We start from the raw sequence: 288,358 nt of genomic DNA on the forward strand, positions 1-288,358 counted from the left end.
GTGGATGTTGGTTTGTAGCCAAGGCAAGCTGAACGAGGTCCATCAATAATAATAATCATCATCAGGAAGGTTACAGACATAACACAGGTACTTCTGTTCTTCTTTTCCAACACCATGTTCCTAACCTGAAACCCAACCTCAGTCATGGCTTACAGTAGCACCTTCAGCAAACGAAATCTTAAATTCAGGGTGGGGGGGTTCCCTTTCATTATCCACTACCTGTTTTGTATTAATGAGCATAACCTATTTGAAATAATTCACACTGATTTAATAGAATACTTCCAAACAAATAATTAACTGCCAAGAATAATCCTTGATTGTCATTTATCAAATGATAAGGTAGTATATCTGAAACCAAACAAAACCAACTTTACTGTTGCTGGAGTGTTCGTACCTGATTTAGGAAATGTTTTGCAGGCATAATTGTAACACTTTTCTAGCTTCCAGCTTTCAGTTGTGAGGCTAAAAGATCCCCAGACTACCTGAACGGTCAATTGGCATTGGTATCGGTACATGGGTGATGTGCAAATGCCTTGTAGGTGTCCTGCTGCCTCTTCCTGCCTGGAAGAGGGCAGGAGAAACTGATAACATGGTGGCATCTTCAGGGATCCTCTATAGGTAAAAAGCTTTGCATCAGCTTTCCAGATCCTATTGGCCCCCTGATGTTTAACCCATTGGGGCAGCATTTCTGAGCTGAGTCTTCTATGCCTGGAAAACCCTGAGCTGCATTCCTGATTGAATGGGTTTTACTCACACGGGAAAACTGGCATTAATCACTCTTTTTTTCCCGATGTATGTCTCAAATTCTAAGGCATTTGGGACTACGGGTTGAATTTTCTGAAATGTTAGCCAGTGGGCTGTTTACTTTTATGAAAGTAAATTGAAGATGAATCTTTTTTTTCCTAATCATTTCAGTCTGCATCTGATTTCATTTATTGGAATTCTCTAATTTCAGCTCGACTTTGAGCAAGAAGACTAGTAAAATAGCCTTCATGCTGGTTTTAAGATTGCTTTTCAGTCTGAAACTCAGCCAGTTTAACAAATGTAGTTTTAATTGTTCTTAAGATCCCAACACAACTTTGGGAACGATGATGAGTGCATTTTCTAGGTGTCTTTACAGATGCCTGGAACAACACCTCTAAAAAAGCAAATCCCTGTTCTGACTGGCTTGGTGCAGCTGAATACTAACAAAGAGAAATCATCCAAGATTATAGGAATTTACACTAATTTCTTGCTTAAGTTTATTTGATTTGCACAATCTTTCTCATTTTAATCTTTGTTTAAAGACAGAATGTATCCTGCCAAACCTCACTCTGGTAGGTTTCTCTTCCTCACACTGTGATTGAATTGTTCCATAATTGCAGCTATTTGAATCTGAGACTTAAATCAGAACAACTAGAAAGAGAGGTAATGTGGGAGAAGACATGAATAGAGCAGTGTGATGAATTCAGGGTTCATCTACCTGCATTAGATAGACGTACTTGTACTCTAATCCCTTCCCTGGAATACAACAAATCCCATTTCACTGTGAGACTGAATGACCCAGTTATATTTTTCAATGACGAAAGGTTGTGAAGTGTCTTTACACTACTCTGGCTGTAAACCTGCTTCCCCAAAGATTTATTTTAATGTCTATCTTACTAGAGATATTTAACATCTTGCTCACAAATCTTTTTTCGGGTGCTGGAGATCTGCTGTCTGCAATCGATGTTACTGCAACTGCTGCTGTTGGTGGTGAGTATTTTGTTTGTAGGTAAGGACAAGAGGGAATGGCCTCAAACTCCGCCAGGGGAGGTTTAGGCTGGACATTAGGAAAAAGTTTTTCACAGAAAGGGTCATTGGGCACTGGAACAGGCTGCCCAGGGAGGTGGTTGAGTCACCTTCCCTGGAGGTGTTTAAGGCACGGGTGGACGAGGTGCTAAGGGACATGGTTTAGTGATTGATAGGAATGGTTGGACTCGATGATCCGCTGGGTCTCTTCCAACCTGGTTATTCTATGATTCTATGATTCTATGATTTGGGACACCTGTACTTGGTCGGTTCTCCGTGTAGAGGCGGCAAGTCTGCCACGTCCTTAAGATTTGCTGACCCTTAGATACCAATTCAATGGCACAGAATCCTACTTCTTTCAGATTCCTGGCAATGTAACTTCAATGTAGCACCTTGCTACCTCATATTTCATCAGCCATTGTGCTGTGACTCTTCTCCTACCATATGACCCGTGATAAAGATCTTGAGCTTGATAAAGGTCAGCCGCTGATGAGGCCAGCTCAAGCCTCTTTACTTTGTCTAGAAACACTATCGAGAAAACCGCATTGAGATGTTTTCCTATTTCATTTTATAATTTCCATATAAAATTTCCAAAGGAGAGCATTAACACGTCCTCAGCATGCAGAAATTGATTTTGAAGTCTAGGAAGAAATGAGGAGATGATTTTCCTCCCAAAACCCTGACCCAGGGCTGTCTCTGGGCGTCACTGAGAGCAGCAGTTTCACTACAACTGTCTTTATCCCTCCTTTGGATTCAGTGAGAAATCTTCAGTGCCAAATGTCATTCACATTTATGAAGCACATTTATGAATCAAATTTTGATTCACTGGCTGCTAATAAGTTTCTGGATTCCTTAAATGGTAGAACTGTTGTTTCTGCTGGTGTCATGGGGTGTCTGTACAAGGTATCAATAACATCCTGACCATACAGCAAGTGAAATTTTCACATTTGCTTCTGTGGTTGCACTTTTCTTCTCTGCTTCGTTTGACTGGATGGAAAGTTGTTGGAAGGACTTAGTTAACGGATGAGTATTTTCTAGTGACTTCACTATTAGACTGAGATCAGAGGTCTCTTGTAGAAGAAATTAAGAATCAACTTCCGTTAGCAATGATAATTCTAAAATTGTCTGAAGGACTATTGGTATGATTTAATATGGCGTTTCCTAAGACAATCTGCTGAAATAAATCCTTCATTTCATTGTTTTACCCAATAACAAAAGAGAACAATATCTTCTCTCTTTTGTAACTCTCCCAAGTTAAAATCCTTCCTCTTAAATCAACCTTCTGGCAAGTTTTCCATGGTGGGGATTCCTCCAGGCTGAGTACGTGTGAGTTCACATACTGAGCATGCATTCATGCACTGAGTCTGAATTAGACTCAGCAGTCAGCAGCGATGAACATTGTCTCTTGACTTTTGTTTTATGTTTTCCCTTTAATTGCTTAAGTATTTTGGATGAACTTAACCCTGCCCTTATTCATCAGGAGAGGTCAGTCCTGACCAAGAGCTGCTGGAACTGTGGTCGTGCTGATTCTGCTCCACGATTAAAGGCAGTTCTTCATGGTAAATTGAAGTGAGATAGTGTCTTGTGATCAAAATTGCAGAATTTTGTCTTTCAGAGTTGATTCAGTTTCCAACATGGTCACAGCTAAGCCCATTTTTCTTCATTCAAACCCAAAGTGAAATTCAGTTCCTGGTATCAGCCCAAATTTTTTGGTGGAGTAATGAAGTTACTGCTCAAATTTCCTGCTCAGGTTACGGCAATCCTTTGCCTGACTGAGGTTTTGAAACAGTTTTAAGGTTTCTGATTTTCTATTTTCTTCATAAACCAAAATCTCTTTTCTGTGATCTGTAAAATTCTCAGAGAAATTTTCTTCTTCTTCACATCTTGTTCCTAGGCAGGGTGAAAGCCATACACCAGAACAACCCCCACCTCCCCCGGAAGGGTGCTCTAAGAGGGGAAAATGTGAAAAAGGCTTCATAATTGGCTGTGAGATTTGAGACTGAGGCTTTTGTGCCTCACACAGAGACAGAAGTATAATTACTGAGTACATATATTCTTTTTTTATACCTTACCATGCATGAATTTTGTATTAAAATGGGCTTTAAATTTCTTGATTTCTTTATAATAAAGAAATATTTATTTATTTACCTATCTTTTTATTTATCTATTTATTATTCTATTATTTAATTTATTTTTAAGTCACATCTCTATTATGCTTGGGTTTGGGGCAGCGTGTTTCACACAAAGTTATAGTTTGGTAATATCAGCCTAAACTACATTTTAACTTAATTTTTATCTGATGTGAAAAATTTGGTATTTTATACCTTTCTCTTTTCATTTGTGCGGAATTACATTTCTGCTATGCTTTCCTAGCTAGTATTTGCAGCTGGAAACAGTTTCTGCCTCGTTTACAACTTAGTGTTATCTTGTTTCCAAATTTGTTGGAAAACTCCTAATTAAAAGGACAAGAAAAATAAAGATTTTATTGGAAAAAGTTGCCATTTTTAGAGGAATTCCAAGCAAAATAAAGTAATAAACTGAATAAGCAATTGTGTAATTGCCACACAGAAAGGAAATGGATTAGGGGAAAAAAAGAAACTCTTCAGAAGTGCAGAAAAATTGCACTCTCTATTGTGTGGGCATCTTAATTCTCCAGTAACAGAACAATTCTCATCAGCTTATACATTTGGAAATGGTTGGAAGAGCTAAATGGAAGCAGAAGAATTAAAAGATACGGGGTGGTAAACTTGAACAGTGATATCCTCGTGCCAACTCAGCAGCTAAAAGATGATGCTATTAAAAAATAGCTTGACTGCATGAATCCCAAGGCTTTTAATCGCAGATCTATTCTCAGTTGGCTCCTTGCCAATAAACAGAAGGGGGTTAGAGCAGAGGAGTTTTGTGTGCTGAATGAGGATCTGAACCTGTTTATACTTCAGAGGCAATACTTGCCCCAAAGGCTTTTCCTTTTGCTATTTTTTGGTTGCTTGCAGGTCATTTCAGGAGACAGACATGGCATTACAAAGCCAGTATTAATAGAAGTATTCCTTCACTCCTTAATTGTTGCTAGCTCAAACCACACATTAATTATAACAATTTTATGACTTTTTCTCATGAAACAGAAGTAATTGTAACAGAGGAAGATTAAATCTTGGGCAGGTCGCTTTGGAGAAGTTGCTTTCTGTAGTTTCCCCTGAAGAACTTTTAAGTTCCTCTGGAATGAACTGCTGCTTTGAAAGTGCAAACCAGAAGTTGTTTGAGAGTGATGAAATTAAGTCAATAAGTCAAGAGCAGAACTCTGCTTCCAGGTGGACATTTGGAGGATAAGTAGAGTGTTAGACCTTTGAGAGGACAAACTGATTTGAGAGGCAATAAGAGCTGCTGCTCTTGAAGTCCCTGCATGGAGAAAGAGATAGAAATCCTACAAAATTGTTTCAGGATGTATGTGTGTCAGCTTTGACATTTTCCCCATGGCGTGCACTCCAAGATAACGAGTTACTGTGGCAGAGAGCAGCAAAGAGCCTGGTGCTCTCCCATGCACCTCAGGGGCAAGATGCAAGTGTCACGTGTGGAAGAAAAAGCTATTTGAAACCTGAATCTAGGATGCTTTGCCAGGTGTTCACAACCAGCTGCAGCAAGGGCTTCCATTGTTCATCAGCTGGTTTGGTTATATGGTATAAGAGCAAGGCAATCTCTGGGCAATCAGTTTAGAAGGTACTAATTTTCTTACTAGAACTGCAAACCATACTGAAAATTAATATGATCAACATCATCACTGGGTACTGGATGTCACAACTGCAGTGAGGTTGGTATGCAGCCTGACTTTGATCTTGTTTCTGTACTATTAAGTAATAAATGCAGCTTTGATCCATAATATAAAAACTTAGTGGAATACTTCAAACTGGCTTGCTGTAGCTAGTCTGTGCCTCTGTCAGTCTGTGTGTCTCCCTCGCTCTGCTGAGACTAATCATCCTGCTGTTTTCTTAGAAAGGTCCAGGGAAATGACCTGCTGGTTGTTCTGTGGAGCTCGATTTTGTTCACATCCACTGCTCCATCTTTGGGTGAACCACTTGATGTCTTCGTGTCAAGATTTTACATTTCATAGAATCATAGAATAGTTTGGGTTGGAAGGGACCTTAAAGATCATCCAGTTCCAACCCCCCTGCCATAAGCAGGGACACCTCCCGCTGGATCAGGCTGCCCAAGCCCCATCCAACCTGGCCTTGAACACCTCCAGGGATGGGGCAGCCACATCTTCCCTGGGCAACCTGGGCCAGGGCCTCCCCACTCTCATCGTGAAGAAATTCCTCCTTCTGTCTAGTCTAAATCTGCCCTTCTCCAGCTTATATCCGTTCCCCCTTGTCCTATCACCACAAGCTTTTATGAATAGTCCCTCTCCAGCTTTCTTGTAGCCCTTTCAGGTACTGCAAGGTCGCTCTAAGATCTCGTCGGAGCCTTCTCCAGGCTGGACAAGCCCAACTCTCAGCCTGTATGAACCTGCTTCCTGATTTCACCAGGCGAAGAACCAGAAAGAAAGTCTGTGTTCTCCCCCAGTGTCCTCCAGAAGCCACCTCTGCTCAGCGTGGTTGCTGCCTCTTACTTTCTGTACACTGATGAGTCTTTGGTTTCACTCATCTGCATCTGTGATCCCTTTACATGTAAAATGTGGAGGTGTAGAGCTTGTGAGCGTCCTCTTCATCTTAAATACCCAACTGAAAGCCATCTTTTCCTCTTTTCTACCTTGAATCAAACCACAATTCTCGTGATTTTGTTTGATAGTAGAAGTTTTGAAGAATTACGGATCTAGCCGTCGAGATAAAAATGTATTCCTTCATTATGAGTTCTTCCATTCTTGACATTCTTGACAGCTCTTTAACTTCTCTTAAATGTCTCTTACACCAATAGATGGGGCTGGAAGCTCATTGCCTTTCAGCAAAACCAAATATTTGCATGCCTATGAAATGCAGTTTAGTAATCAGTAGCCTATGCTCTGTGCCAATATGTGATTAAAGGTGAAAGATATTTCCTGGTAAAATAAGGACCTTAAAGAAACTGTTAATGGTATGGGATAACAGATCATACAGGAAAGGCTGCGGTGTGGGAGAGAATTCCAGGGTACAAACATTGTGTTAATTAGCAATTTGAGCTATGACCTGGGGGTGGAAATAATAAGTTTTTCTTCTCTTAGGCTTGTTGTTTGGGTATGTTATATTTCAGATGGAGTATTCAACTGTAGTGTCTGTGTCTGATCATAAGGATTCATCAGAGAGGTATCCGTTTTCATATTTCTTGCAAATTTTTGCATTTGAAAAATTTCATCCTCTATATTGGGATGAAACAAACATTTTTTGAGTTTTTCTGTGTTGTGTAGGCATGGACTTGAACGTCAGATCTCTCTACCCTAAACACACGCTCTAGCTTTTGGGTCATTTCTACGTCTAGTGTGGCTGTCTGTGGTGAGGTGGCTGGATTAAAGAAAAGCTGAGTGCATGGTCCGTTGATTACAGTCTTCTGTGACACCTCCCATATGCGGACAGGCAGGGAGAGTTGGGGTTGTTCAGCCTAGAGAAGAGAAGGCTCCAAGGAGACCTTAGAGTGACCAGGGAAGCTGTGGCTGCCCCATCCCTGGAGGTGTTCAAGACCAAGTTGGATGGGCTTTGAGCCCCTGATCCAGTGGGAGGTGTCCCTGCCCATGGCCAGGCAGTTGGAACTGGACGATCTTAAGGTCCCTTCCAACACAAACTATCCTTTGATTCTGTGATTTGAAATCTGGAAAATCTGAGTATGTTGTGGTGCTACAGCACGTGCCATGCTTCCTGGCTTGAAGTCAACATATTGAAGTAAAAAGTGAACTTGACATGAACTTGACTTTTCAGACTGAGTGAACGAACTTCAAGAGGCAGAAGAGAAACTAGAGAGGGGAAGATGTTTCTAAGAGCTGTTAAAAAAAGTCACAAAAGTCTTCTCATTGCTGAGGAGCTGATGACAGTCTGACTCGTCATGCTGCTCGGTTGTGAGTGCTGTGAAATGACGGGGGTTTGGGACAAATTGAGGTACAAAGCCATGGATTTCCTCAGGTAGACAGTTGTCTACGAAATCTACTGTGTGTGAAGACCTGTTTTGCCCAGCATCCATGAATTGGACAGGCCCTTATCCCCATTTTCTCTTCCAAAGGCTGGAAATGCCTCCAAGGTTTGAACATAAAAAACCACTGCAGCAAAGAAAGAAGAAAGCAAGCGCCTTCCCTCAGCCATGTTTTTTTCCAGCACAGTTGCCTAAAAGAGCGTGCTAAGACATTGGAAATTTCCAAGGCTTTTTATGTTGTAACTTTGGTGCATTGTCAAAAAGTGAGACAAAGAGGCTGGTGGGTGTGAGGAAAAGTTTCCTCATCAAACTCCTGACTCTTAATTACAGTGATTTCTGCTAGAGGGACTGAAGAGGCTCCAGTGACTATGGTCAGAATGGGTGAGTTGTGGCTGTGAGCCCTTCTCCTCTTGTTTTTCAAAGTAAAAGGGCCTGATTGATGCTGGGGACTGAAAATAGACCCCACTACCATTCAGTTGAAGAGGAACTCTCTACCAAGTTGAAATGAGAAATGACTATTCTTCCTAGGGGCTGGTCTCAAGGTCCAGCGCAGGGACGTAGGTGCACAAAGGTCTGCATGACCTGGAGAACATTTGGGAAGCTTCAGTGTAGACAGATCGTGCCATTTCTGTACCCAGATGAACTTGGAAACATAAGGCTGAGCTCCATTCCCCTCACAGCAAGACAGGGCTGTTGTAGGAAGGATGGCACATTCTTACAACCGTTTCTATTATATCCTCCAAGGCCAGTTTTCATTCCATCCATGGACAGTAAAACATGATCTGTGGTAGATCTTCACTTTCAAGCATTTTAATGGCCTGGACCAAAGTTTTTAAAGGGGAAACACTTTCTGGGCAAGCCAACTGGAAGGGCTCTGTGTCTTTACTTGCTACAGGTGAACAGCAAATATGAGGATGAGGGTGAACATTTTGCACGGTGATGAAAATTTTGAACTTCTCTAAGAAATTACTTTTGGCATTTTAACCCCTTTAAATTCAAGGTTTTCTATTTTTTAATATTAAACACCATTTTTTTTTCCAGCGGGCTTGTAAGGCCCTGTGCGTAGCCTGCAGTCCACACATAGAATAGAATCACAGAATCACAGAATAATTTGAGTTGGAAGGGACCTCAAAGATCATCCAGTTCCAACCTTCTGCCATGGGCAGGGACACCTCCCACTGGATCAGGCTGCCCAAGGCCCATCCAGCCTGGCCTTGAACACCTCCAGGGATGGGGCAGCCACAGCTTCCCTGGGCAACCTGGGCCAGGGCCTCACCACTCTCATCGTGAAGAAATTCCTCCTTCTGTCTAGTCTAAATCTGCCCCTCTCCAGTTTATACTTTCATCCTATCACTCCAAGCCTTTGTGAACAGTCCCTCCCCAGCTTTCTTGTAGCCCTTTCAGGTACTGGAAGGTCGCTCTAAGGTCTCCTCAGAGCCTTCTTTTCTCCAGGCTGAACAACCCTAACTCTGTCAGCCTGGCCTTGTATGGGAGGTGCTCCAGCCCTCTCATCATCTTTGTAGTGCTTCCTGGGACCCATTCCAACAGCTCCATCTCCTTCTTATGTTGAGGATTCTAGAACTGGACACAGGACTCCAGCTGAGGTCTTGCAAGAGAAGAATAGAGGGGCAGAATCCCCTCCCTTGCCCTGCTGGCCACACTTCTTTTGATGCAGCCCAGGACATGGTTGGTTTCTGGGCTGTGAGCACACATTGCCGGCTCACATTGAGCTTCTCATCAACCAGCACCCCAAGTCCTTCTCTGCAGGGCAGCTCTCAATCACATCATCCCCCATCCTGTACTGATACCACAGATTGCCTCGACCCAGGTATAGGACCTTGCACTTGGCCTTGTTTAGCCTTATGAGGTTCGCACAGGCCCACTTGTAAAATACCAAGGAAGGCTGTTTGTCCTCTTCAGATGGTGCTAGAAAATTTGCTATCTGTGTAGCTTTTTAAAGTTGTTACATCACAAGGGCTTTTTTTGATTTTGTTATGTGTGTCAAACTTCAGTTGAGTGGTTGGGTTATAGAGGGTGCCATGGGAAATCTAGAGGACTTCTATAGTTGCTTATGGTAAGGAGGAGGAACTGCACAGCTTTAGGGAAGGCATTTTGAGTTACAGCAATAGAGCTCTTCTGCATAGAGCTGAGTTCCCATTTCAGTGAGTTTTCTCTCATCCCATGTGGATATGCAGCCCCACGCTGCGTGGTGCATATTTCAGTGCTCTAGAGCACTTGGTGACCTTTTTTTGAGGGAAACTATAAATACTAGTTTTGGCATAATAGATGGGTGGGCAGTATTTCAAGGGTGGCATGCCAGACTGTGTTTTTCCTTTCCCAAATTAGAGGCTAAGCATGCTGCTGGGAACTCAGCAGAGACAAGGAGATGCTCCACCCCAAACAGGTAGGATGCTTTCTGGGCACTTCACAGGTAGCACCTTCCTTCAGAGCAGGATAGCATCTCCCCAGCCCTGCTTCTTACAGATCCTGTACCGAGAGGAAAACCACACTGCTCCTGACTTTACCCCAGCTCTGCCATGCATGTGCTGGCAGTCTGGGTTTGGCAGCCTGTACTGGGGGTGCTGGCACTGCTCTGGTTCTCGGTGAGTGGTGCCAGCAGGCACGTGTTGCATGCGAGAAACCCAGGGTGCAGACATGGATGAAATGGCTTTAAAAAGAGACTTTCACTCCTTACACTTGATGCAGCGATGCTGTCTTTCTAAGTGGATTGCCTGAATGGCTTGCTGGGATGTGTGCAAGCAATGTACCCCCCAGAGAAGGTAAAGAAAAAGGTGAAGTTATTCAGTTTTCGGGGTGGACACACGAAAGGGGTGACACAATTAAATCAATATTGACATGGCTGTCTGTGATCGAGTGCTGTGCATGCATGAAGTGCCTCTGTTTGTCATGTGAACCAGCCAGGGCTGTTCCATAGAGCAGCTTTGCAGGCTGGAGTGGTCTGTGTCCGGTGATCAGCTGTGCACAGCCTTTGTGCGGCTAGAGAGAGAAAATGGTCAACAGGAAATAAGATCATTCCGCATCTGTTGTTTTAGCTTCAGTTCTTAACGTTTTTCTTTAAAAAGTTAGGCAAGATGAGTTGCATAACAAGGAAGTTTACTTTCTACTCACGCTAGCTTTCCCTCTGGGCTTTCTTACTTTATGTAAGAGAATGTTTGTTTTGCCTCCACTCCAGCATGGTTCAGGAGCGGCATTCTCATATTTAATAGTTAAAATGTTGGAAGGCTGTAAGAAAAAGGCTTCCTACCTTCCTAGGAAATGGATACCAGATTCTGTGACTGTAATACTGAAATGCATGTAATTTAAATGTGCTCTTACTCATACAGGGGTTGGAAATACTTTATTCTTAGTTGTTCAGGAACAGTGAAATCAAGCAACTCCTCACCCTGCTTACTGTACATAGCACCATAGAGAGTAATGAAATAGGTAAGAAATGTGGGCAAGGAGCCTGGAGTCTTTTTTTGGGCAAGGAGAGAAAGCAGAGAAACAACTCCACTGACATTCTGTGTCTCCAAATAGACAGCGTTAATATATGCTTTCCTGTTTATTTGGTAAGATGAACAAATGGTGTAGGGAGGAGTGAGCTGGAGTCAGAGACATATGCCGTCTGCGTGTGCTACGAGAAACGTTCCTTGCCCACGTGGACCTCCAGCATCTACCTGGAGCTGGTCCCAGAAACCTGTTGTACCACGTTGCATAGGCACAGGAGGGGCAAATGCAGAATTAAATCATGATAGCAACAAGTTCACTCTTTTGCTACAGACTCTTGACTAATCATTTAGAAACAGGTATTTCTGAAACTTCCTAGTCTGCACCAGGGCTAGTTATCTTGATTTCATGGATGCATGTGGATGCTACACTGAGGAAAGGTGCCAGGAGATGAAGAGGTTCAAGAGCTGGTGTCCCCCCAGTGACAGAAAGAGCGAGGATGAGATGGAGATATCTTTGCTGAAGTATGGAAGAAAAGGGAGAGGAGGGGATAGAGGGAATATCACAGCCAGAAATGCTGGTGTCTGTGGAAAAATACTCCTTCTGAAAGAGGATGGTGCTGCCTCTGTAGCGTGGTCTCTATCCAAAATCTTGTGAGGCTTGCGTAGTCAGAGGTATTTTTTAGCCCGACAACTTCTCCTCCATGGCCACTGTATGAAAAGGGAGATACTAGTTCACCTGATTCCTAGAAAACTGGCTTTTGGCATCCTGAAGTTTCTGTCTTCTTGATCAGTTTGTGCTAATTGGTGGATTTTGAACAGTCCTCCAGAGGAGATCACAAAAAGATAATGTAAAAAACTTATTGTCTTATTATCAGCCTTTTCAGGTCTCTAGACCTGGCAGCCACTAGTTTGTGCGCTTGCCTTGGTCCTTCAGGATGCCAATCATAGAATCATAGAGTAGTGTGGGTTGGAAGGGACCTTAAAGATCATCTAGTTCTCCCCCTCTGCCATGGGCAGGGACACCTCCCACTAGATCAGGCTGTCCAAGGCCCATCCAACCTGGCCTTGAACACCTTGAACACCAATGTTCTGCAGAAAACCTGACTGACAAAACCAAGACAAATGGGCTAAAATAAGACCTCATGGGAGAGATTCAGCCTGAGCCTCTGTTGCTAGGGACAGTAGGCTGTTTGGGAAATACAGTCTCCCTGCTAAGAATGAGAAAATGTTATTGATGAGGTTTTTCATCACTCACTTTGAATTCTGCAATATGGGCTCTTCCCCACCTGGGGCGGAGCTGGAGATGACAAAACATTTTCACAATTGTCCCCTCTGACTATGGTTTGAGGGAAACGCCATTGCCCCGTGTGGAGAAGCCTGTGTGCATCCAGCCCAGTGAGCCTGCCCATCATGCTATTGCCTGTCTTTCCAAATATCATGGTGTGGCCACGGCGAGGTAGGGAGAAGCACCTTCATGGTGGGACGATGATGTGTTGACCACATGATGCATAGTTGCAGAATGTGTGGTGCATCGAGGCATAGCCTTTGCAGTAAAGTCTTTGACCTCTACCCCAAAGCCACCAGGTACTTAGGTTGGTGTTTAGACCATCACAATTTCGAAAATAACTGTTAAGATGGATTTTTTTTTTTCTTGTGGATTTCTTCTCTCACTTTCCTGTCTCTGTTTCACTTGTGTTACTAAAACCCACCTTCTCTACATCTGATTTTTTTCTCCCTTATAAATGATTGCACGTTATAATTTCAGCAGAGTAGCACATGAAAGAGGAAGGTATTGGATAGATTTAAATGGCAGACTTCACCTAATATATGATTTGGAAACAAACTGTCTTTCCTGATGGCCTTATTTGCATTCTCACAGGCTTCTCCTTGTTGCTGCAGCTAGGAAGAGGGATGGCGTGAGAAGCGCAGGGGTGGGATGACATTTGTCCAGTGTAACATGGGAAACGCTGAGACTTTTCAGGGGATTTTTCAATGAGATTTCCTGGTTGATTCAGGTAGTCCAGGAAGAACTGTGTAGGCTGGGAGAAGAACTAGAAATGGGTCAAAAAAAGGCAACACAATTTCTTTGATATGTGGAAGAAAGTGAAGCAACTGATATATATGTGCTGGTTTACGTGAACCTGTTTCCTTCATCTGCTATCCCTCTCCAGAAAAGAGCCATTTACCAATGAGACGTGATGACAGATGCCTTTTTTCCCCTCCTAGTATTTCAGGCAAGCATCAGAAACACCAAACCCCAGCTCTGATGTCTATTTATATCCCCCAAAGTCTGGCATTTTCCTTGTGCTGTGCATACAAAAAGCTGCATTCAATCTTCTTGCCTGGTCCAAGAATCATAAAGAAACCAGAGAGCCACAAGGAACCTAAACGTAAATGCAGGAAGGAGAATTACAAGTTGTTTCGACCCCCTAATTTCCTTATTCGGGTTGTAACGCGAGTGAGAGTGGTCTCGCACATCTCTGCAAGCCGGTTTGAGGCATGTCCTGGGCTAAATTGAGTTGCATGTCCTCCCTTGCTCCGTGCTTTCAAGCCATACCCCTTGTGCCCCAGCAGGCTCACATGCTCCGTTTGCAAAATGATAATAAGAAAAGAATATAATAAGGTAAATAAATAAAATATCCGCTCTCCCACAGTGCCGTGCTGACTTCACAGTCCCAGCAGCCCATAATAACAGGGGTTTGCTGAAAGGCTGTGTACGTCAGCGGGGCTCTCCGCCACACAACCTTGTCCCACTCTGAGGTGCCCTTGGGAATATCCATACCCAGCTGCTCCGCACTGGAAGATCCACAGTGGAGCTTTTGTTGGACATGCTTGGAGAATGGTGTCATGGAGCTCTGGAGTTTAATTACAGCTTCTGATGCTAACCCTGCCCTCCTGCAACTTTCTGGCAAGGCTTGTGTTCCAGGCAGGGACGTGGTCAGTGGAGGGGGAGAGGTCACAGAGAGGGCGGATGCGCGGGAAGGAAGATAGAATCATGGAATGATAGAATCCTAGGTTGGAAGAGACCTTTGAGATCATCAAGCCCAATCGTACTTGTCCACTACTAAATCATATCCCTGAGCACCTCATCTACCTGTCTTTTAAACCCCTCCAGGGATGGGGACTCCACCACCTCCCTGGGCAGCCTCTGCCATGCCTGGGATCAGGGTGGTCTGAGCATTGCATCTTCCCTGTGACCCACCAGCTCTGCTCGCTGCCAGCGAGGCTGAGGAATTCTATTTTTCTCATTATTATGAACATGGGTTTTAACACTCTGGTTTTCTGTCTGCTTAGGTTTTAAAAGGAAGGCAGCCAACGGTACAGAATGGAGCATCTTTCCTATCTGAAGAGCTTCTCATAGTGTCTGATCTGGTACATCCTGTACTACCCGCCATGCATCATTAAGGTAAAAATAACAAAATATTAAAACCTAAAACACAACGAGCCACATAATGCCTGTACTTGCTGACTCTCTGTTATTCTGAATTGGAAAGAGCAAACCAAGGTGTTTTCTCTGCCATGCCTAGGAGCTCTACTGATTGCAGACGAAGCTTGAGTGGAGCTCCAGCCCCTTTCCCCTTTGGCCTTGCAAAACAACATTGCGTAATGAGTCAGAGAGGGAATTTTTAATTGGGAGTTTTGTGCAAGGCCCTTTCTGCTCCTATGAGCTCTCATAGCCCACTTAAAAGTGTGGTCGCCTCTGCTTTGTGCTGACTAGCCTTTCATAGAATCATAGAATCCCTAGGTTGGAAAAGACCTTTGAGATCATTGAGTCCAACCATGCCTGTCACTACTGAATCATATCCCTAAGCACTTCATCCATCTGTCTTTTAAACACCTCCAGGTATGGGGACTCAACCACCTTCCTGGGCAGCCATTCCTGTGCTTGAGAATCCTTTCAGTGAAGAATATTTTCCTGAAGTCCAAGCAGAACCTGCCCTGGCACAGCTTGGGGCCATCTGCGGGTCTGCTGTGGACCACCCGAGCTTGCTTTCAACTTGTCCTGTTCCACAAGCAATGTTCCACTGGCCAAGCGACTACTGTTTGCTTTGTTGTAGCTTCTGCTCAGCTTTGCCCTGTGCCGTGGTGCCACACGGACATATTTCTTAGCTGACAGCTTTAACAGCAGTGGGTTATTGGGTTATTTAGTGGCCCTGATAGAGGACAGCCAGCACAGAGTGAGAGATTAAGTCTTAGCTTCATTGAAACAGAACAGCAAATAATTCCCCAATGCAACTGTCCTAATTTTAATGAGATAATGAAAAACTTCTTGTATATAAGATATGTTCCTCTGGGCAACGAGAGCGATGTTAAGTTTTAGTGCTGCAGCTTGATGGAGGGTTTGGTCAATGTTGTAGCTTGGAGGTGATGACTGGGAAGTCACACAAGTCACCTCACCCTGGTGCTGCTCCCAGTATCTCTGGTGACAAGAAGGGTTCCAGGAGGGTTGCAGCATTTGCAGTCCTTGTGTCGTATAAATTAAACACCATCCTTTGGTTTCCAGACCATTGTTGTTCCAGTTCCGGTATTGAGATGTTGTCTCAGCGCAAACCCCTGGTTTTGCTGTGACATGGTAACATCACCAGCAAGGTGAGGTACAGCTATGATTAAAAAGAGACTTAGATTAAAGAAACCTGTTAAATAAGTAGCCAGAAAGCTGAAATTGCAACCAAAAGTTATACTTTCAGTTGTAACCTCCTAATTCTCACACCGAATAGAATGGATTTCATCAGAGCAGTATCCTGCACTGTTCCCTCTGGGTGAAGGGGCAGGCAATGCAGGGTAAAGCCATTGCAGGTCAGTTGTGTTGGAGGATTTTAAGGGAAAAAGGCAAAAAAGAAGCGAGCTCTTCTGAAACAGCTCTGAGTGTGGAGCACATGTTGGGTTCCCCTTTGATGTCCGTCCCTGGCATTTTGAGCAGTCCATGTCACAAGGCAAATGACTTCAAATAAGGTTTTGTGTGGAAAATAATTGATTTTGTTTTTTGAGTTTTATTTCACCCCTAAAATCTTCTGAATAGTTCAACGTCATCATGGCCTGCAGAAAATGCAAAACCTATTTCCATCCAGCTTTGGGCAGTGGTGCTGGGTACCACCAGTATGCAGGCCCCTATGGATTCAGAAGCAAGTCCAGTGTTTCTGCATGTTACGACTTGGAAGCCAAGGAATAAAGAGGGGGTGATTTTGGGGGGCTTACAATGCAGAGCAGAGTTAAGGCCAGGAAAGCAATCCTGATGTTTGGGATTTTAATGAGGTTTTTTTAGCACTCCAACACCTTCACGTGCTCCTGAACTCCCCCCTCTACCTTCTCCAAATCATAGAATCATTGAATAGTTTGGGTTGGAAGGGACTCTTCGAGATCATCCAGTCCAATTCCCCTGCAATGAGCAGGTTGCTCAGAGCCCCGTACAACCTGACCTTGAATGTTTCCAGGGATGAGGCATCTACCACCTCTCTGGGAAACCAGTGCCGGTGCCTCACCACCCTAAGCATAAAAATGTCTTCCTTATCTCTAGTCTAAATCTCCCCTCTTCTGGTTTAAAACCACTACTCCTTGTCTTGTCACAACAGGCCCTGTTATGTTCATCTCCAACTTTCTTGTAAGCCTCCTTTAAGTATTGAAAGACCACAACAAGGTCCCCCTGGAGCCTTCTTTTCTCCTGGCTGAACAATCCCAGCATTTTTCCACTGATGTGGTCACTCTGTCCTAGGAGGCCCCTGGGTTGGTCAGGCAGGGCTTGCCCTTGGTGAAGCCATGCTGGCTGTCTCCTATCACCTCCCTGTCTTGCACGTGCCTTAGCGTAGCTTGGAGGAGTACTGCTCTGGGAATCCTTCTGAGAAAGGTTTTCTTCATAACCAATTTTCAGAACCTCGGCATGAGAAGCCTTTTCATTATTCAAGATATTTGTCTTTGTCACAGTAGACGCCAGGCTTAACTCAAGCAAGCCAAAGTTCCTCTTTCTCTCTCTTTTGTCCGTAAGCTGGTGGGCAGCTGTTTGTGGAGCACAGCTGAATCCACAGCACGTCGCTTCTGGAGGAAAAACAAATGGTTTTTTTTTTTTCAGCGATGCTCAGTTCTCATAAGCATGGGCTTTACAGCCTGCTCAGAAAGTGTCTCAAAAACAGAATGAACCCTGCAGTTGTGCTGTGGGAGAGATGCGACTCCATGCACTACCTGTGGGTCAGGTGAGATCCAGCCCTCCCCCCCAGGTACATATCGGGGCTGGATGGGGTTTTTGGGACTGTGCTCCATCTTTCTCCATGAGCAGCCAGGGGTGGATGGGAAACCTTCCTCCAAGATGAAACATCCGTGCAGGCAGGGAGGAGCCAGCATGGCTCCTGATGGATCCTCTGGGCTCGAAGACACGGCAAGTTCATGTAGAAATAGAAAAAATACGAACTATTTTTCAATAATTTGCGGTTGCTGGCAACTGGACGGTGCATTTGATTCCTTTGGCACATGAAAGAGAAGAGACGGAGGTCCATAAACCCACTCCCAATCAAAAGGAAGAGCAACACCCCGACAACCCAGTGCAGTCTCTCAGCTGGAAGGTGCCCATCATTGTGGGTGCGCTGCCTTTAAGGGGGCGGCTCCCCCGGCACAATGAAAGCAAAGCAGGACGCGCGCACCTACATGTGTAGACATGTCCACAGGGAATGCCAAAACCTCGCATTATTTTCACAAGACAAAATCCTCATCTTCCAGGCAGCTTTACTTCTAATCTGGCAGCTAGATCACTGGCGGCAATCCAGGCTCCGTGCCTGGTCTCTGAGCTTGCTTTCTTTGCATGGTTTTCAGCAGACAGTGTTGTTTCGGATTTATGACTGACGTCAACTTATTTACATGTAGATTTAATTGTGGGTAATGTTTTCCCTTTACTTTCTGAAGCCTACCTGATCTAAATGTTGAATCATGCTGTCTTAGAATCATAGAATAGTTTGTGTTGGAAGAGACCTTAAAGATCACCCAGTTCCATCCCCTGCCATGGGCAGGGACACCTCCCACTGATCAAGCTTCCCAAGGCCTGGGCACCAGCCTGGCCTTGAACACCTCCAGGGATGGGGCAGCCACAGCTTGCCTGGGCAACCTGGGTCAGGGCCTCAGCATCCTTATCGTGAAGAAATTTCTCCTTCTGTCTACTCTAAGCCTGCCTCTCTCCAGCTTATACTCATTGCCCCTCGTCCTATCACTCCAAGCCTTTGTAAACAGTCCCTCCCCAGCTTTCTTATAGCTCCTTCAGGTACTGGAAGTTTGCTGTAAGATCTCCTTGGAGCCTTCATCAAACCTTTCATTTTTGGCCTGTGTCTTGGCCTCCAGGCCTTCTGCACACAGCTAGCTCCCTGGATTTTGCAAGCATACTCTTTATTTTCCCGACTGTTTTCCCGAGCCATCATGATATTTTGTCTTGAATTTAGGGGAACCTAACACTGAAGTGAAGCAAAGCAAAATATTTGATTAATTGGTAGAGAATCATTTGATATTTCAGCTTGCCCCCTCTAGTTCTCATAGAATCATAGAATAACCAGGTCAGAAGAGGCCCACAGGTTCATCAAGTCCAAGAATTCCCATCAATCACTAAACCATGTCCCTCAGCGCCTCATCCACCCATCCCTTAAACACCTCCAGGGAAGGTGAATCAACCACCTCCCTGGGCAGCCTGTTCCAGTGTCCGATGACCCTTTCTGTGAAAAATTTTTTCCTAATGTCCAGCCTAAATGTCCCCTGGCGGAGCTTGAGGCCATTCCCTCTTGTCCTGTCCCCTGTCACTTGGGAGAAGAGCCCAGCTCCCTCCTCTCCACAACCTCCTTTCAGGTAGTTGTAGAGAGCAATGAGGTCTCCCCTCAGCCTCCTCTTCTCCAGGCTAAACAACCCCAGCTCTCTCAGCCGTTCCTCATAAGGTCTCTTCTCCAGCCCCTTCACCAGCTTCGTTGCTCTTCTCTGGACTCGCTCCAAAGCCTCAACATCCTTCTTGTGGTGAGGGGCCCAGAACTGAACACAGGATTCAAAGAGCGGTCTCACCAGTGCTGAGTTCTCCTTAGGAAGCACGATTTTAATCCCTTTTTGAAATAATGCAAGTTTTTATCTAAATATGTCTTTCAATATTCTGCCCAGTCTTGCCTTGCAGTTTTAATGATGAATGTTTCCTTTGCTGTTTCATCAAGCTAAACAAAACCTGAGTTTCAAGTGGTTCATTCTGTTGGATTTTAAAGACGAGAGGGAAAATAGCTGCTGAGATAGTGAAAGAATGAGACAAATAATTATTTATTTGCTTTTTGTGCTTAAAAGAGATTTTATTTTTCTGCTGATGCCTTTTTTTTTTCTTGAAAAGAATCTTTATCGAAGACAGACATAGCTGTTCAGCGGATTCAAGCCCAAACACTGCCAGGCAGGTTCTGCTCTGAGCAGCCAGTGGGGAGCATATTTATAGCAGAATCTTTGGAAGCATCATTTGATTTTGTGCCTGTTTGAGCTCTGTTAGTAGCAGTTGAGAAGCTGGCCAAAGGTTGCATTTCCATATGTGTGCGTGATCTCCAGCTGAATCATCCGTTTCCAGAAATTCCCTCTAACACCTGTGGCACTGTTTAGTTTGGGTGAGACTGCCTCAATAACTGCATTGTTAAACAAATGATTCACAGTCAGACACATGCGTTCAGCCTCACACACAGCTCTGAATGAAACGTAGACATTGGATGGACCATGTCAAGAGTTACGAGTAGCTGATAGAGGATTGAGCTGTACCAAGGATGCTGTAACACCCATGGGAAGGATTAGCTGATCCACTGCTTGTTTCCAGATGTAGGATGCAGCCCCTTTTTCTGCTAAAGACAATTTCATTTCATATTTCAGTAAAAAAAAAATCTTTTAAAGCAGGCTCTATGTACCTCTACAACACTGGGTCATTTGTAACAAATATAGCTTTTAAGACTTTATTTAGACTTCCTACTGATACTGTTCTTGTTGCTGGTGTCTAATCAGGGGTGGGTAACTGGTGTGGACTCTCCTTTACTGTAAATTTGATCTCCCTGAACCTGTTCACTCTGCAGGGTATGTAAAATAAGATATGTTAAAAACTTGTTGTCAGCAATATAAACCTAAAGCTGGAATCAGATGGGAGACAGACCGCTTGAGTAAGTCTGGAGCCTTCTTTGTGTGGTTGTGTCTTACAGCAATGTGGACCTGTGGACCTGCAATTTTTAGCAAGCTTCTTCGTGCTTCAGAGAGATTACCTGGGTGAAGGTCAGAGATAGACCAGGAAAGGCAAAAAAAAAGATGTTAAGGGCAGAGGAGGACATGGCTAGAATAAGAAATGTGGTAGAGTGTGACTGGAGACACTAGCCACGTAGGTGATTGAGAAGAGTAGGAAAATACCTTGTCTGTCTGGGAGAGAAAGGTGACACACAGAGAAAAAAATCTGGAAAATATGCCTTATTTGTCTTGGCATGGTAATAGCTGACAGTGTCCCTTGCAGTGCAGCTCAGCACATTCCCCTTGTCTCATTCATTTCACTCCCAGATCTTCTGTGGCTGGAGCCCTCATCCATCAGGGAGAAGAAGGCATCTCAGAGAGGGTTGCCAGCCACTCCCAGGAGATGCAGTTGGAGGGCGCATGGAGGAGCTCCTCACTGTCCTTGGGGCTGTACAGTGTGGTGGCAAGAGGCAACAGGCACACACAGCAAAGCTGGGCATAAGGGAAAAGGTTTTCATGGATAAAACAGTTTAGCACTGCAGACCATGCCATCTCCATCTGCGGAGATGTTAAAAGCTTGACTGGGAAGGCTCACAGCAGCCTGACCTCACGTTGAGGCTGAGTTCGGAAACATCCTCCTGGGGCCTACCAGAATCTCCTTCTCATTTGGGGTCTTACCCAGACCATCAGCATCAATGTCTCCATTGGTGTCACTTTATGCCTAATGAGTTGTGGACAAGGGCCACAAGTCCTTTGCAGTATTTCCTCCCAGGATAGTCACTGCGTGCACCTGATTTATTGTGGTCCTTGCTAGCGCTGCAGAACCCCCTTCATCAAAAGGAGGTTTTCAAGTGGCCGTTCAAACAGGTTGATCAGGATGGATGCTGCCCACCTGGGACACGAGGCAGTGAAGGGTAAAGAAGCTCCTACGGTTCTTCAGTGGCAGTTTGATTTTTTAATGGCATGTGAACCTGATAGCTGGAAGTTTTATGGGCCCATTGGAAGCACACAGTGAGTTCACCTTAGCTCAGACTTTGAAGACAGGTCAGCCAGTAAAACTGCATGTGAGACTAAAGCACAGTTATTAACAACACAGCGAAGCATATTATTAAGTTTGCTGTTCCTGGTGCTCTCTTCTTAAACATTACTTAGATAGAAACACTTTGTTTCCTGAAAGCTTTCTTTCAACTTAAGTGCAGCTCTTCCTCTGTGACTGTTATTTTATGATTTGAGTATTAACACTGATTAATTTTGATAGACAGGCCAAATAAAATTAAAACTATGTTTGTGAGCGCAGCAAAAGCTTTCAGGAAATGAAAGACTTTATAGGGTGCTATAATAGGTAACACAGATGGGATATAAGTTAATAAATTCCAGATACTGAGGATGGAAATACCTGTAAAAGCTGAATTTAACACCTAATAAATACGCTTACAGGCAGCATGTCTCAGGGTGCTGGGTGGCCCCAGGGCTCCGTTTAAACTCAGCCTGGTTTGAGTTTGGTCCTAGGTGTGCCAATTAGTTGAGCTCTGAAAATACACACATTTCTGGGGGTAAGGATTGGAGAAGACCAAAGGATTCTGAAGCCCTGTTGTGGAGGGCTGCGTCCTCTGCTCCGGTGGCACTGCCCGACCCCTTCCCTGGCACTGCTGGCAGGTATCCTGAGTCGTCTCCTGTGGTGGCTTCTTGGGTGACTCCTGGTGCTGTGTTGGGTGTTGGCTGGTGGACAAGGCCCTTGGTGTTTGGGGTGCTCAGGATGTTGTGGCTGAGTGATCCTGGGAAGGTGTGGCTCAGTTAAAGTGGAGAGGATGTCGGCAAGAATGAGCAATGTCTGCAGCACTTCGGTCACCAAAGAAAAATGGAAAAGATGGATTCACTTACACCTTGCTTTTAAAGTTTTTTGAACTAAGACTTTTTTTCAATGGATATGAGGTATCTTGAATCCTGTAACTATGGTTCTGCTTTTCTAAGCTATGTTTTATGGACTTTGGTCCGTAGACTTAGTTTTAAGTTGCATTTTATGGAGGACAGACTTCTGGAGTCTGGGGTAAAGAAGGACGTCCTCTAGTCTGAAAAAACCTCTTGCAGGGATTAAGGGAATGAGCTGTTTCTTCCTGGCCGCAGGCAATAGAGCAAGAAGTTGTGGGTTTAATTTCCAATAGGAAACTCCACTGCCCTTTTCTGATGAAAGCAAAGCATGGGTCTAGGGGTGTGGTATCTCAGCTGCTGAGGTTTTTAAGAATAGGTTGGACCAGCATCTGTTAAATTATTTGGGTCAAGCTGATCATGGCTTGGGGCAGCAGGAGGGACCATGTCTAGCTCTCTTGGAGCTGAGCGTCACTCAGGAAATAAATGCCATTCCCTTTCCTTATGCATCTGGTTCCTCAGCTCCAGCGAGGGTAGCTCTTGCCAGCTCCTTGCTCTCCTCCATGGATACAATTTTGGCAGAGTCTCTCTGTTTTGGGTTCTGTGCTGGTTTTTGTGTTTCATCTGTTCTTGCCCTTCATCAGAAATTGGTTTATTAGCAACCGTGGGACCTATTTCCCTATGATTATGGTTGCAATGGAATAAAACCCTTGGCTTCTTAACTCTGTTCCCATGTTTTAAGTTCAAAGCGTACAATGACATTTTTAAACGCTTGAACCAAATCATGGGAGTTCTTCATGTCTGTGGTTTTCTCCAGACAGAGGCGGTATGTTTGTTTGCCAGGAGCATTCAGAGTTGGTATGTTTGAAGCTCGTAAGAGGCCACACCATGAAGCTATCACCAGTCGGTGGACCATGATCCACTGCAGGCATTAGTACTGTTACAGCAATTAAGTGATTTGTAGACTTGGGACTGAAGGTGCTGGGGACTGAAGGTGCTGGTAATTTTGGTAGCTTGGAGACTACATCTAGAAATAAGGAAGAGCTTCTCCAGTTCTTCGTAAGTCTCTCGTTGGAGGTGGGATGAGATCCACCAGACTTTTCGTATGCTCAAAGAGGTGTTTTTCAGCCGCTATTTGATCAGGCAAGTTCTGCTTTGCCTGCTCATTTGGGGCCTCGAAACTAGGCATATATTTATGCACAGCATGTGTTTTGTTAACAGTGCAATGAGCTGCTGCTTCCACTGGATGTAGTTGTATGTGAACTGCTGAAAAATGGGTGTTTGCTTTTACATTCGCTGCAAGAGAACAGGATGAGTGCTCTTGCGATGCGTGGCGGTTGCCTGCAAGTATGGGAACCTACTCAGTTCACCGCTTTTCCAAAAAGCCTGTCAAAACTGATCTAGGTAAATTCATACTAAGTTAATAACAATAAACAACCAAAAAAATTGTTGGTTTTGAAGAAAAATCTCCCTTCCCAGCCCCTTAGATCTGCTGTAATGAGTCTTTGTATGAACTTCAGAGCCTCCAGCCTGGGCTCAAGCACCTGTGTTGGGAGAGTAAGAAAATATTTGGATACTTGTGTGAGCTTTATAGGTCTGAGTGCCTTTAGCTTAGCAGAAAACCATTTCCTTTAGGGGACATTTACCAAGGAGAAAGTTGTCATCACTCGCTCCTTCTTTGCCCTTGTCTCTTCTCACTGTCGTTATCGGATTCTATATGTTTATTAAACAGCAAGATGCCCAGAGATCCCCAGGAAGCTCTAGCATGGCATGTGAAGTTATTTGATCTTTGGAAGGAGGAGGGTGCTACGGAAAACCCCCTCCCGAATGCGCAGCAACGTCTGCCACAGGGGAAACTTGGGGTTTCCTTAATTTATTGCTCATATGGGCAACGCGCGAGCCTCCACGCCCGAGAAGAGGGTATGATGTGGTTGTGGGAAGGCAGAGCAGGCAGGCATATCGTACGTGCACTGCTGTCTGTGTAGAAACCCTGTGACTGCAGCAGCATCAGTCTCACGGGGGAAGCAAACTGGGTCTGACCAGTTTAACAAACAGCTCACCGATGCGTGTGTTTGTTTGTTTGTTTTAACAAGGAAGATGATAACATAGGGGTCCTCCCCTTGATTCCTTCGGCAGTGGGTTTCGATCATTGAGTTACTCGCGGACCAGCTCATGGGAAACATAGTAGGAGAAAATTCCTCTTCAGTTGGCAGCATCCAGCCTTCGGCAGAGAGGCTGAACTCTGTAAAACTGATGCAAGAAATTCTGTATCTCAGCCTGCACAAGTTCTTTTAAGGGGAATAAAGTTAAAAAGAGAAGAGGATGGGGGAAAGCCAGAATAAACAGCATGTTTATGGAGCTCAGGGTGGTGCCAAGATGGAGAGAAAGGGAGAAGGACAAAAAATACATTGAAGAGATCAGGTGGGCGCATCAACGCAAATGTGCTTCGGTTTGGACAGGACTGTAATTGGAGCAAACAAAACACAGAGCTGGGAAAGCTGAAACTACCCTGACATTTGGCAGTGCAGCACCTTCCTGTTACTGCTTATTCTTATTGTCAAAGCTGACCCAAGAGAAGTTTTCTGCAGATGACTTCCCTCAAAACCAGTTCCAGGACTGAATTTTTCTAGCAGTAGATATTTTTTTTTCTTTTGGCCATTTGTAGCATGTGTAATTTTCATTTTTTCCCCCAGAGAGGGAAGCAACAGAAGGATGCAAAATACAATATATCTCACAGCTGTATCGATGTCTTTGTTATAGATTTTAACGATTCAAGCACTAATAATTAATTTTATATAATTAACTCATTTCCTTAGTTGCTCTGAGCAAAATTAGAATAAGATTTTGCTATCTATTTTGTTCACTGAAACGACTTCCTAGTTACTAGCCAGGTTCTGCTACGTGCTTGGATGAGAAGTTGCAGTCATCACCATCAGCCAGAGTTTGGCTTGTGCATGCTGAGCGCCTGAGTCAGCAAACCTTTCAGAGGCCGATATGCTAAACAGAGACAATAATGCACCGAAATGGATTTGATCGTCGTGTGATACTGTGCGTTTGCCCAGCCACACCCCAGGGATGGGTGGGAGCAGCCATGCGCTATCTCTTCGATGCTCAGTGTGATCCATCACAGATCCAGTACGCAGCTCTGGTTCTCACCGTGCTCAGTGTCATGATCTGGACTTGACTTTTAACTGGGAGGGAGAAAGCTGCTTCCTAGTGGCACAGGGGTCTACGAATCCAAACCCACTGCCAGACAGCATGAGGGGGGAAGGCTTAGGGTCAGCCATGTCAGGAAGAGTTTTAATTCTGGTTTTAATTCTGGTTTTCTGCATGTGGCACTGCAGTACACACCCCCACTCCCGAAAGTCAGATTTGAATGGGGAGAAAGAACCCTTTTGTGTCGGAGTGCAGGGAGTTCCTGCACAGCAGCTCCCACTCTTCTCAGCAGCTCCCACTCTTCTCAGTGACATTTCTTGCTGTAATCATGAGGCTTGGCAGATGCTCGCAAAAGAATGGAAATAAAGAAATCCTCTGTTGCTTCTTCTCACTGAAGACTTGCTTTCATCTCCTGGGAGGCCTCTTATAATGTAGTCAGTGGTTTAAATAAACAATAAGCTCTGATGTTTTCTTAGTGCTGTATTAAATCAATCTCATTAAAGAAACTCAATTTTATAATGAGGCAAAGGTGTAGTCTCACAGCCCCTTAAGCAACTCACTGGCTAGGCTGGAGCAGATCATCCTCTTGCATGTCAAAGCATCCATGAGACTTGGTTAAAACTCAGCCATTCTCTTCCATGGTAACCTCGAGCCCTTTAAAAAAGACATTACTATTAATCACATACAGACTAGAAAGCAATAAAAATTCCATCCCTCCTCCCAGTTGTTCCTCTTCTTTCTCATTCTGGAGTGGGTGAGCTGTGTGCTCTGTCATGGCGCTTCAAAGCCGTGAGACTGGGTTTGCTTTGAGGACAGTTCCCTGAAATGAACTCTTTTCATTAGACATTTGGGTTCAATAAAAGGATATTATTTTTATACTGAGATAGTGAGAGTTATGGTGAGCCCCTTGTGACTGTTGACTGGACCAGGAATCTAGGTGAAAATATTCACCCGGCTTTGATCTTGAAAATGTCCAGCTGATCCAGCAGGTTTTTTATTAGAGGAAAGCGATGGTGGGTCCTGGGTGATTCAGCCAGTGGTTATTAGTGTTTTTAGCATGCGTGCTAATTGCAGAGTTGAACAAATTATATGCTTCCTAAGGATATTAGTCTAGAGTCATTAAGATAGTAAATATTCCCGGAAATCAAGTTCATTTTTGTGCTTGCTGGTGTAGAAAAGGGGAATTTGGTATTTGCCTTGGAAATCTTCAGGGTGACTAATTCGTCAATGGCAAACCACATGTGGCATGAATGAAATGAAGACTGGATTTTGAACAGATCATTCAGCGATGATGAAATGCTATCATCTGAATATGAGCAAATCTCCTGAAGTCCTGATGTAAGAAGAGCAAGACCTTACAGGTTTGGGGTGAGATAATAGTTGGATAGAATTAATCGAGTCTAATTTTAGCATATGAAAGAAAGTCTTGTTTAAATGAGGCTTCTACCACACATCTTGAGCATCTGTCTCAGAGTGGGATGACTCATCTCTGAGCATGTGCATCTCTTATCTAGTGACCATAGATGGAGCCTGCATGACCGAATTGTTTAAACTTTGCACTGTTAAAGTTGGGTGAGCTGAATCCTACCTAAGGCATTTACTAACAGTGTTTTTCTTCTACAAGCCTGGGTATCTTCTACTGTGCACTGAGCAGTGCAGCCATTTTTGCTTGCCAGAGAGCTGCTTTGAGTTCTTTGCAAAGACACCCACTTAAAACTGTGGTTACAGAGCTACACTTTTCTTACAATTTAAGGCACCCTGTAATAGCCGAACTCAGCTCACTGGAGCAAAATGTTTTGCCCCAGGGCCTGAACTGCATATCCTTCTCCTCATAGAAATCCGTCTGGCTGCCTGTGGGACTCCTTTTGGCCAGAAACTCGATGCTTTTAATTCAAGACTGGTGGAAATTCTGTGCTCTTTGCCTCTCTGTCCCAAAGACATCCAAGAAAGCAGATGGTTTGAGATGCTTCTGTTTGAAACCAGGGGAAGGAAGGAGAGAGGACAGTAGGGAAAGTGGAACACTGGAACACTGGAGTCAGCCACAGTGAAGCTTAACATCTTGCTGGTGGTGCTATTCCTCTTTGTGGGTTGAAGGCTGACTTTGTGGTGGGTTAAATTAACTGTCTTTATTCCCTACCCCTTACATTTCTTTTTAATGAATTTTCTCTGAGGAAAAAATGCTGTTTGAGGCACAGAGCAAACCAAAGTTACTTTGTCTAATAGTTACTAGTACAGATAAAATATCAGAGATGCTGCTGGCTTTTAAAAAGTTTGCTTTCATATCAAATCTATTAAATGAGTTCTAACATACACACCTGAATATGATGACATAGAAAATATAGCTTAACTCAATCTTAACAGAACTAATTGGCTCTCTTTGGTAAAGCTGAAATTGTCAAGGTTGTTATAGCTTGTATTTTTACAGTGATTGTATTTATTCTTGGGTTCAGGCATTCTCTCCAGACCCTGCAAGCTGGTTTGTGTTCCTAGCCCTCCAATCCTTCTGGACCTGTCTAAGCCAAACAAGCTTGTTCCTCCAGCCCTGATCCAGATCCCATTGAGGCAGCTTCTGGAAGCTCTGCTAGCCGTGCTTTTTTGAAGTGGGGCTGGCTGGGTGGTATTTCTGTGTCCTAGGAGCTATGCAAATACAATTAAAATCTATTTCTAGATCTACCAGAATCGGTTTGATTTGTAACAGAGTGGTTTGGCCCATAATTATGTTTAAATACTTGCTTTAAAAGGAACCCAAACCCACAAATAAAGCAGAGTCCATAACTTAGTTTGGGATAGTGATGAACCCTCTGAACCCAGTGACTCTGAAACAGAAATGTGAAGTATTTCAATTTGAAATGCTGAAGTGCCACTTCAGCTCCCAGCTCTCTGTGTATGTTAGTAAGACTAATACTTAATTTGATGAGCATTGAAAAATGGTTTCCTCCTTCTGGATGCTGGATAAATTGATGAATTTTCTCTTTTTCTCCCTGAACACTTATGTATAAAGGTTAAGGAGGTCAGGTCATAAAATGGGAAATAGCTTGGCCTCAGATTTTTCTGAGAGGAAGTTGATCTATTTATTCGAAGTTATTATCAGATTTGCTAAACTTTTATTTAAGGTGGAATTGTGGCAGGGGATGACTTTTTTTTCAAAAGACTTTTCCAGATATGCCAAATAATTGGAAATTTCCAGTGTTCTTTGTGCCTGTTTCAGTGTCTGCCTTCAATTTCCTCCATCACTTTACTGCTTAGTTTAATTGGCAAAATCACTTTCAGCTAACAGAAAATGACAGAAAATATGATAGCACAAAAAGGTGATTTCAGTAAAAGAGCCCTAAAAGTCCTTTCAAAGACTCCTCTCCTTTTTGAACAGGCTGATGCTCAAACTGTTGAGTGTAGTGGGAACTTTCTAGAGGATTTGGCTTTTTCCTTGCCTTCCTGATCACGGTCAGTTGCACTTTTGCCTGGTCCCCTGACAGCACAATTAATATCACAGGTAATTCTCCTCCCTGCTACATTTTTATTAGCTCTCTGAAGTTGAATGAGACACCTGAAATAATTTTTAACTAGTTTTATAATTATTTATTTCCAGAGCACTCTAAAATCCTAGGGAGAGGAGGATAAGGTTTTCTTCCAACCAGATTACAGCACTGACCAGGCTGCAGATTTTGGTTTTGCTGTTGCCTTTTGGTCATGATCCATGGTTTGTCTCCACTGGGTTGAAGTTACAATTGTAGGTGTAAAGTGTAAAATCATCCATGATTACAAAGCATTTTTTGACCTAGGTTACATTACGTTATTGGCCGTGTTTGCATTTGTATTTCATGTTAAGTGTGAGTTGAGTCCCCAGGGCTCAGTGCTGGGTCCAGTCCTGATCAATACCTTATCAATGGCCTGGATGAGGGGATTGAATGGACCCTTAGCAAGTTTGCAGATGACACTAAACTGGGAGGATCTGCTGGAGGGTTGGGAGGCTCTACAGAGGCAGAGGAAGACCTGGGCATGTTGGTCGACAGTGACTGACAATGAGCCAGCAGTGGCCCAGGTGGCCAAGAAAGCCAACAGCTTCTTGGCTTGGATCAGCCATGGGGTAGCCAGCGGGAGCAGGGAAGGGATTCTCCTCCAGTGCTTGGCACTAGTGAGGCTGCACCATGAATCCTGGGTTCAGTCTTGGGCCCTCACTATAAGAAAGACATTGAGGTCCTGGAGCGCGTCCAGAGAAGAGCGATGAAGCTGGTGAGGGGGCTGGAGAACAAGTCTTAGGAGGGAACTGGGGTTGTTTAGCCTGGCGAAAAGGAAGCTGAGGGTAGACCTTAATTCCAACCTAGTGATTCTATGATTTTATGATATATACAGATGAGAAGCTTAACCCTGTTGTGAAATGAACAGAGGATGGTAACAGGTAGTAAGGGAGATGATGGTTCACAGTGATTTGCTCCTTTCCCATGGCAAATTTGCAGTAAGACTGGTCAAAGAGCATTTTAGCCCTTGCAGGGTTGTTTTGCTGTGATTGTTATTTAAAATAACTGATGGACACTGAAGCAGGCTTCTCTATTTCAGTTTGCTGAGGGCAGGCATATCTTAACTCCTGAGAAAGTTAGGTGCCTCTGAGTCAGACACAGCCAGGGGTGGGTATGGAAGGAGCGTTGCACACTCCTTGCTGATCAAAGGTGTCCTTTCGAAAAGAGTTAATATTTTCTTTTGCTTCCTTGGGGTTTCCCTTGGATTTCTCGGGGCTTTTGGATGTTTTCCTTAGTGTAAGAGTTCTGGAGTTTGTTTTACAAAGTTTATATCTTCTGAGAGGAGGTGAAGAGAAACCACATCCTGCTTGGGTTTATCTTATTTCTTATCAGCCAGAAATACAAGCTGGGTTGTTACAAGCTGCTTCTTGGACTTGGCAGTGCTATTTAACATGGATTTCCTATTGCAGGTAGTGCAGCTTCCTCCTCCCTGATTTTGGTTGTTATTGATCACAATGCAGTTGTGGAAACAATCCTTGTTATGTGGTGTATAAATGTGGAATATAAGGCCATCTTCAGCAACAGTATGTCCACTTCCAAGGGAAAATAAATGATGAAAAACTGGGCAATTTTTGAAAATTCTCATCGAAAAAAGGAGGCAGGCATCCATGATGCATATCAACTGAAGAAATTCATAATGGAGAAGGGATGCATGATATTAAAGCTATTGGCATGCAAAATAATTCAGGAAAAATGTCACTTCTGAGGGACTCATGGCCAAAGCAGCCAGGGTTTCGGTATAAACCTGCCCGGTTACCTGTCCTTGGGAGAGGGAGCCATGGGGAATCCCAGTGACCAGAGCCTGTGGTTTTGGGAAAGCTGTCATGGTGATGACTGGGAGGCTGGGAACCATTCTACTTTCCAGTTTGACCAGTTAGGGTGCCCAGTTCTCGGAAGAGAGGTAGAACTGGACCAGATAGTGTTTCCAGTTCTCAGAAGAAAGCTAGAACTGGACCAGATGGAGTGTCTGGTTCCAGGAAGAGGGCTAGTACTGATGGTAGAAAATGACTGATTGGTTTGGAGCCCCTGCAAAATTTGGTGCTGGAAGCTTTGGATCAATTTGGACAGTGAAGGCTTGTGACAAGTCAGTATCTATTTAGGTGTGACTGATGTTTCATCTCCCATGAGCCTTTTCCACACTCTAGCCACCCAAACTACTTTGCTGTTTTGTGGCTTTGCCAAGTTGAGCCAGTCTACCCGCAGCCAGATAAGAGCACACAGGTGTAGGATCACTTGACCTTTCCCCATTTGCCGGTTTTCAGCATCTAAGAAGTCATTGTCTATGTTTTGAGTCTAAACACGAGGTTAAAAAAAAAAAAATTAAAAAAACCCCAAGTCTAACACAAGTTGAGCAATTTAGGACCAAGGAAGTGCAGTTGGTATAGCCTGACAATCCTGTTTGGATTAACAGGTAGATGATGGATGGATGTCTCAGAAGTGCTCAAGTTTTTCCTTCAGCACACGCTGCACATGTAGTATATGAATCAAACCACATAATTAGAGAGGTCTTCAGGTTTTCATTGCTCTGACCACTTCTCTATGCTGGCTGTTAGGAAATTGGGTCATGCTACTTCATATTTATTGTATTCTGTTACAGCATGGCTGGAAGGCGTCAGTTACTGCAAGAAGGCAAACTTACTGAAGGATAGAGGGTTGCAAGAGAAATCACAAGGTTGGGGTGTGTGTGACCACTGTGCCTGAGAATTTCACCCCAAGCCCCACACTTTGCGGAAGGGAGCTCAGGACTGCAAGATGCTCACTCTTGTTCTGAAAAATTGCTGACCATAAATTCCACCCTGAGCAGTTTTGGTCTGCAAATAAATTTACTACGTATCTTGGATATTTTTCCCTAGTTTTGGAGTCACCATAGATCTCCATGCCTCCAAGTTTGGGCTTTAGAATGAAGAACTGAATTAAAAAGATTTAGGAAGCTCAGCATTATTAAAGAGTCAACTAGGTCTGCAGGGATAATAGTCTTAGTTCCACAAATGTTTGCAGTGAGCTTTAACTTCATTTTTAGCTGGCACATGTAGAAGCACCAAAGGTTTGAAGCTTTTTCTCCTCTCTGAGAGGGTGAAAATGTGTAGAAATAGGTTTGACCTGTAAGAGAGTCTGCCTGAGAATCTGAGGTGGTTTCAGATGTACAATGTTAGATGGAGACAACCCAGATTCTGCTGGTGTTACTGGAAAGTAAAAGTCATTAAAAGGTGACTTTCTGCTTCCTATCCTGGATAGCAGGAATGCAAATGGAGTTGTTTTAACTGCAAGATGTTTTGTTCTGGTCTTGTCCAGGAGGAAGGAAAATCTGTGCAGCGCTTGTCACGGGTGTCTGCCAATGTGACGGTCTTCTTCATCGGTGCTGGTATTATGTAGTAGCAGATTTCTTATCCTATAGTGTCCCATGAATATCCAAACCCTGTTTCGATGTGATTGGTTCATATTCTTTAAATTTGAAACAGTCCAAAGGCAAACTGATGTGGAAACCCAAAGTGCTTCCCTTAGTTTAAGAATTTCCTTCCAAGGCTGGTGGAGGTGTCAGTGACGGGGAGCTGCTGCTGGTTGAAATCCACATTTGGCTGTGAACTTTTGAGTCAGATGCTTTTTTTAATGTGCTGAACGTGTTGTCACTTGTTGATAGACGTTCATGTGTATTTGTGTGTTGTCTAAGCTCAGAGTGGAGCCAAAAATCCTACTACTTAGCAAGAAATACTCTTCTCTAGAATAAAACTAGGCATTGACTGTACGTATCTTTCCTTTAGTTAGTTTTGAAAAGTTCTCAATCTAGTTTTTATTCTGAATTTTACCAGAAAGGCAGCAGCCCAGATAAATGATCATCTTTGTGGGGTCTCTATATTTATTAATCACTACCTTTACACACCTTATTTTCACTTGAGTGTTGACAGCAGGGTAACTCACATTTTGCTTGAGAAAAATGACTTTTGTCTTAGTAATGACAGTTTCTGGAAGGACAGGATGATGGGTGTGGACCCAGATGTAGAGAAACCACGGGGTGTCCTGTCTGTGCCACAAAAGGAGAGACAGATAGGGAAGGTTCATCCTATCCCCAAACCCAGTCTCCATTTGAAGGGACACCAAAAAACAGGCCGTCTGTAGGGACTGATGTTGAACATTTTCCCCTGGGACCACACAGGGTAACTTCTGCTTCGGACTTCAGGGAATGTTTTGGAAGACCTTTCCTATAAAGAGACATTCTTCCTATTGGAAAAAAATTGCATGAACCATGGCAGTTCCCAAAAATTATCTTCCGCTTGCTAATAGTGGTTTTCCCCTTCTTCTTGCAACACGTCAGCATAGGTGTATCTGCTTCCCCATCACTGTATTTACAGTAAACTTCCAGGAATTTTGGGCTTAAGCTTGAGGTAAAACATAGGATTACAACATCATTATATGAAGTTTTGTGGTGACAGTCACACATGAGAATTTGTCTTATATGAAAAATCTTAGAATCATAGAATCCTAGAATAGTTTGGGTTGGAAGGGACCTTAAAGCCCATCCAGTTCCAGCCCTCCTGCCATGGGCAGGGACACCTCCCACTGGATCAGGCTGCCCAAAGCCCATCCAACCTGGCCTTGAACCCCTCCAGGGTTGGGGATGTCACAGCTTCCTTGGGCAACCTGGGCCAGGGCCTCATGGTGAAGAAATTTCTCCTTCTGTCTACTCTAAGCCTGCCCCTCTCCGGTTTATACCCATTCCCCCTCATCCTGTCACTCCAAGCCTTTGTGAAGAGTCCCTCCCCAGCTTTCTTGTTGGCCCACGTTTGCAAATTGAGGGAAAAAGGGTGAAAAGGGGTGAAAAAAGGGTGAAAAAAGGGTGAAACTTCTTGTCCCCAGTGAGGACTGTTCCTGTGGTGCCCGTACAAGGGGATGAGAAAATACTGTTTAGACTCTGCCATTCCCTGTGGGAGAGAAAGGGGCTCGGCACTTCCCATCTTGGTGGCTTTTCTACTGAGTCAATGCAAAAGGATTCGCATTGATTGACGCACAAAAAGCATCACTTCAGCTGCATCAGCTTTTGGGAGACAATTCTCGAAAGCATGGAAAATTTCCACAGAGTGTATCTGGGGTCTCAGCACAGCAGCTTCCGCTGGCTGCTGTTGGGACACACAGTGACTGGCTTGGTGACAAGATCAATAGTGCTGCCGGCATCCGACTTGCTGACGAGCACCTTCCCCTCCTCCTTCAGACATGCTCTATCTTGGTGATCTCTCAAACGCGAAGCTTAATAAAAAGCATTTATTAGAGCCTTTTGGAAATAACATTTGTAACGTGATTTAGAGGTCACTTGTCAAGAAAATGTCTGAGAGTTTCAACATTGAGGGTGCTGTAGGAGGCTGGTCTGAAGTTCTGTGTCAGCAACAGCCTCTCCAGTTGGGTCTCCCAATGCATGCTGCTAGCCTGTGGCTTTTTCAGCACTGGTGAGACCGCTCCTTGAATCCTGTGTTCAGTTCTGGGCCCCTCACCACAAGAAGGATGTTGAGGCTCGGGAGCGAGTCCAGAGAAGAGCAACAAAGCTGGGGAAGGGGCTGAGGGAGCTGGGATTGTTTAGCCTGGAGAAGAGGAGGCTGAGGGGAGACCTCATTGCTCTCTCCAACTCCCTGAAAGGAGGTTGTGGAGAGGAGGGAGCTGGGCTCTTCTCCCAGGTGACAGAGGACAGGACAAGAGGGAATGGGTTTAGGTTGAACATTAGGAAAAAAATTTTTACGGAAAGGGTCACTGGGCACTGGCAGAGGCTGCCCAGGGAGGTGGTTGGGTCACCTTCCCTGGAGGTGTTTAAGGGATGGGTGGACAAGGTGCTGAGGGGCTTGGTTTAGTGTTTGGTGGGAATGGTTGGACTCGATGATCCGCTGGGTCTCTTCCAACCTGGTGATTCTGTGATTCCATGAAGATCAGTCTGTAGTTTGTCCTCTTAGAGGTATCTCTGTGCCTTGGTCAAGGATGGTCTTTTAGAGTGTGTCTATAATGTAGACAATACGACAGCTTGAGTAGGTGGTTGCTGAGTGCCTGCACTGCTCCCGATATCCTGCCTTTGCTGGCTGTCCCACCACGGTGCTTTCTGCCCAGTGAAGCCTGACAGCCTCTGGGTGCTTGTAGTGATAGGACGAGGGGCAATGGAGATAAACTGGAGAGGGGAAGATTTAGACTAGACAGAAGGAGGAATTTCTTCACCATGAGGGGAAGGCCCTGGCCCAGGTTTCCCAGGAAAGCTGTGGCTGCCCCATCCCTGGAGGTGTTCAAGGCCAGGTTGGATGGGCCTTGGGCAGCCTGATCCAGTGGGAGGCGTCCCTGCCCATGGCAGGGGGTTGGAACTGTATGGGCTTTAAGGTCCCTTCCAACCCAAACGATTCTATGATTCTATGCTTCTCTTGCCCCTGCCCTTGCCCTCATACACAGCAGGTTCACAGGTGAATGGTAGCAGCTGTTTCCTCTCCTCCTGGCTGGCAAACCCCAGGCAGTCCCAGCAAATGCCCCTGTGAGTGTCTCGGCACGCAGCAGTGCTTTGCATAGCAGGGTGGAAGGGCACTGCCAGTGCCTGGATGAGTCAGGCTTTTTGCATCAGCCCCTTGCCTGGCTAAAAAAAAACCCTTTCCGCCTGTCTGTCAAAGAAATTCAGGGGTTCCCCTTTTTCTAGGCACTGCTCACGGCTGTCAGTGTGTACAGGAACTTTTTGTATTTCCCCGAAATGGGTAAACCTGCTACTTTTAACTCCCTAATCAAAGCAGAGGGGCAGCTCTCTTAAAATCCAGCTCGATCTGCCCCAGCCAGTTGATTTCAGCAAGCTGTCACCTGCCTGTTGATTGCTGTCCCGCAGTCCCACATACGGACCAGAGTGAAGTATTTCATATTATTTCACGTAACCTGCTGGATGGAGAGAAAAAGTTCGCTCTGTTTAATGGCAAACTATGCTGTATTTCCATTCCAAGCACTGTTTGGCTCTTTTATATTCACATTCACAGTGGAATGTATTTAAAAGCTGATCCTGTCATGCTTTAGGAAACGGCAAAGGTTTTCATAATAAACCCACCCTGTTGTGATGTTTTCTGTATGATTTGGAAATGCCGCAGCCTTGGTCAGACGTTAAAATATTTGATTTTCAAGCACCAGCAGTTATACAGGTTCAAAAATTACTGAAAAGGGCCAAATAACTCTGGTAAGACCAGAGAAAAGGACATGGTCTACAGCACTTTTATGTACAGAACTCGCTGTGCCAGTTCGACTTTTAATGATATGAATAACTTGATTGGAATATAGATATTAGGGAAGGGTAGCCTTTAATGCCTCGTGTCTTGCCTCTAGGAACAAACTTATCCAGTAATTTTACTGATTAATATGAAAGACCCATTGAAAGATCTGGGGTTTATGAAACACTTGGGTGTATCTTATCAAAAACTCTGAAAAGCAGAAGAAGTGAAATTGCAGGGTTCAGAACAGCAAGTTCCTCAATGAGAAAATGCTTCTTGCGTTTTATTAGAAAGGATCTGAGGGGAAGGGCAGAGTGAAGGATATGATGCAAACCAGCATAATTAAATAGCTTGTGCTCTTGGGTAACTTGAGCTTGATAACAACCCCATGTGGGCTTGATACGGCTGCTCGTGAGCCTCAGTGGGGCTGCAATCAAGTTTCATCAAGTTCTGTCGATCTGGTCTGTCTGCTTTAAGCCTATGAACTCGATTGAGGGAGATTTTTATAGCAAAGAAATAGAATGCAAGGATTTGGGGGCTTCAGTGGTACTTTTGGGTGTAGTATGGTCACCCCCGATTCAAAATGTGTTGAGTGGAGCTCAGGGAGAGCAAGTACTTATTTCAGCTGATAGTCTTCTCAGAAGAGCTGCGCATCATCTTGTCAAAGTTCACGTGTTGGTGCTGTTTTCCTCCTTTTCCCAGAGCCACTGCACGCTTGGGCAGCCCCGTGCTTGCTGCTATGTTCCCATCCCATGTTCTAAGCAGTTCTCTTTGTCGCAGTGCGTGAAGGGCACGAGGGAGGTAAATACGTGAGGGGCACGTGGGAGGTAAATACGGCACCGTGGCGAACTTTCCCCTCTGTTCTCGTACCTGAGCTTTAATGGCCTTGCGTCTCCTCTGAGCAATGATGAGGGCTGACCTCACCTCCCTGTGTGGAAAGAAAAACAGAGGTGAGATGAAGCACCGCCTATTGGAGCCAACCTGAAGTCTCAGATGCCCACAAATGTCACACTTTGGGATAGATTTCTGCAGGTTTTTGCTTGTGTTAGCAGAAAATGCCTCTGCTGTTGTCAGCTCGGGTGGATCATACAAAGACATGCACCCTCTCTGCATGGACATCGACTACAGGACCTGGAGGCTGCGATTCCTCTCCTCTCTGGCTCTTGCAATGCTGCTCTTGGCAACCTACCTGTGCATGCCAGCGTACAACACAGTATAAAGAAATCACCATGTCTCAAGCATTGAACTAAATTTGTTTTTTCTCTCCATGGATTTAGCTGTTATATTGCAAAGCCAATGCCTGTTACCTAATCCTGACAGCTTAAGGGAGTAAAGCACCCTTGAAATTGTAATAAGATTTAGTGAGAAGAGGAAACTCCTAAGCTGTAAAAATAAAACAATAAAATCAAAACAATTAAGCATAGCTACCCTCAGTCAAAGCAAATATGTCTCTTGTAACACTGGCATATCTAATCTTTTAATCGTATGCATGAACTTGAGCAGCGCACGTGAGCCAGAAGCTACTGCCACTGGGCAGCTCTCCCCTGTTTTGGTGATTATGCTGTAGAAGATGTGTCACAATTGTTTCTCAACTGCTTACTTCTAACGGGCAGAATGAGTTTGCTCTTTGCAACCATAGAATCATGGAATCATAAAGGGTGAAAAAGCCCTCTAAGCTCATTCAGTCCAGCTGTCAGCCCAACACCTGTGTGCCTACTAAACCAGGTCCTATAGTGCCACGGCCACACATTTTTTGAATCCCTCCAGGGATGAAGAATCCACCACTGCCCTGGGCAGCCTCTGCCAGTGCTTTACCACTCATTCAGTGAAGAAACGTTTCCTAATATCCAATCTAAACCTCCCCACAAACAACCTGAGGCCATTTCCTCTCATCCTGTAGCTTGGCACTTGGGAGAAGAGCCTCACACTGAGGAGGAATTTAATAACTTTGCAAAAATAGCCACAGACTCTAGCAATAACGTAGGATATTGAGCATTTCTTGATGGGTTTAGGGCTGGAATCCAACCCTGAGGTGGATAAAGAATCTCACACAAGCTTCATCACCGGGCTGCTCTCATGTGTGGTGTTGCCCCTGTCAAGGAAGGTGAACATCTTGTGACAATCAACATTGGGCTGTCCTTTTTGCTCTCAGAGACCAGAGGAACGCTTTGGGTTTCAATTTCTGTGTTTCTTTTTCTCCACAAACTTTAAAGGCTTTCTCAGATCACATTCCCCCACAACAGCTAGTTATAACAATAGGAACAAGTATCACTGGGTTAGAGCTCTTGCCTGCTGCAAAACACGATCTGACCTTTATACGGCTTTTTGTTTTTCTCAATTCCAATGAAAATGGATGCAAAATTAACAGAATGCTAATAGCTGCTTGACCAAGAGCAATGCAAGTAGTATTGCAGCACAGGTTAACACATCTAAACAGTGACTGAATTTTGTCATGGGGAAAACAGTAAATGCAAGAATACTGATATTTCTTCAAGAAAATGAAAGAGTTCATAGCGCGCAATTCTTTGTTAAGTCACCGGTTGTGTAAGCGTGAGGAAACTGTTCATGTGGTCAGCTTAATGATCCTACTAGATCTCATGGATCGTATCTCCTGCAATGAAATGTCTTTGCGTAAGTGCAGGAAGTCTTAAAAATTATGTCAAAGATCAGTGACACACTGTGTTTGCTGGCTGATGTATGCAGGAAGTATCATTTCTGTGACATAGGGTCAGAGGATATGTCTGGATTGAAGTGACCTCAGGAGGTCCCGCTGAAAGGTAGTCATCTCTGGGGTCAGACCAGGCTGCTCAGGTCTGAACCAGCGTGAAGTTGAAAAGCTCCAAGGATGGAGATGGCACAACCTCCTTGGGCGATGTGAGCATGTGTGGCACCTTCCTCCTGTCCCAAACAAGTGGTGACCATTGGTCACTTCTGTCCCAGTCGCCATTGTATCATTTGTTTCTGAAATCAGTTCGTTTGCTGATAACCATAGAATCATAGACTACTTTGGGTTGGAAGGCACCTTAAAGGTCATCCAGTTCCAACCCTGTGCCAAGGGCAGGGACACCTGCCACTAGATGTCCCTTGCTCAGGTTGGGGATATGGCACGTTTTGGCCCTAGATCCATTGCTGTTGCTCTGCTGGTCTCTCAAGTAGATGAATTAGACTCATAGGAACTTTATGTGGTAAAACTGTAGTGTAACATGACCCTCCCCGCCCCCCCACCTAAAAATAATCCCCAAAGGATTATGTATAAAAGATGTTGCTTTTGGTTAGCATAAACAAAATCGAGGTGATTTACACTAGCTACTGTAACAGGAAGTGTTACAGAGTGAAACGCATTGCCACATATCACTCAAGGCTATGAAATTAAAGTAAAATTCATTCTTTTGACTGCAACTTTTTCCAATGCTTGCTTAAGCAAATTGTGAAAGAGTCCTGGTCTGTTTGAATCCTTTTTAAAATCCAAGTAAGTCTCTTGAACTACATATTTAAAATTGCACAGCCAAGGATAATAACACTGTATTTTCTTTCAGTCAGGTAGTCTTTTTGAGTGGGAGGAACAATTAAGAGTGGACTGCTGGGCAGCTTTGCTAATATCGGTATTTCGGAGTCCTCGGGATGTTGGCACTGGGAGCATGTTTATCAGCATGGCTGTAAGAGGTATGGATTTCTTAAAAGTTTGAGAACGTTTCAGGTCAATCAGAAAAGCATTTCTCAGGTTTCACATCAGCCTGAGTTTGATTGAAACACTTAGGATCTGGAATCTTCAAATTAAATCTTAGAACGTTTTGTTCTTTGAAATAGAAAGGAGTAGCTTTCACAATGACACACTTCTCAGTGAAACCCAGCATGGGTTGAGTGCTGAACAGAGGGACAAAGGGTTAGCGTTCCTGAAGTGTTTTGGCTGAGGCCATTTGACACCAGTTCTGGAATCAGACTGCAGTGACTTAAACATCAGTCCATTTCAATTCACCTCTGAATTGCAATCTGAGCCTTCTTTAGGGTCATGAGTTGATAGGTTATTCACGGATGGACCCTTGTGCAAATCAATGGACCTGTCCTGCAGCAGAAGAGAGCTGAGGGTCGCAGATTCATTGTTCTGCTTCTCTTGCTGCCTCCTGCTGCCACTTGAGGACAGGTGTTCCCAGGATCAGCCTGGGCAGGTTCAGTTTTCAGGGCTTCGAATAAAGTGTTTCCCCCATTCAAGGGAACAGGCTGCCTGGCCAGCTCTGATACGGTGCAGCCATACGGACCAGACCATGGTGACAGCAGCTGGGGGAGAAAGCTGGGAGAAGTGGGAGGTTCCTCCACTTCTGCTAGAAAACTTGAATTCAGCTCAGGCCCCCACCCTTGCTCCTACAAAAACCGCCATGATCACCACCACAAGCTTATCCCAGCCTTTCCCATCTTTACGGGCTTGTCTGGAGATCTCCAGGCTGTGCATGACCCAGGCCCCTATACCTGCTGCCCATGACCCTGGCCACTAGACCTGCTGTGCCCTGCCTGCTCAGGTGTGGTGGGATAACATCCTGGTCAATGGGGATGCTCTGCTGCCCTTGCTGCCATCCCTGAATGGTTTTGATGGTCTAGACTCCCCGTGGTGGCCCCTAAATCTAGCTAGATTTTATACTTGAGATTATTTTATATCTATGAGTTAGTCAGGCTTACTCTTGGGCTGTAAACTTTTTCCAGTAAACTCGAGTAAGGAAGCTGTCTTAGCTGGTACCATTTATTCTCCACCCAAAATAATTAATTTCATTTCCAGACATAACTCAGCTAAAATAACAGAGTTACAAAAGCGCCATAATGAACAAAGAGTGCTCAAGCTGCCTTGTTGTTAGCCAAGTTGTCAATGCCACTTTAATGCCACTTAAAGGCCCTCCAGCAAATCGCTCCTCTGCGAAACTTTCTGTTACAATGATGGAAATACTGGAAATGACTTAAATATTTTGTGCCTAATTATAGCATGTGGAAGCAAACAAAAATCCTCTCGAACACAATGGGTCTTCTGCTGGGCAAGGGCTGGAGAGACAGATCCATGGACGTGAAATATTCTTTTCCTTGTACTGAATGGTTCACTCAGTTTCTTCAGCTTTGGCTGGGGCTATTTGTCCAATGGCTAGGTGCAGTGCAAAATGCTTTACACTTTTTCTTTTCCTGTTTTTATTCCTGTTCATTTTTTTTGTGTAATTTTTGACAGAATGACCTACCTATCTGCACTATTTTGGAATCAAGATATTTCTAATTAAAGCTGATTTAATTACTGCTCACCACCCAACATCATACTTCTTTTACGACCTTCCATGACCGAGGGATGCTTCTCTTAGAATGCATTCTCGCTTTCTTTGTCTTAAAAATATACATCAATTCCAAGTAAGAATGAGTTTTGATTCTACAGTTGGAATTGATGAAAAAAACAATTTCCTTACAAAGCGTATTTAGCTAATACTGGCTGAAACTTGATGTAAAATTGACTTTCAAAGAGCTAAATGTGAAAATGAAAGCTAGGATTTCTTCTTTGGTATTCACAGTAGTTTTTCTACCATCATAGAAACTTTATAGTTCAAGCAATGGAAAAATCTTGCGGGTAAAATCCATCCCTTTTGCTTGTTTTGGTCATAAATAATGCTGGATGCTCAGTAATTCATAGAGCTACTCCAGGTGTAAGGGGCTTGGGAGGTCCCTCTTGCTCACAGCAAGGATCAATACTAAATTCAAATCAGGCTACGCAGGGAGTTAGCCACGTGGGTCTTGAAATGTTCAAGGGTGGAGGTGGCACAACCACTCTGGGCAATTTGTTCCCATATTTAACTCCTCACACGATCAAAAAAAAATTCTTCTTAAATCCGGTCTGAACAATCTCTTGTTCTGATTTATGTTGCTTGTCCTTCTTCCTCCTGCCATGTGCCACTGTGAAGGGCTTGGCTCCATCTCCTCATTCACGGATGCTGTGAGTTGAGTGCTCTCTCTCCTCTCTCAGGTCACTGAAATAGATATCACAGAGGACGAGTCCTAGGAGAGCCCTGCTGCAGGAGCCTTTGAGACAGAGGTGTATTCATGGCCCTCCCTGCATTCACACGTGTCAGCATCTCACTATAGGAGGCAACCAGGCTTGTCAAGCTTAACTCACCCTTGGTCAGGCCACGCTGGTCCCAGTTACCTTGTTCTCCCTGATAACTTCAGAAAAGGTCTCCAAGAGACTCGCTTCATGGCTTTCCAGGGACTGAAGAGAGGATGGTTGGCCTTTACTTAGAATCATAGAATAACCAGGTTGGAAGAAACCTACTGGATCATCGATTCCAACCATTCCTATCAAACACTAAACCATGCTCCTTAGCACTTGTTCACCCTCCTTTCCCTTTTCACAGATGAGTCTAACATATACCAGAAGCAGCATTTCCTTTTCAGTCATCTGAGTCTTTCATTGATCTCCAAGATCTTTCAAAGATGATGGACTGGTCTTGCAAGTACTATCCAGCACTCTCGGCACCAGTGGGTGACACTGTTGGGTCTCATGCACTTGTTGTGACTAAGATTTCTCAAGTGACCCTGACCTGATTCTTTTCCACTACCAGTTCTCCTCCTTGAACCCTGTCTTTAAGTTCAGGAGCCTGGGAGACCTTCCTGGTGAACAGTGAAACGAAGGAGACACTGAGTACCTCATCCCCATCTGCATCAGCTGGCACTAAATCATAGAATCATAGAATCATAGAATCGTAGAATCGTAGAATCATAGAATCATAGAATCCTAGAATAGTTTGGGTTGGAAGGGACCTTAAAGATCATCCAGTTCCACCCCCCCGTGCCATGGGCAGGGACACCTCCCACTGGATCAGGCTGCCCAAGGCCCATCCAACCTGGCCTTGAACACCTCCAGGGATGGGGCAGCCACAGCTTCCGTGGGCAACCTGCGCCCGGGCCTCCCCACTCTCATCGTGAAGAAATTCCTCCTTCTGTCTAGTCTAAACCTGCCCCTCTCCAGTTTATACCCGTTGCCGCTCGTCCTATCACTCTAAGCCTTTGCAAACAGTCCCTCACCAGCTTTCTTTCAGTAGCCCCTTCAGGTACTGGAAGGTCACTCTAAGGTCTCTTCTTTTCTCCAGGCTGAACAACTCCAGCTCTCTCAGCCTGTCTACCTGGATCAGCAGCAGGCGCACATTTTCCTCATTCAGCCTTTTACTGCCCATATGGGCATAGAAACATTTCTCACTGCCCTTGACATCCCTTGCAAGTCTCAGCCTGGTGTGACTGTGGCCTTCTTAATGCCAACCCTGCAGGCTTGTGCCATGCTTCTGAGTTCCTCCCTGCTCTCCTCTCGCTGCTCCCAGCCCTGTATGCTGCCTTCTTGGCTTGGAGCTCAACCTAGATAAGGCTGCCGTGGATTACTGCCTCCCCAAACCACGCTTCCTATTTCTGTGAGAATTTGCTTTCGGTTTTGAAGGCAGAAAAACTGTAAAGGCAGAGATTTCTTTCTAAGAGCACGTTATCTCTCTTGAATTTGTTTTCTCTTCGTACTGGAAAGGCACGGTGTCTTCAGCTTCTTACCTGGCTATTAACCCCGTCGAATGTTCAAGATGATATTTGGATGAGTGTTCACTTGTAAGTAGTGCTGCTGAATCACGAGTTGCCAGGAGAGAGTATTTATAGCTGCCGTAATGTTTATAGAAGTGAAGAAACATAGGAAACTTTGCTTACATGTGAAAAAAAAAGTTTTTAAAAGTGTTTATTCTAGAAGGCAGAGTTTAACTCCAAGATGATTACATGCTGCAGGACTGGGCAGCTCCTGGGACATTTTTTTCTAGGGCCACGGTGACCTTTACATGTTGTATTTGATGGCGAATTAAAGAAAAAGAGACATCGTTTGCATACACTCTGGTATAATGGATCAATCCATGTTTACATAGAGAATCTGTGAATCACTAGATAGGTGTCAAAAACCTGAGGAGAACAGGAGATTTGTGGCTTTGCAAAGTTCCTTTTCAAGGTAAACAGCCCTGTGCTGCTACTTGGTGTGTGATATTTCTATTTCCATTACACTGAAAGACGAGATATTCAAGAAGGAGGTGCTCAAGCACTGAAGAGATTGAAGGATTAAAGGATTTTCTGTGCTTTGTTCCCTTCCATCTCTTGGGGGAAGGAGCTCCTATAAACATTTTATGTCAGTTCCTAGAGATTTTGAGTGTGGGGTGCTCGGATCATGTTTTCATGTGCTCCTAGGCGCTTATTTCTGTTAGCTTCTTGGGTGTGGAGAACTGAATTCATTTCCGTGTGCGCTTAATCATGTAAATACTGGAAACTGGACACTTTTTGCTTACCCGTTGACATGGTGAGGGTGAGGGAGGGTTTAAAAAGCTTGAATATATTTTAATCTGGAGACTTACACCATACAGATCCTAAGTATTGTTAAACTGTATGTAAAAATATACAGTTTATTGATCAATGTTAGAAGATTTTCCTTTCTCCTTGTGAGTTGTAGGTGGACACATGAATGTGAATAGGAATTTCAGTGAAGTCAGGTTTTTGGTAGCAAGCCTTGTTATGAGAGAGCATGAGCCTAGAGTTGTGTCATTAATGCAAGAAGATGATGAAATACATCTTGCAACAGCTACTGATCCCAGCCACTATTCTTTCATATATTTTTTCTGATGTTGGTATTTCTGAAAACACTTTTTCCAGAATTTCTACTTCACGGGAATTCTTGAAAGACTGTTTTGCTTTGAATTGCAAGCTGAATATGTTGAAATTCTCTGTAAATTGGAAATGTCGAGTTTTGGCGTGCCACATGTGCCATACAAGAAGCCTGAGTCAAGAGTGCGGTTCTGTGACAGTGGCAGAAAAACAATAGTAAGTGATGGGAAAGATCTTATTTGGCTATTGGCGTGCGTGTGTGTGGCAGGGTGTTGGTCGCTTTTTTCCGTCCCAGAAACCAGTAATTCATTTCAAAGGCTTTCTCCATTTCATGACCTCGATGGAGATGACTCAGATGAGAATATTTCTGAAATTTCCCTTGGTAGGTTATTGCACAGTTTTATAGCCCGTCACCATAAACAATGCTTTTGTGAACACGTTAAGCCCTTCAAAAATATTCATTTGTTAAAGTTCTGTGTGAGCTAATGTGAATTCTGTAATAACTTGGTGCCTTCAACTGGACTTCCCCTGTGCTATGGCGCTGGGGGCTGTTCTCAGCCAGGGAGGGCCTGTCCGCAGCCAAGCAGACAAATACCCTTGCAAAACAAAACCCCTGCACAATGCAGGCGCGGTGACGGTGTCAGCCCCTCTCTGCCTTGAAAACAGCTTTTAGGAGATCAGAATAGCTGATGTTGCAGACCTTTGCATTTGTTGGTTCTTTAAACATGCCCGCAACTCTTATTAGCAGGGATTTTCTTGTGTTCACATCCCACGGCTGAGGGTTTGCTGTCACTTGTGTGGCTGGTTTTGCTGCCGCATTGAGGGATAGGCTCGCAGAGCCCCTTATTATAAGGGTGAGCATATTGACTTGCATCTGTTTATGGTTACTAAGCAATGAATGATGCTTCTTCCATTAATCTGACTAAGTATTGAATCTATTTATACGTTAGGCTTTGCCAGTACACAGTGGCAAAATGTTTTATAAGTTGTGTGGAAAAAGTCATCCTTTTGTTTTAAAATTGCATCAGATAATTTGAATAGCTTGGGCAGTGAGAAACAGTGACTACTCCAGTGCTAGTCACCTTCCAAACGCCATCTGGTCATATCTGCGTCATGGATCAAGCCGTGGGCAACCTGGTCTTATCCCAGAGCTGACCTGCTTTGAGCTGGAGGTTAGACCAGAGGTGTTCTGAGCTCCCATTCTAGCTTGAGTTTTCCTATGAGCTGGTTTCTCCCACCAGCCTGCTGTCCTCCAAACAAGATGTGATGTGATGTGATGTGATGTGATGTGATGTGATGTGATGTGATGTGATGTGATGTGATGTGATGTGATGTGATGTGATGTGATGTGATGTGATACGATATGGTATTTATCGTATGGTATGTATGGTACTTATCATCTTGGACTGCATACGAAGAAGCATGGCCAACAGGTCGAGGGAGGGGATTCTGCTCCTCTATTCCTCTCTTGTGAGACCTCATCTGGAGGATTGTGTCCAGTTCTGGAATCCTCAACATAAGAAGGAGATGGAGCTGTTGGAATGGGTCCAGAGGAGGCTACAAAGATGATGAGAGGGCTGGAGCACCTTCCATATGAGGCCAGGCTGAGAGAGTTGGGGTTGTTCAGCCTGAAGAAGAGAAGGCTCCAAGGAGACCTTCCAGTACCTGAAGGGGCTACAAGAAAGCTGGGGAGGGACTGTTCACAAAGGCTTGGAGTGATAGGACGAGGGGCAATGGGTATAAACTGGAGAGGGGCAGGTTTAGACTAGACAGAAGGAGGAATTTCTTCACGATGAGAGTGGTGAGGCCCTGGCCCAGGTTGCCCAGGGAAGCTGTGGCTGCCCCATCCCTGGAGGTGTTCAAGGCCAGGTTGGATGGGCCTTGGGCAGCCTGATCCAGTGGGAGGTGTCCCTGCCCATGGCAGGGAGGGTGGAACTGGATGGGCTTTAAGGTCCTTTCCAACCCAAACTATTCTATGATTCTATGATTCTATGATATCTCTCTTTCTGTAGTAAGAAATTCAGTATGTTCTGAATTTTTGGTCACCCTTGTCTTTCTGCCTTTCCCACTTGTTTTGTCCAAATCCTTTCTATGATGGGAAGGGAACTGGTGACAAATCCTAAGGCCTCAGTTCCTTGTGTTAATTTTTACATGGCACATGTCTTCCATGTACATGTTTTGTCTACTCCTGCAGAATGTATAGCAGCCAATGCTGGTATTGGGTCTCTTTAGGCAATACCCTGAATTTTGCTGTTATATCCGTGTCAGGAGTGGAAGGCAAAACTGTGCTTATGAAAAGAAGTTCGGTTGCGAAAACTTTGCTCTGAGGGATTGTCCTGTCCTAATGGCGCTTGTTCATGTAGTCAGAGCTCACGTAGGCAGCTAACCTGGAGAACTGTGCATTTGGTGGTGCCTGGAAGTAAATCAGTTCAGGGTCTAATGTCTCCTGCATTTAAACTGGTGCTCTACCAAAGGCAATTTTTTTTACTCCATTATCACTTTTGAAAGCCAGTCTTTGGTATTTAATTTAGGGATTTAACCTTATTTAGAAGCAGTCATAGATCGCTCCATTTCAGCATGTGGGATGACTTCATGGATGCCATATAAATAGCAATGAAAAAGGGTTTCCCATCACGAATGAGAGTAGGAATGTTTGAATGGCTTTTAGACTTTAGATCCAGACTTGCCCCGTTTCTGCTAAACGTGCTTACACACACCTAAGCTGTCTGCTGGACAGACCTGATGTCTGCTTCTGGTAAAAGAAAGAGGTTCAGGATTAGTGATTCACAGAAGACAGATGAATCAGTTGTGAAAGTTAAAGTTTCTTTTAATTCAGACTATTGATGTATGCAATGCATGGAAATGAAACAGGTCAGGAACGGTGGATTACATTTACATGTGTAATTACATTACATACGTAATCCATTATGCTACAGTGTTCAAAAGCTTTTCATGTGTCATCGTTAGAAGCCCTTTGGTACTCGTTTGAATTTCATTTTAGTTTAGAATCATAGAATCATGAAATAGTTTGAGTTGGAAGGAACCTTAAAAATCATCCAGTTCCTACCCCCCTGCCATGGACAGGGACACCTCCCACTGGATCAGGCTGCCCAAGGCATAGGAATGTGTACAGACTCTTGTTTTTACTGTAGTGTGGACCTTCTCATTCAGGAGAGAGTATTTCAAACGAAGGTGATAATGGGCAAAGGTATGATAGACAAATTACACGAGGCCAGAGAGCTACAATTAGCTCAAGTTGCCGAAGGCTTTCTTTTTCTATTACTTGAAGGAAAAACACTGATTTGTCCTACGTGAGTGCTCGCAGTCTCCGCCAGGTTGGCGTGGTGCTGTGCTGGCGCTGCACCTCTGCGAGAAGAGCAGCAAATGGTAAAACAATCAGTCTGCAGAGCTGCATTTTTCTGGAAGTCATACTTTTCTTAGCAACAATCGCCAGAGGATGTCAGAGTCCAGGAATTAAAAAAGAAATCATTGCTGCTGTTCCAAACAACTGAAACAAGTGTGAGGTTGCGCCACCAGTCAAGAGCTACACAAAGAAAGCCGTGGTTGCGAAAAGCTTTTCAAGCATCATAATACTACTGCTGGCTGCCTAAGCCCAGATACCTTTCAGAGAGTCTTCTTATCTCTGCTTCCCAGCATTTTGGCTGCAGACCAGAGGGATTTCGCTTTATTAGAGTTCTCGTATTTCTTCTGGCTTGTGATGATGTGATTACTCTCTTCTTATTATAAAATGCTTTACTCTGGGTAGTTCCTTCTTGCTTGAGTGACAGTCTTGATGCTTGAGAGGGCAGAAACAATTTCTGTCTTTACGATTTTTATCCTTTTTAATTATTCTATGCATCCAAAAGCCAGGAAAGTTGCTATTCTGTATTACGTAAGAAGGAATTGTGACATTTTCATCTTATTTTGACACTATGAAGTGATCCAGACTGTATTTCTTCCTCCTATGCTTTAGTGTAAGACATGGATAATTTAGGCAGCCATAGGAAGCTTTACAATTTCAGACAATTTAGGAAGATTTTCCAAAAATCAAAAGGCTTTCTTCACCAGAGATGGTCTGAATCATCCTATGTAGGTCCACGGCTCTGTCCACTGAGTACTTTGGGGAGGAAAGGTTCTTTTTTGGATCTTCTGAGTCATAGCTCTGTCGGATTCCTGAAGCAGCAGGAGGAGGATCAGACGGGTGTGGGGGCTGTAGGTTCACCTCCTTCCTCGGAGTAGAAAAATGTCTGGGTTTTATCAAAAGGAGCCCCACTCACCCTGACATTGTGTGGGAACTCAGTAGCCAGCAGAGCAAAGTGACCCCAAACAGGGCTCATCATCTTTCTCTTGTGGGATGTGTTCTCTAACAATCTGTAGAAGCACTCGCAACTGATGGATGTAACTCAAGTATGGACACGCTGTTTCAGACCAAGGGTGCTTCCAGCCCCTTAGCCATCTCCTGTGCTGGTGCCTGCGGAGCCATCCCCCCGCTACCCCAATGTGCTTTCCCACCAGTAACTCATCATTTTCCCAAGTATTTATGCAGCCCCCATTAAACACTTCCAGCTTGTTTTAGAGCCCAGAAGGTGACCTTGCTACACACCATTTTCTTATCCTCAGTGTCCCCTAATGCCTCTCTTGGAGCACAGTGATTCCAAACCTATGGCTTTTCTTACAACTCTCTCCTAGCACGTCTCACTCAGCTGGTTTGCCAGAGGGCTGCAATGAGAAGAACTTTTGCTGATGCAGCTGAGGAGCTCCTGGCTCCCAGTGGGATGAATGGCTCTTTCAAATGTTCCCTGCAGCTGGAAAATCTGTTGTGCTCACTGGAAAGTGACTACAGCGCTTGGACTCCTTGCATAGTTTTTATCTGAAGGAGATTTGGTTGATCTGTGACAGAAATGCATCTGTTAAATTGATATGTTGGCCTTTGCCTTCAAATCCTTTGGCCATCTCAGCCGTGACCTTGGAGTCTCATATGCTCAGGACTCAAACATGAAACTGTGGAGCATTGCAGGCACCTCCAGGGTTCAAGCACAGTTTAGAACACATAATCTGGGGTGGTATTCCCCACTGTTGGAAGAGGCATTTCTAGATTGTTTCTTCATGGCCTTCATGATCCAACTTTCCTGGTTGGAGCTGAGATGTCTTAGAATCATAGAAACATAGAATAACCAGGTTGGAAGAGACCCAGCGGATCATCGAGTCCAACCATTCCTATCGAACACTAAACCATGCCCCTTAGCACCTCGTCCACCTGTGCCTTAAACACCTGCAGGGAAGGTGACTCAACCACCTCCCTGGGCAGCCTGTTCCAGTGCCCAATGACCCTTTCTGTGAAAAAAGAAGACCACATCCACAGCCTTTCCCTCATCCAGCAGCCGAGTCACTTTGTCATAGAAGGCGATCAGGTTAGTCTGGCAAGACCTGCCTTTTGTGAACCCGTGTTGACTGGGCCTGATCACCCAGTTCTCTTGCATGTGCTTCATGATAGCACTCAAGATCACCTGCTCCATGACTTTCCCTGGCACTGAGGTCAAACTGACAGGCCTGTAGTTCCCTGGGTCCTCCCTGCGACCCTTCTTGTAGATGGGCACAACATCAGCCAGCCTCCAGTCCAGTGGGACTTCCCCAGTCTTCCAGGACTGTTGGAAGATGATGGAAAGGGGTTTGGCCAGCACATCCGCCAGCTCCTTCAGTACCCTAGGGTGAATCCCGTCCGGCCCCATAGACTTGTACCTGTCCAGTTGGGCTAGCAAGGCTCTGACCACCTCCTCTTGGATCACGGGAGCCTCATTATGCTCCTCTAGCTCCTGGGTTTGTACACAGACGGAACAACCCTCCTTACAACTAAAGACTGAGGCAAAGAAGGCATTAAGTACCTCAGCCTTTTCCTCATCCCCTGTCACTGTTGTTCCTTCTGTGTCCAATAGGGACTGTATGGTCTCCCTAGTCCGCCTTTTATTATTTATATATTTGTAGAAAGATTTTTTATTATCTTTCACAGACTTGGCCAATCCAATTTCTAGCTGAGCCTTAGCCCTTCTGATTTTTTCCCTACACAATCTCACTTCCCTCCTGTAGTCCACCCAAGAGACCTGTCCCTTCTTCCAGAGCCCATAAACATTTCTCTTCTTCTTGATATCCCTCAAGATCTCTCTATTCAACCAAGCTGGCTTTCTCCCCTGCTGGCTTTTTTTCCGGACCACAGGGATGGCTTTCTCCTGAGCTGCTAGGACCACCCTTTGAAGAGCTCCCAGCCCTCCTGGGCTCCCTTGCCCTTGAGTACTGTCTCCCATGATGCTTCGCCAACCAGCCTTCTGAAGAGATCAAAGTCTGCCCTCTGGAAATTTAATGCTACCGTCTTGCTAACCACCCTCTTCACTTCACCTAGAACAGAAAACCCTATCATCTCATGGTCGCTTAGTCCTAGGCGTCCACCTACTGCCACATCCCCCACAAGGCCTTCTCTGTTCCCAAACAGGAGGTCCAGGAGGGCACCCTCCCTTATTGGTTCATTCACCAGCTGTGCAAGGAAGTTGCCTTCCACGCACTCCAGGAACCTCCTAGACTGCTTCCTTTCTGCTGTATTGTACACCCAGCAGATATCAGGCAGATTGAAGTCTCCCACAAGAACGAGAGGCATTGATCTAGAGATTGACCGCAGCTGTGTATAGAAGAGCTCATCAGCTGCTTCTCCTTGGCTTGGTGGTCTGTAACAGACTCCCATCACAAAATCTACGTTCTGGTGGGCTCCTCTGATTTTGACCCACAGGCACTCAACCTCCTGATCGCCACAATCCATCTCAATGGAGTCCAAGTCCTCCCTTACAAAGAGGGCTACCCCGCCTCCTCTCCTACCCTTCCTGTCCCGCCTGAAAAGCTTATACCCCACCATAGCCGTACTCCAGTTATATGAGTCGTCCCACCACGTTTCCGTGATGGCAACATCATAGGCTCCTTGCCCTACGACAGCTTCCAGCTCTTCCTTCTTATTCCCCATGCTGCGTGCATTGGTGTAAATGCACTTCAGCTGAGCTGCCGATCCTTCAGCCCTCCTGAACGAACCCCTCCAGGGTTCGTTCCCAACTGCCTGGTAACTGGAGTAGCTAGCACCAGAGTGCCTGCATCTCCCTTAGCACCCCGAGGTGTGTTCTCCCCCACTTTTTGTGTGGTGAGGTAGTGGTGGTCCTCACCCCTGCACCCTCTCCCAATCACCAATTGCCCACGTCCAGGCTCGTTCATGTCTAGCCTGGGCTCAACCCCCTCCCCCTTCACATCTAGTTTAAAGCTCGATTTATGAGCTTGGCTAGGTTTCTGGCAAGGGCTTTAGCCCCCCTAGGAGACCCATGTGTCCCGCCCTTAGCGAGAAAGCCTGGGGGTGTGTGAGCCACCCCATGATCAAAAAAGCCAAAGCCCCTCTCCTCGCACCAGGCTTGGAGCCAGGTATTAATTGAATTCTTCATCCTGGCTTCCCGCTCCTCTCTATTTAGCCTTGGGATGGAGCAGAATACTACTTGTGCCCCAGAGCCCTCCATCATTCTCCCAATGGCCCTGAAGCCATTCTTGATGGTTTTGGCCTTTTTGTTTGCTAGGCCGTGATTACCAGTTTGGACTACTATCAGAGGATAGTAGTCTGTCTCGTGGACCAGGGAAGGAAGTTTTCTAGCTACCTCCTTCCCTGATGCCCCCGGTAAGCAGCAGACCTCTCTGTGGAGCGGGTCTGGTCTGCAAATGGGTCCCTCTGTTCCTTTTAGGAGGGAGTCCCCTACAACAATCACCCTCCTCTTCTTCTTGATGGAGGATGTTTTTATCTTTTTCTGAGAATGGTGCAGCCTAGGGAAGGATTCTAGGCTGGTCATTGATAAAGACATTGATAAAGACATAGGTCATTGATAAAGACATTGAACAGGGCTGGACCCAGCACTGAGCCCTGGGGAACCCCACTTGTCACTGGCCTCCAGCTGGATTTCACACCATTTCCCACCACTCTCTGGGCCCGGCCAGCCAACCAGTTTTCCACCCAGGAGAGTGTGCGCCTGTCCAGGCCAGAGGCTGACAGGTTCCGAAGCAGAATGCTGTGAGAAACTGTGTCAAAGGCTTTACTGAAGTCCATGTCGTATTCTGGGGAGAAACCTTTTTGATAGAGCAAATCATACCAATGTGCTCTTCAGGAAAAGGGAAAGAGAAAGGGAATAAAAAGCAAGGGAAATTGCCAGAAAGCAGAGGCGGTGGAGGGAGGGCAGGACGTGTGGCCTTTCAGTGGCCCTGCAGACATGCCTGTCCTCGGGGGCCATCCTCAGATGCAGCTGGAGGCTCACATCATATCTGCCGCCCCTTCCTGCCCTCAGATGAGCATGACGTCAGGCTCCTTGCACAGCTGGGAGTCTGGACACTAAGTGCTGTCTGGTGATGGCTACTTGTGCTCGATGCCTGTTTGCCCAATCTCATGCTATGCCTCCTCTTTTTCTCCTCTTCCCAGACCCTTCCATTTCCATCCTTCCTTTGCTCTCACCATGCCCTTTATACCCTCTTCCTATACTTTCTCTTCATCGCTCCCTTTCTCCTCTTACTCCTATTACATTATCACCTCCCTTTGCTCTATCTTTGACTCTGCCTCCTTGTGATATTTTTTTTCCTACACAAGGAACACAGTCCACCACCCTGCTGATGCTTTGCTTCGCTGCTGTGTTGTGTCTGTCTGAAAGGAAGCCCTTCACAGGAGGGTTCGTGTTGTTCCTTTTGGTTCTGTACAACAAAACCTGCTCCCCGTGGAGCCCTCTAGGCACCATGACAATATAAATAGCAATGACTGATGGAGCACTGCACGTACGGAAGAGGTGGGAGAACTGACGACATGAGACTGCCACTTGGGAATGTGTGTGGCCATTAAGGAAAGTCTGCTGAGATGTTTCTCCTGCAATTGCGGAAGCGCTCACTACTTCAGACTGGTGTAAACTCCCAGGAGTTACCCATTAACACACAAACAAGGCACAGAGGTCTTGGTATTTAAATATAGAATAAATCTATGCATAAGTGAGTTTAATGAACGATAACCGCACATGGAAGTAAACACGTTAGGCCAGGTCCTTGCAAGGTTTGCCCAGTTGCCGTTGGCCAAAGTAAACACCAGCCAAGGCCTTAAGCACTCTGAATTGCTTTTCCATACAGCAATATCTATCAATGTATATCTGTTGGCAGTATGTGACGAACAAGCTTACTATGCAGTACCCTTATCTTTCTTCCAAAACATCCCCACCTGAAAAGAGGTATTTCTGGGTTTCCTCTGGCATACTGGCATACTGCAGCAACATGAATTGATACACTCTTCCAAAGATGGTGAACCGAGCAGTGAAAGCTAGTCATCAAGATGTTTGTCTGCTCTGCACAGCCTTTACAGGAAACTTCTTGAGGTCTTTGTGCCTGCAGAGAGCTCTCCTAGATCAGAGGGGAGTGAGGAGACACAGGAGAATGAGGAGATACAGGGGGGTGGCAGGAGAAAGCAGGAAGCTCTTCCATCTGCATCTGGGAGCTGCTTCTCTTCTCCAAGCTCCTGGAGTAGGAGTCAAAGCCCAACGCATTTAATTTAAGCAATTAAGCACCGGCAGGCCTCTTATTTCTGGTTCTCTCCATCTTCTCTAGTGCCCACGTGCCCTTTGGTGATACGCCTAACTTGGCGTCCTGCATGGATGTCCCTTGAGAAGTGTATAGAAGGTGTCAGTCAAAGATTTCCTACATGCTGGATGTGCTGGGGTGATCCTCTCACATTTGTTGTAACACTATACAGTTCCCACCACGGAGACTGCTGCATTGAGGTACTCAAGGGCATGGTTTAGTGGCAGATAGGAATGGTTGGACTCGAAGATCTAAGCAGTCTTTTCCAACCCAGTGATTCTGTGATGCTATGATTCTATGATCGCTGTCACTCTGAGGTGGCAGCCCCAAGGACTAATGCATCACACAAAGGGGTTTTTTTTGGTGTATATTCCCAAGGTTCTCTTAACTCTGAGATCATTTCCAACCACACAGGCAGGCCGACTCTCCATTTTCTGTTGAAGAAAAGCCTGTCTGGTTTCCTGCGTGGGGGCTGCTCTGCAGCTGAACTTTGCTCAGTGACTGCACAGTTTGGATCGCCTGACCCCCTGGCATTTCAGTGCTTTGTTTTCCACCAGTCTCTGGGAATGAGTGGAAAGAGGGAGCTATGATGGAATGCTAAAGCTTGTGTTCCTCAGGACCTGCTCCTATGCGCCCTGAAGTGCTTCAGATATACCACATATGGCTAAAACAGGCTCGGGATGGACACTTGACTGGTCGATCGCTCTATCTTCACAAGCCTGTGAAAGAAAAACTAGCATAATAATCTAGAATAAACAAATAGGAGTGGGGTTTTTTTTCCCCTAGCCAATTTGAATATATTTGTTTTGATTCCCAGAAGCCCTTTTGTTGTACTGCTGGCATTGCATTTTGTGCTTGACAATGACTCTGCTTTGCATATAGGGTGAATTTTAAGAGCTTTCTCCTTGTCCCAGTTCACTTGAAGGCAGTATAAAATATCTCTAGCCTTTCTTTAGGCTTCCATTCCCCTCAAAAGTCCAGGTTGAATGTGCCTTGGGCAGCCTGATCTTGTGGGAGGTGTCCCTGCCCATGGCAGGGGGTTGGAACTAGATGATCTTTAAGGTCCCTTCCAACCCAAGCGATTCTATGACTCTATGAAAATTTAAACATAATCAGTTTAAAAGTTTTCTTTCTGTGGTATTTTAAGAAACAGCATTCAAGTAGTGCAAACATATTTTGGCCAGGGTTCTTTTTAGAGCATAATGGGCCTTGAAATACACTGTCCTGTCCAGAAGATGCTATCTCAGCCAGCTGTCCCAAAGAACTCTCTGTATGACATTCATGGCCTCTTTTTGTCATGCCTCTTCTTGTCGGTGCTGCCTCACTCAAGACTCAGCTCTTCAGAGCTTCTGTTCAGAAGGTGGGTTTCCCCCTGGGAGATGAGCAAGCCAGGCTTGGCAGACTGAATTCCCTTGCTTTCTCCACTCTCCAGGAAGGGCACGAGGATCACAAAGGGCAGGAGAGGGAGGAGAAAGCCAGGATATAGCAGGTGGGTCTTGAAGACCTAGTCAGGGGCAGTTCCCCCTAGGAAAGAAAGTTCCAGGTGTGGATACTGGAATGAGAAAGGTGGTTCTGGTCACCAGAAGAATAAAAGCAATGTTTGTTGCCTGCTGTCTTCTGGACGTGGTTAGTAAGTAACTGTGTTATTAATTTAGGGACAGAGAGATTGCGAGAGGTTCACTGACAACCAGCAACTCTCCGGAGTATTTCAGCAAAGGACAACCAATTGAACCTTGCATCTTTTCTAGAATTCTAATGTCTTGCTAACTTTATGATCCAAAATCGGTGTTGGTGCTGAACTTTATATTTTGCCTTTCGGGGAAAACTTCTTTTGCAGACAAATTCCTTTCTGCAAAATACAAGGCTCTTATGAAGTGAGAAAAAGGAAAAGACTTGTCAGCCTACCAAAATTCTCCCATTTTATGGTGGAAGAGGAGTGGAAACTTTGTTATCCCTTTTAAAAAAGGGGAAACCAAGGAAGGAGTCAGTGGAGAAAGAGTGATCCTGCAAGACTGAACCTATTGATAGCTAATGGACTTACCTGGAAGATTGAGGCACTGCAAAAGCTTATCCCGAGCCCTTATCCAAGAGCCTTCATGAGAGACTAAACCTCCACATTGTCCATCAAATCGAGGGGAGGGGGAAGGTCTCAGCTATGTTTTGACCAAGAAATTCCTTGCTAGACCTGAGAAATATTTCCCAAGGACGGTTTTGTTGAACTTGGCTTCTGTTCATAAAAATATTACATTTTGACAACAGACAGATTTGTCCAAAAATTTCCATGGGTCTCAACTGGAGACATTTCCTTGCTTCCCAGAATATGAAAGAGGTGAAAACAACCTCATATTTTCTAGGGAGGGGGGAAGTGTCTTCCAGTTCTGAATGAATGTGGCTCCACACGTCCACACCTTACTCACCATGAGTCCACTCAATCCGATTAATATTATTAAGCAAAATAAACTTCCCATTAAAGATGCTTTTGTATGAGATCAGGAAAAGTCCAGGACCCAGCTTGAAAAAGGTCATGAATGAGTTTTTGTAGCACTGGACGTGGCCCACGATGTCTGAAAAGAGCTGCTTTATTTTTATTATCTAAACTTTACATTCAACCAAGGGAACCTTAGCTATGCCATTCCAAGAATTTTTCCTGGAGCGGGCCCCTGTTATCATTAATACATTTATTGTAAAACCGGTTTTATTTCATCTTTTTTAACTTCTATCATTGTGAAGTAGGTCTGAAGCCTTTTCTTGCCTAATATATTTTTACTTATCTTAATAGGTTTATTTTTCTTTTAAACATTAACTTTAGTTTCATTCATTGCAGCATTCCTATCATAGAATCACAGAATAGTTTAGGTTGGAAAGGACCTTAAAGATTATCCAGTTCCACCCCACCGTGGGCAGGGACACCTCCCACTGGATCAGGCTGCCCAAGGCCCATCCAACCTGGCCTTGAACACCTCCAGGGATGGGGCAGCCACAGCTTCCCTGGGCAACCTGGGCCAGGGCCTCACCACTCTCATCATGAAGAAATTCCTCCTTCTGTCTAGTCTAAATCTGCCCCTCTCCAGTTTATACCCATTGCCCCTCATCCTGTCACTCCAAGCCTTTGTGAACAGTCCCTCCCCAGCTTTCTTGTAGCCCCTTCAGGTACTGGAAGGTCTCTCTAAGGTCTCCTCGGAGCCTTCTCTTCTCCAGGCTGAACAACCCCAACTCTCTCAGCCTGGCCTCATATGGGAGGTGCTCCAGCCCTCTCATCATCTTTGTAGTGCTTCCTGGGACCCATTCCAACAGCTCCATCTCCTTCTTATGTTGAGGATTCCACATAATTGGACACAATCCTCCAGATGAAGTCTCACAAGAGAGGAATAGAGGGCCAAGTCCCCTCCCTTGCCCTGCTGGCCACGCTTCTTTTGATGCAGCCCAGGACATGGTTGGCCTTCTGGGCTGGGAGTGGACATTGCCAGCTCATGTTGAGCTTCTCATCAGTCAGCATCACATCTCGTGCTAGTGTTCACTTACCAGAATGGCTGCTTAAATTTCATGTATCAGCAAACATGATGGCTTATTTTTGCAGTGTGTTGGTATAGCATCTAACAGTGACTTGGGCAAATGCTTTATGTGTGATTTGCAGTAAAATAAACAGTGAACAGAGCTAGCAAGGGTAGAATCACAGAATAACTTGGGCTGGGAGGTACCTCTGGAGCTCTCTGGTCCAACCTCCAGTGAAAAACCAGGGGTAGCTCTGGGGCCAGACGTCAGATCTTCAGCCCATGACAGGTTTGACTGAAGTGTATCTCCATTCTTCTCAGCATTATGGGCACCTTAATTTCTACGATTCAACTACCACTCTGCCCTAAAAGTAGTTCCTGTCTTCAGACCTATTTTTAAGCCATTCCTAGCTTTAAACCAGAACTACAAAAGCGACTTCTGTAGCAGCTGCCCAGAGCTCCTCAGCAGATGTTGTCCAAGATAACGTGTCTGCATGTCCACAGGCGTGTGTGAGCATGCCAGCTTGCTATCCCACAGGCAGGAGTGTGCATTCACATTCGAGGAATGCAGCAACCAACAGAAGACAAGCAGTGGAAGAAAACAGTCGCATTTTTATGCTAGATTTACAATTATTTACTCGCTTGGAAAAGCAAAAATAAGTGGCAAAATCAGGTTACCTGTATTGTATTTATTACTGTGTGAGGTGAAAACTGTTGTGCATCTCTGAATCTCATTGTAGATGTTAGAACAAAACCCTTCCAAATTTTTATCTTCATAACTTAATGTACTCCAGAGCAGCATATTGTAAGATTTATTTTAAACTTCTTTTTTTGTACTTTAATATTTACACAAGAATATATTATAATTAGCTTCAGTCCTTGCCTGGCTGTCAAATTTCTGTAGATTGTCTTTTCCCAGTAGAGGACAAAAACTGGGACAGTTACAGACTGCAGCAAATCCAGACTTTTAATTAGATTTAGACTGGTAGAAGCTAAAAGGCAAAATGTTCAGAAAAAAAATAGACTTTTACGCAACTTGTTGTTCAAGTTAATGCACTTCTTATTGTCTTAAGAGTCTATGCCCTAAGAGTTATGAGAAACAGGGAGTGCGGTAGGGAAATGAGGAGGGGATTTTGTTAAGGAACTGGTGTTAAGGAACTAGTGTGGCCAGTGGGGCTAGGGCAGTGATCGCCCCCCTGGACTCAGTGCTGGTGAGGCCACACCTTGAATTCTGGGTTCAGTCCTGGACCCCTCACTAGAAGAAGACATGAAGGGGCTGGAACGCGTCCAGAGAAGGGGAACGGAGCTGGAAAAGGGTCTGGAGCACAGGGGTTCTGGGGAGCAACTGAGGGCCCTGGGGCTGTTTAGTCTGGAGAAGAGGAGGCTGAGGGGAGACCTCATCATTCCCTGCATCTCCTGAACGGAGGTTGTAGTGAGATGGGTGTCAGTTTCTTCTCCCAAATAACAAGTGATAGAACGAGAGGAAAAGGCCTCAAGTCGCACCGAGGGAGGTTCGGATTGGATATTAGGAAAAATTCGTTCCCTGAAAGGGCTATAAAATACTGGAAGAGGCTGCTCAGGGAAGTGGTGGAGCCAGACACCTGGAGCTGTTTGAAAGATGTGTGGATGTGATGTCCAGGGGCATTGTTTACTGGTGGAGTTGGCAGTGTTTGGCTTATGGTTAGACTCGATGGTCTAAAAGGTCTTTTCCAACCTAAATGGCTATCATTCTGTGATTAAATTCTTTTTGATTCAACATCAATCATGAAATAAGGAGGACTTGATCCGATATGAAAAGAAGCGAGGATGACTTTGAATTGGAAGGTGGGGCTGTCTTTGTGCAAGCCACACAAATCTAGACTAGCCTAAAATCTGATGACGGATTGCTCTTTGAAAGCTTTATTCAAGAGGCCGCATTTATGACCACTTCATAATAAGCGATCTTATTCATAATCTCCCAATTGCCTACCCATTCATGTGCTGAATCACAGGCAATGGAACTTGTTTTCTACAGGAAGGACCTTCTCGTGAAAATGGAGCTAGAGGCAAATAAATAAAAATTTTATTAGTCACTCAAGAAAATTTATGTTTTTTTCTGACTTCCAGTTCTCCCAGTAAATTTCATAGCTATTGAGAATGAGCAAGCAGATTTAACATGATGGGGAGTAATGCATCCTTCTCTTTTATTTTTTCTCAGGCCAACCATTATGAAAGTGCTGAAGCAAACAGTTACTCCATCTGTCTTCTGATTGCTGGTATGTAAGTGAAGAAGAAAAATACATTAAGATAATATAAAATACTGTATTAGGGGCTGCTCTTGCTCTATCTCGCTAGGACTGAAAGCAGAAGTGAGAGAAATCTCACGGGAGCCTTTCCTAGTGAGCTTCCCAGTCCATTTTTGCAAAGTCAGGAGAAGCAGATAAGCTCTTCCTTTTTTCAGAACTCGGTTCTAAATCTGATATGCAGTTACAGAAGGGTTTTCTCAAATTGATTCATAGTAGGAAGTGTCCCAAGGTACTGCATTTTGTTTAATGATGCCTGCAGATTTTCCGGTTCCCCAGCAAATTATGCAGTGAAACAGCTTTGCCCCTATCTTTCCATTGCATCCCACTGAAGATGGAGACTGGGAAGTGCTGCTAAAACAGCTGCCCCCTCTTCCTAGCAAAGGGCATAAACTTTGCAAATGATGTTTGTGGCAGAACAATGTTATTCAAATCATCTGCAGCTTCTCCAATGTCAAGTTTGATGTGAAGTTGAAGTCATTGTAGACCTGGCTATTGAATAAGCAAATATTGAAGACAACAGTGGTAAATGTTGACTGGTTTGCATGAAAGGTTTAAAGGGAGTTATGAGAAATATTTGCAACCAAGAGTGACTGAGGAAATGACTTTAAAGAGGAAATAATCTCCCTGAAAAATGAGGAACTACGAGGATTTTAATTCTCTGTTTACAAAGTCTTCATTTGAGAAATGCGTGGTTTGGTTGGTTTTATTTTTGCTGTTGTTTTTAAAAACCGTTCTGTGAAACCCCACTGATTTTGACCCGCCAGTAACCATTGCCTGCTCTCATTTTCTCTGTATCTTATTTCAAGTGATAGTTTAACTGAAAAGGCTTAGACATTCGGCACTTGATGGTCAAGAGCAGTTGCTGGCACTCTTGGGGAGCCGTGGACTTCAATATCAGAGATCTCCAGAGGTGCTTTCAGAGTGCTGCCAAACACAAAACTCTGGACTCTGTTAGGCCAGAGTCATTTTTCAAAGTCTAATCTGTCATTTGTTTTGTAATTATTGGAGACACTAACTTGGTCTTCATGCTTATATGCTCCTTGAATTCTCCTCAAATCGAGGCAAGCATTTGTTTTCTTTCTTCAGATTGAGGAAGGATGAGTGGAACCTTGAATATGGTGCTTTATCCATCCCCCTCTACTGAGCAGAATTTTTATCATTGACTGAAACATGTCTGATACAGAGTAAAGATTATTGAGAATATCCAAGCTTGTTGACCATACAGTAATGCCAGCTTTCTCTTTGGATTGTTTCAAGTGTTTTCCTTGATCCATAACAAGACCTTCTATTTCATGATCAGGTTGGGAAATCTTTTGTTTGCCATTAAGACTGGGTCAATTACAATGACAAACTAGAACATTTCACCCAGCAAGCAGTGAGAAAAAGCTGGTTTTATTGTTCGGGGGCTAAAAATATGTCCTGAATTTGTCTGAAATTCTATCAGTTTATGGAACACTGAGGAAAGTCCATCCAATTCTAATTCAGAAATGCAATGTTCTTTTCTGCTTTCACTGAAATTCCCTGCGCTATAAAAATCCCAGCCCATTAGGGAATTAGATTTGAGATTAGGTACTTTCCTGCCTCATTGGACATAACACCTTTTTAACAGCTTCTCTAAGATGCAATTGGATCACCCTGTGTTACATCCAGCCTTATGTAAGAACTAGTATTTCACAGCTGAGCACGTTCAACGTAGCTTTGTTTTAATTATTACCTATGACTGCTACTTAGCAACTCTGCCATTATTTGTTAGGCAGGATTAATGGATATTGTCTAGGCAACGGGCTTGAAAAGCACAACTGAAAGGCTGTTGAGTTGTGTCAGTTCTCAGGGTAAGGTTTTGAAGGCACTGGATAATATATCGGCATCACGGCTTTTAGCCATGTTTTATTGCTCTGTCATGGTTCACTAAAGCTTTCCGGGGCTTAAAATCATCCTGAACAAATGATGCTTTTGCAGTCTTGTGGAGTTGGATTTTTACACCAAAGCTGTGCTGTTTCTCAAGCTCTCGGTCTCCCATCTCAGAAAACCCACCAGCCTAAATTCAGCAATATCCTCATTAGCAGCCACACATCATGGCGTTACGTGAAACCCAGTATCACTTACACAATGTTTCCGTAACGCAGGCTTATGAAAATATTTTCTTTGGGTAGATCTTCACGGTATAGGGGAAATCAAGATGAGACGATGTGCTCTTTGGGGAACATGCCTTCTCCAGCTGCCACCACAGCGCTCGGCACCATGGGCATTGCTTTCACTTTCTTGCCCATTTCAGCATGTGTGTTTAAAAAGCCTCATGTGCTCCTAGAGAAAAGTCTACCATAAATGCAGCCCTTTTTGTGGGAAATGAATGGGTGTTAAAATTCCCTGTCAGCAGGGCAGGTTCGAACAAGGATGCTTGCACACACCTATATCTACTACTGTGTGAGCCTGAAGTAAGGAGCTACAACTGGTTACCATGAAAAAATAAAGTGCAGAGTAAGAATGCATTTCCTGCAGGATTCTCCTTTACTTTTTGCAAGTGGTTTTGGCTTTATCCCAAGGCAGAAGCATCACTACTGTAGTGGTAGGATGAGGGGCAATGGGTATAAACTGGAGAGGGGCAGGTTTAGACTAGACAGAAGGAGGAATTTCTTCACGATGAGGGTGGTGAGGCCCTGGCCCAGGTTGCCCAGGGAAGCTGTGGCTGCCCCATTGCTGGAGGTGTTCAAGGCCAGGTTGGATGGGCCTTGGGCAGCCTGATCCAGTGGGAGGTGTCCCTGCCCATGGCAGGGGGGTTGGAACTGGATGATCTTTAAAGGTCCCTTCCAACCCAGACTATTCTATGATTCTGTTAAGTAAAAATCTGAGACAATTGAAAGCAGGAAGTGCCTAGTTATGTGGCACTTCATATTTTCCCAGCATCTTCTTCGTAACAGCTATTAGTTAACAGAAAAAAAGAATATGAGAATTACTGTTAGTCAGAAGATGCAATGTCTTTTCAACTTTCTGTGGATGTGCCCTGCTGTGGGCTACATCCTCAACTCCTATGCAGTGGGTTGATTTGAAAGTAGATGCTTTGAATTTTGGTTGCCTTCTTCCCCAGAATCTGGGGTTCCTGTGCTTTGCTTCCTATCTGATGGCTAAGACCTGCTGGGTACAGTCAAAGAATGGGTTGGGTTGGAAGGGACCTCAAAGCTCATCCAGTTCTATCCCCCTGCAGGGACACCTCCCACTGGATCAGGGGCTCCAAGCCCCATCCAACCTGGCCTTGGACACCTCCAGGGATAGGGTAGCTGTCACTTCTCTGGGCAATCTGACTTGCCCAGAACTGAGGACAAACAACTGGCATGAGTCAAACCTGGATTTCTCTGTATGTGCCCTCTCACAATCTCACAAGCTTTAATATCCTCTCTCTATCCATGGTGCTCAGCTCCCATCTAGGCCAGGACAAGTTGGCTTGCTCCTTTCTTTCCTATAGATATATTCTTACAGCTGGTGGGCTTTTTTTCCTCTCTGGTCTTCCTTATGAAACAGCACATCTTTGTAATAAGCTTTTCCAGAGCTGTTCACCTATTTCAATAGCTGCAGACTGGCAGGGAACTAGTGACATGTCCATTTTCCTCAACCTCAGTCCCCTCTCTCCTTCCTACCCTTCCTGTCTCTTGGGCAAACTGCCTGGTGGATTTTCTGGGTTAATGCTGGAAGCTGAAGGAGTATTTTCTTGCAAAGCAGAAGCTGTTTATGATGCCAAGTCTGCTGAAATTTGGGTAAGGTGGCAGCCTTGAGAGCATTAGTGCTCCAGTGTAAAGGTCAGCACACCTCCTGCAGGCACATCAGAAGTAATAAACCTGGTCAAGATGCCTGCGGGGCTCCAACTCAGTGCCCATACAGACCTTGTGCGCAGTGGGCAAGAGAGCCGATGACCTATGGCAAAAGCCTTCGTTAAAGGGGATGGCATACACTGACCTGCTCCCAAGGCGTGCTGCTCTCATGCTCCTTGATGGACTTGCCTCCAAGGGTATGACTTAAACACCGATCCCCCCTCCTTCACCATACTGCCTTGGGTGAAACACTTACCTCAACCCAGGCTGGAGAGCAAGTATTTCACAGGGCAGGTTTCCTCTGAGGAACATTCTTGCCTTTTGTATCATCAGGACATGCCCCTGCTCAGAGGGAAGGAGGAGCTCGTCCACGATTGAGCTATCTCATCCATCGTGCACCAAATCCATCCGGACTGGCCCTTCCCTAATTAGGGCAGCAGTCACCTGAAACACCTTCTCCACAATGACCTTGCTGCTGCCTTCTCACTGCTGCGCCTCCCCATGTAGTGCCTCCCCATCCCATTCTCCTCCTCATCTTCACTCCCTCCCTCGCTTGACTTCCCCTCAAAACAGAAACATGTCAGAAATGAAGTAACTTGTAGACTGAATGAGTTGACTGATAATTAAAGCAAAACCCTCACATTGCTCATATGTGGTCTGCACATGCCTCCTTCCACACAGAGCGTCTGCATGTGGCCTGGAGGGGTACTGGGGCAATGCTCTTGGAGGTGCCCTCTGGATGTTGAAATTTTGAGGCTGTAGGTGGTCGCTGAAGTGATCGGGACTGAGTTTTGAGAGTTGCTAGAGGTGTTTAGGTGCCTGGGTACAATAGAAATAGAAGGGAACTGTGCACTGGTGGTAATAGAAAGGAGGTAGAGAGGACAGGCTGGAGGACGCTCATAGGCTGGTAGGTTGTCACGGGTATGGAGCTGTTGGTCCCTGAGAGGACCAAGGAGGATATTGGATGGTTGGAAGGAAGATGGCTCTGGGTAAAGGATGTAGCTATCGAGTTGATCACTACAAAGGGGTTGTGAGAAGTTGAGGCACTAATATTGGGATGGGGCAGTGTTGGATACAGTCAACCCTGGGATGATTGTGGGCACTGAGCACAGAAGGGTCCTAGAGGGGACATTTGGTCAGTGGCTGGGTGGAGGAGTTGACTGAGGCTGCATGAGGGGCACAATCCCCTCTGTTGTTTGCTACCATGTCTTATCTGAGACAGAAACATAGGGAGGAAATTGGGTGTCCTCAGAGGTGCTCCTTATTTCATAGAATCGTAGAATCACCAGGTTGGAAGAGACCCACCGGATCATCAAGTCCAACCATTCCCATCAATCACTAAACCATGCCCCTCAGCACCTCGTCCACCCGTGCCTCAAACACCTCCAGGGAAGGTGACTCAACCCCCTCCCTGGGCAGCCTGTTCCAGTGCCCAATGACCCTTTCTGTGAAAAATTTTTTCCTAATAATTGGAGGAACATGTTGCACCAGCCCATGTGGTCCCTGCTCTTGTCCCAGCCCCACTTGCCCGTCTTTCCAGCTCACATCCCTCCATGCAAAGCTGGTCAATGACAACTGTGATAGCCCACAGAGCAGGACCCTTGTGCAGAGGGAAGGAGCTGATGGTGTCAGCGAAGAAATGGCTGTCCCAGCCTCCCTGTGCCGTCTGACAGGAGGCCAAACTGCCCCTGCTGGGCCAGGGCTTGCAATCATCCCAAAGCTGCTTCTCCCTGGAGTCTGCCAAGCTAGAAGAGAAATGCCCACAGACTGTTCTTGCTTGGGAAAACCTCAGCATGCCAGTGGCGAGGGAAAGCTGGTGACACCCCCTCTGTGTGTCCGTCCTCCCTCCAGAGCATTCAAGAAAGCCTTGCTGGTTTTCTTGAAGCACTTGGCTTCCCTGAGGGTTTCATAGTGGAATCCGTTTTCGCTCTGTTTGGACACTTCAGGTTACATGCATCGTGGTTTTGGGATAGGAGAGAGTTTAATTCCATCTTTGTTGAGAGGTGTTAGTAATTCCCTTGTATTCTGCATTTAATCTTAAGTGGCAAAGACGAAAGAGTTTCTTCAGCGGTATTTACAGCAAAAGAAATCACTGCAACTGAGCCCACAGAGGTAATTTATTTATATAAACAATTGCATTTTAAAAACATTCTTGTCCTACAAAAATAAAGTGAAAAACAATTCACGGAATTTTAAATAAATAATCTCAAACATACAGAGTTATCACGAGCAACCTGAACCCAGCCAAACCCAGCAGGTTGGGTCACATGCGAGCGACTGTTGAAATGTGGCTGCAGGGAACAAAATGCAGGATGAACATGATTCCTCTCTGAAGCAGCTTAAGACTTCACTCAGGTGACAGGATCTGAAGAATCCCTCTTTACCTACCCCAGAATAACTAGATCTGTCCCAACTTGTCTCTCTTTGGCTCTCAGCCAAGCACTTTTCCTTGTCAATGGCAGAAGGGTGTTCTGAAGAGGTGCGTTCCAAAGCTGGATCTGAATAACCGCTATGTGTTTAATGATTGTCCGAGCATTTTCAGTTGTCAGCATACAAAGTACTGACCACTTTCTATCACAGGGTAAGCAAAGTTCTTCCCTTCTTCATGCTTCAAACAGAAAAGGGAACAAAGGCCCTTCTTTGTCCCAGAGCATTCATACCAAAATCAAACCGGTCCCTGGCATCGATCACTACAGCTGAATTGAAATCTCCCATTCACACTAACAATTAAACTTGCACAGCAAAAGGTAAATCAGAATCTGTCGATTTGTTTAGAGACACAGAAGTCACAGTCAAACTATACTAGTGCCATCGCCATGACGGTTCACGAGCCTTTACAAGTGTCTGAGAGATTCAGATGTAATGTAAAACTCAAGTCCTTTTCCACAAGTAGCCAAGGAATTTTGGGCAGGGGCACAGAATACCAGGTTGCTGCTCTATTCCCGTCTGAAGTGACTTTTTCTTTTTACCTACAGTTCCCCAGCTGTTTTTATAGGAAGATCATCTTCTACATTTCCTCTCTAGAAATTAAAAAAAAGATACCCTTATATGCAAAGTTCAAAGTGCTGGTACAAGACCCTCTGTAACTTCTTATGTGCCCAGATGAGACTAGATATTTCAGTGCCAGATCAGGACAACTACGTCTAGGAGATTTTGTGCTAGCTAGCCAGTTTTATTTAAGCTTAAGCCACTTAAAATGCCTCTGTTTATAAGTTAGAAACAAAACATTATCCCTCTTCCCTCCAATAAATAAACTATTAGTCACAAGCATGGCTCATGTATGTAGACATAAGCTGTAGTAAAGTCTTGATGGCTTTAAGTTTTGCCAGATCTATTCTGTATCCATTCCTCTGCTGATTATGTTTACGCAGCTCCTCGGCTTCCACTATTTCCCAGTAATATCCATGTTTCAGGTACACAAAGCTATACTATGGTCACGTCCCTAACTAAAGCCGTACTGTCCATTTGTCCTTAAAGCAATAGATATTAATGTTACATTATCAGTAGACCAGAGAACGACAGCTATGGAAAAAACACTAATACTTTGGACTAAGTTTCAAACCTCCCCAAACTTGCATAATAAAACATCTCTATCAAAATGCGAGCAGCCTTGTGTTGCAGCCTGAGAGAGTCAGTTATTTCTGAGCTCAGTGCCTTAGTATCATCCTCGTACACAAATAATACTTCTCTGACTTACACTTCAAAAAGCCAAGAGAAGTTCTACTTTCTTTAAATAATTAAATTAAAAATAGTATAATGCCACATAAAGGTAGATTTACACATAAAAACAAACATAAGTTACTGTACAAAGTGCCTTATTTGCAATGAGGGAGAGGTAGTACCACCAATAAATGCAACATGCTTTCTAACTTTACATCAATAAGCGAGTCTCAAGTATATGTATTTTTGGTTAATCTTTTGAGTTCTGCTGAATTCATGATCTTTTCTGGTAGTTTTCATCAAGTCAAATTTTCTTGCTATTTTAGTTCAATGGCCCGTTTTCAAGTTTAAGAAGTTACTGAGGCAATAACTTGCTTTTGTAGTGTTATGTGACCTATCAAGTGAAAAGACAAAAACACCACCAACACCCTTTGTCAAGTATTAAAACAACATTAAAAAAGCTGGAACCTCTGTCCACTTTGGAATACATAGTTCTGTTACAGAAGACTTTAAACAAGGGATTCACCACTGTAGAGCTCTGACACAGAAAATCCCTTTTGTAAATGGAAGCCTTACCTGAGTAAGGAACCTAGGACAACCCCCACAAAGAAGATGCTCAAGTTTTTAAACATTTTAAGCTATAAATAGAATAAATTATTATATAAAGTTAAATAAATAGATAGGTGGATTTTTACAACTCAGCAGATCGCTCTTTCAGTAGTAGTGTGGGGTTGATATCTTCCATTGCTGTTTTTGAGGTACTAACATTAATAGTTGCCTCTGTGGGTTCAGGATTTAAGATGTGGAAAGCAGTGAAAGGACACCCTTTCACGTTGTTGCAGATGAGCTTCTGTAAGGAGGCTGTATTGATTATTTCGAAGCCCACTTTTCCACCGAAGGTGCTGGGCTTCCAGTACTCAGGGGAGCAGATCGCATTTCCCATCAGTCCTTTCAGAGAGAACGGAGCTCCGATCTCCACCATTGTTTCACCGAAGATGGCACCTGGACGTGGCTTTTCTACGAGGAGGCCTGGATACAGCTCCATAGCATCAATGTCTCCATAAAGCTCTTCCAGTTCCGCTGCCATTTCTTTCTCTCCTGCAATTATTGATGAATAAAAAAAAAACCATAAGTGGAAAAAGATCCTATTTTCATAGCAATGCCATGCTGTTCTGGTCCAGCAATGGCATCGCAAGACTGCTCGCCATTTTAAAAGAGGGGCCTTTGTTTGCTAGAAAGGATGAAAATGGTTACCTGTAAGTTCTTCAAATGATTTGAAGGGTTTCAACATGAAGCGTTTCCTGTACTCATTCAAGGACTGGTATCGCATCTGCCTGCTTTGGTCGATTGAAGCCTTTGCTACTTTCTGTACTGCAGCGGGAACATTCTTCCCACCAGCAACCTATTTAAAAAAGATGAAAAGTTGTAAGATCTCCCACCAAGAGCCACAAGGAAGTTGTGCCTATATAGGATATGGAGATTTCTGGATAGCTTTATTTTACCCCCTTGTCCTGTCCCCAGCTCAGGTCTCTGTTGGATCACAAGCAACTTGAGGAAGTACCTACCCTGCCAGCACTTTGCTTGGAGAAAGATTTCACCATATGGGAAAGGCCGTGTTCAAGCATTATGGAGTTATTGTAGAGGAACTGCTGGAAAGTGTACTCCCGGTCGTGGATCTGGAACGTGTCCGGCAGAAGTGGGTGCCAGTGGTAGAGAGTATTGAATTCAGCTGCAATCCGGTTCTGGTATTGAAATCGCTGGTTGAACAGCAGCTCGGGATCGAACTTGAGTTTGAAGTGGTAGCCACTCAAGTGTTGCACGTAGTCCTCAATAACGATCTTGATTGTCTCTCCTGTTGGAGAGACATTGGTAACAATTGCCTTAGAAACTTTAAATGGTTACCCTGCTCTGAGAGGGAATATCACTGCTGAACTGCTCTAAAAGAAAAATACTGCAGTGATCTGGAGTGGCAGGTGCTTCAACATTCTGCTGTCTCTTACAGAAAATGATTGATATCATTTTATCTAAGACCAAGGGGTGGCACAGTACTTAAGATCCCAAAAGTTTTTGGCTGTGGTAGAGAAGTGTTTTCTATGGCTTGCTTCCACATCAGTATCTGCACTGTGTTCAGTCACAATGCTCTCTAGGATAGAGGTAGGAGTAGGGGATAATGAAGAAAGCTGGTATCTGAAAGCAACTCTCAGCTTCCAGGCTGCTTAATACAGTTGTCTGGGTTTGCTGTCTCAGTTTGGGCAAGCTCTTTTTAAAGCTTAATGTACATTTACACCAGATCGTAACACAATATACAAGTATATTTACACAAGATAGTTCTAGCGGGAGGTGTCCCTGCCCATGGCAGGGGGTTGGAACTGAACGATCTTTAAGGTCCCTTCCAGCCCAAACTAGTCTATGATTCTAAGATGAAATACTAATGAACAAACAGTTAAGGCAGGAGAACTATGTAGAACTACATTTTATATAACTGCCTCAACTGTGGACTTAATCACAGCCTTTCTTTTAAAGCATACCTGAACTGACCCAACCCCAGGGACAAACCCACAAAACCCCCTGCAAGCTGTGAGAGCCTGAGGTCATCTAGCCTTTCTCCCCAAGAAACAAATCTCAGCTTCCTGCCTTTTCACTGCTTCACTTCTGTTTCCCTTGGATAAGGGAATTACGCATTACTTAGCTCAGCTTTTTTTCAGTTCTGCCTTGAAGACAGCCAAGAGGAAGCCGTATCTTAACACAGTCCCAGTGACAAAGGCTCAGATATATGCCCTCACAGCAATTTCTTCTAGATTCATAGCTTCTCTTCTTACTACACTGCAGCTGCAGTAGATAATGCGTAGAGGGTCAGAGTCACATGTAGTTAAAAGTGACACTCGCCTATCAATACGAGCCTAGTAGTCTGGAAGAGCTGCTCATCGTCCCACTCGGGATGCTCCTGTTTGAGGATGTCGCAGACCCGGTTGTGCTCCCTCAGCCATATTGTAGCGTACATCATCAGTCCCGGGACCAAACCAAACACCTCCTGCCCGACAGAGAACTGCAGGTGTTCAGGTATGTGAGGAGGGTAGATCATCTCCGCCTGAGTGTCCTTCACTGTTGGCGGGTACATTTCTCCATCGATCATCTACAAAGCAGAGAGAGAAAGAGTTGTAAGCTACAGTCCTTATGAATTAAGCTGTGTTGATTCTGCTAGTGCTGACTTTAGGCTTGCATTTTAGATCAACTATGCCATGCACAGAGTGCTAGATCCTAGTAGGCAGGGATTTTGAGGTAAGACATACCTGGTATTTTAGCTTTCCATCCTTCAAGAGTCTCAGTTTAAGTTGTCTCTCCAGAGTCTCTCCATAAATATGGTTCAGGTCAACCTATAAAATAAAAGCATTTAGAACATGAAGCCGAGCTGCATTTTTTGCTATTTTAGGATAGGTCCCACTTCTAAGGGATGAGCTCCTACAGGCATCCATAGATGTTTACCTTTTAATTACGTTATAATTTCCTTATAAGTAACATGCACAGATATTTAAGATGAAGCCAAATTATTTGCTGGCAACTGGAGCCATCTCTGCATAAGAGCAGGTTTTTAAATCAACTGGCAGTTTAAGAGGACTCTTTATAATCAGCAGCTTTCTATTAGGCAAACAGCTCTTTGTTTATATGCAAGTATTTTACAGCTGTTTTAGATATCCACGCTACACTTTTACTGAAGAATTCTTTGTCCAAAGGCTGCGTGTTTTGTAGATAAAGATCCTAAATCCAAGCGTGCTTTTTAAGTCCTGTTTAAACAAATTCTCTTCAATTAATAGCACACAATCTGCTTCATAGTACTAGATACAGCTCTTTGCAACTGGAAGAGTCCAGAGCCAGCAAGTATCCAGAACTTAACATGCTTTAGGTGAAAGCGGATTCTTGGGAAGAATAGAAGTCACACTGATTGCTCTCCAGCCATTTTAAATGGAACCACATGCTTTGCACAAGCAGTTCTGACCCAGGAAGAGATGCTATCGAGTGCTGCAATTTTGCTTACCGAGAAGTTACAGACCCATTGGTTACAATTGGTTACAAACCCATTGGTTTGCGCTGGTGGTGCCTATACATGCACCTGTGTTTGTGTACCCTGACAACCTGTAAGGTCTCATTCAAGCTGCTCAGGAGCTCCTAAGAACCAAGGGCTGTGTTCAAGTTAGAGCTATTATCGTACCCCGTGGCCGAAACCTTTAGTGAAGCCAGGTCCCTTCTTGTGGTCTGTCTTGAAGAACTGATGAGTGAAGTGTTGGGCAAAGAATGTGAACATCACGTTTGTGCCTTGTGGGTCAGGAATAAATTTCTTCCTTAGCAAAAACTTCTCCACAATCAGCTTTGAATCAGGGAGTTCCTTTTTACCTGTGAGAGAAAGAAACAGTGAGACACTCAAAGTAACTCTGTGCAGTACTTAATGTTGTTCCCAACAAAAAGGGTTAAGTCTTTCAATGCATTATTAAAAGACAGCAGCATAGAAATAAGGGGAATTATCTGCTTCTCTACGCTCATTTGCTTGGTTTTAGAAACTCCTAAATCCCCTGGTTTTAGCATGTAATTCAATAACGAGAACCAGAATAGTTCTCTATCCAAACCATGGCTGCTCTTAAGCCAGCTACATTGAAAAATGGAGATAGACAAGCAGGTCTCACGGTATTTTCCAAGAGGATAAGATAAGCAGGAATTCCTAGAAGTGCACATTAGGCCATCTGCTTTTTTCCTTACCTTTAACACCCATTGGTGTTGGACAGTCAAGTCCTACTGGTGGAAGGCTTCTTGTGTAATAGGAAAGATTGGAATAAGCTTCCCAGCTTTTGTAATTATAATCACTATTGTAAGTCGGTGGGCTGTCGATCAAGTGGGATCTGGCTGCAAAAGACAAAAAAAGGTGTTTTGTTTTTTTTTTTTCCAACTGTGCATTTCAGTCTCAAGAAGTAAATCACAGCACCAGATATTTTCAGTTATTTTTGGCAACAGCTGCATTAACAAATTCCACACATATCAGTTACTGATTTTAAATGGGATCACAGTAACAGGACCAGGTCGTGCATCACCAGTTTGATCTAACTATTAACAGCCAAATTGGCATGAAGTTTGTGCTAGCAAACCCCTGGATTTGATTAGAGGTAAGAACAAAACACGTTTCCATTGCAAAGCACATTTCACACAACTCTGCCAAGTGCCAAAATCTTAAATTTTCTTTGGCATATTTGTGGTTTGGAGCATTTTAGTTTACAAACTTTATATATAGACCTATATATATATAGAGAGAGAGAGAGTGCAAGATTCTGGAGTTCTATGAGTAACTTCTGCCACCTAGAAGAGAAAACTTGTACTTACACATTAACACATATCTCATAATAGCATCTCGTAAGAAGGGAATACTGTTGACAATATTCCAGGCTCCTTTGAAGTGGGTGAGGATGTAGTGGACGGTATTTGGCGAAGGTTTCAATGTCAGCTTCAGCCACGTGAAGAATTCCGCTGTGAGCATTGACAGAGAGATTGTTAAGTTAGCTACAGAAAACAACCTGCAATCCTGGTTCAGAATTCTCCAATTTCATTTCCATGAGAAGGGATTTAAGATACTTACGTGTCGTACAGTTTTCCCCATAAAATCCTGTCCTCGTGCAGTCGCATTCATACCGATCAAATCCTGCAGTCATGCAGACTCCTCTGTTCTGACAGGGGTTGGAGCAGCAGGGGTTGGCTGGAATGAGACCAAACACTCCGGTGAGTGCCGTGCACAGCTGCAGCAGCGTTCTGACTGTTCACACGTGGGTCAGCAATGCCCTGAAGTGCGATGCTGATCAGGGAGACAGAGCAGCATCCCTTCACAGCAGCCTTGGGGCAGCGTTAGTAGGGAAAGTACAGGGATCTGCCTGCATTTCCCAACAGCTGGATCACCTCGGAGCCTGACACCCTTTCTACCGCAGGATCTCACGATGGTTTAGGTTGGAAAGGACGTTAAAGATAATAGAGTTCCAACTCCCTGCCGTGGGTAGGGACACCTGCCACTGGATCAGGTTGCTCCAAGCCCCATCCAGCCTGCCTTTGAGCACTTCCAGGGATGGGGCAGCCACCACTGCTCTGGGCAACCTGGGCCAGGGCCTCCCCACCCACATCATGAAGAATTTCTTCCTGATTTCTAGCCTAAATCTCCCCCCTTCCGACTTAAAGCCATTCCCCTCTTCCTATCACTCCATACCCTTGCAAAAAGTCCCAGAAAGTACAGACCAGAACGAAATAGCAAATACATTCTGCAGCTGAGGAGGGGCAGAGATCTGCTTGCTCCGGCTCTGCTGAGGCATGGGACGGGATGGCATTCGATGGGACAGGGAGAGACAGGATAGGATGGGAAGGCGTTCAGTGGGATAGGAAGAGACAAGACGGGATGGGAAGGTATTCAAGGGGATGGGACAGGATGGATGGGAAGGGACGGGATGGGATGGGAAGGCATTTAATGGATCAAGAAGGGATAGGACAGGGTGGGAAGGCATTCGGTGGGATGGGAAGGGACAAGACGGGTTGGGAAAGGACAAGATGGGATGGGAAAGGAAGGTATTCGGTGGAAGGGGAAGGCCTGGGAAGGCCAGGACAGACTCACCAGCGATGCCGGACGCCAGGAGCGCGGCCAGCAGGGCGCAGGGCAGGATCATGGCTCGGCCGTGGGTCGGTGCGGTGCTCGGGGCCGGCAGCGCCCGCCTATTTATCGCCGCCGGGGCTGAGTCACGGCCGCCTGCCGCCCTCCCTCCAGAGGCGGAACGGGGACTCCGGCCGCCCCGCCCGCCGCTCCACCTGCCGGGACGGGCTGGGAGGCGGCTCCGTGCCCTGCCCAGCGGCCCCCGACGGCTCCGGCTTCTCCTTTCCCCCTCCATTCCCACCCCTCTCCCCCTTGTGTCCCTTCCCCCTCCATCTCTCCCCCCCTGCATGGCTTTCTTCCCTCCATCCCCATCCTTCCCCCTCCCCGCATCCCTTTCTCCCCTCCATCCCCATCCCTGTCCCCCTGTGTCCCTTTCCCTCTCCATCTCTGTCCCCCCTGCATCCCTTTCTCCCCTCCATCCTCATTCCCTTTCCCCCTGCATCCCCTTCCCCCTCCATCCCCATCCCTGTCCCCCTGTGTCCCTCTCCCCCTCCATCTCTGTCCCCCCTGCATCCCTTTCTCCCCTCCATCCCCATTCCCTTTCCCCCTGCATCCTCTTCCCCCTCCATCCCCATCCCTGTCCCCCTGTGTCCCTCTCCCCCTCCATTTCTACCCCCACGCATCCCTTTCTCCCCTCCATCCCCATCCCCTTTCCCCCTGCATCCCTTTCCCCTTCCATCCCTATCCCTTTCCCCGCTGCGTCCCTTTCCCCCTCTATCCCCATTCCCTTTCCCCCTGCATCCCTTTCTCCCTCCATCCTCATCCCTGTCCCTCTCTGCGTTGCTTTTCCCCCTCTATCCCCATCCCCGTCCTTCTCTGCATTCCTCTTTCCCCTCCATCCCCTTGCCCCCCTGCATCCCTGCCTGGCGGGGAGACATGTGGATGAACACGGCTGGGAGCCCCTTCCCTTTGCATCCCCACCCAAAATGGGGGCTGGGATCCCCACCCCTCTGTATCTCCACCTGGGATCCCCACCCCTCTGTATCTCCACCTGGTGGGGTGGTTGGGAGCCTTTTCCCTCTGCATCCCTGGCACTTTGCATCCCTCCCTGGGGGACAGCTGGGATCTCTGTCCCTCTGCATCCCTGGGGGCACAGGAGGAGGACCCACTTGTCATAGAATCATAGAATGGTTTGAGTTGGAAGGGACCTTAAATATCATCCAGTTCCAACCCCGCTGCCATGTGGAGGGTCACCTCTCACTGGGTCAGACTGCCCAAGGTCCATCCAACCTGGCATTGTCCGCTTCCACGGGCCAATGGCACCCTCTGAAGGCAGGGCGGCAGGACGAGGTTGGGGGGGTCAAAGAGGAACCGGCTGCCCCACTGTCCCATGTCCAAGCTGTGTGTCCAGGGCACGGCTCCTCCTGCACCTTGTCCTGACTGGAAAAGGGCCATCACACCTGTCCCTTGGTGGGAAAAGCCCTGGGAACAAGGCGCTTGGGCTGGGAATTACTTAATTGCAATCCTCTCGTTAAGCAGTGCTGGGGCTGCCTTCTCCATGGGAGCAAGGGGACCCGTGCAGCGCATGTGGGTGGCACCCAGCGGGCACAGAGGGCAGAAATGGGCTTTATTTCCATGTATTTGTGCTTCCAACATGACCCGATCCTGTTCTTGGACACCTTACTCTGAAATTTCCCTGGCGCGTTTCCTTTGGAGCGCCCCCCGCTCTGTGCAGCCGCTTCGTAAACAAATCTTTGCTCATTTCCTTCAAGCACAGCTCACATTTTGCCATTGGAGGATGCTTTACCTTTTTGTCATACACTATTGTTTTAATCAGCACACACTTCTGCTATTTTTAATCTTCGTTGTGCGTGGAAAGTGTGTGATGAAAGACGCAGGCAGTTGTGTAATCCCCTGCACGGGGGCTGGCTGCAGGCTCCCATCACCCCTGATGTCAGCATTAGACACCAAAGGGTAACAGTCCATTGCCGTTTTCATAAAAAATCTCCTTTGAGGTTCAGTGTTGATTGTGTTTAAATTGCAGATCGATGACTCTACAGAAAGTGGATTGGGTCCAGTTGAAACCAGATCTTGGTTTTGGCCCAGAAAGGTTGTATTGTGGTGAGTGAATAATTTGTGTACAGCAACGGTGAGTGGGTCATCCTCAGTGTTCTAGGGGATGGTGCATGGAAACCTGTAATCACGTCTGCCCCTCTATTCCTCTCTTGTGAGACCTCATCTGGAGGATTGTGTCCAATTATGTGAAATCCTCAACATAAGAAGGAGATGGAGCTGTTGGAACGGGTCCAGAGGAGGCTACAAAGATGATCCGAGGGCTGGAGCACCTCTCATACGAGGCCAGGCTGAGAGAGTTGGGGTTGTTCAGCCTGGAGAAGAGAAGGCTCCAAGGAGACCTTAGAGCCACCTTCCAGTACCTGAAAGGGCTACAAGAAAGCTGGGGAGGGACTGTTCAAAAAGGCTTGTGGTGATAGGACAAGGGGCAATGGGTATAAACTAGAGAGGGGCAGATCTAGACTAGACAGAAGGAGGAATTTCTTCACACGGAGAGTGGTGAGGCCCTGGCCCAGGTTGCCCAGGGAAGCTGTGGCTGCCCCATCCCTGGAGGTGTTCAAGGCCAGGTTGGATTGGCCTTGGGCAGCCTGATCCAGTGGGAGGTGTCCCTGCCCATGGCACGGGGGTTGGAACTGGATGATCTTTGAGGTCCCTTCCAACCCAAACTATTCTATGATTCTTCTGGCATAGGAAAAGCCATGCATTTATTATACATTTACATACTTAACGCATATACATAAAAACCTACTGGCCTCGGTCATGCACTTGAAGTGGAGGACGGCTGTCAGGGGCCAGATCTGGCGGGCACTGCAGGGCAAGAATGAGTTGTGGCAACATGCAAACCCTGTCATCTGTGGCGCAGTCTTCTTATTGGGAAAGGAGGATGTTTGATTCTTGCCTTGCGAGGTTTGGTAAGCCAAATTCACTAATCGTGAAACATGGATAGTGTCCAGCGGAACAAGGTGTAGAGAGGGATGCATGGAATTCACAACGCCGTAGGTCAAGGATCTGCCTTTGTAGATGTTTTATGTCCATTTTGCACTGATTTTATTCTATTTTACAAAGCTTTTGTTGATGCTGTTAGATGAGAAGGCTTTACTGAAAACACCGGGCAAATGAGATGTTACTTTTTAATAAGTTGCATAGGAAAATGTAAACCCAGAAAAAGTTTCTAGGTTGTAGAACCAGCAGTGTTAAGAAGAAAACTGAACTAATTGTGTGCCACTAGAGAAGTACCCCTTGAATAATAAAGTCGTAGAAACATAAAATGGTTTGGGTTGGAAGCCCATCTGATTCCAAACCCCCTTCCATGGGATGTGGTTGCTCCAAGCCCCATGCAACCTGTCCTCGAACACCTCCAGGGATGGGGCAGCCACCACTGCTTCTGGACAACCTGGGCCAGGGCCCAGGAAAACATTTCTTCCCAAGATCTCATCTCAAATCTTCCCTCTTTCAGCTGAAAACCGTTCCCCCTCATCCTGTCCCTGCCCGCCCTGATCAAGAGCCCCTCCCCAGCTTTCCTGGACCCCCTTTCAGTCCTGGAAGCTGCTCTGGGGTCTCCCTGGAGCCTTCTCTTCTCCAGGCTGAACAAGCCCAAAGGATAACAGAAGGCTAACTGTGGTATGATTTGGAGGATCCTGGGGGTATTGGTAGGTGATACTTAAGAGTTCCTAATTTTTGTAAATAACCAGTGGGTAAATTGAGGAAGAGGGCAGAAGTTCAGCCTTGGCTGAGGGTGCTTCGCCTTGGGAAGGGTCACTTCTGCAGCTGCAAGACCAGCCAGCACTCTTCCCCTTCCACCCTGTCCACGGCCAGTGTGATCTTCCTGTGAGCCTGTTTTTGGCTGGGGAAGGTCTCTCGTGGGCCTGACAGCTGCAGGAGAAGTGAAAGGATTTGTCAGGAAAAGCAGGGAGGTAGGATAGTGCTGTTTTAGATTGCCCTTCCCCTATTGTTAAGGGCTTGTCTGTAATACAGAATGAATTATATGTTTGGAGGTGAATTGGTTTTAAAAATAAGGTGTTTTGCTGTGGCAGTGTTCACCACCAGGTGGAGAATTTCTGCATCAGCTAACAAGGGCTCTCTCTTTTTTTTTTGGCATCTAAACAGCCATTGTGAAAAATCAGTAAATAATTTTTACTTCTGTGACAGTTATTTTAAGTACACTTGGGTCTAGGCTAAGGCAGCAGCTTCCTGAACCTCAGCACTTGTACATTGCCTGAAATTTCTGGAGGAGGTGATGTCCTGGAAGCTGTTAGTCCCTGTTTGAAGTTTAACCATGTACGAAAAGTTATATCTAGAATATATATATATATAAAATCATATATTATTATATTATATATTGACATAAGGAGGAATTTCTTCACGATGAGGGTGGTGAGGCCCTGGCCCAGGTTGCCCAGGCCTTGGGCAGCTTGAGGTGTCCCTGCCCATGGCAGGGGGTTGGAACTGTATGAGTTTTAAGGTCCCTTCCAACCCAAACTATTCTATGACTCTATCTATAGGTACTCTGTAAAATGGAGTAAAAGAAAACACATTTTTTTTCCCTATCCACTGTTTGCATTTAGAATTTTCTATTAAAATGGAAAAATCACCCAACCAACAGGCTTTCTGGTGTCTGTGCGTTATGTGGAATGACCACTGCTAAAGCAAAGACTCCTCATATCAGCTGGTTCAAAAGAATAAACAGCATTGAGATCCATGGGGCTTTTTGCATTTAAGCTAGCAGTGAATTTATCCCTTAGCCTTTTTAATATGTTTCAAATATTTTCCCTTCCTTTGTGATTGTGGGAATTTTATTGTCATGTTTAATCGTGCAGTAATTTCCTGGCAAGCATTCCTGACTGTTTTATTTCTTCAGTCTGTACTTTTCTGCTCTTTTATTGCAAAATGCGCTCAGTCGGAAGTTTGCTATCACAGAAGTGTTTAATAATTGCATCTCAAGGAAAAAATCTAAGGCTGATAGGCACAGAGATGTGATAACAGTACTTGAGGTTTTGAAAATGTTCTTGACAACCTACAGATCTTAGGAGGAAGTCAGTAGCTTTAAGGTTCTTTTGCTGCCTTCTGATAATCAGAAATGTGTTAATGGACGTGTTTGGTTGTTTAGTTGCCTTAAACTCCCATAAAATCAACCACTGTTTTTTTTTATGGCCAGGCAACTGGGCTGCCAGTTCTGTTCTGTGTCCTTATGGAGCATTCTGGTCATTTGGGTCTTTGGCACCCTTAGGTTCTGCTGGAAGACAAAATTACTCCATTACCTGGGTTTAAAACAAGGGACTTATATTTATTTTAAATCACCGTAAAAAGGTGCCTCATTCGTGGAGTTCCTTGACTACTGCTCTTGTGTTACAGTTGTCTGGAACACGAAAGAAACTTGTTCCAGTCAAAAATACGTATGAATACAGAGTGTATGAGATCTGGGAGCTGGAATGCCTTGCACTCAGCAAGAATCCCCTGGGCTGTGATTGGCAAGAAGCACTTGTGGATGGGCTCTGGCTCCGACTGATGTGTTTTATTTGGAAGTCAACGGGAGTTTTGGGGGTTGCTTTCTGATATGGAAGATGGCCCTTTCTATTGTTACCATCTGCTTAGAGTGAACCTCATTCAAGTAAATCTTTCCAAGCTTCTGTTTTTATCAATGTCTTCCAGTTCTTGATTTAATCCTTTGATGTTCTTGATGGATTCAGTTAAGAAACAAAGGCTGGAGCGAAACTAAGGTGAAAAGAGTGAATTTATGTAAAATTTAACTAGTGAGGCGGTATGTGAGGTGAGGCACCTGCACCCCTTGCCATTGTCATCCTGCATCATGGCTAGGTTTCCCCTGGTGGCTTCTCTGCCCTTTACCTCTATTGTAATGTGGTTCTAGGGAGTCTGCACACTTCTGGTGAGCACCAATGTGTCACAAAACTAGAGAGAAAAAGAAGACAAGAATTGCTCATTAATTACAGCTAAAATGTGAATCTCCGCCTTATCCAAAGCAAGGCTGAGCTCTTTGCGTTGGCAGTGATTAGACATTTAATTTACATTATTTTAAACACAACTTGATGAATGAAGCCTCAGCAGAATGGCTTCCAGAACCGTGGGTTTTGATTTTCAGGTGAAATGTATTAGACAATGTTGTTCTTTTCCTCATTTGCAAACTTGGTAGTCACAAATTCAGGCCTGCCTGACTAGTTCCTGAAAAACAAGCCCTAAATGACTTAAACTCAGCTCGAAGCACTCTAGGATGAGCTTTTTCCAAGGAGTGTAGATGAATGGAGAGTGAAGCATGACATTTTAATCCCATAAAATAGTTTGACTTTGAGGCAGAGAAAGACTTTGAAAAATTCTTCCTAGCTACAAGCTGCCCCATTTTTTTTTTTTTAGTGGCAAAACTTTAGATTTTTTTTTTTTATGGTGAGTATTAAGGAAAAGGCCATAAACACGAGCTATTAGTTTTTCAGAGACTTTGGATGCACTCGTCTATGGGTTTATCTTCCTATTTGAACTGTATCTGTTAGAATGGAAAATATTTTTCATTGCTACTTGAATGAAGAAAAACGAGTTTTCTCTATTGGCAATCTGCTACTGAACTTAAACCATAAACTTCTCTGCTATTGTGATTCAGTGCTCGGAGTTATTTTTAGCAGAGCCCCTGTTTTTCTTCCCCAGGCAGCCTCAATATGCTTTATATTTCCTATGGAGACATTTGATCACAATTAGCTCAGAAAAATACGTAATCAGATGTTGTAGCCCCCTTACATAAAGAAGCATCAGCTGACATTTTATCTGCTTGTTGTCATCTCACGAACTGGCTGTAAACTCGTATTAGGGTAATTGCTCTGTTATGCTATAAAAATAAGCAATCAAAAGGCTATCTTTCTATGGGAAACCTCCACGGAAAATCCATCCATGCAGAGAAGATTTGCAAATATTACGTTCCTCGTTACAGAGGCTGGGATTTTTTTTTAACTACTTCCTGCTTGACTTCTAAGAAATTCTTTCATCCACTCTCATGCTCTTTTGTTGTACGATGGCCTCTTGTTATCCAGCAAATACCGTGCTTTGTAATTTTTCATCACTTTCCAGCACACTGACATTAAACTGGATAAAGGAAACTAGAAGATTTACAAATTGTTTCAGCATAATGCTTTTGGGTAATAAAGTTTATTTAGTTTAATTATTTTTATTTGTTAATCCCTTTTCTTGTTCAGTTTACAGAAAATAAACGTTATTTTTCTAAGGAAGAGATTTCGTTTTTTACACAAGCGCTTTTACCAGATCAATTTAGAGCAACTGCTGTTCCATCTGGTAACCTCTGCTCTGCAGGGTTTCGTGAGGTTTCCCAAGAATTTGTTTCATAAGGTGAGCTGCCTTTGGTCACTAGAAATCCACAAATCATGTAGATATGACATTCATAGGTGATTCATCAATTGATTAAAAAAAAAGAGCTGAACCCAGGATGCAGTGTGAATGCTCCTTTGCCACATAGCTGAAACCTAGTTTTCTGTTCTGGGGGTTTATATCAGATCTCAGGCATAATCGCTTCCCAGAGGAGAAGAAAGGGGAAAAAGCCACAGCACTTCAGCATAAACTGCGTAAAACAAACCATGGTGGGGTTTACTGCGTAGAAGATTGACTCTAACTCCACTTAAAACACTTACCCACATATGTAACTGTATATAGCGATAAGTACAGTCCATGTATACAACCATATATAACTATAAATCCTCTGCATTCGCAGAATTTTATCAGCTTGTGAACTTCTAATGAAGGCATTCGATGGGATGCCCAGTTCTTTCCTGGAAGGCTTTGATACGTGAGGCTCCACAGAGGGGTGCGGTGCTGTGGGCACTCACAGTCTATAAAGGTACGTGACAGCCAGTGACTGTTCAGAGATGGGTTTGTTAGCTCACGCAGTTCATTGTAAACCTCTGTCCTTAAAGTAATGCTTAATAGACGTATCCGAGTATTTTTACAATCCTCAATACGAATGTAACACCTCATCGTGATTTTCCACTCTCTTGGCTATGGATGAGTTTTCATCCAAGTCTAACATATCGTGACAGATTTTCTATATGTGAAGCTCACATGTGAATAATAATTCTGAAACCTTATGTCTTCAATGCGCTAACACAGGCTTTTTGTAAGAGCTTTTACATTTTCAGCACCTGATGGGATTTTGGTGTTGACCAGCAGAGGTGGACACACCCCCAGTGCATTCAGTGGAGATTTATTTTGGTGCCTGTCTGTGGAAATGTGAATTGTCTTCAGCTTGTCTGCCTGTTTGCAAAAGCTGCTCTGCGAGTACTGCAAAGGGTGCTGGTTGCTGTAACACTGCCGTGCTTACTGTGATCAGCAAATTACTTTTAAGGTAACTCCATTGAGGGGTGTAGTACGATCAAAGAAAGCTCATTAAGTAACGACATTGCGTGCTTTGAGAAGGAGGCAGCTCCGCTCTGGTTGTGAGCCTGCATTCAGCGCCCACAGAAAAAGATCCCATCAAGGTATACATATGACTAGATGTGGATTAAAATGTTGATATTAAGATGTTAAGTTTATTAAAACTGACTTTAGCTCTTCACAGCTGTGAGGCTGGAGGAGTCATCTGGTGTCAGACAAACAAAAATGTTCCATGACACAGATCTCAGGGCAGCTCTTTGGGATAGACAGTGGACTGTGCCCGCACAAATTATAGTCATAGCTCGCACTGGGGTGGGGAGGTTCCTGGAGCAGGCTGTGCCCAGAGAGGGCTACCCAAACACCCCAGCTCCCCTCTAGTCATCTCCATTTCCAGTATTTGGTCAGGAGTCTTTTCCAGTATTCTTGTAATGGCTTATCACTTTGCCTCACTACCAGCACATTCTTACCAGTGAAAAACATAGGAAGGAATTAAGAATTTTACAAAAGGGCTGAAATGATATTAAGGAAATTGGTTACTGGTGAGGGAAAAGGACTTGGAGGCCAGATAAAAACTGTTCCCCAAGATCCCTTACAAAGGCTTGCAGTGATAGGACGAGGGGCAATGGATGTAAATTGGAGAGGGGCAGATTTAGACTGGACATAATGAGGAATTTCTTCACGATGAGGGTGGGGAGGCTCTGGCCCAGGTTGCCCAGGGAAGCTGTGGCTGCCCCATTCCTGGAGGTATCAAGGTCAGGTTGGATGGGGCTTGGGCAGCCTGATCCAGTGGGAAGTGTCCCTGCCCATGGCAGGGGGGTTGGAACTGGATGGTCTTTAAGGTCCCTTCCAACCCAAACTATTCTGTGATTCTATCCTTCTCCTTACTAGGCCTTTAGAATCTCAAGCAAGTGGGTAACTTGCTGCGATTGTTTGTAGTTACTGTGGGAATTGGAGGCACTATAAGAAAGTCTGCAAGTTTAACTCCTCAAGTTGGAACAGGAGTTTCAGCCTAGGAAGATTTTGCCAAGAAAATGTACGGCTTGGGAGAGAATATCTGGAGAAAGTCCTGCATTTTTCTAAGTGAAATGGGATGATTGTGCAGGAAACATCACATCATGTTATGTCTTGCCAAGACATGAGACTCTAAGTAAAGGCAAATCATTTAGAAATTGTTCAAATGCTTTCATGCTTTTTGAGACAGACAATTATGCAACGGCATGATGAGGTGGTTGGCTCACTGGGCTCAAAAAAGAGCCTGCAAGGGAAATCATGGCATTGCGATACTCATCAGGAAATACAGTCTTGCTGGTTTTAATTTCTTTCCCTAGAACTTTCAATTAGGGAAAATGTCTAATGATCAAAAATACAAAAATAGACAATAACAGAGGAGATAAAAAACACTGCAGTGGCTGTAAGAGATCAGACCCATAGCTCATCCAGTTTGGTATCATCCAGGGAAAACGTTTGATGTTTCCTCTTGGTGTTTGAGCTCTGTTTCAGTTTTAAGCCCGTGTGCTGTGAAAGGGCCATCATCAGCTCGCTGCTTCTGTTTGTGTGTGCCAGGGCAGCAGCACCCAGCGAGCTGCACTGCTGCCTGTAGGAACACCCCTTTACAAAAACCAAAACATGGGAAAACCTCCTGAAAGGTTATTTGCTCAGGACAGGGTGTGTGTGTCTGTTCCAGATACTGAACTGTCAGCACACAGGTTAAGGGACTAGCTTGGGTCTAGCTGAACATCTCATTTCTGTTTGTAAGAGTCATGCATCCAATCTTGTGAACAGCTTTTAGCATTGTACTCCACATGTTTTGTCCTCTGTCCTGAATTTTGATGGTGTTTCTTTTGTGGAGAGATTGTAAATTTGGTTTAATGTTGTCGTGACTCTCTTCCACTATATTACTGTTTACCCAGAGGTGGACTCTAAATTATTTTTGGATTTATTTCTCGTCCTAACCCTCAGTGAAGAGAAGATAAATCATACAAACCCAACTGAAAACTTTTCAATTGTCACGTTTGGTTGTTTCCACCAGCTGTGGAAATTCTGTGCTGGTGCCGCTTTGTGCTCCTTATAAGTAGGGGAGTTCATTAAGTAAATGAGGGCTTTGCAACGTGTCCAGGCAATGTGTGTTATTTTGGGCTTTTGTTTCGCATGGCAGTTCTCCTTGGATTGTTTTTGAGAGAGTTGCCAGAGACCTCAGGCCAATCAGCCCTCAGGTTTGGCTTGGGACCAGGTTTGGCTGGAAATACTTCACCGTTGCAGAGTTCTGGGGAGTTCTCTTCATGCTGGTGCCCCTGAGGAGTCACTACTTCTTTGGAGCCACCACGAGTTCCTTGGCAGACACTGCTTCCAGCCCGTTGCAAAGGTTCTCATAGTCTTGTGATGGGTTGTCCGTGGTTTCCAGGTCAGCAGATGGTGGTGGGGTAGACGGCGATTACAATTCCCTGCTGGCTCCCAATGAGCTTTTCTTTTTTGCTCCTTAAGAGTTTCAGCTCCTGCTAGGAAAAAAATTGCCTAGTTCTGCAGTGTGTGTTTTTCCTCTTGACTTGACTTTTGTATCTCTGATGCAAATTGCTCCCCCATGGCTCCCTCTAACCACAAACACAGCGTCTCAAAGGCTCCTTCACCCTCTCTCCTGGACTTGGTGAGCTCAGATGATTCTGGGTCAGGCCCGTGGGCACCTCAGGATAGCTGTTAATGGAAGTGTGGTTGTGGCAAGCAAGACCTTGTGAACTTCCGCCTGCCCCGTATCAATTAAATATGGAGTGTTTTACGCCAAGTAGCACTTGGGTGTTTTGAAATGTTTATAGACTTTCCAGAGGGTAGGAAACAGGAGAAATATTTATGTATAGGACATTTTGTCGTCTCACTTGGCTGGTAAGAATGAATAGCCCCTTGGCCCAGGGCTCATTATCCCCTGCTCTTTAACACTAATGAATGTAAATGACACAAAGGCAGGACTGTGAGAAGCCATATATTATTGTCACACTGTAAGCAATACTGAATGGGGAAGAAAAGAACTCAAAGTGCTTGGCAGAGCAGGAATTACTAGGTGAGCAGGGTATTGTCCTTTTTCTGTTCCCTGCACTCACCGTGCATACGACATTCTGGTATTGGTTGATTTGTTACCTGCTCCCAAACAAGTCTCTCAAGATTTACATTGCAATGTTTTGGGTACTTTCTGAGTCTTATCCTGGGGATGGAATGTTTTAGTGACTGCCAGCTACCTGGAAGTCCTCCTCAGCACAAGGTGGTGTAAGGTTGATGTGAAATATAAAGAAATTATGCATAACATCAAAATTTGGAGAGTGAAAATGTTTATGGGGGACAGGAATCATAGAATAGTTTGGGTTGGAAGGGACAGGAATGCACCAAGGCTGTATGCAGAACTCTGCCTTCCAGTCCAGAAGGTTTCTTACACTGCTCCCACCCCACCAGCTGGGTACCAGTTATTTAACTATACCTTGGAACTAGTCCCTATATGCAAAAACTATGACTTTAGGCTTGCAGTCATCAAAAATAGCATTGGCTGGGATAATGTGTTTCATTTTATGCCCTAAGCCTGTTTGGGTTTCATCCAGGTGAAAATCTCAAAACCTCCCCTGGGTGATCTGATTCCAACTTAATTAGGAGGGCAATTTTAATTTTCCTCTTGCAAAACTATTCCTTTTTTTTCTTAGGTGCTTAACTAAAATATGACTAAATAGTTAACCTGTAGATTAAAAACAGGCTTTTCCACCTGGTGTAGCTATGCCCTTGTCTTAAGGTGAGTCTTTTCCTCTCACTTTGAACTTCACATTTCATAGAGCCAGTTTTGACCATCTTTTTAAATTGCAGGTGTCTGGGGCCAGTAGCAGTACCAATCCTGATTTTAGGAAGCTTAGGTCAGGCATTCATGAGCAGGGATGCTGCCAGGAAAGCCACAGAGCATGTCTTTAAGCAGAGTCATCCCTGCCATATCCATATTCTTATCTAAAAGGGGGATATTTAAACCCTGTGGCAAACCACGTACTCCATGTTTGCGTAATTTTTAGTTTAAAACACAGCAAAATGTTTTATGCTGCAGATACACAAAATGCTTTTGGTATTGACAAGAGCTGAAAGTGTCTCAGTCCTGCCTGGCGCACAGACTTGCCCCTGTGCTCATTCTGTACATCTGTCGTGGATTAGAACCATTGCTCCCTAGAGGGTTGTTTTATGAGCATGGCTTATGGTTTTCCAGTTGTTCAAACCAGTCCTGGAAGACAACAAGCAGCTAGGAAAACAGATTTGGAAGACAGACAGATTTGGAAGACAACTTGCTGTTATTTTATGTCCAAAAGTATATCTAGAGCCAAAGACCTGTCCTGGTGTGGCAGTGCCACGTGGATTTTCAGTCACGAGATCATAGAATCATAGAATAGTTTGGATTGGAAGGGACCTTAAAGATCATCCAGTTCCAGCTTCCCTGCCACGGGCAGGGACACCTCCCACTGGATCAGGCTGCCCAAGGCCCGTCCAACCTGACCTTGAACATCTCCAGGGATGGGGCAGCCACAGCTTCCCTGGGCAACCTGGGCCAGGGCCTCCCCACTCTCCGTGTGAAGAAATTCCTCCTTTTGTCCAGTCTAAATCTGCCCCTCTTCAGTTTTTACCCATTGCCCCTCGTCCTAACAGGATGAACTATGGTGAATGAGCTCCCAAACTGACTTTTATAGATTTATGTAAGGACCCACATAAAGCATTTCATTAGGTTTTCCACTGGATGGAGGATTTGATGGACTTGTCTTGTGCTCAGAAAACGAAGAAGTTGCCAGTATATTTTATGTTAATTTGTACCCAATTCATTTGATGGATTTCATTGGCCAAGAGCTGATTTATTTGCTGAATTCAATATCACTTCCAAAGTAACACCCTGTTCCTGGTAATTTGAGAATAAGTCATCATTTTGTTGTACAAACAGATGTAGATAACGGAAATCTCCTTTTTTCCCTCCAAGCTTGGACCCACGTCTTTTTCCAGTGAGAAAAAAAATTGGAAAATCATAGAATAATACAATCATAGAATAGTTTGGGTTGGAAGGGACCTTAGAGATCTCATCCAGTTCCAACTCCATTCCATGGTCAGGGACACCTCCCACTGGATCCGGGGCTCCAAGCCCCATCCAACCTGGCCTTGAACACCTCCAGGTGTTCAGTCACTATTGCAGATAAGAGGGAAGATGCATATTAAAACCTCTAGGATGAGGAAAATAAAAAAGGAAATAAACTTCATTTTACTGACTTCAAAACTAAGAGATAATCATTAGTGTTAGGGTAAGCCACACTAAGAGAAATAAATGTTTTGTTTAGTTACTGAATAAAGTACTATTAGGCAAATTAGATTACAAATTTGAATTGACGTGCAAGTTATACAGGAAAATAATCCATACAAATGTTGTGGTAGTGATAGCTAACTTCATGTTCTTTGCCTTCACACCACTTTCTTTTGTCCGCAGGGAGCTGTGCGAGAGAGGTTCATTTGCCTTCTCTAGTTACAGGAGCTGTTCAGCTCACAGAGGTTGTCAAAAACCTCACCTCTTGAAAAGCCTGGGGATTACCATGAGCTGAAAGCTCTGCAGGACCAAGTTATTCCTGTGCAGCTGGGCTAATGCCTCAATTCACACACCAGACTTGACAAATGACGGGCATGGCAAGTTGCTGTGTTCTTTTGTCTGTTTGACAGCCAGAGAATGAGGGTGAAAATTTTGCAAGACTGAAAGTGATTATCTGTTTGTAGGTTCCTCCTATTGTCTTCCCACTTCCTTTTCAAAAAGAGAAAATGTTGGTTTTCAAAGTATTAGCTGGCGTCAAATGCACAGGAAGTTGCTCGCAGCTGGGTGTGTGCACGTATGTGATTCAGGGCCCTTTTGGCTGAGGTTCTTGAGAGTGTACAAGTCACAAATTGCAGTGTACACACATGCCCTCTTCTATCTCCTCCCTCAGCTTCTGACCCCAACATGTTCCTCACTGGGTTTCCAGTTTATTGTGTTTTATGAACTCAACTAGATAAATATGCATAAGGCATAATAAAGTGTATCTAAACATAGGGAATTAAAACTAATGGTTAAAAAGAAAGCAATAAAGAGAAATAACATCTAACAAATTAACATTTCTGGGAGAGGACACCAAGTTTATCCACAGAGCTGACAGCTCCCAAAAAGATTACCGATCAACCTGATGGAGAATAGAGTTAGGGAGGGTTGATTCCATAGAATCACATAGAATCACCAGGTTGGAAAAGACCCATCAGATCATCGAGTCCAACCATTCCTATCAATCACTAAACCATGTCTCTCAGCACCTCGTCCACCCATCCCTTAAACACCTCCAGGGAAGGTGACTCAACCACTTCCCTGGGCAGCCTCTGCCAGTGCCCAATGACCCTTTCTGTGAAAAATTTTTTCCAAATGTTCAGCCTAAACCTCTCCTGGTGGAGCCTGAGACCATTCCCTCTTGCCCTGTCCCCTGTCACTTGGGAGAAGAGGCCAGCTCCCTCCTCTCCACAACCTCCCTTCAGGTAGTTGTAGACAGCAATGAGGTCTCCCCTCAGCCTCCTCTTCTCCAGGCTAAACACCCCCAGGTCTCTCAGCTGCTCCTCGTAAGGCCTGTTCTCCAGCCCCTTCACCAGCTTCATCATGGAGTGGTTTGGGTTGGAAGGGACCTTAAAGATCATCCAGTTCCAGCTCTGATTTGAGTAGTGTCACACTACATACAGATGGTTTTCATACTCATTTTAGATATCAGTAAAAATATGAAGGTTTTCCTTTGGCATACTTGCTCTTTTAGGCAAGGATGGCCTTTGACCAAGGACCAGGCATGGGTTGCTGGGATTTGCTGCACAGATGGGACTCATACATACGCTTGATTGGGTCCTGCAAGGCCTAATTCTGCAGACTCTTGAGTTTAGAACTGTGAATACCTAGATGAGTCATAGAGAGCTGAGTCTCGCTATATGGGTAACAAAACCAGGAGTTAATACAAGTGGGATCCTACGGCTAAATCTTTATAAATAGCTAAACCTGGAGAAAATTCAATGGGAGGTTGTTGGTTTTTTAAGCTGCCAACACAAAACCAAGAACAAAGATAACGTAGGTGTATGTACAGTGTTACAGATTTGTGTGTGCTGCTGCTCCAACTTGTTACCTGTTCAGTTTAGAGGAGGGTGAAGATCGTAGAATCATGGAATGGTCTGGGTTGGAAGGGACCTCAAAGCCAATCCAGTTCCAACCCCCCTGCCATGGGAAGGGACACCTCCCACTGGATCATGTTGCTCCAAGCCGCATCCAATGTGGCCTTGAACACCTCCAGGGATGGGGCAGCCACAGCTTCCCTGGACAACCTGGGCCAGGGCCTCCCCACCCTCACTGGAAAACATTTCTTCCTAAGCTCTCATCTCAATCTCCCCTCTTTCAGCTGAAAACCATTCCTCCTCATCCTATCCCTGCACTCCCTGATGTATTTCCATACACCGATCATGGATATTTATGTTCTCTATTTAGGGTTAGAGGTGGTTAGTTGAGGAGATGGACATTCTTAAGAGCGAAACCATTTCTCTCTTTCCTATTATTAACATAGGAATAAATGGATCACATGACCATTCTCAGATCTTGACTTAGTCACAGTCTCAAAGCTTCTATCATTTGTGACCAAGCATCTCACTCTAACAGAACACGGAAAAAAAATAATAGGTTTTTATTTAAAAGAAGGTCTTATATTAGGAAGCAAATAATTACTTCACGGGTTTCTAGTTTGTCACAAATGTCCATGCTTGCCTTTTCCTGTGAGGCTCTGCATTATCATGTGAAGCCTTATCAAAAATACCTCTGCAGAAATGTCACAGCCAGGATCAATGAACCGGTTCTTCCAGAAATGGAAGAAGGAGGATGACTTTGAGATTCAAATTAGGTTTTTGCCATTAACTTCATGTGTAACCTGGTAAGTATTGTTCAGGCTCCTGTGCCAAATACCTAAGGGTATGAGCAGAACTGGACTTGTTTGTCACCTCTGCCTCTTTTCTGGGCAGGGGCACTCTTCGCTGTTCCCACAGAGATTAGCTACCCTGAATTGCAGTGGGAGTGTCTGGTGTCATAAATTGCAAATAATCTCCCTTACAAGATGGATGGAAGGTTTATGATTGTAAACTTTGGACATTTGGTGTTGCTTACGCTCATTGGGTTGACGCTTTATAGACATTTTCAATTAAGGTGCCTTCCCAAGTCCCTCAATGTGTGCTGAGAAGGGAGCTGCAAAACTCATTGCATTGGGAGAAAATTCTGGGGAAGTGCCTATATGGTTTGATTAAAAACGTATGTAAATGCTGTGCCTGATGTCTTCCTGATGTATTTCTGCTACCGGCGGGAGCAGGAGTGGTTTGAAGGCTCATCTTTCTGCCTCACAGGTGTATTTGTTTCTCACAGCAGCAGTAGGTAGCACACAAGGTCAGGTCAAGGTGCAGCAAACCTATGGCTCACGCTCCAAGGCCTCTTGCCATCCACTTTAGCTTACTGCAGAATCCAGGAGATGCTGAAGCTGTTACTGACGACAGCTCCATTTCTGTGCAACAGCCTTTCACCATATCTGGAGGTACCATGCTGCCTTCCCGCACACACAGCTAATTCGATTCGGGCTTTAAAAAGAAAAATCACCTGGGAGTGATGTGCACATAACCCACAAAAAGCAGCCTCAATGTGGAAGTTCATCTATTCTTACTCTTCACGGCTTACAAGGAAGATGGAGGCTTGGTGGTCTGGGGGTTACTTGGATGCTGGGTGGTTCTTGCCAAGAAGAGAGAGATCTGCTCAGTGTTTGTGCAGCAAATTCCTGCTGTAGCCAGGTCTGTGCTGTCAAGGAAAGATCCTGGTGGGGAAGAGCATCAGTGAGGGACTGTAGGTTAACACCACCACTGGCATGGAAGCTCTTCTCTGGTTCTGTTAGATGTCATTTGCTTTGTCTTCTTGGACCGTAGCTTGCTAGTAGAAATTCTATAGTGTACTTCACAATGAATGGGCTTTTGCATTTCTATCGAGTAGCTGATTTAGCTAGAAATATTTCTTTTTGGCCTCACTGGCTTTGTGCAGATGTATATGTCTTTGGTTTAGACTGGATGGTGCTGAGAAACCCACAAAGAAACTCCCTAAACCCCGCCCCCCACCCTCACCCTACCTCGGTGCAAAAGGGTGAGCAGTGTGCATCCAACAACTGCTGGCCAAATTTCCTGAGAGCTCCATGCTTCACTCCTCATGAACAACAGGATGGACCTAGCGAGGTGAAGAGCCAAGCTGCAGATGTCTTGGTTACTCAGGTCAGTTGAATCTAAAGCTGAATGTATGAAATTCCAAGTGGTGTGTCTAAGGAGAAGCCATCTGAACTGTGTTCATTCAGTGGTGGCTACCAAAGCAGCTCCTCCTGAGGAGGACACCGTGGAGCTCCCGTTTGGAACATTTGAAGCAACGGGAAGAATTTGAGGATAGTTTTCAAATGGATGTAAGTTCCTTGCATGTGAAAGTACTATCTTAATGTGTGTTTAGATACATCTGCGCTCAGGCCCAGCTGGATGGTTTTGCAGACACCACCTCGCATAACGTCCCTCCTTCTGAGATGACTGTTTTCCCCTGTGCTCTCTGCTGCCTAACTGAGTAGGACCTCTGTGTTTTTGGTTCTGGGTCAAAGCCAGCAGATTTTCATCCCAAATTTTATGATCCTGATATTGATACATAACTATCTATTTATACGTGTCTCAATTCCAGCTCAGGTTTTGACTGTTCCTTGTGTCTCTTAGTGAAAAAACACAGCATGGTGGCATTTATGTCTCGTGTACCTGCCTGTCACTATCCAAAAGATCGGATTTCTCCAGTCCTTCAGGCAAACAAAGACAAAGGAGTGGCTGAACAGGATCACAGCTAGGAAGCTATGAGGTGGCACAACAAGTCAGCAGATAAATCATCTAAGAGGAGGGGATTAAAGCTTACAGCCTCATCAGGCCATCTTTCTGCATGGTGCAGAGCTGGACGGGACTGTGTCCTGGGGAAATACCCAAGAGTCGCAGTCTTTGGTGAACATAGCAAAGTGAAAGCTAAACCCAGAATCAAGAAGAACTCAGAGAATGGTGAGTCAGCTGATGCAGAGACATCTGTGTTAGACAGGAGTGGCTGCCTGCCAGAGCATGGTGAGCGTCCCGATGGAAAGCATCAGTCTTACTCGTCCAGCTTCGTTAACAACAATTTGTTAAACCCGAGCAGGTCCAGCTGAGGTTACCTGAGTAGGTAAGTATTTCTCCTTTAGTTTCTTTTTACACCACGATACAGACAGTGATTACTTTGCTTTTTGTGTGTGTTGCTGGCTCATACCGTACCGGGCAGATGTACCGATAGAGAGAGCGCGTGTGTACATCCAGGGTGCATCCAGCCACATAAACGTGTACTTACAGGATTTTCTGAGAGTGCAGTGTCAAAAAATAACTTGGTGCATTTGAAACTCAAGTCTGACTTCCAATCTGGGTTAGAAATCTACAGTGTGTAATTTCCAAAAGCTCTGGCTGTAGATAAAAGCTTAAATAAAATGTAGATAAAATCCTTAAGCTAACCATTTTTGGAACTTGTGGTCATCTCAATTTAGAGGTCGATTATTTCAAGCTAATAAACCAAGTGGTTCACATGGATGCCGAGGCTTTGTGTGGTGCTGATGGTTTCAGAGCGCCACTGTCCGCTGTGGACCCCATTTGCACCAGAAGATAAAATTAAGGGTGGTAGAACGATTTCCTGGCCCTCCGTCTCCTCCATTCCTCCTGCATTCCCATCCAATCACTTCAGTCCGTGGATGAGAAAATGGTATAGATATTTCTCTAATTCAGGAAGGAATTTCAAGACTATCTGTGTGTGCACTGGGCAGCATAATCTTAGTCATTGCATAACTGCAGTAAAAACACACAGAGCTGTTAAGGCACTGTCGACGTTGGCATCAAAGAGGAGCAGTGTGCTTTGCTAGAACAAACAGTTCCCTATTAAGACACAGTACAAACACAGGGATGTCCTTCTTGAGATTCTTTCAGCTCCGTGGAGCTTTTACCAGGAAGCTAAATTTAAACTGGGAATATAATTTCAGTTTAATTATTAGGAAAGGAGCAGTTAGCAGGAACCTCTTGGGCTTCTCTAAGTACGTCAAGGCAAATGGGTTTCCTGTGGCAGACAGTATTAACTGACAAGAAAAGCAAGCACTGTTCACCTGGATTTATAAACCAAGCTCAGTTTGAACTGTAACAACTTAGAACCTCAAAAATATATATAGTGACCTTCCAGTACCGGAAGGGGCTACAAGAAAGCTGGGGAGGGACTGTTCACAAAGGCTTGTGGTGGTAGGACGAGGGGCAATGCTTAAAAACTGGAGAGAGGCAGATTTAGACTAGACAGAAGGAGGAATTTCTTCACCATGAGGGTGGTGAGGCCCTGGCCCAGGTTGCCCAGGGAAGCTGTGGCTGCCCCATCCCTGGAGGTGTTCAAGGTCAGGTTGGATGGGCCTTGGGCAGCCTGATCCAGTGGGACGTGTCCCTACCCATGGCAGGGATTGGAACTGGATGATCTTTAAGGTCCCTTCCGACCCAAACTGTTCTATGATTCTAATATTTCATTATGTTTTGCTTTTCCTGCTGGTTTTAGGCTTCAAATGGCTAGGGTGTTACAGAGGTCAGAACAGGTCAGAACCCTGAAATGCCCCTACATGGCAGGGAGTCGTGAGGACTGAAGGCACAGAAGTAAACATGCAGTGAGAAACAGCTGAAGGAATCAGGACAAAAATACAATTACACCTAGGGCATGGCATTCCCTTCTGAGCTGAATGCTGCTGGAAGGAGTTGAGAGCAGACCCAGAAATAAAGAAGGTTTATGACTGGAAGGCTTGGGTTATGAGAGGTTGTTAAAGGAGGTGAATATAACTTGGCTGAATGACAGCTCTCTGGAAAGCCATCTGTGGGCATGGGGAGGGCTTATACAAGGGGTGAAAGAAGTGTCTCAGGTGTCTGTAAAAATAGCAGACAAAGTAATGGAGGAAACATTCGACTGGATAACGGGGAGGGGATCCTTTAACGGTGATGTCTCGCAGGCCATCACATTCTCTTTCTGGGAAGCGGTGGAAACAGAGGAGGGTGCTGAACAGTGCAGAAGGGATGGGGAGGATGTGGCCTGGTAGCGAGAAGCAAAGCAGGCACAAACCAGAGGCAGGAGAGAGGAAATATAGAAATATCCTGTTGTCTTCTCTTCCCAACCATGTTTGGCTCGTCCTCGCATCACTGCACTGGAACAAACTTCTGAAGGACAAGAATTCTGCTGCACAGCGGTGGTTCCCTCTGTGAGAGCCTTTCCAGGTCCAGCCTATTTGAACGTTTTATCTCAGCGGCCGAGCGTTCATTCAGTCCTGTCGAGAACATATATTCCATATGAATGACAAGAGATTTTTAGTTGGCAGCCCACACAATATTGCCTTTATTGAAGTGATTGGTAGCAAGGATCTGTGATGTTCAGAGTGCCTGAACTCAAGACTGCCCTGGGGCCAGAGGGGATGTGTTCCCATCCAGAACAGTCAGAGGAAGAAATGCCCATTGCCTACAGCGACATCAACTAATCGGGTAGTCATTGGAGAAATGGGAATAGTCCGAGTCTGTGTGTTATATTCCTAATGGGCAAACAGAGAAGAAATCAGAAAGCTTGAGAACATAACTGGGAAGAGGGATTATGGATGGAAAAGGCTTATGGCAGAAGGATTTGTTTGTTGACCTTTACCCGTTGGTAGTGTTATAATAAATTCTAAGGAAATACACCTAGGAAATTGGTTGTTTCAAACAAATAATGACCTGGAAGAACAGCTTGAAGCCTTAGGCAAAGCTTAAAACCAAAGACGTAGCAAATTATTCATTAACCACAGTAATGATTTGTTTTCAACAGTTTATTATAAGACAAGCAGTGTTTTAATGTCATGTCTGAGAATTATTACTCAAGCTTTAGAAATTTCCCCTAGTTAGGCTTGGGATGGTTTACACATACAGAATGGAGAAGGAATTTTGCCTTGAAAAAAACGAATGTGTGAACATGAGAATGAATTCCCTGAAGGGAAATGGAAAATCCCATAGGTTTTTGAATGGATGTAGAAGGTAGCCATCTCTGACCCATTTCAGACTATCCGTTAAGTGTGCTATTAAAGTAAAGCATTTGTTTATACTTCTTCGACGTCAATGGGACTTCAGCAGGGCTTAGGTGATGTCCTGATGAAAAAAGCTTCCATCACTGCCTACTTCTGCTGATTTAAAACTGGCCTAATGCAGAAGTCCTTAAGTCCGTGTGCCCTTTTGTGTGGTATTAAAGGTCCACTGACAAATATGTGCACAACAGAATAAAAGTGCAGTCATGTGTGGGACCAGAACTAGCTGGATTATCTATTGCAAACTTTTATAGAGCTTTTGCACAAATTTCTGCACAGGGAGCTTTGTTTGGGGATGCACGGAACGGTGTTTCACTAGGGGAGAGGCACCAGGGAAAATTTTTACATTTATTGAATTAGATGTTGTCCTGCCACATGAGAAGGGAGGGAAGAGGTAGACAGCAAGGAAACAAGAGTATTATTCTCCAGAGGAGACTACAAGGATGATCAGAGGACTGGAGCAGTTCCCATACGAGGACCGGCTGAGAGAGTTGGGGTTGTTCAGCCTAGAGAAGAGAAGGCTCCCAGGAGACTTTAAAGCAACCTTCAAGTGCCTGAAGGGGCTACAAGAGAGCTGGGGAGGGACTGTTCACAAACACTTGTGGTGACAGGACGAGGCACAATGGGTATAAACTGGAGAGGGGCAGATTTAGACTAGACAGAAGGAGGAATTTCTTCACGATGAGAGTGGTGAGGCCCTGGCCCAGGTTGCCCAGGGAAGCTGTGGCTGCCCCATCCCTGGAGGTGTTCAAGGCCAGGTTGGATGGGCCTTGGGCAGCCTGATCCAGTGGGAGGTGTCCCTGCCCATGGCAGGGGATTGGAACTGGATGGGCTTTAAGGTCCCTTCCAACCCAGACTATTCTATGATTCTGATAAGCATAACCCCAGAACAAGCTCTGTCTTCTTGGCATTGAATTAGAGGGAACACTGATATCAACTCTGCTGAACTGGCTGTCCACTCTGGTTTGCTGTTTTAGCAAGAAGAGTTCTGCTTGCTAAGATTCGAGTATTGACAGCTGAAGGCTGGCCAAGATTTATGCTATTTCTGTAGTTTTTAAAAAAGCAAGCAGAACAAAGGGAGAGAGGATGGGATCTGTAACCCCAGGAGTGAAGAGTATCACTGCAGTTGGGGTACCTGGTTTACATGTAGGGCTGTAATCATGCAGAACTCCACCAAACAAAAGGAAGAACAAAGAAAAGATAAATCTTGGAAACATCTCATGCATTAGAACTGCTTTGTTCTCTTCTATTTTATGTTTTTTTACTATTTCTAATAACTTGTGTGCTTGAATTCTTTAATAATTCTTCACTGGGGTCTTTACAAAAGTACTAGCGTAGTCTGCCTTCTGATTTTCTCCTGTGTGTCATTCACTTGACTGCTTGTCCCAGTACCCTGACACAAGACCATGTCCTCCTGCCAGTAACGGGCTGGCTTGTCTTGCTGAAACACTCCACTGTCACATATTAGCACAAATTTAGTCTGTAATTATTTTCTCTTCAGCTATTTTACTTGGCAGCTTCGCCTGGGTAAGCCTGGTTGTACTGATGGTAAATGTGGAGTTATCTCCCTGAGGAGAATGGAATTTAGGCATATTCAGGAATCTAAAGAAGCATAAGCATTGAGGGCTAAGCTGTTGTACTCATTTAGTCATCAATAGAAGAGATTATGCTCTATCAAATAATAATAATAATAATAATAATAATAATAATAATAATAACATCCTCTACTAATTCCTGTAAAAGTTTTGTTTTATTTGGCAAATTTCTGTAGCTTTTCCAGTAGACAGTGATACTTGTAAGGGGCAAGGAAATTAGGTATGAAGATAAAGTGTTTCAAAAACTGCAAGACTATCCTCTAATACATTTAGGCTGCATTTACTGAAATGGGGGTTTGTAACTTGTTCTTTTCCAGGTGAGAAAGCTGTTTTTCTGGTCTTCTGTAGTCTGGGTTTTGGTTCTCCCCAAGGCAGTGGGTGAGACTTGCAGCTTAGAAGAAGGGAAAAGAAGGGAGGTCCTCCCCGAAGAGTGGGAGATGCTGCCATGTTCGATGCTATGGTCATTCCCTGCAGCAGCCAGTAGTGTACGCTGGAGGAAAGAAACTGAGGGAAGGTCAAATATCCTGTCCAGTGTTCAGCAAACCACAGTTTAAGAATTTGCTGAGCCTAAAGTAATGCCTGTGACATTGCATTTAACAGCTGCACGTGGACATACCCTTTATCGGTTTCTCCAATGTCTGAACTTAATCAGTGTTTTGACCTTTACAGTTTCTTCTGACAGGCATCACCACAGTTTTCTTCGGTGACAAAATCTCCCGTGATTCTAGGAGGGTCCCGTTCTTTACTGTGAGACGTAATGACAGAAGAGCAACGAAGCTGCTGAAGGGGCTGGAGAACAGGCCTTACAAGGAGCGGCTGAGAGAGCTGGGGTTGTTTAGCCTGGAGAAGAGGAGGCTGAGGGGAGACCTCATTGCTCTCTACAACTACCTAAAAGGAGGTTGTGGAGAGGAGGGAGCTGGCCTCTTCTCCCAAGTGACAGGGGACAGGACGAGAGGGAATGGCCTCAAGCTCCGACAGGGGAGGTTTAGGCTGAACATTAGGAAAAAAATTTTCACAGAAAGTGTCATTGGGCACTGGAACAGGCTGCCCAGGGAGGTGGTTGATTCACCTTCCCTGGAGGTGTTTAAGGGACGGGTGGATGAGGTGCTGAGGGACATGGTTTAGTGATTGATAGGAATGGTTGGACTCGATGGTCCAGTGGGTTTCTTCCAACCTGATGATTCTATGATTCTATGAAAAGCCTAAGGCAAAACCCGAGGTTATTTCGGAATCATCCAACACAGAGATTTTAATTCTTTATTAATGTAGCTATGGTAGATCACCGTCCTGGTGCAGTGCATGCAGCTTTAGAGCTGCAGAACAGGGTCCGTAGAGCTGAAAGCTTTTTCTTGCTTCGTACAGCCTCGAGCAGCAGCACTAGGGATGCACGACTGGGGCGAGGCAGCCCAATTTGTGCCATCACTGAGGTTCTGTAAGCCTGGCTCTCCGCACTGCCCAGTGCTCCTCCCATTCCTCACCTCATCAGACTAAATTATTTAGGGCAACACGCTCTTTCCACGCTGTGCTTCTGGAGCTCAGTCACAGTGGGGTTTTGGGCTTGGTGGAAGACTAACAACTCAAATAACAAGGTAGCTAATAACAGCAGTGACAACTCCTTGGAGGAAAAACCATCGGTCTGATCCCAGAAACTTTCAGGCGGCTCTAGTACTGAGCCAATGGGACAAAGCATGTTGGGTGTTGGTCTGCCCGCAGGGTGAAATTCCCTCGGCTCTGCAGATTCCTGCTTTAGAGATTGTCTCTAGGATTAAAAAAAGAAATGTAAATTTAAGAGATTGAGGGAAAACATAGGAAAATGATCCAGAGTATATTCGTAACTCAAACTTGAGCAAAAAAGGCAAACCAAGACATTCCCAAGCACTGGGTTCTGAGATGTGAAATGCATTTTTTTCCTTGCTGTTGCCCAGGTTTGTCTGTAGAATTGTAAAAACAAATATTTCTGAGTGCATCCTGTATTTATCAGCTCTTCCATGTTGATCTCTGTGTTGGTTGCTTTGGATTTTTCCAGGTTTCACTCCTATTTCTTATCGTCTACTTGCAAAGTTGAGTGTCAGTTTGTTATGTTGAGGGGAGTGACAGATTGCTGCTGGGTGGGGTGATGGGGGTGGCGCTTGGCCTCGATGTTTTCCAGCAGTTTCTGGGAGCAGATGTCTTTAATCATTAGAATGCTTTACTGCAGAAATAAATAACGGATGTATTCATAACAGCACATAGAATTGACTGCCAGGATCAATGTGATAAGCAACAGCCATCTAAAAATTCAGCTTTCAAACAGTGAGAAGTCTCCAGGTTTGCTCTTATTCTGGAGCACCTTTGAGCATTTATGAGATAAAGAAAGGATTTCATAGTTTCTCAGTGAGAGATGTGTAAGTCTGTACCATCTCTGAGAAACAGCTGGCTCCTGGTTCTCTTGGGTTTACTTGTACATCAGGCAAACATTTGAGACATGTTTAACTTCCAGATGATCTATTCTTTATAGTGCAAATCAAAAAGAAAGCCAGAAAAAAAGATCCTATTTCTTGATTCTGCTAATGTAAAAGCTGTTCAGTTCTCTGTGTGTTCTGCAGATTTGGACTACAATCTTCCCAAGCTTTAAAAACTGCAGGTAGGGAGGTTGTTCCATACAAGACTTCCTTTTGATTATTCAATGTTTGGTGCCACGTACCACTCATAAATTGAGGTTCCACTGCTCTAGAAGTATTTTGAAATTCAAATTCAGCCTCAGCACACCAAAGTGTCTTCATTTCCTTGTAACAGAAAAGGACTGTGGGTCCATAACTCTTAATGGGAGAACTATTGCCTATTTGAGTTTAACTTGTTTTACAGAGTGTTTCTTTGTGGATGGGGAATATTTTAATGTGCTTTCCTTTTGTCATAATAGTAGAGTCGATCTAGGGCATTAGGGAATAAGGTTTCCTGATAGCTGAAGAACTTTTATGGTATAATATGGGAGATCTCGGGCATTAGGGAGTAAGGTTTCCTGACAGCTGAAGAACTTCCACAGTGTCTAGGAACTTGACTGAATATTAGAACATGTTAAAGAATCATGGCACCCCCTTGCCTGGTGCAGGTTCTCATATTGGTCTTTCATGTAGGGTTTTTATGTCTGACTTAGTTTATGGACATGAGAAAGACAAAACAATGTGAAGAGATCAAAGTACAACTGATCAGCTGGAGATGCCCTACTCGGCAAACACATTTCTCAAGGGCTCCTTCATGTTGACCTGTCACACCTGGATTCCTGGGCACTCCCTGGAGAAATCCCTGCTCTTTAGCAGCAGGCGGCACTCTGGAAATAGCACTGGGGATTTTCACTACTCCTGGGTTTCTGTTCTTATTGATTTCTGATATGGCTCTCTTCCCGTGGTCACAGCAAAGCTCAGATTGATTTGAGTCCAAGGAGAAGCAGAAGAGTAATGGGCATTGTGAAAAAAAAATCCCCTTAGCATACAGGATAAGTTGAAAATCTGGGCTTACGTAACAAAGACAGCACAGGAGACTGGAGATGAAATGTTCATGGAAGGGGTTGCAGTTGGAAAAATGCTTAACCTTCTTATTGTCACACATTTTCACATTCTAAGTGCCTGAGCAAATGGTTCTGCTGCAAACAGAGCCGTATAATCTGAATAAGACAGACATTCCTGGAGTATTTTAAATGTTTTATTGAAACAGACTTCTTCACTGCAAAAGGAGAAAGACTTTAAAAAGAGGTACTTCAGAAGGAGACGTAATGTGAAGATGGGACCCTGGAGATTTGCTTGCAGTGGTACAGCACAGCAGTAGCAATTCTGTGAGAATCTCTGCCATCACGCACACAGAGGACATTATAGCAAAAATGTACTCATTTAGGAGAGGAAATCTGCAGGTTACCCTTTAACTGGAGCTTTGCCTTTGAAGAACCTGAATGGAGCACGCAGAAAAGCAGTGACCCGTGATGTTAATAATAGCGTGTCAAGAGAATGTTTATTGTGCAATAATTCTCAAAAGGGCAAACAAGGTTGTCCAAACACTACCTTTAAGTCTTGAACAGAAATACTTTACCTCCTGAAAGGCTTCTCTCAAATATAAACCAGGGGTTCCTTTCAATTTTCCTGTGATACTCATGTGAGTTCTTTGCAGAAAGGATCCATCATTTGAGGGTGGGAGCCGTAGCTCTCACCAGAACTGACCACTCAGGCACAGCAAGTGACCGAGCTGCTCCATTCTATCAATGATAGAAACTTATTCCTAAAAATTCTGTTTGTTTATTTTGTTTTAATCATGCAGGTTTCCATAAGCCTCTTTGCAGACAAAACGCTTGCAAAGAATAGAATAAGCAGTGAGACCTGCAAATATTTATTCCCAAGAGGGGCAGCAATTTCTTCATTTGGACAGCTTCCTTGAGCAAAGGTTTGTCAAAAGAAGGATGATTGTAAGGGATGGGACATGATGAAGTCCCTGAGTGCCCTATATTCACATCTGTGTTACTGCTAGGATGAACAAAGTACATTCCCAATGCGTAGTTCTTTGCTTTTCACCAACGTGGTCTTTCCAAGCTCCTGGACATTTTGAACCACTCTTCTGCTTAGTAGTGTGGCTGACTTGACTTCTTTTGATTTCTGTGTTGATGCCATCTTTTCAGATCATAAAGTGTCATTTTAGTTAGTGATTTTTAGTTTGAATTTCAAACTGAAAAGTATTTCGTAGAGTTTTCTCTTTTTCCTGTTTCTTTAGATGTGCACAAGGTGTAACGGGATCTCTCAAGGATGACAGCGGATTTTAGAAAATCTAAATCATAGAATAGTTTGGGTTGGAAGGGACTGGTCCCCAGCCCAGTTCCTACAGTTTTTCCCCAAGTCCCACTCCTGGTCAGAGCTGAAGACAAGTTACTGGGCAAGAGGGAAGGTGAGAAATTACAGTGAGGACAGCAGATCTTCAAAATAATGAGCGGATGGAGCCGAGTCCTTCACAGCGGTGATTGACAGGGAGACTTTAGATGATGGAAGTGAATTCAAATAAGAGGGGGACAGAATAGATCTAAAGAGAAATTTCCTCCACAGTGACAGTCCAGCTGTGGCACAGATTGCCCAGAGAGGTTGTGCCATCTCCATCCTCAGAGCTTTCCAAGTTCCCATTGTACTAAGCCCTGAGCAACCTGGTCTGAGCCCAGAGCTGCCCCTGCTTTGAGCAGGAGGTTGGACCAGAAACCTCTTGAGGTCTCTTCCAGCCTGAGTTATCCGATGATCCTATCATTTCATGAGATCAGACATAATAGATACAATAGCAGACAATTACAGGGACTAACTTCTGACTTATTATGAAGGTTTCACCTGACGTTCTGTACTTCAGGTTCTCAAAAGATATTTCAGGATCACAGGATTGTGACTGAAAACTGCTGCTATTTTAGCCCTCCATGTTTGTTTCCATAACTGCCAAGGGTGAGTCGGCCAGAAAACCACCATGTAGGTGGAAAGAGGGACAGAAAGAAGGGGTCTGCCAAGGAATCAGATAGCTGAGCAGAATTCTTCTTGAGAGCCAATTTTCCTCATTCGCAGTGGAAAGTCTTCCACAATGATTAGTTATTTTTTAAGTGATAGGGGAAATGTTTGCATGTGGGTGTGGGGGAGTAAGCACAAAGCCAAACCGCCTTAGAGGAAATTTCAGTTTTCTCCTGTACCGATCTGTCTGATAAACTGTCTCAGTGAAACAAACTAGAAATTAAGAGTGCATTTATTCTGGCAAATGGCGATGATAGGAGGCACTGGGTAGCTGCTGCCAGCTGAGAATGCAGCTTGAGGCAGGGACCCGGCCAGACCATTTTGGGTTATGCAATTGATAAGCAAATAGAATCACAGAATCATAGAATAGTTTGAGTTGGAAGGAACCCTAAAGCCCATCCAGTTCCAACCCCTGCCATGAGCAGGGACACCTCCCACTGGATCAGGCTGTCCAAGGCCCATCCAGCCTGGCCTTGAACACCTCCAGGGATGGGGCAGCCACAGCTTCCCTGGACAACCTGGGCCAGGGCCTCACCACTCTCAGCATCAAGAAATTCCTCCTTCTGTCTAGTCTAACTCTGCCCCTCTCCAGTTTATATGCATTCCCCCTCGTCCTATCACTACAAGCCTTTGTGAACAGTCCCTATCTTTCACCAGAAGCAAACTTAATAGCAAGGTTTACAATTCCCCCCACCTCTGGTGTTATGCAGAAAGGATAAAATCATTTTCACCAGAGGTATTTGAGCTTGACAAGAGCAAATGTCTCCTGCTATGCTCCTCATGGAGGCTTCAGGAATGTGGCACAGGAGGTGGTCCTCTCGGGAACAGCTGGGGCTTGTAAGCCTGATGAAAGAGGGATTTCTTTCTGATACATCGTGAAGTGTCTGTGCTTAAAAATTACTGGAAGAAAACACTGGGTTTGTGTTAAGCATCTGACAAAATATCCCTTTTTGTTTACTTAGTTGCTTGTTTGTCCTGATATGCCCAGTCTGGCTTTTCTGTGGTTTGCTTCAATTTGTGTCTGAGCTTTGATGCTCTCGAGCGGCACACGAAAACGGCCTCCGTAATTTGTCATAGCTTCCTTTACATGTCTGCTTCAGAGAAGACCTTTGTCTGCTTCGTACTTCACATTGCCATTTTCCACACCCTCTAATTGCCTTGCCACTGCTCGTGGCTTGTTTCCACTGTGGGGAGAAAGGCTTGGGAGACAGCTCATGGTCTGGGGGCTTTGGCAGATGGAAATGTATATACAGCATGTATTGATCAGTGGAGGGTTGAAGTGACACCTTGCGGTTCAGGGTATTGCAGAACAAACAGCAGCAGGCAGCTGTTAGGGGCTTGGAATTGTCTGAAAGTGAAAAAAAAAACCAAACCCTTTACATAAAAGAGAAGGGAAAGTGGTTTCTTAATGTGTATAATTCAGAGATTAGTTGGCAAGGCACCCCATAAAATCCATCACGGGTGAGGAAGAAGAATGAGAGATGAGGGAAGGCATCTGCTAAACTTGGTTTGTCACAGATGAAAAAAAAAACAAACCACGAAACCCCACCTGCAATTTTTTTTAAGGAATAGGATTAAGACCAAAAATAACTTTCATGATAGTGTATGAAATAGCAGGAAGAGTCATAATGTAAAAGAAAGTGTTTCATTTCTTCTTGCGTCAAAAGAAGGGAAGAGGAGTTTTTGCTTGCAAGTTAGTCAGCTCCTTATCAAGAGTCTGCGTTGTTTCTTTGGACAGGGAGAAGTCAGAGTTCTGCTACTCAGACTTAAGTCAGGGCATTTTGATAGAAATACTGGAGTTCCCCTGTTTGTTGGGTTTCACGTTTAGTGTTTTTGCAATTGCTATCTGTAAAGCCACAAAAAAGGAAAATAACCACAGCTATACCCTGGAAACAGTGTTTTGCATAAATTTAAAAACAAGAGGAAAGAGAGCTGGAGATTAAGCCGTGGTTTGCAGATAACCCTTCCTTGGCACAGTTCAGGGACAGCCTATCAAGCCTGTCACCAACATGTGCCTCCACTGAAGTTTGCATGAGGCTGGTGCAAGACTGCACCGGGGTGGAGACGCCTGGGAGAGGGTCGAACAACAAGAATCCTAGGAACACAGCTCATACCTGTGCCTGTGGTCACCTCTGAGACACGCACAGCTTCTGGAAACTGCCTCTCCAGCACTCAGCGGTGCGTGGTACATGTCTTGGGCACTACAGAAGAAGCAAATGTGAATTGAGAGCTCAGGAAAGGTGGTCATACTCTCTGCCTTGCCAGTGCATCACCAGTCAAAGGGAAGAAAGTAACTTCCTAAGACCAATGATATTCACGCCTTTTGTCATTTCTACATCTCTTAAGTCCATTACTGAGCTCTTCTGACACATTTCAGAGAGTCCTTTCCTACCAAAACATGAGTTGATGGTGATCTCCAGACAGCAGTTGACGTGGAAGTCCAAAGGACCTGAATAATGACACCATTGTGGTTTAGCTGCATTTTTTCTGGTTAATGTTCCCTCAAATAGGCATGGTGAGGAAGCGGGTGAAGAGGCTGTCCACATCAAATAAGAGCTTTCTGAGCTGGCAGTCCTAGGCTTTCTAAACATAAACTTGCCCTTCTTTGTGACAGCACTTACAGGACAGCACTTTCCTACCGTGCCTTTTTTCCTTACAAGATGAGACAGAGAACTAGGTTAAAAGTAATGGCCAGAGTTGCTCAGCCCCTGCAGTGCATCATAGCAGGAGACCAGTAAGAAGATGGAGAAACTGAGGTTTCTGGCTTGCATCGTTTTGCACCGAGGAGTGGCTTCCTGTCCTCTAATTGTGGCTACCAGTTTACTACACATTAGGGAACCTTGTTAAGAGAATGGGAATGCCACTTATTTACTTCTCACTTGGGGAAGACTACCCTTTGGTTTGCTGGGCTTTGAGGAGGTCCTAGTTGAGTCATTTAAGCCATTTTTTCCTTTTATCTCAGCTTTTTATGGCTTTTCTTTTCAAAGAAGCGAGTTCCTATTTAGACACAAAGTATGTGCAAAGCCCCAGCGAATTCCATCATGGAACTTAAAACTGGGTATTTGGAAAGAGCTTGATGTAAACATTAAAGCGAAACCCAGTCTCATCTTTTGGTGTCTCTAGAGCACTGGCTTCTTTGAGATCTGTTACATGGAGAGCGCCTGCGCCTGCAGCCGGTGAAACCATCAGGTTCTCCCACTGATTCACTGTGAAGGTCAGAAACATAGGTGGGAATTATTTTTTTTCGGTGTCAAATGATCATAGAATCATAGAATCATCAGGTTGGAAGAGACCCACTGGATCATCAAGTCCAACCATTCCTATCAAACACTAAACCATGTCCCTCAGCACCTCGTCCACCCATCCCTTAAACACCTCCAGGGAAGGTGACTCAACCACCTCCCTGGGCAGCTTCTGCCAGTGCCCAATGATCCTTTCTGGGAAAAATATTTTCCTAATGTCCAGCCTAAACCTCCCCTGGTGGAGCGTGAGGCCATTTCCTCTTGTCCTGTCCCCTGTCACTTGGGAGAAGAGGCCAGCACCCTCCTCTCCACAACCTCCTTTCAGGTAGTTGTAGAGAGCAATGAGGTCTCCCCTCAGCCTCCTCTTCTCCAGGCTAAACAACCCCTACTATGAGAATTCAACATATAAATATACTTCAGTGTGTTTCAAGATATACCGAATAAACACGAATATACAAAATATACTTCAATTTGAAGTGCTTTAAAGTAAAACAGGGAAAAAAAACATGGAAGGGAACTTTAAGGTTATTGCAAAAGGTGAAAGTGATGGACTTGATAAAAATGAACGTGTTGGCATTAAAGCCAACCAAAAGCAGCAGCTGCTTCCCCTCATCTCCTCCTTCCCACCTCCCCTTCCACCAGGAAAGGCCATTGCACACAGACAAACTGTGCAATGTTGAACTTCCAGGTGCGGATCCAGGTCTGGAATGTGAGGAAGGGGCGATGGGGGTGGTTGGGACTCTTCCGCAACGCCCAGGTGAGAGACATGGGGTGGCAAAGAATGGCTCACAGGCATGTATAAGCTCAGCTGCTTCATGTTCCTGAGCCTTTAGGGCACTGAAACTCCCTAAAGGGTTGGAAGGGACCTTAAGGATCATCCAGTTCCAACCCCCACTGGATCAGGGGCTCCAAGCCCCATCCAACCTGGCCTTGAACACCTCCTGGGATGGGGCAGTCACAGCTTCCCTGGGCAACCTGTGCAACTTTTCTCCCCAAGATCTCATCTCAACGTCCTCTCTTTCAGCTCAAAACCATTCCTCCTCATCCCATCCCTGATCCAGAGCCCTTCCCCAGCTTTCCTGGAGCCCCTTTCAGCACTGGAGGCTGCTCCAAGAACTCCCTGCAGCCTTCTCTTGGCCAGGTTGGACAACTCCAACTCTCTCTATTTGTCCTCGTAGGGGAGGTGGCATCGGAGCTTCCAAAAGACATCAAAGCCCTGATGCCTTTTGGAAGCTCTGATGCTCCCGGATGGTTTCGATGCCCCTCCCTTAAGGTCGCCAGGGATTCCCGGGGCTGCCCTCAGCTCCGCCGTAGCGCCGCGTCCTCCTTAAAAGGTGGCGGGAGGGGCCCCACGCCGCGCGGTGAAAAGAAGCCGCGTGCGGGATGTGGGGCTGCATGGGGCTGCGCGCCGCCCGCACCGTAAGCGCCGCGGGATGTGGGGGGAGTGTCTTGGAGAGCTTGGAGTGGGGCTAGAGCTTGGCGGGGGGGGGGTAGGGGCAGGAGCTTGGAGCTTGGGGAGGGGGGCAGGAGCTTGGAGCTTGGGGAGGGGGGCAGGAGCTTGGAGCTTGGGGAGGGGGGCAGGAGCTTGGAGCTTGGGGAGGGGGGCAGGAGCTTGGAGCTTGGGGAGGGGGGCAGGAGCTTGGAGCTTGGGGAGAAGGGCAGGAGCTTGGAGCTTGGGGAGGGGGGCAGGAGCTTGGAGCTTGGGGAGAAGGGCAGGAGCTTGGAGCTTGGGGGGGGGCAGGAGCTTGGAGCTTGGGGGGGGGCAGGAGCTTGGAGCTGGGGAGGGGGCAGGAGCTTGGAGCTGGAGGGGCATTGGAGCTTGGAGGGGCTGGAGCTTAGAGCTGGAGCTTGGAGCTCGAGAGGGGCTGAAGCTTAGCACTCGAGCTTGGAGGGAGCTGTGGGGTGAAAGCTGGCGGGGGAGGGGGGTCTGGGAGCTGGGAGGGGCGGTGCAGAGATGCTGGGCTGGGGCGGGGGGCGTGGAGGGAGCCCGTTCTGCAGGCGGGGACGGGACGGCGGACAGGGGGAGCCAGCTCCAAACCCCCTCCCCCCCAAGCTCTGATGCCCCCAGCCCGGGGCGGCTCTGCCCCTGCCCAAGGATCCCGGTTTCTCTGCAGCTGCTGTCGCCTCGGCTCGTCCGCGGGTGCGATGAAGCAATCCCTGTCGAAACGCGTGAGGAAGTAAAGCGTGGCAGCTGTTAGGGAGGGATCTCAAAAGTTGCCTGCGGCGGCTGTTTTTGTTTCGGGTCTGGTGTGAAATGGCCTCAAGTTGTGCCAGGGCAGGTTCAGATGGGATATTGGGAGGAATTTCTTCTCTCGCAGTCACTGGAACGGCTGCTCAGGGAGGTGATGGAGTCCCCATCCCTGGAGGTGTTGAAAGGACAGGCAGAGGAGATGCTCAGAGATGTGATTTAGTGGTGGGCAGGTATGATTGGACCCGATGACCTCAAAGGTCTTTTCCAACCAAGCAATTCTATGAAAAAACATGCATGAGATTTCCTGTCTGTGACCCATGGAAGGTGCTTGTTAGATATAATTGTGATCACAGCCTGTCAACCCTCATTTTTGTGCGGTTACATGTTCCTTTTTGGGATCAAATGTCTGCGCTTTGGTGGGCAGCAGTTAATTTGTCGTCCTGGTTGATGTCTCACCCCGCTGTGTCGCTGGGAACAGGTGCTGCCCCAGCAGTATGACTGATTCCTGGACAGGTGGCTGTGTTCCCCATGTCCCTCGAGGTCTATCCCCATCCCCAGGCCGGCACTGACAGTGTCTCTGAGCCTCTGGGCTGTGGACCAAGAGCTGCTGAGGCTCTGGTGTCCCTCAACTCTGTGACCCTGTCAGAGCTTGGCCCTTGGCACCTTGCATGGTACCATCAGGGAGAATCCCTCTGGCCACCTGAGCTGGGGAGTGTGAAATGTTTAGCTCGGAGGGCCCTTGCAGGTGAAAGCATATGAACTCTGAAATGAAAGTGGGTGGAAAACTAGTTGGGTGGCCGGGCCCAGAGAGTGGTGGTAAGTGGCGTTAAATCCAGCTGGAGGCCAGTTCCAAGTGGTGTCCCCAGAGCTCAGTGCTGGGTCCAGCCCTGTTCAGTGTCTTTATCAATGACCTGGATGAAGGCATCGAGTGCACCCTTAGCAAGTTTGCAGATGACACTAAGCTGGGTGGAAGTGTTGATCTTCTGGAGGGTAGGGAGGTTCTGCAAAGGGATCTGAACAGGCTGGACCGCTGGGCAGAGTCCAATGGCATGAGGTTTAACAAGGCCAAATGCTGGATCCTGCATTTGGGGCACAACAACCCTATGCAGAGCTACAGACTAGGAGAAGTCTGGCTGGAAAGCTGCCTGGAGGAGAGGGACCTGGGGGTGTTGGTTGGCAACCGACTGAATATGAGCCAGCAGCGGCCCAGGTGGCCAAGAAGGCCAATGGCATCTTGGCTTGCATCAGAAACGGTGTGACCAGCAGGTCCAGGGAAGTTATTCTCCCTCTGTACTCGGCCCTGGTGAGACTGCACCTTGAATCCTGTGTTCAGTTCTGGGCCCCTCACCACAAGAAGGATGTTGAGGCTCTGGAGCGAGTCCAGAGAAGAGCAACAAAGCTGATGAGGTGGCTGGGGAACAGGCCTTATGAGGAGCAGCTGAGGGAGCTGGGGTTGTTTAGCCTGGAGAAGAGGAGGCTGAGGGGAGACCTCATTGCTCTCTCCAACTACCTGAAAGGAGGTTGTAGAGAGGAGGGAGCTGGCCTCTTCTCCCAAGAGACAGGGGGCAGGATGAGAGGGAATAAACATTAGGAAAAAGTTTTTCCCAGAAAGGGTCATTGGGCACTGGCAGAGGCTGCCCAGGGAGGTGGTTGAGTCACCTTCCCTGCAGGTGTTTAAGGGACGGGTGGACAAGGTGTTGAGGGGCATGGTTTAGTGTTTGATAGGAATGGTTGGACTTGATGATCCGGTGCGTCTTTTCCAACCTGATGATTCTATGAGATAAAGATCTAATCCCAGGTGAGGAGCAATGGTGCAGGAGGGTCTTCCAACTGCAGTGGATGTTCCTGGCATGAAGCTGGTCTGTGCTTCTGTAGGCCCCGATGTACCTCATGAAACAATTGATTCATAGCACTGGCTGCTCTGTGGTTACCAAGAGGTGTTCAGTCTACCAAGAATTTCAAAGAAATGGTGTATCTAAACCTGATGCGTTTATTTTCTTTGTTAGGGAAGGTTTTGCGTGGCTAATATGGGGTTGAGTGGTCCTCTGCCAATGCTGTCTCTCAATCTCCGCGTTGTCCCTTTACAGCCACCTTTCTGCACTCTTGTTCTGCTGTGGCAGGGATGTGTAACCGAAGAGAAACAGAAATACCTATTCTTGAATCACAGACTTTAATCTCCTTCTGCATGGCCAGTTAATCTGCACTGGAAAAATACCAGTTTGACTCTTGGCGTGAAGTGCTGTTTATAACTTGTTTTTCTTAGAAGAATTGGACTAAAAGCAAATTAAAAAAAAATTCCAATGCAGTTGCTTCACTAAGATCTCATACTTGATTTCTTTTTAACTTGAATGTGTTTTATTGAATGCAGTTATAAGGTGCCCTTCTTGTATTTTCATCGTGATTTGCACAGATTTTGCTTGTCAACTCCCCTGAAGTAGACAGAAAGGGAAATGTTTCAGCCAGTCTGATTTTGCCTTGGTGCATATCTTGGTTCAGAACTTTCAGTGAGAAAATACTGAGTATGGAGAGAGCCTGGGCTGTGTCCTTCAGAGGTGTTCCTGCAAAGCCCTTGAGGCATCTCTGATGTTCTGGGTAAGCTCTGCTCTCTTCCTCGGTGTGTCTTCCTGACAGTACCATGGGATGGAATCCAGTGCAATGTAGCAATGACCCTCTAGGTGCACGTTGCTCCAGGAGTAATAGAAATGGCTTTGCTTGAGTCTGTTTTAATTGACATGCAGTGTTAAGATATGTGGCAACTTCTGTGACTTGCACATGGGCTGGAGGCATCTCCAGCATTGGCAGTAGTGCTGAAGCCATTCTGGAGACCTGGAACTATGAATTCAACCTGAATTAGGTTAATTGACTAGCTTGGGATGGAAGATATTAGGGACAGATTTGTGTGGCAGTCAGAGAAGGTGTCTCCTGTTTGCACCCAGAGGTTCAAGTGTATGAAAACTGAGTACAGAATGTGAGAATGTTTCCTGTGGAAACTTCCTTATGCTGCAGGTAGAAGTTCAGGGTATGGTGTGGCCCGCAGTGAGTGAGTGGAGTTGAATGATGGGAGAGTAAGTTCAAATTTGTTCATGATAGAAAATACCAGTGTGGATCAAAATTAGCTTATTCTTCAGGGGAGTGATCTCGAGGGAGCAAACCAGTTTTTGGGTAATTGTTTACTTAACATCGATGGGAAAACCCGTGCTTCAGTGGTTGTTCCAGAGGCGTGTAAAAAATATTTGAGTCTTATAGTCTGGAGATTGTAGAATCATTAGGCTGGAAAAGATGTTTAAGGTGACTTTTAAGTCCAAATGTCAGCCCAAAATCACCAGCCTACTGAACTGTTTGATATTGCCTGTGGTCTTCAAAAAACCAAGACTAGCACATCAGAAAGCACATTGCAATTTCTTACCAGCCAGGCTGCTTCTGTTTGTTGTAACCCCTTGAATTGGAAACACCAGCACGGGCCCATCATCACCTGTCCTTAGCCTCAGGTGTGAGTCAGCCCTGTGTGAATTCAGCAAATGGCTCTAGCTCCAGCCTACCCTTGACTTCTGTGAAATGAAAAAGTCTGACACTACCTGAACAGGTAGTACAAGCTCAGACCATGCTTTATCCACTGAAGTAATACACTTTAAGCTTTATTTTAATATTTTTTGGGCTGCTTTAGTGTATTTTACAGCCTGTCAAGGGCTTGCTTTCGATAGAATCAAGTACTTTCCAACAGCTCTGCTTCAGCTGGTGTTTCAGCTCCCAGCTGAAGTCTGGGGGAGCAGTCACCAGTTTTTGAAATGAGTTTGCAACTGGTCTGTTTGTGTTCCATTTGCCACTTTCTAAACAGAAATTCCATGTAATCTGTGGAAGAATTTCTCTTTGCTCTCACAGGCAGTGCCCATAGAGTTGGCTATCCTTTTGCTGAACTCGTCTGTGTTTGCTGTGCCTCGGTGATATAACTAGTCAGAAAAACAAATCCCAGGACCTGTCTTAGTAATGGAAATGATCTCACTGCTGCCCTGGCTTAGAATAACGTGATGCAGTAACAGAGTGCTTCCAAAAGAGCTCTCTCTTTTATAAAAAAAGAAAACACCGCGCTGGTATTCAGACTTTCCTGAGGGCTTTCATTTGCTGTTTACCTCAGAAATGATACGAATTTCCTGGCTGTACCAGTTTCCAGTAGCCTGTGTGTCAACGTCTGGAGCAGCATTACTCAGCCCACGGTGCAGGGATAAGAGGTGGTCTTAGGACATGTGAAAGCGGTCCACAAAGCAGGAAGGCCCCTAAGGAGTGTTTTTTTTTTTATTTTAAACAGATTGTGGGGAAAGTAAAATCAACTGCTGAATGCTTAAATTAATGTGGAAAATATTGTGGCAATGCTGCAAGTAGAACTTGAAGTTCCGTTAGGAATATCAGTTAATTCTTCAGCTTGGAAGTATTGTATAGAAGGGGATGATTCGTATCCATGCTGCCCAGGGAGGTAGTTGAGTCACTATCCCTGGAGGTGTTTAAAAGATGGGTAGATGAGGTGCTCAGGGACATGGTTTAGTGGCAGATAGGAATGGCTGGACTCAATCCAAGAGGTCTTTTCCAACCTAGTGATTCTATGAAAAAATCAGAGTAAAGTGTAGATGGAGGGGAAGAGTGCCAAGCCTGTTGATAGATGATGGGGCCATCCCTGTATGGATGTTATTCAATATCCTCTAATGCTCATAATGAAATCCATGGGCTGTGGCCAGTGGTAGCTGTGCTGACACAGTGATCGGAACCGCAGCTTCTCTTCCCAAGAGGCATTCCTTTCCCAGATGAACAGTTGCTTAGATGATGATTCCCATCTCAGCTCGTGGTGGGGCTTCCAAGACCTTCAGCATGCGTAGTGATGGAAGTGTTCAGGACCTGGGCTGACAAATACCAGCATCGTAGAAGTTGATGTGTGAGTGAGCTGCCCAGACTCTTCAAGTAATCCCTGGAGGGAAAACAGGCACTTCCAGGATAAAATTAGTGTGACCTTGAGGCAGATATCCAGCAGACCACATATAAATCATGTGCTAGTAGTGCCTTTTTCTCTCTGTTTGCAAGCGCTCTTTCTGCTTCAAGGTGCAATCTCCTTCCAGGTGAGGGGTAGCGCTGGTAATGGTGCATCCTGGAGCTTGGAGCAAAGAATACAGTGCTGCTTTTTGTCTGCTGGTAACACATTGCTGTGGCAGACATTTATAGGCTGATTACTAAATTAGATGTTACTCGTTTGTTTTCACCACCTTAGGGGGCTGAAAGCAGAGTTTTTGAAATACAAAGTAGGCCGTTTGCAAGCAGGAATCCTTGTCTCTGTTATCCCGCTTTCCATCTCTAAATGCGTGGATTTAAGAAAGAGACAAAATAGAGGGTCGAAAGCTTCCACATACATAAGTTCAGGACTACACATGATTTGACTCAGTCCAGTTTGTGGGGTTTTTTTTGTGGTGATCTGATAGTGAAGCCATTGAACTGACTTATCTTTGATATTTATCTGACATTTTCCCTAAAATGTTCTCAGCATACATCAGTAAGGCTTTTCATTTCTTTTCCTGCTGGTGTTATTAGTTGGGTACAGCAGTGCTTGCATCCTGGCCGAGAGCTGTAGGAATGTCCACTTTTTATAATAAATTATCCTTTTATACTTACGGTGGTTATAAACTTATGTATTTATTGGCGCCTGCACACAGATTTTAGTAAGATCTGTGCAAATCTTGTAAGAAATGGCAGTCTCAGCCCCCAGGGAGTGTGTTTTAGAAGACAAGTGTGATGAAGAGGACTGCTGAGTGGAGTGCTGGAGGTGATGGAGTAGGAAGCACAGTGAATGCAGTTGTATGGGCTGTCACATCATATCTGCTCTGATTGGCCACACTATTAAGCAGAAGGATCTGGCTATTGGAAAGCCTTTTATGTTAAGAGTAGAGGTGTTTTGCTTTGGCTTTATCTTCCCTGTTGCCGTGTCTTTATCTCCAGGATATGTAAATGGAGTTTAGCCATTGGAACTGTATTTCTGCTCTGTTTTGCTTACTGTGTTGTCACTGGGATGCTAAAAATAAATGCCCTCAAGTAGAGGGTTTACTTTGACCTGTTCTAAACCCCATTAATATCAGTTGGAAAAAAAAAAAACCCTGCTGGTGAGCTATTGCTGTGCCAACCCTGGGGAAACTTGCACTGCAGCGTGAGCTCTTGCTGTGCATATTGTGTCAGGAGAGTTGTGCCTTTGGACTCTACATGCAAAAGTGCATCTCAAAGCAAAATCCTCAGCTGATATCTAATGCTGCAGCCCCGTTAGGAAAAACCCATGGAGCTGCACCTCATTTTGGGGAAGGGGTGACTGTGGGGACCTGTGGAATTTATCTTAGTATTTCTGGTTGTTTCTCTTGGGTACCATCTTTTCAAAATAACCTGTAACAGAATATTGTGAAAGATAGTGCACTTTTGAGGCACTCTTGTTCTTTTAAGTTTCAGAAATATGAACTTGAATGAGCTTCTGCAGTATTGATCGTGTCTTGACCTAGGCAATTTCTATATTAAACAAACAATTCTTACGCTGCTGTGTTGTTTGAATCCTTTTTTCCTCCTGATCCAAAGAACTGATAAGTTGCTAACCATAGCACTAAATGCAACACCGCTTTTTTTCTTGATAAAGGATGAATCCAACTGTGGTTTTGGTGTGTTTTCTTTATGTGGAAGACGACTTGCACTACTAGCTGTGAATCACAGGCAGTGCTGCTGAAAAAGGGCAGAGTGAAAAAGAACAGTAGCTCGTACAGCGTCATGGAGGAAAATGCTAGGACACGAGCCCTGGCTTTTTCTTACAGCCAGTTCATTTTCATGGGTCTGTGTGTGCTCAATGATACTTGCAGACTCATTTTTTTACTAGACAGGTCATGTTTCCTGTCAGAAGCTGGAGTGATGACTGTGCTGACAGTAACAAAACCCACTTTTTTACTAATGGCAAGATCTGCCAATGTCTTGCATCTATCAGGCATTTTCCACTTTGAACAGCACATGCTCACACAGACTTTACTGGTAAGTGACCGATAGTGTTTAACTATGACACGCTTCCAAGCATTATTTTGCTTTTTACACTTAAACTCCTTTTTCCAGGAGTCCTAATTTTGTTAGATGACTGAGCTCTTCAACTCTTCTAAAGCTTAATGAATATAGGCTTAATTTATAAGGGGGGGTTGATATAGAGAAATTAAATAGCTTTTTTAACCATTAAGTCACATCTGAGTTGAAATTATGTAGAAAAGCCTGAAACTATTTATTGTAATCTCACCTTAGATGCTTTCCCCTTCCAAATCCAGCGTTGTGAAGAAATGGCAACTGTAATTATGATGAATTATTTTAGGTGGTGGTGTGAGGGGGAAAAAAAAAGGCTTTTTTGGGCAGGGGTTATTTTTATGTACTTTTGAGGTTTACCTTTTATAATTTAGGGGCTGAAGTAGTGTAGGCATGTAAAGGATGTTGGATATGTAAAGCGGAAGGAAAATGGTTTTTGTTGCTTGTAAAACATTTCTTACCAGTGAATGCAAAGAAAGGATTGTATTAACTGAGCCTGGCTTCTCCCTCCAGTTCCTTCTTCCTTTTAAAATGACTGGTTTAAATTGGTCTGTGATTAGCTATGAGGCTGTATAAATGTGTCTGAAAGAATCTGAGGAAGAATGCAGATGCCAAATGGAGCAGAGCAGGACAGGGCTGGCCGACAATGCTGCGTGGAGAGGTAATATGCTCTCTGGGTCTGAAGAAATAGTTAGATGAAAAGCTGCAACAATTTGAGTAGTCACAGTTCATTCAAGTCTTGCAGAACTTTCTCTGGCTGACCAGTCCTCTGTTCCTTGGAGAAGAGCATGGAAGTTCCCCCCTTACCTCCTGAGTTTTGCAAAGATGTTTTAACAAGGCAATATGTAAATTTGGGGGTTCTCCTGACTTTGTTTGCTGTTCTTTGACATCTTGAGTCATCGTTTATGGCTCCTTAGTGAATTAGATTGTTTGTATTGCATTTTAAAGGCTGTGTTTTGAGGTCTGAGCAGGGAGCAGCTACTGCTTTTTTGGTAGCCTGTGGTTTTTGTTTGTTTTGTGTAACCTTTGGTGTAGCCAGCCTTTTAGTGCTGGTAGAATCAGATCACAGTAATCTTTGATATATCTTCCTGCTTATGATAAATAGAAAATTTTTCAATAACTGCATTCAGTCAAACTGTTATCTTCAGTTTTAACCTATGTCCAAAGCATCAGTTGGTAATGTGCATCCGGTGATAGTGGCTTAGGTCCTTCCCCTCATCCTCTCAAGGCTTGGCTGTATTGTCAGCAGCATTTGAGGCAGTTGTCTAAAAAGGAAGCAAGCATCACCCGATTCAAACCTTTCTTCCTAAATCTACAGAGATTGTGCTAGAGCTCTGGTAGCTTCTAGTTTTTGCAGTTGTTACCCTGAACTTGGTGAAAACAGTGGAGCGGAAAATTCAAGGTGCTTTGAAGCTGCTATGATATTCCTTGGAAAAGAGGAGGTGCAGGCACTTGTGGGCTGGTGCACGGATGGCAGAGGGAAGTGGGAACAGCAAGAACCTCAGAGAAGTTGAGAGGCATGGTAAGGAAAGAGGAAGCTCAAAGGGCCAGAGGCATCACAAAGTCCTACTTGAACCTGTAGAGAGAATGAAAACTGCCATGTAAATGCTCTGCGGATGTCATTTTGGTGTCAAACACAGGCTGGTAACCTGGGAACTCTCTGTGTAGGTGCTCAAGTCCTGGGCTGGAGGTCTCTCCAGCAGGAGGCTTGGCCACGTGGGGTCTGTCAGGCTTTGTGTGGGGGCTGTTTGGCTTTGTGTGGAAGCCACCGGTTAGAAGATGGACACCACTGCTATTTGTGCACTTCCCGTTACACAAATGTCCCACCGCAGACTTCTCAAGAAAATGGACAGGGCAGTTGGGCTGCCCTGCTAGATCTGGTGTGTATTTATTAAATTAATTGATTATAAAGGTATTTATCTATGAAAAATACAAAGAAGTCTTTCATAGTACAGTTTTAGCACTTAGTCTCTGTCCTGAAGAACATGATATATACAGTAGGAGTGTCCGAATTTGCCTTTGTTTGCCTGTAGAACAGGTTTTTGTTACTTACTCAAACTCCAGCTTGGCAACAGCCGTATGATATTTCCATATGAATTTTTACTCACTGAAAAAAAAATAATAATCTGTGTCAGAAGCTTGTTCATGACTGCTTTTACTAGAAAGTCCTGACAAATTCCTTGAGTCACCCTGGCTCCTTTGTCATGCTCTAGTGTTGTATCCTACCAAGCAGAGGAAGTGCAGCACAATTGTCCCCTTTGCTGCAGCCAGAGCTCCGGGCTTGAGTAACTCGTCCAAAAGCGGGACGCGACAGTTGTAGTGTTGAGTCACGTTGTGCAGACACTGTGAGGGGAGGATGACGAAATTCCTCTTTTGTGTTGCCCTTTCTCCATCCCGGCAGTGCCAGCGTGACAGCAGCCTGTGTGCCCCGAAAGCCAGGAACTACAGGAGCCCTTTGGGTGACTTGCTCTGCACAGGAATTGAATTGAAAAAGAACGTTAAAAGACATTGAAAGGAAATATTTGCTGGCTTAGAGCTGAATTTCTTTTCTTGTTGACATGCCTTACTTGAACAGAAGCCAGCTGTTGTTTTTACCTGCTCCTTGCATTTTTAGCTGCTATTGTGGTTGTTCTTTTGTGTGTAACCACTGCATAACTGTCATGCAGATGCATTGTCATCTGCATTAGAAGCCTGAGAGGATCAGGCAGCTTTCCAAGATTCTCTGTTCCCTAAAAAGTCAAACATAAATACTTCTTTACGGTGAGGATGGCGAGGCATTGGCCCAGGTTGCCCAGGGAAGCTGTGGCTGCCCCGTCCCTGGAGATGTTCAAGGCCAGGTTGGATGGGGCTTGGAGTCCCTGATCCAGTGGGAGGGGTCCCCCCCCCCATGGCAGGGGGTTGGAACTGGATGGGCTTTGAGGTCTCTTCCAACCCAAACTATTCTGTGATTCTGGTATTTTCCCTGAAGTTTTTTATTTTAAACCATGCCTATTTTTATAGCAGGGAAGCAAAAGAAGGAATGAAGGTGTAGATGAGTTTGAGATGTGCAAGAACTGAACTCTTGGTATTTTAATAAATCTTTAAAGACGTTGGTCCAGAAATAATTTAGAAGCTGGATGACATCCCTCTTGTCACCAAGGGAGAGTGAGGGATTTGGATTGGGATCCTTGGAGTCTAAACCTAGCACCCTAAAACACTCAGAGTCATAGAATAGTTTGGGTTGAAAGGGACCATGAAGATCATCCAGTTCCAGCCCCCTACCATGGGCAGGGACACCTCCCACTAGACCAAGCTGCCCAGTAGTGCTTCTTCTTAAGCGGTTCCTGGAGGCTCTGGTAGGCAGCAACTCTCGGCTGGCAGCCTGTGGCACAGTAGAGGGGGTGAAAGTTCTGTCAAAGATCCAGGTAGGAATGGAATACATTAGAGTGGTTTTCTTCTTTCCTTCCCTTCACCTAAGTTTTAATGGAAGGTAGTCAGCAAATGGCTCTGTCCAACCAGGTGTTGCCCTGGAGATCATAGAATAATAGAATTGCTAGGTTGGAAAAGACTTTGGAGATCACCGAGCCCAACCGTCCCTCTAGAATTTAATTGTAGAAGTTATTATTTAAGTTTTTGCACTTTTGGCTGCGCTTTTCAAGCTGCCACTGCTATGGAACTTTTCCGTTTTGGAGAGCCTGGCTTGGTGGCTCAAACATGCCAGGTGCTCAGTTGTTTTCAATGTGTGAAATTGTGTTCTCTGATCCCTTCAATTGGGCTTCCAAATGGAAGAATACCCCTGAATGAATAACTGTTGTACATAAAAGGTTTATCTATGGGAAAACAAAATTCTAAAATCCTACAGATATGCTGGGGCTTTTTAAATTTTGCTTTTCCTTAATTGCAGTGCGCCTATAACAAATGGCTTGCATAGATAATCTTCTTGAAAGGATTTAAATAACAGGTGGACATGCCTAGTGCACTGTAATTGGTTTTATGGGGAATATATCCTGAAGAGTCTTCTCTTTCACGCAACTTCCTTCAGATTTTTCACGTTTGCCTTTGGTTTTTGGCCTGCTGGTTGGAAAAACAAGCTAGCTGGTTCCCACATAAGCTGCAGGGAGTCTGACCTACATGGTGGGGAATCCTGATTGGCTGCTTGAGGTTTTTTCTTTTGCAAAGTTTAGATGGCAGTCTCTCAAAATATCTGTCCTGTGGCTTGGGTTTCTGTAGAAAAAGACAGTGATCTTTGACGTTTTTAAAAAATATTTTTTGAGCTTTTTTTTTTTTACATTCAAGACTGTTTTTCATTTCTAGTGCAATTTCAATAGAAGTGAAATAAATGACATCAGAGGAAAGTTTATGGAAAGGTATTGCTGACTCTGAGCTCTTTCTTCTCAGAATAAATTAACTCTTTAAATTTATTCAATTCTGCTTTCTAATATTTCTGGAAGTTTGCCATGCAGTGAAAGCATGCAGGGTGAGATTGCTTTTTCTTATAACTTCTCTCTAACTGTTGCAGAGTGTTTCTTGTTGACTGTCCTTTGTGCAAGCAGTATAACTGTGCAATAAGCCATCGTGCCCTGAGTGTTGCTTCTTCCTTCAGGTCTGTAAGTAGTGTTCATGGTGAAAACGGAGCCCTTGGCTGGGTAGGAAATGCTCTGGAAAGTCCATGACCGATGTGAAATAGGTGCAGGTATTCAGGCAGAAACGCTTCCAGCCTCTTGGACATTCCTGTTGGTGAGGTCATTCCTCGCAGAGTGTATGATATGGATTTTTTTTCTCTTGGACTAAACCCAGTTTAATTAATTTTATTAGTGGAGCAAGTCTGATTTCCCCAACTCACCAGGCTTTGCCTCCTGTTGCAGGAGGTTCCTGTAACCTGGAGTTCTCCAGGAGGTGCTGGGCAGCTGGATATAGAGAACAGGCTTGATAATTTCAACACTCTGGCATCCTCGAGTTTAACTTAAGAAGTAACCTCCAGCAGTAGGTAGGAGGTAAATCTACCTTGCTCAAGATTTTTGTGACATTTGCAGAGTTTCAGCCCCACTAGGGCATTTCCTAGCACTCTCCTTCCATTGAAAGGAAATCTTAGTTGCTCCATGCCACTTGTAGTTTCAGTAATTGCTTACAAGCTGACAGGTCATCTTTTTAAAAGAGATTTACCATCTTTTCATCTGTTACATCCTCTTTAGCAGGAAGTCAGATGGGGTTTCCCAATCATAAAATCTCCTGCCTAGCTACTGATGCATGTCAGCTTCCTTGCCAAACTCATCCCAGAGCATCCTCCAGAAATGTGGTGCAAAGGTTGAGCTCTTTTGCTTTTCTGCTTGGAATCTTTCCACCCATACTCCCTTAGCAAGGACTGGGAAGCACGGTCATTGCAGGTCAGCCAAGCACTTAATTCTTCTTCTGTGATGGCAGTGGAGGGATGGGGATTCTACACTGAGTAAGAGATAAACCTTGTTTCTGGTACAGGGAGACCTAAATGAAGAAATAACTTTGTTGTGATCATATTAGAACAGATTGTTATTTCTGATATAGGATCACACGATCAGTCTGTAAACAAATAGAATTCTTTAATCTGATGTGATAAAAATGGATGGTGACATTCATACCAAAAACCTGAATCGGTACTTAGCTTATCCTGTACCCCTTACTCTTCCCATATTAAATCAAGCATTAATGACTGTGCCTGTGAGTCGCACTTATGCATTTAGTTTTTAATTGTCCCTGTCTTCAGTTTTTAAGAAGAATTGGTCAGCTTGGTATAAACAAACTCTCTTTTCTGATTTTTCTTGCACTCTTGAGGATGTATCCTGATGCTGATATTTATACTGTGCTGTGCTTATTTTCAGAGCTTTTCCGCTTGGCGAGACTAACTGTGGAGTAGGGTCAGACTCAGCATGAAATAGGAAAGTCTCAATGTTCTTGCCCTTTGTCCTTGATGTATGCTGTAAAACAAAATTATCTGTAGGAATGTGCTGGATTGACACAGAATGAAAATGTTGCAGGAATAATCTGTCTCTGTGTGTGTGTGTGTAACTTCCTTTTGTGGAATTGCTCTGCTCTTGTCTCTCTTAAGAATCATAATCGTTTGGGTTGGAAGGAACCTTAAAGATCATATAGTTCCATACCCCATCCTTTACCCATTCCATCTGTCACAAGTGAAAATAAGCTGTGATCACAGAAGAGCCTGGATTTAAGCAGTGATCCACCTCTCTGCTAATAGCTGGTTACTTTTGGTGCCTGACACTGCCTGAAAGTTGAATCCTCTTGGGATGACAAAAGCGTGGGCGCAAGTGAGATTTAGGGATTTAGTGGGAAGCTGTCTCTGCATTCCATGATGGAACAAAGATGTGGCCAGTTCCAGAGCATGTTTGATGCGGCCTTTTGTAAACTCAGGCATTTGTCAGTGAAGTTTTATGGTTAGTCAGTCCAGCCAGCATCGTTAATTTGGGGGATGTATGACCTAATGAAGCTTGTGCTGGTGGTGGTGCAGAGGCAGTGCCTGCGTGGTGCTTTGCTGGTCCTTGGGGAAGGAATGCTGCCAGCCCTGGAACAACATCGTTCACAAACAGTGCCACCACATATCAAGGGAACAAAACAGGCGATGCCACCAGATATCAAGGGAACCAAACAATGCAGGTTTAATATTAAAGTGTGCTTGAAGATCTACTCGGAGGTGCTGCTTCCCCTGCAGGCTGGCAAGGGCTGGCCTGCCACCAGCTTCAGCTTGACCTCAGTTCTCTGTATGCACTCACAATGCAGTCCTTAATTAGCTGGTGATTTTAGACAGTGTATAGTGGCAGTGTTAAGTGAGAATTTTGGGATCTAAGCTCTGTTGACTGCAGATCATAGAATCATAGAATCACCAGGTTGGAAGAGACCCACCGGATCATCGAGTCCAACCATTCCTATCAAACACTAAACCATGTCCCTCAGCGCCTCGTCCACCCGTCCCTTAAACACCTCCAGGGAAGGTGACTCAACCCCATCCCTGGGCAGCCTGTTCCAGTGCCCAATGACCCTTTCTGTGAAAAATTTTTTCCTAATGTTCAGCCTAAACCTCCCCTGGTGGAGCTTGAGGCCATTTCCTCTTGTCCTGTCCCCTGTCACTTGGGAGAAGAGGCCAGCTCCCTCCTCTCCACAACCTCCTTTTAGGTAGTTGTAGAGAGCAATGAGGTCTCCCCTCAGCCTCCTCTTCTCCAGGCTGGACACCCCCAGGTCTCTCAGCTGTTCCTCATAAGGCCTGTTCTCCAGCCCCCTCACCAGCTTTCATAGAATCATAGAATCGTCAGGTTGGAAAAGACCCACTGTATCATCGAGTCCAACCATTCCCATCAATCACTAACCCATGTCCCTCAGCACCTCATCCACCCATCCCTTAAACACCTCCAGGGAAGGGGACTCAACCACCTCCTTGGGCATATAGTCTCTATATTGCCCAGGAGATCCCTGTGCCCATAGAAATCTGCTGCTCCTCTTCATCCAGTGGCTTTCCTCACCTGTCCCATCCCCTTGCTCCAAGCGTTGAGCAACCAACAGCTCCCTGTGGCTTTTCCACCATTCATGGAAACCCCAAGTGCTCCACGGCCCCGCTAAGAAGAGTCCCAAGCTCCAGAGCCTCAACATCCTCCTTGTGGTGAAGGGCCCAGAACTGAACACAGGATTCAAGGTGCAGTCTCACCAGTGCTGAGTAAAATAAAATGAGCGACAGCCAGACCGCTCCATCCTGCGATGAGGGGCCACCTTGCTTCTGCTTGCCACTACCTGTAATTGTGTTGGGGTCAAGTAACTCATTGTGTTAACTCTGCTGCAAAGGACGTAAGTGTTCAAGTCAGCTAGACATAGGTGCCTGCTGCCCCTTGGGTGTCCTGCTGGCTTCTGGCAGGGCGTGGATGCCTCTCCGCAGTGCGGTGCACCCGTGTGTCTGAAGTGGTGGTCGGTGCCTGTCTTTGGGTACCTGCCTCTGCTTAACACACCCTGGAAGACTGGGATTAAGACAGCAGACCAAGAGCTCCGATGTGGAGTAATGCCAATGTGATTTGGCCTGGGATCTCTCATGTTGCTGGTGGGAGCTGTATGGAAAACTAGGCTATTAAGCTTTGTGTGTCACAGCAGAGTCTGTTTGCTCCCTAGCCCTTTTCTCCCTGTTCAGGGACTCTGCCTGTATATCTTTATCTCACAGTCTGTGCATGCGTTTGTGATGCAGTTGTTGATTATGTGATCGCATATTTGTCTGTCTGTGTGATCCTTGCCTCATCCAACACAGGAGAGGCGGCGCTCAGGGATTCATTGCAGCTCTGTAGTCAAAGAAGCTGTTTGCAGGATCACAAATGTGTTTCCTGCAGACCTTGAAATAAAGTGGGAGGTTAAGGGAAAAGGATGAACTCCTGTCTAAGCTAGTCAACCAGTGAAGTGATTGTCTGGAGAACGGGAGCTCTGCCTCTAGGATGCTAGCTAGGTAACTTGAACCAGGCTTCTCATCCTAGGGCAAACCTATTGCCTTATTTCCACAGATAGAGCAGTGTCCTCAGCTTGGTTTCATCTGTCTGCTCAAGAGGAATGCCCTAACTTGTTGGCAGCTGGCTGTGCAGTTGGGTGAAATGTGTGCTCTGTTTTATGATTTATAAGCTTCCTCTTCATTACAGTGATGATATAACACTCACTGCTCCCTTTTCTTGATTGCCTTGCTACAGCTCTTCAAAAACTGATATGGCAGGGCTTGTCTCAGAAAATTTTCAGGTGCCATAATTCATTTTCATCTTAGGTCCCACTTAAATGTGAATGTAACAAACCAACTATACAATGCTCCTACAAACGCAATGCCTGCCTATGGTGCTGGTGATAGAATTTTAATAAGTCTTTGTAGTTTATTGCAGTAGGAAAAACAATGGTGGATTTGCGTGTTGGAGAGTTTCCTTCAAGTCTGAAAAGCTCCTCGCTTTCTGCGTTGAAGACAGCTTGTTCCCTGGTGTTGAGCTGCCTTGAATGAAAACTATGAACTGAATGTATGTTAAAGTCCTCCTTGTTCAGACTTCCATAGATAAAAGCAAATAAATAAACCCAGGGTCATTTCTAGCCTCAAGCTACGGTTAGGGCTGGCAGGATTAGAGGAGGGATATTGTAATATTCCAGTGATCATACTGAAACAAAATTTTTATGGAAATACCCACACCTAATTGCGCAATAGCAAGGTTTGGGGAGTGCCATAAACCATCATTCTTTAGGGCTTATTCTGTCCTTTTCAAATTGAGGATTAGGACTCGTTTCCTTGAGACCAAGCCCCACATGGTGCTTTTTCTCGTTTAATTCTGAGGCTTCTGCTGAGGACTCAGGTGTGACTGTGGTTCAGCAGAATCTGAGACCTCATCCTGTCCAAAGTTTTCCATGGCTTATTAGAGATGAAGAAAGAAGTAACTTCTCAGTTTATTTTGCTTTGACTGGAAACGGTTCTAAGTTTCAGGGCTCTGGTGGCCCATGTTTTTGGTAGAAATCTTCACAAAGTGAAAAAAAAAAGTGGCTTGTGAAGAACCTGTTTGAACGTGGCCAACTTGGTTTGCCTGTCAAAGGTTCTTCTGAATCTCTGGATGACTGGGGCGGCCTGGGAGGTTGTACACAGCTTCAGCAGGAATTCCCTTCCAGGTTTACAGAGGGCACTCTTGCTGCTCATTCCCTGAGCAGCTGCTGCTAATTAGATGTGGGAATGTCTTTTATCTTGGGCACAGTGAAGTGCAGCTTCAGAAACCTGCTGGTTGAGGAAAAAGCTTTCAAAGTGAAGGTGGAGGAGAAGCTGTGTTAAAATGACCAAACAGACCCTTACTGGGAAGGGTTGTGGTTGTCTGGCACGTGCGGGCTGTTGTACTTGTGGTCTCCAGCTGGCTTTTCCATTGCAAAAGTCCCATCCCTTGGTGTGAGTGCAGGACATATCCTTGTGCTGCACTTGTACGGACAATGCTAATATCTCTGTCCTGTCCCGACTGTGTGAGCATCTTAATCTATATTAAGCAAAGCATGGGAACCAAGAATTTGTCACTAATAAAAAGGTGATTATCTCTAAGCGCTGCCATTTTTTTTTTTAACTGGGATTGCTGTGCATGGAAGCGTACACACTTGAATGTAATTGCTTTATTCTTCTGTTTCTCTGTAGAGCTGATAGAAACACTTGAATGACTGGAATTCAAGATTTCTTTGTGTTTTTGCCCTGAGGTAGAGGAAATAAGCACAAGAAATTTCTCCGGTTCAGGCAAGTAAATATCTATACCTCCATAGCTTATATGAAATGAAGTCCTTGGTAAACAAAAGAATTGTGGAAACCTTCCTAAAGTGAAGGAACTGATTTGCTGTTACAAAATACAGGATGTGAGAATTCTCATTATGTGTTTTTTCTTTATTTAATAGTTAAAGGATCTGTCATACAGAACTCCCCTTCGAAAAACTGGGAAACCTTTTCTGTGTGGGATTGGAATAGAAGTTGGACTGCTGTCTTGATTAAAAACTAAAGCAAAGATGTCCATCATAGATCCGTACCAACACATCGTGGTAAGTAGCTTTGAATCTTCTGGTTTTGTCCTGTAGAACATGCACTGTCTCGTGTAATGTATCCTATTAGAATTTACCCTAACTCGGGGTGCAGCATCAGAGTTATCTCTAATTCCTTAAACAATAAGCCTGATTAGACCAAATGTCTTTAGAGATTTGAATCTTTACAGTTTCATTCAAATAAGTTAGCTTTTTGGAAGGCATGGAATGACTGGCTGTAGTTGCTAACTTGTAGGGTCAAAACGGGATACAGGCTCCTAACAGCCTCGTGGGTACGAGGCTGCAGGGAATTGTTCTAAAGGACTTGCTTGTTCAAAGCAGGTCCAGGGGGGTTATTCTCCCTCTGTACTTGGCACCAGTGAGACTGCACCTTGAATCCTGAGTTCAGTTCTGGGCCCCTCACCCCAAGAAGGATGTTGAGGCTCTGGAGTGAGTCCAGAGAAGAGCAATGAAGCTGGTGAAGGGGCTGGAGAAGAGGCCTTATGAGGAACGGCTGAGAGAGCTGGGGGTGTTTAGCCTGGAGAAGAGGAGGCTGAGGGGAGACCTCATTGCTCTCTACAACTACCTGAAAGGAGATTGTGCAGAGGAGGGTGCTGGCCTCTTCTCCCAAGGGACGGGACAAGAGGGAATGGCCTCAGGCTCCTCCAGGGGAGGTTTAGGCTGAACATTAGGAAAAAATTTTTCACAGAAGGTGTCATTGGGCACTGGCTGAGGCTGCCCAGGGAGGTGGTTGATTCACCTTCCCTGGAGGTGTTTAAGGGACGCGTGGATGAGGTGCTGGGGGACGTTGTTTAGTGTTTGATAGAAATGGTTGGACTCAGTGATCCAGTCGGTCTCTTCCAACCTGGTGATTCTCTGATTCTGTGAAAAGTGGCATCACATGTCTAACTTTCTCCCTTACAGTAGAATTTTTTGGTACAGTTCTAGTTACCAAATAACTCTCTTCCCTTCTCATCACAGTGGATAAGTTGGCAATTTTGGTTATTTACAGCTCAAATTAGTGTGTTATTGATGTTGATTCAAACAATTTGCAAAATACAACCTGCAACTTGAGGTGTTGGTGAAATGATGTGTGCTGCTGCACAACATGCTGCTGCCCGCAGCTCCTTCTCCCTCCTTCCTGGCTTATGTCAGGGTTCCTGCTGCGTTCCTTGTGGCACCTATCAAATGTAGGTGACTGCAGGGAACTTGTGGAGCTGGCAGACAACCAGTTGAGTGCAGCAGATGAGTTCTGTGTTCTGTGCTGCCTGAGCTGGCCCAAGGGAGCTGTGTGGGCACAGCTTCTGTAAGCGGAGCAGCAGGGGTGAGGGAAGGAGGAAAAGGAAGAGGAGAGCACAACTGCCCTTTGCGTGGCAACCAGTGGGGTGGCTCAGCAGCCTGTCGAACGCTGCATTTGGCTATTATATTCACATGTTATCTTTTGAGTGACTTTCCAAAGTAAACACTGCAATTGCAATTCCTACTCAAGCCGAAATCTTGGAACGAGCTGGGTGTGCTCATATTGGGCATTTTTCGCAACAATCCCATAATCTCACAGCAGGAAAAGCGATGTGTGCTCCAGGGTAGTTACTATATGCCTGTCATAATGTTGAACTTGTACGTTGCTAAAAATACAGCGTGTGCTTCCTTGAAGTGATCTCTTATCAATAATGTGGTTTTCACCCCATGCAGTCACATCCTTTACATGAGTTTGTAGCCAGCAGAAGTCAGACTTGGGTTTTACTCACTCTAGTTCTGCGAATGCTTCTGTGTAAAATTGAGCTTCAGGTCTATGTCTGTACTTAACATGTTAAAACTATGTTCCTCCTCTCTGCTTCAGTGCCCTCTCCTGGATGGAATGATTGACCTGGTCTGTACCTTTGTGCCCTCTGGAGCACTTGGTTACATCTCATTGAATTGTTCATATTAAAGATCTTTTTTGATGCTAATATATTTTGGCATGAACAAAATGCAGCTGTAGATACAGTCCTCTGCCAGTGTGGAACTGCTGCTGTAGAAATGTTGCTGATGCTGGAAGCAGCGCTGTTGGCCCAAGAGCTGGTTCTGTAATTATGTGAAAAGTGAGTGGAAATCTTTTGAGGTTTCCTAATTCAAAAATTGAAACTGCATGGTAATTTTTACTAAAATTTACACCAAAGGCAGCAGGCTCATATCAATGCAGATATTTTGGATCTTTAATTATATTTGGCATTAAAAGACTCAATTCTGCATTTTCCAAAACTACTCCTGTTGACTATTATGTGTTTTCCAATCTCTGTTTCATAAAATGGGGGGGGATAAAAATGGAGGAGTAAGGCAGAGCCTTCACAAAGTTATAGCAGATAGACAGAACTGACTGTCCCCAAAATGCTTTTAGATTTGGAGAATAAAGAATGAAAATGCATAATGTCTCCAGTTACATTGATACAGGGGAAAAATGTTATAACAATGGGGAAGATCACTTCAAGGTAACACTCTGTGTGTGTAAGTGCAGGTGTTTGTCTGAATTGTGATACCCTGTGAAAAAAGAGCATGGACTCTATGAAAATCTTTTATTTTAGAGAACAGGCAAACGTCTTCATTTGTCCAGCTCAGTTGTCAGCTCAAGTGTTCTTAATGTTACGGAAGTAAAAGAAATAAATACGTAATATGCATACACAAATGCAGTGATATGTAAAATAGGGGAAATTGGATAATTGGGGAAATCTTGCTGGGAAGAGGAAAGGCAGTCAAAGGTGGGAGAGGAACAAAGGAGGCATGAGAAGTTAGAAGAGGTGGAGTGGTGTGGTGTGCAAACAGGAGATATTGAACCATCACTGTGCAGGATACTGGGAAGCCTTGTGCTCTGAAGCAGTACAGTGGATGCTGTCCATAAAATTTCCATAATTTGGAAAACCTGCTCAGAGACAGCGTATGGAAAACGTGTTTTTTCCTCCTTTCCTCTGTAAGTTTTATGGAGAAGAGAGGAAGGGAAATGAAACACTTGCATAAAGCTCAGTTGCTTTGGATGATAAGATGCAGGGGTTTCAGTTAATTGGGAGCTTCTGAAATTGTTAACCTGCCTTGGATTTCTAAAGGTATGCAGATATTGCTCCACTTGGTGTTGCAACGTGTGCTTTATACACCATTGTCTGTTTTTCAGAATTAACTGAGGAGTTGACAATGTACAGATTTTTATCAATAGTTGCGGTGAACATAAGTCATGTCAGAAAATGCAGCTTAGTCATCTAAACCAGCACGGACTGGGTTTATGAAAGTATTTAGAGTCGATACATTTCTTGTGGCATTTTCAGGGGGCATCTAACTTCTTTAGAGTTCAGTCTTTCCAAAAACTAACCAATAAAACTTTTCTCAAAGTTGTGCTGGCTGACAATTTGGACATTTAGGCTTCTTGATACCCTTACAACCTGAGTCCTAAGTGGAAAATTGTCTTAATTTCCAATTGCATTTAAGTTGCCTGAAAAATGTTTATTTTAGGGTAAAAAAAAAAACCTACCTGTGTATCTGTCTTTTTTTTTTTTTCTTACTAAGAGGGAGATTGTTTATTTTAGTTGCAAATTTCTTCCAAGTGTGTGATTATGCCCAAATATTAATAACTATAATTATAAGCCTCAGAGTTATTTTGGGTGAGGTGTGAGGAAAGAAGATAGTGGTTTTCTGTTCTACCAGACCTCTGCGTACTCACATGAATTTCAGAGGATACAAGATTTTAAACCAGACTTAACTTTCTTGGCTGAACAGTAGCTGGAAGGACAGGGTTTTCTGCTTAAGGCAACAAAAAGCTGTTTTCAGAACGGTATTAGCAAGAGTTATTGACATGTGGTAGCTGTGATATCTATCCTGCTGTAACATGAATATGCTGCTAAGTGGTGCTTTGGCCTTGTGCTGATGGTAGGTGTTTTATTTAGAGCAGGACCAGGAGATGCAAGAAAATGACTTTTCAGGAGTGCTTTTTGTCAGTGAGCACCTTATAGTATCCCCCTTTTTTACAGCCACGACTCTGGCACCTCAGAATTGCAGACGAGTTCCATGGAGCAGCTGATAACTAAATCCAGCATGCCCATGCCCTGTACTTGTAACTTAATTAAAACTCCATCCTCCTCTTCATTGCCAAATGTTCAGCGGTCTGGTTTGTGGCCTCTAGTGAGGATAGGCTCTTTCTTAACAGCTGAGAATAAGGAGGAGGGTGGTGTCTATGCTCTGGGCTGTTTCTCTTAATTACAAGGTTGTATCTGAGGAAAGGAACTGCCCCAGTCGGTGTGAGAACACTGAGGCTGCTGTCGTGTTGTGAAACCCACACTTCAGCCATCTGCTGTGCGTGTGGAGGTGCCACACGCTGATAAACCAGCTTCCAGCACTTGGAAGACGCAAATGAAAGTCATTACAGCTTGTAGTGGTTGTTGGAGGCAGGGCACGTGGCAGAGCTGGGCTAACTTCACTGAGCTGTGTTTGCAGTGGTACCAGCTGTTCCCAGATACCTACTGAAATCCCTACCTGCCCTGCTGTGGTGGGAAATGCTGGACTTGGTTTTGCTCTGTGGCAGGAGGCAGAAATTTCTTCAGGGAGAAGTCCCATGTCTCTTCCCATTCATCCACCCAGTCCTGGAAGCTGTGATGCAAGAGGTGGTGGATGTCCTGGACTTGTTGGTGTCTTCATGTCAGCACATGGCAGGCTGTTAGGTGTTGCTTGTTAACCAATTTGAATTCCTGCATCTAAACCCTTTTTGGGTGGGTTTGATAACTTCAGAGGTGGGTTAACAGCCCTGTCTGGGAAAATCTGATTCCATTTTTACTGTGGTTGGTGAGTTGCTTGCAGCGCAGTGATGATTTCGATGTAGCGCTTGGAAGGTAGTAGTTTATGCTGCCACAGTTTCTGTGAACCAGACAGCTTCTACAGCTTAGAAGGGAAGATGACAGAGCTGAAGTCTTCTGCTGGGCAGACCATCACAAAATGAGCCTCCCGCGATCGTCACAGCACATGGGTGATGACAGCCTGAATAAAGATGCAGCAGCCCCGTGGCTAGGTCTGCTGGTGTCTGCAGTGAGGTCACACCCCCAGGGTCACCGTGGGTGTTTTCTCCTCTATTTTGCCATGGTGGTGTGGCTGTGCCTTTGCAGACCTCTTGGCTATAGGCCTGTGGAGCAGTTTATATTGGGATTGTCTGAGTTGTTTTTTAATGGGTCTTGACTCAGCTGTTACTTAAGTATTCACGAGCCATTCTTCCTTTTCTTAGGAAACTGGTTTTGACTTTTCTCATTTTTGAGAAAATGATTTAATCTGTAAGAAACGGTCATTTTTCTTGATTCTTTACTATTAGAAGGATAAGTCTCTGGGTGTTAAGTGTGTTGCAGATGGGAAATAATGAGGCTTGGCTAAAGCAACTGGTTCTGAAATAGCTGAGAACCACCTGAAGGTCTTTGTGCAATCCAGTAGTTGAAGCAGCAGTAGCTCAGGTGGAGGCATGTGCCACTGTTGAAAGCTGAACCATGTATGGGTTGAAAGGTTTTGTTGGCTTATCTGTTTATACCTTTAAAAAGAAAGTAAGTACAACAATACAAAGCAAGGATTCAGATGAAAGCATAGCAAGAGAGCACAAGGCACAGCCTGAATATGTGCATCCCACAACCAGGGTCCCCAGCTTCAGAAGAATATGGAACTGTTGGAATGGGTCCACAGGGGGCCGTGGAGATGATCCAAGAGCTGGAGCACCTCTGCTATGAGGACGGGCTGAGAGGGTGGGGGATGTTAAGCCTGGAGAAGGCTCCATGGAGACCTTGGAGCAGCTTCCAGTACTGAAAGGGACTTTGGGAAAGCTAGGGAGGAATTTTTCCAAGGGCATGGAGTGATAGGATAAGGGGGAATGGCATTAAGTTGGCAGGGGAAGATTTAGATTGGGCATTAGGAAGAAACTCCTCACAACTAGGGTGGTGAGGCATTGGCCCAGGCTGCCCTGGGAAGTTATGCATGCTCCTTCTCTGGAGGTGTTCAAGGCCAGGTTGGATGAGATGTAGGACTGGTTGGACTTTGAGGTCCCTTTCTAAGCCAAACCACTTTATGATGTTATTTTAAATAGACTTAAATGAGTGTGTGATTCTGATACTTCCTCCTTTTCCTTCTGTTTGGATATGTTGCAAGAACTTTACTATTTGACTATTAGTTGTGTTGGTCCCAATGACTGATTGGCAACGTTTATTTTTGTGTATTTCACAAAGTGAATGGGCGGTGAGGAAAAGATAGAAAATGTCACTGTTTTGGTTTTAGAATTTGAGTCCTTGGGTAGGGGTGGATCATGGTGTAGGACGGGGGACTGCCTGAGGTCCTGTGGGACCTACACCTCGGGAACAGTGTCTGGAGCTGCGTGAGCCAGGCAGGTTGGCACTGGTGCTTTCTGTAGAGGTGTGAGGTTGTCCCCTTCTGGAGCCTGAGCTTTCAGTCGCTGGAGAGCAAGCTAGCCCCCTCCAGGTTGTACCAGTGGGGGCTCCATGTCTGGGTGCTGTGGGCTGTCAAGCAGCTTGGGCTGTCAGGTAGCGGTATTGACATCAGTGCCAAGGTGCCCTGATCCATCTGTAAAACGGAAAACTTGCCCACAGGCTCCGTGCTGTGTTCCTGCAAGGGCTGGTGTTGTCTGCCTTGCAGTGTGCAGTGATGTTCTTGTAATGGCATTTGGTAGATTGTCCAAACTTATGGATATGTAGATAAAGTAAAAATAGCTACTGACCTCTTTTCATTAAGTTTTCATGGCTTTCGTGCCTTATTCTACTTCCCTGTTTCCTTCAGGGCAAGCTTGCTCTTAGAAAAGCAGCTCCTGCTGTGTGCCTGGGCTTTGCAGGAAACAGGAACCTCCAGAAACTGCATGAAGTTTGCTTGTGAATGTTTTAACCGCTTACTTTTCGCCTTCTCTCCATTGTCCTAGGGACTCTTGCACTTTGAATATCGATGTGTATGGAAAAAGGTATATCCCGTGCATTACTAACGATATCCCTCACATGTGCAGGATGCACGTGGCTCTTCCAGAACATATACTTTGAATTAATCGCATCCATTCCTTTTACCGGGGGCAGGTAATTAGAAACACAAGTGCTCTGCATAATATCCCCCTTTAATATTTCTTTTTCGTGCCCTACCAAGTTGTCCCAGACTGACTAAATGCCTCCAAGCAGGTTCTGTGGAGAGGAGGAGTGTTATTCCTTGCGATTAGTAGGTGTGGCTGCAGGAAAATCAAGCAACCCTAGTCTGACCTTTCAGTCAAGCTACAGGGTGCAGTTCAGCTTTAAGATGCTCTATCCAGTATGAGTTTCACTTACATTTTGACTGGGTGATTTCTCTCTCTGTTTTTGGACAAAATGAAACCTATTTGGATAGGTGGTTTTTTGTTCTGGAGCTTAATCGCCTCTAACTCTCTGACTTCCAGGTGGAACACCAGTATTCACACATATTCACTGTGACAGTAAGGAAAGCCACAAATGTCACAAAAGGAGCGATTGGTGATATGCGTAAGTATTTCTCTTTCTATTTTGCCTCTTTCTTCTAGGAGCCTGTTGCCATAGGCAGGGGGAGATGACGCATCAGACTTGTCATGCATTGAAGAATTGTTAGTGGGTTGGTGGCTTTTTTTGGTCTTGCCTGTGAAAACTGGGTCTCACCCGCTCTGACTCGGAAAGCAGATTTGCGTCTCCTTGCCATTGATCTAAAAAAAAAAGCTGAAGTGACTTGTAAACAAGTTGCCTACAAGCAGGCAACACCTACATGTAGTTTTTTGGCTCAGTCAGAAGCGCAGCTCTGAGTAGAGTGAAACCGGCAATTGCTGTGTCTTCAAAAGGCTGTGGTTTGGTGGTGGGAATGCTTAAAAAGAAACAAGCCCAGAGCTCTGCTGAGTCAATGCAGTAAAGAGAGGGTAAAAAAGAAAAAGAGAGGAAAAGATCCAAACCCGATAAGCAGGTCTGGTGGTGGGGAGCTGTGTGAGACACCAGCACTTCTTCCCTTGCTGTTAGGTTTCAGAGCCTCTGGACTTAGCAGCTGATCCGGAAACCACTAGGAAGAATGAGCCATGCGACATCTTAAGGGAGAAGAGGGAGAGAAGGATATATTGTCTGAATCTGTAGAAAGAATATTCCTGCTTCCTTGATTCAGTTTTGCTGCCAGGTTGTCTCTCCGTGGGGCTTCCTGCAGAGCCTGAGGCTCCGAGTGGTGCCTCCCTCGTGGTCCCTGGTCAGGCCCCTCTCTCACGCGATTGTTTCTCTCCCAGCACCTTCCTGGAAACTGCTTTTGGGTCAAAGTAAAGCAGTGGCGCTGGCACACAGCTCTGCTTATAGCTCTCATAATTAGAGTGGTTGATATTAAACTTGGGAGGTTGGTGGGAGGGGAGCCCCGAGGGGAGAGGGGAGCCCTGGCAGAAGGGGAGAAGGAATTGGAATCTATTTGGCATTTCTATGAGGTAAGAAAGGCGCACACGGAGGAGATGCAATGGGGTGTTGTCCTGGTGGCCTCTGGGAGGATCTTTATCTAAGAAGACTCTGGGAATAGTGCTGTAAAGAGTAGAACGAGGGGCTCACTAGTCTGCGGAGGTAAGAGGATGGATTTGATGGAAAGACACAGGTTCTTGGGCACAGAGGTCTCTGGCATAGGACTGTGGGGGACGTGGAAGGGGAAGAAACGGCATTGAAATGGGGACCCCATGGTATGGAAAAGGTGAAGAAAGCCAGGAGACCCCGCTGTGCTTCCCTCCTCCACCCCTGGATGATCATGGTCCTGTAGTATAAATACCAAATATCCACCAATGTAATTGGGTTTTTTCCAGACAAAACACTTGTCCTGCTGAATCATTAAAACTGAAAGCCTACTAAAGAACAACTTTTTGTGTTGGTCAAATGTGACAGAACTGGCTTAAGGGCTACTGAAACCTGCTTGGCTTCCTGTCTGAGGGAGCTACGCAGCCTGGGGCTGCCCCTGCAGTCTGAAGTATCTCCAAAGGAGCTTCCAAGTTCCCAGGGATTCTTCCTGGCAAATCCCTGGAAGTGAAAAAAAAAAAAACCCAGGTAGTTGCTCCTGGCTTTATTTTGGGAAAATGAAAAATGTTTTTCTTTCCCGTATATATTAAAGTTGGTGTGTTGAAGGCTGGGAACTGTTTGATCAAATTGGCAACCATGTTCAATGCTTCAGAAAGATGCATGGAGTGGTGAGTGGTGGAGAGCCTTTCGTTGGATGCCAGCCAATGTATATTTTTTTTAATTTAATTTGCCAAAACCATAAGTTGTTGAAAATTTCTGAATTTTTATACTGTTTCTGATCTCAAGAATGGGATTCATTGCCAAGGAAGGTGACTTTGGTAGATAATGTGATGCCTTGGCTGGGGTGGGTACCTAAGTGTTGCTCTCCCATGCTGGGCATTGTCAAGCTGGTGGGTTTCTCCTAACTTGTTCTGTCGTTGCTCCATTTTGTGTAGACAGGGACCACTCTGTGGACAAGAGAGGTAACTTTACATTGGGTGATGATGGAGATCCTGGGGAACATGAGAGATTGTTTTACTTTTCTTTTTTTTTTTTTTTTTTTGTGTGTTGGTCTTTCCAAGGCTTTCTGGAGTAGTTGTGAAAGATCTGAGTAAATCTAAGTTTGTGAAAGTGCATCTTCTGCTGGTAGTTTTTTATCTTGAGGATTCAAGGTCTCCGTCTACTCAAGCAGTCTTAGATGAGAGATCTGCTGTGTGTGGTGCCCCAACTCAGTGGGTAAGCATGGAGGGTCTGACTTCTCTGGCACAGTTAGCCACACCTCTTGTCTCCTTGGGCCCAGGCTGGGGAGTGTTTTAAGCACATTTTCCAGATTTCTTGGTATCTTCATTAGTGGAGCGTAAAAATCGTTGTCATCCTTAAAACTTGGTAAGAGATGACCACTATGCTTTAACTTCCATGGGAAACGTGTTTCCTTGAGCAAATGATTCACACATGTAGCACTGCTGATTCAAGATATATTTTAGGGTCCTGGCTGATCTGGGTGGCTGGAACAACAGAGAAAGCTGGAGCTAGGATAGCTTCCAATCCTCTTTCTGTTTTATTTGGCTGAGATTTCCCATTGTCTCTCCAAGGTCTAAGATTTTTGTAGAGTGATCAGACAAAGACAAGCAATCAAATCTAAATCTGGGTCATACCAGCATCTGAGTAGCTAAGCTACAGTAGCTGCTTTTGTTTCTCACTGATAAAGCTCATCAAAATTAATGAAAATGGCAATAATTGCATCATAGAAATCTTCCCTGCAAATGCTTTTCATGTATGAGGGAAGCCAGTCTACTGACACCAGTTTGTCATTCTGCGAATATGTGTGGGGGATCATGAATGATGAATTACAGTAAGACTATGTGACCTAGAGTGTTTGAGGAGAAAAGTTTTGAGAGCAGACTCTCTCTCTTCCCCAGGAATTCATGCAAGCCCCTTCTCACTTCAGGGATCTGCCCATTTACTGTTGCCTTAGTACACCAGTAACTTCCTTTACCTGTTTTGCTTGTCCTTTCTCAGGTTCTGTCCTGTCAACATCCACTCAGTGTAGCTTTTCCTTCCCAAAAGGTTTAAATTCTCCGTCAGCGACTGCTGTTCCAAGAGCTGCACTTGATTCTTCTGCCTGAGTCTCTTCACAGGCTGGAGTAGTTGAGATGAGCAGCTGCAGCAGATATATGGTGGGTTGACCTTGGCCGGCTGCCACATCCGTACCAAGCCACAGGCTTGCTTTTCCATCAACTGCACGAGGGGAGAAAATACAGTGGAAAGCTCATGGCTCAGGGTTGGGACAGGGAGGTCACTGACCTACTGCTGTTAAAGGCAAAACAGGCTTAGCTGAAGAAAATATAATTTACTGGCAATAAATTAAAGTTAAGAGTAGGACAGTTAGCAATAAAACTGAGAACACTTTTTCTCCCTAAACCTCGTTTCTTCCCAGGTTCAGCTTCACTCTTGACTCTTCTACTTCCCCCCAAGTGGTGCAGGGAGATGAAGAACTGGGGTTGCAGTCTGTTCATAGTGTGTGATCTCTGCTGTTTCTTCTCCCTTGTGCGTTTCCTCAGCTCTGTGTGTGGTGCCTTCACAGCATAAAGTCCTTCTTGACTTTCTCCAACGTGAGCCCTTCCCATGGGCTGCAGTCCTTCATGAACTACTCTAGCATGGGTCCTTTCTGTGGGGTAAAAGTTGCTCAAAACCAGACTGCTCCAGCATGCGTCTCTCGTGGGCCACAGCTCCTGCCCAGGAGTCTGCTCCTGTGGGGGCTCTACATGGGATGTAGCTTCCTTCAAGGCTTATCTGCCTGCTTCCACGTGGCATCCTTCACAAGCTTCAGTGTGGATCTCTGCTCCACCATGGTTCTCTGTGGGCTACAGAGGGGCGACCTGTGTCACCATCATCTTCTCCACGGGCTGCAGGGTGACATTCTTCATCATTATGGGGAAATCTCTGCTTTTGAACCTGGAGCACCTTCCTGCCCCCCTTCTTGACTGACTTTGTATTTGCAGAGTTGCTCCTCTCACGTTTTCTCCTTTCTCTCTCACAGCTGCTGTGCTTTTTGGCCTTTCTTAAGTAAGTATCACAGAGGTGCTACCAGCGCTGCTGGTGGGCTTGGCCTTGGCCAGCTGCTGCTCCTTGGAGTCTGCTGGAACTGGCGCTGTTTGACATGGTTCAGCTCCTACTAGCTTCTCACAGAAACCATCCCTGTGGTTCCCTTACCCTTTCCTGCCGCAAACCTGCCATGTAAACCCAATAAAAGATAGAATATCCCAAAATCTCTATGTTTTTGACGAGGATTTTGTGAAGTGCTCAGCCTTCTGCTGGCCTTAGGGGTCAATCACTTCTTTGAAGCTTTTGGAAAAGACCTTGCCTCTCATCCAGCGAGTTCTTATATTGTGGATGCTTAGTTTTTTATCTACCCCAGATACCACCCTATGCTGCAGTGCCTTTTCCTTACTTCCATGATAGCGCAAGAACTTGTAGTAAAGGACCGGAATCACAAACTGCAGCGTTCTGGAAGAGAAACGCTTGCCAACTGTGGTGATTCTTTCTGTAGGATCTATCCGCTTCTGGATTTTCAAGGGGTTTGATGGAAAACTGGGTCAAAGGAAGCATTGTAAAACTTGTCTTGCATCTTTAAAGACCTATTTTTCATTAAGTGCATTGGCTTTCAAAACAATTGGTGGTATCTGCAAGGGAAAGCAGTTGATGACTGCTCTTCATGATCACCAATCTTACTTAATCCTCCTTTGGATTTGCAGCTTTTATTTCCTTTCTCTACTTCTGATGCTATGATAATGAGCAGTGTAATTTGGGATGCTTTCTTTTTAAGGGAAAGGTTTTCCCTTTAGATGCTTAAGAAGTTTGGGTAGCTTGTGGCACTTGCACTCAGCCACTATCCCAGTTTATGCCAACCCAAGTGGGATTAAGGATGCATTTCCACTGTAGTTAGGCTGCTTGGATAACAAATTAAAGGATTGAGAGCATTCCTGTCAACAGTTCTCAACCCTCATTGCAAAACTTGCTACAATGAAGGTGGGTAGCAGCTTCTCATAGCACGGTAGCCTATGCTGCTTTTACTGGTAGTAGATGTACCCGCCCAACTCAAGGAGATGTTCTTCCACTAGGGCAGTGTTGCTGTTTCTTGGTTGCCTCTGGGATCTCCAAAGGAAATGAGGAGCTGTGACATTGCATGGGATGAGTGTGTGCTTGTCCCTGCCTTCAGCACCAGCCCAGTCCTGGCTGTAGCATCTGCTTCAGCAACATGGAGGTAAAGAGGAGGTTATGTCCCATGCTGTCCCAGTCACCATGGCCCTCTTGCTTGCCTTCTACCCTGGGGCTGTGCTTGCTTTCAGCCATGGTTCTTGGTGTTGAAGCCAACTCATTTGAAGCCAGTGTCAGATTAGTCTGGTGCAGTTCAGGCACACGTAGGCAGTGGTTTAAACCTCAGCTCATGGAAGGGGAGAGCAGGGAAGAGCAGCTCCAAGGGAGGTTTAGGCTGAACATTAGGAAAAACATTTTCACGGAAAGGGTCATTGGGCACTGGCAGAGGCTGCCCAGGGAGGTGGTTGAGTCACCTTCCCTGGAGGTGTTTAAGGGATGGGTGGACGAGGTGCTGAGGGACATGGTTTAGTGATTGATAGGAATGGTTGGACTCGATGATCCAGTGGGCCTTTTCCAACCTGGTGATTCTATGATTCTATGATTGGAGATTTGCCTGCCTGTGTTAGAGCAGGGACAAAGCCATTTGTGTTCATTCAGGGCTAATCCAGTTGTCATCTGGATTGCAGCTGGCTGGTCTTGCACTCTGACTTAGCTACAGTGTCCTTGATTTAACTGTTCAAGCATCATCAGAGAATCTTCTTCCTGCATGGCTGTGGAACACGAGCTGAATTTTACAAGGGAGCTTCAAGAGGAAAGCAAGCCAAACTCCTCCCCTTTTCCAGCCTGACAGCGTGGAAGAAGTAGGTCAGGGTTGGCCAATCTTCCAGGTTGTGCAAGTTGCACATATAGAACTTCATGTGGCCAGGAGTCGTAGGAGTTACTTTGTGCTTATCAGAGTGAAGCAGAGGAGGAACGCTGGAAGGAAATAGCAATGTACCTCTGGAACTGTAGGCTGGTACTGAAATGTGTACCCTTTAGAAGATGTTCATCTTCAGAAGTTAACAATACTGGCAAGAATGGCTTATGGAATGCCTGCTGCAGGGCTTAGTCTGACGTTGAGGCAACTGTAGCCTGGATTTCAGTTTCCTTGACATTTTTGCCCTGTTGCAGGGTTAGCCAGAAGCGGTGCTGGGAGATAGAAGTAGAGTTGGAAACAGGCTCATCTCTTCCACTGAGAAACTGGTCCAGAAAATGCTGCTCTTTCCAGTTGCAAAAATATCTTTTTCAAGAACTAAATTCTGTCTCTGAATACTTTTAATGTAGTTACCGAGGCAAGCATAAAATGTTAGTGGAAATAATTTCCCTGGGAGAGGAAGGCTCTGCTGCTGCTCTGTTGTGCTGTAATGATAACATCAAAGCAGTCGTGCTGTCTTAGACCACAGCTCCATCTTGCCTGGTATTCTGGCTGAAGGCCCTCCTTGTCACCCTGCCCTTGCCATACTATGACCAACAACAGCCCCAGGAGAAAGGAGCTTGATGGTGACTGGGAACTGTTTCTATTTCATGTGCTGTCATGTCTCCAGGCAAAACTTTGTGATGGGGCTCTCCTTTGGGTAGTCGTGGACACCACTATTTCTCCAGTTTGAGTCTTTCACTCACTCTGTTTAGGAGGAGCCTCCCTCCTTTTATTCCATTTGTCCTCTATAATAATTTGACTTCTTTCTGCTTTCTTTTCTTTTCCCTCTCATCTCCCTTCTCAGGAAGGGCTTTGAAATTGTAGTAGTGTTGGGTTAGTGCCTGATCTGAAGGGAGAATCAGGAAGAGTATCAGTTATGGTCAGATGTAAAGGAAAAGTACAAACAAGGTAAGTGTGTGATACTTTCCTCTGATCCTCTCCAAGCCCTCAACTGCTTTTCATAAGGGACTCTGAGCTGTATATGCTTCTGATGTAATTTACAGCCCTCATTGAGGTTTTCTTGCAGACACTTCATGGATTTTCCTTGAATCCACACAATTCTGTTTATCCGTAGCTCCTCTGATAAGGAATTCAGGCTGTGGTTTACTGCATGAAGAACGTGTAGCTGTGGCACTGTGGGATGTGGCAGAGCGGGCACGGTGGGGTTGGGCTGATGGTTGGACTGGATGAGCTTAGAGGGCTTTTCCAACTTCAATGAGTCTGTGATTCAAAGACTTTTAATTTGTTTTGAAAATAAGTATGATGTGAAGCATCCTCTGGTTACTTACATTTTGAAGGATGGTGTTTCGTGTATCAGTCTGTATTAAAGAAAAGTTCTTGGACATAAATACGTGTGCTAGTTCATACAGTTATGACCGAACATGTTCTGAAAGGGAGGAAAAAAGATAATCGTTTGGCCTTGCTCATTACAGAAGGAACACTTTTGTAAAACATGGTACTAAACTGTGTTCTATCAGAGTCTAGCCAACAGTGTTCTCAGACAGGTGAAATTCAGGGTATGTCTGCTTCATGTAGGTTGTGCCATACCTACTTGGACAGATTAACTCCTGCGCATGAGCATCTCTTTCCCTTTAGGAACCTGTTAATGTTGGGGTGCGTGTGCTGTCTTGACTAAGTGCTTGGCAGTCTCTCCTTCTGTTCTGTAAGCAAAATGCCTGCAGTAATCCGACAGAGCAGCGCGGTTGGGGCGGGCACAGTTTGCAGGTGGCACTTTGATTCTCAATTTCCTGTAATCGCTTGCTGTAGTACTGATGATGGTTTTACCAAGACGAGGTGTTTACACAGCCAGCCTCAGCCTACACTTTGCTTTGGTTCTGCCTGGTTAGAACAGCTCCAGGTTTTTACAACGTTCCTGACAGTAGTCTGAGTTAAGAAGTCGAGGGAAGAGCCTCTTCTCACTCCAAGACCTGGAGGCTGCGCTTGAGCAGTGTAGTAAATCAAGCTCTAGGGCTGCTGGTAGAGGACCAAAACCTCTAAAGCCTCATGGTACCAAACACAGATCCAGTGTAAACTTGTTCTGCGGAATCGGAAAGCGTTGCCAGTTTAAATTTGTATCAGCAGGCTTTATGCCAGAGGAGGAATAATCTATACTCCTTCAGTTAACATAAATCTGGAATAAAAGGCATATTGTGGGTTTTGAGTAATTGACCAGGAATGTGATGATGTGCCTGAATCTCTTCTGGGCTGAACGATCGCTGCCTGGACCTGGTGCTGCTGGGCGCCCGCCTCTTGCCCTCCTGCTGCTGTCTGGCTTGGCAGAGGGAACAGGTTTAACACTGAAAAAGCTCTTGGGAACTAGGCATTTTAGTTAAACCCCCTCAACCCCCTTAGATTCTCACATGCTACTAGAAAACCAGATTTTCCCTGGGCTATTGAAAGCTGCGGCTTCAGTCACTGTCCCCTGCTCTCTGTCTGCAGGGAATGGTAAAGAGAACTTAGAGAAGTGAAAAATTTTGTGATCTTGGCACTTCTGTGGATTTGGTTTGAACCTGTTGACGGGTTAAGCTGATTTATTTGGGGTTTTTTTGCCCCCCTTTCAAGGCTGGATCAGAGCAACTGTCCCAGCCCTGTACGCTGGGTGGTGGTGCACAGCCTGTGCTGGGAGCTCAGCTCCTGCCCTCACTTAAGTAACACCGGAGATGAAGAGTGCTGTAATAAAAGCCATGCATAGTCTCTCTAATAAATATGTTACTCAACCACAGGGTTTCTCACAGTATAGCTGCTGCTTTGGGAGCTGCCTTACTTCACTTGTAGTCACCTTCCGCTCATGAAATCTTGCACTGCATCATCCCCTTTGCAAAATCCCAAAGCCCCATCGTTCTCTGTAGAACCTAAACCACAGGCAGCAAAGAACCTGTCACCTTCTCCTTGGGATTCCTTCTTGGTAACCTCTGTGTGTACTCCTGGGTATTTTAGGTTCCTGGTGGCCTTCTGGCATGTCTCCAGGCTCTTAGCCTAATATCTGTATTACTGCTAGATTGTGAATTTGTCTGTCCGAAGGCTCTTGGAAGTATCTGCTCCATATGAATGGGAGGCTGGAATTCATAGCAAACTCGGCTACAGTCCTCTTTGAAAATGGAAATTCAGAACAAAAGATGGATCAAAAGTTTGGCCTTGTTGCTGTTCACTGCTGCAGTGTTTTTTGGTGTGGAAGGGAGTGTTTGTGATTGTGCAGTCATGGTAGTTTTTAACGCAAAATCACCCAAAAGGAGGGTCATATGCTTTTGTATGTGGCATCTTGACACAGCCAGTTCCACTTCTGGCATTCCTGGGCTCCACTTCTTCAGGTGGAAGAAGAACATCTTGCTTTTTAAAATCGCACCACCAGCCTCTGTGGCGGAGACCCTACACACTTGTTTATTGCCCGTAAAGTGGCAGGGAAGGAGCACGGAGCTGCCATCCCCTCCATCCTGTCACACGGCCAGATAGCATTGTTGGCTGCTCAATTGGGATCTAACGGCTCTGCCTTTTTTTCCATTCTTCCTTCCCTGTCTGATACTGAATTAATTAAGTAATTTAATGATTCCTGTGCTTTCCTGAATACCAGAGATGCCTTTTTTAGGGTGCAGCAGAGCAAGGGTAAGCCAAATCTAATAATTCATTTATTTCATGGGATCACAGAAGAGTTTGGGTTGGATGGGACCTTAAAGCCCATCCAGTTCCACTTCCTGCCATAGGCAGGGACACCTCCCACTGGATCAGGGGCTCCAAACCCCATCTCAGCTGCTAACCAGGTTGTGCTGGAACACAGTGAGCCCCCAAAACCATAGAAATTGGACAAATACGGTCCTTTGGGACCTAGTGAGGTTTTGTGAGTGGGGTTCTTCTTAAAGGGGAAGGGCGTTGGTTAACTAGAAAGCGGAATGCTCTGTGGGACCAAACTCATTCTTTAAGGAATTTGTGCCACATACTTGCTGGAGTAGTCCTGTAACTGCAGAAACATGGTATCTGGAGATCGCGAGTCCAAAAAATTGGCATCCAGATTTACTTTCTATAATGGTGGTGCCTTTATTAAGTGAAATTACAGTTAATCTAGTTTTATTGAATGCCTGTTATGATCACAAGGGTTTATGATGTGCTCGTCTGTCAAAAAAAGCCAAATTCTTACGTTGCAGAGTTTTTTGGTGGCAACCCAGATTTTGGAAAGCTTCAGGAGTTGTGTTTTTCAACTTTTAATGGACAAATGAAATTGTGGAATGGCAGAGGTTTCATCCTTGGTCTTGTGTATTTGAGCTGGCTTTCAGTTGTTTCTGTATGTCTGTTATGCTATTGAAATAATTTAAATTGGAATGACTGAAGTATGATTTATATACTTGAAGTATTAATTATATTAATATGGGACCCCGATGACAGTCATCCCACCAAATTAGTGACAAGAGATTAAATGGTTTCCAGCTTTCTTTATTACGGATTGCTTAAAGCATTACTCATTTTTAATGTGAAAGTGGTTGATTCTAATTAGTGTCCATTGTGTTTCTCTTCGTGATTCATAATGTAATGTAGAGATAGACTTATAGCAATTACTTAACTGGGAGATAAGTGAAATGAGTAAAAGTCATTGAATCGTTACTTCCTGCCTCTTGGCCATTTCCTAAGCCAGTGTGTTTAAAAAACCGGTTTACGTGCTGTCTCTGCTTTTGTTACCGAATACCTGTCTTCAGCCCTTGGAGAGATGGTGGGTGCCGTAAATCTTACAAAAGGATCATTAGGAACATTTTATTCATTACCTTTGTATTTATCTAGCTACAAGCTGCTAATTGCAGGACACTCATTAGTTCTGTTGACAGCAATACTGAAACTCTGCATTGCATTTTTTAGCGTAAAGGTCGGGTTTTAGACACACTTGTACTTCATTTTCAGTTCATGGTTATCTTTTCCTGAGAAGTACCAATGGTATTTGGTGGTTCTCCTCCGCAGAGTTGGCTTTGCTGTCAAGGACGAAGCTCAGAGAAATATGACATTTTGGTTGCAGGTAGATGTTGAGGCACTCACTGTAAAGAGTAAAAGACTGTTAGGAAGAGATGAACATGGAATTGTACCATGGTTGTGTGGTAGGGCATGTGTCCCGTCTTGGACCTTCCAGGTTTTCCCGTCTTGGACCTTCCAAACTTTCCCTGCATTAAAAAGTTGAGATGCACTGCAGATTGCTCGCTTGCAGGTTATGGTGCGAAGAGCCTGGAGCGTAGCTGAACTGTCTAGAAACTTCATTTCTTCAGAAGTATTCTGGGGAATTCTTATGTGTTGCTTCTCCTGAAAAGTCTGTGGTTGATACTTCCAGTAGGCAGCAAAAATAAGAGTAATACCATGACAGTGCTGTCTTTACGTAGAATGAAGAGTTAATTCTCTTACAGTGATTATGCTTGCAAAGCATCAGCTTTCGATCTATAAATTGTTTCATAAAGATGCTTCTTTTTAAAATCAGTGCAGATTTCAGCAGTAAGAAGGCTATTTTTCACTTATGTTTTCAGATTAGCTTTCTGAAGAACACACCTAGCAAAAACATGAACAGGAATAAATACATCCGTGTAAAAGGATATACAGTCTGTTTATTTATCTGCTTATGGTAACTTTAATGTTTTGAAATATATTAGCTGAACATTTTTAGATGCTTGCCAGGTTCCTGGTAGCTAGTTTTTAATCCCCAACCTATAATAACGAGTGAAATTTTGATTAAAATAGTATAGCTTATAGCAATATCTTAATCGGAGCACGCAGTCTTCCAGTGTTTTTCCTCTTCGTCTGAAGGAGGAAGTTATAAAAGAATAGCTTTTCATTTCCTTAATTGAAAATAGCACAAAATAAACTTTCAAACATGAAAGGGCAGATTATTAACTCTTTGCCTCGGGTTAGAAAAGTTGATCGAGGGAGGGAGTGAGGGGGCAGCTTGGCAGTGCTGAGTTCCGAAGACTGATTTTTCTAAGTTTAGCTGTTCTGTGCCTTGGGTTTAGTTTCTGTTTCAACACTTACTGGGAGTCTGTCTGCTAGGATGTTAGTAATGACATCTGTATGTGGCTGGGCAGGGGAATGGGGTTGCCACATGCTTTGGGATTTTGGAAGCAGGTAGGAAAACCATTTGCTGTCTGTGGTTTAAAGAAAAGAAACACGGAATTTTTTAGCTTAGAATTAGAGATTGAGTGGAAAGGGAAGCACTGACATTTTGCCCCAACATTGTATTTTGGTTAAACCCCAAACTTTTGTCAGCAAGTTCAGTCTCTTGGCAGAGCAAGTGTGCAGTGTTTCTGGCCAAAGTAGTGCTTTATATCCAGACTGGCCAGGTGAGTTCTTGTTACTGCTGATTTTGGTAGATATTTTACTGTTTAGTTTTAAAGGGCCTTGGTTTCCCTCATTCTGGCACAATTTTGTGTAGTAATTCAAGGGAGTGAATCTATTCTGTAATAGCTGGCAGTTAGTTCCATCAGACTTAAAAAAAGCACTTGGGGCTTGGGCACCGTGCTCCCTTGGTTTAGGTAAGAGGCAAGATCAGGCATAAATTCTTAGGAGCAAATCAAGATTGCTATTTAAAGGCTTTCCATGCTGATCCCCAATTTTAAATAGCTGCTTGTGCGTTCTAAAAGGTGACCTGCCAAGTCCTACAGATGAGCCAAGCCCCACAGCCATGGAGCACAGCATCCAACTCCTTTCAAGGTCCTGGGGAGGGTTGCAGTAGGGCGAGGAAGTTCTCACACAGTGAAATCTTTGAATCACGGAGTCTTATTAACATACAGGATTTTAATTGAGTGAGCCGGAGTGGAGGAGAAGGTTTGTTTAGTATCCCTGAAGCTTCCCTAGCTAGAGGAATACTTAACTCAAAGCATAACCTTTGCATATCATTCTGCATCTCCTGAGGTGTCTGAGGTACTTTGTGGGTAAGTTCTGTGTCTGGTGATGGTACCTCAGAAGGTGTGTTAGGTCTGGCTGATGTTCCCCACTAGAATTGCCGGCAGGCCAAACGTTTGGAATTCTGATTCCATTCTGCCCTAGTACACATACAGAACCTCCTGTGTGGTTTCAAAAAGCCTTTTTTTTTTGGTTGTCTGGTTTGGTTTTTTTTTAATGAAAAGATGATCAGGTCCCATTTGAAGGTATCAAAATTTATTGTTTTGCTCTTCACCTCCTGGCTGAAATGATGTGATTTTGGGCCTTAGTAATCTCTCTGGTTCCACTGAAATTCAAGAGGCTCTAAAATAATTTGGCTTTGTTGAAAAATGTATCTTTAGACCTAAAGTGTGTAGGAGGAGTAATGCTCTGACCTGTTTCAGCTAGTAATGGGTTTTAATCTCTTTCAAATAGAGACCCTTAAGAAAAATATTCTTGTTTATGGTGGTATTCTGTTTGCTTAAAAACGTTTTGCTATAGCAGGGGACAAACTTTACAGAGAGGATGCTGGAATGATGTGTGTGTCTTATCACAACTGAGCAAGTGGCTTTTCCTGGTCGCCTCCAGCACTGAAATAACATCTCACGCTCTCTTGCGAAGCAGCTGAGCAATATTTTAGAGAAATCTCTGAAGGACTACATCAGCCTTAGCCCAGTTTGAACAGAAAAACCCTCACCGGACAGGAAACATCACATGCTTTAACCAGTTGGAACGGTGGTATTTTCAGGGCTGCCAACAACACATTCTTTGCTCTTGGGAGCAGCTCTCATTAGACACATCAGATGAGTTTTGTCAACACGTGTTTTTTTTCTCCCACTGATAATTCTGATTAGCTACCATTGGCATACGTTTCTCTATTTTCAGTTAGCGTTCAAATCTACTGCCTAAATAAGATCTTGATTCTGTGGTGACTTCCACAAAGCTCTGGCGACTGCAGTGGCTTTGGATTTGAGCTGCTCTCCTTATGCTGTGTCGAACCGCACGCAAGTGGCTTGTCTGATTTCTTTTGTGATTGCCAAACCAGCCAAGGTGAAGGAGGTCCCAGAACCATTTACCAAGCTGCTTGTTTTTGCTATTAAATGGAGACTGTTTTTGTGGAATACTTCTGTAACATAAGCCAAAGTAATTAAAGGCTAGAAAGAGAGGAAGGGCAAGGGTTTTTAAAAATAATAACAACTGCCTGGTAGAAATACATGAGGTCTGACACAAAAACCCCAAGACGGCGCCTGTCACTCCATTTATTTAACAAATAAAGAAAATTCAACTACAATCACCTTTCTGAGCTAAAAAACGGCTGCAGTGACGCTTCTAGTATGCAAAGCAATCCTGCAGATTGTTGTCTTGAGAGGCTGTTGAGGATCTCATTGGTTTTGTTTTCACATCTTTTGCTAAGAAATAATGGGTTCCTCGGAGCACCGACTGGATCTTTGGGAAGAGGGAGTCAGCTCTGGCGAATGGGGTGGGTGCCTAAACACAGGGATGTTATGAGCCAAAAACTGCCTTTGCAAACAAAGTACTGTCTTCATGTTCACTCACTGTTCGCTCTTGCGCACTGAGGTTTCTGACCAAGGGTAAGAAAATGTCTACTTGATCATGCGTCTGCTCATACAGAGTGAAATGCTTGAGGTGAGCCTTGTCTCACTGTGACAGGTCAGAACATGTTCTAGAATATCTGTCTCTCCCCTCTCACCCTTGGTTCCCAAGCTGTAGAGCTAGTCTTGGGTTTTTGTGTTGGACCTCGTACGTATTTCCAATAAACTTGAATCAGTCCCAGTGCCCTTCTGTTTGCTCAAGGTTTTTCTTCCCTTCTAAAATCATAATGGGTGTTTCTTTTGGGGAGATTGTTATTGTCATTGTATCCTTTGTGTTGTTATATTCAATTAATTTATGTTGTTGAATATTTTTCTGTCATACACCATGAGGTGATCTGTGGTTTCACGTAACTGTATTGATTATTACAACCCAAACTTGAGTTTTATCTAACATGAATGTTGATTTTGCTGTGTAGTTGACACTCCAGATCCCTATGTGGAGCTGTTCATCCCGTCTGCCCCTGACTGCAGGAAGAGAACAAAACATTTCAATAATGATGTGAATCCCGTGTGGAACGAGATGTTTGAGTTCATTTTGGACCCCAACCAGGAGAATGTTCTTGAGGTAAATCACATGGCTGAGCTGCATCTGTGAAAATGGAAGTTATACCATGTCTGGCAGACAAAAATAACACCACCTTGTACATGTATGGCATCTGTTGTCTCAACGTTTCTTAAATGTTAAAGGCTGGATTTTGCCTTTAGGTGTGGTGCTAAGTGAGGGGTGTTGTACGAATTGTATAATTCAAGGAGTAGCCTTGAGAGGTGTTGTGAAATATACCTCTGAGTCATCTCTCAGGCTGCTCCTGAGGGCTGGTAGCTTGCTGTTCTTTACATCAGCCTTAAATTACTTTCTCCCTGCTTACTGTGCTGATTCAACTGTTGTGGACAATCAATAGTTGGGGGTGACATCAGGTCGCTGCCCATTCCCTGCTTCTCCCCAAGGAGTCTGAAAGCAGAAGCATGGTTCTATTTCTCTGTGCTTGGAGCAGAAGGTTGAGTAGCCCACCTAGTGACGCTTTGGGCACGCTTTGTCCATGTGCAGGCTTGGTGACTAAGCCACTGCTAAGACTCAGTACGTTAAGCCTTTCTGGGTGCTTGTACAAAAATTGAGATTTAAGTTTAACTGACAAGCATTTAAGTTTATCTGTAGTCCTTAGCTAGCTTGGCGCTTCACAGGGGACGGCTATAGCATGTGAAGTCTTCTGACCCCCAGGCTTACAGTGTTTAAGTGTAAACTGGCTTACTCTGGCAGAGGTTAAAGCCTGCACAGCTTTTCTTTGAGCTGACAGCTGTAATCTGCTGGGGCTGAACCATTCAAGATCTGAAAATTGAGTTGTGCCCCCTGCAAGACCCCCTGTGATCAGCTTGTTGGAGCATGAAGATGTATAACGTATCCCGCAGAGGAGACAATACAAGGGAATTCACAGTAGCTTCACTTACACCTTCGCTGACATGGATTATAAGTAGAATTTGGGAGTGTATGCTTGCAGTATTTAAAGGCTGTTGCTGGTTTCTGAGACACATGCTATAAAATTCCCTGCAAATGGCCTGCAGAGTGCCAGTGATGCCCTGTAACGATGTGTAGCTGTGGCCCTGGCTGGTGCGCGTGTTGGCCTGCCTGTGTATCATTCACAGTAAACATTCTCCTCAGTGTGAGAGGTATAGACTTTAGATTAAAACTGATGTTTATGTTCTACTGTTGCTGTGCACACACAGAGTCCCCTGCAGAGCCTTTGGATTCCACATGGATGGCAGAATCAGAAAATTAGTGAAACCACCTCCCCACACCGAACCTCTTTTTGAATTCCCAAACTCATATAATCCTCTTAGCTCCTCAGATTATTTTAATCCCAATATTTATTCCATAGTGCAGTTTTCACTCTGAAGTGTAAGAAGCATTCTGAAATCCCATTAAGATGTTTTTGCTGTTGATTTTAAGAGAGCCTCAGAGATCGCAGCAATGTACACAACGTTCTACAGGGAAACAGAAGAATGTAGATGCCATTAAAATAATGAGTTCTGTCCTGAAATACAGTTCATGCTTTCAGAGAGTTGCTTGTGGCACAGGATGAAGAAGATTCTTTATGGCTGAGAAGAAGCTAAAGCCAGATGTAGCAACTAGTTATTCAAGTGATTGTATCTTGATTCCATTTGTTCTATGCAAAAGAGACGATCCAAGCTGCAAACACGTGGTATTTTGAAAGACAGAGTTCCGCAAAGCGTAAAAAAATTGTAAGCTTGGAGAACCCATTTAATAAAAACCATGAAAATGGTAATTTGAAATTCTTTCTGAATGTCTGACTTGAGAACTTGGGAGGCTGCCACTGAGGAAAAGGTCTGCTAGATGTATACCCACCTGGGTTAGAGCAGAAGTGTTGCACGGTGTTCTGTGGTATCCACACGCATCTTTGGGTAGGATCACATTTTGAAAAGGTATGTGCCCTGACACGGGGAACATGAGAAGAGACTTGGAGATCTGGCTGGATACAGGGAAAGGCTTTGTGTAATTTGAAGTGCTGTGCTTTTTTGCCAAATCATTGTTTTGAAATCCTTGGTCTGTAGATATAAGGCTAGGATGTATGGGTCCTATCTTCATGGGGAAGTTGCTGTAAGGTTTTTGGCGCTTCACGTTAAAATTATACAAGTTCCTCCATAGAGAAGTTTTATTAACTGGAAATCTGAAGTAATTGTATATTCTATAATTTGAAGTTATTATGTCTGCTTAGAAAGGCAGTGAGATTCACTGACAGAAAGGTGCTGAGATAAAAACCCATTGTAAATGGCACTGTCGTACTCATGCAGTTGAGTGCCTTGAGGATGCCACCTATGCTGGACATAAGCTCATCCTGCTTTAAAGGAGCATGTCTCGGCATTGGGCGATGCCTGGCTTGGGTTAGCCTTGTTCCTTTTCCATATAATTCTTCTTTTTCACTTTAGGTGTAGGCTGTATGGAATTAAAAAGGGTTTTATCAAAGCAGAACTGAATACTCATGCATCTTTTCTAGGTTACTTTGATGGATGCCAACTATGTTATGGATGAGACTCTTGGCACATCCACATTTCCGATATCTTCTCTGAAACTGGGAGAGAAGAAGGAGGTCCAGTTAACTTTCAATAATGTAAGTTGCAACACCCAGCTTTGTCTTTGTTGGTGCAGCCATGAACGCGGTGGAAAGTTCTCAAAAGAACACTCAAACTGGGAGACTTGAGCTACTGTGTAGACCAGGTCCTTGCCACACTTTAGTCCTTTATCAGGTGTCTGAAGCTTATCTGCCCCACATCCTGGTTAGATAAAGCTTCTTTGCAAATCAGTAGAGGATGGTGCTTGTGAAGGCAAAGTGCTGTGTCCTGAGGACTCTTACAGAGTCTGATGTTGCTCAGATTGAAGGCACCGATTGAAGCGCAAAAAAAACATTTGGCCTGCTTTTGATACTCATCAGAAATACGTATTCCTAGATGAAAAGGAATCCAAAACTATGTCTGATCCCATCAGTCTGCCTCAGCACTCTGTGTGTACCTATTTTCTTAATATAGAGCTACACTGGCATGTAAGAGGGACTAGGATATATCATGGAGGAGGTAAGGGTGGCAGCCCTTCAGTCAGGGATAGATGGGTTTCTAGGGGCACAGGAGGGGACATCTCAGGTGGGGATTATTCTCTGTGTACCCCACGTGAGCTCATTTTTTAAGCATTCACTGTTGCCCATAGATTAATTAAGAGCCCTAAGGGTGCTGTATTTCCCTTCTTACAGGCTTGAGAGAGCTAAGCAAACCTGTGCCACTGAATGCCAGTGTCCCTTCTGAGAGAACCCTCTTTCCAAGTCTAGTTTCAAACTTACCCTTGCTAAACCAGTTTCTGCACCTTGTGGTTCGATTTAGTTTAACGGTCTTCATTAGCGTGAAGGTTTACGCAGTGTCCTGGTCAGTATGTAACCTCTACTGCTGATGCCTGTGGCTTCTGGAAACCTGACAGAAATTCTTTCATTATTTCGTGTTTCAGTTTCAAAAACGTTTGTAACAGCTTGTTGCAACAGCCCTAGTTAATATGCAATAATGCAGGAATTTTCCCTGAAAAAAAAAAAGGGAATTTCCAATTGGATTATTGTCTTTAAGCATGTATGCAAACCAGATGGAGTCAGGGATTGTCTGCCTGCACGGTAACTCCTGGAAGGTGTTGCTGAGCCTATGTGTGACTGAGCTTGTTCTACATGTGTTAGAGTATTTTTGTTTATTCGAGTAACACATCACAGGCCATTCTGACCATAATTCAGTACCTTCAGTTGTACCCATCACACATGATTATCTTGATATGCATATATGTATGTATTCATAGAAACATAGTTTGGGTTGGAAGGGACCATAAAGATCTTCCAGTTCCAACCCCCCCACCATAGGCAGGGACACCTCCCACTGGATCAGGCTGCCCAAGCCCTATTCAACCTGGCCTTGAACACCTCCAGGGATGGGGCAGCCACAGCTTCCCTGGGCAACCTGGGCCAGAGCCTCATCACCCTCACTGTGAAGAAATTCCTCCTTATACCTAGTCTAAGTCTGCCCTTCTCCAGTTTATACCCATTTCCCCTCATCCTATCACTCCAAGCCTTTGTAAACAGCCCCTCCCCAACTTTCTTTTAGGCTTCTAGTGGAACACGGAGTGGTTGTTCCCTTACAGGTCTGTCTTCTACTTGCGTAAGTCGAGTACGAAGTTGTCCTGGCGTACTGGGAAGTGAGTAGCAGGCAGATTGTGGCTGGCAGCAGGAGCAAGGGATCAGAAGTGTGAAGGCAATTTATATCCCTTCAGGCTAAGGTTGAATAGCACTGACAAAAAGTGATTTTTGGTGGAAGAAAGCCAAGACAGTGGGATCCGGTGAGTGGAAGTCCGGCCCTAACAGCATTCCAGCTGCATTCAGTGCTAGTGGTGCGTTTTGGAATCACATGCTGTGCTTTTAGAAGTTCTCTAGACAAGAAACTCATTTGTGTATTTCAGAAATGCCCTCCTTTTTTTAAAAAAGTGATTTAGCGAAAAACTCCGACAGTAATAGCTTGTTGCAGGTGTGTTTGTGTTTTTTCCCTCTGTAATGGCTGTAACCGTATTAAAATATTTCTGGTTTAGGTCACAGAAATGACCCTGGAATTGTCTCTTGAAGTATGGTGAGTATCTTGTTTGTTGTTGGTTTTTTTTTAAGGTGGAGAATGTATTAGCAGCAAAGGTGTTTTTTGTTTTACTCTGTTTATTAGAATTTTCTTAAAAACATGTCAGGTAAAGTCCAAAAATTGTTTATTTTAACATAGAAATACTAAGTACTGTGAAGTCAGGAGACTTTTCAAAATTGAGAGTGACTTTTACATTGTAGTTCTGTCATTGACTTGAACACCATTTCTTTTCCAAATAAGTGTGCCTTTCCCAAAGGTTTGCAGAAACAAGGTCATCGCACATGAATTTCTCCTTCTGGTTTATGTTAAGTGCTTTCTTTTTCAAGGACTTCTTCTCCAATAAACTCAGAGACATCGGGCTCCACTGTTAGCCTCGTTATTTTACCTTCTGTGGTTACTTTGCATCTCACGCTCACTTTCATCGCATAGGGGTAATCATCCCAAAGCTGCCCCTGAAATGTATTTGGATGTTGATACCCTGCAATGCTGAGGTCAGAAGTGAAGATCCCAGTAGGGCCAGGTTGCACCATTTGTAAAGCTAAGCGATGCCTGCCTTCTTATTTCCTTTCTCCCTTCTCTCTAATTCCTTTCTCCCTCTTCCCTAGCCTGACTAGGGCAAAGACCAAAAACCACCTTGTGGCTTAATCAGGAAAATATCTTTTAAATCTAAAAATTAATTACTGAGAAAAAGGCACTGGAAGAGTCATTTTGTCTGTAACTGTAAATAGCAAAGCTGAGCCTGGAGCTGGAATTGTAGAACTCCCTTGTAATGACTCTGGAGACTGAGAACATAACCCAGGGAGAATCCTTGCTCACTGCTTTGTTCCTAGTAGGGATGCAGAGGTGGGCGGTCCTTGAGACCACCCTGAAAGCTTCCCAGGCTTGTAGGTTACAAGTATTACGCACATGACATGAAGTGAACTGAAGATGCTTGGCTGTGTCCTGCTGCTCTGAGGCAGCAGGCTTTTGGAATACATTAAACAAAAGGATCTGATTGTTTCTGCTCTGTGGTTTCTCAGATGCCCACGTGGGCTTCGGATTCTGCACTTGTTCATAGTATCGCATATACCTTGGCAGAACGTTGCTTCTAGGCAGACTTTTCCTCCCTTTTTCTTAAGCCCAGTATTTTATTATGTAATAGATTTTTAAAGTCTGAGGAATCTGTGCCTAAACAGATCCATTTCACAATTTTGTTTTTCATAAAGGACTCTTAAAAATGCTGCCTTGTCACTAACATGTCAAGGGATCCGCTAACACTTTTAGCTAATCTTTGTGAAGACAGGAATTCAGTGAGGTGGATCTCAGGACGAATTTGTGCACTCCTCGTTTCTGTCTGCTAGAGGCAGTGCTGCTGGGATGTGGGGAGGTTCAAACCCTTGGAGTGATGTACAGGCACAGCGAGTTGGCTACTGTGAATGAGGTGACATCCTGCCTCGATACCTGAAAAGAGAAGTAGGAACTAAAGTTGTAGCTTTTATTTAAGTACATTATTGAGGTCTTTATGCAGCACAGTGTGTATTTTTGATCACACAGTGTGGGGCAAAAGCTAGAGAAAAAGGCTTTTTCTTGTGACCAACCAGTACAAGTTGTGTTGAGATTCAGGCAGGTCAGACTGAAAGGGTGCAGAATCAAAATTGCCCTCTTCTCCCTTCACAGGATCCACTAACTTAACAAGAGCCTATGTTAGTGGGAATGTATGAAAATTTTTAATTCATAGGATAATGGAACGGTTTGGGTTGGAATGGACCTTAAACCCCATCCAGTTCCCCCTGCCCTGCCATGATCAGGGGCTCCAAGCCCCACCCAACCTGGCCTTGAACACCTCCAGGGATGGGGCAGCCACCACTGCTCTGGGTAACCTGGGCCAGGGCCTCCTCACCTTCACAGGAGACCATTTCTCTGTAAGATCTCATGTCAATCTCCCCTCTTTCAGCTGAAAACCACTCCCTCTCGTTCTGTCCCTGCCCTCTCTGATCCAGAGCCCTTCCCCAGCTTTCCTGGAGCCTCTTTCAGCAATGGAAGCTGCTCTAAGGTCTCCTCAAAGCCTTCTCTTCTCCAGGCTGAACAACCTCAGCTCTCTCAGCGTGGCCTCTCGCACAGCTCACGTTGCAGTTCTCTGTTCAGTGGATAAGCAAAGAATTAAAATTTCTAGACTGTGCCTTTATAATTGTGTGTTAGTGGTGAAATCACCTGCTATACTTTGGTTTAGGATTTACAACCATATAATAAACCACTAGAAGCTGCATATTTTATGTCTGATTTTCACTGGTATGTGAACACCAAGGTTTCTATATTGAATACACATCTTAAGGATGCAATGTGCCATTGTTTTTTGTGTCCATCACTATGAAATCAACTGATGCTTTTATGTTGCATGACTAATAATTTTATTTTATTTTGTCTTATGTAAGTTAATGAGGATTTTACTTTTACTTCCATTCATTTCTCTAGGTGATACTTTAGATTCTGTTTTAATTATGCCTCTTATTAAAGCCTGTCTGTTTTGCAAAACAGCTCTTCAACCGACCTCCGGTTCAGCATGGCTCTGTGTGACGAGGAGAAGAAATTTCGGCAACAGAGAAAAGATAATATCATGTACAGTATGAAAACTTTTCTAGGAGAGGAAAACAGCAGGAACTTGACCACTTCCCGTGATGTAAGTTTGGAGCATTCACATCAGGATTAGTACCAACTTTGGAGCCCTGCCTCTGTCTCTCAAAGAAATGAATGAGACTTAGGAAGTAGAAAGGTTCAGTGTAAAGAGAGGTGGAAAAAGGAAAAAATCTTCTTAATTTTCTGTGCCCATGTGATATTTAGAACAGAGAATAATTTTTCTTGTGCTCTACATTTAAAGTTTAAGGAGCCAAAATCCTGCTCCCAGTTGAAGTTTCACTTAAGGTATGTCCATTATTTGAAAAAGGACATGGCCGTGTGAATGCCATCGTAAGATAGAAGTCGCAGCTTTCTATTTGCATTGGCACCTTAAACTCCTCTAACTTCTATCTGGTTCTTTACTGTTTTAATTGTTAGCAGGCTGTGCTTAGGTAAAAATTGGGTAAGGGAGATAAATCCACACTTTGTTTTTCTCGGATTCTGAATTCCTTGCTTTCTTAAAGAGATGGTTGTGGCCTGAGGTCGTCATGTGAAAAATGCTTGAAGGGTGTGTGAAATACTTGCTGCACAAGAAGAGTGTGGCGGCTCCGTACACATGCTCTAGAATCTGCACTTGGATGCTGGATACCCAGCCTATACTCTTGAATGGCCTCAGCTGTACGGCCCTCATGCCCGAAGGATCAGGCAGGAACTGAGCTGGTCTAGTGTTAGAGTCAGCTTAGGAAATGTTTTCTTTCCTTCATTTCTTCTTTTCCTTTAGCCCATTTAAAAGAATTTGGATTATTATGTTTATTTCTTAGAGAAGTTGAGAAACTGCAGCTTTCACGGCCTGGCTGGTGCTGCCCAAGCCAGCAGAGTCAGGCCAACAAGACTGGATGGACTGGTGGCCATTGCGGTCCCACCACATTGAGGAAGGGTGCCCAGCCCTGCTGAGCTTTACAGTGGCTTTGTAGAACCTGTATTGTTTTGAGTTTATTAAGGATACACTTTGTATGGATCCACTACTTCTTTAGTAGCTTCTCCATCCTCCTCTTTCTTCCTTGCTTGTTACCCATCCTCTTCTGCCTCTGGAATTGTGGCAGGAAGACTGCCGGGGGCGGGGATGGGGCGTGTGTCAATAATGAGTATTCTTAGCGCCCTGTGAGTCCTTGTGTAATATGAAACAAGTCACTCGCTCACTCAAAGTTCACCTGAGTTTTTTTGTCTGTGAACAGCAACACGTGTGCCTTGCAGGGATGCTGTGAGACTTTAATACCTGTGAAATGATTAAACAAGCTGAGATGGGGAAGTGAATGCTTTCAGATTTCCTTACTTAATCTTGAGGCCCATTCTGAAAACACAGAGGATGAGATTTCTTGGACCTTTGTTACTATGCGGTTTATTTTTATGAATTTCTGCTCTGAACAATTTCCTAAAAGTACTATAACCGATTTAAGGGAGTGTATAGCTCTCTAAGTCTGGATTTGCAGAGCAATTTTTTAATAATCATATGTGTACACCACAGCAGTTTCTTTTCCACCATGCATATTCTCGTCCAGATTTTATGAACCATATTTCCAGGGCGTTTGGATAGCATCTGTAGATGGTTTTCATCTACAGCACTCATTCACAAAGCAGGATTTCGTAGAATCATAGAATAACCAGGTTGGGAGAGACCCAATGCATTTGATCTTTTTTTTTAATTTTTTGCCAGATTACTGGAAAATGTGATTGAGATCATCTTTTTTGGAGCTTGCTTTTCTTAAAATAGATCTTGTTTCCCAAATCCTTTGAATTTTCATGCACAGTTTTGTCATGAAGCAATCATCCCTTGTTGAGATGAGGTGCCCGTTGACTGCAGTGGAATGATGTGGTGCTGAGCCCATGGATCCTAGAAGTGGGACAGATGTAAGATGAAACACTTCATCTGCATTGTTAAATCTGGCTCAGTGGAGTTTGTTTGGATAATACCTAAGCTGATTTGTTCAAAGCTAACTTTAAGTCCCCTTTGCCATGTATAGGAACCATGGAAAGGAAGGCCATCCTGGCATGGCTTTTGATTGTTCAGAAATGGACACAACCCGATAGAATTGAGTGCCAGGGATTAGAGCAATGGGTTTTGTCTCCAAGACTTTTCAATTCAATTCACATCTTTGCCATGACTCACTGCATCGCATTCATGTGAGTCACTTAGCCTTTGGTCTGAGTTCACTAATTTGCCTGAATGGGTTTGGTACCTTTGCCCTGGTTTTACTGATTGTGTACAAAGGGTTCAAGGTGCCTCAGTGAGTGGAGTGTGTCAGTCCCAGCCTCTATCCTGGCAGAAGCGTGCATGCCTTGGTCTCCTGTCTTTTCTTCATGAGATGGCTTCTTGGTTCTTTTCCCTTTGTCTGCAGCTTCTTCCCTGCTGCCTCTGCTCTCTTTGTCCTAGAGGGCAATTTGTAAGATGCATGCTTCTCAAATTTTGCCACTTCTTGCCCTTGTTGGAAACTGAATAGCAGCTCCAAAGTTGCTTTAGCAAACCTGCCTGCGCAGAAATGTGCTCTGCCTTCCCCTGCAAAGCAGGAAGGGCCTCTCAGCCTTCACGTCCTCCTCACTTATGCCAGCTTGTATTCAGTTGGCTGAAATAAGTGAGCGTAAATGCCTCGTAGATGCTTCTTTACATCATTTAAAAACTTGCTTTACTGTGGAAAGCTCATTTAAGCTGCTGCCCGTACTCTATAGAGTCCTTGAGTTGAATTTCGTTGCTGAGTGGTTGCTACTCTTCGTACTTTCCTTTAGTATCAAGGGGAAGTCAAGAGATTCTATACATCCACCTATGTCTTGGTATACCTACCCTCCTTCAATATAGGAATCTGGTGTTCCCAGAATGCTTGTGGGTTAAGGATATAGGAAGCATTTGCCGTCAGGATGCTTCTCAACATTCTTTGTTGATCCTCCTTACAGGTTTCTCTGCACCCTGAAGAAAACTCAGATTTTCCTTTGTGCTCATGCCACTTCGCTGACAAATAGATTTGTTGAATAGTGGTGGTTTGGAAGTGCTCTCACATACCTCTTCCAGGCTTGCACCTGCAAACCACCATCTTCATCCTGTTGGGATTTGTCTGTGTAGGTTAATTAGGTAGTGTTTGTAAAGAGCTTTCAAAGCCTAACGTACATTATTACATTTGTGATTAGTAATATGACTCTTCTCTTCAAAGCAACTGCCCCGTTATTGGGGTGTTGGCTTAACAAAACAAGCATGTCCTAAATCTTTACATTTCTTTTGTAATTTTTTGATAGATACTTATCTCTGGAGGTGCATGATGAATACCGATGCCAGTAAATACTTGCGGTTTCCATTACTAAAGCTTAACACTTATAAAGATAATCAAATAATCTTACCACATCAAGAATAAGCAGTTCTTGTGGAATGGAAGCCTCAAGAAATGTCTCAACATAGTTGGTCATTGTGCACGGTCATTTCCGTGTGACTGTGCATTTTCAGTCTGCAGGGGAGGGAGTTCCATGGCTTGGCGTGTGGAGTCTGGAGAAAGAAACTGAAGTCGATAGTCACATGGGTTCCTTTTTTTTTTTAATAACTAATCCCATCTATTGGCACCTTAAATTGCTTTTCAGTGGAGTTTTTGACTGATTACTTATTTGATCAGATAGGGGTGTCCTACACAACTAATTCTTTTTATGCTTAGTAAGAACCAACAGGTTGCTGCCTTGTCACTGTTGATCAGTGGAAAATTCTTTTAGGTTTCAGAAACTGAGAACCAGGTGGGACCTTTGCTAAAACTCTCCATGATGGTAGCAACTTAATTTTTAGAATTAGAGTCATAGAATATCTCAAGTAGAAAGGAATCCATAAGGATCATCAAGTCCAACTCCTTGCTCCTTGCAGGGCCACCTAAAACTGAACCATATGGCAAAGAGCATTGTCCAGACACTCCTTGAACTCTGGTGGGCTTGAGGCCATGACCACTTCCTTGGGGAGCCTGTTCTAGCGACTGACAACCCTCTCAGTGAAAAACTTTTTCCTATGTCCAATCTGCACTTCCCCTGACACAGCTCCATTCCGTTCCCTTGCGTCCTGTCACTGGTCACCTGAGAGAGATCACCACCTCCCCACTGAGGAAGTTGTAGGCTGTCATGGGGTCACCCTGTAGCCTTCTCCAAGCTGAACAAGTCAAGTGACCTCAGCCGCTCCTCCTAAGTCTCACCCTTGATGCCTTTCACCACCTTGGTGACCATTATCTGAGCACCCTAATAGTCTGATGTCCTTCTTGTGCTGAGGTGTCCACAGTGCAATATAGAGTAGGACAATCCCCTCCCTTGATGAGCTCATGATGCTCTGCTTGAGGGCCCCCAGGGCATGGTTGGATCTTCTGGCTGCCAGAGCACATTGTTGACTCACATGCAACTTGCCATCAACCCCGACCCCCAGATTCTCTCCCCAGAATCCAACACTCGCTCTTGTTATATCTTATATGGTTTGTGACTTCCCAGCTCTCCAGTCTTTCCATATTTCTCTGTGAGGCCTCTCTGCCCTTGAGGGAGTTCACAACTCCTCCTAATGTATCATTGGAAAACTAACTTAATGTGTGTTCGATTCCTGCGTCCAGATAATTTACAAAGTATTAAAGAGCACTGGCCCTAAAACTGAGCCCTGGGACACCCCGCTGTGGCTGCCCACCAGCCTGATGGAACCCCAGTTACTGTGACTCTGAGGCAAACGCTTCAGCCAGTTGCTCACCCAGTGCATTATGCACGCGTCTGGCTGTGTGCTGGATGCTTATTCCAGAAGGATCATCTGAGAGACAGTACCAATAGCTTTGCTAAAATTCAACCCCCTACATCTACTGGCATCCCCTGGCCGATGAGATGGGTGGCCTTGTTGCAAAGGGAAATTAAACTGGTCAAGGACTCTCCACTTGTGAATCCGTACTGGCTAGGACTAGTGACTGCATTATCTCTCAAGTGTTTTTCAGTAACTCCCGGAATAACCTTCTTGATGATGTTATTGGGCACCAAAATGAGACTGATGGGCTTGCAATTACCAGGGTCTTTCTTCTTGCCTTTCTGGAATATTTGGTCAGTAGTTGTGAGCTTCCAGTGGACTGAGACCTCTCCAGATTCCTAAGACTATTGAAAAACAACAGATAGAGGTCCCATGGTGACATTGTCCAGCTCATTAAGTACTCTGTGATGAATCCCATTGGGTCACATGGATTTATATGCATCCAGCTGGAGCAGTAAGTGTTGAACAGGTTCAGGGTTAGCTAGAGGTTTAACATCCCCCGGTCACAGTCCCAGGCCCAGCATCGGTGTTGAAAACAGAGGTGAAGAAGGCATTAAACTTCTCTGCTTTTTATACGTCCCTGTTTGTGAGGTGACTGACCTCATCAAGTAATGGACCAGTATAATCTCTGATCCTCCTTTTGCTGCTAACATATTTTAAAAAGCCTTTTTTTGTTGTCTTTCACAGTGGTGGCCACCTTGAACTCTGAGTTTGGGCCACATGGCTTTTCTCCCAGCAGTGGCAAACAGCATCTACGTAGTCCTCCCAAGCTGCCTGTCCTTGCTGCCGGTGTCTGTAAACTTTCCTTTTCTGTCTGTGTTCTAGAAGATCTCTGCTCAGGCAAGCTGGCCTTCTTTCTTGCTTGCTTGGATTCCAAGACTCCTGCAGTCTTAGGAGGTGGCTCTTACAAAATGACCAGCGGTCGTGGACCCCAGTTCTCTCAAGAGCAGATTCCCAGGGCTCTGCTCCTCCAGCAGCCCCAGGGCTGCTCTTCCCATGTCCAGGGCTGCTCTTCCCATGTCCAGGGCTGCTCTTCCCATGTCCAGGGCTGAGGTTTTGCCGGCAGTTTTTCTTCTATCACTGTTTTATTTTGTCTTCTTTCTTGATACTTGGAGAAACTGTGTAGTGGAAGGGGAACGGCTTTGGAGTTGGGGCTGAGAAGGAAAGAAGTGTGAAATAATCCCCCTGGAGATAGGTTTGCAGCGTGGTCCCTCGTAACTGGCTCTGCTCGCTCTTAGTAGCTGCGTAGGTGAGCAGATACACATAAATCCTCCTTACCTCTCTTGTTGTGTTTGCAAGGTAGTTGTCAATTTGAAACTCTCTTCATGCTATGTAGTAATAGCAGATGTTTTTATTAGAAAAAGTGTTCTTAAACTCCCAGCCAAAATATTATTTGTCTCCTTTCTGTTTCTGATTAGGAACTTTTACTGCATTTGGCTCTGACACAAAGATATCGTTGGATAGAAGCTGGTGTTTGGATGGCTTTAAAAATTGCTGTGGTTTTGTAACTAAATAGTTTACTTAATAACTGAATTTAATATTTTCTCAATTGTGGATTATGGTTGAGAAGGACAGCTATTCTAAAGAAACAGAGTCTAATTTTATTTAGAAACTTTGCTACAAGCGGTGACTTCTTCAAGTAGATTCTAATTCTGCAGGAATCCAGCAATTAGAGTTATAAGTACGGCGCATCACAGGGGCAACAACTTAACTAATGCTGAGACCTGACCTGGTTTATTCACTCAATTTGTAGACTTTAATGGTTTTATGTGAAAATCTGAGTCTGTGCCACAGATCAGTGCGAGCAAGCTGAACTTGAGATTCTACACGTTGTTTTGGTAAAGAGGAAGCTAAGGAGGGTTGTAACGATTTTACTTTCACTAAATATATATCATATCATGTCATATCATAGAATCATGGAGTGGGTTGGGTTGGAAAGGACCTCAAAGCCCATCCAGTTCCACCCCCTGCCATGGGAAGGGACTCCTCCCATTGGATCAGGCTGCCCAAGGCCCATCCAACCTGGCCTTGAGCACCTCCAGGGATGGGGCAGCCACAGCTTCCCTGGGCCTCACCAGTGTCACAGTGGAGAATGTCTCTTGAAGATCTGTGTTGTACTACTGGACCTGAAGAATCAGAAAAATCAGGCGTTAACTTTGTATGCTTGTAAGGGACTTAAACTGGAGGATTCTGCGTGGTAATAATGTTGTGCCCTATTAGGATAGACTGCAGAATGCCTTCTTTGGGGTGGTTAAGGCTTTTGAACACAGATTTGGAGAAGCACAGGTTTCTCCTCTGCTCTGAGGATATCAGGATGGTGACCTATTTATCGCACAAGTCTGGTATGTTTGACTAGTGATGGATAAATATTTATTTAGTCCTTTTATGTCTTTATCAGAACTGATGTCGTGGTATGCTGTTCTTCTTCTCTCTGCAGGTGCCAGTGATAGCGATACTGGGTTCTGGAGGTGGATTTCGTGCCATGGTTGGGTTTGCTGGAGTCATGAAAGCACTTTATGAGTCGGGAATTCTAGACTGTGCAACTTACATTGCTGGTCTCTCAGGATCAACGTGGTAGGGGCTTTTTCTTTTGTGTTTCTCCAGTTTTTCTTCGGGAAGTTCAAGAAGAGATTTTCATTAGAGTTGACACGTTTCTAGGGTTATAAGTCACAGATGATTTTATGCATACACAAGCAGCACAGAAAAGACACAAAGAGCCAGCTGTCTTGCAGTATAACCAGGCAGAGGAGCAAATCTGCTGGAGGAGGCGTTTCAGGATGTCTGGAAGGATGAGGGCAGCTCAGCCTCCAGGTGATCTTCCTAGGAGCTTCAATGACAGGAATGGTGGAAAAGAGGTGCTACACACATCATGGTTCTTATGAACGGCCAATCTTATTTGTTCCAGGACTTTGTAATTGAATCTTTTGTCTTAATAACAAACAAATTAAGAATTCCTGTTAGTATAAATCCAAAACATCTTTATATGTTGTTTTATTTTCCTGATGAAATGGAACAAAAAAAATTCCTCACTATTTGAAGATGTCTCATTCAACCTAGAGTGAATTATATCCTTCTGGGGCACCGTTCAGAGGTTCTCAAAATCACTGGGAAGTCTTTTGCTGCATTTTGTCCATTCTTAGTGGATTTACAGGAAACATCTGGGAACATCTAGGATCTGCTCACTGATCTTAGCATAAGGAGATTTGTGCAGCTGTATTTCAGCCTGTGGGAAAGAATCCCAACTAATTGTGGTGCTGCAGGACATCCTCCTGGGGCTGCTTCATATCACTCCTGTTGTCACTGTTTAATTTAGAAATTACGTTGGTTTCTAAAATAGTTGCTTAGATGGGAGAAAAGATCTTCAAAGATGTCTCAATTAGGATGCCCTAACCAGGTAGTCATGATGTCCTTCTGTCTGACTCAACAAATTCTTCAGCGCGTGAGCAGCAACATCAACAGGAGAAAATCAGGGTGGTGTCACTGTGTGAAAGGTGTTTCTGGGCATTTAGAGCTTAGGGCTTTGGAGGCAGCAGAACGGTTTGAGCCCCAGTATTTTGTCTGCCTCAACCACCCTGGTGAATGAGAGGATTTCTCTTTTCCCTGCCCTGTGCTATGAACCTGCAGCCTTTTGTCTTCTCGGGTTTTATAAGAGGTGTCCCAGATTACACTTATTACAAATGTTGAAACTATTTGTTTTGATGTTTCTTAAATGAAATGATGTAACATATTTAAAAGCTATGCAGTTTTCATCAGCCAGAGACATCTGACAAATTCAGTCCGCGTTTCCTAACTGTTTAGACACCATAAGACTACTGTTTTTTTTCATTCAGTGAAAAATTACAGGGTTTTTTTATCTAGCTCTAAACCTTGGTTTTCATGCCAATGGCTCAGGTTGCAGAAGAAGACGTTACATCTTAAGAAATGTTGAACTTGTCAAGGGAGTATCCTAAACATCACAAAATGATTTTATCATAACCAGGTTTTATTTTCTGTACCAGTTTGAATACTGGGGCTGCTTCTGAATCCAGTTTAGAGCCCCCTAGTACAGGAAAGGTGTGAGCAGGCTGGATTAATTACATCAAGAACCACCTAGGCGACTGGGGAAGTGGCATGTGTGAGAACATGAGGCAGCTGGATTTGTTTGGCCTTGAGGAGCAGGTGTAGTAGGTAGGTGATGGGGCGGGGGAAATATTACTGTTCTCTGCAGCTGCCAAAGGGGTAACTGTATAGGGGGCAGACTCTCTCCGGAGGTGCACAGAGAAAGAGCAGGAGGTAATGGCCATGAGTGACAGCAGGAGAACCTTGATTAGCTCTCAGGAAAATTATTTTGAAACGAGAGTGGTCAAGCTCTGGAATGTGTGGCTGCATCCTTACTTGACTGGGCTGGGTAAGGTGTCATCCTCTCTATCTGACTCAGAATACTTTGCGTGAAAGCAGAACTTGACTGAACAAAGCCCTGAGCAACCTGATCTGACTTACACGCTGGCTCTGCATCGAGCAGGAGGTGGGAATAGAGACCTCAGGGTTCCTTCCAGGCTATATTACAAGATTATATAAATATTTTATTTCTTCAAGTCTAAGGAGAAAAGGCTTTTGTTGGAATAGCTACATTTAAATGAGCAGGGAATCTGCCTGGGCTGAGTTTTATCCCCTGGTTTAACTCAAAGGAAGCACACAAGATTTGTTTCCACATGTTCTAAGGAAATAGTCTATCCCCACAGTTGTTAACTCTCTTGGAACAGATAATGATCTGTTCCTTGTGGGGTTTTTTTCAATTACTTTTCACTTGTATGAAGTTTCCTTCCTCTCTTTCAGACTGGATAGAAAGCTTTCAAAATGCCAGAAGGTTTTGAAATGCCAGCAGTGTCTATGAACCAGAGTAAGTTTCTCATTCAGATTGAATGAGTCTGAAAAGGCGTTGGTCCACTGGCTATTAGGTCCTTTGCTGGCTAAAGCCAAGTGTGACTCCATGGTTAATCTAATGTGGACCTATAAAATCTGTATTAAAATAGCAGGATTATCTGAATGAATCCAGTCAGAAATAGATGTTGGAAACAGCTGTATTTAAACAAATTTGCTTTTGCTGTCTTGGTGATGTCACCTATTCAGACTGTTCTCACTTGATAGATAAATAAATGGATGCTTTGGCATTCCCTTTCCTCTTTTCTCTTCATGCAATCTATTACTTGGGATTAATGCTATTTTTTTTTTCCTTTTTCTGAAGGGTGGAGAATTCCTTTCCTGGAGGAGAGGCAGGTTTTCACTTGTTCTCTCAGATGTGTTCCTAACCTTGAAGCAATGCATTTACCTCCCGGACTGTTCCTGTCATCTTGCTTCAACCTTGTGCTGAATTCTTCCTCCTGCGTTTTCCTTTCTCTGCTCACATGGACGCTTGCTGCTGTGCTTGTTCCATGCACGAGCTGATGTGCACGCTGCGCTTTAGAGACTGCGCAAAGACTAATGAATCGAGTTCTTGCATCACACATGTGATGGGGTTCGTCACGCTGTCAAGTAAATTGCCAGGCCGCAATCTCAGGGCCGTGCTTATGCCGTGTGTGTCTCTCACTGCTCTGCAGGGTTGTGCCTGCAGCGTGATGTGTGTGTCTGAGCCAGCTAATTCAAGAAGTAATAGTGAAATGGGCCCCTGCTAAATTAGGATGGCCTATCTTAGAATCACAGAACAGTTTGGGTTGGAAGGAACCTCAAAGCCCATCCAGTTCCACCCCCTGCCATGAGCAGGGATGCCTCTCACTGGATCAGGGCCTCGAAGCCCCATCCTACCTGGCCTTGAACATCTCCAGGGATGGAGCAGCCACAGCTTCCCTGGGCAACCTGGGTCAGGGCTTCCCCACCCTCACTGTAAAACATTTCTTCCTGAGATCTCATCTCAGTCTCTCCTCATCCTCTCCCTGCACTCCCTGATTGAAAGTCCCGTCACAGCTTTCTTGCAGCCCCTTTCAGTCCTGGAAGCTGCTTTAAGGTCTCCCCCCAGCCTTCTCTTCTCCAGGCTGAAGAACCCCGACACTCAGCTTGGCCTTATATGCGTGGTGCTCAAGCCCTTGCGTCATCTCTGTGGCCTCCTCTGGACTCGCTCCAACAGATCCATGTCCTTTGTGTGCTGAGGACTTCAGAAAGTTTTGAGTTTTCAGCCATAGTTTTACTTAAACCAGCCAAGCCTCAACCACTCTGTTCTGCATGGATTGAGTAAACAGACCTTCAGTGTCCAGAGTTACTCAGTGGCACAATGAAGACTTGTCTGATTGTCCTCTTCTGACCTTTCAGAGTCAATTAAATCTCCACACAGGTTGTAGCTATTGTGCTGCTTCTTATGAAAACATGGAGATTCTGGAAAGCATGCCATGTGCTAACGTATTTCAGGCATTTTTGAATAGCGATAATAACCTGCGGTGACGGAGAGGTCCATCTTGGAGTGAAAGAACTGTGTCTGTGTCCTTACAGGACCTCCAGTCTGCCAAACTGATGTGCGCTGTGACAACTCAAGAAGCTGTTTTTTCAGCTTGTGATGATTCTGTCCATTGTCCCTTGAACAGATAAACGAGGAACGCTTTAATCTTTTACGTTGCACACGTTATGGAAACGTGTGCTGAGTGTTTGGCTGTATGCTTACATTTAGAACAAATTGTTTGGCTCTCTGTGTCTTGGGAAGAGGAACTGACAATTTACTATATAAATGGTGAAGAAATTAATTTGATTTTAATCAGTCATTATATCATATTATTTATGAGCTTATTGTATGTTTTGAGCAGCTGACACTGAACCAGGCTTTGTCACTTACTGGGCCTGTTCTCCATTGCAGGTACATGTCCACTTTGTATTCACATCCAGATTTTCCAGAAAAAGGACCAAAAGAGATTAATCAAGAATTGATGAACTCCGTGAGTCACAACCCGCTTCTGCTGCTCACTCCTCAGAAAGTCAAACGCTACATTGAAGCCTTGTGGAATAAGAAGAGCTCAGGGCAGCCTGTCACCTTCACGGATATCTTTGGAATGCTGATAGGGGAAACTCTTATCCATGACGTGAGTTTATTTTTTGTGATTATTATGAATTGTGAAACTATTGCTTAAGAACCACAGTTGCTGCCTTGTTGAAATGAACTCGGTAACATTTAAGAAAGCATGTTTAACAATAGGAATATTTAAAGTTAGAGCCGAACGGACACTGGATAGGGAACTTGTAAAATGCTTTCCTTGCTCTGGGACATGTTTCTGAATGGTGCTCATTTCTTTAAGAGCAGCGAAAACATCATGTCATGTGCAACAGAGATGAACTCAACCTCTAGATGCTTGCAGCAAGCTCTTGACATTGTGTCACCCAGTGAGATTACTGCTCAAGCCATTTCATCAATAAATTACAAAATGATCTCACCTCTTTATGCATATTTTGCTATAAAAAAACAGTGCTCGCTTAACAGAACAGTAGTTTCAAGGTGAAAATTCCACGTGTCTAATTATTACCTCAGAAATGAAACAGTGGGTGGGTTTCGTACTATTGTATTTTGTTATTTGAAAATCCTAATTGACTGAATTGCGCACACAGATTTCAAATGAGTCAGGTGAGCAGAATTTGGAGTTGATCTTATCGTAAGATTGAAATGTGTTAATAGATTCACAGGCGTGTTTTATGCACTGTGTATTTCATGAATTTACATTACTATTAGGTTTTAAACACTCAGAAATACTGAAAAAGACAATGCAGCTTTTAGTTTTTAGGGAAAGTTTCTAACAATGAAGGGATATTAATGATCCTGTGAGGGTGGTCGGAAATCCCTGTCTGCTAAGGAGCTGAAGGCACAGATGTTTAGCTGAAACCTGAACCTGACACAAGCAGTGAACAACGGCAATAATGTTCTTTGTTATGCGCACATAACGCATTCCATTGCTGTTGTGTCATAGTGGCTTTCCAGGACATTTTCTGGCATTCAGGCAGATTACTTCTTTTTACAAATTCTTCTCTTTTTCTTGAAAGTAATTGAGTTTGTCCATTTTCCTTCTCTTTGGGGGCTTCAGGGGAGTGAGTAATCTCCCAAATATCAGCAGGACTTTATAGGATCCCTTTGGACATAATGTCTTTCTTTTCACACAGAGGATGGACACTACTCTGAGCGACATGAAGGAGAAAGTCAATAATGCACAGTGTGCTCTCCCACTCTTTACGTGTCTCCATGTCAAACCGGATGTCTCAGAGCTGATGTTTGCAGGTATGTTTTCAATGTATGTACTGAGTCACTCCTGAAAAGAAGTGCCTGGCTGAAAAAAAAAAAAGCCTATTTTTTATTACTTCTGAGAAAAACTGTGTCCTGCAACTTGATACACATTGAAATTATTAGTCTCACAGCAGGGATTAGGAAGGAATTTGCCATGATATGAAACATTCTTCAGGGCTTAACAAAACTTGCATTGTTATGAACTGAGTACAGGGAGATTTTAATGTATAAAAAGAAATGGAAGTTGCTGTGTTGGAGGATATACCAGGCAGGCATGTCGTAAGGACAGGCCTGGTGGGTTTTAAAGGTGATGGGGAAATGGACATGTGTTCAGCAGCTTCTGGGAATCATAGAATCATAGAATTACCAGATTGGAAAAGACCTCTTGGATCATTGAGTCCAGTCATTCCTGTCTGCCAGTTAAACCATGTCTCTGAGCACTTTGTTTGCCTGTTTTTTAAATACCTGCAGGGTTGGTGACTCCACCACCTCCCTGAGCAGCCTGTTCCAGTGCCCAATGACCCTTTCTGTGAAAATTTTTTTCCTGATATCCAGTCTGAACCTCCCCTGTTGGAGCTTGAGGCCATTCCCTCTCATCCCGTCCCCTGTCACTTGGGAGAAGAGGCCAGCTCCCTCCTCTCCACAACCTTCTTTCGGGTAGTTGTAGAGAGCAATGAGGTCTCCCCTCAGCCTCCTCTTCTCAAGGCTAAAGAACCCCAGTCTGACAGTAGGGTCTGATAACAAGAAGTTACTCAGGTATAAGATTTCACACACGTGGTAGGTCAATAGGACTTACTTTTTGCCTGAAAATAAGTCTAATGTGACAATGGGCTCTGTAGGTGTCTTTGGAAAATTAAGTGGTGGCCAAGGTTTGTTCTCTCTGTGGTACAAAAGAACTATTTCCTAACAATTGAAAAGAATGTTGCTCTCCATGAATAGCTGAGTACAGTGCAGCAGTCAAGCCAAACGGAAAGCTGGTGTTTCTCCAGCATCAGCAAGCTACTCAACATCAATCTGTCACCCGGGTAAAGGGAAGTGTCTGCAGTCATACAGCGTTATCTCTTTCTAAGAGTGGAATTGCACTTGATGAAATTAGATATGCTCCCTCGTTTTTACTGCTTACACAGTGTAACGTGCTCCTGGTGACACAAAAGGGGCTTTTGCTTTTATCTTGTAGGTTTAATGGCATCTCTTAGCCTTGATTGCGAGTGGGTGTGAGTGGGTCCCACCGCGCTTGGTGCTGTGCAAAGAAAAGGAGATGTCTGTCGATGTAGTTATACAGGAGGCTGAGAAGGGAGACCCCAAGAGGCTTGCCCGAAGTTTATATGTCACGCATTGTATCCGTGTTACCCAAAAAGATAATTTGGAGATGTTGCTGTCAAAACTTAATGGAATGGAAAACGAGCTTGTAAATTAGTTTTCACTTTTCATGGGAGGATGTCTACTTTCCTCCTTAGGAAACTGAAACCTGTTTATTTGAGAACAGAAGTGTTTGGGGGTTTGAGTTTATTTTCTGAGAAATTTTATTTGGGTAATTTATTTCCTATTTTGAAACCAAAATTATCTGTAATAATAATAGTATTAATAATGGCTTTCTTGAAGGGGACAGGACAAGAGGGAATGGCCTCAAGGTCCGACAGGGGAGGTTTAGGCTGAACATTAGGAAAAAATTTTTCACAGAAAGGGTCATTGGACCCTGGAACAGGCTGCCCAGGGAGGTGGTTGATTCACCTTCCCTGGAGGTGTTTAAGGGACGCGTGGATGAGGTGCTGAGGGACATGGTTTAGTGTTTGATAGGAATGGTTGGACTCAATGATTCAGTGGGTCTCTTCCAACCTGGTGATTCTATGATTCTATGAAGCAAGACCAGAAGCACCTGAAGGCTGGTCTGGTTTCTCTTACTTTACCAGCTGGCCTATTAAAAGGTATCAGCTCTGCCACTGGGTCTTGGTATTGCACCTTTTTGAGGCTGTCATCTACACCTTCATGTAGGACGCTGGATACTGATCGCTTCTGTTGTAAGCCGTTCTCCTTTTAGAACAGAACAACTATTCTTGATGTGAAATACAATGTAAGTTCCAAACAGAAATATTTACTCTTTCTTATTTACTAGATTGTGGGTGTAGGTGAGATCTTTCATGTCGTTTCAAGTCGAAATGCGTTAATTATATCAGATCACATTCCTTCCGGGAGCGATGGTGCAAGATTTCCTGCAGCTGCTAATTGGTGGCCTGCCCCAGGCCCTGTTGCCCTCCCAAGAGCATTTCTGACCCAGGTGGGGCCAGCCATATCCCAAACTACAGGAATCATTTGAACTGAACAGGATTACAGCAATTTAGACAGTTTGTTTTTTTTAATATATTATGATAGTATCTTTAGTGATAATTACCTGAAGATGCCTATGTCCAGGCTTAAAGAGGGGAGTAGAACTGAATGTTTGACTTTGATGTGTGCTTTCATCCCCTAACAGCCTTGTTCACCAGCTTTGCTGCCGCTGCAGTGCCAGGACAGTCAATATATGGTTTGGGGGTTTTTGCTCCTGAAAGTCACTGTAGTAAACATCGGTCTGTGAGAGGGGGAGCACGTGTGTTGCTCCGTGCCAGTAAATGCCACATCCAAAATGCAGTGAGTACAGCTGAGAGGTTTGACTTTGATATGTTTTGGATTAAACCCCAGCCAAGAAAACAGCTGGGTTTACTGGGATGTAAGCACTCAGTATTTCTTTTGGTATAGAGTTCTTGTTTCTTGGAACATTCCAGACCTGCTCATTGAAACAGCTGGTGCCCCAAGGAGCTTCTGGAATGACAGAAGTTAATCCTCAAGCCATTTAATTTTAGGGGAGAAATCTTGTTCCCCTAAGCAGGATGTGAGATTGAGAAATCGTTATCTTCAGTGGAAAGGCAAAATGAAAGTGGACCGTCACAGCTTAAATTAATTCTAATTCTAAACCCAGTTTCACTGCCAATGTGGTTCTGAATCCGTATCTGCCGATTCTTGTTTATACATCTATAGGGAAATGCTATTCAATTCCTGGACTGGATCTTCAAAGGAATTTCCTTCTGCTCCAATAAATATGGAGGTTTGGGGGTGGTTTATTTGGAAAATAGGTGGTTGTATTTGACTTAGTGTAGATGGGCATTGCCACATGAGACAAAACTCGAGAGTCGTAATTAAATCTTTCCTTTTCAGGAGAAATAGTTAACCTTATGATTAGTGTTTCTTCAGAAACATGGAATATCTTGAGGAGCAGATGGCAGCCTGTGACTTGTGGGGAGTTTTCAGAGCTGTTTCTTTTGCCTTTCCTTTTCAGAATTATTTCTGATTTGTTTCCAGAAGCATTCAAATCAATCACAATAGGGAACAGAAAATCAGTGGATGGGTAAAATACTAGAAATGTAGGTTATTTTTTTGTTTGTTATTGCTCTCTTTTTGAAATTAATTCTCAGATGTAAATATCAAAGAAAATATTTCAAAATCAGCTAAAATCCATTTTCAACAAAAGCTCACAATGTAGAATGTAAGTCACTTCTGGAATTTTCTGCTAAGATCAGAAAATGCCCTTGAACCTTTGATACCATATTTTTCTTGAGCTCTGTTCAATAAAATGGCAGGTACTATAAAACATATGCTTGCCTTTCCAGATTGGATTTCACCAGAAACTTCAGCCTTTGGCAGAATCCAAGTGCCTCTTCCTAGAATATTTCACAAATTTCGTGGTATGAATTAATTTTTCTGCCACCCTTGTCACTGCCCTCCACATTTTTGGTAGGATCACAGTGAAGAAACTTGCAAGCTAGACCCACATTGCATTTCACGTGACGGAGAATCATATTGAAGCATGATATGAAAACCAGATGTCCTTTTGTTTTTCTCATTCCTGATGGCTACTTCGATACTACTGGTTTTACAGCCTCATTTGCACCAAAGATTGTTGTGATGAGAGAGAAGGAGAATTCCTTCTCTGCTATGACATGACTGTCACCCAATGCAAATTTTGACTTCTGCACAAACTAAGAGATATTCATGTTGTTTTTTAGCTTCTATTTAGCTAAAATTTCTTTCCTTGGACAGAACTTTCATTTGCTTACGTGTATTCATCCTCAGTTTCTGTTCAGGTTGAGATTGCTAACTAAGCCAAGTTTTCTTTCTTGTTTTGCAGACTGGGTGGAATTCAGTCCATATGAGATTGGGATGGCAAAGTACGGCACCTTTATGTCTCCAGATTTGTTTGGAAGCAAATTTTTTATGGGGACAGTGGTGAAGAAGTATAGGGAGAATCCCTTACATTTCTTGATGGGTGAGTGAGTATGTGGCAGAAAGATATGTTAGAATAAAACTCATTTTATTAGAACATGGACAACAGCTTTAAAATGTGATCACAGAAAGCATGAGACAATAAGTAGTGTTCTCAGTTTCATGGAATCGTGGAATAGTTTGGGTTGAAAGGGACCTTAAGGATCACCCAGTTCCAACCCCCCTGCTATGGGCAGGGACACCTCCCACTGGATCAGGCTGCCCAAGGCCCATCCAACCTGGCCTTGAACACCTCCAGGGATGGGGCAGCCACAGCTTCCCTGGGCAACCTGGGCCACGGCCTCCCCAACCTCATCGTGAAGAGATTCCTCCTTCTGTCTAGTCTAAACCTGCCCCTCTCCAGTTTATTCCCGTTGCCTCTCATCTTATCACCACCAGACCTGGTGAACAGTCCCTCCCCAGCTTTCTTGTAGCCCTTTCAGGTACTGGAAGGTCACTCTAAGGTCTCCTTGGAGCCTTCTCTTCTCCAGGCTGAACAACCCCAACTCTCTCAGCCTGTCCTTGTATGGCAGGTGCTCCAGCCCTCTGATCATCTCTGTAGCCTCCTCTGGACCCATTCCAACAGCTCCATCTCCTTCTTATGTTGAGGATTCCTGAACTGCACACAGTCCTCCAGATGAGGTCTCCCAAGAGAGGAATAGGGATGCAGAATCTCCTCCCTTGCCCTGCTGCATCTTTTGATGCAGCCCAGGACACCGTTGCCCTTCTGAGCTGCAAGGCATATTTGCCGGCTCATGTCATTTCACAGCCATGGATTGACAGTCCCTGCTTTTTTTTTTTTTTTTTCTGATATGTACGTCTGAGCTTATGACTCTGTGTGTTTCAAAACCAGAGGCATGTTCACAGAGTAAGCAACTTCTTAAATAGTGCAGTATATGGGGTTTTTTTTCTTCTACCAGCCTCCATTCATTGCTTTCTTTTTCCCTTTCAGGCGTCTGGGGAAGTGCCTTTTCTATATTATTTAACAGAGTGCTTGGTGTCTCCAGTTCTCAGAATAAAGGTCCCACCATGGAGGAAGAATTAGGTAATATTACTAAATTATTTTTCTACTGTACAGAATGGTTGCTGGCAAGAATTAGGGCCCCCTCACTCTGTGGAAGGGGGACACTCTGCTGGCAGGCATTGTAAGAGTGTGGCATTCAAGTCGCTATTTGCTGACATTGCCGAGTGCTGATGAGGTCAGCAAAAGAGGGCTGGGAATTTTCTTTCTTTCGCTTTTGTTTCTGTGCAGTTTCAGAGGTACTGAATGTCACATGCATATATCCAGCTATTATCTTGGAGTTAAGAGTCTCCAACTCCCTCTTTTATGTTGTTATCATAGTTGTTGGGATCAGAAGCTGACAAATACTTGGCAGTTACTTGTGTAGTCTCTTGACTCTGGGCTGTTTTATTGATGGGATTAGTTAAATAAAACCAATTTTTATCATCTCTGGCTTGTGAGATTGTTCCATTCTCGCTATAAATCTTCAGTTGGTGTCTGATGCTGTGCTTAGCAATTTAGTGGTTTTGGTTTCATCCCTAATGCAGAAATGGCATGACTGTAAGGAATGAGTTGTAGCTTGGTTTGGGTAGACTTTATTGTGTTCTAGTCGAGAATGCAGTTGATAATGAAAGGGGTTTTTGCACTCCTTTCCTATTCAGAAAATGGCATTACAGGGAAATATGTAACCAGTAAATAAATTGTACTAGACAGTCCCATTTTTTCCGAAATGCGTAGAGAGAAAACACAGATTCAGTTGATTTAAAAAAAAAAAAAAAAACAAACAAAACAACAAAAAGACCCAAAGCCTCTTAGCTATGTCTGTTTCCTAATAGATGGTATTCAGCTGTTTGATGATGTACTTATTTATGGATGAACATGAGACCTGTGCCCCCAGGTCCCTGTTTCCAGTAACACCCACTAATGGAGGATCTCTGCCAATAGATTTGACAGTGGAAATATCTGTATTATTGCTTTTTAAGATGTTGGGAGACAGCATATTTTGTCTCACCTGTGGCTCCTTTCACATATAGTATAAAAAATATGCTTTGAAGTGGAATTGAATGTGAACATACTGGTGTGACTTGAACCACAATCTACTACCCGAGCTGAAGATGTCCCAACGAAATCTCGGTGCCACCAATGTGAGGAAGCAAATTGCTAGTGGATGCCGGAAGAGCTGATGTTGCGCACAGCAGTTCTAAATCATACCTAGAGCAGTGTGTGGTATTAAATTTTGCTTTAAAGAGGTGATTTCATATCCAGCAATTGCATTTGTTGTTTGGGTTAACTCCCTTTTTTGGTCACTGATTCTTATTTTGACCTGTCTCCTCTGTCATCACTCAAGAATTTGTCTGTTTGCCTGTGGTGTGTGTTTGTCTGTTGATGGTATTCGAGTGGGGATCGAGGAAAAAGATTTTAGGGAAAAATACCTGATGACTGAGCTGTTCTTGTTCTGTGGGGGTTTTTAGTGTCATATGTAAGACCAGGGTATAATCCTCTTTAGGAAAAAACAATGGTGGTGCTCATCTGTATCCAGATTCATTACCAAAGGTAATAAAGCTGTTTTTTCACCCTTGATATTATGGTGACAGCTAGGCTGTGCCACAAGAGACTGACGTGCCTGTGTCCTTCTGGGAGAAACAGTAGATGTTATTTTATTCACATTTCTTAATAGAAAAACAATTATCTCATAACATGCCCAAGTTCATTAGGAAACAAACTTCACTGAGTTTATTTTAGCTGGCTTCACGTTTCAGTTAGAGGTGATTCCTAGCGCACACGTGCTAGGGAATGAAGGTGGATAGTTTTCAAAAGTCTTCTTTTGGATACATCTGCATCACTGGAATTCAGTCCCTGTAGGATATAAGCTTCCAAGATGAGGCTGATAATAAAACTTTGCAAATGTAATGTACTTCAAGAAAGGCTTTAGTGAAAATAACATCGTCAGCCCATTTTCTGTTCTCACATGAGTTCACCTCCACTGCAAACATTACCTGGGGAGGGGAATGTGTTGCTTTTTCAGTATTCATTTTGACTTTATAATACTGCCTTGTGGTAGCAGTGAGCAGTTAACAAGGTCTGTGGGGTTGTCTGGGAAACAACACTGTTAACCTTAACAAAATGAAGATTTTTGCCAAAGGAGTCCGCTCCTTTCTGGTTTTACTTTGCTGACTTAAGGAGATGAAAACCTTTTCTACCTGTTTTACTGCATTGGCCTTTATTTTTCACAGATACTCGGGCAGAATATCGTAACCATTTTGGCTTTTGTTTTTCCCCCACTGTTTTTAACCCATTTGTGAATGAAGTGTATCAGCTTTGTGGTGCAGAGGTGAGTGGCAGGTGCTGTGTCAGGATTCCATTCCCTTTTCTCAGCCCTTTGGCTCACCGGAATAGCTTTGCTTTGCAAAAACTGCAGGCTAAAGCCAATAAATTCTGATCATATTCTGAATGTAGAGAAGTCTGCAACAGGTTAAATCTCTTCAGCTGTATTTTCTGTGAATTTTATGACTGAAAGGACTCAAAATTCTTAGCTGTTCTGACAATCAAACTCTAGCACATCAGAGAAATTTTGTATTTCTTTCAACAGAAAATATTAGGCTGAAGCACCTTGTAAGCAATGACAGTTCGGACAGTGAGGATGAATCGCAGCATCCAAAAGGTAAGGAAATCCTCATGTTTTATTTCAGAGTTTACTTTTTTCATCAGCTTTTGTGTAGCATCATCAAATTTGTGGGTGTTGGTAGTTAGCCGTAGCCAGGTTTCTTGTCTTGCCAATAGCCTCGTACATCCGAGAGCTCTGCTCTCATTTACATTGCAGGTAAAACTTCATTGCCTGGCCCAAGGATCTTAAAAGAGCCAGGGGCTCAGCGAAATAGAGAAGTGTTGAACAAGGGACCTCGGGAAGGCCTTGACTTCATGCCTCCTGCTCAAGCTGGTGATCAAATGATTCTCTCACCCATCTTCAGTCTTGGTTTCAGCTCAGTGGGGCTTCACGGAGGTCTGCAATTTCACATGTACATCCCCAAACTAGGTTCGCTGAGCCAGTGAACCCCAGACGTGTTGCCAGCAAGCTACTGAGCTGAGAGGCATGTTTGAATTGTCACCAGGCCAGCAAACGAACATTATTGATTGTTTTCAAGAGTTCCTTGATCAGATATTTATTTGAGAGTGGTTTAGTTTGCGTTTCCAGCGTTCAGAGATGTCTTTAGCACCTTTACAAATGACACGTGACACCTGGAGTTCCTCGCACTTGGCACAGTGTTTAAACAATGCCCAAATCTCATTTTCCAGAGGAGGTGAAACTGCAAGGGGAACACTGGGCAGTGGGAAGAAAAAGATCCTATTGAAAATTATCCTCAGGCACCTAGAACACTGGGTATTTCTGTGATTTCATTCAGGTTCTCTGTCTCGTCCATCTAGTGCCTTCCATGTTGAATGGTCCTTTTGGGGAGCACAGTGATTTTCAACTGAAGAAATCCATTATGTTTTTAAGCAAAGGTGGAAATGCAGTTCTGTAATTTTAGGATCTAGAGGAAGAGAAAAAAATGTTGTGCAATGAGGCAGTGAATTATATTGTTAGCTCAGTTATGTGATTTCTTCTTTAGTTCCTTTTATGCATAGAGTAATAGGGAGAGGGTGATACCATATTCTGTGTTTATTTTTGGATTTCCTGTAGCCAGCGTGAAACACTGCATTTCTCTCAAAGTTTGTAGCCATAGCGGACAACCTACGAATCTGATTTGTAAACTCTTGGAAAACCTTCCCACTTCTATAGAATACTTTTGTGCCGTTAGTGGACCTACTTGAATACAACAAGGAAAGTTCCTTGTTGTATTCAGTTAATTAAAACCAACTATTGATTGCAATCTGCAGTTTGCTGAAAGGATATTTTCAGCTATTTTAGAATTCCTATGCTACAGGATTCTTTTGTGCAGACTGACTTTGTCTTCTTAAGGAAAGCAATTGGCAGAGGATGGAGAAGGGTGTCAGTACACATTCAGGTGAATTTCGGTCTACACAGAGTATGGATTTTGGCAACTCAAGTTGGTTTGGGTGCTAGCACAGATAAAGCCACATCATCGTAGAATCATGGAATGGGTTGGGTTGGAAGCCCAAAGCCCATCCAGTTCCAGCTGTGTTACCATGGGTAGAGACACCTCCCTGGTTGCTGGTTGCTGGATCTGGTTGCTCCAAGCCCCATCCAACCTGGCCTTGAACGCCTCCAGGGATGGGGCAGCTGCCACTGCTCTGGGCAACCTGGGCCAAGGCCTCCCCACCCTCATAGGAAAACATTTCTCCTTAAGATCTCATCTCAATCTCCTCTTCCAGCTTAAAACTGTTGCCTATTATCCTATCCCTGCAATCCCTGATCAAGAGCCCCTCCACAGCTTTTTTAGAGCCCCTTTACGTACTGAGAGTCTGCTCTAAGGTCTCTCTGGAGCCTTCTCTTCATTGCCTGTGCCATCCAGATTAATTAAGACTGTCTCAGGTCATCTAATGCATTCCCAGTCTATGGACACATCCACACTACTGTACTGCAGGTGTAAATTTTTACTGGCTTGTGAAGCTAAGAGGATGATTTCTCTCCATTCCTCTGGAATTCTCCCAGTAAAGCTTCTTCTTTCAGTCCTTGGTTTCTTGAAAGAAGGCTATGACCCAGTTCCTTTTCTTTTAATGAGTCCTTTATTTTAGCAGACCCAGAAATCTCAGGTTTATACCTCGTATGTTACCTGTCCCGCCATTGATTATTTCCATTTTCCTCTACAGGCACTGAAAACACCAAGGCAAATGAAGAATATCAGAACAGCAGCCAAGAAAGCTGGGTGCAGCGGATGCTGATGGCTTTGGTGGGCGACAGTGCCCTTTTCAACACCAGGGAAGGACGTGCTGGGAAAGTGCACAACTTCATGCTGGGATTGAACCTCAACAGCTGTTACCCGCTCTCTCCGCTGGCAGATCTCCTTACCCAGGAGTCCGTGGAGGAAGATGAACTGGATGCAGCCGTTGCAGGTTGGTTTGCAGAAGGAATTGCTGGCAGAGGTGACCAAGCTGCTTTTGTGTGTGGTGCCCTTCACTATGGCCTCTTTCTTACTTTCTTGGACTTGTCCAAAGGATATCCTGTGTTGTTCCTTTTCTCTTATTGGCACTAAGCCTTCTGGTGGAAATAACACTCCTCCTTGTGCGTCTTCCAAAAATGTTTTAGCTCTTCTGCTGTCTTTGTCTTCCTCTGAAAAACCTGTGGAGGCGACACACTTCTTGTAGATCCTTGCTTTGCAAAAACCATGTTGTTCTTCTTAGAGTGACCAGTCTGTCAGGTGCACTCACATTTCAAGTGTGGCTAATGTGCAGATATATCCAGATTGCATGTTGGCCTAAGCAAGAATAGGGATGGAAAATTAGAATTTCAGAAAAATGTTCATTTGCAGAAGTTCAGTGTCTTCCCTCACTCCATGAAGCTCATTTTATCTGGGACAGCAGCTGCAGAGAATTAGGAATTGCATTTGATTAGTGTTTTGAAGATTTTCCATAAGTAGTGTTCATCACGATCTTCTCAGTGAGAGCTGATGAATTTCTTGGTATTCTTCTGGCGCTGGTGCCGTTTTCCATTCAGCAGGCAGCAGAGCACCGAGTTATGGATGTGGGAAAGTCATGTCACAGTGAAGGTGCACACTTGGTGTGGCCTCTACATCCGGTTTCTGTGATGCAAACTGTAATGCTTCTGGGTTATTATAAATTATTCCTGGTATTCATCAAGCTGAGGAACTCCAAATCTCTGAAAATGGTGGTCCTCCCACAGCACTAGCAACCATCCCTCCTAAGAACAGTGGTCAGTCCAGCCTTGGTATTCTGTTCAGAGGAAAGAGATTGTCCTTGCTGGTCGTTACGCAATGGTAAATACCAGATGTCATTTAAAAGCTTAAGTAGCAGACGCTCTTTAATGTGTATTTGTTAATGTAACAAATCCCTTTGAGTGATTGTATAGTAATTTCCATCTGTACTCTGCTTTCTAAATATTATCATCATCTCAGAGATGTTTACAACTGGGTAATCTTAATATTTATAGTGGCTATAAAGGAGTCAGGAAAGTGGGTAGTAAATTTATGGTTGGAAAAAATGACAGTTGATGAGAATTTTGCATAATTAAGAGATGCGGATAATCTCCAGAATCAACTATTGACTTCCTGGGGATTTAATTTCACTTAAAATAAAATGCTGGTTTGAAAAAATGAGCCTGCGCCACAATTACTTTTGCATGCCTGAAATTCCTCTGGGTAGAGTGTCTGGCAAGAGTTTGACATAAGTGCAATTTTTTTTAGTGTTAGCTGAAACCCTGAACTTCAGCTCAAATCTAGCAGCTCTGAGTAGTCATGATATTGTAGCCAAGAATAGTTTAAAATTCTTCGTAATTTCAGTGGTTTATATAAAGTTTAATCATTCATTGGCGTGATGAGAGTATCCACATCTTAATGCTGTGATTTTTGCTGATGTGTGTGAGAGCCTCGGAGCCCAGGGGAACAGAGAAAAAGGAAACTTGGGTGTAAATTTAAAATATTGTGTATTAGCAAAGCACTGTATGCATTTAAGCTTTGCATATTTACTCCTACCACTAGCAGTTTACCTGTCATCTTGAGTACAGAGAGCAGTCTGAATCGCTTTAGGATGCGCTTTCTCTTTATTGCCAGGTGCTCCAAAGGAGAAATAAATAAATTAAAAAGCATATAAATAATACTTTACATCTCCAGCTGTCTCAAAGCTTCTGTAGATCTGCTGAAGTGCCCTGCAGAGGTTGAGCCATGGAGACCTGAGCCAGTGGTACAGTCGTTATTGAGGGCTGAATTTAGGGGCAGAGATCCCAGCTGCTGGAGATGAAAGGAAAAATGCTTGGCTTCGCTTTGCTATTTTTGCTGAGTGTTTTCTTAACTGATCTCAAATAAGCTTTAGAACTTTACACCCCTTGAATGACTTCATTGTGAACTCAGAGTTGTTGTGTTTCTGTGCTTTGATATTACAACACACTGAAATTGCTTGAGAAAATGCCAAGTAAATAACAATAGGGAAAAAGTAACTCAATCTCTGCTTTCTTATTTCAGTATTTATGGAAACTGTTATAGGAGTTACACGTCAGTAGCAAATGCCCTTTTCATCTCCCATACTCCCATTGAAGCTGCAATCTGTGACAAAGTTTGTTCTCTAGAACATGCTCTTTTTTATTTCCAAACAATCTTAATACCCATTTGTATATCTCATTACTGCAAATCAGATAGGCCCTTCTGTGCCAGCTTCACACAGAACTGTGCTTGTAAATGTCTCATCCTTCTCATGGTTTGCTGTTTGGACTGAAAGCTTCTCAAAATATGGATGCATCTTGCAAAATATGGATGCATCTTTCATGAAAGTGGTCCACGTGGACTGGAAATAAATATCCTTGGCTCTCAGAGCATAAAGGGTCCACTCAGTCTTCATAGTGGTTGATAAACAATGATGATTGGATGTACCAGGGCTGCCAGAGGATGTGGAACAATTGATCTGGATTCATGTGTGGTAAAGTATAAAAAGAGCAAAGGTTTCTTATCCAGCCCTGTAGAATAACCACAGCAGAAGTTATTAAGTAGGTGATGCTTCTTTTAGTACCAAAGATGCTTATTGAACGTTACATCTCTCCCAGGAGCACTTGCGGGCTCCCTTGCAGTGTCCTGACCTACAGTTCAGTCTGCCCGCTGCCCTTGTCTCGCTGGATGTGCTGTGCTAATTCTAGCCTCTGGCTCCGGGTCCTAGGTAGACCAAATGGAGTTACATGCCGAGTCTGCCTTTAAAGATGTATTGTTAAAGTAACACTGGATTCTCCCAGAATCATAGAATGGTTTGAGACCTCAAAGCCCATCCAGTGCCACTCCCCTGCCCATGGGCAGGGACACCTCCCACTGGATCCAGTTGCTCCAAGGCCCCATCCAGCCTGGCCTTGAACACCCCCAGGGATGGGGCAGCCACCACTTCCCCAGGCAACCTGGGCCAGGGCCTCCCCACTCTCACAGGAGAACGTTTCTTCCCAAGATCTCATCTCAATCTTCCTCTTTCAGATTAAACTTCTTCCCCCTCATCCTATCCCTGCACTCCCTGATCAAGAGACCTTCCCCAGCTTTCCTTTCAGATACTGGAAGCTGCGATAAGGTCTCCTTGAGTCTTCTCCAGGCTGAACAACCCCAACTCTCTCAGCCTCTCCTCGTATGGGAGGTTCTCCAGCCCTTGCATCATCTCCGTGCCCCACTCTGCACTTGCTCCAACAGATCCATGTCCTTCCTGTGCTGAGAACTCCAGAGCTGAATGTGGGGCTTCAAGTGGGGTCTCACCAGAGTGCAGTATGGGGAGGACAATCCCCCCTCCCTTGCCTACTTCTTTTAATGCAGCCCAGGACACAATTTACACAGAAGTGAAACTGACCCAGTTCCCTGGGTCTTCCTTTTTTGCCTTTTTAAAAATGGAAGTTAATTTCCCCTTTTCCAGTCAGTGGGAACCTTACTCGACTGCCACGATTTCTCAAACATGCTAGATAGCAGCTTAGCAACTTCATCTGCCAGTTCCCTCAGGATGCACAGATGCATCTCATCAGTCCCATGGCATTGTGCACCTTCAGGTTCCATACACGGTCTTCAAGCTGATGTCCTACAGGGACATTCTTCATTCTCCCAGTCCTTCTTCATTGCTTTTTGAAATCTGACCCCGTAACATGGACACAAGTTACGTTTTGAAACTTTCTGCTTACTTCAGAGGTTAGAATGTGCTTCTAAAATTAATTACAGCAGAAAGAAAAAAAATGGAATTTCTCCTATAGTCGCAGAAGACCACGACTAATAAAACCCAACCTTTGTGCTCATTATAAATTTATTGATGACACTTTGAGGTTCTGTGAGTTAAAACTTCATAGAATTATTGTGATAAATGTGATGATCAAGTCGTGCAGGATGTCAATGATAGGAACCATCCTGGTCTTCGGTGCCTTTTTGGTAGGAAGTTTGGGTGTGCAGTTGCACACTATCACAAACATTACGATAAGTGGCAGAAGTCTTGTTTGAAGGATAACTTTTGACTTTCAAATTCAAACTTTGTACAGTAGGATAATGCAAAACTTGAACAGAAATGTTCCTGCAGTTTCTAGAAATTCTATTGAGAGTAAGGGTTAAATTTTGGTTGGAATCTTGTCTTTAAAAAAGGAGAGGGAAAAAGAATACTGGGTTACTTGTGCTAAAATGATCTGTTTGTAAGCGTGTTTATGTACGTGTGTACTCACACTCAGACTTTTAGCAATAGGCAATGATTAGGAAGTGATTTCTTGTGTAGAAATCAAGACAAATGCGAGGAAGGTGATGCCTCATTCTTAACAAAGTGCCCTCTAGTAAAAAGTAACAACAACAAAAGGAGAAATAAAAAGTCAAAATATCTGCTCTGAGATTTTTTTGCTGCTTATAACAATATTTTTTTTCCCTTGGATCCTAAAATGATAGGAGCTAGAGTTTGAATAATTTTTCATGTATTTTCTTCACATTAAAATATCTTGTTTTAGATTATTTCCGTCACCAATAAATAGATGCTAGGAAGTTTGATTATACAAGAGATATTTGTATTATTCTGCATTTGTATTATTCAGCATTCTTTGGGTTACACTGCCCTCTGCAGATATTAGCAATAGTTTGTAGTCAAAAGGCAAAAACATGGACTTGAAAATATTTTTAAGAGCAGGAAAAAATTGTCAGGAGAGAAGTTAAGTCCTGAAGGAATCATTTATTAGTTTCCAGGTAAATTATTAGCGTCCAGATCATGTATTAGTATCCAGAGAGTTGGATCAGTGCAAAGACAGGAAGGTTTCTTTCCTGAGTTGCACCAGGGAGTACTGGGGCTATGAGGGAGACATCGTCTTCCAGCTCAGTTTGGGTATGAGAGGTGGGAGGCTCTTTGATACTGCGCTGTGATGGTCAGACCAGTCAGTGGCTTGTGTGTAGTTCTGCCCAGTGCTTTGATTTCAGCTAAGGATGGGAGTTACCGTTTCCTTTTGTTCTAGCGTAGTAGTGACTGTGAAGTTATGGGATTTGGCATAGGTGGATAAGCAAGCGAATTGACTTGGTACTCCTAATTGTAATGGGCAAACACAGACGAGCATCTCATGAGGGTAGAGCTGTATTAAGGCTTTTTAGGCCAACTTCAGTTATTTGGGAAGAGCAGCTGAGAAGTACAAGGGGGTGTTGGGAGGAAACCTGGAGGAAGAAGTTTGGGCAAGAGTTGAAGGACGCTGAGGGGATGTACATTAGGAATCAGTCTTTTAACATCCCGTAAACACTTTCCATTGTGCAGGAGTTATTAGGGGTCAAGGGGTAATGCTGGGAAACCCAGGCATTTGTCCCCTTCAGTTTTGCCTTGAGCCACTTGTGCTTCTTCGACGGGACAGGGCATTTGTACTTGGCCTACAGAGGTCCCTTCCAGCTCTGTTTATTTCTCTTTGTTCATGGCTGTTAAGGTGAAAGGTAAGGTGACACAGGAGTTCACGGTGTGCTTAGCTGGGATACTGTACATTTTGAATTCTGTGGAATTTCAGAGAAACTGGAAAGCCCATCACAGTTTCAGTTTTTAACTGGTGTGTTCTTGTGGTTTTTTGTTTTCATCTGTGCAGATCCCGATGAGTTTGAGAGGATATATGAGCCTCTAGATGTGAAGAGCAAGAAGATTCATATCGTGGACAGTGGGCTTACATTTAACCTGCCATACCCATTGATCTTAAGGCCTCAGAGAGGTGTGGATCTTATAATCTCTTTTGATTTTTCAGCGAGGCCTAGCGATTCCAGTCCTCCTTTCAAAGTAAGTAAGATAGGCTCTTCCTTTGTTGACTCAGCTGTATTCTTCCAGTCAGGTTGGTTCCACTTTTCATGGTTCCAGAAGACCTTAGTGCTCTTGTATTGACAGCATTGGAGCAATTTGTTTCCACGTCAAGGCAGAATATTGCACTCTGCCTCAGTTCCTGTTTACATGACTCACATGAGACAACTGACACAAAGAAGGCTGGTATAGTTCATTTGAAGCCGTCGTTCTTTTGTGTTTATGGAAGTCTTGACTTCACGTTTAACTGCAGAGTTTTATTTTGTGTCAGTGTTAAACAATGAAGTTGGGCACTTGCTCTTGCCCTGCACAGCTGCGCTCTGTGATGCTGTGATGTCAGTGAAGGTCTTTCTGGCATCATCTTGCAGAAGTGTGTCTCAGTTGCTCTGGTATTGCTAAATATATAACATTTTGGAAGTGGGGCTAACTGTTAATTTATATCTATGCTATGATAAAGCACATGGGGGACTGTCCTCAGCATAAGAAGGAGGTGGAGCTGTTGGAACAGGTCCAAAGGAGGCTACGAAGATGATCAGAGGGCTGGAGCACCGCCAGGTGTCCATACAAGGACAGGCTGAGAGAGTTGGGGTTGTTCGGCCTGGAGAAGAGAAGGCTCCAGGGAGACCATATATGAACCTTCCAGTGCCTTGAAGAGGCTACAAGAAAGCTGGGGAGGGGCTGTTCACAAAGGCTTGTGGCAATAGGATGAGGGGCATTGGGTATAAACTGGAGAGGGGCAGATTTAGACTAGACAGAAGGAGGAATTTCTTCCTACACACCCAGACAGCTCCAACTGATTGGAAGAACTTAATGTTGGAACATTTTGGTAGCTAACACAGAAAAAACAGCACTTACAAGACTATTGGGAGGTACTTAAAAAGAGGTGATGTTTATTTGAAACCCAGGTGGATTTTAAACAGTATTTTTAAGGAAACCAAGAAACGTGCCTGTTCGAGAAGTGTCTGGCATTCTTCTCTGCTTTACAGAGACATTTCAGTTAGAACAGAGAGAGTATTTTTTCCTTCCTTTTGCCATCAACTGACAAAACCTCAAAACTACATTAGAAGAGAAGAGCAGTAGCAAAATGAACTCTAGATCAGTGTCATCAAATGCATAGAAAAGGTTCGGGAGAATACAAAGGGGAGTGGCTTCTGTTATCTCTCAGTCTCTTGGGGACTGCTTGGAAGAGCAGAACACCGAGAAGACTCCTGCTAGTGCTGAGAGCCTTCATTTTTCCTTAATTGACTGAATCCCACAGTCTTTTACTTTCTTTAGTTTTCCGTTTATTTTGGAATTTGTCTCCCTTTTTGTCATGACTGAGTATTCTCCCTGCCAGCTAAATTTGCTGACACAAAACTGCCGTCTCCTCGGAAACCTGTTTTTTTTCCAGCTGTGCTGCGTTCTGCATGTGGAGTCTGTGTGTAGTCCCCTCCGTTACTCTTAGCCTACGCACTGAGCTTTATCTCCATCAGCTGCACTCTTCTGTTCCCCTTTGGGGAACATAACTTAAGATGGAGTTGTAGATTGGTAGTCAAATGGTGTCCTGAAGGTTTTTCTGTAAACTCTGATTTCAAAAAGGCAAAAGCCTTTTTACACAGGGGAAAAAAAAGGTGGAAAAATTAAATGATGTGTTTGGGTTTTATGTAGTCACTCGTGAAGAGAGTGGTTCATTATTTCCAAAGCACGAATGTGTCCATAATAAAAAAGTGACGTGCCTCCAGTGGATGCACAGGTCTCCACAGGCAGAGGCTGGATGGCCTAAAGGACAGAAACCAGTTCTGGTTATGGGCTGTGCAATCCCATTGCTTCTGCTTGCATTACAAGGAGTATATGCTGGTTCAAGGGTTGCCCTGTATCTATGGGAGCACTCTAATACACTTTTATTATTCCAACACATGGGAAATCAGGTGGCTGAAAGCAATGGCTCTGCTCTTGTTTTATCATTTTACACCCACTGTCTTTTAATCAGTTGTGTATCCAAAACAATTACCTAAAGAAGGGTCCCATTTAATTCAAAAGCAAGATTAAGGTTGTTGACCTTCCCTCTCACACATCCTCATTACATGCTTTTGAGTCATTATTTACAAATTATTTTGTTTACTGAGTTGCCACAAGGAAGAAAAAACCTGTTTTCCAGACTTATTTCTTCACTTCGCATGCTTTCAAATGCTGGTCTCTGCTGCACAGTGACTCTGAACATAACAACGTGTGGACTGGTGTTTATTAACTCTCAGTGGTTTCCATAGCACTGATACTCAGTTTGCAAGTAAAATTACGGATGGTTTTTTCTAGCTGTCAGCTTTGTAAGTTCACCCAAAGATTTATGTGACAGACCAGCTCTTTCCTTCCTGTGAATCATCGCAGGTGGTAAAGGTTGGGCAGACTGAGTTAGGTGCTCGGTTTGGTCATCTATACAAGATTGACTTGATAGTCCTTCTGCCATCTGCATTAGTAAAACTGCTCCTAATAACCAACTTGACCTCGGCCTCTCTATGTAAAATCACTTTACTGTGGAGGGTTTTATGCACCTGAGCCTTTGTTGCCTTTGCAGGAAATTTTACTCGCCGAAAAATGGGCCAAAATGAACAAACTTCCTTTCCCGAAAATAGACCCACATGTCTTTGATCGAGAGGGTATGAAGGAGTGCTATGTTTTCAAACCAAAGGATACCTCTTCGGAGAAAGATTGCCCGACTATCATCCATTTTGTCTTGGCCAACATCAACTTCCGGAAGTACAAAGCTCCAGGTCAGTAAGGTTTCTGATGCTAAATCTGCCAGTGCCTCTGAAGCTCTCTTAACAACACGGTGGTTCTCTATGGGAAATGTTTTGTCTCTGAAATAACTCTTCAAGTGTGTCTGTTGTAGTCGGGAATTTCAAAAGAGCCATTAAGAAATAAGATGGTGGGTTTTCAGAGCTAACATTGAGATTGTATTTTTGTATTTGTTCTGCATGCAGGTGTGCCAAGAGAAACGCAAGAAGAGAAGGATTTTGCAGACTTTGACATTTTTGATGATCCGAATACACCGTTCTCTACCTTCAACTTCCAGTATCCCAATGAGGCTTTCAAGAGGCTGCATGATCTCATGGAATTCAACACCCTCAATAACATAGACGTACGTATGCCCATGTGGCAGGGGCTTACAGAGCCTAGGTTGTTGAATGGGAGAGGAGGCAATGCAGATAAACCCCGCCTCTGTCATACAGAAGGTGAGGGGCTTTATTTCAGTGTTTGCCTGATTGTTACGATGTACAAAGCGCTTCTTGCATTTAGTTGTGCCCCTTGCTCTTCTCAGAATTGAGGCTGCATCAGAACCGATTAGATTCAGTGGGGAAAAAAGGGCTTTATTTTAATGAGGTCTGGGGTGCACTCATGTAAGTTCTTCATGAACTTGTATAGAAGCAGGTGCAAGCTTGCGTGGTCACCTTGCATCCTTCCAGCCTGGGAAGGAAAGAAGAGTCTGGTATCTATAGGTAGTGCAGAGGCTGGAGTTACCTGTAGGGAACCGAGTGAGTCACACAGTGAGAATTCAGTGAAGAGAGTTTGGTCTTTTCACTTGGTGTCTGTTTCTGAAGAACTGAAATAGCAGTGTTGTAGCAGGTGTTGCTATCCATGTTCCTCTGTTAATAATTAGTCACTAAGCAAATACACAACTTAAAAGGCCAGAGGTGCTTTCCGGGGGCGGGGGGGAAGCCTATACTGTATTTCTGAGACTAAGAAGATTGATTGATGTGATAATGTGGCCATCTTCCAAGAACTACTGGAGTGTACTAAGTGTGGTTTTCATAATGTTTGAGCCTGTGCTTGTTAGGATCCACTCAAATTCACCTTTTTAATTCGATTCCTCCATTGGTTTTGTTGTTTGGCCACCCAGAGTCCTGCAGGATGAATGAGCAAGGGTGTCTGCATGGGATGCAGGTGTTACGGGCAAGATTTTCTACTCAGTTCTTTGTCTACTGATTTTGTAACTGGAAAAAAAAGGGCAATTGAGGTCTTTTTGTTACAATCTCTGGAAGCGTCTTTATCTCTGTAATAATTCTTTGAAATTGATCCCAGCTTAACACAAGACCATGATCCCAGCATCCGTAGAGCAACTTGCCATATTCACAAGCGTAAATGCTCATCCCAGATAAAGAAATGTTGTGGGTTTTTTTCATAGTAAAGAACAAATCTTTTTACTTCAGGACGAAGGAAGCAGAAGTGAAGATTTACTCTTTCTCAAGATAATTATTGTCTATATCCTGTTAGTATGGATTTTCTTAGTGTTTTGGTTTATCCTTCAGATTTCATTGGGATTTGGTTTAAGTGATGGTACCCTGTCCTATCTTTACTACCAACATTAGCATCATTGTTTTATACAATCAGAAAACCAGTATTTACGATAACACTCAGCAATCTCTTTGTTCAATGATGGAGCAGTGATGAAAGCAGGAGCAATGGTCGTTAACATCTGAAGGGGGCTTTTCTGTCAATTAATAAATCACTAAAACTTTAGTTATTTCCCTGAATGACACCTTGTTTGCTGTTTTCCAGGTGATCAAGCAAGCCATGATGGAAAGCATTGAATACAGAAAAGAGAACCCCTCTCGCTGCTCTGTGTCTCTCAGCAGTGTTGAAGCAAGGAGATTCTTTAATAAAAGCAATCTTAACAACAACCACACATAGAGGACGCATCGTAGGTCCTGCTCCTTCAAGAAGCTGGTTCTGTATAACTGGAGTCAACAGACATTATTGGAGCATTGCTGCTTCTGAACAGGGTTGTGCAAAACTCCTGAAAACATTTTCCTATGGATTTTCACATTTAGATGATTTTTTTTAAAGTTTTAAAACATTGGAAACATTTCAGTACGCTGGTATCCTTATTTTAAAACCTATGGAATCGATTTATTTTAATGACAGTCATTGGGGTCAGTGTCTTTTTCTCACAAAATTGCAAACATTGGTGCCTCCTTGCGGGGCAATTGCCTGATTTTAGTAAGCTGGGCATATCTTGAAATGCAAGGTAGAATTAGAAACATGGTAGAATAAAACTTTAATAACAGAGATGATGCGTGTCCCTGGGTTTGGGCCAGATTCCACTCTACCTTTTCTCAGTGAGAAGTTAGTCCCTCAGTTTGGTTGGAGAAGTCGGTAATTCCGAACTGCTGCCAGTCAGCAGCGGCTCCTTAGGATATGAAGTTACTTGGCTGCTTACCTGCTCTGGTCAGGTTGATTTCTTATACTGGAAGGGATTTGCTCACTGCTAACTGTCAGCAGTGAGTTAGCAGAACTCCATCAGCAGGCTGTGTTTCCAGTTTCGCTTCTTTCCATGAGTTGTCTCTTAAAATAACTTGGCAAATGGATAGAAAAAATGCAGTCACACCTCGAAAAACTTCCCCCCTTCTTGGAAATAATGTGTGTGGCACAGAAAATGGCCAAAAGTCACTGGTGGCCTTGCACCACATGCAAGATTGAGCAGTGTTCGGGTCGCTTGCCTGGTTTCTTCCAATTGATTAAGTTGCAAATGCACCCAGTGGTGGTGGCTGTTATTCCTTAGCTGCCTTCGTCTGGAGCTTGGAGGGGATTGGAAGGGCTTAGTGGTTCATTTCAAGGTGTGATTGGTGACTCTGAATTAGTGCAAAATAACACGGCCGTGTTTGTGGAGGGGAGTGGGGCGATCGCCTCCCTGGCTCCTCTGTGGATATCAGGCAGAGGGAGAAGCTAAGCACTCCTTCCACTGGGAATATCATCATAGAGTCATATCATGGAATCATATCATAGTATGGGTCGCAAGGGACTTTAAAGATCATCCAGTCCCATCACCCCTGTCATGGGCAGGAACAACTCCCACTGGATCCGGTTGCTCAAATCCCCATCCAGCCTGGCCTTGAACACCTCCAGGGATGGAGCAGCCACGACTTCTCTGGGCAGCCTGGGCCAGGGCCTCCTCACTCTCACAGGAAAATATTTCTTCCGAGGTTCTCATCTCAAGCTACAAAGCGTATTCTCAGTAGGAAGAGTTGCAGAACTGTGATCAGAAGGAGCTGTAAGTGGAATTTTAGTGTTGGGATTTCTGTGGCTATTGGTAGGGTTCTGATCTCATACCCTTTCTTTCTAGCTCTCGGGTCCTAGTGAGCCCAAAGGCCACAGTCGTGATGAGAGCCATCACTTTGTGCAGGGGCTGTAGGAAGCGCAGGTGATCTTTTATTGGATGTTTTTTTGACAATTTCTGTAATAACAGCTCATTTATCAGAGTTTATTGCTAATTCAGTGGCTGTTCCTTTTATTGTGAATTATTGAGCTGTTTTTAATTGCTAAAATCTGTAAGCCCATGGGAGGGAAAGTAATTATAACGCATTTCTTTTAACAGCTACCGCATCATCCTTCTTTAAATCTACATGCAATATTATGCGATTAATAATGGTTTTGGTATTGATCAATAGGTTTTATTTCTGTTTGAGTTAGTGCATGTTTAAAATCAAGAGAGAAAATAAAAGTAACTTATCTTAGTGCAGCATAATTTAAGTATTTTCAATAAATTTTGGAATACAGGAAGAAACTGGTACCGTTATTTTATTGTCGTGTTTTCTTTTTAATGTTTTTATTTCCTTCTGTTAACATATTTTTACTTTTTATTTTACAATATGTACCTACACTGTTCTCTGGAAGTGTTTCATCATGCTTTATAAAGTTTATATTATCACAGTTTTACCAGAAAATAAAAAATAAAACAGCTGTATTTGGTACCTGCCATTTTCAGTCAGTTTATTTTGATCGTTTATGTGATGTTTTCACTATTGTGAAGAGGTGCAGAAGAGCCTGATGCCATGTGGAACCCACTGGGACAGCACACAAGTAAGGTTTTATTCATTATTTTGTCTTTTTGGTTTAGATGTGAAAAATACAACTTTTGGGGCAATTCAGTGTGGGGACAGCACATCAATCCATGTTTATTCCTGCTGATACTGTTGTTATCAGTGCTCTGCTGGATGTTCTGTGCTGTCCAGTTAGGAGCGCCTGCAGAACGACAACAGGGTGTTGGGTCCTCTTTACCTTTAATCTTGGATTTCATAGAATCACAGGATGATTTGGGTTGGAAGGGACCTCAAAGCCCATCCAGTCCCACCCCCGGCCATGGGCAGGGACACCTCCCACTGGATCAGTTTGCTCCAACCTGCATCCAACCTGGCCTTGAACACATCCAGGGATGGGGCAGCCACAGCTTCCCTGGGCAACCTGGGCCAGGGCCTCCCAACCCTCACAGGAAAACATTCTGCCTAATGTCTCATCTAAATCACTTTATTTTTTTGTCTTAAAAAGCAGGTCAGTGATGGAAGCTCCTCCAAACCTGTTCAGATCTGGTCGCTGCTAGTGTGTTGCTGTGTGTTGAAGCTGGAGCAGCCTCATTTGCAGGTATGCGGAAATACTGAGGAGGGGCTGCTTTACAAAGGCCTGTAGTGATAGGACAAGGAGCAAAGGGTATAAACTGGAGAGGGGCAGATTTAGACTAGACACAAAGAGGAATTTATTATGAGAGTAGTGAGGCCCTGGCCCAGGTTGCCCAAGGAAGCTGTGGCTACCCCATCCCTGGAGGTGTTCAAGGCCAGGTTGAATGGGCCTAGGAGCCCCTGATCCAGTGGGAGGTGTCCCTGCCCATGGCCGGGGGTTGGAACTGGATGATCTTTACGATCCCTTCCAACCCAAGCTGATTCCAATGGAAAGTGTGCCAGTATTTTTCTACCGTTACTGTATGGTGAAAAAGGCTGAGTCAGCTACAATGGATAGGTCTAAGACTAAAATGTTAAAGGCATTAAAAGCATGGGGTCTGATATGTGTATGGAGGAGGAACAAGTGCCTAGGGACACAATGGATGTGCAGGTGTAAACCATGTGTCCCACTTCTCAATCCAACACTGCAGAGACCTTACACTGCTGTAGGCACCAGTGTGCATCTTCTTCTGGAGCAGGTACTCTGTTAAGCATAGCAGGATCCCCCTTTTCTCTGCTGACATCAAATTCATCCAAAAATAACCCTTTTTCAAATACTTGAAGTGTCTTGGGCTCCTCAGAAGCTCATTGGTAAGTTCACGGCTGAAATTTCACTGCAGTCTTGAGCAAAAAACCAATCTTAATTCTGTGTCCATAAACTTCAAATGGAAAAACCCATCCTAGTGTGATCAGAAACTTGGAAATTTAAATCTTAATTTCAGGTCAGCTGCGAAGCAGAATGCTAGGACTTATGAGTCACACATTATGTTAAAAATTGCGTCAAAGGAGAAGAATAACACAGTGAAGAAGAACCTCTTCCACTCCTGATTGATGTGAAAACAAGAACACACACATTTCTTCCTTAGCCTTCGAAGTGAGTCCTTTGTTTCTCATTGTCCCTTCCTTCAGTCCCTGCTTCGTCTTTTTTTATGCCTCCAATGGTTTTTCCAACTGCACTTGTTATACCTGGCGGGCAGGGAAAGGCAGGCTTAGAGAATGAATTATTTCAGGTGACAGAATCTGTCATTTTCGGTGATGCCTTCAGGATGTGGACGTGCAGTCGTGCTCGCCCAGAGTCACTGTGAGGGGTTCAGCCTCGCTGGTGAGCACGGGCTATGTGTCTGTCCCACCCCAAGACCTGGCACCCAGCCTAGCTCCGGGGTCACAATCCTTTTCCATATGAACTTGGGGCTGTCTCCAGCTGCCAAGGCAGGCATCTGATAGCTCTTCCTGCCTTTGCTTTTTAGCAGTGGAAATGAATGCTCAGAATAAAATCCTATTGACCCGGGAAGCATGAGAGTATAAGAGCTTTGACCTCAAGAGCGTTTGCATCAGCCAGAAGAAAATTCGTTTTGGCATTGAATCTGGGGCCAGAAGGAACGCGCTTTCTGGTCTGACCCGGCATGTTTTGTCTGTGGGATGAAACTTGAGAGGTTGGTGTCAACAGGCTGTAGTGTTCTCTTTAACACAGCCCGGATCACCCACAGAGAGCCCCAAACAGCCTGTTTTGGGGGAGAGCTGCTCAGCCCCTCTGGACGCCCAGATGGATGTGAACTCCCTAACAGTGAGGAGTGAGTTGTGCAACCGTGTGCATTTACATAACACGTGTTTGGTCTGCTGCTCACTCAAAGCAAAAGCATGTAGATGTTTCCTGAAGCCGTAAATTCACTCATCACTCTTACTGCTTTTGCACTTCTCATACGGCTTTGATTTGTGTGGTTTGATGTGACTCATGCAATTGTGTTATATACACTGGCCATTCTCACGCTAGGTAAAAGGGAAAGACTGTCGGAGTTCACAGGCAGGAATTCCCCATGACAACAAAAACATGAGACTGTTCAGCAGGCAAAGAACTGGCAGTGTAGTACTGAAGTGGTCAGACCAACTTGTTAACCTTTAGACTAACCAAAAAAACCCCAATATTTGGTACAATAGGAACAGGAATTCCTTATATGACCGTATAACCCTTGAATGCCAAGGCATGCAAACTTGGCTTAAGAAGAAATTAGGGACCAACAGCCAAGCCGAAAGACTTCTGTTCTCCTTAGCTTTTGTCAGGAGCTGTGTGGGAATAGAAGCCCCAAAGCAGTCAACTGTGAGCTAGGGGAGATGCCAGCAGGGGAGGAGAAACCTGGACCCCACGCTGCTACAAACATGGTCGGATCTCAGAAATAGATGTGGGCAACCGGGATGCCAAAAGGCAAACCCTAGCTGGAACAGGGCCACTGGGGGCTGGAGGGTTGTTGGATGTCTGCAGAGGGGACCAACTGGTGCCTGGGGCTTCCCTGTGGCTCCATCAGCCCGTTCCTGAGGTCTTCCCAAGACCTGCCAGAAAAGCCTCAGAGAATTGAATTGACTCAACTTTATAGTTCAAAAATGTTTTGCCTTTAATCAGCATAATGCTCTTAGAGTGCATGCTCCTTGAGGGCTGTGGCTGAGCTAGAAGCAGAAACCTGAGTGATTTGGCATGGTTTTGGCCTCTGTGTTTCTCTCTAATCCTCAGCCAAATGTAGTGTTTTAGACAAGCTGCAAGTGAGCAGGGAAAAATAGGCAGCTCCGTTCTCACTCGGGTGTGAAACTATAGCTCCTGTATTGCAAAACAAACTGTATGTTATACAGTTCCTTTGTTAGCGTTTTCTAATTTATCTTCTTACCTGCTCCTTTCCCAGCTCTCTGGACAGGGCTGTGGGAGGAGGTGGCTGGGGCCACTGCCTGCTCTGCCCGGGAGATGGAAGCTTGCCTCTTGGTAAGTCAGGTTCTTAGGATGAGGAGGGTAATGCAGGAGGCACGTTGCATGTCCAGCTTGTGCTAAACACGTGACAGTTTTTTGCCCGTGCATTGTTTAGGGTGTGTTCTGGAAAATACAAAACAGAATTAATGCGATGACATTAAAAGAAATTGAGGCCAGTATTTTGCTAGCGTGTTTGGGAAATAGAAGCACTGATGCTTTGCAGCTGTGGATTTAATACAAATCCTTCCTTCTGGCCCTGTTTTACTAAACCCTGGGGAATTGCTACAGGACATTTATATGTTACGGTCAAATACTGTTTATGACACTAATTCATGTGAGCTGTCAACTGCGATAGTATCTGCGTGCTGGCTGATGCGGATGTGAAAGTCCGTCTGGCTGTCTGTAGTCCCAGGGCTCTTGCTTTCACCCAGGATGCCGCAGGTGGTGGCTGCCGAAGAGCCGTGACCTTGTTTGCCTGTAGATGCCAGGGTGGGATGAGCGACCGTGGCAGGAGCAGAAACGGAGACAAGGTCTGAATCATAGAATCACCAGGTTGGAAGAGACCCACCGGATCATTGAGTCCAACCATTCCTATCAATCACTAAACCATGTCCCTCAGCACCTCGTCCACCCATCCCTTAAACACCGCCAGGGAAGGTGACTCAACCACCACCCTGGGCAGCCTCTGCCAGTGCCCAATGACCCTTTCTATGAAGAAAAATGTTTTCCTAATGTCCAGCCTGAACCTCCCCTGGCAGAGCTTGAGGCTGTTCCCTCTTGTCCTGTCCCCTGTCACTTGGGAGAAGAGGCCAGCTCCCTCCTCTCCACAACCTCCCTTCAGGTAGTTGTAGACAGCAATGAGGTCTCCCCTCAGCCTCCTCTTCTCCAGGCTAAACACCCCCAGGTCTCTCAGCTGCTCCTCATAAGGCCTGTTCTCCAGCCCCTTCCCCAGCTTTGTTGCTCTTCTCTGGACTCACTCCAGAGCCTCAACATCCTTCTTGTGGTGAGGGTGAAAAAACCCCGTTGGAGCTTCAGCAGGACACGTGCACTGGGCAGTCTTTGAGTTTTGTTTCTGCCATCCCAGTGCAGCTGGTGATTGAGGCTGTGAGGAACCAACAGCCCAACAGCCTGTGCAGAATTTAGGATTTTCCCCTTGGCCTAGTAAAGGTATTGAAAAACACCAATTAAGTGGTTTTACCTCCAGTAACCTCTTTCCATTTTGAACTGTTCTATGTTGCAGCAGTCCAAAATTTAGTGATTTAGTTACTGTTCTAACGTCTTGTTGAAAGCTACATTTCCTCTCCCTTTAGGTGAAGAAATTTCTTTCAAGCTGCTTTAGAGGAGATTTCAATAACCCACTGAACTGTGGACCTTTTGCTGTTATTGCATGCCCCGTGCACCTTTTCTTGCTCTTTTTCCTGACAGCATGGGAGAAGGGCTTGCCGGAAAATTAATGAGAAAATCACTTGGCACCTGAAGTCCTCATGGCATCTTTGTTGGTCACTTCCTTTTCTTCTTTTATTTGTCTTTTTTTTTTTTGAGCCCAAAATGTTTCTTCCTTGGTCTTCCATGCTATGCCAAGTGAGCAGTGTTTGCCAGCAAGGGGTGGTGACCCTGGGGGCAACAGCACAATGACGGCACGTGGGATGCAGGAACTGTGTGGCCAGGGGTGTTGGCAGTGAGGAGCAGAAGCTGTTCACCAACATATGATTTGGGTTCCCTGAGAACTTCTGTGCTCTCTTTTCCTTGTCACTCCTCTGTAGCATTTCTGAAAGATATGGAAACGATGCTGAGATTAGCGAAGTGCCTATAATTAGTAGACTTCATTAAGTCACTAGCAAGTAACAGTTGTATCTGGTAGTAAAGGAGGTCAGGGGAATAGCGGGTCACATTATCAAATATGATAAACAGGAATAGCTAAAGGTCATAGCTATTTTTCTTTATTCCACAGAAGAACATCTTAAAATTCAGCTCGCTTCCCTGCCCCACCCCAGCATGCTCGCGGTCCCGCTGCCTGCTCAGATGCACCGTGTGAGAGGAGGTGAGCAGTTCACATCCACCACAGTGCCATTCCCCAGGCCAGTTCCACTTTGTTCTGGTTTAGTTCCATGCAGCTTTGTCACGCAGCTGTGAGCTGGGATAGCCAGAAGATCTAGCAGCGGGATGTGGGCTGCTGCGATGAAACCACCCCAGGCAGCCACCTGGTAGCCAAGCGGCTCTGGATGTGGCCATGGTGAAAAAGAACTACAAAAATAGTTTCTATTTCACTGGAAATCCCAATGTTTTGCAACTTGCTTTTGGTACGGGATATAGCGACCTTCCAGCACCTGAAGGGGCTACAAGAAAGCTGGGGAGGGACTGCTTTACAAAGGCTTGGAATGATAGGACAGGGGGTAATGGGTATAAACTGAAGAGGGGCACGTTTAGACTAGACAGAAGGAGGAATTTCTTCACCATGAGGGTGGTGAGGCCCTGGCCCAGGTTGCCCAGGGAAGTGTGGCTGCCCCATCCCTGGAGGTGTCCAAGGCCAGGTTCGATGGGCCTTGGTCAGCCTGATCCAGTGGGAGGTGTCCCTGCCCATGGCAGGGGGTTGGAACTGGGTGATCTTTAAGATCCCTTCCAACCCAAACTATTTTATGATTCTGTGAATATATGAAGGAAAAAGAAAAGTATCTGGCAAGCGTGCTAGGCCTGTGGCCACCCTGGAAGCAGCTGTCCCCGGAGAGTTGTTACTGTTTCCAGCTCCATGGATGAGCCGCTGGGGCTGTGGCATCCGCTGCTCTCATCAACAGCCTTGGCCCAGCCGGGGCACTGGTCCTTCTGTGCCCTAAATCATCAAACCCAATGTATTTCAGTGGAATATGTGTAAATAGCTGTGTCCCAGAAGTTTCTAGGCTGCAAGGAGCTGGAGGTTCCTGTGCTCTACCCCAGGTAGATAAAGACCTGCAAGGCACTCTGGATGATTTATTATCACCCATATTCCACAAAAGTGTAGACTACAATATACCATTATATTTGCCAAGTGGAAGTACATGGAAGAAATAAGGCCATTGCGTCTTCACAAGTTCTACCTCTTGCCTATCTGCTTCTGGGTCTCAAGCAGCCTCAGAAAAATAGTAGTTTTCCATTTACATCAGCTGTGATGAAGCAAGAAGATGCTTGGGTATTTGGAATTATTTTAGGTCTCCACCAACTGGTTCAAGTGACAAGTGATAGGATGAGAGGAAATGGCCTCAAGTTATGCCAGGGGAGGTTTGGATTGGATATTAAGAACAATTTCTTTACCGAAAGAGTGGCAAAGCATTGGAATAGGCCGCCCAGGGCACTGGTGGAGTCTTCATCCCTGGAGGGTTAAAAAAAAGCATGTAGATGTGACACTTAGTGACACATGTGACACATGGTGGTATTGGGCTGATGGTTGGATTGGATGAGCTTAGAGCTCTTTTCCACCTTTTATGATTGTCTGATTCAAAGAAATACAATCTTCTAGATGTAGAACACAGATAGAAAGTTAAATACATATGTATTTAAAATTTATGTTCAGCTTATGAACTGTCATTGCTCAGGAGCACTGAGCACCCAACCCACTTTTCTCCTCAACCCAGTGCACTGGGATGAGCGTGCACTCACAGCTGAAGGAAATACTAAAAGTAAAAAGGATCCTTGCCCTGATGTTTAGTTCAAAGGCAGCACAGTGATGGGGTCAGGGTTTGTGTTATTGCTTGTAAATGACTTGATGTTGGCAGCAAAATGCGATGAAAAAGCCCTTCTAGGTTTTAATGGCTAAAACTGGGAGGATGTGAGAAGGAGGTAAGCACTGGGGGTACTGATTTGTCTACCCTAACCAAGGCAGAAAGCCTTTCTCTGTTGTGAAGGCTGTAGGTGTTTCATACAGCAGACACTTCAGCTTAGAAGTTTTTCTTATAAACGATGATAAATAACTGATAATAAATATCGGCCAAATTCCAATCTATTTGAATGGCCTGTAGTCAGTGTAGTCTTTTTTGTCCTTTTGATTTAATGCTCTGTTTTTAAAGCAGGTTTTGGTGCACTGAACTCAAAGGATTTAGCAGGAGAGTTTTGGACTGGACCAGTTGCGTGGCTGATAGAGGAGAAAACAGGTCAGTTAATGTTGATGGAGATGATTGGAATGAAACAAGCACAGGAGCAGGGTGCTTCATTCTTCAGCCTGACTTTTAACATGTGGATGGGGGTACACGCAGGGTACAGTTTGTGGGTTCCCTTCACTGACTGACAGCTCTAATCTGGTCAGCAGGGAGCCCTTGTGTCATCCAAACAGCATCCACCAGGCACGGTTTTATTTCTTAAACAAAAATGAATAGGAAGGGAGGAACTTAAAAAAGCTGTAAACCCAGCGGCTCCTTCCATGCGGGTGGCTGGAAGGGTGAGGCGAAAGCTCTGTGCAAAACCATACAGTGGCAGCATGAGAATCATGCACAAGAAAGCTGCTAGTTTGAACCTTGTTTGTAGACCTGAAGAGAATTTACTATTTAAATTTGGTTTCCTTGCAAATTAGAGTGAGCAGTCAGAGTCCTGTAGCTGAGCCACTTTAAGAAACTCACTTTGGTAAAGTTTTAGCATTTCACTTGAATGCAAAGTTTCAACATTTATGTTCTACAATGCAACAGAAGCCAACTTTGCTGCTGTGTTGTGTAATGTAATAAATGTCAAATTGAAAAGTTCGACATCATGGAAATGTCTTCTTATAATTGCCCGTGATGATGTAAGATCCACTTAGCAAAAATGCATTGACTTAATGGATGCAGCTGCATCACAGCTTTCTGATGGCAACGCGTCCCAGCGGGAAACGGCCTTTGCTAATATTTTCCTAGTTCCCTCATGGCAAAACACTGAGGTAATCTTGACTAACACAAAACTTTTGTCTCATGAGCCTACAGGTGATACCCAAGTGATGCTTTTTTGCCTTCTAAGTAAACACAACCCCCGCCTCCCCCGCCATGGCAGGGGAGTTGGAACTAGATGATCTTTAAGGTTCCTTCCAATCCAAACTATGCTATGATTCTATTTTAGGAAAAATGAAAATGATTAAAAAACCCCATCCTTCCTCTCTCAGTAGAAGGAAGAAACGGTGCTCAAGTGGCTCTGTAACTCCTTTGGTGCTTGCATCACCCCCGCCACCCCCCTCACTGCTGTAGACAGATGGTTTTTAACTGAGCGCTGTGATCCAGTGCCCTGGAAAGCCTGGGCAAGCTCAAGCCTCACAGAGGTGATAAAGCCCTTCCTCAAGGTAGAACAAGGTGCTAAATGCTGTGATGTATGTGCTCAGTAAATGGGGATTTAATGATTCATGAGATTTCTCCTGGATGCACAAACACACATTTTGCAGGACATTAACACTAAGTGCCTCTAAGCCATTGGATCCCCCTCAGGTGAGAAGGACAAAGCCTGCTCTACCTGAACCAGCCTCGTCCTGTGACTTGAGGACAGGCCAGCACAGAATCAGTCCATCCAGCTGCAAAAAAAGCTCATTAACCTTGGAATAGAAATTATTTCCTTGCAAAACTGAACACGTTTCAGTCTTGCTTTATGGTAGGGAGTGTCTGCCAGTCTATCCTAAGAGTTTTTTCAGCAATCCTAACCCAAACTGTTTTCTGACTGTCAGTGGTATATGGATACAAGACATTTGTGAATGAATTGTTGAACAGCTTCTGGTTTTGTGGGTCCTGTAATTAGGTTTAAGGAAAACATGGAGAAGTCCCTGTCAGTGTCTGCATGCGCTGAGCCTCTGAGCTTACTCCTGTTCACTCCAGTTGTAGTTGTAGTTTAGTTCAAGTATGGTTTTTGCTACACAATTTATATATCAGTCCACCTGCTTCATAGCAGTCTGTGGCTATAAAAATCCTTTTCAGTCTGCGACTTGTTATGAACAAGGCCAACTGCCGCAAAATTAAAAAGGAAATAAGCGTCTGCTTCAAAAAGTAGGAAAATCCAGATTTCCTGTGGTTTTGTGGTGGCGACAAATCAAGGAAGAGCTGCTGGCCTTTTCTCTTATCCAATAGAAATGGCAGTGAGTCAGTGTCTGCACATGAGAGTGGCCTTGGCTGTGCTGTTGATAACCACGACACGTGATCCTCGTGCATCTCCTCAGCAGGGCCTTTGGGGTACGTGTGTCTCAGGTTCCTGCTGTATCTGCATGTGGGCTGCTGAAGGACAGTTGTGTCCTGTGGGCTTTCTGCTCATGTTTTACATCTAATAAACTCCCGTGCCACTGTCACGTTACAAAGGATTTGATAGTAGCTTAGGGTGAATTTCAATCATAGGCATAAAAATGTGAACAAGACACAGGACACCCTTGCACCAAGTGAGTCAACCTCTGTGATTGCTCGCTGCTAAGGATTTGGTCTTGGGAGCGGAAGGCAAATCCATGGGGAATAGGTGTTCTGTCACAGAGTCGCTAGTATTTTTATTGTTTTTCTTGCCTTTAGGTATTTTCAGCTGTAAAGACCTAACATACAGGTTGCTAATATATTTTCATGTATTGAGTAGGTGAGAAAGAAAAGAGAACTCTGCAGCTGGACTTCATTTTGACGCATAAGAATTCTGTCTGTGCATATGTACATATATTTATAGGAGTCGTTCTTTAGAAGAAAAAGATCTGATGTAAACTTCAAAATGAGTTGGATTTAATATCAGGTGGTAGAGGAACCTCTGGCTTTTTGTGGGCTTTGGTTTGTGCCTTGGGCAATGCCTTCTTGGTGTGCCGTGACTGCAACTGCTGCCACTGCCATACCATGCTTTCATAAAATCTGTTGGTTCGCTGCTTAAAAAAACAAGAGGCTGATTCAGATGTAATGTAGATTATTTACATGCACTAATAATATGATGGGGGGTTTGATATCAACCCCTTTTTTTGCCCGTAGCAACAATTCCTGACACCCTTTCCTGAACATGCTTGCTCTTCTCTCCTATCTTTACTTTCCTCTGCTTCTGATCCTGTGGAGGATTGAATATACCACCTAGTGGCCTCTGGGGCTTTTTGCATTTTGTAAGCAGTAGGTGAAAATCTCCAATTAAATACATTCTTTATCAGAATTGCATGGTGAGGAAACTCATACAGGTGCAGGAATGGGGGAATGGCAAGAGGAATGGAGGCTGATGAAGCACAAGAGGGTAAATTTCAGCATGCCTTCCCCATGTCCATCAGCAGATAAATGAAAGTCATCCTCCTCTTTTTCTAGTTGCTGGCTAGTAACACCTTCAAACTCCCCAATTCTTCAGCCAAAGAGGAATATCAAAATATCAATTCGCTGTCACGTTTTTCCCAGGTGTGTCAAGCATTGTTTTAAGTCTCCAACCCAGAACTAAACAAACATTTAGTTCCTTCTTAGTTAATATTTACCCATGCAGCTAAGGCTGTGATTATTTTGCAGGTTGTCTTGCAGTAGTTACCTGTTTATTTTCTCTTCCTGACAATGAATTGCAAAATCATGAGGCTAGAAGACAACTAAAATATTGTATCAAAATGTGCTCATATTTATATGGATTTCTGCTTAAAGTCAGTCGCACCGGGGTCTATGCTGTTTATCCAAAACAATCTCTCTCCAGTTAATAGCTGAATTTGTTTTGAAATTCACTAAATCAAGCTCATAATGAGAATTGTTATCCAATTTAAGGGGACTTTAAGAAATGTGTAAAAAATGCAAGAAAGGTAATGAATTTTGTAAGGATGAGAAATGACTTTAACAATTCCTTGTTTTGGCATTAATACAGGTTATTTTTATTTAATGTAAAAAGGGAAAAGTATGCAGAGAAAATTTTGCCAGTGCAAACAGTTTAATTTTAAATTTTAATTCTGGAAATTTTTAATACCATGTAATTTTATTTAGTAAGAGTTTGAACCAATTAGCAGTTGAGGGTATGGTTTGGTACTGAAATCACATGTGGTGAAAGTTCTGCAAACACTTAACCACAGTGATGACCATGGGAGGTGTTAACAACATATTAAGCTTTTACAGACCCTTGACTCCAAGATGAGACCAGTTCACCCACGTGGTTTACTGTTGTTAGTGCAGCAAAAGTGTTAATTGAAGTCAGTTTTAGCTGTAAAATGGATGTGAATTTGCAAGTGAGAAGTCTGGTCCTGCCCTGTAGAAGGGAAAACAAGTAGCATTTCTGCAGGAGTTGGTTGTTTGCAGGAGCCTGGCTGGGTATGTGGCTCTCTGGAGAAGACCACTTTCCAGCTGAGAACAGGTCTTAACACTAAATCAGTGTTGATTGTGGGCTGTTTGGCATCTGGCTGCAGAAATGGGGTTGTTTCGGGGAGAGCTGGATGTGATCCTGGTTGGCAAAGAAGTCACCGCAGTCCTTTGAGTAACGGTGGTGGTGGCGCATCGTGTGTCATCACTGTTGAGGATGGAGCAAGAGAGCAGTAGGGCCAGACCTGTGATGGGGTTGAGGCTGTGCCCATTGTCTCGTGAGCTGAAAGCTGCTGCTTTAGCACCCAGCTGAGCCCCTAAAAAACCTTCCATCTTTTGGACTGTGTGGGGTGACTGGTGCTAATGTGTATCCTACTCATGCCATATATAAAAACTTAACTGGCTCAGTCCATCAGCAAGGACACAAAATCTACCTAGTGGCCTGGAAGTCCAATTTCTTTTACTATTTCTCCTTTATAGGTTCTGTTACATCCTGTGTTTGTAGCACTGCTCAAATTTTGCTCCTCGTCGTCTTAAACAAAATGATTCAGCCATACCTGCATGAGTTGCTTGAAGGTCCATCCAGTTGACCCTTCCAAAAGTATTCAGCTGTTTTCTGAATGTTGTCATCTAAATTAGAATGATAGAAAAATTAAGGCAGACCCAGTAAAACAGGAGGAGAAAACACACCGTTCTATGCGCTGTAAAGAGTTTTTGTTCTGGTAGGTGAAGTGTTTAAATTCCAATGTAATTTTTATGAGTACTTTGAAGAAATTTGTTTGCCTGTTACCCCATGTGGCACTCGCGGTGAATGGTGTAAATAAATAGAGAACACGCGCTATGTTGGATAAGAGGTTAATTTTCCTGTGCTTGAAAAATCTCATACTTAAGACAAAGAGTGCTCTTGTAAAGTAATTTACGCTTAGGAGAAAAACTTAGAAAGCTGTAGAGTTTTCAGCTGATTGTTGTTAGTAAGCAGATCAAGCAAATTTCAAAGGCAGCTGGAGGGGGTTTTAGAAAAGTCAAAAAAAGTATGCTATGAGGATATAATAGGCTTTAGACATAGTAATATATGCATGAAAGACTCCCTTTTTAAAAGAAATAATTCAACCGTATTGTTAAGCTTCATGGGGAGAATAAATATATTCCCCGGTTTGCAGAATTTCCAGTTAAATCAGCACCTTGCTGGCAAACCAGCTACGTAGATCTGTGTTGGTTTTTACCATCGTCACATGAAGGTTGCCTGTTGTGCTAATGGCTTTTGAATCTGTTGTTGTCCTGCTGTTAGCTGTAGAGCAGTCGAAAGGGAAAATGTACTCCATGCAGGCAGAGAAAAAGCCCGAGCTGCAGGATAAAAAGCAACCTGTAGACTTTGCAGGAATTATGTGTAAAGGCAAGGATGCTGTGTGGTTGTATTTGACTTTGCTGCTCTGTTGTCTTGCTATTATGCCATAAAAATAGTTTAATTAAAACACTTACGGCACTCCAGATGGAACAGGGCTTTGAAGCAGGTGTATACAGCATGAAGCCTGCAGCGTGAAACCTCTGGAGTTCTTCTTCCTCTCTTCAAGAGACAGAAGATGGTCCATTGGGTTCAGCACAGAATGGAATCAGAGTTTTCTCAAATGCACGTGTAAATATTGGCAGCCCTGCCCTGTTCTGTTCTTCTTTTCAGGCAAGCAGCAGCAATGAGGAAAGCTGCTATGAATCTGGACAAGTACCATTTCATAAAGTTGTCACAAGCTTGCTTCAGCCTCAGCTCCTTTCCCTTGATAAAACTGTGAGGTGGATTTATGGAATGGTTTTCCTTGCTGCTAACTGGGACTAAACTTGGTACGTCCTTTGTTCATGGTCAGAAAATCTTTAATACAAGCAGCTGTAGAAAAATCAGCCCACAATGAGGACAAGCTTCTTCCTGTGGTTCAGCAGTCGATTTGGCGCAGCATAAATTTCATCCTCATGTAGAATATAAGAAAATAAATCTTTTTCAAGATCTTAGTGACTGGGTATGCTGAAGTGCTTACGGGCTTTTCAGTCTCTTGAAATCCTGCAAATATTTGGTTTATTTGTGTAAACATTTTTTTTTTCCTAAATCCTTATAACGTCTTGGCCTCAGTGAAATCTCTTGACAGTGAATTTCACAGACATGTTTAGACTGGACATAAGGAGGAATTTCTTCATGATGAGAGTGGTGAGACACTGGCCCAGGTTGCCCAGGGAATCTGTGGCTGCCCCATCCCTGGAGGTGTTGAAGGCCAGGTTGGATGGGGCTTGGAGCCCCTGATCCAGTGGGAGGTGTCCCTGCCCAGGGCAGGGCGGTTGGAACTTCCTTCTGTCTAGTCTAAATTTGCCCCTCTACAGTTTATACCCATTGCCCCTCACCACAAGACTTTGTGAACAGTCCCTTCCCAGCTTTCTTGTAGCCCCTTCAGGTACTGGAAGGTCACTCTAAGGTCTCCTGGGAGCCTTCTCTTCTCCAGCCTGTCTAGGTCCTTCTAGTGTTAAAGCTGAGAAATTTCAGCTTAGTGAAACTGGAAAAGGGACTGGAAGAGCCTGCAGGAAATTTTGCTATGGAATTCTGAATTTACTGTGTTCAGATGTTCTTTTAAGGGGTGTATTGAACCAAAACTATGGCCAGCAGAAGCAGCCAAGGGCCTGTCTGGAATAAATCAATCGGCAAAGATGTGGAGAAGGAGAAATTTGCTCATTTGGATCATGCAAGGATGCAGTGACCTGATGTGTAGGTTCTTGGAAGCTGAGGGGTCGGGAAAGCTGCCGAATCGAGTCTGGAAATGGATATTCCTGGTCTTACACAGTTTACAAAAGATGTGCAATGTTCTGTTATTTGTTTTCACCTGCTTTGTTGACCTGAGCAGCATCCTGGGGGCACTGTAGCACCTCAAACCTGAATGAAGCATCGTCTGCTGGTGTCTGGGCGCCACCTCTTGGTCACTGGGGAGGGATCATCCCTTCTGCTGGGCTTGTGAAGCTCTTGTCCTCATCCTCTGTTCTTTCCACACTGGGCTTTCAGGAAAATAATACTAAAACACACGTAGTCCAACAGAGAACCATACATCGCTCACAATCTGGTTAAAAGCAGAGCGTACATGCAATTGTGTCCTGTGAAGGTTGGCAGCATAGAATCATAGAATAACCAGGTTGGAAGAGGCCCACTGGATCATCGAGTCCAACCATTCCTGTCAAACACTAAACCATATCCCTCAGCACCTTGTCCACCTGTCCCTTAAACCCCTCCAGGGAAGGTGACTCAACCCCCTCCCTGGGCAGCCTGTTCCAGTGACCAATGACCCTTTCCATGAAAATTTTTTTCCTAATGTCTAGCCTGAACCTCCCCTGGCAGAGCTTGAGGCCTCTTGTCCTGTTCCCTGTCACCTGGGAGAAGAGGCCAGCTCCCTCCTCTCCACAACCTCCTTTGAGGTAGTTGTAGAGAGCAATGAGGTCTCCCCTCAGCCTCCTCTTCTCCAGGCCAGCTCCAGCCCCAGCCCTCTCAGCCGTTCCTCATAAGGCCCCTTCACCAGCTTCGTTGCTCTTCTCTGGACTCGCTCCAGAGCCTCAACATCCTTCTTGTGGCGAGAGACCCAAGCAGACCTTGCTGGTGTTAGAGCTGGATCATGGTTCATATGCTTCCAATGCATTTCCCATACCCTGCTCTTGAGCTTCTACGTATGACACTGAGATGTGGGACGTGTGGTTAGGTTTGGTACCAAACATGGGGCTGAGGGGTGGGCTCTGCCCTTGAGATCTGCTGTCTGGTGGGGAGAACCATCAATGTGAGCTGCAGTGGCTCGTTTGAAATCCCTCTGCAGCATCAGCTGGAAGTTTAGTGACACTGTGCCAAGGAAAGGAGAAAAATTTGTGTCTCTGAGACCAATTCTAAAATGGCTTTTGTAAACCACAAGTTTGTGAGTAGGAACAGCATCAAATATTTGTGATCAGATCAAGTTTGTCTGGTTGGGGTTTTTTTGTTTTATTTTTTGTTGTTTTTATGGTGTTTTCAGTCCCTAAGAACAATCTGTGCCAGGTTTTTTAAAGAAACCCACCATACCCTGTAGGGAGGAAGTAGTCTGATGTGAAAACATCAAACAATGAGATTCAGCATCCCTTTTACGAACTCACAGAAGCGCAGGTGCAGCTCTCTGTTGGCTTACTTTTCATTCCTCCAAACTCTTACATAACTGATTAAAGTTTCAATAATTGATTAAGACAACGCATTTCAGTTCCTTTGTTATTGTCCTCAGGAAAGCAGATTTTCCCAGCATGGTAAGTGTTGGAGGGTTTTACAGGATGGTTTGCAAGCTCCCAGTGGCATGCAGACAGAAGACTGAGCAGATGGTGATGGCTTTCCCTTGGGATCCTGCCTTAACATTTGGATGAAAATCTCATCCCTTGGTTCCTTAGTGTCGCAGTGCTTGAGTGAATCTTGGGGTGTTATCTGGGGAAATGCAAATGAAGGAGATCTGCATAACGAGGGTGGGATGGAAGGTGAGGATTTTAGCTTAAAATGAACTTTCTTCTCTGTGCCTGTAATATCTAAGTGCTCCAAGTATCTGAGTCCTCCAATATAATTGTGCTTTGAGCCTTCTCATCAAGCGGGTTTGCCTCCCTGCTCTAAAACTGAATGTACTTTACTGACTAATTAAGGGACTTGTGCCTTCGGGCCACTTCATACCTTTAAAAGGCAGGAATAGCGCACGATTAGAGGTGCTAATTAGATAAATAGCAGTTTTGTAGCCTGCCTCAAGTCCTTGAAAGAGGAGCAGAAAGGGAAGGAGTTAACAGCTGCTGCTTTTTACAACAGGGATTTGTGCTGCAGAGCTCTAGGAATGACTTGCTGACTTATGGTCTGCCTCTGTTTGCAAGTTTTATGATGCCACCCAGGATTAACTGATTTTGCCATTAAAGGGAGATAAAATGATAAAACTAAAAAGCAGTCTGTAAATTCCAGCAACAAGGGGTGCCAACCTCTGCTTTGTAATGGATGGGACTTTGACGTTTTTATGTTCCTCTTTATTTGCAGTTTGGCTCTAGCTGGAGGGAACAACATTAATTGCCAGGAGGTAGAGAGAGAGCGAGTGCGACTAATAACAACGGGAGTTTATGGGGTCGTGGGATGGTTGGGAAAAGCATGAGGATATTCCCTCCTATTAGTCTATCTTAATCAGGTATTAAAGAATCAATAAAAGGAGCAACAGAAAGTTTTAAAGGAACAGAGAAAGGCCTACAAATCTTTAAAGGATAATGGAAAGTCCAGGCAGCAATGGCAAAGCAAAAAGTAATATGGTTTAGCTGCATCAGTGCAAATCTAGTCAAAGTGTTCCCTACACTCAATCCCCTCACAGGTTTCCCTCCTCTCACAGGTATGACCTGAGAATCCATCACGTCTGAGAACATCCCTGGAGTTTATAACCAGAAGAGACACTGCTTTCAAAACTGCAACTGGCTTTCCTTGCGAGGTACCTAAGCCCAGAGAGAGGTCACGCACCACGCTCCGCATGCTCTGAAGGTGGGCAGCAAACTGCAGGGTTCCATTTGCAGAGGGGCTCAGGTGACTTGAGTTTTTGTGGTGGTGTTATTCAGAAGCAGCAGACCGCCCTGTGCATGCTCTGGAGGGCTTGATAAGAGGAGCTTTCAGCTTTTCGGAAGGTATTTAGCAGAACTCTGCTCAGTTATGCCCAGAGTCAGTGAGGTCGTTAGGAAGGATGGGAATTGGAAATCAGTGCATCTCTGACCGCTCAATCATTTACTCTCATTAGAGCTTGAATTAACTAGGAGAATAACACCAGTGTGGCTGGAGCAAAACACTGGGGAATGAAGTGGCAACATTTGACTGATTGACTATTTATTTATTTATTTTTCCTAAGGTGAAAATGGGATGGTCTGTGTGATCATCCTCAATTTTTGTGAACATCACCATTCCCCTGTCCCATACCCAACCCAATAAAGGGCTTTATATCCATGCGTGTAATGATGACTATCCAGCTCTACAGAACAGTCTCTTGCTCACTGTTCTCCTCTGCCCCAGTCGTTCAAGAGACCAGATTTGTTCTGTAAAAGTAAAATTATTGTGAATGGATTATGCCTGGAGTTGAATTTTGAGGCATTATTTACTTTTCATCAGGAGAAAGGAGCTCTCGGGGATCATTACTCACCTTGGGGAATGTGATTTCTTTATTTGTGTGATCTGGGCCAGGTACTGATGATGGTAGACTGGTTACATTGGTGTAAAACATTCATGATGAACCAGTTTTTTAAGCCATGCTGTCCTATGGGCTATCACTTAGGATGGCCTTTGGCATGAGGTGTTGACTGTTCTCTATGTGGTATTGATGAGAAGCTCAACGTGAGCTGGCAATGTCCACTCCCAGCCCAGAAACCAACCATATCCGGGGCTGCATCAGAAGCAATGTGGCCAGCAGGGTGAGGGAGGGGATTCTGCCCCTCTATTCCTCTCTTGTGAGACCTCACCTGGAGGATCGTGTCCAGTTCTGGAATCCTCAACGTAAGAAGGAGATGGAGCTGTTGGAACGGGTCCAGAGGAGGCTACAAGGATGATCTGAGGGCTGGAGCACCTCCCATACAAGGACAGGCTGAGAGTTGGGGTTGTTCAGTCTGGAGAAGAGAAGGCTCCAAGGAGATCTTACAGCGAACTTCCAGAACCTGAAGGGGCTACAAGAAAGCTGGGGAGGGACTGTTCACAAAGGCTTGGAGTGATAGGATGAAAGTATAAACTGGAGAGGGGCAGATTTAGACTAGACAGAAGGAGGAATTTCTTCCTGATGAGAGTGGTGAGGCCCTGGCCCAGGTTGCCCAGGGAGGCTGTGGCTGCCCCATCGCTGGAGGTCTTCAAGGCCAGGCTGGATGGGCCTTGGTCAGCCTGATCCAGTGGGAGGTGTCCCTGCCCATGGCAGGGGATGGAGCTGGATGGGCTTTAAGGTCCCTCCCAACCCAAACTGTTCTATGATTCTATGATCTCAGGGACATGTATCCTCCTTGACTGGCTGTTACATGCAGTAGTTGGGAGGCTCAGAGGTACTGTTCTCTCTGTCCACCCAAATACTCATAGGGCTTCTAACACTGCAGCACCTTGTTCCTGAATTTTTGATTTTTCCTTTTTGGTGGGAACACGGAAGCTATTTTAAATAAAATCATTATGAATGTTTAAACTGGAGATTAAGAAGCTATATGAATGCAAAAATTTCATTCGAAATAGAAATTCCTGGTAAATTTAGCAAATGTGTTGTGTCCATTTTGAGTGAATGAGAGTCGAGGCACAGGCTGTGGAAATTAGTTAGGTAATACGGAATTTTGAAAGTCTGGGTACATATCCTGGGCCTAATATAGCCCAAAATTTTATCCTGCTCATTTATTCCCATAAAGGATAAATCAGGGAAAACTGAAAGTGGTTCAAATGATAGCTTAACTGATTAATGCTTTTGTCTGGTCTCACAAGGTCGAATTTTGAAAGAACACTATTGTAAGCATCATAAGAATATGTATATGTATAAAAGAAAACACCTTGAAAATGCAATGAATTTCCCTTTCTGATTTTAACCTCTGCTTTGACCATGGGCCATTATTTTAATACGCACAATAAATGAGAATATATAGATTACCATTGAAACAGGCAATCTGTAGTCCAAGTAAGTAATAAATTGAATTATTCTTAAGAAATGTTTCTTTTATCAATAATGCCATCTCTTAAAATCTTATTCAGAATTGCATTTTTATTTCTTTGAAGGGAATGAGTCAAAGACATCAAGATGGCAATGATGCTAATGTGCCACTCTGGGGTCTAGCAGGCCTGCACCCAATACTGGAACATAGATGCTGTTGGATAAATTAATTTGCACATTTGTGTTGCTAAACTGCTGTTACAGTAAAAGAGAATTTAGCCTCTTGTAGATATCATATCTATCTTTAAAGCCAAAAGGAGTAAAATGTGATGCGCTTGTTCCTTAGGGCTGCAGAGCATTACAGCTGAAGAACCCTGAATATTAAGTTGGATGATCCTAAACCAGAGAGTTTGGGAATTTAGCTTTCGAGGCTGTATTGTTAGTCAGGCCCTGGTCTGCATGAAGGACCCGAGGCTGCCTCCAAGGTGATATGAAGCTTTATAGTTTTCCCAGTGGATGGAGTGATGGAGAAACCTTCTGCAGGACTATATTTACTTGCAATTTGCTTGGTTAGCACACCATAGCATGCAGTTTTATTGGTTTTGTGTGAACTGAAAAAGCACAGACCCTTCTCGGTGTCTCTCGCTCCAGGTAGTCTTTAACTCCAGCACTGTTATTAGCCTCATTCTTTCTTTCTTTCTTTCAGTAGCTTGGTCCTCAGGGGTTCCTCAGCCCCAGTGCATTTGTGCTGCGGGTCCCTGGGCACCCCTGCTTGAGCAGGTGGATCGTTTCGAGGAGGGAGCCCATCTGGCTCATGGGACCCAGCTGGCTGGCAGAGCTGAGTTCTATTTCTGAACACCACTACCAGATTATTCCCAGTGGTAAAACTTTTGTGGCAAACTTAATGAGGTTTTTCTTATCTCTGGGAAATTATAAAAATAGTAATTGCTTATTCAGGGCTAATGTATTTTCAGGAATGATGGGAGAGGGAAGGGGAGGGCATCTACTGTGTTATCAGCTGATGGAGGAAACCAGGCTGCAGTGGTCTGACTTGTCTAATAATGAAAAACTACAAAGAAGGCACAAATCTCACTGTTGGTTTGACTCCTGGCAATATCAACGTACAATTCTTGGTGTATTTAAGAGGTAGCAGAAGACCATCATAGGTGGGATCCAGTTAATCTGTTAGAAACCAGTAACTGTGTTAAAACACAGATGGAACAGATACCAGTCCTTATGGATGCTTCCTTTGTCACAGCTGAAAGGTTTGCAGAAGGAGTTAGAGCAAAACAAGGTTAGAGCAATAACAAACATTTGGGAAGCTGAATAAATGAACCAAAGTCCTGTAAAATTTGCCCCCCAGGGAGGTTAAGCTGTGTTATTGGTTCTCTAGATGTAAATAAAATTTCAAGTAACCGTTAATTGTAATTGGCTGGGAGGTTCAGAGAAGGGTCTGGAGTGAGCAGAAAGGAAGTCTTAAATTGACAAAAGATTGAAAGAAATTAAATATTAAGATCTGAGATGCTTAGTTTCACATGTAAATAAGATAAATGTGATTTTTCCTCTGCAGCTTGTGGCTTTCCTTCTAGTTCTTCACCAGGAGGGACCAGCAGGAAGGAAGCTTCTTGCTGCTGAGTAATGTGAGTCCAAGATGTTGTGGAGCGGTCTTGACTGTATATCAGTGAAATTGCTGTAGATATTATAGCGTTATTACTAAATGGTGACCAGAGCAGTGTGTCTGTGTGTGTTTGTGTAGGTTTACCTTCTAATGGACCATTATTTTTGGAGTGCACCATTCAGTGACCTTGGAACGCGGATGTGTGCGCAAACAGCTTGTGCTGGTAGCTTGTTAGCACATACAGAACCCAGAAGATTGTAGCAATAATCCCCAATAATAGAAGCATGAGAGGCCTTGAGAGTACAGGGCACAGAATGGTAACTACTTGTGAACATGTACCATGAGTCCTTAAAGGATTTAACCAAGGATACTGGGTAAAGCTGAATGTTGGTATAACAAAGAGAACAAAAACCAAGTATCCTTGGATACTTGGAACCCTGTGATATACAGGAAAGCTTGATATAACATGGCATTTATGCACCAATGAGGAGAGAGCAAGTAAGCAAACCATTAGGGAAGTCATAACCTGCACAGCCTTGAGTGAAGAGGAAGAAATCCTATTATCAGCATTATAATCCTCCTGGTGAGGAGTAGGGGATGCTGCTGCTGTAACGACACTCAGTGCAGGATGAGCATAACACCAGAGAGAGGGGTAGCTGTGAGTTTGTCATGTATGGATTTTAATGGTATCATCATTGCAAAAGAGCTGTTATAATCAGATGCTTTGGACTATAGATGTTCGTATAATTGAAATTGGACTGATAATAAGTCTTGGATTAAACTGTCAAGACTTTAATTAGACTATCAATAAATTCTTGGCCCTGCATATCAGATGCATTCCTTTGACTCACATAGGTTGGGTTGCTGGTAGGGTTGTCTGCCCTTGAAGGCAGTTGTAAAATCTGGATGCAACAATACACAGGATGGATGCAGGGCCTTTTTGTGATCTTCCAAAATGAGCAGAAGAAGTGGTATAAGTTTCATGTGAAAGTGGTGCTATTTGTGACCCATTTGTCTAAAACCAGGCAATTATAAATCTAGCCAGAATGAAACACCTAGAAAAAGCTAGTGAAGACTGTCATCGAGGCTAGCTAACAGGGAGCTACTTGACTGTAAAGAACAAAATTGGAAGGCAAAAGGTAAAAAACAACAAGCTTTATGAGAATTTGAGTAGTCAGACAGCTGTAGTGGGTGGTTGTCTTCAGTATGTACTGAGAATGATGATAGACCCAGAGGGAACAGATCCCAGTGCCTTCACATCTTCGTTGATCCTATCTGCTAAAGCGATTTCATAGTGAGGGCTTTAAAATAGAGCTACACATGAATATTCATGATAATGAATATGTATCGTTCAGCAGCTGGGGAAGAATGGAGTATAGATAGTGGGAAATATTTTAGCTGGACTGGATGAAGTTCTTCTAGCTGGACTGTATTTCTTTCCAGCTGATTGCTATTGCACCACTTCCAGCAAAGAAACTGGAAGTCTAGCTGTAGGAATTCCCATTAAAAATAAAGCCAAGATGAAGCAAAAGGGCTGGGCACAACTGGATTTCAATGGAGATGTGGTCCTATCTGGGCCGAAGTTGTGATAACTGTTTAGGTAGGTTTTCACTTAGGAAAGAGATAAAGGTTGGTTGAATTCTGTCTGAGAGAAGCGTCCTGGGAGGATTTTTGCTACTGAAGCCTTTATGAATCTGAAATATCTGGATGCTCGTTCTCAAAAGGGAGCCCCAAGGCAAAAAGTTAGCTCCTAGTTTTAGTAAATGTGTAGGAAAAGCAGAAAGTCATGAAGGAGGAGAAGGTGACCTCCCAAAGCTTGTATTGCATGTCTTCTATCACAGTGACAGTCAAACAAGGTTGCAGATCCAGCAAAATCTGTTTGTTTGCAGGCAATAGGAAGCTGTTCTTCTCATTCAGAAAGGCAGAGGTTGTGTTGTACAGCCAGGATCATTGCTGAGTTTTAATGAAAACTGACTCTGATACAAAAGCTACCTCCAAAGTAAAAAAACCTGTCCTTTCAAGAAAACAAAACCACTTTCAGATAATAATATTTTTAAAGAAACATTAACCAAAATATCCAAATTGAAGTGTTTCACATTTGGCTTTCTAAAATGCTGAATTTTCCAATATCCATTTCTTAACTTACCTTCCTGTTTAAAGTGGTGATTTCCAGATATTTCCTCTACAAGAGTTGATGTTTTTCCAACTTGTCTCATCAGAGGTGATCCTTCACCATGTAGCTGGGAGGCGTGAACAATGCTCTCCCATTGTGAACTGTTGACTCTGAGAGAATGGAGAACTGAAGTTCACTTTGTTTCCCTTCCCTGAGTTTCCAAGGTTTCAGACTATGCTATAAGACAGCAATAACTAAAGTTGGCTGCTTCTTAGGAAGATGGTGATTCTGCAGTTCAGTTGCTGCTCCCTGTGTGAAGCGTTTTGACAAAGAACGAGACCATCTCTATGCAAAATACAGTTTCCCTTGCTTAGAGAGTATTCCAGATGGATTTGTCTGTGCTAGCATATTGCTTATGGACTCTGTGAATTAAGGAAACTGCTCATTTTGTTACTTCAGTGCAGGAGCTGTGTGTGTGTGGACAGATTTTAGCACTTCCTCCAAGCTTTCCTTCCCTGCAGCTCATCCTCCTCTCCCCACCTGCAGGATCTTTTTGGTGTGTGAGAGTTAATTTTCCTCTCTTGCCAGCAGAAATGGCAAAGCATCGCATTTAAATGTGACGAAGTACCGGAGAGCTTTGACTAGGGCTGTTTAAGTCGGTGTATGCATATATTTTAAAAAAAATGACTTGGGTGGGTAAAGGCAAAGCCGTGTTTTCTCCTTAGATCTGTTTCTGTTGCTACTGGTGAATGCAGAGCTGCAATGTCACACGGTGGAAGTTTCCCTCATGTCCACTAGATGCTACTGTTGGTCTGTAGCTGTACCTTTACAGCAGCTACACTGAATTCCTCACCAAACCTCTGCAACTGAGAGTGAGGAGAACTCTCTGTGTCAAACCCTTCCCCAACACCAGCAACGCTCCCCCCTCCCCGTAATTTACTTTTTCAATTGTTACTGTCACATCTAGAATTTACAAAATTGTCACTTAAGAGTAGAAAGTGACAATTTCCTTCTAAATCTTGTAGTTGCAGAGACCTCTCTTACCCTTTTTCTAAGCACGTTAGATGCATCGAGTACATGGCAACACTCAAAAAGCAAAGCAGGAAAAGTAAGGCTATCCTTTTTAACTCTTCCATGAGTTTATGACTTCAGTCTTGCAAAGAATCTCTAATGAGCTTTACATTCTCTGTTACAGGGATTAAAGAGAAGTCTGTCATTAATTTTAACTTTGGGTTCTCATATTTTAATCTTTTTGTTGTTACATAGCACTTAGGAAAAAATATTTTAAAGGGAATTGTTATGTATTTGCATCTCTTGTGCTGTGTTGGGCCCCTCACCACAAGAAGGATGTTGAGGCTCTGAAGCGAGTCCAGAGAAGAGCAACAAACCTGGTGAGGGGGCTGGAGAACAAGAGGAGCGGCTGAGAGAGCTGGGATTGTTTAGCCTGGAGAAGAGGAGGCTGAGGGGAGACCTCATTGCTCTCTACAACTACCTGAAAGGAGGTTGTGGAGAGGAGGGAGCTGGCCTCTTCTCCTAAGTGTCAGGGGACAGAATGAGAGGGAATGGCCTCAAGCTCTGCCAGGGGAGGTTTAGGCTGAACATTAGGAAAAAAATTTTCACAGAAAGGGTCATTGGGCACTGGCAGAGGCTGCCCAGGGATGGGGTTGAGTCACCTTCCCTGGAGGTGTTTAAGGCACGGGTGGACAAGGTGCTGAGGGACATGGTTTAGTGTTTGATAGGAATGGTTGGACTCGATGATCTGGTGGGTCTCTTCCAACCTGGTGATTCTATAATTCTATGATCCTCCCTCTGTCCCCTCATTTAAGCATACAGCCAAATGAGGAGGGCTAGCACAAGCCTATCTGCTTACTTCTGGCCCATCTCACATGGTCGGGGCTTCCACTGCACCAGTTCAACACTTTACTCATGCTGTCATTATTCTGGTAGAAAACCAACTTGGACCAAACCCCAGCTCCTTTAAATCTAGATGAAAGCTGCAAATCTTTCTGCTGATAAGTGAGCTTTGCTGTAGGCAGCCAACATGAGGTGTGGACAGCGTCCAGCCCTCCATCTCTTTGGGGTTTTTGTTCTCCGCTTGCATGTAAGGAGCTCCAGTGGTTGGCTGGGGGTAGTGGGAAGCAGCTCCTGGAGTGAGGTAGAAAGAAACGAGCCCATTACTTTTGGCATTGATGATCTTCTAGATAGGCTCAGCCCTAATTCACTCTAAATCTCCTGCATTTGTGAACTCACAGACTTGACTTCTACCCTGTTTCCTTCCATCTGATTAGGAGACCTTCAGTAAAGCACACTAGTGCAGAAAGTCATGAGTAGGCTTTCAATCTGCTATCACGCTGAGAAGTCTAGGTAGGGCAAATCATCCCTATATCCTGCTCAATGTCCCCAAAATAGTTTCAGGCTGTCTGCAGGCTCAGGAAGGTGATGTTGCGTTGGTCATCCTTAAATCACAAATCAATGGCTAACTAAATCATTAGGGAACAGCAGCAACTTCTCTGGTTGTTCAGGGGCTCAGTGTGCAGAAAGATATTGGCCTTAGCAGGGTTAAGCCGTTTAAAAGCCAGATTGCATTCCTGTATCCTTGCCCCTCCACTCTTACTTTTTAATCACTGCACCAGTCTGCCCTTCGTTATCAGTGTGTGCAATGACCAGTGAAAAGGGCTTGTAGATGCAGCTGAGTGTGGCACAAAAGTTAATTAATAATAGACAACTTATGCTGTGGAAGAGCTGGTTCTGCTCGGTTTTGAATGTTCTTTTCAAAGACAAGAAAAGGCACGTACACTAAACCCTTCATTCAGCTCCTTAGAGGATGTTGGTGGTTTCAAAGCTGTTAAGCAACTCTGGACAAAAAGCCACGAAATTTTGCTTGTTAGCCATGACTACAAAGCCTGTGGTCACACATACACGCTTTCAGAGAAAGTCTGTGAATTTCTCAAAGTAAATCCTGGCAGCTTTAGTTCCTATTTCTAGTTATTTCTGCATGCACTGTTTTAGAACATTTATACACAGTCTAATCCAAAGTTGTTCATAAACGTTCACTGTCTGTAGTAACAGCTCAATGAGTCCTCTTGATCACGTCTACCGTCTCTCTTTCAGAAACTGTTTAATGTCTGGTAGCTTTAGGAGAGAAGTCATGGGCAGATGTGAATTGGCTGATTGATCCTTGGCTGTGGAGGCTGCGATGGAGGTGGACAAAGCAGAGCAGGTTGGCAGTACTTGTCCCACCCCAGCCCAGGCTGTGCTGGCTCTGCCTGTGACTTTCTGTGGCTGACAGAGCAGGATCATCATGTTGAACTATCTTTTGAAATTAGATGCCTGTGGAATCTCTTTTCCATGGAAGCCATCCAGCGGAAAAGGGGTAGGGCTCATGGTCATCCATGGTGCGGGAGACCTGGGCACAGAGTTCTCCTTTATCTGAAAGGGTTTAAACTCATACCTTGAAAGGTGCCTTCACTGGCAGGTTGCTTCTGTCTTCTGCTGGCTTGAAGCTTAATTTCCCTTGGGGTTAACCTTAATATGAATATTAGTTGATGGTCACCACCACTGTGGTACCAAAGGCATGCAATTTCTCAATTTTTTCTCCAAAGAACAGGCAAGAATGCACAGTTCTGTTTGGTTACCAGCCCAAAATAATTTGTATTTACTGGGATGAGAGAAGTGCTGAGCGTGACCCTATTGGTTAGATCTCTTCCTGGCTCTACCTTGTAATAATGAGTTGCACGATGGCTTTGTCGTGGGCTGGGAAGTGTCTCACAACACCTCCCCTTCCTCTCTACCACAATTCAACAAGTGCACAGCAAGAATGTGGACAGGTTCTCTGCTTACATGTTGTGTTTAGGCACCGATTTGTGTTGTGCTTGTCCCAGTTTAAAACATGAGAAGTGTTGAAACCCCTTCAATTTCTTCCCTTTTAAGATTTTCATTCCTATTTTTGTTAACTGGCTGAGAATCCGATGTTCTGAATGCTTCTGGAAAAAAATATATGCAAAACTGCTGGATACCTTCCCACCACCAGTCATTTTCTTCTGTCAGAAGATCATGAAATATAAGAAGGAAAATAAAACAGAGCAACTCAGAGATGCTCTTTTGCATCAGAAACACTTCTCTTTCCTCGTCCTAACTGCTTTTCTTGCCTGTGTCTGACTGCACAGTGCGTGTGGTCATCTGTGTGCTCTAGGGCTGACACGCCTACACTTGCTGAACTGACCCATGCAGTCCCAATTGCCCCCAGAAGAACAAACTGAGTGATTTTGTGGCCATCTGGGGATGCAGATCCATGAGCCTTTTTCAGATTGTTGTTCTTTTGCCTTTACTGAAGCTTTTGCAGGATGTGACTGTTCCAAGTCATCCCAGAGGGTGTTATATATATGAATTTATACTTAAATATGACATGATAAACAGAGTTTGATATTCTGAAGTTGTATACTTTTGCGTACTTGTTTTGCTGGTATAATTTTCATTTGGTTTGGTTTGTGTCAGTAATAGGAATTGGATGGGAATTTCATTGTTACAGATGGTGCTTTGACAGAAAACTTTGCTCTTGTACAAATGGAACTGAAAATTTGAATTATGCCCACAAGCTTAAAAGAAGAGAATCCAAATCAGTAATGCAGCAGGTGTTGACCATTTGTGATTTCTGTTCCCTCATTCAGGCGATATCAAGCGTCCTGTCGGTTCTGGGACTTGAGCAGCTTTGGATCTGTGTTGTCAGTGTCAGCAATATCTTCTCTTTTCTCTAAAAGGTAATATCTCTTCATATTATTTAACTAGGGTTCTATCTGAACACCAGTCACAGCTTTGTTAACTGTTCCTTGTCCATCCTTTTACAACCCCTCTCTTTCCACCTGAGATGAACGTGTTGGGCTTTACTGGCACCTCTTTGTAAGCTCACTTTTATTTTAAACCCATGACTGCAAACTTCAGCAACTCTTGAATTGGTTATTTAGAAGCCATGAAGTATCTTGATGGTCTTGGCTGGGTTGCTGTTCCCTCCTCATGAATTAATGGGGAAGTCTGAGAATAATTAAATTCCCTTGAATCTGCACAGGAAGCATATCTGCATATTGTCAGGGTAAAGGAAAGCTACCCAAACCTTCCAGGAAATCGTCACGGTATTGACTTATGACTAAATCAGTTCAAGTAATTACATAGTCCTTTTAAACATTTTATAGATAAAGGAGCTATGATCGGTCTTAGGGTTTTCTTGTGTGGTACCATAGGTAAAAGGTGTAATTTCTGAAGCCTGTGTTTTGATTACAAGGCCCCCTCTAATGATTCTCTCTAACTCTGGTATGAAATAACATGTTTAATTTAATAAATGAAAAGACAAATATTTTGACAACTTAGTTTAACTTTTAATAAAAAGAGTGTATAGAATATATGTGGGTTTTTTATAAAGGCCTTTTCAAAAAATTTGAAGTGTTAAAATTTCTTGTATCTTTTGAAAGTGCCACCATCGTAACTGTTCAAATGTGTGAATCTAATCTTCTGCCTGAATTTATTTGGTGCTTCTTGTATTTTTGGGCCTTCTCATAGATTTTTTTTTGGCTAAAATTGAAGATTTCAATGCCACAGATAATTTCCTGATATTGGCGATTATAGATTGTGATGAAATCTTCTTTTGACTTCTCTTTACAACTAGATGTTCAATTTTATGTCTTTAAAGGAATGTTGCTTGCTTTATCTGGTCTCTTAAAGATTAATGTCAGTCTTCCTTTACCAGTGACCATTCCTCATCTGTGTTTTCCTCTGCCCCGCTCTTTGGGGCTCCATCCTTAGAGCCTTCAAAAGCTGCCTGGACATGGTCCTGGGCAACTGGCTCTGAGTGGCTCTGCTCAAAGCATGGAGGTCGGACCAGATGACCTCTAGCAGTCCTCACCAACCTCACCCTTTCTGTGATTTTCTGAATGCCTCTGAAGTTTAGTGTAACTGTTCTTTAATTCCCTACTTTTTCTGTTCAAGCTCTTAAGCACGAGATGAGTTTATAAAATAAACAACCCTTCTCCCCATAAAAGCTACGGAGCAGAAACGCTTCCTATGTTATTGAAGCACAACACAGATTTCAGTTTGCAATGATTTTTTTGATGCAAAGAGTCAGAGATTCAGCACAAGGTCTTGGCTTTTTCACGTCTATGAAAACGTGATGTTGACTTTAAAACAAAGTTTTGATCTTTTCACAGAGATTTAGTGGAGGGAGTGTGTATATATGTGTAACAGTTGTCTAGGAGCTTTTCATCTGCAGTGCTTCATTAGCTGAAATCAGTACAGTTAAATTGGTTCTGGGTTACGCTGTGTGTTTGCATCTGTGAGGTTCTTCCTGTTCAGACACAAATCTGCATCTCTTTGAGGCAGAATACTCTGACATGAAGTATATGAACATGAAATCTGGTTCTCTGCTATAGAAGCTCCATCTTGGGAAACAATGTGTCTTCCAGTCATGTCCTGTGAGGAGCCACCTCCACCAAACCAATGCAGTAGCCAGGCTGCTCATCCGTGCAAGGCTAAATATACTTATGTGGTGCGGGTCTGGAGTCTGGGTCCCAGCAAAAAATTCAGGTAAAATCAAACACTTTGCAAACTGTTTTGCTTATGTGCTTGTGTTGTATTGCCTTGTTAATTTGAAAGAAATTGGGAGCTATAGATTTTTAGTCGTTGTAGAGATCCCTGGAGGTGTTCAAGGCCAGGTTGGATGGGGCTTTGAGCAGCCTGATCCAGGGGGAGATGTCCCTGCCCATGGCAGGGGGTTGGAACTGGATGATCTTTAAGGTTCCTTCCAACTGAAATCATTCTATGATTCTTATACCCTTGAAACCCCAAAAATGAAATTAAGTTTGCTATCTCCACCGTGGCCTCATATTGCACTTTCAGCTTAGAAATATTCTCAGATATCAAAATTAGAGCCAGAAGGAAACTTAGTTTTCTGTTTAGATTTGAGTTTGCCTAAGTGAAATAAAGCTTTAAAAACATTATCTACATAGTATAGTAGCCACACTTTCACAGAAAAAGGCCCTGAAAGCCAGATGACTTTGGTTAACCATTGGTTAAATGGCTATTTTTTCCCATTATGGGCTGATTTGCCCATTTATCACCTATGTATGGACACATTCCTGTGAGACAGAGGATAGTTCTTCCCAATGCTTTCCAGTGATCACTTGCTGCTATGGAGCTATTTGTATAGCTATTACTATTTGGAATCTGGGATTTTATTGCTCTTACGGGGAAGAACTGTCAAAACGAATGTGAAAAGGGTAGGGAGAAGTTTTCCACGGGATGAAGAAGCACGCACAGTGGGGATCAGTGTAATGAAGGATAAATTGTAGGGAATATAAGCATTAAAATGAAAGTAAAATATTGCTTGAGGCTTTCCAAGAAAGTGATATAAGAAAATGTCCTGAAACTGGTAAAGGAGACTGGCTGGTAAGGTCAGTGGTGAGTCTGTGTAGACAACGAATTCACTCTGTGATTCTCATTCAGTGAGGCTCCGCTATTCATTATTCAAAGGAGACTATGCAAATGGTGGGCATTAGCATTTTAACACATAGCCGTGTTGGACCACTCAAGAATATGCTTACACCTATGAATGCAAAAAAGAGTTTTTCTCATCCTTCAACCCTCTCCCATTGTACCTGGCATTTGAAAATTACTTTGCACAAATGTAGACAGGAGAGAATGTCTGACACTGGAAGTTGTCCCGAAGGATCAGTTATTCCCAAGCTGTGCTACCCAAGGCATTTGTTTACCAGGAGGATATTTATCCTTAAATGCTTGATATGCAGTTGAAAGATTTATCAAAAGTCTCAGTGGATTCCCTGGTGGGCAGATCCTCACCTCATAGACACGAAAAATGTCCCAGAAGGGATAACATGAATTGGCCATCTTGCCAATGCTCTTGTCTGAGAACATCAAAACCTCACCTACAGAGAAAAATATCTTTCTATGTTATTTCTGTAAATTTCTGTAACTCATACAAATTCCAGCCCTACAGAGAAATGGAGAATAATGGTCTAGTACAACTAATTCAGAATATTTCCTCACTTCTTGCATCAGTTTAATGGAAAGCTGACTTTCGGTACAGAAGTTGTGTCTGGTTTGACAAAACACAAAGGCACCAGCCTTGTTTTAAGTGTGCTATATAGGTACTACAGAGCCAGTTTAAAAAAAAAATCACAATCTATTCTAATTTTTGGAAGGAGAATAGATAATACAACAACAGATATAAAGCATAGGTACATGTATGTAGTTTTAACACTTGTAGAGTTGGAATCCACTGCATAGGTGCCTTTAGACACATTGTGAAATAGAAGCAGGCACAGTGGATCATTAATGAAATGGAGCTGCATAGCTCTTACCTGGGGTCTTGCAAATCAGGGTTAAATTGCTTTTTACAGTGTAAAAAAAATGTTTGTATAAACCCATTGCTCTGTGCTGATTCACTGAAAACATAAATTGTTGAGCTGGCCTTTATTTGCATAAGCAATATGGGTTCTTTCTTGAAAGACCAAGCCTTTAGAAATGATACCTGGTACTCATCGTAGTGCTGTCATGAGAAGAAGTTGCACTCTTCAGAAGAGCCCTGCATTGTGTTATAAAAATCCTTAGATGGTTCAGATGATGAAAGTTGTAATTTCTGAGAGGAGGGGTGGGCTTGGCAAGCAGACACTGGGAAGACGCTATTCAAAGTGGTTGCCCTGTCATGGTTACAGATAGAACTCAAGAAAGGACTGACCTACATCTCTTTGAGTTTAAGTATGTTGACGAGTGGTTTAGATAAACGAGGATAAAACTCCTTTAATCTGCTAGAACGTTATTTGATTTCTTGATGTTTTAAGAAGAATTCCTTCTCCTTTACTCTGACTGTTAAAATGAAGTTGCCTAGGTAACAGAGAAAGGGGAAACTGTTTCCATGCATCCGTACTGCTCAGTGCGGCTTGGTGATCTGACAAACAAATGTCGTCCATGGAAAAGCAGCCGTTCAGTGCATGGTTTGATCTGTTTTGCTGGGTGCTGAAGTCTGCAGAGCTGCAAGATAAAAAAAAAGGCTGGAGAAATCAACCTTCTTCACTCCAGCTTGGCTTTTATCTCACCCTGAGTATGAGGGTCTTAATGTTCCCATTTTGCTTTGTATAACAAGCTCTTTTATATGGTTAATCTCCTTCCGATTTTGTAGCAGTTGATTAACCCTCTTTTTTTTCCATGACACAGAGGAAAATCAATATAAAAACTTGATAGCTCAAATTCAGTTTTATTTTTGGAAATGCCTTATAAAAAGAGATAAACGAGGCTATAGGTTGAGGCTGAACATCACCCCGTCCTTGCCATGCTTTATTTTTAGCAGCTCCTGTTCTGGGCTTTGCCATTCGTACCTCAGATCTGATTTAATTGTTGAAGACAAAGAAGTGCTCTGGCTGTCTCTCAGAGGGATAATCTCTTATGCTGAGAAAACCTTTAGACTTAATTAAGACAGTTTTATCATTCCTGTGGACTTCCAGAGTGGCACAAAAAGGCCCTATTAATGCTGAGAAACTCTCGCTATTCTAATCCAGTGATATTAAGCAGAAGTTTATTTCAGTGAAGGTAACAACCCTCTCTAAGTGGGACTTGTTTTGCACGGAGCTGTGGATTATTCCTTTAGCTCCTCTAGAGGTATAACTCCAAAACTTACTGTACAAATAATTGTTTTTACACCTCAGAAGTGGAACTAATTTCAAGACCCTGCCTGAGCTGTCATTTGGAGAGTATAAATATCCTCTGAGTTTACCTCTTATAAGGCTTTTTTAGTTTTATAGCTCTTTAACAAGAAATGTAAAGATATGCATCTGATCAAAGAAAGCCCCCTGATGCTTCATGCGCTGTGTCTGCCTTTGACTAGAACAAAAACCAGATCTGAGAGGACTTTAATCTGTTGAAAGCAGAACTGTGCTTACAGTATGCATCAGATCTCGATTGTTTGAAGTGACTTAGGATTCTCTCATCTGACTTGACATTGTTTTACTTCATTGCTCATGTATTTAAGATAAAAGAAAATCATTTCTGTTTTAAAGTTAACACAAAGAAAGTAGTCATGAGCAGCATCAAAGGACTCCAGTTCCTTGTCTGTGGGTTCTCTGGATGGTTTTTTTTGAGTGCCTTTGTGTAAACTTTTTATGTACACTTATATATTTATGTTAAATCACTAGTAAACTGTGTTATGGTACTAAAGACCTGGAGGACAATCCTGTATAAACATCCAAAACTCTTTCAGGTCTTCACTTTTGGTTTGCAAATTTGAACTTGGATTCTCGGAGAAAAATCCTCTGAGAAGACTACTGCTGTTTTCTGCTTTTGACTGGAGTTTACACGCCAACTGAGCAAGAAGCCTTCAGTAAAAGGGAGAGAGGCATGGACTTTAGAAGCTTACTTTTGACTTGAAATTGCTCAGCAATTCCTGTCCAGTAATCAGAGCCTATTTTACTGCTTCTCAAGAAGAGGAATTTGGAGGCCTTTGCCTTCCAGTTTACCATATGGAGCATCCAGACACTGATGCACAGCTGAGAGATTTTCTATGTGTTTTGAATGTTTTTACATTTTTACAAATTCCTAGGAGTCCTGCTGTCTGAAAGATGGATTGAACATGTGGGTAGTTTATTGCCAGCCATTGATCTAATGTCTGTCGTGTCTTTATTGCTTCCACCTCTCCCAGGGATCTAAAGCAAGCAAACTTTTTCTGTTTCCTTTCTTGCTCCTCTGGCTAGCTCTCCTGGTGTAACACCTCACAGAAACTGCACAGAAGAGCAGAAACTCTTACGTGGCTTCTCTGGTGGCCCTAGGTGTTTAACTCCATGTTAAAATCTTAAACAGGTGAAGCAACAGCTTCCACCTTGATAACCAGCAGCTCAAGTGCAGCTCTCATCCTGGACTGTGTCAGACTACCAGCAGAGGGGTTTCCTAGGAGGAGGATGATGGAAAAAGCACGGAATTCTTGCTACTAGGGAGTGCAGGAGGGTGGGAGGGGAGGCTGGGGCCAGTGTGGCTAATTTTGCCTGGGACTTGGTTGCATCCCCATTAACGTCATCTTTCTGTGGACCCTAGAGGAATTGCTGTGTGTTGCTGGAAAGAAAGAACTGCTGTATCTCCTGCTTTTTCCAGTTATATTATTCTTATGGTTCTGGGTTATGGAAAGGACTAGCTACAGTGCTCGCAATGTTGGGAATATCAGCTACTGCCTCTAGAGGATCTCTCCTTACTCCTCCCTCATCTTCTCCATCAATCCTTCATTTGAACCAGTCATTTAATCCTGAAGAAATATTTCTTGATAAATCCTTCCTTGAAACATGTACTCTTCAGTGAAAACTTGTGATGTCCAAAGATCTGGAGTGAAGGAACACATTTACCAAGTCCTCCTGATTTGCTTTGCTCTAGAGCTGCTCCTTGGTCTATATCTCAGTAACCTTTACCCACAGGCTGTTACTCTATGGAGCCATCTGCAGGGTCTGTGTCTGCCTGACACAAGGACACCGCCTCCTGTTTTGTGACAGTGGTTTCCTGTGTGGACAATGAATCATCCATATCCAGACTTTTAGCCATCCCAATCTGGTTGCTGCTGAAATCAAAGGGAAAGACATATTTTTGTGCTGTTGTGCCAGCTGGAGTCCACTGTGTCAGCCAGTCCTAGAGGTTAGATAATATTTCTCCTCTACCACTGCCTGTGTAAGGACTTTCTGATCAAAATCTGTTGTCACTTATGCTATTTAGGTAGTTTTGTTCCAGGTCTCTGCTAAATTATGTGGATTGGAAGGAGAGAACGGAGAACTATTGGGGCATGAAAGTTTTTTCAGCTGCAAAACTGTACTAAAAAAACCCAAAACATATGAAGAGCAGTTAAGTTTCTGTTCCTGCACCTTGTCTAGGGAAACAACCCCTGGCTGATCCAGGGAGCTTTACCATTGCTGTTTTGATCTGCTTTAGCTATTATCAGCTACAGTTTTTAACACGGGAATTCTTCCCGATTGGGAAGTAATTATAATCACAGGCTGAAACATTTAATGGAACAACAATCACATTTTTATTTATTTTTTATTGTAAGCATTTTTGTTTCTCCTGAGTTTTGAAAGATGTTGCTACATCCTTTTCAATCACAGAAAGGAATGAGCCATGACTTTTCTTTTTAATGAAAATGCTGATCTACTGTTTATCTTCATAGAGCTAAATGAAAAGTTTCAAAGACCGACTTGGTTGAATACCTTTATGGTTTAGTCTGTGGAATGTAGTGTTGCTGAGAAGTTTGATATCTTTTTTCATGTTTAGGTTGATTTTTAGAAGTAGGAAAGGGCTCAGCCTGCTTTGTATTTCATGTCTTCCCGGGTCTTCACCGTCTTGTGATAGATGGTTTTATATGGTAAGAAAACCTGAGTGCTGAGCAGTGAAGCGTGTCTGTTAGGGATGTTTAAAGTGACCCTTTCCTGCCAAAACAGGAAGCAGTGTTCAGGTTTACAGAAGGGGATGGATCATCCAAGATGACAATTCCTGTGTGGTTCCCACCCCCCTCCCTCCAATTTTTAAGGTCTTCCAATATGGTTCCTATGGGTTTTTTTAATGGAGGACAATATAGTAGAGAGGCAAAACGAGTTTCTCCTAGCTGCCCCTCAATGCACAAGAAAAATATGGTTATTCTCACCCTCTTCTTCAGAAAGATCATGAGATCGTGTCCCTGACAGCTCACTCTCCCATCCTTCTCTCTTCCTGATGCTTCTTGATAGGATGGAGGAGATCAGAAGGATGGCAAAGTGCATCCTCTGTCCAGGTTCCCTTCAACTGAACCAGCTCTGCACTTTTTGGGAACTAGGACCCCCCAAGATGTGCTCTTTGCTTCCCATCTCCCTATGCCATACCTCACTGTGCACAAGAAGGCAATGGACAGTTCCCTTGCATGGTTCATAGTTGGTTTAAAAAAAAAAAAATTTAAGTGTTTGGCAGTAGCTAATATTCTGCTGCTTGCAATAATGTAGTTGAATATATTAGCGCAATGGCACTTGCTCAGGGACGAATGTGAAGAGTGCTATTTAATACCTAATGTATTGTTAGTTGGCTCGATTGTTCACAGAGAGTGGGTTTTCAATAAACAAAACATTTACAATGATAATGATACAGCAGACACGCTGTGCCAAATGACTGTTAAAGATAATTTGTAGTTGGTGTGGGAAAATTGCCATTTGTAAGTTGCATAACAATACTGCTTTTAATGGCAGGTACCCGAAGTACTTGAGATTGTCTGGATTCTGTTCAAATAAGTGCTTTCATAGCCAATTATCAAATATTGACTGGGAAGGTGAAAAAAAATTGTATGTTTTGAATCCTTCTGGCTTAAATTTCAAAGCTACCACACTTAAAAATATTCACAAGGATGAACTAGAGATTAAGAAGTCTTATAGAAGTTCTAAAAAATAACCTGTAAAGTCAGTGCAACAGGGAGAAAAATCCCTCCTGCAAGTTCACAATCCCTCCCTTGCCTCATTTTGGTGTATTTTCACTTAGAAACCTTTTGTGGTGTAGTTTAAATTCTTTCTGAATCAATTTTAACTAATTGCACAAGTTGGGGTACTACCTTTACAGGAACACAAAAGTTTTAGTATCTCTTTTTATTTGTCCAAAATATCTCCTTGAACTTAAGCTTTATCATGCCAATGGGTATGTCAGAAGTTTCAGATGTTCAGAATTCAAAGAAAAAGTAATTTCTCTGATTTTTCCTTTCTAGCAGTTTTCACAGAACCATAGAATAGTTTGAGTTGGAAGGGACCTTAAAGTTTTAACTTGCTTTAGGTGATTTCAATTCTTGCCTCTGTGTTCTCCACATAGTGATAAATGTTTTCTTTCCTTTTTATTCTTTCCTCTTCTCTTTTCTTATATTAAATTTTGCCATATTGGATTTTATTAGTTGTGTATGTTGTCAGGGTAGCTTTTCCACTAGATGTGGTTGGAAGTAATGACAATGAGATTGAGCCAGGCTGGGTCCCTCGATAGCCATTGTATGAACGCCGTACTTTCAGTCAACGATGCAAAGTTACAATACGCTGGCTCTTTAGATTGCAAACAGAAACCTACTAGTTCCTTGAAGATTTTACCTTGCTGGAAAATATGAGCGGTATAAGCATATAAACAATGTAGCTCTGCAGCCACTTTTCCCCCTCATTTACTGAATAATGGGAATGGAAATCTCCCCCACCTTTTTGAAATTTCAAGCTATGTTTTTTTCTATCATATAAATCTCTAGTTATGGGATTGTATAATTCTTGGTTAATGTATTTGTCGCCAGCTAGAATGAGACAACCTATTGTACTTCCCTGCTTTTTTGTCTGCTTTCTGGTTTACTTCTGGTACCACATCCACCAAGGTAAGAATTCGCATAGCTTCTTGAATGTCGGAAGACCAAAGCCAGAGAAAGGCTTGGGAAGACTGGACACTTCCTAGCTGCATCCAGATTTAATCACCACACCCAAAGATGTAGGTGAGCAGAGCTATCAAACAGGTTATACACACATGGATCAAATACCAGGTACGCTTTCCTTTAACGGTAAGGCAGTACTTACAGGTGTGATAGTTCACATGTGGGACCGCAGTGTGATCCATTCTGCCCCTCTAGTAACTAACTGCAGCTGGTTGTATTTTTAGATTCAATCCGGAGGCAGCTTCACCTTCGCAGTTTGTACAGTTGACTCTGATGTGTGGATGAATTATGTGATTCCCTACACAAGGTTAATTGGTTTGCAACAGAAGGTTCGTGTTTGATAGCGTGTCCATTCAAGTTGCTATCCATCAGAGTCTCTATTCTTAAATAACTTTTCTTTTGACTATCAATTTTTGTATAAATGTCTTTAGATAGAGGTCAATATTTTTAGACATGGTTGTCTTGCTCCTGTTTCCAGATGTGGCTCCACATGGCCCTAAAATGTTCTTGTTCGTGTATGCTTTCTTACTTCAGGATTTCTAGATTTCACATCCCCGAAGGTTCAAATTGCATCAGTCAAGATTAAAGAATATCTTTTGATACAGGCATGTTATATAGATAAAAATTATATATATATATATAGTATTATGTATATAGTACCTTTCTAAGTACTTGATATTGACATCTTAACAGGCTTCTGGTTATGAAAATGCTAACAGCACTTACTAGAAGCCTTTATTTAAATTAATTTGACTTTCTTCAGACTACAGACCCTTCTGATAAACTTCCTGCCTATCCTGCCATGCTCAGTTGCCACAGCAGTCCTGCACCTCTTTCTCCAAGAGTATATATAAACCTACCAAAGGGTTAAAGGAGACTTATGTACTGCAGGGCTTTGTTTACGAGTCATAATTTACCTAGTTATTACCAGTTTTATTTATTGTCTCTTAATAACTGCAGAGGAAAAACTGGAAGAAGTGCCTTTAGATTGGACAGGTTCAGCCTGTTTCATGCAAGAGGGCACTTTACTATAAATATAGTCCCACTGCAAACCATGGCAAGACCACCAGACTACAACAGAACTTGCAATTGCTCATATACAAAGAGCGGTTTTCCTGCAATAATTTGGCATAAGAAATCTAGCTTAAAAAAAAATAGTTTTGTGTACTAAGGTACTAATCCAAAGCAGTGGTGCTGCTAGAATCTGACCCACCTCAGTAACTGTTACCAGCAAACAGGTATTTTCTAATATGTCTACATTAAATATTCACACCGCACGTATTTCTTCCTAAGTGTTATTACTTCTCTTTTACATTAAGTTTTGCACTAGTATTTGATCCTGCCATGCAGTAAATTATCTTTCTGCTCTAGATTAACGAAGCTGCAATACTCAATGCCGTGGGCAAATCATTATGTATCTGCAGTCATAGATCAGGGTGGCAATGAATGATGACTGCTTTGCAAAGCAGAATGTCAAATTGATTACATATCATGGTAGTTGGAATATAAAGCATCATACTAAAAAGACGTAATGCTTTATGTTGTTTTGCCCTGGGAGAACACTTTTTTTACAAGTGAGGTAGAGGGGGTTCTGATGGGATTAATAGCTCTGCAGATGACATGAACTCAACAGGAAGGTATGGCAAATTCTGTCGTTGTCCAATGAGAAATCATCAGTGTTTGTAGTTTACAGTTTTTGTCTTGCCCTAAAATGATACTTCCTTTTATACCAAGAGTGGTGCCCCCAGTTGTGTGTGTGTGGTGATATGCTGAGTGTCTTTTGATCTACATAGAGCAAGCATAACTCTTAAAGGTGTCAATGTGATGTTGAGGGACATGGTTTAGTGGTTGAGCTGGCAGCGTTGGTTTACAGTTGGACTTGATAATCTTCTATGTCTTTTCCAACCTAAATGATTCTATGGTTCTATAGTTAAGGAACTTGGTCATCCTTGCATGCCTTGCCAATTTGCACCGGTTTACATGTGTTTTCATTGAGGTCATTAACTAAACTCTGGAGACCTCAGGGGAAACAGGATGTGACACCTCACTTGAATGAAACTAAGGCTGGATCAGGAGGGCCCTCTGCATCTGTGACAGCAAGAAGGTTGTTTCTGCCTTTCTGGAGACATTTGTTCTCCATGAGTCCTGATATTTGAACATAGGAAAATAAATGCTTATCCAGTCACTCCAGATCCAGAAAGGCAAAAAAAAAAACAAGTTAGTTTCTACTCTCTCTTCTGGAATATTCCCAAAATTCCATCCAATTCCATCAGTCAGGCTTATACAGCCTCCTGCAGGTTTGGATTTATGCCTTATTTGGCAGATATTCCCTCCATCCTGGTCTCTGGATGAGCAGCCATCCTTGCTTTTACATGATCCTGTTGAAGGTCCATTAAATGTAAGACATGCAACATATTTTTTCATGATGTGATGTCAGTTGACAAAAGGATAATTTTAATATAGAAGTAAGTGGAGATTTCTGCCTAAATAAACAACAGTAATTTCATCCTCCTTTTTAACTAATCTCAACAAACGCTTTAAAAAATGCAGCACAAAACATAAAGAGGGAAAAAGTCTTAATGTAGAGCTTTTTACACAGGGAAATGTGAAGTATAAATTATAAGTGAATGCAAAATACCAGCAAATCCCTAAGCAGACTCAGATTAATTGTTTTATGAAAAGAATATGATGCAAATGAGTATTCATAGCTGATTAATACTTAGTAGAGCTGATTTGCATTTGTACACAAAATCACTTTTATAGAATTCTAGGACAATAAAGTAATCATAAAAACTTAGTTTTAGGGCTGCAACAACGTAAAGGCACCTTGGTGTATATACTTGGTGTATAACCTTGTATAACCTTGTATAACCTTGGTGTTGGGACTGATAGTGTTTTCTTAGTTGGGTTATCAGCCAGAACCTGAGCAGCGACACCCATTTTGGCCCTTCTTCACATTCAGAAGTCATTCCCCAGGGAAATATCAGAGGTGGGTTTTGTAGGTACATTGGATGGCTGTCCGTCCACCTCCGTTCCAATTTCTTGGCCCAATTTATTTCTTGTATTCAGGGAGAGTTGGGTAACCAACTGCACGACCCTTTGCTTCCAAAGCTCTCTGCAACTTGTGCTGAATGTTTATGGCAGCACTATGAATTTTGAATGCATCTTCTACCCCTGCCACTGTTGTCTTACAACAACCATATTTGTGATTTTGTAAGATAGAAATATAGGCCAGGACATGGTTCAACCAAAAGATGGTGCTAATACATCTGAGGAGTTGATTAGCTACCGCTGAGTGGGGGTAACATAAAATCTGCCATGATGTAAATGTGCTATGAGGAAACATACATTTTAAATAAAGAATGAGCATTTATACTTACTGAATGACATTGTGAATGTAAACAATTAAATTTTTACAGATAACAGTCAGTCTCTATAAATGGATGATTAGATATTAGCAGCTTAGTGGCATATTTCAGAGTTAAATAGGATAAATGAAAATATACTTGGGTAGTAACCTTTAAATTTTGCAATTATATTACATTTCCTGTGACTGGTCTCTCTTCCCATTTAAGAAAATAAAAATGATTGAAAAAGCACAGAATATACCAGAAGCATACAAGTAAGATAGAGAGACAAACAGTTCTTTTTGCCTAACCATATTTGCATGCTTACTTCAATTTATATTAGGATAGATTTAGCCTCTAAAATCTTGACATTTTCCGGAATCATAGAATCCTGTAATGGTTTGGGTTGGAAGGGACCTCAAAGCCCATCCAGTCCCACCCCTGCCATGGGCAGGGACACCTCCCACTGGATCAGGGGCTCCAAGCCCCATCCAGTCTGGCCTTGAACACCTCCAGGGATGGGGCAGCCACCACTGCTCTGGGCAATCTGGGCCAGGGCCTCACCACCCTCACAGGAAAACATTTCTTCCCAAGATCTCATCTCAATCTCCCCTCTTTCAGCTGAAAACCGTTTCCCCTTGCCCTGGCCCTGCACACCTTCATAAAAAGCTCCTCCCCAGCTTTCCTGGAGCCTCCTTTAAATGTTGGGAGACATATTTTGCTGGTGACAGTGCTGAAAATACAGTTGGGCAGTGGTGACAGAGACAGAAAGAAGTAATAGAAATCAGGCTTTCCACTTTTGTTAATACAGAAACGCACAAGAATTCCTCCAGCCTGCATGCAGTCAAAAACTTGTGAAGCAGTTCAGTGGTGGAGTTATTTCCTTGTCTCCTTCCCCAGCATATTTATGCCATAAATTTTGAATATGCAAAAATGGTGAGGTGGCTATGCATGCATTGGGAACGGCGCTTGAGGGAAAGGGGGAGGAAGAACTACAAATCATATTATTTTCCAGCAAAGGAGGAATTTCAGCGCGACTGCTGTAACCTGTGAGTATCTGACTTCATCTATGAATTTAGATGCAATATGGTTTTTGATGTCCTGCTAAGTTACACATTTGCAAAAGACAAAAGCTTCCCCATAGCACTGGAGAATATAGCTGTCACTTGTTGGCAGAGGCTTTCAGACTCAAAATTACTATAGATTTGAGGTTTTCCCATGTCCTCTAAGCTGTCAAAAGCTAGAGAAAGAAGTGTTGGTATAACTTGTTCACTCTGCCACTTCTTCATTTCCCCTCCCTGCATCACTGAGTTATTTCTGTCAAGCAGCAGATCCTTCAGGCTTGTAAAATACTTCTCCAAGTCTACATTTTACTTTTTAATTTTACCAGAATGCGCTAAATTTAAAGCAGTTTAAAACATAATCTTGGAGAAATACTCCTCCCCTCTCACATGCTGTGGTGATGTTCCTTATTTATTTATGACGACCAGGAACTGGTGCAGAGTTTCAGTGCTGACAGAAAGAACAGGGAAATCTTTTCTGGAAAAAACCAATTCTTCCATATTCTTTATCCACTTGCATTTTGGGGCAGTTCTTCTTGACTACTTGTGTGGTACTCTCCAGACCAGCAGACTATCCAGAAATTCTGCCATGTGTTTGAATGTTTTACTGTTGATTTTCAAGTTAATGGTTTAAACTGTAGGAGGTGACGTTCCGATGTTGTTCCAATGCGGTTCTCAAGGTGACACATTGTAATCTTGAGAACAAGTGTTATAAGGAGCGGCTGAGGGACCTGGGGCTGTTTAGCTTGGAGAAGAGGAGGCTGAGGGGAGACCTTGTTGTTCTCTGCAGCTCCTGGAAAGGAGGTTATAGTGAGGTGGATGCTGGTCTCTTCTCCCAAGTAACAAGAGAAAGGATGAGAGAAAATGGCCTCAAATTGAACCAAGGGAGGTTTAGATTGGATATTAGGATAAATTTCTTTACTGAAAGAGAGGTGTCACATTGGAAGAGGCTGCCCAGGGCAGTGGTGGAGTCTCCATCCCTGGAGGTGTTCAAAATACATGTAAATGTGGTGCTTTGGGACGTGTTTTGGTAGGCGTGTTGTATTTAGTAGATGTTGTGTTGGTGGTTGGACTAAATGATCTTGGAGGTCTTTTCCAATGTTAACGATTCTATGCTTCAATGCTTTTCTAGCGGGAAGTCTGTGGGTAAGAGTTGTTTGTTCACCACCAGTGGTGGGCTGAGGGGGGGGAAGAGTGAAAGCTGGTAACCTCACCAGCCACGCAGCCTGTTTTAAGGATGTGCTGAGTTGGACTCATGTTATTTCAGTCTTTTTCCACAATGCTGACTGGTGACATGAGACTGCTTCTTGTAGTTGAGATGAAGTTTTAAGCACCTTTTGTTTATGAGGTTCGTCTTTAATTTCAGTAGCGTGTCTTGATATGCTGACAGGTGCAGGAAAAAATTCCAGCTGGATTTTTCATGTGTTTTTTCATAACATCGCTTTGGTTGTTAAATATTAGCAGCAGCTCCTGGGACATGGCTGCTGTACTTCTTCTATTTGAAAAGAGGAAAACCACGAGTTTCTGGATCTCCTGATCTCTTACTCTCAGCATAACCCCCATAGTTGGTCACAAGCTAAATGGAATAATAAAAAATTATGCGCCGTTTTTGGAAATTTTGGCAGCATGACTGTTTTCTCCTTGATTGTTAATTCAACTTGAGGTTTTAATTAGAAGTGGCATTTCTAAAATGGAAGATGAAAGGGCAGATAAACAGTTTTGAGTTGTCTGTAACTTTTAAGGGTGCAAACTGGTCAAATAGTAGGGACTGAGCTGTCTTGTGGTAGTGGCTCATGACTTTTCCAGGTTCTTGGCCTATACTAGGAGTTCTATGCATTTAGCAAACCATCTGATTGATAAATTTGACCTAAATTCAAATATATATGATGTGCCTATCTTTTCCTGCAGATCTGGGCATTTAGCCAAGGTGATGAGGTTCAGGAGGTGACAGTTCTACCCCTTGCTTTTTACTTTCTTTCTGCAGGTGTGGCTGTGATTGTTGCTTCTGTTCCCTTTGCAGACATACCAATCTTTAAACGTTACACCTGATGATAAATAGAACTAAAAATGCTTCTACAGTTTCACATCAGGATTTTTGTTGAATGCACAGAAACTGCCTCCAACATCTGCATCCCTGTCAGTGTTATTAATGGAAGAAAGGGTCTGTATGGGACATATGTTTACTTTTCCTCATTATCCCCCAGAGGAATTGTTATCACAACCGGGCAACAGAAAAGATATTGAGCATCAGAAGAGAAAATGTGTAGGGATATCTCAGGCTTTAAGACTTGTCTATTGTAGAGTCTAAAAAATATTTGAGCATTTTTTTTTCCTGACCTTAAAGGGTAGAAACTTTTCAACCTGACTTTTCATGGACCATAAAATGAACATCAGTCCTTAAACAATTTGGAAATCAAAAAGATTGAGACTCTGCACATATTGCAATTAGTTTGGATAAAGAAACCAGAAACCATAAACACGTACTGCTAGAAACTGCGGGCAGTATTTTGTTTTGATAGCATTTGCAGTGACTACAAAAGGAAAGCAGAATGATGTATTGAATGTAAATCAAGAGGTGATATTAAACTCTTCAAACAAAATGATGGCTAAATAGTACTCCTGCAATTCCACCTTAGGACATCTACCCACTTCATTTATGTATTCTTGCTTTCTGAATTGTCTAATCCTCAACACAAGAAGGAGATGGAGCTGTTGGAACGGGTCCAGAGGAGGCTACAAAGATGATCAGAGGGCTGGAGCACCTCCCATACGAGGACAGGCTGAGAGAGTTCGGGTTGTTCAACCTGGAGAAGAAAAGGCTCCAAGGAAACATTAGATCAACCTTCCAGTACCTGAAGGGGCTACAAGAAAACTGGGGAGGGACTGTTCACAAAGGCTTGGCGTGATAGGTTGAGGGGCAATGGGTATAAACTGGAGAGGGGCAGATTTAGACTAGATAGAAGGATGAAGCTGGAGTTTGCCTGTGTTTATATTGTGTTATACCTACCTAGTTCTGTTATGATTTCTGAGGGAGGAGTGACTTCCTCCTTTCTCCTGCATGCTGAAGCTCTCCTTGCTACATCCCGTCCCTCTGCAGACTGAGCTGGAACAGAAATACCTGCTTGGTCTGCTTTGTGTAAATGAAACGGAAAATCCACGTGGGGAATGAGCAATGTATATGCACAGAGAGCCATTTGCACAGGCTTATGGTTAGTATTGAATCCTAAATATGAGATTATATTTAAGCTGATTTAGAAAATAAAAATGGGAACAGTTCGTGTCAAGAGACTTTTTTTGTTGTTCAGAAGTAATTGTAGCCATAGAGTTGATTTAGACCCATACCTGTGAACACCCAGAGAAAGCATTTTGGTGCCCTTGACATTTTTATGATCTTTTAAGGTCAGGTGCAGATGCATGTACTGGGAGAGAGGAGGATGAAATAGTAACCAAAAACCATTAAAATGACATTTTGACATTTTTATTAGGCACAACTAAGTCCATTTCTCCAGAGAATTGGTGCATTGTATATAGTATCATATTATTCACAGTTCATTGCTGTTCTGCTTTCCTATGTCCTCTTAACAGAGAATATCAACTGCTATCTGTCCCAGGCAACCACAGACACATTGTCTTTATGAGCAGAATCAACAACTTCCAGCTGGCTGTAGCTGTGAAAGGGCAGCGTTTACATTTCTGAATGTTTTATGTTTTAGTTAATCCTTAGAAGTAAAAGGAGATGCACTTCTGATAGAGCGCAAGAATTGGAGAATAAGGGAGCAGCAAAGTATGCAGCAACAGTATGAATCCCAGAAAAGTCTGCGAAAGAGCCGTGTGTGAGAGTGAGATTAGTGGTTTCAGAGCAATGCATGAGGAGCACACTGGAGGACGACACATGAGACGTGCCGAAAAGAGCTGGTCTTCCAGCTGCAATCGGCTAAAGAATTAAGGAAAATTAAAAAAATTAGATTTTGGCCCCATCACTGAAAGCGGCCCCAGTTCAGTGGAAGTCTGGAGTAGATATGAAAGTGTTGCTTTTATTGGAAATAATTTCAGATTCTGTCTTTTGTGTTAAGTTTCATAGTAGCAACAGCTAAAAAGAAGATGTGAAAATAACGTTACCATCCAGATGAATGCTGTGGAGTTTTCAGATTGTTCTTGCTGGGGGTTGTTTGGCTTTCCCTGATCTTTTCTGGTCGTTCACCTCCATCTAGTTGAAGGTGTCAGGGAAGTTAGAATTCCCTACCAGAACGAGGCAAAAAACTTTTTCAAGTTATTTAAGGGAGGTTTCCTTCGTTTCCTCACTCTGGCCTCTCTGGTCTTGCTTCCCAGGCTGTGTCCATCTGTGTACATGTACATACTTGAGGCAGGTTGCCCTTCACTCTGCTCTGTAATTCCTTGAGTCCCTCTTGCTCCTGTTGTTCTGCATCCTTTGGATATGTGGTGGCTTCAGCTGGATGCTGGCTCTGCAGTGTGATGTGCAGTATCTGTGCCGTGCTTGTGAGGGGCAGCTGGTTTGTTACATGATGTAGTTATTAGCTGCTGAGTTCAGTCAAAATAGAAAAGGAGGCAACAATTAAGATTTATGAAATAATTGTCTTCTGAAAGTCTGTTGAAAAGCAGAAGCAATAGCAAAATCTGAAAGAGAAAGAATTGCTTGCAGCTAGGACAACAGAAAGTGAAGCTGCAGGTGAAATCATTGTTGATGGGCAGAAAATCTAACATTTTGATGTTTTCTCTGTTTTCACCAAGCATCGTGAATGGATTTGTCTGCAGGCCTTGCCTTCTTTGTAATCAGATGGTGTCAGGTTGTTACCTGCACGCAGCTTCATTTGCTAGCGTGAACCCCACCTTTGACGTGCCACTGTTGCCAGTATATGGCCGAGTGATGTTTCACTGCCCTCCTCAAGCTTCCCTTTTTGAGTGAAATACTGACTAAGATGATCTGAGCTCCTCTGTTGCTAGATGAGTCCATGTGTGATTGGGCTGCTTTCAATTACAGAATATGGAAAGCTTTGAATTCTTGCTCCGGTCTAGTTATTAATGTGGGTATCACACTGTGATAAAACCACGTTTTTAATCTTACAGTACTTAAGGTACATATAGCATCACCACTGTTTGAGATTTACTGGCTTCCCACTGCTCAAGTTCACTTTGTCAGCAGTAGAGGAAAGTCAGCTTTGAGTCTGTAGGTAAAATGCAGAGAGCTGGAAGGAGTGATTGCTGTTCAAAGGTCTTCTGTAGGCGAGGTGAAAATTATAGAGTGAGTATAAATTGTCTGCTTTGTTTAATTAAGAAATAAAAGGCAAAACAACCTCTGCCTCTCAGATCTCAACAACATATGGGAATTATAGAAATGCTGGTAATAGTTAAGAAATTGTTCCTATCTCTTTACCCATTAAGGTTATCTTAGGTTCCTGTGGATAATATTTAGATCTTAACTGCAAATTCTTTCCCAGGAAATACAGGAAGACCGACGGTGCTTAAGATCAAGGATATTATAGTCTGGAGATGAGAGAGCTGAGGAAGGGCTTGCTCAACTCAGCAGCCTGGGTAACTTGTGGTTTGGGTTATCTGACTTATACTTGAAGCGTTAAAGCTCTTTCTGCTTTTCCCTAGCTCCAAAGATTTTCTGTCAATACATTTTTGCTGCGGAAAGCTTTGGCCAGCCCTTTTGGGGGGTTTTGCATAGCAGAACATGTGAGCTAAACCTTCACAGCAAATTGAAATGTGAACTCATCCGCTGGCGGTGGCTCATGATATTACAAGTTGTAAAGGGCTCAGGGAGCGTGTGGCTGTGCCGAATGCACCGCTTCTCTTTCATACTTTGACATCAGTGGGCAAAGAGGTTAATATCCTGGTGGATAACTAGGTATTTCTGCACCAGCATCTCACTATTTAGTAATAGCTTTTCATGAAATGATGTCATTTCACTGCCTTTGTCTTTCTTTTTTTGACAGCCAGTGTTACAGCCAAGTTCTTTGCTGGTGTAAATAGGCATTAAAACTGCTTTAATGACTCTGATTTACCCCAGTGGAGGGTGCTGTGATTTTGGCAGCTTCTCTTTGCTGCAACTTAATTACATTAACACAGGCAACAATTTTCTCTTCACAAATGACCTCACCTTGTCAAGTGGGTTCGTATTTGACCAGAATCTGCTCCCCACACTTTCAGCCTCTTAAGCTAAAATGTGATTATAAGCATAACTTTACATACAGGACTTGATTTGGGCTTTCTCTGGCTTGCACAGGAAGGATGTTTCCCACCAGGCCCTGAAGGGAGAATTTGAAAGTGGGGCCATTGCTGCCAAAACAAATACATGTGCAAAGCAGGTAGGATTTCAAGAGTTTTGATGCAAGATGTGGTGGCTTTCAAACACAATATCTCAAATGTTTTGTGTAGGAGGATTTTAAAATTCATATAATGTTGTATACAAATTGCCATCCACTTCACAGATGGTATTCTGGATTATGAGTGTTTCCAGACCTATATTTCTATAGTTGGCTGCAGTCACACCAGTTGTGCTGATTGTGCTGGCAAATTCAGACACAGCTTTTCCATTGAAAGAAATAGAAGACATGGGCCTGCATCCCTGAGCTGATTTTGGAAACTATGTACTGTGCATTATTTAGTCTTGAAATAAAGAATCACAGAATCATAAAATAGTTTGGTTTGGAAGGGATCTTAAAGATCACCCAGTTCCAACTCCCCTGCCATGGGCAGGGACACCTCCCACTGGATCAGGCTGCCCAAGCCCTATCCAACCTGGCCTTGAACACCTCCAGGGATGGGGCAGCCACAGCTTCCCTGGGCAACCTGGGCCAGGGCCTCACCACTCTCATCATGAAGAAATTCCTCCTTATGTCTCTTTTATTCTATTTGTTTTAACCAAACTTTTGCTCAACAAGCTGTTGACGTGGACATTTAGAAACAAGCTTTGCTGTCTTTGGAGAAGATGTTGCTGTTTGTGCAGATGGGCTTTTCTCATTCCTAAATGCTGTTGTCATGTCCCAGTGTGTCACCGTATGATACATGTGCAGATTATCTGTCAGGAATTCGCTCTGATTTTCAGCAGCTTCAGAAAGCACATTTATGTATTCATTTATCTGGCAGCACATATCCAGAAGATTGCTAGTCAAGTAGAAATGTCATTCATGCCTCTCTCTGATAAATTTAGATAAATAAAACTTGGAGTGGAAACTGAAGAAAGGATACGTTGAGAAACAACAGACTGTTACAAACTTCCTTTTGAAAAATGCAGAATAACACCAGAAGCCAAAAGAGAGAAAGTTTTTATGATGAACACAGCATGACTCCAGCTTTTATCTTTACTAAGAGATAAAATATTCACAACGTCCCATTGCCTTTCCTTAGATGGAGTTTCAAAGATGCCTGAGGAAGGCTCCTACTGTCTGTTAACTCTAATTTCAATGTTACACTGAAATTATAATGGCCTACTACTTCAGTTTGGGACTTTCGAACATCCAGCTTGAGAGTACCGTGTGTGCACAGGAGCGATGTGTCTGGAGATGAGAGTATCTGCTCCCCTGTATCATGTGGAGAGACAAGAGACACCTATCCATATTCATGTTGGATATCCTACTTAATTTGCAAGTTTTGGCTTACAAAGGATAGAGAACTGTTTAAATCAAAATGGATGAGGTGACAAGAAGTGGGGAAATGGAACTTGTTTGTTTCCTGTGCTGTGGAAGGAGACAGGGATGGACTGAGTGACATGACAAATATCTGGCGCAAAAAGCTGCGAGACTAAAGTCAAGTTTCCTGGGTACAAAACTTAAATGAAAAGATCGACAGCTTTTGTTGGGACGGAGTATACGTATATAAACAGGTAAATTAGGGAAGTGGAGATTGCTATGATAGCTTCAAAGACTGAAAAAGCAGGATGTTACTAACTTCATTAACGGCACACTCCTGGCAAGCGGTCAGTTCTTACACGATACTAGTCACCAGCACCATGTATACAAACCCATTGCTCTTTACCACTAACATTCTAAATTTTCTGTGAGTACACAGGACCAGGAGGGTGTACCGGTGTACCATCTTGAGCTGCTGGCTGTGGTCCCTGGTGGTCCAAGAGGCTGAGGTCCAAGTGAACTAGATGAAGAGCTCATCAATGAGAAAAGGCCAAAATAAAGTGAGCGGTAAACTTTCTCCTCCTATTTTCCTTGCTGATACCCAATGTTTTTATGCTATTGTCCTCCTTCCTAAAAGAAGGAGCTGTTGACACTGCTTATCTTGTTTTCTTCTGTTTTTGCTAGCCTTCTCCCCAGTCTCTAAGTAGTCCCCGGGCATTTTTGTCCTCTCATCCTTTTTGTGGCGAGTTTTGTTGAGTGCCTCCTCTGTGCCGCAACACGCATCAGTCTTTACCCTTTTGGTGGACACATTCCTTTCATCCTTGTGCGTTGTGCCTGGCTGCATCATCACAGCATTACAGAACCATGTGTATACTACAGACTGTTGCACTAGGTAAGTATGCTTGTTTCTGGGCTCAAGGCAAACTAATATTAATTACATCTGGGCTATTAGTAATTGCGTTCTGAATGGTAGATTTCTAAGTACCAGAGGCCTCTAATTTGGCTATAGTTTCTTAGTACTGATTTGGGAAGCAGGTTGTCAACCGCTTGCTTCATATATGAGGCAGATAGTGTTTACTCTGTGTACAGGCTGATGAGTAGAATTTTAGTTGCTTTACATGCATTAAGTTGATATTTGCATGTTTACAACTATCAGAGCAAACTATTTTTTGAGTATTTGAGCAAGGAAGTAAAATATGTATTTGAGCAGACACACATATGTGAATGTCTGGGATTTCCAAGGCGGGGATATACTCAGTGAATGAATCCAGAACCCAGTCTTGTAAAAGAGTGCCAGGCTTTATCTGGATTGGTGTGGGATTTCATGATGTCGTTTTTATTTTAAAGCCACTAGTACAGTCTGCTGCAATGGCTACTCCATCACAAACCCCTGTTACCAATGCATTAGTGTGCTTTAAACTCATTTTTTTCCCCTCTTATTTGAAATTCTATTGTTTTTTTCCTCTGGTGTGGGATATTTTCAGAAGAGGTTTGCACTAGGGAGGGCTTCAAGACCGCTTGGTGGAAAAGATTAAGGTTTTAGTGTTTAGTTGTCCACTTTAGTCCTTTAATGGATTTTATTCACTCTGTTATTGAGTGGCAGGAGGGAATGAGCATTTGTGACCTGACTGTTTTGAGTTATGCTCTGGTATTATTGATAAATTAAGCTACCATACTAAAATGCAGGTTGACAGAGCTGAGGTGCCAAGTACGTATTCTTTCAGGAATAGAATGAGCTACTGGACTTTAAAAGTGGCTGAACGAAAAGACAAGATGCTAGATCTAAAGTGTATTTTTGGTTCCAGTAATATCTTAGACATCTAAGAAATGTTTTGATGTCTCAGTGTTTTCCATGGCAGCTTGTCTGGCATTAGCCAGCAGCAGCAGGTCATGGTGCAGAGAGGGTGCACCCAGAGGGTGGTGGAGCACTGGAACAGTTCCCGGGGAAGCAGTCACGGCGCCCAGCCTGACAATATCCCAGAAGCACCTGGCCAATGCCCTCAGCCCCATGGCGTGAATGTTGGAGGTGTCCTGTGCAGGGACAGGAGTCGGACTCAATGATCCTTGTGGGTCCCTTGCAGTGCAGGTCATTCTGTGATGCCATGCACTATTGCCACTAGCAGTGAACACTCCCTAAAGATTTGCCAAGAGCTAGAAAAGGTAAGGAAAAAGAGATCCTTTGCAGGGTGATAGGCGGTGAGTCTCTCCTGCACTGCAATCACACTGAGAGAGCAGCTACCACACAAAGCCAGGCATTTCCTTCCTGTCTGGTAATTAAACCAAAGCGTCCTTGAGTGCTGCATTTTCCTCAAACCCTTTACTTTCTTTTTACTCCCATAGTGGTGTTGGCTGGGTATAGTGTCAATCTGGCATTAATAGGTCTTTAAAAAAAAAAGTGTTTCATGGGAAATTATTCTCCTGACTTCCTTCTGAAATAAAAGCAGCGATAATAATAAAAATAAAGTTATTTCTTTTATGTTTCATTTGCTGCTACTTTGTCCAGACCAACTTTTGTTATCAGTGCTGAGGACAAAGGCAATAATGCCAGTAAATCATTTAACATTTTAATTGTTATGAGAGTGTTACAGGAGAGGCTGATATCGCTGACACTGTCAGTCCTTTGTGGGGTAACTGCATACGTCTGACCTGCAAAACATCCGTGCAGTGGATTCAAAGGATGATCTTGTTCAACCATTTCCATGTGAAGGTAGGATCTCCTCTCCTGCCTTGCCAGACATCAGTTCTACAAGACAACTGTACTAAAGATCACCCTCAAAGGTGGCTTGCTCTTGCTCCCAACAGGTAGAAGGTTAATGAGCTCCTGTGGTAACCACAGAATTACTCTCAAAAACTGCCAAAGTACTCCAAATGGGAAAGAGTTGGCTAGCAGTTCAGAGCCAGACGTCCTCAGTGAAGTAGATGCTCTCAAAACACTTGAGGGAGGAATAATTTGGGATAGAGATGGACAGGGTGGCTTTAAAAGCTTGGACTTTCTTCTTGGCTCCTGAACCCCAGGTACAGAAGAGCCAGTCTGCCAGCTTTCTGGATCCTGTTGGGAGCAAGTGCTTCTTCTAAATTCCTTATTTCACCTCTAACTCTAGACAGGAGTATTTCATAGAATCATAGAATAACCAGGTTGGAAGAGACCCACTGGATCATCGAGTCCAACCATTCCTATCAAACACTAAACCATGCCCTTCAGCACCTCGTCCACCCATCCCTTAAACACCTCCAGGTGCTCATTTATCCCTTTTGGCAGATCTTGATGAATTCCTTGTGCAGATTGTGGCGCTCCTGACTCAGTGCAGCCTCTTGTTTTCTCCCCACGCATCTACTTCAGAGAAACCGCAAGTGCCAGGAGACCCAGCTATTACAGAGTGCCGAGCTCCTCAGTTTTCTTCTTAAAGAGAGCGAAGGCTGCTGTTGTGTTAAAATCAAGAGGGACGTGAATATCTCAGCTTCACTAAATTATTCATGTCACTTAGTGTCTGACTTCTGTATTTGTATTTCTCTGGAACTTATTAAAACATGTCTGAAAGAGAAAAGAGAGAAGGGCAAGTAACACATCTAGGGCTGGAGCAAATGCTGTTGTTTATACTTCATCTACAGTAAATGAATTTGAGCTCCTCACATCAGGGAGACTGTAGATGACATTGCATATCGTAGCATACCTCTGAGGGGACACATTGTGCAATACTCATTTTCTAACTTTTATCTAATTTGCAAAAAAAAAAAAAGAATGGAAATGCATGATCTCTATCTGCAAATTAGTACCTGGACAGGTCCTTGATCTGGTGAAGGTGGGAACAGTCTTGTGTTTGTGATGTGGAAGAAATGGATTACATTCTTGTCCATCGCAAACCTCATGTGGCCTTTTATGAAACGCTAAATTATCCTGTCTTTCATTAATTATCCTGCCTTTTTCCCCTCCCTGTTTTATAGCGGCTCTAAACCACTTGTGAAATGCATTTTTTGCTAGTTTAGCTGGAGTTGAAGTGTTTGTGGTTTTCCAAAGCAGCTCAGATTGTTCAGCATTGCCCTTCTTACTGCTCCCACTCAACTCTGAATGTCATTGTATCCCTAAGCCTTAGTCCACTCCACAGGGCCAGCGTATTCCTCTTGCTGGTGTGGTCTTCTGAGTGTGTACCAGGGCTCAAGGACAAGATCCTGCAAACATATGAAACATATGGGTTCACAAAAGGCAGGTCTTGCCAGACTAACCTGATCACCTTCTATGACAAAGTGACTCGGCTGCTGGATGAGGGAAAGGCTGTGGATGTGGTCTTCCTGGACTTCAGTAAAGCCTTTGACACAGTTTCTCACAGCGTTCTGCTTGAGAAACTGTCAGCCTCTGGCCTGGACAGGCGCACACTCTCCTGGGTGGAAAACTGGTTGGCTGGCCGGGCCCAGAGAGTGGTGGGAAATGGTGTGAAATCCAGCTGGAGGCCAGTGACAAGTGGGGTTCCCCAGGGCTCAGTGCTGGGTCCAGCCCTGTTCAATGTCTTCATCAATGATCTGGATGAAGGCATCGAGTGCACCCTTAGCAAGTTTGCGGACGACACTAAGCTGGGTGGAAGTGTCGATCTGCTGGAGGGTCGGGAGGCTCTGCAAAGGGATCTGAACAGGCTGGACCTCTGGGCAGAGTCCAATGGCATGAGGTTTAACAAGGCCAAATGCCGGGTCCTGCACTTGGGGCACAACAACCCTATGCAGTGCTACAGACTAGGAGAAGTCTGTCTAGAAAGCTGCCTGGAGGAGAGGGACCTGGGGGTGTTGGTTGACAGCTGACTGAATATGAGCCAGCAGTGTGCCCAGGTGGCCAAGAAGGCCAATGGCATCTTGGCTTGTATCAGAAATGGCGTGACCAGCAGGTCCAGGGAGGTTATCCTCCCTCTGTACTCGGCACTGGTGAGACCGCTCCTCGAATCCTGTGTTCAGTTCTGGGCCCCTCACCATAAGAAGGATGTTGAGGCTCTGGAGAGAGTCCAGAGAAGAGCAACAAAGCTGGTGAAAGGGCTGGAGAAGAGGCCTTATGAGGAGCGGCTGAGAGAGCTGGGGTTGTTTAGCCTGGAGAAGAGGAGGCTGAGGGGTGACCTCATTGCTCTCTACAACTACCTGAAAGGACGTTGTAGAGAGGAGGGTGCTGGCCTCTTCTCCCAAGTGACAGGGGACAGGACAAGAGGGAATGGCCTCAAGCTCCGCCAGGGGAGGTTTAGGCTAGACATTAGGAAAAAATTCTTTACAGAAAGGGTCATTGGGCACTGGCAGAGGCTGCCCAGGGAGGTGGTTGGGTCACCTTCCCTGGAGGTGTTTAAGGGACGGGTGGACGAGGTGCTGAGGGATATGGTTTAGTGTTTGATAGGAACGGTTGGACTCGATGATCCGGTGGGTCTCTTCCAACCTGGTTATTCTGTGTGATTCTGTGTGAAAAACGATGCTTTTTATAAAACCTGGTCCGTGGAAACCACACATAGAAAACTACCTAGTATTTTGGAGCCCACAGTTGTTCCCAGACTCTTTTGTGTAATGAGAAACTTTTCTTTTTACTTACTTGTTTTCTGCAGTTATGTGTAAATGACAAAATCTATATTTCCTCTCTACAACGTGCAGACAGACCACTGCTGCTGCTTTTTCTCCTGGAACTGGGAACAGCACGTGATCAACCTGATATGGCTCATCTAATCTTCAGTCTGAGACTTTGGGAACCTCCCTGAGAAAATTAATTGCAAGACTGCTAGTCTTTTGTAGCCTTTTATATTCCTTGGAAAAGACCCTCAAACTGTTTTTCAACTGCGGAGAAAAAAAAAAAATGTGCATTTACCCTTGTTTTGTAAGAAAGGAAAGAATTGGATGATCAATCCTTGCATTAGTGAGGACAACACCTAGTTTAACTTATGTGTAGAAGATAACATGTTTGTGAAGTTTAATTGCATAGTTAGTGTCATTAAAACATCTTTTGGAGGTGTCACTTTAAAGAAAGGGAGCAGGAGGGATGGAGAACAGAAAGGCCTCCTGCCTTGAGACTCTCACTGGCTCGAAGTCCTATTACTTCATGTTAAATCCTAACTCTTTAACATTTATCATGCAAAATGTCTTGTATTTTTCTGAAATGATTAGATTGACCAAAGAAAGAGAGATCTGTTTTATTTGATGATACATTGTGAAATTAGGGTTGACAGGTGATAGACATTCTCTTTAGAAACACTTGAGAGAGAAAAGTAATCAATGGAGAAACTTATAGGAAAATGTTAGCATAAGAATGAATGGTTTCAAATAGGCTGCTCATAAATTCAGGCTGGACTTCAGAAGTTTGCTCACTGATAGAGGAAATGAGGTTCTGGAATGACTTTCCAATAATAACAGAAAAAGCAATCAAGCAAGTTATAAAAGACAAAATAACTTTTCTGCAGCCAGCTATGTCATAAAACTTATAATTCCATCCGTTGTGTGGGGAAGTACCTCATAGGCCTGTGTTTCTCTCCTAATGGAAATTCCCAAATGGATAGAATTGGACCTATTGTAGCAGTGTGGCATCCTCCAAAGACTCTTTTATTGGTAATTTTTTGGAATGGAAGGAAATAGCCTTCTCCTAAGCACTTAGGAACCTCTGGATAAGCAGTGGGTTGGAGTGACACTGGCTGGCTACCAGATGCTCATGCAGCTGCTCTCGCACTCTCAACTCCTCAACAAGTGATGGGGAGAAAATAAGACAAAATAAACTAAAAAGAAAAGGCACTTAACAGTTGCCGTCACAGGCCAAACAGAGTCAATCTAGGGAAAATTAATCAACTGGATTGTGAGTTAAAAATAGGATTAGGTAAAATGATGTGGAAACTCATGATGCTTTACATGGAGACCACTTTTCTTCTAACCACTTGTCATGACTTACAAATAAAATAGAATAAAAAAGGAACAGTCCCACACTTTTAAACTGATTTAGTGCATGCCATTCCATTTCAAATCAAATCCATCTTTGGGGAGCCTGACAAGCCGAGGAGGCCGTCGCTGGCAGGGCATCACACTGTTTCTAAATTTCTTCACAGTTTGTATCACAAAAGGCCTCTGAGAGATTCAAGCAGCAACATTCCCATTTTACGCATAAAAATAAACCTTGTTAGCTTGGTTGGAACTAATTTTCTAATTAATGGCTCACTGATTTTCTTTTTTCTTGGAAGTCGTATTATTCCTGTGGATGACAGTACCTTGGTTTTGTTGTTAGACTCGTTTGGGTTATTTTTCCCTGGTGAGTATCTCTTTTGATTTAACTCTAGGCAGTTAGGGAGAACAACAGAGAGGAGATAAATGAATGCATACAGAAAATGTTCATTAAAAGTATAGGTCTTTCCCTTTTTTGCCACAGAAGACCAAGATGTAAGATTGTTTTTCTTTAGATTCTTTTCTTACAACTTATTAACATCCTCTCCTCTCTTTTTTTAACTTCATCTTTCCAAAAAGTCAGCAGTGTGTTGAATGAGTGAAAACATTCTCCTTTAAAGGTCATGCCACTCTTGGATTGACTTGACTCTTGATTGCAGTTGAGCTAGTAGCTTTAATTCATGTTAACTCCATTTGTTTTTAATTAAGCAGTGCTTTTTAAGCAAAGGTAGTCCATTACTATTGTCAACAGGTAAGTTTTGCTCTTTAATATTTTGAGTCTTATATTTCAGTTTAACTGAGATAAGGCTTTGAGGGTAATTTACTCAGACTATAGATTTTTTTAAACAGGAATACAAATTGTCTTCCTATTTGTAGTGCTCCAATTTAACCTAATAGCTTTCAAAGTGAATTGGAAAAGAAACAGCTAACCTAGCCATATACCTAGTTGCATATTAACATATCAAGTATGAACTAGGTAGCAAGTGTGAACTAGGTAGAATTTGTGTTTATTGACACCGACCCTGTCCAATACTGTCAGCCTTCAGGACTGGTGCGCTGCTCCTTCCTTTCTTCCCATCAGAAAACTCCTCTACTGTCTGTGTTCACAAAATATGGGGTGGCTTAATCAAATACAAAGTTCAATAGGTGGTTCTGGCTCTTAAAAAACAGAAAGCAAACAAAAAGCCAGCAAAAGCCACGCACTGTTTTGTGTAAACTCTGGTATTGCATTTGTCATCAGCTTGCTTAATTTTTCTTGTTTCCTAAAGTGCATCAAGGAAGAGAGCATGGAGAGAGTTGTCGGATCAATACCAGCATCTGATGAATAAGCTGCAGAGCATCTCTTCGTGATAAATGCACTGGTTTCTTTTAGAGATATCGCCTTTCCTGACTGATGAGTTTTGTATGATGTGCATTGGTGAGTTGGAATCCTTCACTTAATAGTGTCAGGAATGTAGCATTTCTTTCCTATCCTACATATGACTTGAATGTTGCTTTCGCAGTACTAACATAATTGTTTGGTTTTTATCTGTGTTAATCATGTAATGCTGATTACTAGCACAGAGTTTTTGTGCAAAGAAAAAGAAAGAAAGTCCAGAGGAGGGTCCAGAATAGGGCTACAAAGATGATCAGAAGGCTGGAGCACAAGGACAGGCTGAGAGAGTAGGGGTTGTTCAGCCTGGAGAAGAAAAAGCTCTGAAGAGACCTTATTGCGATCTTCCAGTACCTGAAGGGGCTACAAGAAAGCTGGGGGGGGGGACATTTTACAAAGGCTTAGAGTGATAGGATGAGGGGCAATGGGTATAAACTGGAGAGGGGCAGATTTAGAGTAGAGATAAGGAGGAATTTCTTCATGATGAGGTTGGGGAGGCCCTGGCCCAGGTTGCCCAAGGAAGCTGTGGCTGCCCCATCCCTGGAGGTGTTCAAGGCCAGGTTGGATGGGCCTTGGTCAGCCTGATCCAGTGGGAGGTGTCCCTGCCCATGGCAGAGGGTTGGATCTGGATGATCTTTAAGGTCCCTTCCAACCCAAACTATTCTATGATTCTATGAAGTGTAATCCTGCCTATAAAAAGCTGCAAGTGAAAAGACGATAAGGGTATTACCGAGTATTAAAACACTCAGGTTATGTTTGACAGTGCTAGGCATATAATTCTTAAATCTTTCTGAATTAATGGTGATTAGTAAATATTATATGTACATTTCTATGATTTCACTTTGTTTTTTTAGTGCCTTCTGTCTTCTGACAGTATAAGTGGAAATGGTAGCAGTTGTGACTGGAATGCTAACAAGTGAGGTAGGCAGATCTAGTCAGTGGGATTCATTAGCTGGTTTTGCTTGAGTTGGATACTATCATTAGTGTTTTATGTATACTTACACAATTGATTTGGTTTGCTTTTAACTACACAGAACAGAATTTCCTGCATATTTCTTTTTTACCCTTTCCTTTGTTATTTCTTGGCAATTAAGCATCATCTGCCTATGCAGTAAAATCCTTTCCTTTTAAGCAGGGGATTCTGCTCAAAACACCTAACTTCTTGTTATTTCATGTATTCAGTCCTTCTTCCCCCTTTGCTGTACTTTTTGATAATTAGTTCTTAGCTTTTCCTACTGCTTCTGAATAGAAGCCACCTCTTTTGGAAAAAGTAATGAAAGGGAAATCAACAACAGCAATCAAACTGAATCATAGCAAGGCTCTGCCTTTCAGCTAGCAATTGCTACAGAAATTAGGCCCAATTCATTATACTGTGTGCACATGTAACTGAAATTTCCTTCCTTCTTTTTCACAAACATGTTCTCAAAATACTGTGGATCCCTTATCCTTAATTAAGGGACAAGCTCAACCTGAAACTCAACTAATTACCAGAATTTCTTCTGAGCTGCAGGAGATTGCAGAAGAACTAGATGAGGACACCAATAAATACAATAGGTGCATGCATCTTCCTGCTCTTCCTTACGTCGTTCCTGCCAACAAGAAGCAGACATAGCTGACAGTACCTTGGGCTTGTCAGAGAAAAATCCCAAAACAGCGTGGATATGTGTTTTTCCATGAGGCCAAAATGGTTTTCTCTTTTCAGTTTGGCAGTTTGCTGGGGGCTTTCTTTCATGGAGGCTCATGTTTTGCAGAAGTTTGCCTACAGGAAAGCTGGGGAGGGGCTCTTGATCAGTGACTGCAGAGACAGGATGAGGGGGAATGGTTTTCAGCTGGGAGAGGGGATATTTAGGTGAGATATCAGGAAGAAATGTTTGAGGCCCTGGCCCAGGTTTCCCAGGGAAGCTGTGGCTGCCCCATCCCTGGAGGTGTTCAGGGCCAGGTTGGATGGAGCTTGGAGCAACCTGGTCCAGTGGGAGGTGTCGTTGCCCATGGCAGGGGGTAGAACTGGATGGGCTTTGAGGTCCCTTCCAACCCAAACCATTGTATGAGTCTATGATTCTGTGATTCTAAATACGTAGCCAAGTCCTGTCTGCTTACAAGAGAAGCCCCATTGCCCTTAACTTTATGAGAAACAAATAGAAAGTGTTTTGTTCATTTAAAATTTTTCTTTTTTGTCTTTCTTTTTTTCCTCCGTTTTTCTCCCCCATCATTTAGCACTCTACTCTAAGAGATCTTTGCTCTTTATCAAAGCCACATTTCCAGTGCTGCTACAGTTGTTTTCTGTCTGCTGTTTTGTGCTTGCACTTATAGACCTTATTGAAAAAGAGCTGGAAGCTACTTCCAGCATTTTTATCACACCCCTGTTTTTCTCCCCTGCACTCTGCTGCTGCTGGTTGAACCTGTTCATGCACAGGTTTTGCATTATTGGCCCAGCAGGATCTCATAGCCAGCTACTCTTGGTTCCTTATGCACATTGTGAATTGAAGATGATGAGATTTTTGGTTTCAGCCAGGCTTCGCACAAATTCCATCCCATTAATAATGCCTGCCCCTATTAATCATGCCTGTGGTGTCTGCAGTGGCAGGACGCTTTGCGTGTATGTGATCGCACAAAAGAAAAAACAATATCACCCCTCATTCAGGCTTAGCAGCTCACATGCTTCATGCTGGGTTTTCTGTCAAGGCATTTTTGCTCCAGTGAACCCGGTTGTCTTTTGCTGCCTTTTAAACCTGCTTGGGAGGATTTTTAGGTTTTTTTTCCTCTCCTCTGGTTTCTTTTACACTACCTGCCAGACCTGGGCTGAGGGCTCTCTGAAAACTGCTGGTCACTTTGGGTAAGGCTGCTTCTGCAGTATTGTCAGGCTCGGCACCGTGACTGCTTCCCCGGGAGCTGTTCCAGTGCTCCACCACCCTCTGGGGGAAGAACCTTTTCCTAATATCCAACCTAATCCACCCCGGCATCTTTCTGCTGTTCCCTCAGGTCCTTGGTCACCTTCTCTCTTCTTGAGAGAAGAGCTCAGGACCTGCTTCTCCTCCTCCTCTTGCGAGGAAGCTGCAGACCACAATGAGGTCTCCCCTCAGTCTCCTTTTCTCCAGTTTGAACAGACAGGTGACTTCATCCACTCCTTACATGACTTCACTCTCTAAACCTTTCTGCAACTCCGTGACCTCCTCTGGACCCTCTCCAGGGGCTCTAGATCCTTCTTATTGTGTAGTGCCCCAAACTGCCCCCGGTGCTCATGGAGGGGCTGCACCAGTGGGAGCAGAGCAGGACAATCCCCGCCCCGACCAGCTGGCGATGCCCTGCTGGATGCACACCGGGGCATGGTTGGCTCATGTTCAATTGGTACCAAGAAAAGATCTTTTATATGAATGATTCAATGAAAGAATATTTTAGTCTGCTAGTGCAATGTGTCCATCTGTGAGAGAAGGAGATGAAACACGGTGTCGTGCAGTTTCCTGAGGATAGTAATCAATGAAGTTGCATTTTGGAGGGGAAAAGGAGGTTCCTACTGATAAGAAAGGCTCTATTTGATTCTAATCTATTTCACCTGTTGAACAATTATTGATGACTTTCATTAATAGTGCTTTGTTGTCATGCTATGTAAAAGAGAATAATCAGTCCTGCATTAAGCTACATGTAAAAAGCCTGTCTTTATTTGCATGGTAATGAAGTACTACCTGAGGTGTTGGAAGTAGAATCAATAGGCTAATGAGATTCTACGCAAACAATCTCAAGTAACAACCTGGGCTCACCCTTAGATAAAAGGATTTGTTTGCAGAAGGAAAATACTTTAAAGTTATTTTTTTAAAGATGTATCCTTATTTCAATGCAAATTGAAACATGAAAAAGAACTTTTTTTTTAGTGTAAAGTATTACAGAAAAGAATTCTAATCTATCTCCATGTAGTAGTAAATAATAACTCAATCAGGCTGATTCTAGCAAGAATGGGTATTGTCTTGCACATCAGTTTCACTCTTTTTGTTGCTAATAATATTTAGCCTCAGGGATGGAGTATCTGGAAGTCCTCAGCTTGATACAAACCATCCTCTGTGAGATTAAAAAAAAAGAAATAAGATAAATATTGCCTACAGCTTCCCTGGTAGCATTCACTTTGCAGCTGGCTTGGGTTAAGGCATGGAAAACCCACCTGATTCTGTATTACCAGGACAGTTAGTGATGCACAGCTCTAAGATTCTAAATGATGAAGTACAGAACTGTGGGTTCAGCTGCGTGACATAGTTAGAAACACCACAGCTATGGGTTTCTTCAACACACACACAAGTTGCAATGTAAACTCTACTAGTTTATTACAGACACGTGAAAAAGTGAGACTGAGCAAGGCACAATCAAGAACCTCATGCAAAAATAAGAAAAAAATTGGTAGAGGTAGAGCTAAATGGTTCTCTTTTCCCATTTTCCCATGTAGTTCAAGCATGACGCAGAAAAACACATTTTTATCCAGAAAACTGCCCTCTTACCAAAAATCTTCATTCTCTTTGCATAGGAAACAAAGCACTTTAATATATTTTCTCAAGCGCTCCAGTGCTTCTGAATGGCTTTGTTTTCATCAGCCAGTACCATGGGTGCAATAAGTGTCTGTAGTCAGAGACAAACTGAGATGGACTTTAACGAAAAGGGCAGGGAGAAGGGGAATGCTTCCTACATCCTAGCACTTCTGGATGCACTTTGTCTTTCAGATGCTTCTTGCATGGGAGTGAGAGTTGTTCATAGTGGGACTAGGCATGTGCGGCTTTGAAATCATAGAATCATAGAATCCTAGAATCACCAGATTGGAAGAGACCCACCGGATCATAGAGTCCAACCAATGGCAGAGAACCTGTGTTGTAGCGTCCTGTAGCAGAAACACTTGCTACCTCCAAGTGTTGCCTTTATTCATGAATGTGCAGAAGTGGATGGAGGTAAAGGCTAATGTTATCTTAAGCAAAATTTGGGTTGCACGATAGAAATATGTCTTAATTGCAAATTTGACTCATTGTATGACTCAGAATAAGAAGTGCTTGGGTGCTGTTCCCTCTTGTCTCAGTAGGTGTAATTCTCCATCTGTTTAAGAGACACCATTCTCTCCTATCATCCCTTCTCTAAGGCTGACAGTGCCCACAGTGAATGTTGCTCACCCTCCACTTCACATGCTGCTTTTGGTAATGGAGGAGAGAGAATTGTCCAAGGCGGTTTAGGGATAGGAGACTTTAGAGAGTGCTTGTCTCTGAAAAGATGAGCATCTTTCATCTCCATTACTTCGCTTTACTTAGGGATGCCAGAACGTTCTGGCCAAGTAGCTTCTGTGTTTTATTCCAGGACTGAAAATATATCTAATCTACCTGTTTTGCTAATGAATAGAAAAACTGAATGAATTTGCATTGAAATAAAATGAGTTCTTGCTGAAAACGCTAATGAGCCCCGTTCCTTATAAGAATAAGACAGAACTGCATTTGTCACTTACTGCTTTCTTTTTTTTTCTTTCTTTTTTTTTTTACTTGCTGATGAAATTGAGCCCCCTGAGAAGAGTGCAAAGCAGCATTTCATGGCAGAGCACTTGTGAAATGTGCCCTGTCGTGAGATGTGTCTACTTTGAATTTCTCTGGGATACTGCCAAGATGCTCTTTGACAGACAGCCCTGCAAGTGAAAGGAGTGAAAGGAGCGCTCCTGGAGGTGAGCGATGCTTCATTTGACTTGAAGATTGCAAACTGTGCTTGGGAAAGAGACTAGAACAACCCTAACGGCTTTTGTCAAACAGGGTTGTTTTGGGGTGTGTGTGGTTTTGTTTGGTGTAGGGAAGTGGATGAAAAAGCCGAGGCTTTTTGTCTTCTAGGAGTGTAAAAGCTGTTGTTTCAGTCTGGGTGTCCTCTCACTGATTTCTTTTCACCCCCGACCCTTCATCCACATACTTTGGCTGCAGACCAAGTGAGATCTGTGCACATGTGAACATGAAAATGCTACTGTAACACCAAGTGCCTTGTTCAAGCAGGTTCCAGCTCTGCTTTCTCCACTGTCAGTACCGTCAGCCACATTTCTGAAACAAAAGGTAAAATGCCTAAACTTTCTGGGCTGTCCCTGCTGGACATTTACAGGGCGATGTTCCTGTAGGGTGGAGGCAGGGAGCCAGATTCCACACAACAGACTGTGCTTTCTAGGCTAATGGTGGGTTGAGAGCCAGAGAGTTGGAAAATCAGAGATTTAAACAGATAGGAGGGAAAAAGACTTTTGGTCGGCATATTGTTTTCCATCTGGTCTTTTCATAATTTTGTTTACTGAAAAACAACATAAGTTTTCAATTATGTATTTATAGAATTTTTAATCGAAAGGACCATTATTAAAACCACCTGACAAGCTAGATAAGGCTTTCTGTTTTGATTTTAACAGGTCTGCTGAAAACTTATGATATAATCTATAACTATTTATGAGTTAATTTCTTTCACTGATATAAATTCTTTTTTAATCTTTCTGCAAGGTCCTTCAGCTTCTCCTACTGTGGAGCCCAAGGGAACCAGAAAATTAAAATCTAAGGCAGCGATCACAGTGAATTATAATTTTACTGTTTCCCAGATGAAGAATTAGTTTCTTCCATTTCTCATTCTTGTTACAACCTTTGTCATGAGCATAATTTATCAAAATTTTTCATTATTTAATATTCCATGAAAATTCAAGTGGAATGCAGATGGTTTGACCTCTCTGCTGCACTGCTTTCTGGTTTGGATTTCTTTTCCTGTGTCTTTAATGAAAGAATAATCAAAACAGTCGACTTCTTGCCATTTTTAATAGCAGAGCTGTTGAGACGTTAGTGCTTCATGGTCCTTAGGTGTGGAGATGCCCTGTGCAGAAAGGTGATGGCAAAGGGTTAACCTGTGTGGGATTTCCACTTCTTATGACTTGCTCTGATTTCTTGTATAGCCTCCAAAATGGAATTGAACTCACTCTGCTGTGGGATGGGGACAGATTAGATGTCTGGTGACCATTCAAGTAACGACCTACTCTCTGCTATTTTATCATGAGCTTGGAAAAGAGTATAAAGTGGTTCTTGAGGGTCTCAAACAGGAAATTCTGGTAGCATAGTTAGACTTTTCATAGATGTACTGTAAACTCCTGTGGAAATCTGACTTGAGCTTTGAGTTAACAACAAAATCTCCAGTCTCAAGCTATTGGTTTTGCTATGGATCTGGCAGGACTTGGCATAGGTTTCTATGAAACTTTAGAATGAAAAAAAAAAATTCTGCTTTTTTAAAACAGTGAAGAGGTTTTTTTAATTAGATTTTGCCTCTTCCCCCCAGTAATTTTCGGTGAGGAAGCACTGGTGCATCACGGTCATGGACCTTACAGTGAGGATGACCTAAGGCCCCCAAAACTCTGTAATGCTCCTTCATGTTTGATACTTTTTTCCTTCAAGTAAATTCAGTATATTGCTTTTTTAGAAGTACAAAGAATCATAGAAATTGGGTTTTGCACATTCTCTTTAGCACCAGCTTATTTTCCTATGTATACACCATTGCCCTTTCCTGACTCTTAATTATATTATCCTGCTCAGTGTTGTATTTATATCCTTTCTAGAGAAGCAGCAGAAAAACTGCAAATGATGTTTGCCTTGGTGGATACTTGTTGAGGTGACTACGACCACAATTTCACAATCTCTCTCTCATGAGTTATGTGGAGTAGGAAGGTGATATTTGGGAACCAAGTATTTCAGTGTCTTCTTTCAGATCATGAGGTAGGAGAAGAAAATGGAGAACAGCAGAGACAGAAAGGAGAAAGCAGTGTGAACGATGAGGAATTCTGATACATCTGAATGAAGGTAACCAGATAAGGGGTCAAAGTGTTTGGCTAAGTCAAATTGTCCTTCTGCAGCCCCCCCGGTTAAATGATATATGAGGACTAAGTGTAAACTCGGTACATCAGAGGCCACAGATCAGCAAAAGCTGATCTCTTCTTTGAGGTACTGATTCCCTCCTTGCAGCAGCCTTGAGCCTGTATAATGCGAGGGCTCTAAGCTCTGTCATTGTCATCCTTTCTCTGAAGTTGAACCATTTCTGCAGTCTCCCTGCACGCCAGCTCCTCTTCTCACTCCTTTTCTTCAGGCAGGCTGAAAGAGCAGACAATGAAATATGGGCTGAAATAAAGGGCAGTTCCTGACTTTCTCATCACGGGCAAAGGACAAGTAAATAATCCCTGCTACAGACCTACCAGAGCTGCCCTACTAAAACCTGACACGTCATTTATACTCGGGTGCTCAAAATGCTGACTGCTTTGTAAAACTGCATTCAAATCCAGTTTGCCTACTTCAGGTGCAGATTCTTTGAATAAAAGCTCTCATTCCCTACTTCTTTCACTGCATTTCCTATTGAGGCGATTACATTAGGCACTGAGGGTAGAATAACCTTCTCCAGCTATCTGTGCAATGACTTTAGCATAGCCGATCATTTATGGGAGACATTTGAGAAAGTCTGAAGTGTTATTTCCAGAGTGCTTCTAATAGTGTGGAGATACAGCTCATTTTATAGGAAGCACGTTGTTAGTCAGTACAGCAGGATCTGAAGGATAATGAAGAACAATTGTGTAGTGAGGGAACGAGTTCATAAAGCACCATAAACCTTCCAGTTTCTAAGTCACCAGTTCTAATATGATCCATTTGCTGAAAATAATCCATTTTAGATGTGGAGTTTTTTGTTGTGCAGAAATCTTGAAGAATATAAGAATTCCTCTGGGTTTTACTGAGGTTACTGAGATGCTTAGCGCTGAGTAAGTGTTGAGCTGTTTTTTTCAGTCTGGGCAAAATGGTCTGGACAATTTTTCACCTCATTGGGAACTCCTATAACAGTGCCCTAGCTGCTTTTTCATGTGCTTTGCATTATGTGCGTGCTTAAGTGTTTCCCTGAAGATCTTTGTTTTCTGCAGTCCCAGCGTGCAGGTTTTGCTTATGGGGATAAAGTGATCAGCATTTAATTCAAAGCTGTTGCGTGTAAATGTGAAATTCCTACACAAAATAGATCTTCCTACTTTGCAGAAAAGGTGGTTAGTGGTATCAGCTTATTATTCTGTGAGAGAACTTTGATAATCGTGTTTGTCACTCTAATTCCAGGGATTTAATTTTGGACTAGCACCAAAAGGAAATCAATGTAAAACTTTGTGTTGTACCTCATAAGCAATCAGTATTCTAACTTCTTAATTATATGAAGTTGGAAAACATCATTTTAGAAAGACATTTAACATTAATGCCTGTAACGAAGTATAGAAAGATGACATCAAATGCAAAAAATAACGGACAAGACTTATCCAGAGAATGTTCCTGGTTTGTGCTTTGTGGCAAAGCAGTGATGTTGAGTTTGTACTTGTGAAATTAGTGGTGTCATTGAATCATTTAAGACTTGACCTACATGATAAAGTAGTTTAATTGGAAAACAGTTAATTCCTCTTTAGGCTCTAAGGAATTAGGATTGTAACTCTACTGCTGTGTCCCTGTGGAAGAAAAAAGAAGTCATGGCTCCAATTCAGAGGAGTGTCTAAGCATGAGCTTCATTCTAAGCAGTCCACTGGAGTCAATAGAGGTGACATATGCATAAATGGTTTGCTGACTTGAGCCTGTGGACAGTGGAGCTCATCAATAACAAAACTAAGTGGATTAAATAGAGGCTGTGCTTCAAGAGAGATTGTAAAAAAAAATCCCTACAAAACCCTCATAGTAAAATTGAACATGCTCCTGCACTTTCTTGAATAAGAAACTCTTCCTCATGTGGTGCTGCAGTGTGTGGGTTGAGATGGGAAGAGGATTGTGGGTTCCAATGAGGGACTCAAAAAACAATGAGATATGCAGGAGGTGGGTAGTGAGAAACACCTGGAGGCGGGTTTAAAGTGGAAGCTGTGGTGTGGATCAACAGTGTAACAGCTGAACAAAGTGGACTAGGAGTTAGCCCTAGCACTCAAACCACCCAGTAACAGCATTTTATTAAAAAAACAAACAAAGAAAGAAGCAAATAATCAATAGCAAAGAATGCAGAGAGAAATGAAACCCCTTGCTAGCCAAGCATGCAAAATTTCCCGAGAATATGCTTTTAATCAGCTTTTTAAGAAATGGAATATAGCACCTGGCATTTCCCTGGAGGGGGAAAGGTAGGGGAAGATATATTTTTTGTGAGACAGGAGGCTGTGATGAGAGGATAAAATGCAAAAGCAGAGGTGAGGTCAAGCCTGGCAGACACTTTTCAGCTACGTATGAAAGCAAACATGGAAAGACATCACTCACAGCAGGGAGCCTGGCTTCCTGGTGACAATGTTCTTATTAATTCGTAATATGACACAACGCACTGACATGAAGGAGAGCGCATCCCACAAGTGCAGGGAAGACACAGACCCCTAAAGGGCATCAGTTGCTGTGGCATCTTAATCACAGTGTGATATGCTAAGGAAAATAAATGAAAGACTTGCAGGGAAAGGACAGGCAAATGTTTGAAGAGCTGTTCTCTTGGCATGGGGGAGGCTTTTAGGGCTTGGAGTAGACATTTAGAGATGTTCTCTCCCACCTCCGTCTCTATTTATGTGTATATATTTTTATATACATCTTGATAGATAGATATTGAGAAATATTATTAAAGAAGTCTGGAATTAATGTGAAAGGTTTGGCTTCAAATGTATGACTTGAATTTTAAGCTAAGCTCCATTTATTGTAGCAAATGTATAAGGAGAGGTGTTTTGAAGTGTGAGAAAAAGAAAAATCAATTCCAAGGAAATAAAGAGCAAGGGATTTCTTTGGAAAGAGGGAGAGTTACAAACAAGTGCAGCATCTGGGATCTGCAGAACCCCTTTTCAAATAGAAAAAGAAATACGGTGCAATTTATCCTGACTTTATCTGAGATCAAATTTCTGATTTGGGCAAGAACGGATGTTAAAGACTATTCCTGTCCTTTCTATAGTTGTTGTTTTGTTGTTTTTTTTTAGTTGGTGGGCCGCTCTGAATTAATGAACCACAAAAAAAACCAGACTATGGGAAGTTTTCCCTATAATACTACTATAAGGGATATTTATTGTTGTTGATTTCCTTTGATTTAGTTCTGCAGAGTTATGCTAAATATCTCTCTAGATACCTCTCTAAGTTCTGATCTCTGAGCCTCAACAAATTTTGATCAAAAGGTATGGAACAATATGCTTTCCACACAGCTGATTATGATCTCTTTTGCACATTCTCTTTAACTTTGTGGTGAGCGAAAATGAGCCTTAAGCTGGGACCTGCCTTGAATCTGGAGTTTGGAATTGGAACTAAGTGGAAATCTACAGCCTGACCAGTGTTAGTTGTTTCAAGTGGTCTTACCTAGATGGGAAGGAAGAAGAAAAAAAAAAGTATTTATTCTTTATCGCTGCCACAAATCCCAGAGTTACTTTAAAGCTAAAACCTGTTATTTATTATTCTTTCTTCTAGCCTCTGCCTCATCTCCAGTTTCAGAGTACTAAAGAACACTTTCCTAAGTTATTCAGGCTTCCCAGCCTGCCCTGCTGCCACATATGCAGATCTGTTCCTGAAGATTAGCCCTGTGGTAATATTAAGATTAGCTCATTTTTCCTACCAGATTTGTTTCCTACCGAATTATCTCAAAACCCATTGGTTTTTACATTAGAACTACTCATAGATCTGTGTTTCACTCCTGAAGTGATACTTAGTTTTCATCTATCAAGATAAATGTGGCACATGCTGTAATTCATTCAAAATGCCATCTTGCTCTGCTTGGTAATGATTGTTTTCAGGTTCCATAAAAGCAGAGAACTCCAGATCCCAGGGAAGTTGATGAGAAATTTGTAATTGAGTGGAAACCAGACTTCCAGCAAGATTGGTGAGTTTTCTAACAAAAAGAAGAGATTATTCTCGTTTTGAGTAAATTAAGTCCCTAACAGCTGGTTTAATATATATACTTGTCAGCTGTGAAAATAATGCAAAGGACTATAACACTTTCAAAGTACCTTTTTCATCTTTGTGAGGTTCTTGCTCACAGTTTATAAACAGGACAGGAAGGTCCCATCGTGCTCCCAGGCGAGATGGGGAGAGGCAGAGCCACTGGAGGATCCCTCATCCCACCTCCACCACTCCAAAAAACTGAAGATTTCCATTTTGAAGGCTTGAAGATGTACTGAAAATGTAGCTGAAATGCTGATTTTCTTGCCCAGAGGAGGAACAGTTGCCCATAATCTAGTTCCTTCCTGCAGTAAGGATTTCTTTATTCATGGAAATGTAAGCAGTATTAATTGTAGCCTCCTTGCATACAGAGACATCTGAGACTATGCCAAAGGGTTTAAAAGGCCTTTTAGAGGAGACAGAATTCAGATCTGAGCATGGGACAACATTCAACTTATTTTTTATGTCCATGAAATATGTAAAATTATGACATGCCCTCTTGTTTCCCCTTCAGGTCTGTGAATCTACTACAAGCTCTTCATTTCCGTTTTTACCCTTGCAAAAATCCCCATATGCTGTGTATGGGCATAAAGAGAATGCTTTACTTGTCGTTTTCTGCCCTGGAGGTATTTTATTTCAGAGGAGAAGACAGCAATAAATTAGATTAATATTATCCTCACTCTAATTTTTTTTTTAAAAATGATATTTTTGCCCATCTCCTGAATGGAAGATCTTAGAGTTACACTGCTCTTAGTGTGAGATCAGTAAGGTTGCTTCTGTGGGAATTCTGAAGATGGACAGGTTAATTCCTACACCATCAAAGTGCTGTGGCTTCCTGAGCTGACTCGGAAAGTGAAATCTTGGCTCGTGAAAGCAGCAGAATAGGTCAGGCTACAGTTTCACATTTTGTTTTGTGACATTTTTGAGCCTATTGATTAAGACTCACTCTGAATTTGTAGGTCAGTGCTTTTGGATTGTCCCTGTTGGATAAGAAAATGATAAAAGAGCTGCACCAGAAGCACAGAGATAGCATTAAACTCATCAGACTGATATGTGGAGCTGTTGGGTAAGTAGCAGAAGTAAGAGTGAGTGTTTGGGAGGGAAATGAGGAGCCCTTTGCCAGCACTGGGCAACAAAAGACTGAGATGCAGTGGTGGAAGGGAAAGTAAAGTACACAATACTAATTAAGTAAAGAAAATATTAATATTTGCTCTGTGTGATGCCCTTCTAGTTAGCATCTGGTGTGATTCCTTCAAGTGATGTGACTCATGATTTTTGTCACAGTTCCCACAATATACACTTTAAAGGTTTAGGGGTAACTTAATTAAGTAGTGCTCATTTGTTTGAAAAGTTATCTTAGCTCCATTATTTTTCCCTCAGTGTTTATTTTGAAGTTTGATGAGAGATTTGTTCCTTATCTCTGTCTGATATGGCTGTCTGGGTTTTTTTAAATAAAAATACAGACGGACTAACGAGTGACCGAAATGAAATTTCTCAGGTACCTAAACCCTCCTGGTGACCTGAAATGTCACTGAATTAGTTGGATAGGGTTTTATTGATGTCAGTGAAGACAGACACAAGTCAAAGTTTAAAATCTTTTCCTAAAATAGCCAAGGGAACTGTGGCACGTACACTGGTTATCCCAGCATGAAAGTTAGGGAAATTCAGGGCTGAATCATAGAATTATAGAGTAGTTTGGGTTGGAAGGGACCTTAAAGCCCATCCAGTTCCAACCCCCTTGCCATGGGCAGGGACACCTTCCACAGGCTGCTCAAGACCCATCCAACCTGGCCTTGAACACTTCAGATGTATTTATAAGGCTAAAAACTGGACAAACTAACTTAGTGCGTCCCTGGGTTAACTCAGCTGGGCACTTGATGCCATTCTCCTGCAGTGAAGAAGTTTGACGTTGCCAGACTGGGCAACCATGGCAAGTCTCGATTCCTGCAGTGCGTGGGGAGGAGTTTGCTCCCTACGCATTTTGGCTGAGGAAAGAAGCAAGAAGGGATTTTAGAAGAGGTTTGTGGAGCTAAGGAATACAGCTCAAGCTGACCTGATGGAGAGGTCTGCAGAATTTCATTGTGGCATCTGACCTTTCTCCTCTGCTCCTGGTAAAGAGTGCTCTGCTGTGCAGTAATTGGATGTGCTGTCCAAACCCTTTTCAGCATTCAGGCTGTGTAGGGAAAAAAGGCAATAGCGTGGAGAAAAAAATCATTTATCAGTCTTGATAGAAGTTTTCACCTCAGGATATCAATATACTGGAGCATCAGAAAAGGTAAAAACTTTGTTTTAGGTTTTCAGTTGAAGAGCTTAGCTAACAGGAGGAAAAATTGAAGGAGAATAAGTAGGAACTCTTACTTTCTGCCCATTAAGTGACCTTGTTCCCTGCCCCTAGGAGACTGAAAATGATGATTAATAATTTACAAATCCACTGCTGAGTAGGTTGTGAGTTTATGCAGAAATACAGGATTTTATAATAGCTGTAATCCCAAATTAATTTGCAGCCATCTGAAAGTGGAATGTGGTGAAGGGACTTTGATAGGAATAGTGAATGGGAATCCTGTGTTCAGCTACAACTGCAGGGATGTGCAGAGGGAGAACAAGTACATCTGACATAAAATTTACACTAGGGTACTGAAGCTAATGCCATGAAACCTCGTTAGGGTTTTGAAATCCAAATTGCATCCCGGAGGCTTAGAGCTGATAACCCAACAATATGGCTTTTAGAAGTATTCAGGCTTTAAAGTGGAGTTACACTGAGTTTGTGTGCCCTGAGGTCTCCGTTTGATTTCCCTATGGCGGATCTAGAGGAACTTCTTTTCTGACTTTTCTTTCCAGGTTTGAACCTGAAGCAGCTGATACCTCCAAAGCGGTCTGAACCCACACCTCTGTGAATGTACATGGAACCACAATAACTCTGATTTTGATGCCAAAAGCCTTAATTGAATTAAAGAATCTTCAGCTTAGAAGCTACAGGTAATTTCTGATGACTCTTCATTTAGGTTTGAGTCATGGGTCTATGAAAAGTCTGAAACACAGTTAGAATCAGGGCTGTTCCAAACACATGTAAAAAACAAAACATGTAGGGAAGACCTGGAAGGACCAGGGTGGTGTGAACTGTGATGAAACATACACTTAAATATGCATGAAGCCTTTTCATATGCAGCAGGTCAGATTTTTTTTCCTTTGAGGCTGTATATTTGGTTTACTCTGATGAAAATAGAATGTCCTTTTCAAATCCATTGGCTTTTATGTTTGCCATAATTTGAGATTGCCTCTCTGGGAATCAGTTACCTTGGGGACCAGAGAATTTCAAAGAGACAGTTTAATGTGGAGTAGGGTTGTCGCAGCTGCAGTCCTTTCTTTTGCAAGTGGTGTTTTAAAGTTAATTTCAATGTAGGGTGAAGATAAAAGATTTTCAGTGTTCATTAGCCTTTGTTTTGGGGCGATTCTCTTAATAAGTTATTTACCTGGATTTTTTTTTGCATCATTTTATACTCTGTTCTTTTTGTTATGCTTGCTGGCAAATACCTGCATTTTCCTGTCCTCTCTGTTGTTTGTCTTTGGGTTTGGTTTGCTTACATTTTAGTTATGCTTTTTGGATAGATTTTGCAATGGAAGAGCAAATTGTGCCATCCTGTTTAGAAAGATGAAGTTATTTAATGAACATGAAGGTGAGGAAATTGAAAGGCCCCTTGGTGCCACTGAGTGTGCTCCCCCATCAATTTAAATTGCGTTTCGGAGAAGTCCACGGCTAATCAGCTTATAGCATATGTATAATATTGCATTTTTTTTTTTGCCTAGTCATTATATTAAGCTCTATTTCTACCTGTAGATTATTTTTAATTCTTTTATAATTACGGACCCTGATGCAAAAGTGTGATCTGCTTGTCTGTATTAATAGCAGAAGAAGAGATATCGCTTGCAGTCACTTCCACATGCAGAGCCAGTTTGAGTCAATTGGTTTTATTATTACTGTGCTCTTCACACTCATATGCTTCAAACTGAACTGAAGCCATTTGAATTTATCTGCTGTATCGAGGCAATCAAATGACAAGGAGTGGCAGTCACTGAGGATGGATTACTTTGGATCTCAGTATCATTATTTGCCTTTAGAGATATAGTGAGCCATTCAATCCAAGGGGGGATACTTCAGTTTTAATTAATAGTTTCAGGATGCTATTATTAACTTTTCTTTTAACTTCTTTCATTAATTAAAGATTATAGCTATATGGTCAAACAGAAGATTGCAAAGAGTCTGTGATGAAGTCTGACAAAGAAAAGGATGTTCTGACTCTTTCAGTGTCAGAAAAATGCATCAGAGCTCTGTGTTATAATGTTGATACTCAAACATGATCCAAAGCAGACAGTAATTTTTTTTAATTGGTAAAGCATTTTCATTTAGAGGACAGATAACAAAGCAAAGTTGTTAAATGAATGTAAAGCGCTGGACCATATAAATTGTTTTAGACTTGTGAGTGTGTAGTTTTAGTTAAGTAATTAGTTTGCACTATATGTTTCTAAGTGCAAATGTGAATGTTTTCTTGTATGAGTATAGAAATGTGCCCTTCAAAAAGAGAATGAATTAAAAATGTGAATATTAGATCTTACATAATGTTTGGTTTGACTGTACGGATATAATTCAAAACCTTCTCTACTTGTAGTCACAAAGTCAGATTATGGCAGAACATACTTTATTGACAGACTGCATAATATTTCACAGGAATGACAACGTGGAGGATAATGAGCATTTCTGCTACGTCTGAATCCCTTGCATCCAGAGACTTTGACTCTCAAAGTCACGTTGAAGGAGTCAACACCCGGCCAGTTTCAGAAGGTAATGCTTTGATACTCAAATTGCAGAAATCAAACCTGTGAAAAATTCTTTCTTTGAGAATATGGAGACTGCGCTGGTAATATCCGTTCTGTTTGGTTATCATCCCTCAAATGCTACCTTCAGGTGATAAGGGGCAAACTACCCTTTGCTTCGCAGTAATAATATGTAGGTAGTCTTCTCCTTAAGCCTCCGTGGTGGTAACCAACATGCAAAATGCTGTTCTAGACCAACAACATTTTGCAGATGAATTTGTATTCTTATTATAGGATTGGTTTTGTAACCTGGTCTTGCTAGTGACTTTAATACTGATATCACTGGTAATTTCTTCATGTTACAATTAATTGTTAGATGCATCACTGTCTAGACCATGCTGTGTGGGCAGGTCTGACTCTTGATTGATAAGATGCAAGTGGAATTCTTCCTTCATGGTTGAGAAAGATGATTATTAATTGTATTTTGAATATTATTTAAACAGTTTTCCTACATCATTTGAATAGTAATGAGTGATGTAAGGAGACAGATCCTGAGCTGGTAGAAGTCAGTGGTGGCCTTCAGCAGAGGAGTCTGGATACGAATGAACCTGTAGCTGTGGCATCACAGAGCTCTCTTCTTCTGGGATGGGTTTTTAAGCTATGGGTTAAGTTTAGGAGGAGGTACCCAAGGAGGGAATGTTTATGCTGACTTGGAGGTGTCTTTGGGATGCTTGACTCCTCTTGGTTCAGTGCATGTGCACATCTGCACTAAGCCTTGCAGAGGCAAATTAGATAGGGACGGCATGCTTGACTCTGTGTCTGGCTCCTTACAAATCACTCACGGACAGACCATGTGCCTTACGCTGCTGGAAAAACTCCTTTAACTTGATAGGGATGGACTTTGATTTCAACCCTTTAATACACCTCTTGCAGCTATACCTTCTTTGAACAATTTTCTTCTTGGACATACATGCTCCTCCGCACTCTTCTGCATTCGTTTTCCCCATTTCAATTTTATTTTATCCTGCTACTTTCTTCTGATTTAAGTTGAAAGTCCAACAGATAACCAACTTTTCTGTAATGCTGGTTATATTATGTCAGTAAGTGGGAATAGCATAGCATCTCTGTTTTCACTCAATGGGAAGTGACACACTGTTGATTAAAATTTATTGCTAATATGCTTTGATGAATGTTTCAGAGTGTGTTATTGTTTTAGTTTTTCATTTCTGGACACTTTCTATTTCTGTTTTATCAACTCTATTTCCTCCAATTGTTTTAGACAATGTATGATGCTAATAACATGCCAGCTTCAAAAATCAGGAGCATAAAGTGATACTTCTGCTGAAAAACAGAGTTAGAGAGGAGAGTGATTTATAATGTTCTTTAAAATATACAATTACATTTGTTTATTGAGATGGCAGTTACATACAGAAAAATAAGGGAAGATGTTTGAATTTCCTGTTTGAAATTATTTAATATGGTGTCATAATTTATAGACGGAAGGCATATTTATTATGTAAGCTAGCCCAACTCTGATCAAAAGGTCTATTCACTTCCTAGCACCTCTTTAATCTTCCTTTAAGCTTCCAACACTCCTTGAGAAGACTTTCATGCAAGTTTTATAGGCGTTGAGTCCATTAATCTCTTCTCATTTTTTTCTGTTTATCCTATAATACTATGGTTCAGCTCACCCTGTTGGATCACTCATTTTCCTTTCAGGGATCTTGGTCATGTATTCGTGGTGATCACCTCAGCCCATTTTTCTAATAGCATTTTGTCACCATCCCCAGCTTGCATTGCAACAGAGGGCTAAGAGAAGTTCAGCCACTGACTAATGTAAAAAAACCCAAACCAAAATGTAGGCTGGTGTAAACTAATTCTTATCTCTTTTCACCCTGGTTGCACGTATTTTGGTCATTGAGGACACTATTAGCCAAAATCTTAGGTGCATAATTATCTTAGGCATGCAAACATGGGCTATCTTCCATGTGCTCATATTCTCTTGTTGACTGCAGTTCCTCCAGTCTGCTCTGGGGTGCTGACTCCAGAAGGCTTTTTTGGAGAACAAGTAGTCCTGCTGGAGTAATTCCTCCACTGAGCAGCAGGGCTATTCCTGCACAGACACGCTGTATTACGCATATGTATATCCAACTGTGTTTTTCCAGCTACCTCTAATTGGGTAATTGGGTCACCATCACTGTCAGCTGATTGATTTCTATATCACTTCTTCCCTAGTTCCTCCTTTGGTCAAACAATATATGCTTTGAATTATTTTTCACCATCCATATTAGCTAAAACGTTGTTATGGCATCAGATATGTCCAAATTAGGTCTTTTTTTTCCCTCCCCCCTGCCCAGTTTTCCACTTTGTTTGCCTCTCTGGTGCTAGCCATGTCTCCCAATACAGAAAAAAAATGCCAGTTTTCTTAATAAGATTGTTTCTTGCTCTTCCAGATCATTTAGGAAAATATCAAAGAACAGGAATGATAGCCATGATTCCCTCGTTACTGCAGAAGATGTCAACTTGGCAAACTACTCCTCCTTGTTGTCTTTTGTTTACATTCAATTAGTCAGGTTTTCGACCTGTCCAGTCCCATTTGAATTAACATTTCAATTACTCTTTCATGAAAAAGAGTATAAATGCTTCATTAAATTACATGCTTTATTAAAATAGCCATCGAGACTCATAAAGAAACTTTCTAACGTGATATTTTACAACATAAGTTGTTTTGCACAAAATATCGCAGTCTTGAAATATGTATTATTTTAATTAGGTTGCAATTTAAAATGCTAGATTTTTAATGTCTTATGGATGAGGGAATAATTAAATGGTCTGAGATCTAGGAAGTCTTAGATTCCTTGAGAATATTTCTGTTGTTTTGTAGGGAAATGGAGCATTTGGGTCCCTCTGAAATCACAAATCACAGAGCATCGTGCTTGTCGCTGAACAAAGACAGAACAAAAAGATCATCTCGTGCCCCAAGATATTCGTATGAAAAGTTTCAGTGATGGAGAGAGGATTGAGGTTGAGGGCAGGTATCTGCCTGAAATTGTTTGCAATTGCCTATAGGGCAAATTCTGCTGTCATGTGCAATGATACAGGTCCCTTGAAGCTGGGGAAGCAGCATGAGTGTTTCTGACAGCTACTTACTGCGTAATCTGGAAGAAGGGCACCATAATTTGTAACAGGTCTTTTTAAGAATTACCAAGTTCCTGTATCATATGATGAACAGTTTCACTGCAATTTTGATGCTTTTACTGGATCATTTACATTTTTTGGAGTCCCATCTTTAGGCCACAGCCTAGTCAGTCACATCTGACATGTAAGCATATACTGAAGTATGTTTGTATTGGTCTCTTTTCACAAGAAACGAGTGATAAGATGAGAGGAAATGGCCTTGGGTTGCTCCTGGGGAGGTTTAGATTGGACGCTAGGAAAAAGCACTTCACAGAATCATAGAATCACCAGGTTGGAAGAGATCCACCGGATCATCGAGTCCAACCATTCCTTTCAAACACTAAACCACGTCCCTCAGCGTCTCGTCCACCCTCCCTTAAACACCTCCAGAGAAGGTGACTCAACCATCTCCCTGGGAGCACTGGCAGAGTCTGCCCAGGGCAGTGGTGGAGTCCCCATCCCTGAAGGGATTTAAAAGCTGTGTGTGTGGTGTTTAGGGACACAGCTTAGTGGTGGAATGTCAGTGTGGGGTTTATGGTTGGACTTGGTTATCTTAAAGGTCTTTTCCAACATAAATTATTCTGTAATATTTAGAGAAATGCTTAAATTGACCCTTTGTTCTCAGAGGAGCTGCTGCTGTGCCTGTAGAGCTGTGCTTCAGTTCACACAGGTGATGGCAACCCATAAAGCACTTAAACTTTGTATAAGGTTTGTCAACCTTCTTGGCTCTGAGTAACTACTCAGCAAACAAAACTAGATATTTCTTTTTCTTTCCATTCCCTTATCAGGTATTTCAATTTCAAAAAACTTTTCCTTCTGGCCTATTAGCCAGCAGGAACGAACCTGGTAAAGCAACTGCCAGTGGCTTTACTGGGGCAAAGCAACATTTCTGCTCCTGCAGTTGAAGAGTAGGTTCCTAATTATGGAATGAAGATATTTAGAACAAAGACATAAAAAAACCCCTTGCTTTTATTGGCTGTTCACTTGCCTGCTCTCATTAATACTACACTGGGAAATTTGCTTGTGGTTCAGTTGAATGTGGCTGCTTTTAACCTTGATGACCAAATAATTTCTCATAAGCTCGGCTGTGGATTAATGCCAAAAAGAAATGGATGACTTTTTTTTTCTTCTTTTAAACCCTACAGCCTCCTATTCACCATTGTGAATAGATTAGCTGGAAAACCATTTGATCAGTGCTGCAATGCTTAAGTACTTACGAGTTTGAGACAACGCTAAGATACTGGGAACTGCTGTGGAAATTGTAAAATATTTATTAATAGAATAATACTGCTTTCTCTTGGATTCAATTTAGAATTTAAATAGTGTATCACTAGAGTATCCTTGTACCTGAAAGTAGTTTTGAAAAATGTCAGTTTAGACAATTGTGGTATAAATAAGGAGCTTTCTTTCCTTCTTATATAGGCAACATAATTTGATATTTGAATTTAAACAACCATTTCTTATTATATTCCTAAAAAATGCATTTGCATATTTTCACTTCTGCTGGTGGAATGCTGTTTGCAGGCAGGAGAAAAATCTCTTAGTTATTGAATTTGGAAAGAATAGAAAGAATATGTCTATCTTTCCATATTTAAATATTCAGAGAGCTTGATCCAATCCCCAAGTGCTAGTGAAAAAGAAAAAAGCCCTGCTAAATGAAATACACGTTAGAACCATTTCAAGAGTCAGAAATTTGCAGTTCTCTTTTTGCATCTTACCACAGTGTGTTTTCATGTAGGTGATTTGGGGGTCATTTATTCCATCCTTGCCTGTGAAATGCTTTCAGGTGTGCTAAATATTTTTTGCTTTCCACTCTTTAATATTAGGGTAATAATTGTTACCTCCAGTCTGCACGTGACCTCAGTAGTGGTGATAAGATCACGCTGCAGTTTAGCTTCCTCTGTGATTGGTCCATCCCACATCTTCTAATTCTGCAGTGCTGGTGGGAGAGTGGGGAGGAACACAATCCACTTTCAGACCTCTGGAATATATATTCACCTTAAGCTATCTTAGCCTACAAGCCTGTTTTGAAACTTCATTTTATGTGTATAGAGAAGGTGGGAAGCATTACTTGTGGAGGACTAGGTATCCTTTGACTTTTGTAAGACCTTTTTGTCGTATGGACATGTCATGCCTACCCTTAGGTGCTCCACTGGAAGGCGGCTGAGGCACATCTGCACGGCACAGAGATGTGGGTTGTCTGGGCTCTAACGTGTCTGTAGTCAATTCCAGACCCTCAGCTCCTTGTATCCATGGTTCGCACAGGTGCTCAAGTGCTTTTCAGCAGTGGAAATTGCTATTGAGAACTGGATGACAGTTTCACCAAGGACCTAGTGACAGAACAAGGAAATGGAAAGGAACAGAAGAGCTGCTTTTACCCTGCATCTAACATGGATGAGCTGCCAGAGGGGGTCAAGCACAGCTGGACTTTTTCTTTCTGCATTGTTTATTAATCATCATTTTCTTGGAAGCAATTCTGAGGTTTTAATGGTCTGTGTGAATCTCAGGTGCATTCCAGCTCAAATGATAGGAGGAAGGTCATAGCAGCAGAATAAATGTAGTCAGTTTGCATGTGGTTTTGTTTAGGTTCTTTTTTTGTAATTTTCTTTTTCACTTTAGTATTTTCCTTTTTAAATGACCTACTATTTATAATGCAAGGACATTATTGTATATCGTGGCATGTGTAGGACATTTAGAAAAATCAGCTAAATTAAGTTGCAGATTTGGAGACCAGAGTGCAATCAGAATTTGATTTTGTGTCACCTTTTTTTAAAGAACAGACTCGTGTTAACCTTCAGAAATTGTAAGAACAGCATGGGCTTGGATCAAAAAAGAGACTTGACTCTGTTCTTAAATAACAGGCAAGTTCAGTCCTTGTTTACATGCATGAGACTTTTACTGACAATGATGAGCTTAGAGCTTTATGTACTACTTGCACAGAATACATAATTGACAGTGGAAAACAACTCTGAGGCACCAGCTTTTAAAAAGACAGGCTTGAGGCAGGTGTTGTGATTAAGGAGGTGTTTTAAAAACTCCCATAATAAAGTGCTCTGAAGGGATGAACGTTGCTTATCACCAGACTGAAAAGTGCAGGTTTGCATCTTATACTGCAACCTGGTAGAAAACTGTTTGGTGTGTTGTTTTTTTCTCTCACATGAGAAATTCCCTATCCTGTATCTCATAACATGAGAATCTCATATTCTCATGATGCATATCCTGAACGCACTTTGTTAGTTCCAGCAATGCTGGGATTAAGAAAGAAAGAGGAGTCCTGAGACCAATGTGGGTGATTGGGCTGAGGTCTGCGCTGATCCATCAGGGCTGTGCATCCTCTCTTTCTTTTTGTAACCTCTAAAATTTCTAAAAGCAACAGCCAAGAAAGCAAAAGCTTACTTGTACAAATAAGGATTTTAAAAGCTTTCCGTGTAAAATTAAATGTGCTTTGTTCTCTTTGCTATGAACAGATTGAGGCCAATTTTCTGAAAGACCCAGGGAACCACAATTGTTGGTTAACTTAGTAAATAGTTACCAGTAATGGGCTGTTTATAGAAAAAGGCACAGTTTAGGTCAGCAGATCTCTTTAACCTGGATTTTTTTCACAGGAGTTCCATGCTGCCCATTTCTTCTTGTAAACATCTTTATTACAGAAGTTTCACAGGAAACTCTTACTTTGTTCTAACTATTCTTTAAAAAGAAAAGTTGATGTTAAACCTCTTGGATTACAGGTAATCTGTTTGAAATCAAGGAATGTCTTGATCTTGATGAGAGGCAGATGGTTGGAGATCCTGAAGCACTTCAGGGACCACCTGCACAGCGGTTGTGGTTTCCTCGATACTCCATGGAACGGTATTAAAACCAAATCTTCTCACTGTGACTGTGCAAAACCAAGCAATCATCACAAACAAGATTTAATATTCATCATGGCATTAGAAGTTGGAATAATGCTAACAACCTTCAGAGAACTACCGTGAGTTTTACTAAAGGTTAGTAGTTTTTTTTCTTTTCCCCTGGGAACTGTGTTTCCTGTCTACACGTAATCTGGAATGTTGTAGCCCTAAGTTCCTGAGACAGACAAATATCTTCCATATAATCACTTCTTCTTTAAAAAAAATTAAAATGTTCCTATCCTTATTCACTAAAAATACACATATTTAATGGTGATCCCTTCTGTGTGTCTTTTCTTTACAAAAAGCAAATTCTTTCTCAATTTTAACTGATTGAAGTTTCTTATCTGTTCTCTACCTTCCATCGCTCTAGGCTCCCAGAATGTCATTTTTATGTTTTGACATTTTCAGGGTATCATTGTACTAGAGAAGATACAGACTATATTCAAATGAACTCCCATTTGTCTAATTGCTTTCTAATATGCACTGGGATATCCATCTTATTCACATCCTCATCCTTAAGGTACCTGTGAAGGAGATTTAAACTGTGCTGTCGCTTGTGAATTAGTGTTGGGAAATTTTCTTTGCATGGCAGATGATGGATCTCAAAGAGGGGAAATGTTTCTCAGCACTATGACCAAACCCTTAATTCCAGAGGAAAAGAAGCCAAATATCTGTGGGTTCAGCATTGGAAAGGGTTTGTTAATCCTAGGCACTTTGTGAAAGAAATTAAATCATTTTTTAAGAAGGAGAAAAAAGACAGACATTCCACTTTCCAGCAGTGCAATATTGTGTCCTCTACCATCTTGTATTCAAGGCAGCTGTGCCTAGCTTCTTCTAGGAATCACAGGAATAAAACCTGAAAAAAATGGATTTGCACATTTCCATGTGAATTTGAGAATAAACAATGGAGAGGAGGGCGAATGTTGAGGAGCTTATTGAATCTAGACCCAAGCCTTATACTTATGAAGCTCTATGCTTAATGAAAAGTTGTACTAATCAATAATGAACTGCATGCAAATATCCAGATTCTGCAACAGTGAATCTGAAACACAGAAAATCTAGAAATGTAAGTCTCTTTGCTACTTTTAATCTGAAATTACCCATCTTCTAACAAATCATTTTTCACATGTTTTTATCTGGATGGTTCAAATTGAAAATTGGTGTGCACAAGCTTTAAGCTATTCACCTTCTGCTATCTTTGTAGCCAGGCAAATAAATGGCTTGTGAATCTGTCCCGGAGAAGCTTGCAAACAGATATTTTAACAGGTAAACCATTGATTTTAACCTTGAGCATATAGAAAATGATGGCAGTTGCCTTTATCAGCAAAAGGAAGGAGTCATCCATCATCTCTGGATTTATGATGCTTATAACTGAACAGGCGATAACGATGGCGTTCAAGACTTTCTGCCGTAAATTGCCTGCTCTTGTGGTGTACTGTAAATAATTTTGATTAATATAGCTGGGCCATTAAGCTCATTAGCTCCTACAGTGGTTATGGGCTGACATCAGCTCAGGTCTGTAGAGTTAGCAAGCAGTTAGGAAAGAGGATTTTTATAATCCTTTGCAAAAGCATCTTCCCTCCATTTTCCCCCTTTTTAGGAGATTCTGCTTTTAAAAGGCTGAGTTGAGACCTGCCCTTGAGCCAAATTATGGGGTAAGCTTATCCCTCTGTCAGTGTCTGGCCTGCTTCACTGTGGTTTGCAGAACCTTTCTCCTCCACATTTTAACCCTACAGAAACACACCTTACATTTCTAGATGTTGAGATAACCACATGCAATGTGAAATTCACATTGGTATGTGAGAATCTATCCAGAGATTGATTACATGCTTGGGAGCCCATCACCATTACAAAATGTGATAAATCCATGTCCTCCTTGACTTGGTGCAAATCAAGACAGAAGTGAGACTCCAATAACCGTTCCCTGGGCAACCTTTTCCAGGGCCTCACCACTCTCATGGTGAAGAAATTCCTCCTTCTGTGTGGTCTAAATCTGCCCCTCTCCAGTTTATACCCATTGCCCCTCGTCCTGTCACTCCAAGCCTTTGTGAACAGTCCCTCCCCACTTCACTATCTGCAGGCTCCAGAGCCTCATCTGTAATGTCCTGATCGTTAGTGGTAATGGTGTAAGTCTGCATAGATTTTTTCAACTCTTCTGTTGGCAAGCTGTTTTGTTTGTTTTCTTGTTTTTAATTAATATCTAATTGAATGTGCAGACAAGGGGTTATCCCATCAATTGTTGCAAACTGGCTTAGCTCTGCCAAAGCTAATGTTGCTGTATTGATTTATACAACCTAAGAGGCTAACTTGGAGTTAAAGGAAATGGCAAAAACTTTCTTCATAGTATGAAAAAGGAAATTAAAAAAGGAGCTGTCACACTGTGATCTGTAGCATGGTAATAGCACTTTGTTGACTCCAAGGGAAAGGTGACTCCTGCAAAAGAACTGGGAAATGATTGGGAGCTTTTTTCTTTTTCTTTTTTTTTTTCAATCTTACTGTCATCATAGAAAGTTTATTGCCAATTAATTTTATGGGAAGGAATTATAGTGGTGGTAAGCAATTAAATAATACAGTATGTATTTATGCAATGGTGAGCAGAATTAATATAATTTACCTTGCTTTTTAAGCTTTGCCCTAGAGTTGTCCCTAGAGATAAGATACTGTTTTAACTGAGACAAACTGCTGTGATAAGAAACTACATTTTGTTAAAAAATCAGAACATATTTTCTTTTATTTATTAAAGTTAGTCATAAAACTCATCTTGGGAATAGCACACAAATGAGCTCCTTATGCATAAAATCATTGAAATATAACATGACATTTACTACCTGCGGTACATAATTAGACTCCCATTCACTTATACAACCATTTCTTTCAGCCATTGAATGCGGTGATTTTGAGATGCGTTGGCTTTCTTTTAAAAAAGTGGAAATTTTAAATTAAACCTTCTCTCAATAGTCCCCTCTTCAGGAGATGTCATTTCAAATGAAGCAGTCAAACCTACAAAAAGAACCTGTTATTCTGTTTATGAAGTGCGTCACTATTGAATTGGGATTTTTTCAGTTATTTTTTCATTGCATTTGACAAATTTATTCTTATAATCTTTCAACTATCACTCGTAACAGTGATTTTAATTATAAAATAATGACTCTATTAACCTATCTGCAATTAATGTACAGTATTAAAGATGATCAAGTCAGGCACTTAAAAATTATTCTTCAACATTTCCACTTGCAAAATGATCTAGTTTCAATACGAAGTCCCAGATCTGCCTTCAATTTCTGTTAGTGAATATAAGGATTAATATTTTATTTAAATTCAAGTTTTAATATTTTTTTTATTACATGCTTTAAATTTCTCTAAGATTAGTTGCATATTTGGCGTAGAGACCTAGTTATTTTCCAGGACTCAATAGGTTACCTTTTGATTTGTTATCTTACTCCTTAAGAACTGCTAACAAGGTGAAAATTTTCCTTAGCATCTCCTTTTTTTCCCCCCACAGGCTTAAATTACCTGCAGATTGTTGTCCTGGTTTTTTGGGCTCCTATCTATAGCACATGTTTTTTGCAGTTCTTAGCTTGCTTTGAAATGTATGTATGTCTGAACAAAGCTGTCTTCTTGCCATTGACTTCATTCCCGTTGACCTCAATGAGGTAACAGCAGGGATGATCTTTGTAACTGTCCTGGACCAGGCTGGTAGGAGGGTGGAAGGAGCACCACTCCCTGCATAATTCCTCTGAATGAAGCTGGTCATGCAGTTCTTGGCTAGTGTGATTTCAATTTCAAAAGCCTTCAATGAGGTGGAGGAGAGGCTGGAGGCATTGGAAGATGACAGCCCTCCTCAGAGTGAAAGGTGAAACTCATTGATTGCTTCTAATAGAAGGAAAAGAACAGAGACTAACATCTTACAACTGATAAATTAATTGTGTAAGTAAAATTTTACCTAATTTGGAAAGAAATGAGTGATATGAAGGTGGTATTAAACTATTAACATGCAAATATGGTTCTATATTCTTTTTTAGGAGGACAAGTACTTGTAGATTAAAATTGAAAAAACAAATGCAAACTAAGGTGCCCTTCAATTTACAAACAAGACCTCTCCTTACTTTTTTGTAATTACAGAATTCCAGAGTGGTGGGGTTGGATGTCACGGTTGGGGCAGCCAATGACACGTAGAAGTTGTGCACAAAAGGACATCTTGATTGATTTTACAAGACTTTTTATACTCTTTCTGGGACTGTGTGTTCATATATGATTGGTTTAGCCAAAGACCAACAGTTCATAATTGGATGACTCTTTCACTGTTGTAACTTCATAATTGGATGATTCTACCTGCAGCCTGGCAGCTTCTTAATCTTGTTTACTTGGCTCTTCTTGGCACTTTCCAGCTTCTTCAAAGATACACGGGTATCTGTTCAAGGCAAACGTTAAGCTCACATTCCGATCCCTCAGAGCAGCCAAGGTTTCCCACAGTTGGAAGGGCCCTCTGGAGCTCATCTGGCTCAACCTCCCTGTAAAAGCAGGGTCACCTAGATCAGGCTGCACAGGAATGGGTCTAGGTGGGTTTGAATACCTCTGGAGAAGGAGAATTCACACCCTCCCTGGGCAGCCTCGCTACAGGCTTCCAACAAGCCTCTAAGCCACCAGTCACAACCCTCTGAGCTCTGCCAGTTCTCAATCAACCTCTCAACCAACACATCCTTAGCTGACCTGTGAGGCTGTTATGGGGGACAGTGTTTAAAGACTTGCTGAAATCATTGTAGACAACATCAACTGCTCTCCCCTCATATACCCAGGCAGTTATGCTAAAAGAAAAGGGTATCAAATTGGTCATGCATGTCTCTCTAAGGCATATTTTAATCCTGAAATTTAATACTTTTTGCAGTACAAGGATCAAACTGCCCCATTTCAGAAGAAAGATATGCTTTCATTTTTTTAGTTTCATCTACTTCATGTACATCTTAATGAGAACTCTGCCTAGAGAGAATTTTGGAGAACATTTAGGAGGAACTCTGGCAAGCTGAGCAGAAGGCTCTGAGCTTGGTGTTCGAAGCAAGGAGTCACCTGCAAATTTTGTAATCTTAGAATAATGAACGTGACACCAGCTGAGAAATGTGAAGCAGAGTTTTGCTTGCAGTGATCTGCTTCTGTCTGCAGTTATACCTAGAGTACAGCTTTTAATGAGGGAAGTGAGTACAGTGTGAGAAGGGTGATGAAAACGGACAGCAGTGCTCTTCACGTAAGGTGTTTTAATGTCACAAGTCCCTGTCTCTTGTGCCTTTTCCACTACCCACTGAAGGAAACCCCTTGAATCCTGTGTTCAGTTCTGGGTCCCTCACCACAAGAAGGCTCTGGAGTGAGTCCAGAGAAGAGCAACAAAGCTGGTGAAGGGGCTGGAGAAGAGGCCTTATGAGGCTGAAGAGGCTCTCCTTATGAGGAGAAGAGGCTGAGAGAGCTGGGGTTGTTTAGCCTGGAGAAGAGGAGGCTGAGGCTCATTGCTCTCTACAACTACCTGAAAGGAGGTTGTGGAGAGGAGGGTGCTGGCCTCTTCTTCCAAGTGACAGGGGACAGGACGAGAGGGAATGGCCTCAAGCTCCACCAGGGGAGGTTCAGGCTGGACATTAGGAAAATATTTTTTACAGAAAGGGTCATTAGGCACTGGCAGAGGCTGCCCAGGGATGGGGTTGAGTCACCTTCCCTGGAGGTGTTTAAGGGACGGGTGGATGAGGCGCTGAGGGACATGGTTTAGTGTTTGATAGGAATGGTTGGACTTGATGATCCAGTGGGTCTCTTCCAACCTGGTGATTGTATGTTTCTATGATTTGACTTTGGAGTAGATACGGTCATCATTGAGATTGTTCCTGTGCTCTGTTTGCATTCTTTGCTTCTGACATGAAAATTTCTAGATGGGGGAACACTGAAGATTGAAACAGCAAGTGCAAAGCGATCCTTAGTTGAACCAAAATGTATTCATCACTATGCTTAACGCTTAACACAACAATCAGGGACTCTCATTTGCTATAGTGATGAGTATGAAACTCTTAATGCGAAGCCCTCCATCTTAGACATACAGAAATTTGAAGCTATTTGTAAAAATTTAATGTCAAGAGTGATTTCAGCTTAAATAACAGGCTCAGGGAACTTATAGCATTATGCATTTTATTTTATGCAACTACTTTTTAAACTCCTTTAAAAGCGCTCTTCACAGCAGGTACCTGTTTCAGAAAGCCTGAGTGAACAAGAAGCTCAAATTACGTTTTCAAACATGACAGAGAAGAAAATCCTACAAGCACTTAAACGAATAAAGATGCAAAATTTGATACTCTGGCAAACCTTAACAAATTCCTAACCTAAAATCTGCCTGCATCTTTAGGTAGGTAAATGCCACAAAACACTTGGCCTTTAGCTACTTGTTCTCTAAAATGACTGTTTTTTTGGAAACAAAAATCTATTTTCTCTGAACTTAAAGCAACTTGAAAGTTTTAAAATATTTTATCTGAGATGTATATCTTATGCTGTGTATTTGTATCTGTCATTAGCTGTGAAGGACAGCTCCTTAATGTGATCAACAATATTAAATTACAGTCCTAAATGGGAAATTAAAGTTAATTTTGCGCACAGCAGAAATGCGGAGGAGACTGCCTGAATAGGTTGTAACTAATATGCTGAAATCTGACATACTGCTGACCTGCACAACGCCAGCTGGGCTGGAAACACCACTGCTCCTGTCAGCATCATCTGTGGGGATAGGAAAAGCAGTTAAGGGGTTGCATCTTAAACAAAGCATGTCCACTATTACTGCATCTGCTAATAGCACATTAGAGCAAGAGTTAGAAAGGATTGATTTATCTTGCGGCGTTTGTTGTCTCAGTGACAAGATTTCTTAATGATTTTTAGTTTTATTTTCCCCCTGAATCTTCCATTCAAATTTCTATTCCAGCCTTTGTAATTTATAGGATTTGAAAGAATTGTAGCCTCTTTTGATATTGCTGGATGATATGCGTGTTATGAAGCTGGTGAGGGGGCTGGAGAAGAAGTCTTATGAGGAACGGCTGAGAGAGCTGGGGTTGTTTAGCCTGGAGAAGAGGAGGCTGAGGGGAGACCTCATTGCTCTCTATAACTACCTGAAAGGAGGTTGTGGAGAGGGGGGTGCTGGCCTCTTCTCCCAAGTGACAGGGGACAGGACAAGAGGGAATGGCCTCAAGCTCTGCCAGGGGAGGTTTAGGCTGGACATTAGGAAAACATTTTTCTTCATAGAAAGGGTCATTGGGCACTGGAACAGGCTGCCCAAGGAGGTGGTTGAATCACCTTCCCTGGAGGTGTTTAAGGGACAGGTGGATGAGGTGCTGAGAGGCATGATTTAGTGATTGATAGGAATGATTGGACTCGATGATAGGTCTTTTTCAACCTAATGATTCTGCGTTTCTGTCATTCTGTGTTCTTACAATGGAGTATCTTCCTGCTTGGACCCCAGTATGCATACACTGTTCATCACCACGTATGTTGTCCATCACCATGTTCACCTAAGCCTTTGTGGAAAACACTATGTAGAAGCAAACCAAAACTTTGCAGATTCTCGTTTTGGTGCAGAAATTGAATTGGCCATCAAACCTCCTTTGTTACAGAAATGTGATGAAAACAGTGCTGGAGGGTTTAGATAGGAAATTTCAATGCAACTGCTGCAGAGAAAGCTCTTAAACAGGTCATTTCCCATACTGAACTGCTTTGTGCCCTCCAGGTAGATAATTCAACTGCACAGCAGTGCAGCTGACCCGAGAACCATTGACACGGCTACACTCTAAAACTCACTGAAGACTTCAACAAGCTTGGATAAGCTCCCTTAATTAATGAAGCTGGAAATATTTAGGGGAAAATCCATTCTCTGTGATTTATTGTACTAATTTTGTGGGTTCGCTGCTATGTGCCTTTCAGCTGGGTGGGCTGCATTTAGTGGAATCGTTGGAGACTTTGATGAGGTGCTTCACGTAGACTAAATACTAACTAGAGATATTTACTGGGAACTTTTGATTAAAGTAAATGAAGCAGATCTATTGATGCTACCAGGTAATATGGAAATGGCAATAAAGGATGGACACAGTCAAAATATAATGGTATTCTATGGTATTTTAACTCTATGAAGACCTTAGAAACTGCAAGGCTTTGCTAATGCAGTCCCCTAAATTGAAAAAATCTGGTTTGAATTTGCTATGATTTTTATATGTTTGTTTTCGGCAGAGAAGTAGAAATATCCCTGAATTGCATGGTGCTTGAGTTTGTGCCTGCACTGCGGCACACTTCTTCACTGACTAGCACCTCGTTTACAGCTACTTTCTGTAGTAAACCTTCTCTATTGTTTTGTCTCTATTGGCTACCCCAGAAGGCTACAGCTAAAGCCACAACAGCCATCCTCCAATACTTAGGATCACTTTTGCATCGCTCATCTGCCATTTTAACTGCAAGTAACCTTGATGGAAAATATCAGGATGCCTCAAATCACCCAGAATAGTCAGAATCCGGAAACAGTATGAATTTTTGGAGAAACTATTCATTTAATAGAAGCGGTAAAAAACAAGAATGAAAATAAAAATATGCTGTCTTGCTTAATTTATTTCAGAAAACTTTTCCAACACAAAATCAAGACAGCCTGCTGTCCAAATCCTTAACTGCTGGCTACCTGATTTTATGATAGGGCCTATTTCCTGAAAGAGACCCTGAAAGCCATGTATTTAAAGACTACTTGTTTTCAGATCATTTCCTAATGGAGCGCTTATTTAGGGCTGTAGGTTTCTCCATTTGTATTTAAGTTTATATAGATCATAAATCAGATTTCCAAGAATCATCGAATGTCTTGGATTGGAATGAACCATGAAGGTCATCTAGTCCATCCTCCCTGCCATGGGCAGGGACGCCTTCCACTAGATCAGGGTACTCAGATCCCTATCCAACCTGGCCTTGAACACGCCCAGGGATGGGGCAGCCACCATTTCTTTGAGCAACCTGGGCCAGTGTTTCCCCATCCTAGTCTAAGCTTCTTTTCTTTTAGTTGAAAACCATTGTTATAGTTGCATTAACAACACAAAGTTCAAACGTGGATCAATTTACTATTTATTTAGATAGGAAAGCGAAAGCAGCGCTGGACGGCCGGGGAGGAGTCACAGCTCCACCAAGGCTCATAAAGTTAGGTAAGCTGAGCGACCCCTTTTATCTCCCCCTGAGTTCGTGTCACATCTTTGAAGATGTCCCCCCGGCCCCCTTCCTCTAGGGTGCATGCAATCTCCATATGGCCAGATCAGCAGTCTTCAAGGTGGTAGTCCGGCTTCTCATCAAACAATTCCTAACTCTTCTTTCTCCTTATCTCTGGGCCATTTATTCCTTAGTTGCATAAGGCCGCATTCTTTGAGCTGGCTAATCAACGTCTGCTGGGGCCCGAGGTGATCTGTGTCTCTGAACTCTTGCTTCAGGAGGTTTCAGAAGGCTTGGTTGTAAATTCGGTAGATACTTAACTTTTAGCATTTAGTTAAGATAGCATTGTGGCTTTGTCTTTCTTTACCAAACAAGATGTTCCTGTGCTTTGAAACAGAAAGATTGCTGCTCCTTTAGTTGGCTTGATCAGCAAATTACTTTCTGTTACTCATTACACCATCACCCTTGTCTTATCACTACAGGCAAAACTTGCTCACTGAAAGGCAGAACCTGAACTTTCCCTCTGAGCTGACAGCTGGTTTCAGCGAGGACACCCATGGCCATGGGAATGTTCTTCCTCTCCATGAAGAGGAACAAGACAGTCCTGGATGCATCCTTTCTGCTTTCAAGTATCTGTATCACCCAGCAAGCTATAGTAGGTTTGCTGCGTTGGAGAAGTAGAACAGAAGCTGCCATACTCGGTATCTGGGCAGCCAAACTGAGGAGTTGTGGAAGTGTTTTATCCTCAGAAGCTTCAGCTGTTGGCAGTGCAGCCTGGAAGGACCAGTGTTTGCACACCACATGCTGTCTATGGTAAGCTTGCAGAAAAGAAGCTAAATTCCTACTTTGTGGAGTTATTCTGAGAACTAGGAGCAAGCAGTCACTGCGAGCCCTGAACTAAAGTGTGACTTGAAAAAACAAGTGAGTTGTCCATGCTTTGGTATTTGAATAATCACGCTTTTCATCACTCCACTGCAAACCAAAAATGATAGTTCTAATTATGCTTTGTTCACCAGTGTTTTGGAATATGTTTTTCCATTTAGGTCCCTATATTATTACAGGAATCTTTCATTATTTTTCTAGTCATACTGTGCTATCTGTCAATGCTGTCCAAAGAATTGGCTGATTGTTTCTAATTAATAGGCTGTGTTCCATTTGAGAAGGAGGTGATGCTGATGACTTTTGGTGGTATTTAGTTATTCCTAGCAGAGAAAAGTCTGAAGGGTCAAATGTCACTGGCTGTATTGCTCACCCTTAATGGGAGAGAGTGGAGCGCTCACTCTAGAGTGGAGAGCAGGAAACCCAGGTCTGCAAGTGTTTTATGACTCTCCAGCTTTAGATAATGTATTGCTGCAATTTATTTTATTTTAATGATGGAGAGGGGGAAACATGTAATTTTTCAGTCATTTCACACATGCCATTAGCAACATAATTTGAAAAGATAATGATTTACAAACCACCTGCTATCTGGCAGATGCTTAAATATTGGCACGTGCGTGGAATATGGTAGGAAACGTATCTGAGGGTTTTAATTGCCCACTAATGTAATAGCTTTGTTCTTCTAGAGAATGCTTTCTCTCCAGGTTAATGATGTAGAGCTGCTTTTTCTTTTGAAGAAGATCTGTTGGGGATCTTTTTAAATAGATGACAAAGAAGGAAGATCTCCACAGGTTTAGCCTGTCCTCTTCAATTATTTTAATACTATCAGCTTTCAAATGGCAAGAAATGAGGAAGAGCATCAGGTTTGCAATCGAATGAGACCTTTGGAAAGCAATCTGAGAACAAATCTCATGACATGTTCTAATATGTCAAGAAAAACATTGATTTATATTTTATCTAAAATGTAGTGAAGACCTCTGATCTTGTCAGGAGCCCTTAGAAGTCAGCAGAAAAAGTCACGTGCACCGGAAGGCCTGTGGCATCACAAATCCTCTGCTAAGCTCAAGGTTGCAGTGGTGGTTACATCATCAGCAATACTTTCAGCAGCTCAGGGTCCAGAAAGTGTGATGTTGGCTATTTTTTCAGAAACACGTGAACTTCTTATGCATTAAGCAGCAACAAGCAGCTAAAATGCAGTTAGCACCATCCTGCCCCAAAAGTGTGACATCTTGATCAAAAGAAAGTGCTTTGTTCAGGGACAGAAAACCTTTGATCCAAGTACCTATGGAGAAATTTGTACCTTGGTCTAAATTCAGTTCTGAATCTATGTTTTCTTACTCATGTTCACTTTCGGTGAAAAGTGAAAAACCATCAGAACTTCCAACCCGGAAAACCTCACGTATAAATAAGAAAAAATTATAGCTGCTCTGTGGCAGCGTAAGCTTCTGAAATTGCTTAGAGGTACTTTGATAAGCTAAGAAGTACTTGGATAAGCATCCTCATTCAGAAGCAGTACCTAGACTATTAATTTTACATGTGGACCAAAGTCAAGTGGAGACTGTGACCTTGATAAGGGGCATTTGTTATGAATATTTACTATGATTATAAAATGCTGTAACAGTCTTGCAGACAACAGGATTATAAAATCAATGCCAATATGTTTATGAGATATGTGTAGGAAATACCAGACAGTGGGAATTTGCTTTAGCCACCATAAGGGATGTGATCTTGGCTGCTAATCTGAGCAGATGGACAAAGCCGTATATTTTAGTTAACAGAGAAAATTATAACCTACTAGAACATACCTTGTATATTGAGTGAGAAGAAAGGAGAACAGTCATAGATGGCACTTAAACTGACTTGTCTGTCTTTACACTGATGAATCTAGCACAGGCTAGAGATGTCCAAGCTGTTCTGAGAGAATAACCCTTCAGCAGAGAATTATCTTTTCCAGTCTCTCAAGATCTAGATGAACTAGATATGTATTTTTTTATTCAAAGTTGCAATAATATACTGGAAGGACTGATAACCATTCTAGGTATTTTGGAGAATAGAAGGCTCTGAGGAGACCTTATAGTGACCTTCCAGTACCTCAAGGGGCTACAAGGAAGCTGGGGAGGGACTGTTCACAAAGGCTTGGAGTGATAGGACAAGGGGCCATGGGTATAAACTGGAGAAGGGCAGATTTAGACTAGAGATAAGGAGGAATTTCTTCACAAAGAGAGTGGTGAGGCACTGGCACAGGTTGCCCAGGGAAGCTGTGGCTGCCCCATCCCTGGAGGTGTTCAAGGCCAGGTTGGATGGGTCTTGGTCAGCCTGATCCAGTGGGAGGTGTCCCTGCCCGTGGCAGGGGGTGGAACTGGATGGGTTTTAAGGTCCTTTCCATCCCAAACTATTCTATGATTCTATTCCAAGGTTGCTGAAAACGTTGCTTAGTTTGAAAAGTTGGATTTTAAACGTGAAACATTTTTGTATTTATCCATCTTACACAAGGATTAGAATCCTCGCTAAATTTGTCTTTAAATTTCAAACAATGGCTTGGAGAAACATCTGTAAAAATGGAAGGGTCAGCAATCCCCCAAAATGTTCCCCTTGATGCATGAGAATTTTACTTAATTGTGTGCCAGCTTCAGTTCCAGCCTGAGTTTCTCTCATGCAGTGATCAACTCTCTTAACCATAATTTTGAGTGATTAGTGATTGAAATGTTATTTAAATCACTGAGCCCTCCTTTTTCAGAATTTGTAACTAACTCGCTAATGGAAGGTAAAACTGAATAATCTGTTCTTTGTTCCTTGCTTTTGAAAAGTGCTAAAATTTTGGCTATCTCTGTTCCAAGCTACAGGGGCAATCTCCCCCTCTCCCAGTGAAACCAAAGAGATTTCTCAGGAGGAGCAGTAATGTAAACATTTATCTGCCTTTGGCAGATAAGCGGTGTCGAAATAAACTGGATTTGACAGCATTAACAAATTTACTGTGTTGGATTTGAATGCATTAGCTGTGGTGAACTGTGGAAAGGTTTGATAATGTCATGGCTTTCAAATTATCATCTTACCAAAGTGCTTAACAGATTTGTCTACTGTTTCATGTCTGTAAATGACTACACAATTTACACATTTAATGAATGTTAGATTACCTGTCTGCCATTAGACTCTTAGACTTCAGTGAATGAAGAACAGCAAACAGTACTTTCCCAGGGCATAAATGCTCACTTGACATCAATGGCACCAATGTATCATCCTACATGTCACAATGCTGTGGCTTTGGAAAATCCCGATAAAACTGATGGTTATGCCCAACTATTAACTGTGGTTAAGAATTTCTATTTATTAGCCAGAGGCAGGGGCTTGGAAAAGCTTGTTTTATAGTCATGTTAGAACAATGTTTAATCAAAACAGTGGTGTTGAACATTGATAACCTGGTGAGATTATCTCTGCTATTAATATAGGCAACCTCTAAAAACAGGTCTTCACTAAGGCATCTTCATTTTTCTCTTGTCTAGCAATAAAGTGAGTAAGAGAAAATAGCGCAACATTTATTATGTGATTACTAGCGCTTAAAATCCTAAATTGAACAGGGGAGCAGATTGAACAAACATAGATAAGAATGCATTTGAAAATACTTAAAGCTTAAATATGAAGTTTAGTGTACAGGTAGGAGTAGGCAGGTCTCAGTGACCTAACTAGGTCTTATCTTTTGCATTAGATGACTTGAAAAAGCCCTAAAAAAATTAATGGAGATACAGCCAACAAACTCTATGGAAAGAAAATTATGGCCTTTGAACAGAGTTCCACAGAAATATACTCTGTGCCTAATTAAGTAAAATGGAGTTTAATAGAGAACTTTTAATATATTTTTCAAATTAACATGGAAAATTAAAAAGAATGCTATTCCTAGTATGAAAATTTCTAGGCGGGCTTTCTTTCCTTATTGGTATGCAATTAGGACTGCTCCGTTTGTGTGTCACACCGATACATCATCTAAATTATGTGCATTGATGCATTCCCAATACCATCCTAGCTCAGCTCCCAAACCTCTTGCAGCAGCTTCTCACCGGCTGTTTCAAGGCATTTGGGGAAAGTGAATTCAACCTTGCTGTAAACTGCTGTTAAATCTTTCTGGTTTGTGGGCTGAAACTTGTGATGGACTTCCCATCCTTTTCAGGATACTTTGTCAGCACCTGGTACAGAGCATTTTGTGTTACTTTAAACAACAAAAACCTCTCGAATTCTGAAGCTGCGGTTCTTGGAGGGGGTGAACAGTGAGTGGCCTTGGTCATGCGTGACAGCATTGGGTTGGCCACCAGTGAGAGGAAGGAAGGCTGAGGAGTTTTAACGGGGAGTTTTGGTAACAAAAAATTGACCTCTATTTTTGATGGGAAATATTTGCTTTTGTACTGATTATGACAATCTTGCTTTCATAGGATTTGCTGTTTCATTTGCTTAAACAACGCTGATAAAGATAGTTCCTTTCCTTAATTACAGCCTGCCAGCTGATATTTTTGTCGTATATCCATGTCCTTAATATACCATACCATAATTTCACTGACTATAGCCCACTGCCTGGTCCTTTGCTATCTGATGGCTTTTGAACTGAAAGGAGATTTTCAGCTTCTGCAATGTATTTTAATTTTCAGTGCTGGTTTATCCCTATAGTAAACAGGATTGTAGTTTGTGTAACTATAATTTATATCCGTATTTCAGGATTTATTATACTACTTATTTCATCTATTGTCTCTATAAAAGGAAAAGACAATGGTGTAAATAAGAATCAGACCATATAACTCAGTCTACTCAAAAATCTTAGAATCATGGAACCCTTAAAGTTGGAAAAGATCTCTGAGATCATCCAATCTAACCAATATCTCATTTAATCAGTCTTATTTAATCAAGTTCAATTTCTGTTAGGCATCCTGTTCCCGATTATGTATAAATCAACTTAAAAATAACTGTCCCACAACTATAATGGGTAACAACAAATACAAGTTGCAATCTTGAATTTATTTGTAATCCACTATTTCTTTGTAATAATAATCTGCTACTTATCTTTAAATTATCAAATTAAATTTAATTGTTCATTGATTTTTGTTGCAGTGTC

General features: G+C 43.4%; 2 protein-coding genes and 1 long non-coding RNA gene across 4 annotated transcripts; 2 read left to right on the forward strand and 1 right to left on the reverse strand.

The window, feature by feature from the left end:
* Nucleotides 1–1,679: 1,679 nt before the first annotated feature.
* Nucleotides 1,680–82,221, forward strand: LOC138723401 (uncharacterized). The gene is made up of 4 exons (XR_011337861.1): nt 1,680–1,734; nt 14,598–14,709; nt 60,160–60,217; nt 82,113–82,221. It is a non-coding gene; the product is annotated as an uncharacterized lncRNA (long non-coding RNA).
* On the reverse strand, nt 68,331–74,402 carry PTGS2 (prostaglandin-endoperoxide synthase 2). The gene is made up of 10 exons (XM_069862348.1): nt 74,342–74,402; nt 73,328–73,444; nt 73,075–73,218; nt 72,460–72,603; nt 71,918–72,099; nt 71,001–71,084; nt 70,597–70,843; nt 69,276–69,562; nt 68,965–69,112; nt 68,331–68,808 (listed from the first exon to the last, which is right to left on the reverse strand). The coding sequence occupies exons 1-10, from the start codon at nt 74,391–74,393 to the stop codon at nt 68,402–68,404; spliced, it is 1,812 nt and encodes a 603-aa protein (XP_069718449.1). The 5' UTR covers nt 74,394–74,402; the 3' UTR covers nt 68,331–68,401.
* Nucleotides 82,222–92,738: 10,517 nt separating the features above from the next.
* PLA2G4A (phospholipase A2 group IVA) lies at nt 92,739–191,744 on the forward strand. 2 transcript variants are annotated; one of them, XM_069862352.1, is made up of 19 exons: nt 92,739–93,050; nt 125,694–125,789; nt 125,945–126,085; nt 133,476–133,557; nt 148,509–148,657; nt 151,101–151,214; nt 153,209–153,246; nt 155,764–155,905; nt 163,065–163,201; nt 167,445–167,667; nt 168,734–168,848; nt 173,014–173,151; nt 174,100–174,192; nt 176,738–176,809; nt 178,918–179,160; nt 184,811–184,995; nt 187,565–187,760; nt 187,971–188,128; nt 189,547–191,744. In XM_069862352.1, exons 3-19 carry the CDS (start codon nt 126,053–126,055, stop codon nt 189,676–189,678), a joined length of 2,250 nt encoding a protein of 749 aa, XP_069718453.1. In that variant the 5' UTR covers nt 92,739–93,050; nt 125,694–125,789; nt 125,945–126,052; the 3' UTR covers nt 189,679–191,744. The 2 variants fall into 2 exon arrangements, with proteins under 2 accessions (XP_069718453.1, XP_069718454.1); XM_069862353.1 differs by lacking the exons at nt 92,739–93,050; nt 125,694–125,789; nt 125,945–126,085 and adding an exon at nt 133,307–133,351.
* Nucleotides 191,745–288,358: the final 96,614 nt, after the last annotated feature.

The sequence above is a fragment of the Phaenicophaeus curvirostris genome, chromosome 8 (assembly GCF_032191515.1).
Source record: "Phaenicophaeus curvirostris isolate KB17595 chromosome 8, BPBGC_Pcur_1.0, whole genome shotgun sequence".
Lineage (NCBI taxonomy): Eukaryota > Metazoa > Chordata > Aves > Cuculiformes > Cuculidae > Phaenicophaeus > Phaenicophaeus curvirostris.

Excerpts from the sequence above, each read along its gene's own strand:
- PTGS2 (XM_069862348.1), bottom strand. The coding sequence starts at position 74,393 with ATGATCCTGCCCTGCGCCCTGCTGGCCGCGCTCCTGGCGTCCGGCATC. Across the intron at positions 70,844-71,000 it reads ATGGAAAGCTAAAATACCAG|ATGATCGATGGAGAAATGTA; the intron begins GTATGTCTTACC and ends TCTGCTTTGTAG. Across the intron at positions 69,113-69,275 it reads CCAAGCAAAGTGCTGGCAGG|GTTGCTGGTGGGAAGAATGT; the intron begins GTAGGTACTTCC and ends TTTTTTAAATAG.
- PLA2G4A (XM_069862352.1), top strand. The coding sequence starts at position 126,053 with ATGTCCATCATAGATCCGTACCAACACATCGTG. Across the intron at positions 126,086-133,475 it reads ATCCGTACCAACACATCGTG|GTGGAACACCAGTATTCACA; the intron begins GTAAGTAGCTTT and ends TCTGACTTCCAG. Across the intron at positions 179,161-184,810 it reads ACTGGATGCAGCCGTTGCAG|ATCCCGATGAGTTTGAGAGG; the intron begins GTTGGTTTGCAG and ends TCATCTGTGCAG.